Source organism: Corythoichthys intestinalis, chromosome 17 (assembly GCF_030265065.1).
Source record: "Corythoichthys intestinalis isolate RoL2023-P3 chromosome 17, ASM3026506v1, whole genome shotgun sequence".
Lineage (NCBI taxonomy): Eukaryota > Metazoa > Chordata > Actinopteri > Syngnathiformes > Syngnathidae > Corythoichthys > Corythoichthys intestinalis.
Window position 1 is genome coordinate 13849839 of NC_080411.1, and position 238570 is coordinate 14088408.

Consider the following 238570-nt stretch of genomic DNA (forward strand, 5'->3'; position numbering starts at 1 on the left):
CGTTGGATAAGGTCCTATTGGAACGTTGACAGAGAAGTTGTTAACATGGTGCAAAAACAAATTACCAATTTTTTTCTTTGCAAAAACAGCAAAATTTTCTAGAATTCAATTCGAGGTCGAAAATGAAGATGATTAGGACTAGGGTTGTTCCAATCATGTTTTTTTTACTCCCGATCCGATCGTTTTAGTTTGAGTATCTGCCGATCCCGATATTTCCCGATTCGATTGCTTTTTTTTTGCTCCCGATTCAATTCCAATCATTCCCGATATTTTTTCCCGGTCATAAGCATTTTGGCAATGCATTAAGAAAAAAATGAATACAACTCGGACGAATATATACATTCAACATATAGTACCTAAGTACTGTATTTCTTTATTATGACAATAAATCCTCAAGATGGCATCTACATTATTAACATTCTTTCTGTGAGAGGAATCCACGAATAGAAAGAGTTGTAATTCTTAAAGGATAAATGTGACTTTGTATATTGTGACTAAATATTGCCATCTAGTGTATTTGTTGAACTTTCAGTATATGATACTCTAGCCATGCCCATGCCCAAATGCATGATGGGAAGTGCAACCATAACTGTGCTTAGTGCTACCAATTGATATATCTTCTCTGCATTGGGAAATTCACTCTACTCATTTTACGCTGCCTTTAGCTCTCTATATAGGTAAAACGGTGCCATTACAAATTGAGTGCGACAATGCGTGAGTGGGTCGTGCAGCGCATTCATTAATTGCATTAAATATTTTAACGTGATACATTTTTTTAAAAATTAATTACCGCAGATATGGGGATAAATTTGATAACCCTACCTTAAGCCTAAACTAAAGAGTCTGGATAAGTGTAACATATTATGTCTGTAACGTTAAATACAAATAGAAAATGATTTAATTAAAAAATATATATATATATTAAAAAAAGCCATGTCCGATATTTTTTTGCCGATTTCGATACTTTGAAAATGACGTGATCGGACCCGATCGACATCTCTAATTATGACAGTTTATCATAGTGCCCCGTTGTGCTGCAACGATTATTCGATTAACTTGAGTTATTCAATTAGAAAAAAGCTTCAAATTGAATTTTGCTGCTTTGAGTATTTGTTTATAAAGTGGCATTGTAATGGTTTTTTTTAAAGGTGTTTGTATTTAGTTTCATTAATTTGGGTGGATACATTGACTTCTAGTATTAATAATGAATATGACATAACTTTTCAAATGGTTGAATCCAGCTGCTCCTTGTTAAAACCAACATGAGTTAAGTTTTTGGTGGAGCTAATGTTTTTTCTTATGCATTCGTAATTTAGTTTATAGGTATATTTAGCTGTTTTTTGTGGGAATACGTGTTTGAACAATTTGTTAAAGGCATCGTAAAAAACGTTTGCATTTTATAGCATTTAAGCTAGCTGACTTTTGCTATGTTAACCAATTGTTCTTTTGTTGTACTTACATCCTCATTTTTTTGTGTACCGTTTGAGACTAAGCTCAGATATTTTAATATATTTTTAAATGAAAGTACGAATCTGCATAGTTTGAAGAAACACTCGAGAATTTTATTTTGCATTCACCTTTAATACTCTTTTGAAAGTGCAATCTAGGCAAGCCTTTGTTTTACATGTCCTAAATGTATTCTGCAACGCATTAAATGTTCCTAATCCGATTACCATACTCGATTATTGGAACTAACTAGTTGATTGATTAATCAACTCCTAAAATAATTGATAGTGAAGGAATTCACCCCCCCCCCCCCCCCCCCCCCGCCAAGCCGCGGAAACACCGCCAGCCGAAGGAAGTGCTGCTCCGCTGGCACCGCCCCGCAAGCCAACAGATGGGGGCCGACATTCCGCGCGTTCCCCTCTTGTGTTAACCTTTTTTACTGACTCCATGTTTCAAAAATCTGAAGAAGGCTTATCGAAACCAGGTTGACAATTTATTTGTTGACAGTGTTCAAAAAACAAGGCAAAACAGACGACGGAGGAACAATGCTGGATCCAAAACAAGGCTACATAGAAATGTTTCCGAGCAGCGAACAGTTTGTTATCTCGGTGTCCAGTCTTTTTGAAAGCTGCGGTCGAATGGGCTGGGCCGACGGTGTGGCTGGGTATTGTCTTGGGGTCATCCCTCTGTGGCCGGTTTTGGGCGGTTAGGTTCGTGCATCATCGTTCATGGCTGGGACGTGGTTGCCACAGCGACCGACGCTGGTCTTGACGTCCCAATCGCCCACTATCAACTTATTACCCAGGCTGGGCGAGACGCTACTTGTTTTAGGACAAAGCGCCCTGCTCTTTGTCTTTGGAGTGGCCGGGAGAAATGATTGCGAGAGTTGGTGCGTCAATCTTGCTCGTGACGCACATGTTGGGCTTCTGTGATAAGATGGCGTTGTGTATCTATTCTGCTTCTTTTCATTAAACTATGGTGTGCTATTTATTTTATATTAGGTGTGTTAGAGTAGTACAAACAATTAGAGGGGTGCAAAATTTCCAATTCTTAGATTATTCGCAATTCGGCCGTGGAAGATTCGAGAATGATTCACAACCATCCAAATTCCGATTATTGAATTATACCAGGTAAAGCGGAAGTACAACACACTCAGCGCACCGCGCGGTCTTTGGGGCGCAACGAGGAATGGAACGAGAGTAAATATCATGTGCAGCTAATGCCGCTAGGTAAAAAAAAAAAAAAAAACAATACCTGACTGTGGCCGTCAGCCGCTACAAACAGCGCCCAGTTCTAGTTGCTACAAACATACGGCTATGGTAGATATCACATATATCTAGACTAGATGTGAAATGACAGACTTTCCCGCGCTAGTAAACAGGCGCCATCTTAAAGCAGTAGATTTCTCTAGAAGGCACTGTTGTAGGGAACCTAATTACTTTTTATCTAAAATACCCCTAAATCGGCAAAATCTTGACTTGAATCTATCTTTAAATGATCAAACAGTTTTAAAACTTTCACATGTCGAAAGTAGACATGAGGGAAATTATGGAATAACGGGCGCAATTTTAACAACTTTAATGGTTGATTCACAACATTAAATTAATTGAATGTGGTTTAAAGCTGCTGATACAGAATGGGGACTTGAGTATTTTATTTACTGTTTTTAACCGGTAACTTGATACTAAAATAGTAGTTTGGTTTATTTAGCCTGAGAGGATTTTTGAACAATTTTGGAACAAATATACAAAACATTTTTTAAAATGGGGGGGAGGGGGGCATCAATAATCGATTTATAATCGAATCGGAGTCTCTGAATCGCAATTGAATCGTTAGGTGCCCAAAGATTCCCACCTCTACAAACAATCCTACAGTACATATGAGAAACGGTACTATTCCCTGATTGTTTATATTAAGTGTGTTAGAGTAATGCAAACAGTTATATGGTGTGTGCGAGAAAGATAACTATTCCCTTTAATAGCTGCAGCCCGACTGCCCAGCGAGGCAAATTAATTGTGGACCTATTGCCTGTAGGTTACAAGTTAGCCAGTGGAGGGCAGCCTTCGGCCCGTAGTAGCACACTAGCACTTGTTTTTTCACATTTAAGCAGGCTTGGGAGGTGAAATCCCACAGAAGAAAAACACTGTCAATGAATGAAACTGTTGATGACGGCATTGCTATTGCTAATTGGCTTTACTCCGTCCCCATTCAGACTCACCTCAGCGAACTGTTTTCACAAGAGCCATAGAGGCCTGCTCCCTGAACTGGCAGGACCCCCACCTGCAACGCATCCTCACCGAGGACCGCTACGCCGATTGCTCTCGCCACGACAACTCGGAGCTCTTTGACAGCCAAGGGCGGCCACTGTGGCAGGGTGAGATAAATCATAGAGTTGAACTAAAATGATATAAAGCTGCCAAAAAGCATTGCAGGTAGTCCCCGGGTTACAAACGAGTTCCGTTCCTACGGTGGCTAGGTAACCCGAATGTTCGCGTAAATTAATAAATAAATTAACTAGTGAGGCACGATAATGCATTTTTCAGCCGATACCGATAACCGATAATTTCCTCCTCGTTCCAACCGATGTCAAGCCGATAATTCTATTAAGATTTATGTAAAATTTTAAAGTATACATAAGAGAAAATATTACTGTGCAAAAATATTATTGCTCTTTTTTTTTCAACATCAAATGTGAACAAGTAGTAAATTCCAACATCTAAATGAAGACAGATTGTCTGACATTGTGTAATGGTAAACTTTTGGCAACAATTACTTACAGAGTAAATACGTAAGTTGCACAAAAATGGCTTTAAAAGTAAGCCATTAATAATGTATAACATTACTACACAGCAAAAACAACTCCTTAAAACTAATTAAATTCCCTTGTTTTCAGTGTAAATATATTGGAAATAAGTGAAATTAACTGCCAGCACTTCAAGTATATTTCACTCAGATTTCTTGAAGAAAAATAGCCAGCTGAAAATAAGCTTAACAGCCTTATTTTAAGCAATAAATGATTATACATAATCCTAAAAAAAAAATAGTCAGAAATGTTCTTTATTCAAGAATATGTATGGTTCAAAACATTATTTGAAAGCAATTTTTTATTGATTTAGGTGAAAAATGACCTTATTTTTTAGATGTTTGGGCTTAAGAACAAATGGCAATATTTAGTTAAAGTAAGTAGAATAATCTGGCGCATTCATCTGTTAACTAGTCTTCAACACTCAAACAAGATGGGGAAAATTATTTGACTAGATTTAAGAAGAATGATCTGATTAAGACGTCATAAATTTAAAGCGTACTGAATGCATTACTGACTGGATGACTTCTTTGTGTGGTTTGGTGCATGTTACAATTATCAACTAACCACTGTGCCGTCATGATAAACACGCTTACTTGACATCACTTGTCCAAATATCCGTGGTAAAACTGATGCGATCGGCAGGTCTTTCACGAAAAATCGTGGTCGTGTAAACTGCATTATTTTTTCATCCAGGGGTTTGGCTATCGGGTTATTCGGGAATTTACTCCCGCCTGTGCCCTTCAGTCCCTCCGGCTGCCAAATTAGCACCCGCGCCAAGCCTCTGTCTTGAACTGGAGTGGCGGCGGCAGCTAAATTTGTACCGGATATCCGCCCGCCCCGGCCGGCTCGCTGTGGCGTATTCGGTGCATGGTTCTGCTCTGCCCGCTTAGGGTGAGGCGGCGGCGGCCTGCCGGACCGGCGGGCTATGTCGGAAGACAGCTACTTGTCGACTATCGGTAAGGTTGCCACCTTTAAGAAATAAGAAATATGGGACTCCCCCTCACGCCCAAAGCTGTACAGGCAGAGAAAAAAAGGGACATCCCCAAAACTCTTAAAATGCATAGAAATGTATCTATTCATTTACAGTGCCTTGCAAAAGTATTTGGCCCCCTTGAGCCTTGCAACCTTTCGCCACATTTCAGGCTTCAAACATAAAGATATAAAATTTTAATTTTTTGTCAAGAATCAACAACAAGTGGGACACAATCGTGAAGTGGAACAAATTTTATTGGATAATTTAAACTTTTTTAACAAATAAAAAACTGAAAAGTGGGGCATGCAATATTATTCGGCCCCCTTGCGTTAATACTTTGTAGCGCCACCTTTTGCTCCAATTACAGCTGCAAGTCGCTTGGGGTATATTTCTATCAGTTTTGCACATCGAGAGACTGACATTCTTGCCCATTCTTCCTTGCAAAACAGCTCGAGCTCAGTGAGGTTGGATGGAGAGTGTTTGTGAACAGCAGTCTTCAGCTCTTTCCACAGATTCTCGATTGGATTCAGGTCTGGACTTGGACTTGGCCATTCTAACACCTGGATACGTTTATTTTTTAACCATTCCATTGTAGATTTGGCTTTATGTTTTGGATCATTGTCCTGTTGGAAGATGAATCTCCGTCCCAGTCTCAGGTCTTGTGCAGATACCAACAGGTTTTCTTCCAGAATGTCCCTGTATTTGGCTGCATCCATCTTCCCGTCAATTTTAACCATCTTCCCTGTCCCTGCTGAAGAAAAGCAGGCCCAAACCATGATGCTGCTGCCACCATGTTTGACAGTGGGGATGGTGTGTTCAGGGTGATGAGCTGTGTTGCTTTTACGCCAAACATATCGTTTTGCATTGTGGCCAAAAAGTTAAATTTTGGTTTCATCTGACCAGAGCACCTTCTTCCACATGTTTGGTGTGTCTCCCAGATGGCTTGTGGCAAACTTTAAACGAGACTTTTTATCGATATCTTGGAGAAATGGCTTTCTTCTTGCCACTCTTCCATAAAGGCCAGATTTGTGCAGTGTACGACTGATTGTACCACCCGCTTCGGGCTGCATTCCCAAACAACCCGACTCCGGGAGGACCGCAGCATCTCTGTATCGTCACAAGCCCCATAGCTTCCTTTATAGTTTATTTGTGTTTACAATAGCTTTAGCATTCGTGCTAGCAGCAGCTATTCGTATTCGTCCCAGAAATCTTCGTGATGCATTTTTAAATGGCTGCTGGGTTAGTGGTGTTCAATGAGGACGCTTTATTTACGCCTCGTGGAATTTCTGCATTGCATGTTTGGTAGATGGCGAGAGCATCGTTTATTTCATTTCACACACGGGAAACACTGAAGCAATTAAAAATTGAACGTATTTATATGTAAATGATACTGTAGCCATGCCCAAATGCATGATGGGAAGTGCAACCATGACTGTGCGTAGTGCTACCAATTGATATATCTTCTCTGCGTTGGGAAATAACATAAGGTGTTAAGAAAACGATCAATTATTACCTTGCTTCACCACATTGCTTCCCACGATATTTCTAATCGTAGGGAGAGGGACTGTAAGGCTTTAGCCTATTAAAACAAGGCTCCAAAGGCTGCCAAAATTCACTCTACTCATTTTACGCTGCCTTTTAGCTCTCTATGTAGGTAAAACGGCGCCGTCACAGATGGAGCGCGACAATGCGTGAGTGGGTCGTGCAGCGCATGCATTCATTGGGTTAAATATTTTAACGTGATACATTTTTTAAAAAATTATTACCGACGTTATCGGGATACATTTGATAACTCTACCTTAAGCCTAAACTAAAGACTCTGGATGAGTGTAACATATTATGTCTGTAACGTTAAATACAATTAGAAAACTATTTAATTAAAAAAATATATATATACAGTATATTAAAAAACGGCATGTCCGATATTTTTTTGCCGATTCTGATACTTTGAAAATGACGTGATCGGACCCGATCGATCGCATCTCTAAAAAAAAATGATTGTGATAATTATCGATATCGACTGATAAGAAAATGTTTTGCCGTGACATCAATTTTTGTCATATCGCCCAGGATTAATTATATGTAATTGAACTTACCTCACCAAAATGTTGGAGCTAAGTCCTAGCTAGACAGCAAGCTTCAGCTCCAAAATGACAGACATCCGGCTGGTTTGCTGACTTTGAAATAAAGGTTTCCAACTACTGTATTTCGAATAAACATTGACAGACATGCACATATTGTAGCATCTACAAGGACAACGCCAATTTGATGGATATACTGTACACGCTCCACGCTCAGCAGGAAAACGGTACATTATTTTTGATTAATTATACTCACTTGGACACCAAAAATTGTATGTAAAAAAAAAAAAAAAAAAGAAAAAAAGTTGCCCATGGGAAGAGGACGCTCGCCGTTAGCATTAGCCTAATACTAACGTGAATGAGAATGCTATGAGTTACATTTAGAAAACAACACTGAAATAAATATATAAATGAAGTTAAAAAAAATCAAAAATGGGTATTATTGATTGACCAATTTCTCTTTCATTGTCAATTGCGGCATCGTTTGATCGCTGCCAGTGGATTGCTTGTCAATCGCCGTCAATGGCATCCAATTCCGAGGTTCACAATGTCCTTAAACGATTCATCGTCTAACAAAATAGTTGTCACCTAATTTACTCATCGGATTGTTGTATGTATTGTATTGTTGTAATAAATGATGTATATTTTTGTATTTTAACATCCGCGGTCAATAAAGAATATTCCGTTTCTGATTTTCAGAACACGTCCCCACGGCGTGCGCCCGCGTGGATGCCCTGCGCTCTCACGGCTACCCCGAGGAGGCGTTTCGGCTGGCCGTGGCTGTGGTCAACACGATACGACGGCAGCAGCACAAACAGCTGGAGTTTTTCCGCGCTCATAAGAAAGGTCGGTGCTTGTTATTTATATGTTGTTTTTTTAAGGGTGGGGATTGCTATTGAAAACACCTATGGACGTTCAATCCATTTCATATTTTAATTGATTGATCGGCTTTAAAAGAATTCAAATTCCTCTCAATGGGCTGCATACTAAATCAGATAAAATCGTGACTCCGCTGACGTCATCCACCTGTTGGGGACGCTAGAGCCCTATAAAGGTAGGCGTGGCTAACCGGCAAATTAAAAGACTAATTTCTCGTCATCTGCTCTTTGCTAAATTGTTGTATATAGTCGAATCGTCTCAAAATATGATTCTAATTCACATAATAATGCTATTTAAGACTTTTTTTCTCCTGTCGTATGCTCTTTAAGACCAACATAAGCGAAGTTGTTTGAGGTACTGTTTTTTAATGCATTCATAATTTAGTTTATAGATATATTTAGCCGTTTTTGTGGGAATATACATATATCTGAACCATTTGTTAAGAGCATTGTTAAAAAAAATAAATAAATTGCTTTTTATAGCATCTAAGCTAGCTGACTTTTGCTATGTAAGTTAGCCAATTGTTCTTTTGTTGTACATAGATCCTTTTTTTTTAAAAAAATATCGTTTTTAGGCTCAGCTCAGGTATTTTCATTTTTCATGTTCCTTATCCGATTATTCGAACTAACTAGTTCATCGATTAATCGACTACTAAAATAATCAATAGCTGCAGCCCTACTAAAGTTAGTTAGACTTCACTTTGATGGTTAATGCAGTTATTGCAATTTTGTTGTTTTATCACAATAGATTGGTTTATTTATATTTCAAAAACCAGAAGCCATCCTTTTACGAATGTGATTGCACTTTAGTTTACATATTTAAATGTTCAGATATTAAGATTTGAATGAGGCAAAACATGCTTTTTCTCTCAAATATATTGTGACAATCATTTGTTTCGGGTGTACTGTAATTATTTTCTGTATCAAAATTAATTTGGTGTTCAAAAAGTCTTTTTTTCAAGCTTGAGTCTTGAAAAAGAGGGGGTCGTCTTATAATCAGGGCCGTCTTATATTCGGGCCAATACGATAATTGTAGCAATTAAAAAATCTTAAAATTATAAATAAAGAAGCTAAACTGTAAACTTCGAAACACCCACAGTTGGTTCCATTCGTAGCGCTTCGCATGTGCTAATTGTATGAAGGTAAAAAGTGTATAAATGCAAAATGGTATGTAACTGAACCGAACCGAAACGGTTCAATACGTCCACGTTACACCCTTAGTAAATATGAATAATATTTTAATTAAAGCTCTAATTGGTCTAGTTATAAAGAACTCATCATTCAATAAAATAACCATAGTGACATTTAACATGCTTTGTTTATGCACAGAGGTGCTCCGCGAGTGTGTGACGTCTGTCACCAACCTGGAGGGTTGGGTGGGACACCCGTTAGACCCCGTGGGGACCCTCTACAGCACCCTGATGGAGATTCTTCACGATGAGTTCCTGGATGTAGAGGACACGGAGGAGCTCGCTGCGGAGGTGGCGCTGATCGGCCTGGGACAGCAGAGGGTCATGCCCGACGGTCTTTACGCGCAGGAGAAAGTGTCTCGCAACGAGGAGCAGCTGCTGGCCAAGCTGTCGGAGTTTGCGTCGTACGGGCTGGTCGACGTTTTCCGCAACCAGGCGGAGATCTTGCTGGAGGGTTAGTCAAGTTCTCCTATACGGAACTCGCTCTGAAATTGAAATTTCAGAAATAATGAAATGGAGATTCTGAACATGCGTGTTTTCTGTCTTATTCTAGCTGGTCCTTATAGCGGTCTAGGCGAGTTGGTGGATAGAGAGAGTGTCCCCATGCACAACTTAGCTAAATTACTCTTCACGTCGCTGCTAAGTTCTGAACCTGAGCTGGCCTACAAGATTGCACTGAGGGCCATGAGGTAAGTGGAGAACATACAGACAGCAGGAAACATCTTTAAAATATCATGTGTTTAGACTAGCATTGCACCGATACCATTTTTGCCTCCAGATACCAATTTCCACTGTACTGAAATCATGTTTCTCTTTTCTTAACATATACATTTTTCCTCCCTCTTTGTACTAAATTACTCCATACTCACGTGAATGTAAAATAATTGCTATCATTAAATGCCTTCTAAGGCAAAAATGTTGTTTTATTTTAATTAGAGATGTCCGGATCGATCGGCATCCCGATCACGTAATTTTCAAAGTATCGAAATCGGCAAAAAAATATCGGCCATGCCTTTTTTTATAATATATATATATATATATATATATATATTTTTTTTTTTTTATTAAATCGTTTTCTAATTGTATTTAACGTTACAGACATAATATGTTACACTCATCCAGAGTCTTTAGTTTAGGCTTAAGGTAGGGTTATCAAATTTATCCCGATAACGGCAGTAATTAATTTTTTTACAAATGTAAAAATATTTAACGCAATTAATGCATGCGTTGCATGAGCCACTCACGCATTGTCGCGCTCAATCTGTAATGGCGCTGTTTTACCTATATAGAGAGATAAAAGGCAGCGTAAAATGAGTAGAGTGAATTTTGGCAGCCTTTGGAGCCTTTTTTTTTTTAATTGGCTAAAGCCTTACAATCCCTCTCCCTGCGATTAGAAATATCATGGGAAAAAATGTGGGGAGCAAGGTAGCATTTGATCTTTTTCTTAACATCTTATGTGTTTTCCCAACGCAGAGAAGATATATCAATTGGTAGCATTACGCACAATCATGGTTCCACTTCCCATCATGCATTTGGGCATGGCTACAGTATCATTTACTGAAAGCTCAAAAAATACACTAGATGGCAATAATTAGTCACAATATACAAAGTCACAAGTCTTTCTATCCGTGGATCCCTCTCACAGAAAGAATGTTAATAATGTAAATGCCATCTTGAGGATGTATTGTCATAATAAGCAAATACAGTACTTATGTACTGTACGTTGAATGTATATATTCATCCGAGTTTTATTCATTTTTTTCTTAATGCATTGCCAAAATGTATTTGATCGGGAAAAATTATCGGGAATGATTGGAATTGAATCGGGAGCAAAAAAAAAGCAATCGGATCGGGAGCAAAAAAACATGATCGGAACAACCCTAGTTGTGGACAGGTGTCTTTTATACCGATAATCAGTTAAAACAGGTGCCATTAATACATGTAACAAGTGGAACCTCGTTAGAAGAAGTTAGACCTCTTTGACAGCCAGAAATCTTGCTTGTTTGTTGGTGACTAAATACTTAATTTCCACTCTAAATTGGAAATAAATTCTTTAAAAATCAAAAAAATGTGATTTTCTGTTTTTTCCCCACATTCTGTCTCTCATGGTTGAGGTTTACCCATGCTGACAATTACCGGCCTCTCTATCTTTTGAAGTAGGAGAACTTGCACAATTGGTGGTTGACTAAATACTTATTTGCCCCACTGTATATTCATTTCCACTTGCTCTATAAAAGTAAAATTTACTGACCACCACAATGTTTTTTATTCGTTTCTTTTGGGGTTTCTGAATGCTAAAGAGTTGCACTTTTGAACTAATTCATACTTTTTTTCAAGCATTTTATCTGATTTTGATCTAAATAATAAAATGTCTGAGCGAGTGCTCGTCCTAGAGTGTTGTTTCGATAGTTTTTGCTAGGGGTTGTAGTTGATCAGCTCCCTTTGGTTCCAGGAACGACTGTACAGTACACTTACAAAAGTTACTAAGGGCCTTTTGTTGATTATGTCGCTTTGTTTGTTCCAGACTACCGGTCCTGGAGTCCAGCATGGCTTCCGGCGACCTGTCACGGTCGCGTGATATGGTGTCGGAGGACAATCGTTACCCACGCTGGTTCACGTTGAGCCACATCGAGTCGAAACAGTGCGAACTGGCGTCTGCTATGCTAACTGCTGCCAGGGGTAAGTTGTACGGCTAACAAAATAGCTTTCCTGTTTGAAATTGAAATAATAAGGCTCGAGACCCCATTGTGTCATCCTACAACATAGATTTGTCATCAGGCAAGACTTGTAAACTGCAAACAGTTCTGGAATCCATCCAGAAGAACATCCACTCCTCTTCGCACATATTCAAGCTGGCCCAGCACGCCTACAACATAGCTTTCACTGACGGCCGGCCGGATCTGACGGTGCTTAAAGTGTCTCTGGAGCTGGGCCTCCAGGTGAGAGCATTTTTTTTCAGGTACGAAACCGCTGCATAAATTATCCGTTGCTAATTCACGCCTTTTGGCAGGTGATGAGAATGACACTGCCTACTTTCCATTGGCAAAGAAGAGCGAAGGTGCGCTGGTTCGTCAGGTGCGCCACTGCAGTCGGTAAGTTGACATTTTAAAAAACGGAGGACATTTGTGAGCTTTTGTCCATTCCTTGGAAACTCTTTGGTGTATTCACTGAGAAAACTCTGGTATACTCCCTGAAATGTGCACAGTGGGGACTCCTGTGCATGTTATCTCACGGGTAAACACTCTGGGCACGCTCCTTGGACACTTACTGGTGCGTTCCCTGGTGTGCTCATGGTGTGTTTTCTAGATTTCTTGTGTGTTCACTGTGAAGTCGCTGATACAGTGGGGCAAATAAGTATTTAGTCAACCACTAATTGTGCAAGTTCTCCCCCTTGAAAATATTAGAGAGGCCTGCAATTCTCAACATGGGTAAACCTCAACCATGAGAGACAGAATGTGGGAAAAAAACAACAGAAAATCACATTGTTTGATTTTTAAAGAATTTATTTGCTAATCATGGTGGAAAATAAGTATTTGGTCAATACCAAAAGTTCATCTCAATACTTTGTTGTGTACCCTTTGTTGGCAATAACGGAGACCAAATGTTTTCTGTAACTCTTTACAAGCTTTTCACACACTGTTGCTGGTATTTTGGCCCATTCCTCCATGCAGATCTCCTCTAGAGCAGTGATGTTTTGGGGCTGTCGTTGGGCAACACGGACTTTCAACTCCCTCTATGGGGTTGAGATCTGGAGACATGCTAGGCCAGTCTAGGACCTTGAAATGCTTCTCCCGAAGCCACTCTTTTGTTGCCCTGGCTGTGTGTTTGGGATCATTGTCATGCTGAAAGACCCAGCCACGTCTCATCTTTAATGCCTTTGCTGATGGAAGGAGATTTTCACTCAAAATCTCTCAATACATAGCCCCATTCATTCTTTCCTTTACGCAGATCAGTCGTCCTGGTCCCTTTGCAGAAAAACTGCCCCAAAGCATGATGTTTCCACCCCCATGCTTCACAGTGGGTATGGTGTTCTTCGGATGCAATTCAGTATTCTTTCTCCTCCAAACACGAGAACCTGTGTTTCTACCAAAAGGTTCTATTTTGGTTTCATCTGACCATAACACATTCTCCCAGTCCTCTTCTGGATCATCCAAATGCTCTCTAGCAAACCGCAGACGGGCTTGAACGTGTACTGGCTTCAGCAGGGGGACACGTCTGGCAGTGCAGGATTTGAGTCCCTGGCGGCGCGTTGTGTTACTGATAGTAGCCTTTGTTACTGTGGTCCCAGCTCTCTGTAGGTCACTCACTAGGTCCCCCCGTGTGGTTCAGGGATTTATGCTCACCGTTCTTGTTATCATTTTGACGCCACGGGGTGAGATCTTGCATAGAGCTCCAGATCGAGGGAGATTATCATTGGTCTTGTACAGTGGGGAGAACAAGTATTTGATACACTGCCAATGGGAAAACCCATTGGCAGTGTATCAAATACTTGTTCTCCCCACTGTATGTCTTCCATTTTCTAATAATTGCTCCCACAGTTGATTTCTTTACACCAAGCGTTTTACCTATTGCAAATTCTTCAGAGAGTTCTCCCAGCCTGGTGCAGGTCTTCAATTTTGTCTCTGGTGTCCTTCGACAGCTCTTTGATCTTGGCCATAGTGGCGTTTGGAGTGTGACTGACTGAGTTTGTGGACAGGTGTCTTTTATACCGATAATGAGTTAAAACAGGTGCCATTAATACAGGTAACGAGTGAAGCCTCGTTAGAAGAAGTTAGACCTCGTTAGACAGCCAGAAATCTTGCTTGTTTGTAGGTGACCAAATACTTATTTTCCACTCTAATTTGGAAATAAATTCTTTAAAAATCAAACAATGTGATTTTCTGTTTTTTTTTTTCTCTCATGGTTGAGGTTTACCCATGTTGACAATTACAGGCCTCTCTAAGCTTTTCAAGTCGGAGAACTTGCACAATTGGTGGTTGACAAAATACTTATTTGCCGTACTGTATCTGGGTAATTGCCTTCTGACATGAGTGCGACACGGGTAAATACCGGAACATTACCGGACTTTGCTGTATGCCTGAAAAGAGCTTTGGATGCAAGTGATCTCTGGGTGTGCCAATTGTCTCCCACGTAAACTAAATCCTATGCTAACACAAGAAAATAACAAAAATCCATTCTCATTCATGTGTCGCAGGTGTGTCTGCGCTGGAGAGCATCATGCAAGGCTGGGAGACCCTGTTTACCCCCAAAGAGGCCACCAAGGAGGTGGCTGTTGACGTTGTGTTTTACAGCACCTCGGCGCACCTCGACTTAGACTCTCGGCAGCAGGAGAACTTGGCAAACTCGGCGCGCACCCTGGCGCTGCAGTGCGCAGTCAAGGACCCGGAGAACTGCGCCCTGTTGGCCCTAAAGCTGTGTGAGAAGGACCACACAGCTTTCGAGACGGCCTACGGGATCGTGCTAGATGCCGCCTCGGCGGGCATGAGCTACATGAATCTGTTCAGGATTGCGCGCTACATGGAAAAACGCGACTACCCGGTGCGGGCATACAAGCTTGCCACCTTGGCTATAACTCAGCTGAACCTCAACTACAACCAGGATACGGACCCGGCCATCAACCACGTCCTGTGGGCCTGCTCTCTCAGCCACTCGTTGGGCAAGACCGAACTGACGGCAGTCATCCCGTTGGTAATGAAGAACGTCAAGTGCGCCACGGTGCTGTCGGACATTCTGGGCCGGTGTACGCCAACCGCTCCCGGCCTAGCCGTGCCGGACAGTCGAAGGAACGCGAGCGAGCCTATCTCCCTGGACAAAGCGCAGCTACGGGACCTGCTGGACGCCACCGTGGACGCCTATATCAACACCGCGCATTTGCGCCTCACGCACATCACCCCGGGACGCTACGGCAAGTTCATCGAGTTCCTCAGCAAGGCGCGCGACACCTTCCTAATGGCCCACGACAGCCACGTGCAGTTTACAGAGTTCATCGACAAACTCAAGCAGCTCCACAAGGGCAAAAAGAAACTCATGAGGCTTGTGCGAGAGCGATTCGACTGATAGATGTAGAAAAAAAAAAAAAAAACACCAAAACACCATTTTTACTTGAGTTTTATCCTACAACTTGAAGTGAACCTAAAGCCTTATGGAGTCTAGGGCTGCAGCTATCGAATATTTTAGTAGTTGATTAATCGATGGACTAGTTAGTTCGAATAATCGAGTAATCGGATAGAAACATGAAAAATTAAAATACCTCAGCTCAGCCTCAAACAGTATTTTTTTATTTTTTAAAATGAGGATCTATGTACAGCAAAACAACTAGCTAGCTTGCACAGAAAAAGTACGCTAGCTTAAATGCTATAAAATGCTTAAAATGCTAGTTTTTTTTTTTTTTTACAATGCTCTTAACAAATGGTTCAGACACAGAAAGCGACTGAATATACCTATAAACTAAATTATGAATGCATTAAAAAAACATTAGCTCAAACAAAAACTTAGCTTACGTTGGTCTTAACAGGGAGCAGTTGAATTCAGCCATGTGAAAAGAGGCAGACCAAATGGCATTGTATCCACCCTAATCAATAAAACTAAATGCAAACACTTCCAAAATAAACCATTACAACGACACTTTAATTAAACGAATACTCGAAGCAACAAAATTTAAGTCGAATATTTTTTTCTAATCGTTGCAGCACTAATGGAGTCTTTGAACATTTCAGCCAACGTAACAAGATTTGAATGTCAAAAGACAGCAGTGAACCGCTGTTAAACCCACCAATGTAATAAGAATAGACTCACTTAAAAATCTGCCAAAAATGAACATTACTACGAATGATGCGACTACAAGACCTATGCAGTTTTTTGTATGAACACAAATGTTAACAGCCACTGAAGTCTTATTGAAGACGGGCGGCTTCAAACCAAATGGAACAACCAGTCAGTACCTCTTTCAGTATCCATCTATATGGCACTAATGTAGGGTTACGGTTGGGCCTAGTACTGTATGTACACTGTATGTATCTTAGAGGTGTGACAATATATCAAAAAAGTGATACATCCTGATATTTTGTGGCCCAAAATCAATATGCTATCGCCAAGAATCGATGACTTTAAAAAGGTGTCATTGTTTTAAAAAACGTGCCACTGTTTTAAAAAGCAACAGTTTGCTAGCAAAATCTTTAGAATTGTGTCTACGTTAGCTCAATGGCACTGAAACCAGAGCATGTTTTGTGGGCATTTAACGGCCACTTCCTGTTGATTTTAGGGCATTTACAGGTTACTTCCTGTTGATTTTGAGTCACTTCCTATTCATTTGGGGACGGTCTTGAGTCCCTTCCCTTTCAGCAGCCCAAAATCAACAGAATCTGTAAATGCCCCAAAATCAGCAAGGAGTGACCCGAAGTCACTAGGACGTTACCCGCAAATGCCCAGTAATCAACAGGCAATGACCCAAAATGTACAGGAAGGGGGACAAAATCAATAGGAAGTGACCTGTGAATGCCCCAAAATTAACAGGAAGTGACGTGGAAATGCCCCAAAATCAACAGGAAATGACCCACAATCTTCAGGAAGGGAGCCAAAATCAATAGGAATAGACCTGTAAATGCCCCAAAATCAATAGGAAGTGACGTGAAATCAATAGGACGTTGCCTGCAAATGCCCCAAAATTAACAGGAAGTGACTGATGAACAGGAAGTGACCTGGAAATGACCCAAAATCAACAGGAAATGATCCAAAATGTACAGGAAGGGAGCCAAAATCAACAGGAAGTGACCTGGAAATGCCCCAAAATCAATAGGAAGTGACCTGAAATCAATAGGATGTTGCCTGCAAATGCCTTATAATCAACAGGAAGTGACAAAAGAACAGGAAGTGACCTGGAACTGCCCAAGAATCAACAGGAAATTACCCAAAATGTACAGGTAGTCAGCCAAAATCACGAGAAAGTTATTCGTAAATACCCACACACAAATACCCAAATCAACAGGAAACCCTAACCCCAAAATAAGCTCCATTGCCTAGCATTGGCTGCCACTGACGGCCATAGATGTCCAATCCGCTGTCAATGATCATCCGTTCATTCGCTGCCACCCTCCCATTTCAAATGGATTGGACGTCTTCTAGTGATAAACTCATTCCAATTCACAGCAGGATAAAAAGAGCTTTATGCGATACTATATAGACTTTTGAAAGTATGCTTTCAAGTCAGAATTCTGTTTAGAAAGTTAATCTGACGGCCATTTTTTTTTCTTCACTGGTTCCGTTGAAACCTCAGGGATTTTGCTTGTTAAAAAAAGCAGCACAAAGTAAATATGAAAATATATGGACGACACATATGAGGCACAATACTTATTACTTAGTATCTACGCAGTATCTTTTTTAAAATACCAAAAAAAATAATACAAAGAAGTGGATGAAAAAAAAAATGACAAAACTGCTTTATATACAGTCCGTGACAAAAGTCTTGTCGGTTATCCGTTTTGTAGAAACAATTGTTAATAGCCTGACTTTTGATTATTCATTTGGTTTCAGAAATGGCTCATATGAAAGCTAATACCCTGCCAAATGATGTTGAATGTACAAAAATATATTTGTTTCACTGAAAAAAGATTTATCATTTAATGAAGACATAAAGATCAAATTTTGACAACACAAAAGTTTTGTCGCCGACAGAAAGTAGTGTGAAAATTGAACAAAAAATGTACTTCAAATCCAAAAATATGTTAAATAACATAAACAAATTAAGTAGTGGTGCTGTGACATCCAAATTTCATATTTTGTATAACTTCCATGGGTTTGAAGCACTGCATCCATGCAGTTCGGCAAGGATTCATACAATTTATTGATGAAGTCATCAGGAACATCAAAGAAAGCAGTCTTGCATTCTTCCCGAGTTCATCAACATTTGGGTGACCATATTTTGATTTCCAAAAAAAGAGGACAGTCGGCCCGGCCTCAAGGTACTTGAATTTTACTATAAGTTCACTCAAAGATGCCTATATGACTTTAATATATTTAAAGTGTGCCTCCTCCGTCTGAACAGAAAAATTCAGTTTAAAAAAAAAAAAAAAAAAAAGAAGCCATATAGTATAGATATATAAAATATTGTGCAGACCCGTGGAAATATAGTACAGTCAATGCAGACACACAGTGGGCTTGTGCCACATGAACATTTTTATAAATTAATACCACGACAATTGTCGTTGAGAATTTGTTATTCACTCTCAATTTTTATTCTCATTCAATGTTCTAGATTGACGCAAACAATAACCAAAATAAACTGACAAACTATTCAACCAGCATGTTTCCAAACACAGCAGTTCAAAACTACGTTTCCCATAATGCCTAGCGCGGCTTAGCTCACTGATAGCTACCCTATTAGCGAGTACCGGTGTGAGCCTACACCGGGAGACGAGGCTAAATCAAACTTTGCTCTATAGGTTTATAATCATCGCTAGCGCAACAATGCGACACCAAACGAGATTTTCCAGATCACGCCAGTACAAAGCTCCAACTGAAGTCAACAGTTGCCATTATATACGTATTTATCGTAAAAAGTTCTTAACAACTGGGCAGGCGCTCCTACTTAAAATACAGTGCCTTGCAAAAGTATTCGGCCCCCTTGAACCTTGCAACCTTTCGTCACATTTCAGGCTTCAAACATAAAGATATAAAATTGTAATTTTTTTGTCAAGAATAAACAAGTGGGACACAATCGTGAAGTGGAACAACATTTATTGGATAATTTAAACTTTTTTAACAAATAAAAAACTAAAAAGTGGGGCGTGCAATATTATTCGGCCCCCTTGCGTTAATACTTTGTAGCGCCACCTTTTGCTCCAATTACAGCTGCAAGTCGCTTGGGGTATGTTTCTATCAGTTTTGCACATCGAGAGACTGACATTCTTGCCCATTCTTCCTTGCAAAACAGCTCGAGCTCAGTGAGGTTGGATGGAGAGTGTTTGTGAACAGCAGTCTTCAGCTCTTTCCACAGATTCTCGATTGGATTCAGGTCTGGACTTTGACTTGGCCATTCTAACACCTGGATACGTTTATTTTTTAACCATTCCATTGTAGATTTGGCTTTATGTTTTGGATCATTGTCCTGTTGGAAGATAAATCTCCGTCCCAGTCTCAGGTCTTGTGCAGATACCAACAGGTCTTCTTCCAGAATGTTCCTGTATTTGGCTGCATCCATCTTCCCGTCAATTTTAACCATCTTCCCTGTCCCTGCTGAAGAAAAGCAGGCCCAAACCATGATGCTGCCACCACCATGTTTGACAGTGGGGATGGTGTGTTCAGGGTGATGAGCTGTGTTGCTTTTACGCCAAACATATCGTTTTGCATTGTGGCCAAAAAGTTCAATTTTGGTTTCATCTGACCAGAGCACCTTCTTCCACATGTTTGGTGTGTCTCCCAGGTGGCTTGTGGCAAACTTTAAACGAGACTTTTTGTGGATATCTTTGAGAAATGGCTTTCTTCTTGCCACTCTTCCATAAAGGCCAGATTTGTACAGTGTACGACTGATTGTTGTCCTATGGACAGACTCTCCCACCTCAGCTGTAGATCTCTGCAGTTCATCTAGAGTGATCATGGGCCTCTTGGCTGCATCTCTGATCAGTTTTCTCCTTGTTTGAGAAGAAAGTTTGGAAGGACGGCCGGGTCTTGGTAGATTTGCAGTGGTCTGATGCTCCTTCCATTTCAATATGATGGCTTGCACAGTGCTGCTTGAGATGTTTAAAGCTTGGGAAATCTTTTTGTATCCAAATCCGGCTTTAAACTTCTCCACAACAGTATCTGGGACCTGCCTGGTGTGTTCCTTGGTTTTCATAATGCTCTCTGCACTTTAACCCTTGTGCAGTATTGCGCCAAATCCTGGCGTTTTGCTTTGTTACTCATCATATTATCATATATAAAGCATATCAAAAAATAAGCTAGAGGGCTGAAAATTGTCAAAAAATGTCAAAACATGTTTACCTTCAAAATGGCACCATCCACAATTTCAAAATTGGTATTGTCATTATTATATGTGGGAGGCCTACTTTTTTGTGACGCAGAGAGTATTACGCCAACTTTCGTCCCCATTGACTCCCATTATAAATCCCAATTTCTCATGTTTTTTGATGCACTGCCACCTGGTGTGTGAAAGTGCATTTCCCACGATTACACAATTTATGGCTTCAGCGGGGTGTCAACTGACACGAGATTGTAACGGATCCTGGATGAATATCTTAAAAACAAAAAATCCAGCAGGGGACACTAGACTATTATTTATCATTTTTCTTGATTGATCCCTCATTGTCAAACGCATTTACTTACTACCAAAAAAACAAGTTTTCATGTTGAGCTTTGATCGAACGGGCCAGTGTGTGGACTCACGAACACTTGTGTGTGAGTGGGTGTGTGCACGCGCGTGTGAGGGTGGGGGTGTGCACGCGCGTATGTGGGTATGTGTGTGTGTGTGCGCGCGCACTTTGCCTGTTCAATGGGACAGTATGAGTTGACTTTTGTGACGTTTGACTTTATGACGCGACTGTGGGAGAAATCGTGTGCGTTTGTACATGCACGCGCACTCTCACGTCGCCGAGCGTGTGCGTATGTGTGTGCTTGTACTTTTGCGTGCAGAGGTCTGCAGAAGGCGGCTTTGAATGCACTTCAAAGCACCTTGTCTGCAGGGCGCAAAAAGGTGTTTGATGTGACACATTTTGAGAATTCAAAATGCAGTTGTTTATTGAATCTCAACTCTTATTGGTAGAATGTTTTACTTTTTCCTCCTCCCATTGGCTCAGTGAATGGTCACGTTTGTAAACAACTTTATATGGGGTCCAACGGCTCAAAGGTAGTGATGGCCAAATGAAGCCTCATGAAGCAATGAAGCTTTGCAGCCAATTGGTTTGCACATGTAGCAAAGCTTCATGGTACTTCATTTACCCTATGGCGCCATCAAGTGGTCTAGAAGCCCAAGACGTCAACATTGTTAAGAATTCAATGGCTATTTGCTTAAGACAAAGATATGAATGTGCTTGTGTTAGTAATTTAGTATGTGAACAAAATACAACAAGTGCTAAGGGTAATTTGTTATTCATTTTTATTTAGAAATAATAGCTTTCCCACAGTGGCTGGCTTTAAACAGTTTCTTTTTTTTTGGGAAAATATTTCACCAGCTTTAGAAAATATTCTTTCACAAGGCACAGATGAAGCTGGGGTGCAGAGAAATGTGAGTGCCAGTTTATATAAATTTGGGTAGGTATTATTTTGTGCCTCCCAGTACACTAATGGATTGTTCATTCTGTAGATGTTTGGTTCAGATAGGTACACACACACACTCACATTTATATTAAAGTAGTTTTTTTCCCTTACCTTATTGAAAGCAATCAAATCAAAATGTTCCCATACAGGGGAGGATCGCTCTTTTCGCGCAGGTTCCATCGCAAGCAAAGGACAAGGCTCGAAAAAAGATTGCACTGGTTGCACTGTTGCGCACAGATGTAACAAGTACAGGAGCCCGAAATCCACAAAATGTGCGATAACAGGCGATCGCCATTGCGTTTTCAACCAATTTATACCGTAGTCTGTCCTGTTTTTGCAATGTGCGCCAAACGTTGGATCACTTCCGAAGCACTCACGAGATTCAGCCGGCCGCCGGCCGCCGGCAAGGCTTCCCACGTCATCATTTCCGGGTTTTGCCGAAATGAAGCGTGCCTCGCTACAAGCTTCGTGGAAACCCCCCTCCCATTACTCGACACAAGCTTCGGAACCTCGGCTCATTTCGTCCCATCACTACTCAAAGGCCATTTTACTCCCTGTGACTGCTGGTGAGCAGAGATGGCGAGAATATTTTTTCTTCAGGAGGCAAGAAAAATGGTGTTGGAGGAGGAATGTCCCACAGACTCAATGGATGAAAAGGATGATGTGTCACAAGACTATGATGAAGATTTTGAGCCACTTGTAGGAGAGGAGGAAGAGGATGATGATTAGGATTTTGAGGAGGTTACAGCAGAAGCAGCAGAGGAGCAACAACAACAGAATCAGGTCAGCACTCCATGGCTTGCCAAAAACCAAGAAATTGTGTGGTCCTCTACAAATGAAGTTTCGAGGCACTTCAACCTGCCCCCTATTCTATTGCCTGGCCCAACGCTTTTTGCAATTGCCAGGATCAGTAGCCCCGAGACTACTGTCAATCTGTTTTGCCCGGACGACATTATCCAGCAGATTGTCTAAAAAAAAAAGCCCAAGATTATTTTGGACTACGATCTGTGTAAAGCGGCAGTCGATCACTTGGACCAGGTAAGCATATGTTATGTCTTTTTCAAAACTTTGCATCAAAGCTCTCTGGTCATCTGACATCATCTGATGTGTTTTTTTGTGTGTGTGTGTGTTATTTGCAGGCATCTGCCACATATTCTTGCTGCTGGAGGACATTACGATGGCCAATGTCCATATCATATCATATGCTGGATCTGTCTCTCTTCAATGCATTCACCCTCTTTACTCAGGTGGACCCCGCAGTGGTGGCCACGCCACAAAGCCAGAAATGTGGGCAATGTGGCCTTTGCATTAACCGACTACGGGCATCAAACATTAGCTGCAAATGTGGCATTTTCTTTAGCCAAAAACATGGCCAAAAAGTGTGCAAATTGTTTTTTTTTTTTAAAAAAAGCTCACTGGTTGTTTGTTGTTCTAGTTGAGTTGTTTGTTGTTCTAGTGCAGTAGTTTGTTGTTGTGCGTTTGAGTTATATAGATTCTGTTAATTCAAAATTCTTCTAGTTGTTGTGACTTGTTGACTGTTATTCTGATGCCAGTGAATATTTTTAGTGGTTGAAGGTAAAAAAAAAACAATATTCAGAAATGACTTAGTTGTCACACTTCCAAGAGTGACTTTTGGCTCCAATACTGCAAGAGGGGTAAAAATTTTCCATTTCATTTTCAGATGTCACAAGTAAAAAAATATTCAGAAATGACTTAGTTACACACCCTCAAGAGGGCGCAAGGCTTCATCCCCAATACTGCGAGAGGGGTAAAAATTTTGAAATTGCCATTGTCTAAAAATGTTGAGTTCCTCAAATAAATTTTGATGTTATAATTAACATATTCAAAGCTCTAATGACCTGATATCAAATATTCCTACTTGGATTTGTTTTTATATATTACATACAACATTGTTAGTTTTGTTCATAGCACACTATTGCTTTTATTGTCCATAGAGGGCATTCAGAATAAATAAATATATTAAAACTATATATGTATGGATAGGTCTGATGCTAGTGAACATTTTGAGATGTCGCAAGTAAAAAAATATTTAGAAATGACTTGGTTATCACACCCTCAAGAGGGCGCCAGACTTCATCCCCAATACTGCGAGAGGGGTAAAAATGTTAAAATTGCCATTATAAAAAAATGTTGAGTTCCAAAAAAAATTTGATGTTATAACTTATGAACATATTCAAGCCTCTAATTATCTGATATCAAATATTCCTACTTGGATGTGTTTTTATATATTACATACAACATCGTTAGTTTTGTTCATAGCACACTATTGCTTTTATTGTCCACAGAGGGCATTCAGAATAAATAAATAAATAAAAACTATACACGTATGGATAGGTCTGATGCTAGTGAACATTTTGAGATGTTGCAAGTAAAAAAATATTTAGAAATGACTTAGTTATCACACCCTCAAGAGGGCGCCAGACTTCATCCCCAATACTGCGAGAGGGGTAAAAATTTTGAAATTGCCATAGTAAAAAAATTTTGAGTTCCCCCAAAAAAATGATGTTATAATTTATGAACATATTCAAGCCTCTAATGACCTGATATCAAATATTCCTACTTGGATTTGTTTTTATATATTACATACAACATTGTTAGTTTTGTTCATAGCACACTATTGCTTTTATTGTCCATAGAGGGCATCCAAAATAAATAAATAAATAAAAACTATATACGTATGGATAGGTCTGATGCTAGTGAACATTTTGAGATGTCGCAAGTAAAAAAATATTCAGAAATGACTTAGTTATCACACCCTCAAGAGGGCGCCAGACTTCATCCCCAATACTGCGAGAGGGGTAAAAATGTTAAAATTGCCATTATAAAAAAATGTTGAGTTCCAAAAAAAAATTGATGTTATAATTTATGAACATATTCAAGCCTCTAATTATCTGATATCAAATATTCCTACTTGGATGTGTTTTTATATATTACATACAACATTGTTAGTTTTGTTCATAGCACACTATTGCTTTTATTGTCCATAGAGGGCATCCAAAATAAATAAATAAATAAAAACTATATACGTATGGATAGGTCTGATGCTAATGAACATTTTGAGATGTCGCAAGTAAAAAAATATTTAGAAATGACTTAGTTATCACACCCTCAAGAGGGCGCCAGACTTCATCCCCAATACTGCGAGAGGGGTAAAAATTTTGAAATTGCCATTGTAAAAAAATTTTGAGTTCCCCAAAAAATTTGATGTTATAATTTATGAACATATTCAAGCCTCTAATGACCTGATATCAAATATTCCTACTTGGATTTGTTTTTATATATTACATACAACATTGTTAGTTTTGTTCATAGCACACTATTGCTTTTATTGTCCATAGAGGGCATCCAAAATAAATAAATAAATAAAAACTATATACGTATGGATAGGTCTGATGCTAGTGAACATTTTGAGACGTCGCAAGTAAAAAAATATTCAGAAATGACTTTGTTATCACACCCTCAAGAGGGCGCCAGACTTCATCCCCAATACTGCGAGAGGTATAAAAAAAATATACTGCACAAGGGTTAAACAGAACCCTGAGACTATCACAGAGCAGGTGCATTTATACGGAGACTTGATTACACACAGGTGGATTCTATTTATCATCATCGGTCATTTAGGACAACATTGGATCCTCACTGAACTTTTGGAGTGAGTTTGCTGCACTGAAAGTAAAGGGGCTGAATAATATTGTACGCCCCACTTTTCAGTTTTTTATTTGTTAAAAAAGTTTAAATTATCCAATAAATGTTGTTCCACTTCACGATTGTGTCCCACTTGTTGTTGATTCTTGACAAAAAAATTAAATTTCATATCTTTATGTTTGAAGCCTGAAATGTGGCGAAAGGTTGCAAGATTCAAGGGGGCCGAATACTTTTGCAAGGCACTGTATATGTATATATGGCCCACCCTTAAAATCCACTTATGCCTGTAAATGCCCCAAAATCAATAGGAAGTGACCTGAAATCAATAGGACGTTGCCTGCAAATGCCCTATAATCCACAGGAAGTGACTGATGAACAGGAAGTGACCTGGAAATGCCCCAGAATCAACAGGAAATGACCCAAAATGTACAGGAAGTGAGCTAAAATCAATAGGAAGTAATTCGTAAATACCCACAAATCAACAGGAAACCTTAACCCTAAAATGAGCTCCGTTGCCTAGCATTGGCTGCCACTGACGGCCATAGACGTCCAATCCTTTTGAAGTGGGAGCGATAAACTAGCGATAAACTCATTCCAATTCACAGCAGAAGGATAAAAAGAGCTTGAAAATATGAAAATATATGCACAACAAATGTTAACTTATGACATATGAGGCACAATACTTGAAGCTGCAGTATCTTTTTTAAATACAAAGAAGTGGATGAGCAGAGTACATTGTGGAAGAATGACGAGACAAAAATGCTTCCTTTCAAGCTGATTAATTTTTCTTGCCTTGGCCAAGTTTTTTGAGCTTTTATTCCAGATCCTTTCAATTCTATCTACTCGTACACTTTTTATCCTCAGTAGTTTGACAATTTTTGTCCATTGGCATCCATGGAATAAACTCCAAAAACTGCTTTACATACGGACACAGTTTGTTTTTAGATACTTTTATTTATTACATTAGATTTGGCAGGGAAAAAATTGTAACAGCATTGATGTGCTCGTCAAACCGATGTATGATACACTGATTCATTTATGTGACTAAATCACTGTTTTATATAGTTGTTCAAAGAATAAAGATTTTGCCTTTTGGATTGAATTTTTTTTTTTTTTTTTTTTTTTTTTTTAACCTGTCCTGTTCAGCTGTTTGACATGGAGAATGGAAGTCTAAGTGCCCAGATAGTCTGAACAGTTTTAATGTTTCACATTGAGAGTCTGACATACTCGCTTTGTGATCATTCAACATACCTCATTTATTAGGACAAAACGGCAAACAGGAAGGGGTTATGGGGGAACAAAAGAAAAGAAACACAAGAGAAGAAAGAGAAGAAACACATCAACAGCAAGAAATACATTGAACGCCTAACTACACTAACTACCAATACGTTGGTGCTATCGTCAGCTAAATGTATTTCGGTTGACACCATGTGGGGGGCCTGTTGACCAGGGAAAGAGGGGGAAGAAGGTGCGGGAGTCTATAAGCTAAGTGATAGAAAGGAGTAGAGTGTACACAAATCATCCCTCTAATCTAGAACTCAGTAATCGTGTGAATCCCTTGTGAGTGTAAGCCCGTTGGCGACCGACCCTTCACCGCCCCATGACCAATCCCGGCACCGGGACCCCCCGCCCGAGCGCGCCCAGTAACATCCAGTCGTACGCGAGCCCCACTGGGCACGCAGCAGCCACGCAGACAAGCGGAGACGACACGCAGGCGCCGACACAGGGCCACGGCCCCCACCCAGCCAGCCCGGGGGGGGGCAGCGCAGCCCATCCTCCTCCTGCAGCCCAGCAAAGGAGCCCCACCGGGCCACCCGCGCGCCCATCTACCGGCCCTCGGGGATGGCAAGAGGGGACGCACCACCAACCCCACGCCCGTCCCCAACCCCGTCCGCCCACCCGGGCCACGAGCCGCCGCCGCAGCGCCCCAGCCGACACGGCACGCCACGGGGCCACCAGCGGCCCACCAAGCCCAGGGCAGGGTCCCCCACCGTAGCAGGCAACATCCAGACGATACTCCACCGCCCAGCCAGCAATCCGCGGCGGAGCACAGGACGGATACCCAGTAAGAGAAGAGAGGGGAAGGCGGAGGCAGGAGAACGCCGAGGAGCCGCCGTGGGGCGACACGAGACCGGAGCCCCGACCTCCCCCCTCTCCCGCGGCTGGCAGCCCAGGCAGAGAGGAGGCCACGCCTCGGGAGCCATGCCATAGAAAAACGTGTGGGACCCACCTACCACCCTATTACTGTGGCTGCCAGGTTCCCGGCTGACAGCCATAACCCAGCACCGTGATGGGTTTGTGAGGGGAGGGTAGTGCTATGTATGCATTAAAATAGGAGATCTTGGTTTGGGGCAGTGGGACCGCAGCATGGAAATTCAGCCCAGCTGCCCGTCCCACTGCCCTTTGCCAGAGCTCTCCTGTGGAGTATGATGTGTGTGGTGCGGTAAAAAAAGGTGCAGGGATGGTAGGGGCTGCCGTGAGGAGGTAACCGTGAGGCACCCCCCCCCCACCAGGTCCCAATCATCCCACACCCTTGGTGTGTGATTCATGAAAAACAGGGAGGAGCCAGGCCAGGACTGTATGGCCCCGTCCCAACTTCCCCCGGAGAAATGAATGAGTATGTAAGTGCTAGGGTGAAAAAGATTCAGCACTGTAAATATCTTGGATTGAATTTTTTATTTTTGGTTGGATAAAGCATGTACCAGTGGCGTCATTAGGCCTATTTTAGGGGTGCTAAATATTCCTAAGCCCCCCTAAATAATTTGGTGTTGTTTTATTAGAAAAAAACAAAACAAAAAACAAGGCTGAAAAAGCAGTTTCTGCTCTTGCACTCCTCTTTAAAATAAACTTGTATTTTAAGCCAAAAGACCTGTTGTGTTTAATAGAACGATATGTCTATATGCTGCCATTGCATTTTCATGGCGCATTAAGCCCCCGAACTATTTTTAATATGTCTGTTTTACCCTGGAGACCCCTGTTTACAGACACTGCGCAACTGCTCGTGTTTGAAACCAGCCATAGAAAGAAGGTAAGTAATTACATTTGTTATTCGAAATGTCTATCATTTTTAGTTTAGAATCATTAATTGATGTTTAATATTTTGTTTTATTAAAAAAAAAAGTCTATAAAATTATTCACTCGCATATTTTAAACTTTTAAACAAATTACGCCACAATGAAAAAATAGGTCACGGATAGCTACCTCCTAACTATCACTCAATTGTATAAATTTTTTTTTTCTATTGATATTTTGGATCAGGGGTCCCCAAACTATGGCCCCCACTACGGCCCACCTCCACATTTGGTCCAGCCCCCTGAACAATACCAACAATTTGAACAATTTCTTTTTAACTCATTCACTCCCAGCCATTTTCACCAGAGCAAGGCCCTTCGCTCCTGGCCGTTTTTCTGGATTTTGACTGATTTTGCAAGGCCCACAGAAAATTCTGTTCTATTGCTATATAAACATGGAACCCACCAAAAGAAAGATTAGACTTTCTTCTTTCAGCAGAAAAAGAGTAAGTTCATATCTTTTTCCATTCTTTAGAAATCAGCATTAGAAAATAGCTTAGTTTGAGCAATTTTCCAATCTCTGATGAAAAAACGGAGAAAATGAGCTTTTTGTGAAAGCATACATTTCAAACAAACTTTGACCTTAACAAAGCTATTTTTGCATTAGTTACATCCTAAACATCTGAATAATGTTTTCCTTTTACAAAATACCATGAACAACCAGACAAATAGAGCTTTTGATAGCAAAATAGCAATTTATTCACACATGACTACTGAGAGATGACGGTTTGTCACCGAGATGACGCCGTTGTCGCCACGTCAGCCGTGTAAACATTTCCCTCATCGTTGTCTGTCTCACAAAGATAAATATTTTTTGCGTTTCTGCGGGGTCTGCTCGGCGAGCCACTGCACTGGGGGTCCCACTCGTTTTGCTCGGTCGTCCAGCACCTGGCCTCCCAGGCGTCCTCTCGGTTGTTTTGTTCGGTCGGAGCGCCGCCTGGCATCTAGCCGCCAGCGTTCTGACTGTAATGCCCGGCCGTTCATTGCTGTTAAATCGGGTTGCGGGTCTTATAAAATGCGCTACTGCCCTACAGTGGCCAGTTTTATTGCTTTAAAATGGGTTTGGAGCCTTGTTTTTTGTTTTTCAGACAGATCGCAAGCTATAGATGCTTCTTGTAAAAAAAAAAAAAAAAAAAAAAAAAAAAAAAAAAAAAACAGATGTATAAATACATTTTTGGGACAATGAAGCATTTAAAAATAGAACATATCTATACGTTTCTGGGCGCAAATGAGTTAAATGCCCTCCTGTTGAAAAAAACCCCCCCGCCAGAAAATTGAGATTTTAAGCTTTCCAATGATGCATCACACATCTTTTTTTTTTTTTTCAATTTTGAAATTTCGCCAAATTAAGGGTCTCAGAGCAGAACTTAAAGTCACACGTTAATTTCCGCTATGCGACGTTCATTTACATCCTGTGTAACTCCTGGGGGCTAAGCCCCCCGTGTTCTTAAAACCTAGTGACGCCCCTGGCATGCACTGTCATAGTATAGGCCTCATTGGATTTATTATTTTTGAACTATTTGTATATTTTTATATAGATAATAAATTAATAAAATGTTAAAACTTTTTCAAACGTTTATGAAGTAGCATACCTATTATAATTACGTTATTAAACTGGACACATTCTCATTTGTTGAAATCATGTCAATGTCGACTGGAGATGAGCAGCATCCGCGCATGCGCTTTGGCGCCCCTCCCTGACACTGCCTGGTGACCGTCCAGCGGCCGGGCCAACACAACTCATCAAATTACACTATATTTTATAAATAAAACAAGAAGAAGAAAAAAAAAGGCGGGAAGACGCGCGCGGAAGCGGTGGGCGATGGCCGCCATCTACGGGAAGATATTCGTGGGTATCTACGTGGAGATAAAGCGGAGTGACGGTGCGTATGAGGAGCACGCGAACGCAACGCCGCCGGTGCTGCTGATGCTTGCTGGGATGGAGGGAGCTAACGTTCATTGCGGCTAGCAAGCGTTCACGTCCCTCGTCGTCGTTGTCATTTTCCTTTCTTTCTCTTTTTTTTCTTCACGTTTCGAGAGGAAAGCATGCTTCCTTCATTCTGACGCCTGCTGTGAGTACACAGGCCCGCCCGGTGTTGGGTTGGAAGATGTCACCTGCCCCGGAGCTTCCCCGGCCCTCCCGTGTCGGTTGAGCGGCGTCGTGCGTGCCTTGCAGCCGCCGGCGACGAGGGGGTGGTTCGGGGGGGTGATGGAGGTCCAAAAGAGGTTTAAGCTATGTCTTACTACTAATGACAGCTTTATGCTCTTCTTCGGGTTTGAAATGTGCACATTGGAACGGCTGTCAGTCTTCATATTGCCACGCCCTGACTTCATGGTCATCTTTGAGCCCCGTACTTTTTCAGTGATAGAATTTTTTTACTCAAGATTCCCATGCTGTATGGTATCGGCCAATATTGTATCGATGTCATGATGTTTTTGTGTTATGAATATACATTTTTTTTCTTTAAAGCAACACTAGGTAACTTTTCGACCTTTACAAAATGAATGACACCTGTTTTATATCTTGAAGGGGTCTGTATTGCTTTCGCCTACATTATTCACTTTGAGGATTGTGGCAGGAACCCTGCCACACAAAAAAAAAAAAAAAAACTACAAATGTGCTGACTGTTTTACGGCAGGGGTCCCAACCTTTTTTGCACCACGGACCAGTGTTATTTGGGTCTTTTTTTTCACGAACCTGTGTTCTGACAAATTTTGCAACCCATCAAAAATTGCAACGATGCGGTTCTGCGCATGCGCGTAACGTTAAACATAGCCGCAAAATGCGCAAATGCAGTGATTTCAAAGTAAACACTAAAAACTTTCTTGAAAGAAAGGAATATTAACTTATGTTTGATCATGGAAGGACTTGTAGAAAAGTTCTCCACAGATACATCCTGCCATGTTAGCTGCACACAACAACTGCACACCATCTCACCATTAACGACTTCGCCTTGTCGTTAAGCATTAATTAAGAAGCCCGCTTCACAAAGATATGATGTTGGAAATTGTAGCAAGGTTTTCAATGCTCTTGTAGCTATGTCAGGATATTCCGGAATGACTTTAATCCAGAACCTCAGTGGAGTTGTCTCAAATATACGTTTAATAAAGTCGCTGTCATTTGCGATCTCTACAAGTTGATCCTCCTGTTGCACAGACATGCTTGAATCACTCGGTTTATTCACAAACGGGTCACTATTCCACTCCTTCGCAGTTCGTGGGTCTTCGAGGTTGTAGGCTCGTCAGGTGCCCTTTTCGCTGTAAAAATATCTCCAAAGACGTTTTTCAGTCATCTTCGCTCGTGTGGGGGCTAATTATTTCCGGGAACAAATGTGCAGCGCCCGTGGCTTAGTAATACGTTATTATCGAGGACAAGCGCACATAGATATATTATGTACAAAAACAAGATGTACTGCTAGCAGTCCAATCAATGGATTTCTATGACGATATTCTAATCTATCCCGTAGTATTATATCTGGAGTAGACAGGGATATTGGTGTGTTAACCAGGGGCACAGGGTTAATTCGGCCAGAATGCGGTCGTTATTAAATTATTATTTTTATGCGGCCCGGTAGCAAATGCGTCACGGACCGATACCGGTCCACGGCCCGGCAGATGGGGACCCCTGCTTTATGGCATACGTCACTTCCCCCCTTATCCCATAGTCGATGCGAACACTTTCGCGCGAATTCTGCGAAGATGGCAGAGCAACAAAAGAGACAAAAAGTTTTGTCTGAGGAGGAAAAAAGGCAGGCTACCAGGATATACACAATAAAGATTGGCCTGGCTTTCACTTGCTGGCGTGACATCAAGCTCCCACCCCTCCATACCGAACTCATCAGTGCTGAGGAGTTCGGGTGGGGGGGCAAGCCACACAGTTACTGAAGGAATCTTACCTCCTAGCCAGATTGCCGGAATTGCGCCAGAAGGCATTCACCTTCGTCTTAACCCTTTGTACTGTCTCCATTTTGAAGGGTTTAAAGAAGGCTCACCAAAAACAAGTTGACAATTTATTCAGCTCGACAGCGATTAAAACAGCAAGGCGAGGAGGCAAGCTCGTTCCAAGGTCACCATATCAGAAGTCAACAAAACGCTTAGTTAAACATTGTCTTTTGAAGGCTCTCACGGGGTGGACAGGAAGAAGGGTGTGTTTCGGATTATTGTCTGTTTATGGATTGGACAGGAGGATTCGGGAGTTACTGTTGTCCGGGCAACGAGGTTTGTGGATTTTGCCACCTCAAAGGGGCTCTTGAAGTCTTGTCAGTCGTGTTATCAGATGGATATAGGGCATTCTCCGGTGTTTCTTATGTTGGAACAGAGCGTCCCGCCATTTGTTCTGGACTGTCTGGGAGAACTGATTGCGAGAGTTGGCGCGCCAGTTGCATGACGCATGCGCTGGGCTTCAGTGATAAGAAGGCATGGTTTATCTCTTATGCCCTATATTCTGCTTGTTTTCCTTCAACTATGGTATAAGTGCTATTTATTTTATATTGGGCGTGTTAGAGTAATACAAACAGTCAAACAGTAAATACGAGAAATGATACTATTCCCTGATTGATTATATTAAGTGTGTTAGAATAATGCAAACAGTTCAACGGTGCCTACGGGAAAAGGTACTATCTCCTTCGATACTAACCGTCATATGATATTGTTAAGCCACAACTGGATTCATTACCTCATTACTATTCATCCTTCACACAGCTGCTGGAAACAGAAATGTTTTTTTAATCCTTCTGCAGGTGACCGGGAGATTGATTTTTGATTGATTGATGATTTTACAACACTGTGCGGGTGTGCGCTGGTCCCCATGGGAAACGTAGTCTTTCATAAGGCAAAACACTACCGCTTTTGTCCACCGGCGTCGCTAAAATAGACCAAAACTGAAAAGTTACAAAGTATTGCTTTAAATACGAAATTTCTGCATACTCGTAAAGTAATCCTGTCGTGGCTGTGTCTTGAAAAAAGTCCATATGTCGGCCCAGTATTTCATAACGGAAAAAACCTAAACTATAAACAAAAGTTTAACAAATTTTAACTGCTGATCTTAGAAAAAGTTCATTTATCGGCCCAATTTATCGGTCGACCCATATGAGAAAATTATCACCTGAACAGGAAACATAACTTATCCAATTATACTGGCTGATGTAGGCCGATATCGGACAATCTTGATAAGTGTTCATATATTGGACCGATATATCGGTTAACCTTCATAAGAAAAATGATCATCTAAACAATGAACAAATTATCCAAATTATGTCGCCTATATCTTGAAAAAAGTCTGCATATTGACACAATATATCTGCTGGCCGATACCTTTTTTTGGCTCCTGATACTGGTTCCGACACCAGTTAATGGGGTATCGTTTAATGCCGATACTGTACCCCATACCACATTTTTAGAAAAAAAAAAAATCAAATTATAGCAGTTATAAATCGGCTGATATCGGACAATCTCGAAAAATAGTCCTTATATTGCCTCGATATATCGGTTGATTTTCATAAGAAAAATGATCCACTACTTAAACAGTGAACATAAGTTATCAAAATTATGTCGACTTCATTCTGGCTGATTTCGAAAAAAGTCCATATATTGCCTCGATATATCGCTCGATTTTCATAAGAAAAATGATCACCTACTTACAGTGAACATAACAGTTATCAAAATTATGTCAACTTCATATCTGCCGATTTCCAAAAAAAAGTGCATATATCGATCCAATATATCTACCGGCCGATACCTTTTTTTGGCTCTCGATACTGGTTGCAACACCAGTCTGTGAGGTATTGGTCAGTGCCGATTTTTTTACCCGATACCACATTTTTAGGAAAAAAATCAAATTATAGCAGCGATTTATCAGTTGATGTCTGACAATCTTGAACAAAGTCCCTATATCAGTTCGATATATCGGTCGACCTTCATAAGAAAAATGATCACCTACCTAAACATTGAACATAACATTTATCCAAATTACCATAATTTTCGCGCAATAAGGCACACCTGACTATAAGCCGAATGCTTCAAATTTGGCAAGAAAAAAAGCATTTGTTCATAGATAAGCCGCAATTGTCCTCATTGTATTATAGGATATTTACACTAAAAGATTAGAGCTGAAACGAGTACTCGAGCAACTCAAGTAACTCGAGTTTAAAAACTGACCCTAGTAATTTTATTCACCTCGAGTAATCGTTTATTTTGACAGCTCTAAGCATCATGTTTTGCTCGGACTACTTTTAATGCGGGACAACGCGCTGTCACGTGCGGAGAGGAAGAAGGAAAAAAAAAAAAAAACTTACTGCAGCCGACAGCCGCCACAAACGACGCCGACGTTGCTAAATACTAGCCCGCACGATGCTACGTTGGTACAGGTAGCGTCTGATGCGTCTCATAGAGATCACATGTATGTTGAACTAGATGCGAAATGACAGACTCGGCCGCGTCTGGGCAGCGTTAGTAAACAGCCGCCATCTTAAAGCAGTAGAGCGCTGAGCGCTAATAAAGTGCGCTAAGCGCTAATAAATAAGATTAACGTTACTGTCGCTACTAGCTCACGTAACGTTAGCCCTGCGGAGGGCTAGGTTTCAATTAATTATGACCACTGTCGATGCGTGGCTAACGTGTCTTACATACAGGCTTTAACATAACATTGCATTGTGGAGTGATGAGGGTGTAAAATAAAAACTTAATCATGCTAACTATCAATTTTAGCTCAGTAGTCATTGCTGGATAAAACACCAAGTAGCACTGGTCCCTAATGTGCTCCAATACAGCCTGTATCATACATTTATTTTGAACACTGCAAAAACTCAAAATCCTATCAGGACTTACAGTTTAGACTAACTTAAAACTTAACTAGAACTTAAAAATGGCTTGACACAAAGAGAAATTCAATTGAAACACGTGGGAAAAAATCCTAACTTTTAAGTGATGTGTGTTATCAAGCGTAACGGCATTTTTAGGTAAGATATATATATATTTTTTTTTTAATAAGATCTAAAAGTTTTTTGAGTGAAAGCAGTGAATTAGTGTTTTTTTTTTTTTTTAAATTCTAGTTACATCTGAGATGCAATTGTTGGCTGTTTTCAACAATATACATCGAAAATAAAGACATTGATTGACTGAAAATGGTTGAAGATTAGATGAAATGTCTTGTTTTCTCGTGTATATTTATAATTGCTCTTCACCTAAAAATATATTTGTTTTATCCGATTACTCCATAGAATTTTCAGTCGATTACTCGATTACTAAAATATTCGATAGTTGCAGCCCTATAAAAGATATTAACCGGTACACTGTATTTGACAGTGGCATCATATGACTGTCATAAGACCAAATGAACCACCATGAAGTTTTGAACCAATTGGCTGCAAAGCTTCATTGCTTCAAGAAGCTTCATTTGGCCATCACTGCTCCCTTGGGGGAGACAGTCAACCTCTGCTGCCACCTGCTGTCAACACTGTTGTCGTCTAACATGCCTCCGAGCATGCATTGCAGCGCTACAGATGTAAATAATAAGCAAAATTCATTTTCTGTGCAAATTATTTTTCTTCAGTTACTGTCCCAGTTGTTTCATGAATTGCTAGTTATGGTATTTGGTAACACTTATGTGACAGTTGCGCCTTAAGACTGTCATAAGACCATCATCATTATCATATGACACTGCCGTGAGTATTAATGAATCCTTATAAGAGATGTCATTTATTGTTATCCAGCAAATTATCTCACTTTTGAATGGATGTAAAACATCCAAGCTGGACATAAATGGAGTTAGTAACTAGGGTTGGGCATCGAGCATCGATGGGAACCGGTTCTATCACTCCGATGCTCCCGGAATTGTTTGAATTTTTAAATTTCGATTCCATGTTTGGATGCCCTGACCGCCAAGCGGAAAAAATTTGCTCAAGTTCAAAGACTGATGTTTATATACAATTTTAAACTAGCCCTGTGAGAAGGTCATATAATTTTAAAAAATCATTGAGAAGTTAAGACTTTAATATAAACCATGCATTTATTTTTTTTTACCCTGCCTCTTAAAAAAATTGGAATCGAGAATCGTTCGGAACCGGAATCGAAACGTGGAATCATAATCGTAACTGGAATCATTCAATTTCAAACAATGCCCAACCCTGTTAGTGATACAGTTTGCCGGTTGACACTTAATGACATTTGTTATAAGCTTTCATTAATGCTGATGACAGTGTAATTTCATAATTATGATTGTCTTATGACAGTCTTATGGCGTCACTGTCAAATAAAGTGTTACCAAACACCATAACTAGCAATTAATGAAATAACTGGAACAGTAACTGAAGAAATAATTAGCACAGAACATGAATTTTGATTGTTGTTTATATCTGTAGCGCTGCAATGCATGCTGGACGACAACAGTGTTGACAGCAGGTGGCAGCAGTAATGCCCATGAGAGTGTCATGTCATAATTATGCAGTGTTGTTAATAACGGCGTTACAATATAACGGCGTTACTAACGGCGTTATTTTTTTCAGTAATGAGTAATCTAATTAATTACTTTTCTCATCTTGGCAACGCCGTTACCGTTACTGAGGCGGGAAAGGCGTGCGTTACTATGCGTTACTAAGTTGGTTGAATAAAAAAAAGTCTGAGAGAAACGGACTCACGGGGACGAGAGCAGAGCAGGAGTGGGGAAGACGCCGTTGCAACCGCGATGCTAGGTGGCTCCAATAATACCTGACTGCAGCCATAGCCGACAAACTACACCCACATGACAAGGTAGATATAATATTATAGAACTAGATGCAAATGACAGACACTGCTGCATTGCCAACATGTTTTAAGGACTACATGCGTTTGTAAACAGCCGCCATCTTAAAGCAGTAGACCTCTCAGGAAGGCCCTGATGTAGAGATCCTTCCTAGCGAACCTAAGTAATTTTTTTAAAATCTAAAATGCTCCTAAATCGGCAAAATCTTAACTTAAATCTATCTTTAAATGATGAAACAATTTTAAAACTTACACATGTTTAAAGTAGACAGAAGGGAACTAATGCAATAACGGGAGAAATTTTAACAACTTTAACGATTGATTCACAACTTTAAATGACTTCCACACATAGCAAAGGTTACTAGCTAGTTATCGCAATACCCTTTTGTCTAGTTAAGTTGAGGGTAAAGAATTGGGCTAGGGCCAATTGTCCCCCAAACCCTTTAAGCTTCACATTGTGTGACCTGTTTTTTTTTTTTTTTTTTTTTTTTTTTGAGAAAAAAAAAAAAAATATCACTAGTTACTTTGCCAAGTAACTAATTACTCTTACATTCAGGTAACTGAGTTACTAACGCAATTACTTTTTGGGAGAAGTAATTTGTAACTGTAATTAATTACTTTTTTAAAGTAAAATTAACAACACTGCATGGCACTAAATGCGTTAGTAGACAGCCGCCATCTTAAAGCAGTAGACTTTTTAGGACGGCTCTGTTGTAGAGAACCTTCCTAGCGAACCTAAGTAACTTTTTATCTAAAATACTTCTAAATCGGCAAAATCTTGACTTGAATCTATCTTTAAATGATGAAACAGTTTTAAAACTTTCATATGTCGAAAGTAGAGAGAAGGGAACAAATGCAATAATGGGAGCAATTTTAACAACTTTTAACAGTTGATTCAGGGTAAAGGGTAAATTAGGGTAAAGAATTGGGCTCGGGCCAATTGTACCAAAAACCTTCACAAAAAACTTCACATAGTGTGGCCAATTTTTTTTTTTTTTTTTTTTTTTTTTTGAGGGAAAAAAAAAAAGTAATTATCACCAATTACTTTGCCAAGTAACTAATTACTCTTACATTCAGGTAATTGAGTTACTAACGCAATTACTTTTTGGGAGAAGTAATTTGTAACTATAATTAATTACTTTTTTTCAGTAAGATTAACAACACTGTAATCATGACAGTCTTATGACAGTCTTATGACGCCGCTGTCAAATGAAATGTTACCTATTAACCCAAATAATTAAAAAAAATAAGCTGCACTGGACTATAAGGGGCAGGAATCAAAATGAAAGAAAAATGGTATGGTATGTCGACTTCATATTGGCCAATCTTGAAAAAAGTCTTTTTTTTGACTCAATATATTTGCAGGCCAATACCATTTTTTTGGCTCCCGATACTGGTTCCGACAACAGTCAGTAGGGTATCGGTCAATGCTGATACTGTTCTCGATACCGCATTCTTAGATAAAAATATCAAATTATAGCAGCTATACAGTCCCTGACAAAAATCTTGTCGTTGATCCATTTTGTAGAAACAATTCCTAATAACCTGACTTTTAATTATTCAATTGGTTTCAGAAATGGCTCATATGAAAGCTAAGACCTTCCCAAATTATGTTGAATGTAGGGCTGTCAAATGATTAAAAATTTTTAATCGAGTTAATTATAGCTTAAAAATTAATTAATCGTAATTAATCGCAATTCAAACCATCTATAAAATATGCCATATTTTTCTGTAAATTATTGTTTGAATGGAAAGACACAAGATGGATATATACATTCAACATACGGTACATAAGGACTGTATTTGTTTATTATAACAATAAATCAACAAGATGGCATTAACATTATTAACATTCTGTTAAAGTGATCCATGGATAGAAAGACTTGTAGTTCTTAAAAGAAAAATGTTAGTACAAGTTATAGAAATTTTATATTAAAACCCCTCTTAATGTTTTCGTTTTAATAAAATTTGTAAAATTTTCAATCAAAAAATAAACTAGTAGCCCGCCATTGTTGATATCAATAATTACTTACACAATGCTCATGGGTGCTGAAGCCTATAAAATCAGTCGCATCCAAGCGCCAGCAGAGGGCAGCAAAACTCCATAAAACATGATTAACAAGTGAGCGTTTCACTGGACTGTCATTTAAATTTGTCTGAGTGGGGCATCTGCGTTAATTGTGTCAAATATTTTAACGTGATTAATTTAGAAAAATTAATTAATGCCCGTTCACGCGATAATTTTGACAGCCCTAGTTGAATGTACAAAAAAATATTTGTTTCACTGAAAAAAGATTTGTCATGCAATGAAGACATAAAAGTCCATTTTTGGCAAGACAAAAGTTTTGTCGCCTACAGAAAGTAGTGTGAAAATTGATCAAAAAATGTACTTCAAATACAAAAATATGTTACATAACATAAACAAATTAAGTAGTGGTGCTGTGAGATTAAAATTTAATATTTTGTATGAGTTCCATGGGCTTCGGCAAGGATTCATACAATTTATTGATGAAGTCATCAGGAACATCAAAGAAAGCAGTCTTGCATGCCTCCCAGAGTTCATCAACATTCTTGGGTTTCGTCTTCCATGCTTCCTCTTTCATCTTACCCCAGACATGCTCAATGATGTTCATGTCTGGTGACTGGGCTGGCCAGTCCAGGAGGATCTTGATCTTCTTTGACTTGAGGAACTTTTGGGGTAGAGATTCTGCAGCAGGATGGTGCTCCATCGTATACTTCAATCAAGATCCTGCAGGACTGGCCAGCCCAGTCACCAGACATGAACATAACTGAGCATGTCTGGGGTAGGATGAAAGAGGAAGCATGGAAGACGAAACCCAAGAATGTTGATGAACTCTGGGAGGCATGCAAGACTGCTTTCTTTGATGTTCCTGATGACGTCATCAATAAATTGTATGAATCCTTTCCGAACCGCATGGATGCAGTCTTTCAAGCCCATGGAAGTCATACAAAATATTAAATTTGGATCTCACAGCACCACTACTTAATTTGCTTATGTTATGTAACATTTTTGTATTTGAAGTAGAGCTGAAACGAGTACTCGAGCAACTCGAGTAACTCGAGTTTAAAAACTGATCCGAGTAATTTTATTCACCTCGAGTAATCGTTTATTTTGACAGCTCTAAGCATCACGTTTTGCTCGGACCACTTTTAATGCGGGACAACGCGCTGTCACGTGCGGAGAGGAAGAAGGGGGAAAAAAAAAAACTTACTGCATCCGACAGCCGCCACAAACGACGCCGACGTTGCTAAATACTAGCCCGCACGATGCTACGTTGGTACAGGTAGCGTCTCATGCGTCTCATAGAGATCACATGTATGTTGAACTAGATGCTAAATGACAGACTCGGCCGCGTCTGGGCAGCTTTAGTGAACAGCCGCCATCTTAAAGCAGTACAGCGCTAAGCGCTAATAAAGAGCGCTAAGCGCTAATAAATAAGATTAACGTTACTGTTCTGAAGTAACGTTAGCCCTGCGGAGGGCTAGGTTTCTATTAATTATGACCACTGTCGATGCTTGGCTAACGTGTCTTACAGGCTTTAACATAACATAGCATTGTGGAGTGATGAGGGTGTAAAAAAAAACGTAATCATGCTAACTATCAATTTTAGCTCAGTAGTCATTGCTGGATAAAACACCAAGTAGCACTGGTGCTAATGTGCTCCAATACAGCCTGTATCACACATTTATTTTGAACACTGCAAAAACTCAAAATCCTATCAGGACTTGCAGTTTAGACTAACTTAAAACTTAACTAGAACTTAAAAATGGCTTGACACAAAGAGAAATTCAATTGAAAGACGTGGGAAAAAATCCAAACTTTTAAGTGATGTGTGTTATCAAGCATAACGGCATTTTTAGGTAAGATATATATAATTTTTTTTGTAATAAGATCTAAAGTTTTTTGAGTGAAAGCAGTGAATTAGTCTTTTTTTTTTCTTCTTTTTTTTTTTTAGTTTTAGTTCCATCTGAGATGCAATTGTTGGCTGTTTTCAACAATATACATCGAAAATAAAGACATTGATTGACTGAAAATGGTTCAAAATTAGATGAAATGTCTTGTTTTCTCATGTATATTTATAATTGCTCTTCACCTAAAAATATATTTGTTTTATCCGATTACTCGATTAATCGATAGAATTTTCAGTCGATTACTCGATTACTAAAATATTCGATAGCTGCAGCCCTAATTTGAAGTACATTTTTTGTTCAATTTTCACACTACTTTCTGTTGGCGATAAAACTTTTGTCTTTCCAAAATTTGACCTTTATGTCTTCATTAAATGATCAATACACTGCCCTCTGGTCTGCCTCTTTTCACATGGCTAAATCCAACTTCTCCCTGTTAAGACCAACGTAAGCTACGTTTTTGTTTGAGCTGATGTTTTTGAATGCATTCTTAATTTAGTTTATAGGTATATTTAGCCGTTTTTTGAACCATTTGTTAAGAGCATTGTAAAAAAAAAAAAAAACTTTAGCATTTTATAGCATTTAAGCTAGCTGACTTTTTCTATGTAAGTTAGCCAATTGTTTTTGTTGTACATAGATCCTCATTTAAAAAAAAAAGTATTCCGTTTGAGGCTCAGCTTAGGTATTTGAATTTTTCATGTTTCTTATCCGATTACTCGGTTATTCGAACTAAGTAGTCCATCGATTAATTGACTTCTAAAATATTCGATAGCTGCAGCCCTAATTGCTTAACTCATTGGCTGCCATTGAGGGCACTATACGTCCAGTCCATTTGAAATGGGAGGGGATTTCAGCGAATTAACCAACTGCCACCCTCCCATTTCAAATGAATTGGACGTCTACTAGTGATGAACTCATTGGAGCGAAGGTGCATCTTGACTAGAGGAAGAAGAAGAAAACTCATAGATACTTCAAAATGGTGTCAAAGTACACTATAACAATGTAAAACCAAATTAAAAGTTCTACTCCGCTTGCAGGAAGAATACACCAGGCTATGGTCACGTCGCTGCACGAGGACAACGACAGCGTAACGGTCGAGTGGATCGAAAATGGCGACACCAAAGGAAAAGAGGTACTCTCACAAATCACAATCGTTAATAATGACATCTGACGTTATTAATTTTTTTCAAATGTAGTGAGTCCCATTGACAGTCATGGGCGTCCAACCCCATCCTAGTTCAAATGGATTGGACAAAGTCATTAATTTTCAATGTGAATGTTTCTGAGGTCAGAGTTTATTCATGATCCATTCATGCATTTTGTCATCTGCTTTTCTCAGATAGACCTGGAGAGTGTTTTCGCCCTGAACCCGGATCTTGCCCCCGAGGAAGACGTGCCTCCGAGTCCCGAGACTCCGCTTCCTCCTTCCAACGTGGCCAAAACCAGCAAAGTACCCAAGGTCAGTTCTAGACTTCTCCTAACAACCCTCCATGAGTTTTGACACTCGGTCTTCATTGATCCCCAGAGCAGACGAGCTACTGCCATACCCAAACCGGAGAACACCCCACGGGAGAACAGAGGTACGTTTTATTTTTTATTCACATTTAATGCTCTTTTTAAAGTGCAATCTTTGCAAACCTTTGTTTTACATGCAACCCATGTTTTCGAGCATGTATGGATGAGAATACAGCCACAAACCTCCTGGCACCATGTGCAGCTCTCGTGGCCGATCGAGGCGCATTTTAAAAGCACATGGAGCGGTGTGGAATCCCTGTGTTAAGCTAAGAGTAACTTTGTCTGTTTTCGCCCAAAATGTGGCACTCTGAGGTGAATTGTGCTATTTATTATTATATTTTGACCTGGAATGGACGTGTTATACGGGGCTCAAGGCACACCTTCTCAGGCTTTTTGAACCGTCATACGCATTAGCGACTTGCAAGACGCCCAAGAGAGCCCTACTCCTCGAGGTTCCTGCAGACGATGGTGGCGCTTCCGCCCCGGTTCGTCGCAGTCGTACTTCCGTCCCACTCTGCCGCTTCCCGACGCATACATACCCGTCTTGCCTCCAGTGCCACTCTTGCTTGCCTCGGCTCCGGCGCTTCTCGATGCGGCCGCACCTGTCCCTGACCTTCTCGACGATGCCCCGTCCATTCCTGGGCTTCCCGACGGTGTCCCGTTCGTTCTGAAAGGGAAGTCTTTGTAGCGTGTGTTTCCGGTAGAGAGACAGGAGCAGCCGAGCACACAAACTCAACTCAACGAGCTATGAGACTCACCAACATCATCCTCTACTACACATACTTAAGAAAATAATGAAATTAAGTCAATAATAACTAGAAAATGCAATTTCTGGAGAAATTGCGATGAAGTCACTTCTTGCTGATATCAAGTTTCGGTGAAAATGTGTGAAATTTTGGTGAAAATCCATTAAAAATAAACAACATCAAAGAGAATATACTCATTCTCTATCACCTGCCATAGACGCCCAATCCATTTGAACTAGTGCTGCAGCGATTAATCGATTAACTCAAGTATTCGATTAGAAAAAAAGATTTGAATTAAATTTTGCTGCTTTGAGTATTCGTTTAATTAAAGTGTCGTTGTAATGGTTTATTTTGAAAGTGTTTGCATTTAGTTTTATTGATTTGGGTGGACACACTGTCCTCTAATCTGCCTAATTTCAGATGGTTTTATCCATCTGCTCCCTGTTAAGACCAACATAAGCTAAGATTTTGTTTGACCTTTATCTTTTTTCATGCATTTGTAATTTATTTTATTGGTATATTTAGCCGTTTTTTTGTGGGAATATGTTTCTGAACCATTTGTTAAGAGCATTGTAAAAACAAAAATTAAAAAAATAAAAAGTTAGCATTTTATAGCATTTAAGCTAGCGGAATTTTGCTAAGTTAGCCAATTGTTCTTTTGTTATACATAGATCCTCATTTTTTTAAATATACTGTTTCAGGCTCAGCTCAGGTATTTTAATTTTTCATGTTCCTTATTCGATTATTCCATTATTCGAACTAACTAGTTCATCGTATAATCGACTGCTAAAATAATCGATAGCTGCAGCCCTAATTTGAACTAGGAGGGCTAGCAGAAAATGACCAAACGGATTGGATGTCTATAGCCGTGAACTGCTGCTAGTGAGTTAAAGAACAGATTAAAAAGAAAAAGTACTTTTCAATAGACAACACGGTGACACAATTGTTGTTTTGACTCCTCAGCTGCGGCAGTAGGAACCACCCGAGCCCGTCCGAGCCAGCACAGCCAGTCCTCTGAGCCCCCTCCCCCGTCCATCACCACCCAACCCGCAGCCGCAACAGTCACGGCAGCCAACCAGTCACTGATGCAGCAGCAGAACGGTAGTAACACACACACACATACAAGCACACACACACACTCGAGCAAATGACGTCAATAGTTTCACAGCTGGACGAGATCCCGTCAAAAGCCTCTTTTAAAGACATGAATATTTAACCATTTAGAAGGCAAGTGACTATTTTGGCTCATTTAAAATAAAAACTAAAATATAATAAAATAAAATAAAAAAGCTAATGTCATAGCTCTCAGCTAAGGTATATGTACGTAAAATGCGGAACTGATTACACCTACTTACATCTCATAGTCCCTTTTTTTTCTTTATTTGGCCCTAATATGTACTACATTGACACAACAATAATAATATCCAACTCCGCTCGAACGCAGTCAGGCACCAGCTTGCTACAGGAGAACCGATGTGATTTTCAAAGTAAAGCGTGTAAAGAAACAATTTTTATTTGAAGTGCTATTTCAGACGATTTCTGGTAAATAGTGCGTAAATAGTGAGATATCCCCTAATTTTCGCGCTATAAGCCGCACCTGACTATAAGCCGCCACCCGCAAAAATTGGCATGAAAACTGCATTTGTTCATAGATAAGCCACACCGGACTATAAGCCGCAGCCGTCCTCACTGTATTATGGGATATTAACACCAAAAGATATTAACCGGTAATACTTCATTTGACAGCAACATCAAACGACTTTCACAAGACCAAATGAACCCCCATGAAGCTTTGAACCACCTGGTTGCAAAGCTTCATTGCTTCAAGAAGCTTCATTTGGTCATCACTGCTCCCTTAGGCGAGACAGTCAACCTCTGCTACCACCTGTGGTCAACACTGTTGTTGTCCAACATGCCTCCTAGCATGCATTGCAGCGCGACAGATGCAAATAACTATCAAAATTCATGTTCTGTGCTAATTATTGCTTCATTTACTGTTCCAGTTGTTTCATTATTGCTAGTAATGGTATTTGTAACACTATATTTGACAGTGGCGCCATAAGACTGTCATTAGCCAATGATAATTATGATATGACACTGTCATGAGAATTTAAGAATGCTTATAACATGTCATTTAGTGTTATCTGGCAAATTATCTCACTTTTGGATGTAAAAATTCAAGCTGGACATAAATGGAGTTAGTGAGTTAGTGTCTTTAAATTAAAAGAAAAGAAAAAAAATCTCATTTGGCGCTGAACCACAATCTTTTTTACGTAGGGGAAACCCTTTTGTTTGATTAGGGTGGCGTTGTAATGGTTTGTTTTTAAAGTGTTGGCGTTTAGCTTTAGTGATTTGGGTGGATACACTGCCCTCTAATGGCAACAGTGAATATGACTTATCTCATATAACATGGCTGAATCCAGCTGCTCCCTGTTACAACCAACATAAGGTTCCAAGTGTTTATTTTAGCTAATATGGCTAATATTATGCATTCGTTATTTAGTTAAGAAGAATATTTAGCTTTTTTTTTTTTTTTTTTTTTTTTGTGGAAATATTTGTTTAAACGATTTGTTAATAGCTTTATATATATGTGTATATATATATATATATATATATATATATAAAAAATATAAATATATAGCATTTAAGCTAGCGGACTTTTGCTCTGCAAGGTAGCCAATTGTTCTTTTGTTGTACTTAGATCCTCATTTATTTATTTTTTTGTACCGGTTGAGGCTAAGCTGAGGTATTTTTATTTATTTTTAAATGCATTAATTGAAAGTGCAATTCTACATCGTTTGAAGAAACACTCAGGTACTATTTTGTATTTGCATTTTAATGCTCTTTTGAAAGTGTAGTCTTGGCAAAATAAATGTTATTGCAAACATAAACACTTTTTCATTTGTTTTACATCTCCTAAAATGTATTCTCCAACCCATTACATTTTTGTAATCCGATTACTCGATTATTCGAACTAACCAATTGATTGATTAGTCGATTATCTAAATAATCTATAGCTGCAGCCCAGGTCATTAGTATCGAATGTTCATTCACTGCTGGCCAATTTTGTACACTTTCAAGCGCGAAGGAAGTCCAACTGCGTCAAGGAAGTGGAGAAGCTGCAGGAGAAGCGGGAGAAACGCCGACTTCAACAACAAGAGTTGCGAGAGAAACGTGCTCAGGTGAGCGCACGCAAACGCGCATGTAACCGCGTATGACTCAACACTTGTGTTCTTTCAGGAAGTGGACGTCAACTTGCCAAACTATGAGATCATGTGCATGATCCGAGACTTCCGGGCTAGTCTGGACTACCGCCCTTTGACCTCCAATGACCTGGTACTTGACATTTACCTCAATATATGTACGAGTCGCCATCAGATCCTATGACTGCATTGAGTATAAATATCACAGTATCAAAATGAAAGCGTTAAAATTAGATACTTACAACGGTAACGATACTAGTGATGTCCCCATTGCTTATTTTTTGCACCCGATTAACTTCATTTTGTCCGATCCGATACCAGAATTAAAAAAAAAAAAGTTCCAAACATATTATAGTACTTCCTCTCCATCATTTTTTTTTCCCGCCGCAGATTGAGGAACACCGGATATGCGTGTGCGTGCGCGCGCGACCGCTTAATAAAAAAGGTACTAGACCTTCTGCGTAACCACGACGCAGCCGTGAGGGAGAGCGTTTGACCTGTGTTTCCGCCTGCTCAGAACTGTCCGTCAAGGATCTGGACGTGATCACCATTCCCAGCAAAGATGTGGTGATGGTTCACGAGCCCAAACAAAAGGTGGACCTGACGCGCTACCTGGAGAACCAGACATTCCGCTTTGACTACGCCTTTGACGAGAACTCCACCAACGAGATGGTCTACAGGTGCCTTGCTACACGATGTGATAAATATCCTACAAAATCTTGGTTAGGGATGTGGCAATGTATCAGAAAGGTGACATATTGCAATACTTTGTAGCCCAAAATCTATATATCGTTTTAAAAGGTGTCACTGCTTGAAGAAAAAAAAAAGAAAAAAGGAGCCAACAGTTCGCTACCAAAATCTTGCAATAGAATAGGGTCTATGTTAGCTCACTGGCTGGCATTGACGGCCCTAGACATCCAATTCATTTTCACTAGATTGGACGTTTTACGCCGTCAATGGCACTAAAACCAGAGCATGTCTTGTGTTCAATTTAGGGCATTTACAGGTTACCTCTCGTTGATTTTGAGTCACTTCCTCATCATTTGGGGACGTTCTTGAGTCACTTCTTTTTCAGTAACCCAAAATCAACAGGAAGTGACCTGTAAATGTCCCCAAATCAACAGGAAGTGACCCGTAAATGCCCCAAAAGGAAAAGGAAGTGACAAAAAAAATCAACAGAAAAATGTCCTAAATTTGACTTATTGCTTGGCATTGCCTGCCACTGACGGCCGTAGACGTCCAATCCGTTTGAAGTGGGAGGGATGCGTTCACATTCGTTCATTTGCAGCCACCCTACTAGTTCAAAAGGATTGGACCTCTGCTAGTGATAAACTCATTCCAATTCACAGCAGAAAGATTTTAAAAGATGGAAGTGACTGCACTTATATAATTTTAAAAGTAGAAAAAAAATTTGGCACTCATATCTCCCGGTCATAGTCAGTGTTGTGTTGTCACTAACGCTTTACTAAGTAACACGTTATTGTAATGTGGTTAGTTTCTTTCAGTAACGAGAAATCTTAAGCGTTCATTTTTCCAAACCAATAATCTGATTAAAGTCAGTTTCCTTAGTGTCTGTGCGTTACTATTTTGTTATTGCATCATAATGTATGTAGATTGAAGAACATTGTAGTCATGTACGAAGAGTATTTTGAATAGAAATTGTTAGAAAGGTTCCCACTACGCATTCGTTTCCATGTTAACTGATAATAGTCACTTCCTATTTTGGTCTCGAGTCACACGCGCTGTGTGTTTTGGAACTGAGAAAGCAAGGATGCATATTCGAGCCAAGTGCAGCCACCTGTTGAGATGTGTGAGGGAACGTTGATCTGTGTGCATCCATGAATGAACGTGGATAATTTTCCTTCATTCTGGAGGGTTCCAACGATAGGTTGGAGCCGCTACATGTGTGGCCGTTTCATAGCTTTGCTGTTGCAACGACGGGTAGTCGGCGAGCATTATTTACATCATATTTGTGTTGCACATACATACATGCCGTGAGGTGACGTGTTCGTTTAAGTCTGATTGAGTGTAAAGGCCTTAGTTGCCACCACGTTTTGTGGCCAAATTGACCGCGTGTGTGTACGACGTACTTCCGGGTTTGTGCGCGCGCATTCGCGCCCGGCCCCTTCTTTGTGTTTATTGTTCTTAATTGTTTTACTTTTGGACTGATATGCTGTTAACCCCAAATCCTAACCCAACACTTTCAACAAATTCCATGCAGCTTGTCAGTTATTTGTTAGTTTCAGGGCTCCGGAGTGGCTAAGCTAGCGTGAGTCAATGTGTGGTTGAAATCAACTCAATTGACTAATTAAACCTCGCTAATTCGAAGATTAAGCTTTATGTGAAAAATTCATATCTTCCCCTTTAAATTCAATTATCAGAAAGTCAACTATATGGGAGGACATTTTTTTGTTGTCATTCTTTTGTTGAGGCAGCAAAATGACAAAAATTGGTATAAAGTAACCGATAAACTGCTTTTAAAGTATCTTAGTTACTTTGATAATAAAGTAATCAGTAAAGTAACCAGATTATTTTTTGAGGCATAATCAGTAATTGAATTACTTTTTCACGTAATCTGTGACAGCACTGGTCATAGTTACACCATCCAAAACAATGCATTGGGGAACGCCCACTTTTTCTGGTTTTGACATCACAAGCAGAATTGATGATCATGGCTAGCTTACTAGTCCTGCACTAGCTAGTACATTTTAAAGCTGCTATGAAATGTCAAAAAATGAAAATGACTCCGCTAATGTAATTTCACATGTTGAAATGGAAGCTGGCACTCAAATCCGGCTGTCTTTCTTACAATTTGAGAGTTATTCCACCCAAAAAAAATCCATCAGTGAGCACCCACTTTAGCTTTCTAGCGTCAACAAGTGCTAGCTCACTAGCACATGTGGACAGGCTGACAGAACAGTCACACGGCAACAAGAGAAAAGCGTGCTTATGGATAGTATTGCTAGCAGAAATCTGCGGCTCATTCTGGGTGTGACATCATCTCCTGTTTGTAGATATTTTAGTGCGGGGGCCAAGTCAGCTGAGAAAGTAAGACTAATTGGGATCTAAATTCTTAAGCCTTTTCTGTCACTTTTATGGATGGATTTGTGTCCAAATAGGCTCTGCTATCATTTTAAAGTCACTTTCAATAGTATTTCATAGCAACTTCATAGCAACAGAACGACAAGGCAACAAGAGAATAACGACTTCTTTTCGGAGATTTTTCGGTAAACGGGCCCAAGGCAGCTTAGAAAGAAAAACTTAATAGGACCTCATCTCATCATTAAGCCTTTTCTGTCACTTTGTTTTGATGGATTTTTGTCCAAAATATGGCCTGCTATCAAATTAAAGTCGCTTGTTGTAGCATTTCTTAGCTAACCCTTTAAGTGACTGACATTAATCATTCACTCAACTTTTATTGTTGCTTCAACGCTGACAGATTCACCGCTCAGCCTCTGGTGGAGACCATATTCGAGCGGGGAATGGCCACATGCTTCGCGTACGGGCAAACGGGAAGTGGAAAAACACACGTGAGTGCTTTTGCTATGACGGCGATGACGAGAGCCGCGCTTTTCTTTGAATTGGTGTTTTCTCATAGACCATGGGAGGGGACTTCTCAGGGAAGAACCAGGATTGCTCCAAAGGCATCTACGCACTGTCGGGTAAAAATTTTTCTTAATGTAAGGATACATCGATCGGTTAAGTGATGATCCAAATTAAATCAATCGAAACGCAAAATAAGCCTGGGCGATAAATCGATTTTAGGAATTAATTCAGGTTATTTACAGCGGATGATTAAAAAATTAATGAATTCAATTTTTTTGTCGTTGTTGTATTTTGACAAAAAGGAAAGCTAGCAAACCGCTATTAAATAAATGATTCCATGAAAGACTTTGATTCTTTATGTAATTATTACATTGTAATTGGGGGCTGACAGCACAAATGGGGCAGAGAAAAAGATATTCAAGACGGAAGTTTTGCACTTTATTTGCATTTTATTTAACTTATATATACATATTTTCTTAATTTTTTATAAGTGTGTTTTTGTATTTTATTTCAATATTTTTATTTTTAAAATAAAAAATAATGAAAAAAAAAAATACAAATCAATAAAATTAGATTAAATGTATTTGATTGTGTTAAAATGTACATAATATCATACTAAAGCAACACTTGGTAACTTTTCAGTTTTGGTCGATTTTAGTGACGCCGATGGACAAAAGCGGTAGTGTTTTGCTTTAAGGAAGACTGCGTTTCTCATGAGGACCAGCGCACACCCGCAGTGTTGTAAAATCTTCAATCAATCTTCAATCAATCTCCTGGTCAGCTGCAGATGGATTAGACAACATTTCTATTTCCAGAAGCTGTGTGAAAGATGAATTGTAATAAGGTAATGAATCCAGTTGTGGCTAAACAATAGCATATGACAGTTAGCAACCATGTGGCTTAGTGTGGCTAACCCCCACACCCCACCTGAACTCGTAAGCGCTAACGAGTTTCGTCGGCGGGAGGGTGGGGCGTCATGCCAGCGAGTGAAAGCCGGGCCAATGTTTATTCTGTATATCCTGGTAGCCTGCCTTTTTTTCCTCCTCAGACAAAACCTTTTGTCTCTTTTGTTGCTCTGCCATCTTTGCAGAATTCGCGCGAAAGCGTTCGCATCGACTTCCGTCTTTATAATGAATGGGGAAAGGGAGAAGTGACGTATGCTGTGAAGCTGTCAGCACATTTGTATTTTTTTTGTGTGGCAGGGGTCTCCTCAAAGTTAGTTAGTGCCAGGAAAACGATACAGACCCCATCAAGATATAAAAGAGGTGTCATTCAACCAGTTATCAGTCAACATATTATCACAAATGTTATGAAAATATTTTATAAAGGTAGAAAAGTTACCTTGTGTTGCTTTAAATCGATCAGAGGCCTTAAGATAAAATCAAATCATGGTGGACTTTGTACCTTTTTTTTTTTTTTTATAACTTGGTATACTTATAAAGTCAAATTCGAATGTTTCTTTTGCCAATTCTTTTTTTTTTTGACCTCTCATTTTTGTTGTTGTTGCAGCTAGAGACGTCTTTCTCATGCTCAAAAAGCCAGTCTACAAGAAGTTGGACTTACAAGTCTTTGCTACCTTTTTTGAGATCTACAGCGGGAAGGCAAGTAGCTAATTGATTATCAAGTTAGTCGTACTAAATATGAATGACAGTTTTAAACATGTTTTGATAAAATTGATTGTATATTTAATAAGGGTGTAACGGTACATGTATTTGTATTGAACCGCTTCGGTACGTGGCGCTCGGTTCGGAACGGAGGCGTACCGAACGTGTTTCTGACGTAATGTAACCCTTACTTTTTGAGGCTGTGAGTCAATCGAGTTACAGTTGCTTTGTGTAGATTATAATTACTCCGTTTTCTCTACTATAATGAGGATCAACACGGTATGACAGTATAACCCAGAAACATCAACAGGGCGATAACATGGCCGCCGCGAGAATGCAGTGAAACGTGGGCATTAAAATCAGTCAGCCAATGCACACCAGTCGCAGTGCGGCCGCGTGTTAGACGCGTCCCAGAAGCGGCTCAACACGACGCACGCAGAGTTTATTATTTGACGTGAGACGCGACCCTCGTGCGTCAATACTACTACCGGTAACAAGAATTGGACAGAGCGGAAGTCACTCGTGTAAAAATACGGTGGAACCGGTCGATTTTCAAATTAATATGCAATCGTAAGCCACTTTTTGAGTCCATCAGATCTCTTGAGTGGTAGATCGGGGCACAGTTGACTTGTCTTTGTGGATTTACTGCTGTCTTCTCTGCTATAATAATAACCAGCACGGCCCCGTGTTCAATACAAAACCCCTCATACCACAACAAAACAAGTAGAAACTAATATTCAAATAGGAACTAAAGTTATACAACATAAAATATACAATATAAAGGACCACTACATCACATTTGTAAAATATAAACACATAATAAAATAAATAATAGCCCATTTAAATGAAATAAACTGAAATGAGCTAAAACACATGTAATTAAATAATAATACACAGATCCTGCTTACACAATTAAATTTATTCATTTCTGTGTGGCGCTTTAACTTGTCCATGAAAATCCACCAATAAAGCTTTTGAAAACCGTTCATAAGAAAAAAAAAAATGATTCATTGAGGCATTTCATTTGTAGAATACATGTTAAAGTCTTTTTCATTGGGATTGCTTTTCTCTTTCGCACTAACTTCTTTTTTCTTCTTTCTTTCAGAAAGGTAGTGAAAGCTGACCAATACGTGGGGTCTGAAGGGCAAATTGTTGTTGGATTATCTTAAAATACCCGCTACTTTTTGAGCAGAATTCTAGCTTTGTATAGGCTAATGTTCCTATTGTTGAAAGCACAAAGGTGTGTAATAAACAACTAGCACATTTATATTTTGCATTTTGTTTTCTTACTGTACCGAAAATGAACCGAACCATGACCTGAAAACCGAGGTACGTACCGAACCGAGATTTTTGTGTACCGTTACACCCCTAATATTTAAGATGTTGCGTTGAGGTCAAAACAAAGCTTTTCATGGACGCATAGCAGTCATGAGTTTACGATTCCAAAATCAATTAAAAAACATACAAAATACTATTTTGGTAACAACTAAAAGACACAACCATCTTTCTACTAAAAATGAACAATTACAGGTTTTCATGACTATATCCCTAAAATCTTCAAAGACATAGATGAGCTTAACTTCAATCACCCATGAGTTGAAAGAAATGCATATTCCCTGTTTCCTCTAAACCGCAAAAGGTGTTCGACCTGCTGAACCGCAAAGCCAAGTTACGTGTGTTGGAGGATGGCAAACAGCAGGTGCAGGTGGTGGGTCTTCAAGAGCGGGAGGTGAAAGGCACGGAAGACGTTCTCAAGCTCATCGAAGTGGGAAACAGTTGCAGGTGGGAGACTGTTCAATATGGAACCCCACCAGAAAAGTGGCAAACACTGCCCTTCCGTTAGCCTGAAACAGGCTAACTCACGGGTTTATCTCGTATCCCTCAGGACCTCCGGTCAAACCTCGGCTAACGCCCACTCGTCGCGCAGCCATGCAGTCTTCCAGATCATCTTGCGGCGCCGTGGCAAGATGCACGGGAAGTTCTCTCTCATCGACCTGGCGGGCAACGAGCGGGGCGCCGACACGTCTAGCGCCGACCGCCAGACGCGCCTGGAAGGAGCGGAGATCAACAAGAGCCTGCTGGCCTTGAAGGTAATCGCCGAAAAACTTGCCAGAAACAGAATAAAAGCTCGACCGCGTCACTGTCGCTGGGCAGGAGTGCATCCGAGCTCTGGGTCGGAACAAACCGCACACTCCCTTCCGGGCCAGCAAGTTAACTCAGGTGCTGAGGGATTCCTTCATTGGAGAGAACTCTCGGACTTGCATGGTAAGAACCGTCGCGTCTCGCAAAGTCTACCCTTTAACTAACATGGCTACCACAAACGATTATTTGGATAGTCATTTATTCCTTCATCTTGCATTACGCTCATCCTCGCGAGGGTCACGGGGTGCTTGAGCGTATTACAGCTATGTGTAGTAGTCAAGATATACCCGGAATTGGTTGCCAGCCAATACAAACAGGAAATTCTGAACCCTTGATCTCAGAACCGTGAGGCGAACGTGCTAACCGCTCAGTCACCGTGCCGCCATTTGGATAGTCAATAGCGTAATTACCGGACTATAAAGCGCATCTGACTATAAGCTAACTACTCAAATTTCACAAAGTTTAAGAAAAAAAAAACACCTGAATACAGACCTTAATATGTTACATAGAAATATTTGATTGATCAAAGACATCTTAACAAACTAAACACACGTCAACGCCATTCAAATGCAGTGTCCTGTCACTTGGGGAGCCAGTTCATATTCTCTCAAACCTTACAAAAAAAGAATAACCTAACTGTTGAAACAGATAACTAAATTTCCAAAAGATATCAAATATATTATAATCCATTTTACCTAGCATTCTAAGCTTGAAGTGGAAGTAGCTTCTGATATACTCAGGCCCAGAGCTAATTGCTAGCGCTAACCCTTAGTGTAATGTCTTTTTAAAATTAAAACAAATTCAAAACAAGCAGGGTTAGTCTTAAACTGCTCTTCTGTAATGGGATCAGGCATTAGATAGTAACATCCTGGGGAATAAAGTACTCCGAGTGCCGGTTGAAAATGGCTAATGAACGCTAGCATCGTGTCATCTTTTCGTAGCAAATGGTGGATGTGCATCCTTTTAAAATTGTTGTTGTGTAGCGGCATATAGCATCAGATGGAGTCCTATTCATCTGTAAAAAAAAATTGAAGTTTTGAAAAAGTTCTTTAGCGAGCTATATCGGTGCTAGTTGAGCGCTACGTCATGGCAAAAATTGGATAGCCATCCTTTTAAAATCCATCTAATTATCCATGGTTAGATCTAAATGGCTCTTCTGTCGCGACAGCAAGAATTTTCTGTTGACAACAAGTCAGCATTTTTCTCACAGAGCCTATGGAGCTAACTCGCTAAGGGTGAGTTTAGAGAATTGAATACGGCATGTATTCACAACTGAAGACCGTTGACAAAATGGAAGACGCCCCCTAGTGGTTAGAGACATCAGGATTAACAAGAAAATATGAAGCTCTTCAGTAAAAAAAAATCCATAAACAAACCAATTTTTTGTAAAAGGTCATTGTACAACTGGAGAGAAAAAAGTAGTGGTTTATAATCCGAAAAATACGGTAATTGACTATCAAAATAGTCAATTAATTTGATAGTCGATTAGTAGTCAATTAACCTAAGCGTCCCTGTTGACCAGTAAGACAATTTAGCAGCACACAATGTTTCGTACTGTCAAATGTTTCTTTCACCGAGCGACTTCCCGCACCACACCCGGGCTTTTTCTTCCGCAGATCGCCACCATCTCGCCCGGAATGGCGTCCTGTGAAAACACGTTAAACACGCTCCGATACGCCAACAGGTGAGCAACGTGTCGACCAGGTCACAGACGGGATGGCATGTTTCATAACTCTTACACGTGTGTGCTTTGCTTCCAGAGTGAAGGAATTCGGGATCAGCCCCTCCGACATTCCCTTCTCGCAGAGTGCTCGCACCGACCTTTCTCCGACTTACGAGTATGACCACCGATTCTGCTTCTATCCTTATGCTTCTAGTCCCATCAGCTTCCTATTTTTTTGTATCCTTTGTCCAGCGCCATTTTATACCATTTCCCATCATGTCTCTCTTTCTAATTTCATCTTGCCGTTTCTATTTTGATAGTCGACTAATCACAGGTTATTTTTGCGATTAATCGACTCATTGGTTCATGTATAAATCACGCTACTGTATTACAGAGACCAAGGATTATTTAATGTTTTTTTTTTTTTTTTTTTAATTTTTCAAAGATCATTATAATTGGAAACATTAATCACATTTAAATGGATTTTTTTTATTTAATTAATAATTAATAAATTGTTTTCATTAAAAAAAACAGTTTAGCAATAAAAAAAGTGTGAGGATTTTTTTTCCGTTGTCTTATGTATTTAGTGTTTTAAATTAAAATTTGAAAAATAAGAACAAAATGATCATCTGTGTTCTACTTTTATGCTTTTCATGTAAATAAATGGAAAACAAATAAACTATACAAACAAATGGGGCTGCAGCTATCGACTAAAGTCATCCCTAGTTTTTCACGGTTAATGGGGACCAGAACCCGCCGCAAATTTTTTTTTTTTGTGTGTTCAATGTATTTATTCAGATTTAACATTGGAAAGAGATACATATGAGACATGTTTTTTCACTTTTTTCCCCAAAGTTGGTAGCTTGAGTTGTCCTGTGACCGAAGGGTCAGCGGTTCAATTCCCGGCTATGACTGCCCACTGCCAAAGTGCCCTTGGGCAAGGCAATGAACCCTAACTTGGTGTGTGAATGTGTGCTTGAAAGGGTAAATGTGTGCTACTGTAAAGCGCTTTGGGCATTGTAACAATGTAGATAAAGCGCTATATAAGTACCCTCCATTTACCATGTGTACATATATATATACAGTACTGTGCAAAAGTTTTAGCCAGGACACCTGCCTAAAACTTTTGCACAGCACTGTATATTTTTATTATATTATGTATATACAGGTTATACTGTATGTATATATTTTCCCCAAGTGGAAGCTTCCATGATCCAAATAAATTTAATAATTAAAATTTTATATATATATATATATATATATATATATATATATATATATATATATATATATATATATATATATATATATTAGGGCTGTCAAAGGATTAAAATTTTTCATCGAGTTAATTACAGCTTCAAAATTAATTAATCGTAATTAATCGCAATTCAAACCATCTATAAAATATGCCATATTTTTCTGTAAATTATATATATATTCTGTAAAATAAATTGTTGGAATGGAAAAATAAGACACAAGATGGATATATATTACATTATTATTATTAATATTACATATTACAATATTACATATTATAACATTCAACATTTGGTACATTAATGACTGTAGTGGGCATTTAACTCTACTGTCATTTAAATCTGTCTATGCTGTCCTCACTCCGAAGCGTCTACTTTTTCCAAAGCTAAACAGCTAGTGAACGACGCCTTAATAATCAGACTTCTTCCTTTTTCATCTGATTTATTAATAAAATAGCCTCAAACCATTGTCCTCTTTAGACCGTCATAAAACTACAAAAAAAAAAAAGTACACAAGTATTGCATTAGCAACAACGTTAGCTTAGCACGCTATACAGGTTCACTAAACATAAACAAAAAGCGTCTCATACAAAAAATAGAACATTTCGCTTACTAACATAATATGTACATTCTTTACAACAACCATACTTACGGACAAATCTTGTCCAAGAATCATATAAGCACAACATTACAACGTAGGCGTCAGCCCGAGACGTCGTGCAGCCATATTGAACTGGCAAGAAAAAAATAAACCATGTCGCAAAGCGACCACAAGAGTTCGCTGTTAGACAGCACAAAAAGGCTTGCTGTAAAACTTACCAAAAGGCAGAATACTGTCTGAGCAGGACATGTGCGTTAATTGCGTCAAATATTTTAACGTGATTAATTAAAAAAATTAATTACCGCGCGTTAACGCGATAATTTTGACAGCCCTAATATATATATATTATATATAATATATATATAAAATTATATATATATTATTATATATATATTAATAAATGGTGTTTAAGCACTTCAAATGTAATAATTAAGATAATTTTTAATTGTTACTGTCCCACGAAATTATTTTTAAACAAGAAAAGTAGAAAAATGCTTGGCATTATTAAATCATTCATTGAGTGAGTCCACTCAAATCTGCTCAAGATGCTCACTTAAACACAATGAGTTGCCACAGCAACTGTTTAACAAGTTAAAAAGTGTTGACACATGTGGCGCTTAGAAGTTCGCGCCTCTGGCAAGATCAAACGCAAACATCTGTCAATCATCGTTGACTTTACTGAGCAACTCCAGTGTAGTGCCTGACCTACAAAGAGCTGGGAGAGGGAGGAAGAGGGAGACTACGCGATCGTCTCAGGACCGCTCAGCTGTATTTATTTGTTTATTAAATTGAAAAAAATCCACAGGGCACAAAGTTTGAAGCGTGAAGTAGGGAGGGATCACTCTCTTTACGTAATTGACTAATCTATCGATTGGTTAGTTCAAATAATTCAGTAATCGGATTACAAACATTTAATGTGCTGCAGAATGTATTTTAGGAGATGTAAAACAAAGGGAACCCGCGCGCCATGACGTTTCCACACGGCAGGCAAGATCGGTAACCACTGCACCAATAAGCTCGAGCCAACGGCACAGCCACTAGCGTCCTTACATGAAGGAATCGGCAGGGAGGTTTCCACACTCCACATGGACTTTCGTGTACCCGTTACATATGCTTGCAATGACATTTATTTTTTACTTGCCAAGATCGCACTTTCAAAAGAACATTAAATGTGAATACAAAATAAAATACTTGAGTGTTTCTTCAAAATTTCCCAGGAGCAGTAAATGCGTTTAAATTAAAATACCTGAGCTTAGCCTCAAACGGTATTAGAAAAGATAACTAAATCCGGCTCGAAGTACAACAAAAGAATAATTGGCTAACTTGCGTAGCAAAAGTCCACTAGTTTAAATGCTATAGAATGCTGAAGTTTTTTGTTGTTGTTGTTTTTTTGTTTTTTTTAACAAAGCTCTTAACAAATTGTTCAAACAGATATCCCAATAAAAAAGAAATTCAAATATACATGTAAACTAAATAACAAATGCATAATCAATCATATTAGCGCAAACAAAAACTTATGTTGCCACTAGAAGGCAGTCTATCCACCAAAATCAATAAAGCTAATTGCCAACTTTTTCAAAACAAACCATTACAACTCCACTCTAATCAAGCAAATCCTCGAAGCAGCAAAATTTGTTTCGAAACTTTTTTTTCTAATGACTCGAGTTAATCGGTTCATCGTTTCAGCACTACAGACATAATTAAATAAATAGGAAAATATTTGCTGTTAACTCTTTAGCAGCCACTGACGGCGATAGACGTCAATCCATTTTGACTTAGAATCCTAGAGATGAAACAACTCTCAAAATACCGTATTGGCCCGAATATAAGACGGTGTTTTTTGCATTGAAATAAGATTGAAAAAGAGGGGGTCGTCTTATATTCGCGGTCTAGACATTATACCCATTCACGACGCTAGATGGCGCCAGATATCATTGAAGCGATGTTCTGTCATGACAGAGCTCAGATATCTCAAGTTTAACCAGTTGGCATTATTTTATTGCAATGTTTTTCCTTATTCAGATTTGTTTCAAGACTACAGTTACAGTTAGACTTCACTTTGATGGTTAAGTTTACATATTTAAATGTTCAGATATTAAGATTTGAATGAGGCAAAATAACATGCTTTTTCTCTCAAATATATTGTTATAATCATTTTTTTCGGATGTACTGTAATTATTTTCTGTATAAAATTAATTTGGTGTTGAAAAAGAGGGGGTCATCTTATAATCAGGGCCGTCTTATATTCGGGCCAATACGGTAGTTGCTGACTAATTTGATAATCGATTACTTCTCGATTAATCGTGGCAGCCTCCTATTTTCTTTCACTGGTTCCTGTCTTGTGATCATCCAGATTCTTCCTCTCCTATCTCGTTGTTCTTCCACCTTGCTGTTTTCTATACTGTTGTTTCCCGTCTCCCTGCTTGAGTTCCATCTCATTGACATTGACACACAAAACCAGATTCACTCTAAAAAGGAATTAGTGTGAAAAAACAAGTCAAAATCATGGCACTGAACGAATTAAATATCCGTCCAACAGTGCGAAGGAGCTGTCGACGGAGCCGGCAGCTGCTACGGACCTTCTGGCGGATGGACACGTAAACCAGCTGGACGTCCTGGAGGCCCAGTGGGGCGTTGGCAGCTCCCCGCAGAGAGACGACCTCAAGCTGCTCTGCGAACAAAACGTAACACGGCGGCGCGCGGCGGGGCTTCGGTCACGCCTGGCGTCCGCTTAACCATCAACACGCTCATCGGCAGGAGGAGGAGGTCTCCCCGCAACTCTTCACCTTCCACGAGGCCGTGTCGCAGCTGGTTGAGATGGAGGAGCAGGTTCTGGAGGACCACAGAGCTGTCTTCCAGGTAAGGGTTATAGACAGGGGTGCACATAATTTTTTTGCCCAGGTTCTCAGAGGAGGACCTGGAGATGTGACTTGGTCCTCATTGAGCTTGAGAGCCGACCCGCCTGATGCGATAAAATTATGACAAGCTTTACTTAGAGCCAATTACCTTTAATTAATTATATTAACAATTAATGCTCGATTAACATCAACTGGCACAACAAAATTGCCATTACTTCGAAGTGAAATGTAAAGAAATAAACATAAAAGCACCAATTCAAAATAAAGGGCATTATGCGGCCTCCACATTAACTCCAAGCCTTTGTAAAAGTGGGATGCCCTCCTCCTCATAAGAGCTCATTGAACGTACATGTTTAGCTTTGTGAAATGCGAGCAAAAACACGTTTGTCAGTGCATAGCGCTGTGCAGGGCGAGTGGGGTGCTGTCTGACATCGATAGTTTGCTTAAGTGCCACATGCTCTGTTTTTTTCGTGCTTTTCAAAGTTTGGATGGCTGAAATTCTTTGACCCTACTACATAAAATGCGCTGCTTTTATTAGCGACATTGGAATTCTCACGGCAAATTTTGTACCACATTTCTGTGCAAGCATCATTTGCTTCTAGCCATGGTACCTACCTCCTGCTGCCACTTTTCAGCAAATGTCCTTTTTTTCGGTAGCTCCGGTGACGTCTCTCTCGTCTGTCTGTCTTTTGACGGGGGTGGGGGAACACGGAAATAATTACCGGTACTCAGTGGGGCCTGCCTCTTTGACATTTTGAGAAGTGATTTTCTCGTGTCCGCCTCAAATACAGTGGTCAGCCATCGGTACGCAAAAGCGTATGGAATCCGTTGAGTGCCCGCGCGTTTGTCTACGTCCAGTACGCATGCGCGCATGTGGACCACTTATGTGCACCCCTGGTTATAGAGTTATAGGAGGGGCGTTTTGAAAAAGCATGGCTCGAGGCGCCCGTCATTAGGCCAAAACATGGAAATGATGATGTAATGAAGCTGAATGGACCATATGGCTGCTTCAGAAAGTGGTTCGATAGTTTGTACTGAGGATAGTTCAAAGCGGCCATAACATGCAATGGCGATCGCCTGCCATCGCACATGTTGTGGATTCTGAGCTGTAAAAGAATATTATCTTAAGCTGAAATACTTTTCTCAAAAAAATGTTTACAGCCAAATTGTTTTATTATTTCTTAAATAAAAATCAATAACAATTGATCCTTATAGCGCTTGTTGCCTTTTCTTCATACAGTAATGCAAGCACATTCATATCGTTTTCTGAAAGAAGACCACTTGATAGCGCCATAGAGCAAATAAACGACCATGGAACGTTGAACAATGTGCAAACCAGTTGGCTGCAAAGCTTCATTGCTTCAAGAAGCTTGATTTAAAGGAATAAACCGATTTGAAATGACACTTTCCTATCGCAATGTGTCCAATCCCAGGAATCCATCCGTTGCCTGGAGGACGAGAAGGTTCTGCTGGAGATGACGGAGGAAGTAGATTACGACGTGGAGTCGTACGCAACGCAGCTGGAGCAAATCCTAGAGCAGAAGATTGACATCCTCACCGAGCTGAGAGGTAAAAAAAACATTAGAAGAAATGTTTTTTTTTTTTTTTTTTTGTGGGCTAGCTCTGAGGTTTTTCTTCTCTTCCCAGATAAAGTCAAGTCGTTCCGCTGTGCGCTGCAGGAGGAGGAACAAGCTAGCCAGCAAATCACCCCCAGGAGGCCTCGTGCACTTTAGATACACATTGAAATTTTCTGAACGAGAGGCAACAGCTCATCTTTAGTGTTTCGTCTCTGCTGTACAGTATATACTTCATCATCACTATCATCGTCATTATCACCCCTTGCAGACCATCCTTCATATTGCAGTCTGGTTGGTACTTAACATTTTATCATTTATGATTGAATGATGCAACGATGTGACGTTTGAGCCTTATTATTGACATAATTTTCACACTATAAGCCACAGAGCCCAAATTTCTCAAAATTTAAAGGGATCCACGGATAGAAAGACTTGTAGTTCTTAAAAGATAATCGTTATTATGAGCTAAAATAATCTGATATTGAAACCCCTCTTGATGTTTTCGCTTTTACACAATTTGTAAAATTAGTGTAACTGGTAGGTAGCCATTGTTGTTGACGTCACATGCTTACGCTGCCGGGTTTCTAGAGTATGACTCTAGCGACATAAGCATATCTTCTGTTCAACCCTTTCAATTCGAACCCGAGAGGAACATTAATGAGCATGATAGTGCTGTCGATATTTCACAAAACGAGCAGCAAAAGCAAAATTAACAGGAAAGATGGGATGAGACGAGAAGAGAGTAGGAAAAACACTGTTCTGCCAAAATGTCGTACACCGTCGAAACGTGCTACAAGAGGCAAATTTGAAACCCAAAGTATTACCGTGCGCTTTCAGCTTGTTTTGTTAAGATGTATATAGACAGAACATACTAAAGATGCCTTAAGAAAATACTTAAAGTGCCTGTGACACAAATTTTTTAAAATTTCATATTACACGCGGTATTTTATGCTCCTGAATGAAATGGACCGCTTGGATGTGTGTGGCAGCGATCGATATATTTATTCAATTTTTTGAATCCCGTGCTACGAAAATGATTACTTCTGGCCACTGTCTCAGGTTGAGGTAGAAGGCGAATGTGACATTAGCGGACTAACCATCTTCACAATACAGCCCTTAGTATCGTATGCAGAAGGACTGCGGATTAAGCTGATTTTGCGGATTAATTTATTTTTCACGTCACGCCAGCCCAATGTGCTGCAGGCTTTTGTTGCTACACCAGAGAGAGTGGTGTGAGGCTTTTTGGATTTCTAAAAGATACTTTTCACCACGAATAATTGGCAGAACAATTATGACAATGGAGCAACCACTGAACGGATGACTAAGTGAGTAAGCTACGTGTTTTATGTTATGTCAAATACTGGTATCAAGGCATACGTTTTAATAAGGAGGTGGCTTGCATGTGTGACATGAGTCGGGGTAGTATTGTATGATTTTTAGTTTTTGAAAGGCGAGGAAAAGACTCGGAAAAGCCGCTCAGTTCAGGTTAGCATGTCGCCTAGCTGTCAAGCTTCCTGTTTTATTTACGCGCTTTCCTCCGTCTTCGAAGCCGGGGCAGAGAAATGACAAAAGCTGGAATCTCTCTGGTGGCATAAAATACCGTTCGGGAGGTTTAAGAAGTCGGCAGTTTTGACCATTATGTAGTCATTTTGCCCGGTCGTACTGAATAAATGCATTTTTAATATTTTATATAGCACAAGACTGTTATTTGCCATGACCATACCATTTATTTAGAAATTGGGGAAAAATACTTCAATGAAAAGAATATCTTGTAAAATATATTGGAGTAGAGAGATTAAAACAATCATTTTGCTGCTCTCTGTTGCATTTTCCTCTTTGTGAATCTACCCCCTCAATGGGCTGCATCCTCAATAAGCTGAAATCGTTACTCTGCCAACGTCATCACCCACTTGGAGGTGCTATAGTGCTGTAATGACAGGCAGGGCTAAACGGCAGATTAAAAGACTAATTTCTCGTCATCTACGCTTTGCCAAATTGTTGTATATAGTCGAATCGTCTCAAAAAGATTTTAATTCACATAATAATGCTATTTAAGACTATTTTTCATCATGTCACAGGCACTTTAAACGTGGTAATATCAAATAAGGTCAACAGATCAACAATCTGCTTTAAAGCTACAACAAGAAAACGCAATGCTTAAAAGTACGAGAGGGAAACACATGCAAAAAGTATTTTGAGGGAATGAAAAACTAATAAAAAACTCAATAAAAACACAAATAGTAAGTACTCACCGCTTTTAACCAATGAGCGCATGTGTTGGACGTCTCGCCGCTTAAAAGGAATTGCAGTAACTCGGTAGTATTCGTCGAATGACGGTGACAATCTACGTCAGGGGTCAGCAACCCTGGTCCTCGAGTGCCACTATCCAGCTTGTTTTCCATGCCTCCCTCCTTTAACACACCTGGATCAAATAATCATGATCGTTATCAGGCTCCTGCAGAGCTTGCTGATGAGCTGATCATTTGATTCAGGTGTGTCAAAGGAGGGAGAGATGGAAAACAAGCTGGATAGTGGCACTCGAGGACCAGGGTTGCTGACCCCTGATCTACGTTATCACCCAGAGCATCCATTGCGTGCTTAAAACATAGCGCCCGTCGTAGGTCACAACATGTACTGAACATTATAGATTTTTGAATCAATGGCAATATTTTATGTGTTTCTAATAATATATTTTAGTAAAAGAGTACAATTGTGGCTTATTAAAGCCGACAAGTCTTTAAGTCCGAGGTTCCCTTTAAGAAAGAAATCCACATATAAATACACCGCACCTGACTAAAAGCCACATATGTCCATTTTTGAATATGGTATATTTACACAGAGATGTGACACAGAAATACTTGATTGAAATGCAATTATTAGCGTTGCACCGATACTCTTGTCGCTTATCCATTTTGTAGAAACAATTGCTAATAACCTGACTTTTAATTATTCAATTGGTTTCAGAAATGGCTCATATGAAAGCTAAGACCCTCCCAAACGATTTTGAATGTACAAAAATATATTTGTTTCACTGAAAAAAGATTTATCATTTAATGAAAACATAAAGGTCAAATTTTGGCAAGACAAAAGTTTTGTCGCCTACAGAAAGTAGTGTGAAAATTGAACAAAAAATGTACTTCAAATACAAAAATATGTTAAATAACATAAGCGAATTAAGTAGTGGTGCTGTGAGATCCAAACTTAATATTTTGTATGACTTCCATGTGCTTGAATGACTGCATCCATGCGGTTAGGCAAAGATTCATACAATTTATTGATGAAGTCATCAGGAACATCAAAGAAAGCAGTCTTTGATGCCTCCCAGAGTTCATCAACATTCTTGGGTTTCGTCTTCCATGCTTCCTCTTTCATCCTACCCCACACATGCTCAATGATGTTCATGTCTGGTGACTGGGCTGGCCAGTCCTGGAGGATCTTGATCTTCTTTGCCTTGAGGAACTTTGAGGTAGAGATTGAAGTATGCGATGGAGCACCGTCCTGCTGCAGAATTTTTCCCTTTTTATGGTTAGGAATGTAAGAGGCAGCTAAGATTTGTTGATATTTCAGACTATTTATGTTACGTTGGTCTGTAATTCACTGCCAAGCCACTAGAGGGGTGTGGTGTTGTGTTTGTATGGTTTTGGGGCACGCTTGTCGACTTCCTCCAGTTTAATTGAGGAAAAAAAAAAAAAAATAAACAATGCAAGATGGGACGCTTGAATGTGGCTATTCACCTCATCAAAATTGAATAAATGTTGATCATACAAATGTTGAGCCACAGGTGACGCAGAAGACTGTTTCAAGGCGGTCTGTCCGACTTTTGATGGCGCACAGAGAGTTCTAGCCTCGGGTGGAAACCAGCAAGCTGTGGCTGTTAGCTTTAAACTGGCGTCAAGCACTGTGTCCAGTGTTTTGTCCGAGGTCTGCAAAGCATTGTGGACAGCCCTCCTGCCCGATTTTTTTGCCATGTCCTACAACCAGCTAGTTGGAATCCATAGCGCATGGGTGTCCAAACCTGTCCTCAAGGGCCGCTGTGGGTCCTGGTTTTTGTTCCTACCAATCGAGCACAGACAGTTTAACCAATAAAGTTTGTGCTAAAGCAAGCAGCACCTGACTGCAATCAACTGATTACACTTGTTTGACACCAGATTGGTGAAAGGTTTTCCTCATGATGGGTTTGAACAAAAACCCGCACCCACTGCGGCCCTATGTGGAATAGTTTGGACACCACTGCCATAGCAGATTTACGGCGGCTATGGAACTTCCCAAACTGCGTTGGACGCCCGATGGTAAACACGTTATCATAAAAGCACCGAGGCACTCTCAATCAGTGATGATGTATAGAGTGTGAACTGTCAAACTTCACTGTTTTGTGGCAAAAGCTGGATTTTTCAGATGAATCTTCGATTGAATTACACCACAGTCGCCGCAAATATTGCAGGAGACCTACTGCAGCCCGCATGGATCTGAGATTCACTCTGAAAACAGTGAAGTTTGGTGGTGGCAAAATTATGGTCTTGGGTTACATCCAGTATGGGGGTGTGCGAGAGATCTGCAGGGTGGAAGGCAACGTAAATAGTCTGAAATATCAACAAATTTTAGCTGCCTCTTACATTCCTAACCATTAAAAGGGACAAATTCAGCAGCAAGATGGTGCTCCATCGCATACTTCAATCAAGATCTTGCAGGACTGGCCAGCCCAGTCACCAGACAGGGGTAGGATGAAAGTGGAAGCATGGAAGACGAAACCCAAGAATGTTGATGAACTCTGGGAGGCATGCAAGACTGCTTTCTTTGATGTCCCTGATGACTTCATCAAAAAATTGTATGAATCCTTGCCGAACCGCATGGATGCAAGCCCATGGAAGTCATACAAAATATTAAATTTGGATCTTACAGCACCACTACTTAATTTGCTTATGTTATGTAACATATTTTTGTATTTGAAGTACATTTTTTGTTCAATTTTCACACTACTTTCTGTAGGCGACAAAACTTTTGTCTTGCCAAAATTTGACCTTTATGTTTTCATTAAATGATAATCTTTTTTCAGTGAAACAAATATATTTTTGTACATTCAAAATTGTTTGGGAGGGTCTTAGCTTTCATATGAGCCATTTCTGAAACCAATTGAATAATTAAAAGTCAGGTTATTAGCAATTGTTTCTACAAAATGGATAAGCGACAAGACTTTTGTCAGGGACTGTAGTTTCCAAAAATTGGTTGTCCTTCCCAAAATGGCCGAAGAAAAAATACCAAAGAAGAAAACGATGGAAAATGATTGTCCTGTGGTGTTTTGACCCAAGAAGAGTTTTTAGTAAACTTTAAATTGTGGATAAATGTCCATGTCAAACAGTAATGCCAGTCAGGATTTTATGAACACTGACACTGAGATGAGCATCTATAAAGATGTTAGCTTTGCTAGAAGGAGGTAAAACAGGGTAAACTAGGCTTGCAAATCGGTGTAGTCTCCTAGCAATAGTGATTAGCATGTGAGCTAAGCTCACGTACAAATGTGGTACAATGGCGTTGACTGTGAACTTAATATGCAGTCATTTAATATTAAAAAAAAAAAAGAAACCCTTTTAAAAAACCTGATATCAGCATCGACTGATACCAAACAGCAAGGTATAGGAAGCAAGAAAAAATGGTTTTGGTGCAACACTAATATTTATTAAACCAAATTAACATCCAAACGTCAAGTGTGTCCTTGACCTGCAGAGGAAACCACACACTACAAATCTCATTCGCGTTTTTCAGTCTGAAATTTAAAAAATCTAAATTGAAAAAACAAGTGACTGCTTTGAAACAGAAGAAAAATAAAATCCACTTTACCTGGATCTCTACAATTGTAGCAGACAGAGCTGTCTTAAAAATCCCCATGGTAGGCTATTTTGATGACTTGACAGTCTATGTGATTAACTCAGGGCTAACGGCTATCAGCGCTAGCATAGCTACTTTGTTGTAGCACATTGTGGCCATCCGTCCTCTTTAAATCTGTCAAAACTCCTATGGATAGCCTTAAACTGTTCTTCTGTAATGGCATCAAACATAGGACAGAGCCTTCATCTACATAAATGTCCTGTGAGTGTTCGTTGAAAACGGCTAAACGGCGCTAGCATTCTTTTCTGTCGCAGCGTATTCCGGGTCTACTGTGTTTTATTTATTATTTATTCTGTGTGTCGTTTAATTAAACAATCATAAGTCACGGCCTTAAAAATAACTCCTACAGGCAAGACCATAAGTCTATGTGCACAGCACGCCATCTACTGGCTAACTCTTAAGTATTAGTCCATAATTAATTAATTAGCCCTGTTACAAAAATTCAAACTCCGAGGATGGATTGATACTGGCCCATGCTACATAGCTACCAAATTTCAAGGCGATTAACTGACGAATGACGGAGGAGTAGGACCTTAATTTTAGTGTCCACAAGAACAACAAGTTCAGTGGCTGTTTACATCGATGCATTGTTGTGCTCCAAGCTCGCACTGCATCCATGACCTGTAAGGGTCGCTGTCCTCAATCGTTCACTTTCATCTGTGATAACAACATTAAAGAAAACAAAAACTTCCTGGGGTTGAACTATTTTTTTATTATTATTTATGAATGGCCCAATATGTGCTACAGCAAATCTATGACTGCCATCCAATTGTCCATCAATTACTCTTATCTTAGGGGACAACTAACCTGCTAATAATATTTAGTCAAATTGTAATAGTGTTTTTTTTAACGTATTTTATGGACATGAGTTATTTTTCTCAGTTATGGTCCCCCAAAATTGAATTCAACACGTGGGCTAATGTTAAGTCTAGCGCTGTCAATGGCAGGCAATGAGTGAACAAGAATGTGACTCAAAAAATCCCCAAAATCAACAGTGAGTGGCCTAGAAATGCCCTAAAATCAACAGTAACAGACCAAAAATCAACAGGAAGTACCCTGAAAATGCCCCAGAATTAACAGGCAGTGACTAATAAACAGGAAGTTGTCCAAAAAATGCCCTAAAATCAACAGGAAATGATCCAAAATGTACAGTGGGGAGAACAAGTATTTGATACACTGCCAATGGCCCATTGGCAGTGTATCAAATACTTGTTCTCCCCACTGTACAGGACGTGACCCCGGAATGCCCCAAAATGTACAAGAAGTGACACGCAAGTAACCTAAAATAACAAGGAAGTGCCCCAAAATTAACACTTTGGCTTCCATTGGCAACAATTGACCTCGAACTCACTTAAACTGGGAGAACCGGCTGTGAATGCTCCATAGACTTCATAATGATTTTGACGGGACACAATCCACAGACACTGCGCCACGCCTTCAAGTAGGGCGCCGTCCCACAGTCCACTTCAGTTATTCACAGTCGGTCGCGGTTATTCAACACATTCAGCGATCCGATGCCGGATTTAGGTTGAAAAAGTACGAAAACTGTACCGCACACAAACAGGAAGGATTGTCTCAGGAGTGATTTTTTTTCGAGGATTCAAGGTAATTATTATATTTTTCGTGCCATGTATGCATTTTGAAGCGTTAAAAAAAATTACCGCTACGGCATTGGCGTCATAATTTGCAATATTTACGTAAAATAAATGCTAACTTCCCGTTTTTTTTTTTTTTTTTTTGGCTTTTAATTCAAAATCGAGACCGCTTTATGTTCATATCTATAAAGAATTCAGGGTGTTTTCCGAAATTTCCAGGTTCGCGGTGAATCAGTAACAGGCGCACTTTTGCAAAATAAACAATGTTTATTGATTAGAAAATGCAAAATAAATAAGATTTATTGATTACAATCCCACAAGAGCAAGCAAACAAGTATCACAAACAAGCATAAAAAATGTCAACGATGATGCTAGATTTGAGTTTGTCAACCCCAGAATCCTCGCGTTACCATTACAGCAAAACAAAATGTCCCTTTCGCAATGAAAATTGCTTACCGTGACAAATGAGCGGGAGCCAAAACACTCCGGCCGAGGAACAAAACCAGGCGATCCGTACGTGACCCGCTGGCGGACTTCACGTACGGATCGCCTGGCTTTGTTCCTTCGCTGCTTTACTGGAGCGTTGGCTCCCGCTCATTTGTCACGGTAAGCGATTTTCATTGCTAAGGGACATTTGGTTGTGCTGTAACGGTAGCGCGGGGATTCTGGGATTGACAAACTCAATCTAGCATCATCGTTACCCTTGTTATGCTTGTTTTTGGTACTTGTTGCTTGCTCTTGTGGGATTGTAATCAATAAATCTCATTTCTGCATTTTCTAATCAATAAACGTCTATTTTGCAAAAGTGTGCCTGTTACTGATTCACCGCGAACATGGAAATTTCGGAAAATACAGGGATTTAAGCGTTTATTCACAAGAATTTTCAATGTAAAAAGGTCTTTGTGGGGATAAGGCAGCGCTACAGTGGCTTAAAGACTAGCAGCACATTCGACATATTTACGTAAATGGTAAATGCTAACAGCTAGCTGCTTTGTTCTTTGCTCTTTTAACAAAAAAATCAAGACTGTTTTATGTCCATATCTATAAAGAAATCAGGGATTTAAGCATTTATTCACAAGAATTTTCAACGGAAAAAGCTCTTTGTCAGTGTTTCCACTCGGTCAGCTTTGACGGAGGTAGGCCCCCTATTAATAGGCCCCGTGGTCTGGCAATATCATTATGAAGTCTATGGAATGCTCATATTTCCGTGCCATTGACGGTGCCGGACGTCCAATCCATTTTGCCTGGGTGGGCCAAAAATTAGAGGTGCCTGACATTCCTAGGCTAAATTATAACGTAATGAATTCGTTTTTTTTTTTTTTTTTTTTTGGTCATTGTGTGACATCAAATTTGTACAGATTTAATGATACAAGGTGTCTCTAATTTACCGCAATTTTCGGACAATAAGGCACACCTGAGTATTAGCCAAATTTGACATGAAAACAGCATTTGTTCATTGATGAACCACAGCTGTCCTCACTGTATTATGGGATATTTACACAAGATAAGACAAGATAATCGGTAACAATTTATTTGATATTTATAAGACCAAACGTACTACCATGAAGCTTTGCAGCAAAGTGGTTCAAAGCTTCATAGCTTCATTTGGCCATCACTGCTCCCTTGAAGGAGACATTCAACCTCCGCTGCCACCTCACCTGCTGTGAACAAGGTTGCCATCCAACATGCCTTCTAGCATGCATTGCTACAATGCAGATGTAAATAACAATTAAAATTCATGTTCTGTGCTAATTATTTCTTCAGTTACTGTTCCAGTTAATTCTGTTCCTTAATTGCTAGTTATGGTATTTGGTAACACTTTGACAGTGGCGCCTTAAGACTGTCATAAAACCATCATCATTATCACGTGACACTGCCATGAGCATTAATTAGTGATGCACGATAATACATTTTTCAACCGATATCGATAACCGATAATTTCCTGCCCCTTCCACCCGATAACCGATAATATCACGGCGATAATTCTATTCAAATATGTATGTAAAATTTTAAAGTATACAAAGATCAAATGTTACTGTGCAAAAATGTAATTTAGTGCTATTTTTTCCACATCAAATGTGAACAAGTAGTAAATTCCAACAACTAAACAATGGCAATGACGTTGTGTAATGGTAAGCTTTTGGCAGCAACTACTTAGAGAGTAAACACCCAAGTTGCACAAAAATGCCTTTAAAAGTAAGCCATTCCTAACATATATCACATTACTACACTGCAAAAACACCTCCTTAGAACTAGCAGAATTGGACAAAACTGTTCATTGCGCACATTTGGAGGCTAAATCAAGTATATAATTATCGGATTGCATTATCGGTTGAATTTCGCTTTATCTGGATTATCGGTGTGACGTCATAATTGCCATTATCGGCCGATAATTATCGGTGACCGATATTATCGTGCATCTCTAGCATTAATGAATGCTTATGAAAGGTGTCATTTTGTGACATCCGGAAAATTATTTCACTTTGAATGGATGTAAAAGATCCGAGATGGACATAAATTTAGTTAGTGACATACAGTGGGGCAAATAAGTATTTAGTCAACCACCAATTGTGCAAGTTCTCCTACTTGAAAAGACTAGAGAGGCCTGTAATTGTCAACATGGGTAAACCTCAACCATGAGACAATGTGGAAAAAACAAAATCGCATTGTTTCATTTTTAAAGAATTTATTTCCAAATTAGAGTGGAAAATAAGTATTTTGAGATTAAGATTTCTGGCTGTCAAAGAGGTCTAACTTCTTCTAACGAGGCTCCACTCGTTACCTGTATTTATGGCACCTGTTTTAACTCATTATCGGTATAAAAGACACCTGTCCACAACCTCAGTCAGTCACACTCCAAACTCCACTATGGCCAAGACGAAAGAGCTGTCGAAGGACACCGGAGACAAAACTGTAGACCTGCACCAGGCTGGGAAGACTGAATCTGGAATAGGTAAAACGCTTGGTGTAAAGAAATCAACTGTGGGAGCAATTATTAGAAACTGGAAGACATACAAGACCACTGATAATCTCCTTCGATCTTGGCTCCATGCAAGATCTCACCCCGTGGCGTCAAAATGTTAACAAGAACAGTGAGCAAAAATCCCAGAACCACACGGGGGGACCTACTGAATGACCTACAGAGAGCTGGGACCACAGTAACAAAGGCTACTATCAGTAACACAATGCGCCGCCAGGGACTCAAATCCTGCACTGCCAGACGTGTCCCCCTGCTGAAGAAAGTACACTTCCAGGCCCGTCTGCGGTTCGCTAGAGAGCATTTGGATGATCCAGAAGAGGACTGGGAGAATGTGTTATGGTCAGATGAAACCAAAATAGAACTTTTTGGTAGAAACACAGGTTCTCGTGTTTGGAGGAGAAAGAATACTGAATTGCATCCAAAGAACACCATACCCACTGTGAAGCATGGGGGTGGAAACATCATGCTTTGGGGCTGTTTTTCTGCAAAGGGACCTGGACGACTGATCCGTGTAAAGGAAAGAATGAATGGGGCCATGTATCGGGAGATTATGAGTGAAAATCTCCTTCCATCAGCAAGGGCATTGAAGATGAGACGTGGCTGGGTCTTTCAGCACGACAATGATCCCAAACACACAGCCAGGGCAAGAAAGGAGTGGCTTCGTAAGAAGCATTTCAAGGTCCTGGAGTGGCCTAGCCAAAGTCTCCAGATCTCAACCCCATAGAAAATCTGCGGAGGGAGTTGAAAGTCCGTGTTGCCCAACGACAGCCCCAAAACATCACTGCTCTAGAGGAGATCTGCATGGAGGAATGGGCCAAATACCAGCAACAGTGTGTGAAAAGCTTGTGAAGAATTACAGAAAACGTTTGGCCTCCGTTATTGCCAACAAAGGGTACATAACAAAGTATTGAGATGAACTTTTGGTATTGACCAAATACTTATTTTCCACCATGATTTGCAAATAAATTCTTTAAAAATCAAACAATGTGATTTTCTTTCCCCCCCCCCCCACATTCTGTCTCTCATGGTTGAGGTTTACCCATGTTGACAATTACCGGCCTCTCTAATATTTTCAAGTGGGAGAACTTGCACAATTAGTGGTTGACTAAATACTTATTTTCCCCACTGTAATTTGCCGGATGACACTTAATGACATCGGTCATGAGCATTCATTAATGCCTGTGATAGTGCCATGTCCTAACTATTACGGTCTTATGGCAGTCTTATGACGCCGACGTCAAATAAAGAGTTGGCTACTAACCCAATAAATCAACAAATAAGACGCACTGAACTATAAACCACAAAAAAGTAGCGGTTTATAGTCCGAAAATTACGGTAAGTAAAATCTTTAAATATGTACTGTATAGAAAAAAAAAATAATTCAAAGTTAGATTAAAAAATAAAACTATTTTTTTATAAAACCATTGTTAACTACAGTTGGCAAATAGATGATCATTTGGCCAATCCGTTTTCAAAATGAGCCTTGAAAAGTTTTGCTTTATTAGCATGTCTCCAATGACGATTGACACCAGGATATTCCATATTTCAAATATATATATGTATATTTCACCTGAAATGCATGGACGGAGTGGTTACGTGGTGATCATTTAGGTAAACAAATAACTCTGGAGCAGGTAAGTCATCATAATACATCTTTACAGTATGTACACCGAGTGACACATTCAAGTTCTCTTGACAGCAACGACACCTCCTTTAGTTTGCAGCATAAGTCACTTTTTCTTTCAAGTCTAGTAACACTGTACAATATTGGGATGGAGTATTAGGGCCAAACAAAAAAAGGGAAAAAAATTAGGACTACGAGATTAAAGTCGTAACACTACAATAAAGTCGTAATATTACGATAAAGTCGTGGTATTAGTACGAGACAAAAGTCATAATGTTACAAGTTCAAATAACATGAGACAAAGTCGTAATATTACGAGATGAAAGTCGTAATATTTTTTCTTGTACTAGACTGCTAATACAATTCTGACTTTCTCGTACTAATAATACGATTTTTATATTGTAAAATCACGACTAATTTCTTGTACTTTTATACTATGACTTTAATCTTGTAATATTACGTTTGTCTTGTAATAATACAACTTATTACTTTATTCCATAATGTCACTTTTTTCTCGTACTAATACTGTCACTTTAATCTTGTAATATTGCTACTAATTTCTCGTATTTATACTATGACGTTAATCTTGTAATACAATTTTTGTCTCATATATTTCAACTTTAACATCGTAATACTATGACTTTATTCTCGTAATAATTCAACTTTATTCTCATAATATTACAACTTTAATCTGGTACTAATACTACGACTTTAATCTCGTAATATTACGATCCCTCTCTCTTACTTAAATTACAACTTTATTGTCGAAATAAAATGACTTTTATCTTGTGATCATTCGACTTTAATCCTATAATAATACTAAGTATGACTTTGTTCTCGTGATACTGCAACTTTAATCTCGTAATATCTCGACTAATTTCTCGTATTTATATTAACGACTTTAATCTCGTAATATTCTCGTAATATTTTGACTGGCATCTCGTAATAATACGTGTGACTTTATTCTTGTAATACTACAACTTTAATCTTCTAATATTATGATTATTCTCCTAATATTTTGACTAATCTCGTAATAATACAACGTATGACTTTATTCTCATCATACAACAACTTTAATTTGGTAATATTTCGACTTCAACCTTGTATTAATACAACATGTGAATTTATTCTCGTAATACGACAACTTTAATCTTGTAATATTATGACTTGTAATATTTTGACTAATATCATAATAATACAACGTATGACTTTATTCTCATCATACTACAACTTTAATCTCGTAATATTATGACTTTAATCTTGTGAAATTACGACTAATTTCTTGTAGTTATATTTAAGATTTTAATCTCGTAATATTTCGACTTTAATCTCGTAATAATGAAACCTATGACTATATTCTTGTAATTACTCTTGTAATGATACGACTAATATCTCGTAGTTATACTACGACTTTATTCTCATATTTTGACTAGTATCTCATAATAATACAACGTATGACTCTATCCTCCTAATACTACAACTTTAATCTCGTAATATTACGACTAATTTCTCGTAGTTTCGCTACAACTTCGATCTCGTAATATTTCGACTTTAATCTCGTATTAATATAACGTACGACTTTATTCTCATACTACAACTTTAATCTCGTAATATTACGACTTTAATCTCGTAAAATTACGACAAATTTCTTGTAGTTATACTTACAATTTTAATCTCGTAATATTTAGACTTTAATCTCGTCATAAAATGTATGACTATATTCTTGTAATACTACAACTTTAATCTCGTAATGTTATGACAAATTTCTCGTAGTTATACTACAAATTTATTCTCATATTTTGGCTAGTATCTCATAATAATAAAAAGTATGACTCTATTCTCGTAATACTAGAACTTTAATCGCAAAATATTACGACTAATTTCTGGTAGTTATACTACAACTTCAATCTCGTAATATTTCGACTTTAATCTCGTAATAATATAACGTACGACTATTCTCATCATACTACAATTTTAATCTCGTAATATTATGACTTTAATCTCGTAAAATTACGACTAATTTCTTGTATACTTAATATTTTAATTTCGTAATAATAAAAGGTATGACTATTCTTGTGATACTACAATTTTAATCTCGTAATGTTACGACTAATTTCTTGTATTCTTCGACTTTATTCTCATAATATTTTGATTAGTATCTCATATTAATACAACGTATGACTCTATTCTTGTAATACTACAACTTTAATCTCGTAATATTACGACTAATTTCTCGTAGTTATACTACAACTTCAATCTCCTAATATTTCGACTTTAATCTCGTAATAATATAACGTATGACCTTATTCTCATCATACTACTAATTTAATCTTGTAATATTATGATTTAAATCTCGTAAAATTACGACTAATTTCTTGTAGTTATACTTATGATTTTAATCTCGTAATATTACAACTAATTTCTCGTAGTCATACTTACGACTTTAATCTCGTAATATTATGACTTGTCTCGTAATGTTTCGACTAGTATCTCGTAATAATACAACGTATGACTTAATTCTCGTAATACAACTTTAATTTCGTAATATTACAACTAATTTCTCGTAATATTTTGACTATAATCTTGTAATAATACAATGAATGACTATATTCTCGTAATACTACAACGTTAATCTCGTAATATTATGGCTTTTGTCTCGTCATGTTATGATTTTAATCTCGTAATAATGCAATGTATTACTTTATTCTTGTAATATTACAACTGAAATCTCATTTCATTATGACTTAATTCATTCTTGTCGTCCTATTTTTTTGTTTTCTTCGTCCCTAATACTCCATCGTACAATAGCGCCCCCATTCTAAAATAACAATAAAAAATGAACTGTCCGCTATTTGGCACATTTCCATCAAATATTTTTTTTTTAATCCCCTGAAATGAATGAAATCGATAAATAAATAAGACATGCACTACAGACTTAAAAGTATATTTTTCCCGACGAGTGAGGTTACGCAGTTGATTAACTACAGTGTGAAAGGATCATTTGGCTTTTGCGCTGGAGTGTTAGCGATAGTGTCCATTATTTTCTTCTTCTTTTAAGGCCATTTCAGAAAGTGTAATTCGCTACAAGCTGGCACCAGGTTCACTTGTAATACCACGATCTTCCACCGGGGGAGGCTAACATGACCGCAAGATTCAGAAAACGAGACGTCACAAAGATGCAACGCTAACATGCTAGCAAATTGGGAGTGTAAATCGCCAATTTGTTGACGATGCGATTCGACACCTATTCTTTGGACGATACAAAATTTGCCGATATAATTCGATTCGAGGGTTGATTTAACGCTTTCACTGCCATTTTCGATGGTAGACATCAAGTTGTGTGGCTAAATTAAAACTCTTTTAGTTTGTCACTAGTAAACGAACAAATGAACATCGGTCGTCCATTGGCGTCAATGGCAGCCATTGAGATTATGGTCAAATTTAACGCAATCAGTATAAAAACAATTTAAAAAAAGCAGTAATTTTGACAATTTTGCCGCTGAAATTTTTCAAACATTTGAGCGAAACCCGCAAATCGTAAAGATATTTTGCGTTTTGCTTAGGACAACTCTCCCTTGGATACGCTGCCCCCTATTGGCGAGGAGTGTAAACATCTCAGTGCCAGCTTGTCCCGAAAATCCACAGGGAACGAGAGGTGGAAAATTACACGTTAAACATTCAAGCGGTAAATATTTTGAAAAAGGAGCGAAAAGTAGAAACTCCCGGCAGCGGCAGTAGCAGCAGCAGTACAGAGGAGGACCACGACGCCACCAGCAGGTCGATGAGAGGTATAGCAAAGCTAAGCACTCTATAAAGGGATCGGTGCTGTGTTGGTTGAGAAAGCCTTGTTGGGCCACGTTAGTTGCGAAAAGTTGTTCGCGTCTATGGCCGTCAATGGCAGATGAATATTTCAAGGAGTGTTTATATTGCGGTCAACGTACCGTATGCTAAATCGGTGGTGACGAGAGCGGAAAGCGGTTTGAGCATTTTTTTGTTTGTGACTTCGAGTTAGCGGGGATTTAATTAGTCGGTGGAGTTGATTTTAACAAATTCCGTGCAGTTGGTAAGTTATTAGTTAGTTTCAGGGCTCTGGAGTGGCTAAGCTAGCGCGAGTCAATGGCGCCTACTTAGCCAGTAAGAAACAATACAGAAGTGTGTTCGTGAGTATGTGGTGAGTTCAATTCAATTTTTGCTTTGTTAGCATGCTAGCGATTAGCCACTTCCCATGTGATGTTTTAGGCCGCACTTAAATTTCCAAGTAGTTTTTTTATGCCAGCCCCAGCATTGATTTTATAATATATTAACGGGACAAGGGGCGCTGACACTGTGCCACGCCTTCCGGTAAGGGTGCCTGCCCACAACTAGCATCAAGATGAGTTATTCTCAAACACGCACGCAGCGATCTAACGCCGGATTTAGGTTGAAAAAGTATGAAAGCTGTACCGCATACAAACAGGAAGGATTGTCTCAGGAGTGATTTGTTCGAGGATTCAAGGTAATTATTATATTTTTCGTACCATGCATGTATTTTGAAACGTGGAAAAAATCAATGGGAGAAATTAGCCGTTACAGCATTGGCGTCCTACTTCGCAATATTTATGAAAAATAAATGTTAACTGCCCGTTTTTTTTTGCTTTTAACCAAGAATCGAGACTGTTTTACGTTCATATCTATAAAGAATTCAGGGTTTTAAGCATTTATTCACAAGAATTTTCATCGGAAAAAGCTCTTTGTTGTGATAGGGCGGCGCCACATTGGCTAAAAAACTGGCATCACATTCGACATATTTACGTAAAATAAATGCTAACTGCCCGTTTTTTTGCTTTGAATCGAGACTATTTTACGTTCATATCTATAAAGAATTATGGGATTTAAGCATTTATTCACAAGGATTTTCATCGGAAAAAGCTCTTTGTCTGTTTTACGTTCATATCTATAAAGAATTATGGGATTTAAGCATTTATTCACAAGAATTTTCATTGGAAAAAGCTCTTTGTTGTGATAAGGAGGCGCCACATTGGCTAAAAGACTAGCATTGCACCAGACATATTTACGTAAAATAAATGCTAACTGCCAGGTTTTTTGCTTTTAACCAAGAATCGAGACTGTTTTACGTTCATATCTATAAAGAATTATGGGATTTAAGCATTTATTCACAAGAATTTTCATTGGAAAAAGCTCTTTGTTGTGATAAGGAGGCGCCACATTGGCTAAAAGACTAGCATTGCACTAGACATATTTACGTAAAATAAATGCTAACTGCCAGGTTTTTTGCTTTTAACCAAGAATCGAGACTGTTTTACGTTCATATCTATAAAGAATTCAGGCTTTTAAGCATTTATTCACAAGAATTTTCATCGTAAAAAGCTCTTAGTTGTGATAAGGTGGTGCCACATTGGCTTAAAGACTAGCATCACATTTGACATATTTATGTAAAATAAATGCTAACTGCCCGTTTTTTTGCTTTTAATCAAGAATCAAGACTGTTTTACGTTCATATCTATAAAGAATTCAGGGATTTAAGCATTTATTCACAATAATTTTCATCATAAAAAACTCTTTGTTGTGATAAGGCGGCGCCACATTGGCTAAAAGACTAGCATCACATTTGACATATTTACGTAAAATAAATGCTAACTGCCCGTTTTTTTTTTTTTTTTGCTTTGAATCGAGACTGTTTTACGTTCATATCTATAAAAAATTCTGGGATTTAAGCATTTATTCACAATAATTTTCAACATAAAAAACTCTTTTTCAGCGTTTCCACTCGGTCAGCTTTGACGGCGGTAGGCCCCCCTATGAATTGGCCCCGTGTCCCGTCAATATATTATGAAGTCTATGGCCCTAGCTTCGTATATGTGCTGTGGTAGTTAGTAAAATATTAGATATATATATAGATTTTTAAAAAAATCTTTAAAAAACACTGACGGTGATAAGCTGTCGAATTCCTTTTCCATAATCGCTGGAACAACGGACCTTAGAATTATTGTTGCACCGATACTAGTTTCGGTACCGATACTGCCATAGCTAAAATGAAAATGCAATATCTACTTTTCGAGATATAGTTTTTTAACTGCTGGTCGTCCTACCCTAGATGGCCACCAGACGTAAAAAAAATGTGAACTTTTCAGATGACCATCGACGTCAGTCGTGTGGCGTACAATCAATATTCTGCTGTGAAGTTCACTAATTTTATTACTAGTAGAAAATTAAATTTGCTCTTCCTCTGGCCAAGATGCACCCTCCTACTCAGTAGTTTATCACTAGTAAACGTCCAATTCAGTTGAAGCGGGAGGGTGGCAGCGACCTTCCCACTTCAAACTGACCAAGCTATGATAGCAATTACTTTACAGTCGAGTAAGTATGCAGTAATTTAGTATTTTAAAAAATCTGCATCAAAAAAGGTTTCGATACAGTATCGGTATCGCCTGATTAGGGGTGTGACAAAATATCGAAATGGTGATATATCTTGATACTTTGTATCCCAAAAGTTTATCGATATGCTACTGTCAAGAATCGAGATATCGTTTTAAAAAAAGGCTGCCATTGACTGTGCTCTACGCCCAATCCATTTAGACTGGGAAAGTTTGTTCATTCAAAATCAGAGCATTCACAGTCATTCGGTCCGATTTTCGGGGCATTTGCAGGTCATTTGCTTTTCATTTTAGTGCATTTACAGGTCATTTCCTGTTGAGTTTGAGTCACTGCTTAATCATTTGGGTGATTCCCACGTCACTTCCTGTTCTGTAACGCAAAATAAACAGCAAGTGACCCATAAAATACCCCAAAATCAACAGGAAGTAACTGAAAATCAACAGGTAAATGACCTTAAATGGCCCAAAATTACTCATCGCCTGGCATTGGCTGCCATTGACGGCCATAGACGTTCAATCCGTTTGAAGTGGCAGTGAAGTGAAGATGGCAGCGAATGAACGAACGTTCGTTCATTCGCTGCCACCCTCCCACTTCAAATGGATTGGACGTCTACTAGTGATAAACTCATTCCAATTCACAGCAGAAGCTTGTTTTTCTGTTTATTAGTTTTTTGTAGAATATCCTAGAATGATTTCCTGACCAATGTATCGAAAATCGTTGTATCGCTATATCATCAGATCGTTATCATGAGCTTTGTATCGCAAATCGTATCAAAAGGTACCAAGAGGTTCCCACTTGGTATCGGTAGCCCAAAAAATGGTATTGGTGCAACACTACTTCAAATAACTGTATTATGATACTAATACGATTGTTGGTAGTTTGATATTGCGGTTTTTCTTATTAAACGCCACAAAGTCCTACTTTTTGCTGTTGTGGTAATGGCCACCCTATGTGCAACAGCCACGGTAAGCCCTGCGGCGACAGGTAAAGATCCGCAAGATCATATCGGAACTCCTTAGTTCGCAGCGCAAATCTGGGACGAAAGTTATTCTAGCTGTGTCTCACTAGAAAGATGGCGTATCCCGATGACTATGCTAAAAGCTGTCCTACGAGTGCACGTAAAAAATCCTACTACTAGCTGAATTGATTAACTAGCGATAGCGCGGACGTCAATGTAGATATAAATCCTCAAATAGCTTTCCATAGAGAATGAAGAATGAGTTACTATGGCCACTTTTGTCCATTGAAATGAACCTGAGCTGTTATATTGACTGCTTGGTCTGCTTTTTATAGAAAATGTACGTGTGTGGGAGAACAGGGTAAATTGTCCTATGGGTTGGTTGTCAGACTTGATGTAATAACTCCGCCACACGAGGGCGGTGTTGCACGATATTCTTTTTTCTCAGAGTTTAAAAGTCAGAAAGTGTTAGAATTCAGACTAAATCTGACTTTCGAGTCAGAATTTTGGACTTTCAATGAAAGAAAAAAAAGGACATTCTTAAAATTGAATTTTACTTACTGACTTTAAAGTCGTTATTCAGAAAATTCTGACTATTCCCAGAAAGTGAGGAAATGTTGACTTCTCAAAGTCAGAACTGTCACTCTAAAGTCAGTTTTCTGACTTTAAAATCAGGATTAGTGAGAAAATTTGAATTTCTCAATTTCAGAACTGTCACTTTGAAGTCAATTTTCTGACTTCTAAATCAGAATTAAGGCATGATTAGTCAGAAAATTCTGACTTTGAGAAGTCAGAACTGTCACTTTAAAGTCAGTTTTCTCACTTTTGGATCAAAATTAAGTCGTAATTCTCACTTTGACGTCCGGATTAGGGAGAAAATTCTGATTTTAACGTAAGGATTAGTGGGAAAATTCTGACTTCTCAAAGTCAGAACTGTCGCTCTAAAGTCAGTTTTCCGATTTATATCAGAATTAACTCAGAATTCTGTCTTTAAAGTAGAGGTGCACGATTATCGGTCCAATAATAGGAATTATGACGTCATCCCAAGAAATCCAATAACATTATTTATCGGCCCGATAATATACTGTATAATGTTTTTGCCACGGTGTCGGTGGATTGGGATGTGTGCGTTTGTTTCCACTCCTGTTTTGCCAGAATGCGAAGTTTTGTTACTGTTCTAGAGGCCGTATTTTTCCATCACTGAGTCATAAACCTTACAATGGCAATTAGCAAATGCTTGCATTTTTCAGTGTTAGTTATGTTAGTAAGTTATTGAGAGGCCTTTTGGTTATTGATAGGCTTGCTGTCCTATAATTGCCAGGTTAAGAAAGTTGTTTCATGGCCCAAGACCACAAAAGTCTCCTCTCCTGTTGCACCGAATGTTTTTATCTGTTGACAAAGTACAATACCTGTTGGGTTTATGTTTTAGTTCAGTGCTCATTGTTCAGGGAACACATCTTCAATGACATTGACTGATTGTGATTGACTCAAATTATATTTACTTGAAAAAATAAATATGGGCACTTTATTTGAAGTCAAAACTGTTCTTGTCTTTGTTTTAGTTCATCATAATAATGTTCATGTCATCATGAAAATTCAAGTTAGGTCAAAGGCAAATCTATGCTGAATCCACTAGTATTTTTTACGCTCAAGTGTTAAAAAACTCAGGTGAATATACATTTAAAAATTATATATATATATAATCGGTTATTATCGGTATCGGCCTTGAGGAGCAGGAAGTTATCGATATCGGTTTCAAAAAATGGATATCGTGCACCCCTACTTTAAAGTCAGGATTAGTGAGAAAATTCTGATTTTAAACTCAGGATTAGTCAAGACTTCTCAAAGTCAGAAGTCATTTGAAGTTACTTTTCTGTCTTTTAAATCAGCACAAACCCAGAATTCTGACTTTAAAGTCAGGATTATTCAGTAAATTCTGACTTATCAAAGTAAGAACTGTCACTTTAAAGTCAGTTTTCTGACTTTAAAAATCAGGATTAGTGAAAAAATTCTGACTTTAAAGTAAGGATTAGGGAGCAAATTCCTACTTTAAAGTCAGGATTAATGAGAAAATTCTGACTTCAAACTCAGAATTAGGCAAAAAATTCTAACTTCTCAAAGTCAGAACTCACTTTGAAGTGAGTTTTCTGACTTTTAAGTTTTAACTCAGCATAAAGTCAGAATTTAAACTTTATAAAGTCAGGATTGTTGAGAAAATTCTTAATTCTCAAAGTTAGAACTGTCACTTTAAAGTCAGTTTTCAGATTTATATAAGAATTAAGTCAGAATGCTGACTTTAAAGTCAGGTAAGTAAAAGAGAATAGTTAATTTTCAAGTCAGAATTAAAAAGTCAGAAAACTGACTTTAAAGTGAGACCTGAAAGTCAAGATGAGTCAGAAAATTAACTATTCTCTGACTTTTACTGACATGACTTCAAAGCCAGAATTCTGACTTTTATCTCAGAAAGTCAGAATCCTCACTTTAATGTTAGTTTTCTGACTTTTAAGGCAGAATTAAAGTCAGGATTAGTGTTTTCTGACTATTCTCAGAAGGTCAGAGTTCCTACTTAAGAAAGATTTCTGACTTTTCTGACTATGAAGTCACAATTCCGACTTTAAAGACATTAACTCTTTCACAGCCAGTGACAGCGCCAGACGTCCAACCCATTTGAAGCGTCTCCTGCTTCAAGTGAATTGGATGTCTACAAATGATAAACTCATCGAAATTCACAGCAGAGTTTTAAAAAGAGCCACCATGATCATCAAATGTGACAACCAAGCTCATTCTCCCCTTTCCGCAGTAGCTTAAGGCCCGTTTGATGAATGAATCGAACCCTCCCTCGTTGCCTCCTATAAAAGTGTTAGTGTAAAAGAGTCATGCTACACAGTTGGGTGGAGTCCACTCCTTCGGTACCAGCTCATTTGGGGCCGTGTAACCCTGTGCTTCCCTCCTTGGCGCTCCCGCTGCGTCCCCAGCATCCGGCCGCCACGCTCATGCTCCTCTGCGTCGCGGCCGGTGCCGTCGCGCCGCGCTCCGCCTCACACTGGCTCTGCGTTCGCTCCGTCCGGCCCGGAGGCTTGGGCGAGCCGCCGGTCTGCTTGGAGGAAATGGTGCGGAAGATGTGGTTGCGCTTGCGCAGGAAGTCCCCCGAAGCGGCGCCCAGCCCGAAGCTGCCTTTACGCAAGACCATGCGGGCGCTGGCCGACTTGGCGGGACGGGAACGTTGGTTGTACTCCAGCTGGGACAGGTGCGAAGCGTAGCCGTCCGGAATGAACTGCAATTGATTACGAACGTGGTTTTTAATGGAGAAAAAAAGAAACCATATATAAAATATGCCATATTTTTCTGTAAATTATTGTTGGAATGGAAAGATAAGACACAAGATGGCTATATACATTCAACACACGGTACATAAGTACTGTATTTGTTTATTATAACAATAAATCAACAAGATTGCGTTAACATTATTACCATTCTGTTAAAGCGATCCATGGATAGAAAGACTTGTAGGTCTTAAAAGATAAATGTTAGTACAAGTTATAGAAATTTGATATTAAAACCCCTCTTAATGTTTTCGTTTTAATAACATTTGTAAAATTTTCAATCCAAAAATAAACTAGTAGCCCGCCATTGTTGACGTCAATAATTACACAATGCTCATGGGTGCTGAAGCCCATAAAATCAGTCACACCCAAGCGCCAGCAGAGGGCGACAAAACTCCAAAAAACACAAGTAACAAGTTGGCATTGCACTGTGCTGTCATTTTAATCTGTTTGAGCGGGGCATGTGCGTTAATTGCGTCAGATATTTTAACATGATTAATTTTAAAAAATTAATTACCGCCCGTTAACGCGATAATTTTGACAGCCCTACTTTTAACTAGAGCTGAAACGAATACTCGAGCAACTCGAGTAACTCGAGTTGAAAAACTGATCCGAGTAATTTTATTCACCTCGAGTAATCGTTTATTTTGACAGCTCTAAGCATCACGTTTTGCTCGGACTACTTTTAATGCGGGACAACGCGCTGATGTCACGTGCGAAAGGAAGAAGTGGTAAAAAAAAAAAAACTTACTGCAGCCGACAGCCGCTACAAACGACGCGGACGTTGCTAAATACTAGCCCGCACGATGTGCACGTTGGTAGCAGGTAGCGTCTGATGAGTCTCATAGAGATCACATGTATGTTGAACTAGATGCAAGATGACAGACTCGGCCGTGTCTGGGCAGCATTAGTAAACAGCCGCCATCTTAAAGCAGTAGAGCGCTAAACGCTAATAAAGAGCGCTAAGCGCTAATAAATAAGATTAACGTTACTGTCACTACTAACTAGCTCACGTAACGTTAGCCCTGCGGAGGGCTAGGTTTCTATTAATTATGACCACTGTCGATGCGTGGCTAACATGTCTTACATACAGGGTTTAACATAACATAGCGTTGTGGAGTGATGAGGGTGTAAAATAACTCAATAATGCTACTATCAATTTTAGCTCAGTAGTCATTGCTGGATAAAACACCAAGTAGCACTGGTCCCTAATGTGCTCCAATACAGCCTGTATCATACATTTGTTTTGAACAGTGCAAAAACTCAAAATCCTATCAGGACTTACAGTTTAGACCAACTTAAAACTTAACTAGAACTTAAAAATGGCTTGACACAAATTGAAATTCGATTGAAACACGTGGGAAAAAATCCTAACTTTTAAGTGATGTGTGTTATCAAGCGTAATGGCATTTTTAGGTATATATATATATATATATATATACATATATATATATATATTTTTTTTAAATAAGATCTAAAGGTTTTTTGAGTGAAAGCAGTGAATTAGTCTTTTTTCTTATTCTAGTTACATCTGAGATGCAATTGTTGGCTGTTTTCAACAATATCGAAAATAAAGACATTGATTGACTGAAAATGGTTCAAGATTAGATGAAATGTCTTGTTTTCTCATGTATATTTATAAGTGCTCTTCACCTAAAAATATATTTGTTTTATCCGATTACTCGATTAATCGATAGAATTTTCAGTCGATTACTCGATTACTAAAATATTCGATAGCTGCAGCCCTACTTTTAACCCTTTAATTCAAAAGTTATCAATAGCTTAACTCATTTAATAACCAACAGGTCACAGAGTATGTGCTGTAAATGTTAGCAAAATAGGGAAATTGACATTGAAAACACCTAATGACGGCAATAGACGTCCAATCCATTTCAACTTGGAGGGAAGCCATCATTTGCTCAGAGATTTACCAAAAATGTACAGCATGCTTTACTTTTCTATTTTTTCCCCTGTTATCCTACCTGGCATTGATGCTGCATCTTCTTTGTGGGTCTTCCCACGATGTAGATGTGAGACGGCGGCAGGCCGACGTTAGCGTACACCGAAATGTCCTTGCTGGAGCCGTAGGCGGCGAATATCCTCATCTGGGCCTTGGAATATGACGAAAGAGTGAAAGGAGAGCTTCAGTTACATTTTTTTTTGCATTTTTTTCTAAAGCGTGGTCGCCCACCTCGCCGACGAGGCACTTAAGGAAGTTGGCCTTGTGGCGGAGCGGGTCGTGAACTAGGCCGTCACAAAAAGAGACCACGCCGTGCGGGAAGTTGTGCTGCGAGAGCCACGCCACCACGCGCTGCTTCTGCATGTCGGGACGCCCCGTCACGTACACGATCAGGTAGCCGAGATCCTGCCAGTACCTGACACACACACACACATGGTCACGCCAACCTATAGGGTTACTCCTTGTAAATTCGCACAAATCCCCAGAACCAGTAACACTTCTTTAAACCTTTCAGGGACAGTAGTCACTACAGTGGACACTAAAGACATTTAACCCTTGTTAGAGCAAGTGGCTATTTTTTAAAACTTAATTAGCGTATGAAATATTTATTGTCATCATCATCAGTATCATTGACAATCATTGACAATTACAAATGTGATATGATTTGCCCGAAGGAAGGAACCAAAGAAGAAGACAAAGGCAGACGGGAGGAAGCATATGCTTATCAGTTTCCCGTCCCCCCATATAGCTAAAGACGCACAATCAGACATGGTACAGTTACATACATCACATGGCCACAAACTGTACAATAATACTTATCAACAATCTGGGTTTACAATAACTCAGCGTCCAGCCAAGCAGCTCGATTGCGGTTGTTGACACAGCAGTCTCTTGCACAAGATTAGTGGTCTGAATTTCAGGGCGTGTCATGTCCCTGACATTCTAGCATCTATTTGCTGTGGGACATTTTGTTGTGGCTATGTGTGTGAATTTTCAAGTGGGGTCAGCTCGTCAAGGCTCCTAATAGCTTTAATCTTCATATCAAGATCCTGCAATCCGCGTGACTTATTTGGTATCATTTGATCTTAACATGTGAACAACTCCATTTTAAGCGCCCATTAACTGGAGCTCTCTGACGATTTCTTGATTCTGGTTTTGAATCAAGCCAGTCAAGGAGACCTCCAATTTCTGTATGGAGGATTTTATTTCATCCAAGTCTCCAGATTTCAAATTCTTTGGAGCCATACTGGGAGTTGAGCTTGCTGGTCCTGAGTTGGCCCTGAGCGCTTATCGGTTGAGATAAGTTGCTCTTGGGAGCTCGGAGGAGTGTGTCTGCACACAGCTTGAGCTGAATCGACAATAAGTCTTTTTTATTGTTTGGTTGGACCTGCAACATACTCAGCAGCAGTAGTTATGTTGTGTTGTTTAGGCTATAGTTAGCCGAAAAACTGGTTATATCTTATATTAACAGATACCTTTTTAGCCTGTTAGCCTGTCGCCGTTTTACCACTTTAACAAATTGTTTCTCTTGATTTATTAACAATTAAAAAATTGCTTATGCTTATATTAAAACTTATACTCACTGAAGTACTCACTACTACACTGAAGGAGTTGCCGAAGCCATACCAATAAATGGTGCGGTCCAATGAATGCCTGTGTCCACTCGCCTTTCTCTGCCTCTTAGCTCACAATGTGCAAAAAATGGTGTCATTGTAATCTGTTTGAGGCAATGCATGAGCGGGTCATTCTGTGCATTTGTTAAATGCTTCAAATATTTTAACGTGATTAATTTAAAAATGTAATTACCGCCCGTTAACGCGATAAATTTGACAGCACTAGAAATTAGGAGTGGGAACCTCAAGGCACCTCACGATACGATACGATTCGCGATACAAGACTCACGATAACGATTATCTCACAATATCACGATACAGCAACTATCGATATATTGGTCAGAAATTTGATACATGATATTCTACGATACAACTGTTGAAACGAAAAAAACATTTCAAAATAGAAAAAATACTGTTTAAGTCATTTATTAAACAGTGACACCTTTTCATTGCAACATTGCTGTAAAATATAAATCTACTGATAATTGTGTACCTGCACATATAGAGGAAACAAACCACAACCACTGATATTTCTTGGCGAAATCATGATGAATGGCACCCTTAATTTCTTAAGTTTTAAATCTTTTGAAAATTTTTAACAGTGCTGTAAGTGTCAATCAGCAGTTGAGCTTGGAGTGGGGTAATTATAAAATTGGTGGGTCTTTTCTTTGTCTATGACCTTTGTTGTCAAAAGCATTGGTTTGAGCACTTCCACCATCTGCTTCAACATTTGTGATGTCAGACTCAGTCAGTTACATTCTTCCTCACCTTAAAAACAACAAAATAAATACAAAATATTAGCTACTCATTAGCTTTTGAGTTGAAATTCTGATTTTTTGTGTGTGTTGGAAGTATTGAGTGAATTAAAAAAAATATGAATTGAATGAATAGAAATTAAAAATGTAATAATTACCTGTTTTTAATATGTAGGACACATTAATTATCATGCACGTCACCTTATATATCTTGGACCGTTTTTATAGCTTATTGTATCAAAATGGCAGTAATAACAGTTTGTGTAGTAAACTAGATGGAAAGTGGTTCTCAAATATGTCATCAAAATAATACATTTAAATGAAAAAATCAATTACTAGTACATTGCAAAAGTTTCTTACCTCAAGTGATGCTCCATAGAAATCCAGTGTCCAATTAGTCACCAGCTGCCAGTGAACCTTATTTTATTAGACAATTCTTGCATACAGCAAAGTCCTTGTTCACCTTACTTCCTTTATTGTTGGTGTAAAATCCAAAGTGTGTCCACATGTGTGATTTTCAGCAATATTTTTCTCACTTTTTCCTCCACCGTTCTCACGAAGCTTTTTTATTTTTTTCAACCCACTTGGGACCGCTCTTCTTCTCTAGGCGATTTGTGCGCACTTTACCTTCACCGCCACTGTTGCGCGCCCCTAGTGGACCGCCAAGGAATTGCTCAACAAACTGAGCAGTTTACAGCATCCATACTCCATTGTATGGCCAATATGTCAAATAAAAGTATCGATGCTTGGCGGGAGCATATCGATAACCGATCGGGTTACAAAATATCGCGATATATCGCTGTATCGAGATATTGTCACACTCTTACTAGAAATAATGCAATAACGGGAGCAATTTTAACAACTTTAACGACTGTTTCACAACAATAAATGACGTTCCAAACATAGCAAAGGTTACAATCTACTAGTTCTCCAAATATCCGCAATACTCCTTTGTCTAAGTTTTTTGGGTAAAGAATTTGGCTAGGGCCTACTGTACCCAAAACTCTTTGAACTTCACATAGTACAGTAAACAAATTCTTCGGACCACCGTACCAACAGCAGGCGTGGTTTGGAGGGGTGTAGTTTGTAGAGGTGGCAATCTTTGGGCACCTAACGATTCGATTAAGATTCAGAGGCTCCGATTCGATTATAAAGCGATCATTGATGCACCACAAAAACCCCACCCCCTTTTAATTTTTTGTACACTAGTTCCAAAATTGTTCAAAAATCCTCTCAAGCTAAACAAACTACTATTTCAGTGTCAAGTTAACCATTAAAAAATCAATAAATAAAATACTCAAGTCCCCATTCTGTATCGACAGCTTTAAACTACATTCAATTAATTTAATGTTGTGAATCAACCGTTAGAGTTGTTAAAATGGCTCCCGTTATTCCATAATTTCCCTTCTGTCTACTTTCGACATGAAAGTTTTAAAACTGTTTCATCATTTAAAGATAGATTCAAGTCAAGATTTCGCCGATTTTTTTTTTTTTTTTTTTTTTTTTAGATAAAAAGTAATTAGGTTCGCTACAACAGAGCCTTCTAGAGAAGTCTACTGCTTTTTGGTGCTGCTGACGGCCGCAGTCAGGTATTATTGTTTTTTTTTTTTTTTAATCTAGCGGCATGAGTTGAACATGATATTTACTCTCGGTCCGTTCCTCATTGCGTCCTGAAGACCGCGCTGTTTTATTTCCACTTTACCTGGTATAATTCAATAATAGGAATTTGGATGTTTGTGAATCGTTCTCGAATCTTCCACAGCCGAATCGCGAATTATCTCAGAATCGGAAATTTCGCACGCCTCTAGTAGTTTGTATGAGGCGTGGTTTGTAGCGTGCCTGCGGCTACAGTCAGACCCTTCTCAAAATTTGGGTTATTAATGTGCTTAGGTCCATTTTGATTTTTTTCTAAAGTGATATTAAAAATATCGCCATAAACGTCTTCAAGTACAGTGTTGAGATTAATCGGGATTGAATTAAATTGAATCATGATACAAATCGTATCGCCAGATAAGGAAATACACACCCCTAGAGGAATATATATATATATATATATATATATATATATATATATATATATATATATATATATATATATATATTTGATTGAGTCCTTACCTGACCACATCCACGGCGCCCGCTCGCACTTTGGGGTCGCTACCCATGATGGACACGCTGGCGGCGAACGAACCGTCGATGCTGAACACCACGAACTCGGTCCCGCGGGGCACCACGGTGAGGTAGCTGTCTCCGAACGTGTGGTCGCCCCTTGTTGCGGGAAAAGAGGACGTCGTAATCACCGTCAAGGAATTCTGATGGCAAAATACTCCGCGTACCTGACCACCATTTTGACAGGATACACCCCGATGCCTAGCCGCTTGTTGTCAGGGAGCGTGTACGAGATGCGACCGCTGCTGTTGGTGAGCTGCGTGTCAAAATAGACCCACTCGCCCGAGGGGGGCTGCGTCATGATGTGGATGTCGATCTGCGCGAACGCATGGCGCGATCAGGCTAACGTCCGGTGCTCGGGAATGGTGAACTTTCGGGATTTTACCTTCTCCCCTGTAAGCGTCACCATATCCAGCGGGCCGTACATGAAGCGCCCGGTAACCGTCTGGGCGCCGTCTTCCGTGTACACGCCGTCATTCACGCGGTGGTTGGCTGTCACGTTCTAACAGAGGTGGGTAGAGTCGTCAAAAATTTGAGCGTTACTTCAAAATAATATTACAAAGTAAATATAGTCATCCAAAAAAATATACTTAAGTACAAGTGAAAAAGTATCCGGTGGAAAGAATACTCAAGTACAGGTAGTCCCCGGGTTACGAACGAGTTCCGTTCCCTTCCCTATGCTGGCGATGTAACCCGAATTTCCACATAAATCAGAATTAACCCTTTAAGTACCCCCAAAATCTCAAGACAACTGTTTGTTTGAAAGTACTGAACAAGTAGTCCCGGATTATGAATGAGTTCCGTTCCTAGGCTGGCAATGTAACCCAAATTTCCGTCGGAGTCAAGTCAGAATGAACCCTTTACGTACCCCGAAATACCCTCTAAACCTGGAAATAACTATCCAAAAACATGTAATATACATCATATTAATAAGATGAAGTAAAACATGAGATACTGTGAGGTACGTTGTGTTAAATGCTGTTATATTCAAAGACTATTCAGGCTTTAAAAATATTTTGGCAGAAAACAGACAAGGCTGAAAAAGCAGTTTCTCCTCTTGCACCCCTCTTTTAAATAAACTGCTGTATTTTAAGCCAAAATAACTTATGTTTGATAAAACAATAAGTCTATACTGTATGCTGCCATAGCAGCTTCATAGCGCATTATGCTTCCGGACTGTTTTTAAATTGTCCGTTTTACCCTGGAGACCCCCGTTTACAGACACCGTGCAACCGCTTTTGTTTCCACTCAGCCATTAAAAGAAGGTAAGTAATTATATTTATTCATCGAAAAATAATCATTTTTAGCTTAGAATCATTCATTGATTTCTAATATTTAGGTCGACATAAAAATGGCTTTAAAAAAATATTCACCCGCATATTTTAAGCAAATCACGTCACAATGAAAAAAATAGTGTCAGTAAATAGGTTATGGATCATAACCATCGCTTAATTGTATTTTATTTTGTTATTGTGGCATTTTCACCAATATTTTAGATAATAATCTATCTAAACAAAGAAAAATTGGAAAAAAAGGTTTGAAAAGGTAAATATTTGATAAACAAAATCTCGACCACACCTTGTTGTCTGTGAATTCTACATCGCGACCCTTGTTATATTTCCGTGTTTCACCCATAAAATCCCCACAAAGTCCGGCTGTGGCCATTCACAGCTGTGTCTTGACACTCGGTGAGACATGCTACACTGAGTTTTGGGATGGAAACAAGGTAAGTATGCGATAACATCTTGTTAAAATCATGGTTTCTTTAATTATGCCTCTCATGCTCTCACCTCGAGTTACCGAAAAGCCATATAAAGACACTGCAGTCGAACGTTAGCGCGAGCATTATGGACACAGCAGGCTAACTGACTAGCGGGCTGTCTATTATCTTTTCGACCCTTGTTGCCATCTGGATTGCTTATTATGGGATGATATTGACTTACTTCCCACCTCTTTGTTCTGACAGGACTATAAAAAAAAAAAATTATGTTCACTGCCATTAAACAAGAAACTCGGCTCCACGAGGTCACAGCTTTGTGTTGTTGAAGTCTCATGAGATCTGTGGAGGTCTCATGCGACGTCACTTACCCTGATTTTGACGTGAGTCCGCTTCCGCAGCCACTTCTCTCGAGGCTTGGATGGCGTGAACTCTGACACTTCTTTTCCGTTCAGCTCCAGGATTCCAGAGTTTTCATGCCTCATCACCTGCGGATGCATGATATTGCGTTAGCAATGTCATCATGGTGTGTTTTTTATTCTCAGGGCAATTAAGTCTATCTCTAAATCTCATCTCGGAAGACGTTTCGCAAAGAGATAAAGTCCTTTCGTAATTTTCGGACAATAAGGCGCACCTGACTATAAGCCGCCACCCACCAAATTTGACACGAAAATGGCATTTGTTTGTCGATAAACCGTATTATGGGATATTTACACCAAAAGATATTAACCGGTAACTAGGGTTGTTCCGATCATGTTTTTTTGCTCCCGATCCGATCGTTTTAGTTTGAGTATCTGCCGATCCCGATATTTCCCGATTTTTTTTTGCTCCAGATTCAATTCCAATCATTCCCGATAATTTTTCCCGATCATATACATTTTGGCAATGCATTAAGAAAAAAATGAATAAAACTCAGACGAATATATACATTCAACATACAGTACATAAGTGCTGTATTTGTTTATTATGACAATAAATCCTCAAGATGGCATTTACATTATTAATTCTTTCTGTGAGAGGGATCCACGGATAGAAAGACCCTCGACTTTGTATATTGTGACTAAATATTGCCATCTAGTGTATTTGTTGAGCTTTCAGTAAATGATACTGCAGCCATGGCCAAATGCATGATGGGAAGTGGAACCATGACTGTGCGTAGTGCTACCAATTGATATATCTTCTTTGCGTTGGGAATTAACATAAGGTGTTAAGAAAAAGATCAATTGCTACCTTTCTTCCCCACATTGCTTCCCATGATATTTCTAATCACAGGGAGAGGATTTGTAAGGCTTTAGCCAATTAAAAAAAGGCTCCAAAGGCTGCCAAAATTCACTCTACTCATTATACGCTGCCTTTTATCTCTCTATTTAGGTAAAACGGCGCCATTACAGATTAAGCGCGATAATGCGTGAGTGGGTCGTGCAGCACATGCATTGATTGATTGATGGATGGATGGAATTTTTTTTTTTTTTATTAATTACCGCCGCTATCGGGATAAATTTGATAACCCTACCTTAAGCCTAAACTAAAGACTCTGGATGAGTGTAATATGTTTGTAACGTTAAATACAATTACAAACGATTTAATTAAAAAATACATATATATTTAAAAAAGGCATGGCCGATATTTTTTTGCCGATTACGATACTTTGAAAATGACGTGATCGGATCCGATTGATCGGGATGCCGATCGATCGGGACATCTCTACCGGTAACACTTCATTTGACAATGGCATCATAAGACTGTCATAAGACCAAATGAACCACCATGAAGCTTTGAACCATTTTGGAAGCTTCTTGAAGCTTCATTTGGCCATCACTGCTCTTTTGGGGGAGACAGTTAACCTTTGCTGCCACCTGCTGTCAACACTGTTGTCATCCAACATTCCTCCTAGCATGCATTGCGGCGCTACAGATGTAAATAATCAAAATTCATGTTAGGTGCTAACTATTTCTTCAGTTACTGTTCCAGTTGTTTCATTAATTGCTAGTTATGGTGTTTGGTAATACTTTATATGACAGTGGCGCCATAAGACTTTCATAAGATAATCATAATTATGACATGACACTGTCATCGGCATTAACCAATGCTTAGATGTCATTTAGTATCCTTTGGAAAATTATCTCAATTTTGAATGTATGTCAAAGATCCAAGCTGGACATAAATGGAGTCAGTGACATAACATCCCGGATGACACTTAATGACATCTGTCATAAGCATTCAGGAATGGCCATGACAGTGCTATGTCATAATTATGATGGTCTTATGACGTTGCTGTCAAATAAAGTGCACTGGACTATAAGCCACAGGATTTATAATAGGAGAAATAATAGCGGCTTATAGCCCGAAAATTGCGGTACATTGAAATACTATGAGAACAACGTTGCAATACTACAAAAAAAAAATTACAGTATAGTAATATTACGATCTCAGTTATATTGTGAATGCTCGCAATATCATTCAATCGCTTCCAGCACCTCCCATTTAAAATGTATTGCACAACTATCGCCATCAATGTCAGTGAAAGAGTTCACCAACCTGTCGAAGCAGAAAGGACACCACGTCTGTAGACTCCCAGTAGGAAGCGTGGAAGAGATGCGGCAGGGCCACGGTGGGGAACGCCGTCAGGGCGTCGGGGCAGTAGAGGGCGTAGTCCATCCGCTTGCTGCCCCACCAGCGAGAGGCGACTGCAAGATGACATTGAAAGGATGTTCAAAATGCACACTGGCACATTTAAGTCCCAGTTCCAGCAAAAAGTCCAGTACGTATGTTTAAATTTTGGGCGTTTACAACCTTCTCAACTTATTTCAGAGCAAAGCTCAGAGAATGGGTGAGGATCACTGGACTTGGTGGAAAAGTGACTTTTAGCTCCTGCCTAGCAAGACAAAAAGAAGAACGCTAAAGACCAGGGGTGTCCAAACAGCCGCCCGTTTTTTATTGGCCTGCTGCAAATGATAAAAAAAAATAGGCATGTCCCGATCACAAATTTTTGCACACAAGTCCAAGTCACTTTCGATTTTGAGAATCTGCCGATGCAGAGTCCCGATCAAATACCGAAAAAAAAAAAAAAAAAAAGGACTGTCAAAATTATCGCGTTAATCGGCGCTAATTAATTTTTTCAATTAATCACGTTAAAATATTTGACGCAATTAACGCACATGCCCTGCTCAAACAGATTAAAATGACAGCACAGTGCAATGTCCACTTGTTACTTATGTTTTTGGAGTTTTGTCGCCGTCTGCTAGCGCTTGGGTGCGACTGATTTTATGGGCTTCAGCACCCATGAGCATTGTGTAATTATTGACATCAACAATGGCGGGCTACTAGTTTATTTTTTGATTGAAAATTTTACAAATTTTATTAAAACGAAAACATTAAGAGGGGTTTTAATATAAAATTTCTATAACTTGTACTAACATTTATCTTTTAAGAACTACAAGTCTTTATATCCATGGATCGCTTTAACAGAATGTTTATAATGTTAATGCCATCTTGTTGATTTATTGTTATAATAAACAAATACAGTACTTATGTACCGTATGTTGAATGTATATATCCACCTTGTGTCTTATCTTTCCATTCCAACAATAATTTACAGAAAAATATGGCATATTTTATAGATGGTTTCAGTTGTGATTAATTACGATTAATTAATTTTTAAGCTGTAATTAACTCGATTACAAATTTTAATCATTTGACAGCCCTAATATATATATATATATATATATATTTTGAAAAACTAAAGTTCCAAACATGTTACAGTACTGCACTGTTTACAGTACATCCTCTTCTGCTTTTACCAGGAGTGTTGTGGAGTATGAAAAGTATATATACAAGTACAAGTATATATAACTATTTGATACACTGCCAATGGGAAAACCCATTGGCAGTGTATCAAATACTTGTTCTCCCTACTGTATATATATATTTTTGGCAATATTTTGTAACTTTTTAGACGTCCATTCGAATTACGATCAATTGCTGCCAGCCCTTTAAGTCAAATGGATTGAACATCTGCCGCCGTGAATGGCAGCCAATGAGTAAATAATTAAATGGAACCTCGGACTTAAACAGTTGAAGGCTCTACTAAGCCACAATTGTTCTCTTTCAATAAAAATATGTTATTAGAAACACATACAGTATATATTATTGCCATTGATTTAAAAATCTATAATATTTAGTCCATGTTTGACCTACGGAGGGCGCCACGTTTTACGGGCGCAATGCATGCTGGGGGTGATGACGCGGTTGGGCTAGACTGGGAGAATAGTTGTGCTAGCCAAGCGAAGCTAGTATGACGACTGGCATGATTTTGTCACATTCTGCTGCTGGTCAGATTGTTTTGTTACAGAGCTGCGGGATGAGTTGCACATCAGCAATGTCTTTAAACCGATCTTAGGCGGCTTGCCGAGATATTGACTTGCTGCCATTTGACAGTTTGTATCCTTGACCCCTTCGTTGCATCTTTGCCTTGGATTTTCTGTTCGTCTGCCTCTCCCCGTGGTTTTCCCTTAGTTTTTTTTTTTTTTTTTTTTTTTAAATCGATCCCGACCTCCTGTCATGGACCCTTTTTGTGTCTCCCTTTTTGTGATCGTGTATTTTTTTTGTGTGTTCAATAAACCCTTTTACGCAATCCCTATGTCATTGTTGTAAGCTTGCTGTACTGTAACAGATATTTTGGTTTTCATCAGAGGACTTGTTACTGATTACAGCTAATAGACCAAATAGATCTTTATAACGAAAATCATGACATGACAAGTATAGTCCTGTGGTCTACGCGCTTGTCTGACGCACAGGAAACCAGGTTTGAATCCGGCTGGAGACCTTTATTTCATTGCTTTTGCTGCTCGTTTTGTGGAATACCGACAATGCTGTCCAGCTCATCACTTTTCCATCTTGGGTTCAAATTGGAAGAGCCGAACCGGCGACATGTTTATGTTGCTAAAGAGTGACACTGTGGAAGCCCATCAGCGCTGCCCAGGGGCATCACCGCCCAGAATGCATTGCGTCAACAACAATGGCAACCTACTAGTTAAACAAATTTTACAAATGTTATTAAAACAAAAACACTAAGAGGGCTTTTAATTAGAGAATGGCGGTCGATCGGGTCCGATCACGTCATTTTCAAAGTATCGAAATCGTCAAAAAAAATATCGGACATGCCTTTTTTTAATATATATATATATATATATATATATATATATATATATATATATATTTTTTTTTTTTTTTTTTTTTATTAAATCGTTTTCTAATTGCATTTAACGTTCCAGACATAATATGTTACACTCATCCAGAGTCTTTAGTTTAGGCTTAAGGTAGGGTTATCAAATTTATCCCGTTAACGGCGGTAATTATTTTTTGAAAAAATTTATCACGTTAAAATATTTAACGCAATTAACGCATGCGCTGCACGACCCACTCACGCATTGTCGCGTTCAATCTGTGATGGCGCCGTTTTACCTATATATAGAGCTAAAAGGCAGCGTAAAATGAGTAGAGTGAATTTTGGCAGCCTTTTTTTAATTGGCTATGGTTTTAAAGTCCCTCTCCCTATGATTAGAAATATCGTGGGAAGCAATGTGGGGAAGAAAGGTAGTAACTGATCTTTTTCTTAACACCCTATGTTATTTCCCAACGCAGAGAAGATATATCAATTGGTACCACTACGCACAGTCATGGTTGCACTTCCCATCATGCATTTGGGCAGAACAGTTAAATGGCTACAGTATCATTTACTGAAAGCTCAACAAATACACTAGATGGCAATATTTAGTCACAATATACAAAGTCACATTTATCCTTTAATAATTACAAGTCTTTCTATCCGTGGATCCCTCTCACAGAAAGAATGTTAATAATGTAAATGCAATCTTGAGGATTTATTGTCATAATAAACAAATACAGTATTTATGTACTGTATGTTGAATGTATATATTCGTCCGAGTTTTATTCATTTTTTTCTTAATGCACTGCCAAAATGTAAAATTATCGGGAATGATTGGAATTGAATCGGGAGCAAAAAAAAGCAATCGGATCGGGAAATATCGGGATTGGCAGATACAAAACTAAAACGATCGGGAGCAAAAAAACATGATCGGAACAACCCTACATTTAATATCAAATTATTGTAACTCATTCTAACAATCTTTTAAGAATTACATGTCTTTCTATCCGTTGTACCCTTTAAAAATAACAATAAATCAATTGAAAAAAAACAACAATTCCGATCCTCTACAAATGATGTGATTGGATCAAGGACACCCGCAAATGTTTGGACAGCCCTGCTAAAGACAGAAATTCACACTTGTACAGTAATGTAGGATCATCAAACTAGACGATTCACGGTTGAGTCTGTCACCACAAGACCGCAAGTGTAACCTTTCCTACTGAGGAAAACTATTTCCAGGGAGGAATAGAAAAAGGACAGCTCAGGTGGACAAGGATTCAGCTCGTGTCCTCACACTACACTTTCCAGGGTACCTTGCTCCAAATTTATTAGCGCCACGGGCGAGCCGATGTCAGCGCTGACATCCGAGCCGGCGTCCGAGCCGAGTTCCGACTCGGCGGCGGTGGGGAACACCTGCCGGGTTTTCCGGTGCGAGCGTAACGAAGGCGTCCGGGAGACGAGTTTACGGTAGGGATTAGGCAGCTGGGACAGAAGGCTGGGCCTTTTTTTCACCCGGCCGGCTGAAGGGATGTTTAGTTTTGAACGAGGCTTCGAAAACCAGAGAAGGACTCCGAGCCCGTTACTTACTGTTGGCGATGTTGGAGGCGGCGTACGAGTCGGCCAAGCCCGACACCTGGCTCGCCAGGCTGGCCTCACTCGCTCGGCGGTGGCAACGGATGTGAGGGACCCCCGGAGACGTGGACGGCGCGGGGTAGGCCGCGTCCACTGAAATGTGAGCTCCAGCGTCTGCTACGGAGATACGAGAGCGGTCAATTGTATGTCGCATGTATAAAACATGGTGTTTTCCGAAATTTCTAGGTTCGCGGTGAATCAGTAACAAACACATGTTTGCTCAGTAGATGATGTTTATTGATTAGAAAATGCAGAATAAATGAGATTTATTGATTACAATCCCACAAAAACAAGCAAACAGATATCAAAAACAAGCAAACAAATGCTAACGTAACGCGGGGATTCTGAGATTGACAAACTCAAATCTAGCATCAAGTTGGCATCTGTTGCAGCACAGCTCATTTGTCCTATGTCAGACATGTCCAAAGTCCGGCCCGGGGGCCAAATGCGGCCTGTGGTCAAATTATATCCGACCCCCAGCCTCTGTCATAAAATCACTAACGTCTGGCCCACACACAGATTGCACACATAAATTGGTCAGCAGTACTGCAACCAGCATATGAAGTAGCTTACACACGAAATGCTGCTCCTCATTTACCCACTAAAAGGCAGCAGCACTTTAACCCTTTATTGCCAAATGTATCACATTTGATACACCTAAAATTTCATGATTTTGAGACAAATTTAGAATTTTGACATTTCTTTTCGAAAAAAAAAATGATGGATGCAAGTCAACACATGCATCTGCAGGTTCCATGAGGTAAAAACCATGATTTAGCATGGGTTATAGATATTAGAGCGCTTATTACACATATTCATTTTGACTTTTCTTTTTACAAATTTGAAAAATAGGTTTCATTAGGACCTTATTTTTCAAAATTTGGGATTCTCTGATAATTGCTTCATGTCTCAGATATTTAAGGGCTAAGCAACATTACTCCATGTGACCCATTACTTCCATTTTCTAAAATGGCGACAATCAACAACAACAACAAAAAAAAAGTTGACTGACGGCCGACGCTTCAAGGATAGGTGGAAATTGGACTATTTCTTCACTAAAATACGCAACAACTCTGTCTTGCCTCATTTGCAGAGACAGTCGCTGTTTTTAAAGATTTCAATGTGAGGCGATATTACCAAACAAGACACGCTGACATGTACGACAAGATTACAGGGAAGATACACAGCGAGAAATTGAAGCAACTTGAAGCTAATTTAATTTCACAGCAGTAGTATTTCACAAGAGCCAGAGTCGAAAGAGAACGCCACAAAGGCTAGTTGCGAGATTGTTGAAATTTTTAATTAAAAGAAATGATAAAGCAAATGAGACACACTGAATGGCTTGCTAAATTTTGCTTAAATATATTGTTCAACGAAAAAAGGACGTGCACCAAGGTCGGCCCCCCACATTTTTACCACGCCAAATCTGGCCCCCTTTGCAAAACGTTTGGACACCCCTGTCCTATGTGAAAAGCCCTTTTTCAAGAGGGCTGAACCAAAAGTAGCTTAAATGTTTGTGATTGGACGGGGGCGCGCCGCTCGGGGGCGGAAGTTGGCCTCTCCGCCCTCCGAGGGGTGCGTCCTTACAAAACCGGACAGTTCCGGGCGACCCGTGAGGTTCACCAGCGGGTCACGTACAGATCGCCTGGCTTTTGTCCTTTTGACGCTTTACTGGAGTGTTGTTGGCTTCCCGATCGTTTGTCACGGTAAGCGATTTTCATTTCTAAGGGACATTTTGTTTTGCTGTAATGGTAATGCGGGGATTCTGAGATCGACAAACTCAAGTTTAGCGTCATCGTTGCCATTGTTCTTGTTTTATGATGTATGTTTGCTTGCTCTTGTGGGATTGTAATCAATAAACCTCATTTATTCTGCATTTTCTAATCAATAAACATTGTCTATTGAGCAAAAGTGTGCCTGTTACTGATTCACCGCGAACCCAGAAGTTTCGGAAAACACATGGGAAAATCTTTTTTTTTTCAATGATATTTCATAATTTGCTGCAGGCCAGTAAAAAAGTGGATCCAGTTAGCCGACAGGCCGTAGTTTGGACCCCTATGCCCTAAAGTAAAAGTGAGAACTCACTGGAGGCCGGCCAGTTAAGGACAGGCACTGCGATGGAGGTTTCGTTGATGTCCGTATCGTGATTGCGATGGAGCGCCGGCTCCATCAGGAGCTGAGGGTTGCTCTGCACCGTCTCCACTGGAGGTACAACATTCTCGTTAATTCATTAGTGGCAAACAAAGAGTATAGAGCATTGAATGGTTCTGTAACAACGACTCAAATGCCTTTAACACTTCCTGTCAAGACTGCTTTTTGTCGCCCTCTTGTGAGTGTCTTTGGTACTGAAATTAAAAGTGGGTGAAATCAACCCCACAGATGGCGATATATCATGATCAGTGTTGTCACAGATTACTTGAAAAAGTAATTTAATTACTGATTACGGATTACGCCTCAAAAAAGTAATCTAGTTACTTTACTGATTACTTCATTATCAAAGTAACTAAGTTACTTTAAAAGTAATCTATCAGTTACTTTTTACCCATTTTTCTCCCTTTGCCGCCTCAACATAAGAATGACAACAGAAAAATGTCATCACATGTAATTGACTTTCCGGTGATTGAATTTAAAGGGAAATATTAGAATTTCGCGCGAGCTACGGAAACTAACAAATATCTGACAAACTGCTTGGAATTTGTTGAAATCAACTCCACCGACCAATTAAACCCCGCTAACCTCTAAGATTAAGCCGAATGTCAAAACTTCTGAATTTCGGGTTATGGTTAACAGTAGGGTTGTTCCGATCATGTTTTTTTGCTCCCGATCCGATCGTTTTAGTTGGAGTATCTGCCGATCCCGATATTTCCCGATCCGATTGCTTTTTTTTTTTGCTCCCGATTCGATTCCAATCATTCCCGATAATTTTTCCCGATCATATATATTTTGGCAATACATTAAGAAAAAAATGAATAAAACTCGGACGAATATATACATTCAACATACAGTACATAAGTACTGTATTTGTTTATTATGACAATAAATCCTCAAGATGGCATTTACATTATTAACATTCTTTCTGTGAGAGGGATCCACGGATAGAAAGACTTGTAATTCTTAAAGGATAAATGTGACTTTGTATATTGTTACTAAATATTGCCATCTAGTGTATTTGTTGAGCTTTCAGTAAATGATACTGTAGCCATTTAACTGTTCTGCCCAAATGCATGAGGGGAAGTGCAACCATGACTGTGCGTAGTGGTGCCAATTGATATATCTTCTCTGCGTTGGGAAATAACATAGGGTGTTAAGAAAAAGATCAGTTGCTACCTTTCTTCCCCAGATTGCTTCCCACGATATTTCTAATCATAGGGAGAGGGTTTGTAAGACTTTAGCCAATTAAAAAAAGGCTCCAAAGACTGCCAAAATTCACTCTACTCGTTTTACGCTGCCTTTTAGCTCTATGTATAGGTAAATCGGCGCCATTATAGATTGAACGCGACAATATTTTAACGTGATTGATTTAAAAAAAATTTAACTACCGCCGTTAACGCGATAAATTTGATAGCCCTACTTTGAGCCAAAACTAAAGACTCTGGATGAGTGTAAGACATTTTGTCTGTAACGTTAAATACAATTAGAAAACGATTTAATTAAAAATATATATATATATATTAAAAAAAGGCATGCCCAATATTTTTTTGCCGATTCCGATACTTTTGAAAATGACGTGATCGGACCCGATCGATCGACATCCCGATTGATCGGGACATCTCTAGTTAACAGCATATCAGTGCCAATGTAAAACAATGCAAACTGACTGCACAAAATCCCAAAGGTGGTGGCGGGCGCGGATGCGCGTGCAAAACCCAGAATTACTCCTCCCAATACACACGCGGTCAATCTGGCCACAAAACGTGGTGGCAACGAAGCATTTTACACTTAATCAGACTTACATCCCACAGATGCTAAACGAACACATCGCCCCACGGCATAAATGTGCAACACGCATATGATGTAAACAAAGTTTGTCAACTTGGAGCGATAACTGCCCGTCGTTACTACGGCAAAGCTACGAAACGGCCGCGCATGTAGGGGGTCCAACCTTTTGCTGATACCCTCCAGAATGAAGGAAAAATACTCACCTTCATTCGTGGACATCCACAGATCAACATTCCCTCGCAACGTCTCAACACTCGGCTCAAATGTCGACCCGCCTGGCCCACGCCTTTCAGTCTCACAACACATGTGACGCGCGACCAAAACAGGAAATAGCTAAGGGGTTGTCATGGAAACACGTACGTATTCAAAATGCTCTTTGTACATGACTACAATATTCTTCATACTACATACATTATGAGGCAATGGAAAAATAGTAACGCAGAGACACTAAGGAAACTAACTTTAATCAGATTACTGGTGTAGAAAAATGAACGTGTTAGATTACTCGTTACTGAAAGAAAGTAATCAGATTATAGTAACGCGTTACTACTAATGCGTTAGACAACACAGATCATGATTTATAGATATGCTGACATCCAGAAAATCGATATCACTTTTTGTTGGTTTTGGAGAACTTTCTGATGATTTGCCGGGTCACTTCCTGTACATTTTGGTTCACTTTCTGTTAATTTTTTACCAGGTCACTTTCTCTTGATTTTAAGTGGCTTTATGATGATTTTGGGGCATTTGCAGGTTACTTCTTGTTGATTTCGGGTCACTTCCTGGCATGTTTGGCCATAGATTTCATAATGATATTGATGGGACACGGGGTGTGGGGCCGATTAATAGGGGGCCTAAAGCTGACCGAGTGGAAATAGACAAAGAGCTTTTTACATTGAAAATTCTTGTGAATAAATGCGTAAATCCCTGAATTCTTTATAGATATGGACGTAAAACTGTATCGATTCTTTGTTAAAAGAGCGAAGAACTGGACAATTAGCATTTATTTTACGTAAATATGTCGAATGAGCAGCTAGTCTTTAAGCCACTGTAACTGCGGCCTTATGAAAACAACTAGTATTTTCTGTTGAAAATTCTTGTGAATAGATGCTTAAATCCCTGAATTCTTGATATATACGGATGTAAAAGAGTCTCGATTCTTGGTTAAAAGCAAAAAAAATGTGTAGTTAGCATTTATTTTACGTAAATATTGCAAACTATAACGCCAATGCTGTGGCAGCTAATTTCTCCCTTTGATTTTTTTCGTAATGTTTCAAAATGCTTGCATGGTACGAAAAATATAATAATTACCTTGAATCCCCGAACAAACCACTCCTGAGACAATCCTTCCTGTTTGTATGCGGTACAGCTTTCGTACTTTTTCAACCTAAATCCGGCGTTAAATCGCTGCGTGCGTAGGCCTGTCGCGATAACAAATTTTAGTGTGCGATAATTTATTTCATGAATTATTGCGATATGCGATATTATTGCACCCCCCATTAGAAAAACAATTACAATAACACTGTGAGAATACAGTATTAGGGTTGTTCCGATCATGTTTTTTTGCCCCCGATCCGATCGCGATCTTTTTAGTTTGCATATCTGCCGATCCCAATATTTCCCAATCCGATTGCTTTTTTTTGCTCCCGATTCAATTCCAATCATTCCCGATAATTTTTCCCGATCATATACATTTTGGCAACGCATTAAGAAAAAAATGAATAAAACTCGGACGAATATATACATTCAACATACAGTACATAAGTACTGTATTTGTTTATTATGACAATAAATCCTCAAGATGGCATTTACATTATTAACATTCTTTCTGTGAGAGGGATCCACGGATAGAAAGACTTGTGACTTTGTATATTGTGACTAAATATTGCCATCTAGTGTATTTGTTGAGCTTTCAGTAAATGATACTGTGGCCATCCCAAATGCATGATGGGAAGTGAAACCATGACTGTGCAACGTGCTACTAATTGCTATATGTTCTCTGCGTTGGGAAATAACATAAGGTGTTAGAACAATGATCAATTGCCACCTTGCCTTCCCACATTGCTTCTCATGATATTTCTAATCAAAGGGAGAAGGATTGCAAGGCTTTAGCCAATTAATAAAAGGCTCCAAAGGCTGGCAAAGTTCACTCTACTCATTTTGCTCTGCCTTTTATCACTCTATAAAGGTAAAGCTGATTGAGCGCAACAATGAGTGAGAGGGTCATGCAGCGCATGCATTAATTGCCTTAAATATTTTAAAGTAACACAAAATTTTTTAAAAAATTAATTGCCGCCGTTATCGGGATAACTTTGATAACCCTACCTTAAGCCTAAACTAAAGACTCTGGATGAGTGTAACATATTATGTCTGTGACATTAAATACAATTAGAAAACGATTTAATTAAAATATATATATTAAAAAAAGGCATGGCCGATATTATTTTGACGATTCCGATACTTTGAAAATGACGTGATCGGACCCGATCGATCGGGATGCCGATTGATCGGGACATCTCTATACAGTATATAGTAATAGATCACGCACACCCATTTAAACGCAATAAATATTTACTCTTAAATTCAAAAATACTTTTTATGAAATCACAACTAAAAACAATAGACCATGCTTCTGTTAAGTAAAAGACAACAATATTAATACTGCACAGAAACACAGAATAAATAAAATGTTTTTTTTGTTTTTTTTTTTAGAAAAAAATAAAATTCCACTTAATAATTTAAGCATCTAGGAAAATGAAAACCTTTCCCCTCATAGCTTCTGCTGTGGCGTGCCATGTGTAATACAGAGGTACCTCAACATACGAAGTTAATTCATTCCAGGAGCTTGTTTTTAAGTCAAAATGGTCGTATGTCGAGCAGGATTTTCCCATAAGAATACATTATAATTCCATTAATTCGTTCCACAGCCCAAAAACCCTCACTCCATCCTTAATAAATACTGCTGTTACTATTGCAAATAGAAATACATAATAATAATAATAATAATAATACAGTACAGTACCTGTAATAATGTAACGAATCGGGTTGTAATGTGGCGGACTTTTTTTGCTGTACCTGAACGCACCGCGGGGCTGACGGTGATCAGGAGAGCGCTATTTTACTTTCGGTTTCGATCCTGGCGTCAACAGCAGTGGACACTCGGCGAGTTGATGGAATAAATGATTAGAAACCTGACGAAGCTGGCGATTTCTTTGGCGATGTTACCACAATAAGAACTGTCACCTTAACTTATAAAGACTGGCGAACGGAGGAGGACCGCCGGGCGAGATCAGCATTCTACGGCCCTATTGTCGACTCAGTTCATGGATGCACACACCATACTTATATTTTGCTATCATTTACATCTTCATTTCAATGGTAAGCGTCACCTTTTCTTTTTTTCTCCACCTGCACTAAACTAAAAAATAGCCTAATCCATCCGGCGGAGATGGTCCGCAGTCAATCCGGAGCACTGACGCAGCCGGTATACGTTGAACAATAGGATATAATGGGAACAAATTGGCTCCAGCGCTATTTTTTGCCGGACCCAGAACGAAAATGCATTTTGCGTAGTTGGTAACAAGGATGTCGAACTTTTAACAGCACGTCAGCCGCACGCGCGCACGCACGGGAGGCGATAAATCGCAGCGAAAAAAATTACCGCCTTCATTTTTATTTACCGTGCGATACATGGAATTATTGCATATTGCGACAGGCTTATGTGCGCGTGTTTTGAGAATACCTCCTCTTGATGTGGGCAAGCCCCCTACTTGAAGGCGTGGCGCATTGTATGACGGTGTTGACCCGTCTATATCATTATGAAGTCTATTGTGTGGCTCACTTCCTGTCGATTTCAGGCCATTTTTTTTGTTGATTTGCCGTGTCACTTCATGTACATTTTAGGTCACTCGTTAATTTTGCATCATTACCTCGTCACTTCTGGTTGATTCCAGGTCACTTTCTGTTGATTCCAGTTCACGTTTTCTTGATTTTGGGTCACTTTTTGTGACTTTGGGGCATTACCGGGTCACTTCCTGTTTGTTGTGGAGCAATTCTAATTGCGTCAGTGGCAGTCAAACATGGGCATTCACCGGTTTAAATTCTGGTTTAATGCATTATGCTAACGTATAGCTTACAACTTAAAAGCGGTCTTAGAAGTCAAAACCACTAGTCACAATACATCATTTTTTAAACCAAAAAGCCAACATTTTTTTATGCTTAAAAATCCAACAATTGTTCATTCGCCCCCTACCAGTCAAAATGAATTGGATGTCAATTCAATGACTGTGATTTACTGGTGTACAGAGTTCCGGCTCATTCTGTTCGGAATGATTTCAGGCTATAAATTACGGTGTGATTACGGTAAACCTAGCCGCCGCTCGTGCGTGCTCACCCAGGAGAGCCGAGTGTCCGTCTCCGAGCGGAAAGCGCTGATAGCGAGGGATGGTGAAGGGGGGCAACAAGTGAAAGCGTTTGTCCAGGAGAGGCTCCAGACGGGAAGCCGAAGGGTCCGCCGGGTGGAACAGGTTGTAGACCTGCTGGCAGGCTGGACGGAGAGCCGTCACTAAACTCGGAAGAGAAAACACCAGCGCGGTTAGTCTTCTGGCTGACGTGAGTTTGAAACCCAGTCATGAGATGTAATGAAAAGCTGCGTTCACAGCGATCGGTTCCCATTCAAAGTCAATGTAATCGTCATAATTTCACCTAACTTCATGTGAAATTGCGAGATTAAAGTCATAATATTACAAGAAAAAAGTCATATTATGAAATTAAAGTCATGCATTGTTAAATAAAGTTGTAATATTACGAGAAAAAACTTCACATGACATGACGAGATTAAACTCTTAACATTATGACGAAAAAAAAAATCATTATTTCAGTAATAATACAATTTTTAAAAATCGTAATTTTATGTAACTTGACAAGATGTTACAAGATTAAAGTCGTGATATTATGTGAAAAAAGTCGTAATATGAAATTAAAATCGTAATATTACGAGAAAAAAAGCCTCGTAACTTACCAAAATATTACAATGAAAAAAATTGTGATTTTAAATGACGTCACAAGATATTACGAAATTGAAGTCATAATATTATGTAAAAAAAAAAAAAGTCGTAATATGAGATTAAAGTGTAATATAATGAGAAAAAAACTCATTATTTTATGTAATATTTCAAGGAAAAAAATTGTTACCTTACTTACATAACTTTATGAGACATTACGGGATGGAAGTCGTAATATTACGAGTAAAAAACTCATAATTGTTCGGAAAACTATCAGCAGAAACATTTTAAAGTCACATAACTTTATGTGATATTATGAGATGAGTCGTGCTACTATGAGATTTAAGTTATAGAATAGATTGTAATATGAGAAAAAAACTCATCGTTATATTACCGATCTTTACGTAATATTTTGAAAAAAAAAAAGTCGTAATGTTATGCAATTTCACGCAATATTGCGAGGTTTAAGTCATAACATTATGAGAAAAAGTCATAATATTATCAGATTAAAGTCATAGATGGTAATATTATAAAAGTCGTAATATTATGAGAAAAAAATCATTATTACAGTAATACAATTAAAAAATCGTAATGTTATGTAACTTGAGGAGATAATACAAGATTAAAGTCGTAATATGTGAAAAAAATCATAATATTACAAGAAAAGCCTCACAATTTGATGTAATATTACAAGGAAAAAAACTAATTTGACATAACTTTACGAGATATTACGAGATTGAAGTCATAACATGTGAAAAAAGTAATATGGAATTAAAGTCGTAATATTACGAGAGAAAAAAACCTTATAATTTTACGTAATATTTCAATGAAAAATTAATCTTACATAACTGTACCAGATATTATGAGATTGAAGTCGTAATATATATACCTCGTATATATACGAGGTAAAATATCGTAATGTCACGTAACTTTACGTGATATTATAAGATCAATATTTTTAATACTACATGAAAATAGTTGTACGACTATGAGATTAATCATAGATTGTAATATGAGTGAAAAAAAACGTTATATTAAATATCTATCTATATATCTAAAAAAAGGTCGTAATGCTACACAATATCATGAAGGTTAAAGTCGTAATATTACGGAAAAAAAACCCCTTATTATAATGCGAGATTAAAGTTGTTATTTTACTTATTTTTACTTTACGTAAACTGTAATTTGTTTGTTTTCGCGAGCTTTTTCGCAACTTTTGGCAACATAAGGTCTTGTGCGAACGCAAAACCACTCTTACCGATGAATTAGCATAGCGCTGGCGAGTTGTCATTGCGCAACGGTTTAACTTTGGTGCGAACGCAGCTTCTCAACACCGTATCCTCACCGTCCAACGATGGAACGACCGTCTTCCTCAGCGCCAGCACCAGGCCCAGAGGCGATCCGAACAGAAAGAAGTCGGTCACCTCAAAGTCAAATTTGCCCAAGGAGCCGCCCTCCAGCATGGTGCTGCTGCTGGAGCGTCGAGAACAGGTCTCCGCGTGGATCACGCTGGAGTGCAGGCTGTAAAAACACAACAAATGAATCCGGCGATAAGTCACAACGGGCGCCGGGGTCTCGTCCCCGCCTAACCTGGACAAGAAAGCCTGGTGATGCTTAATGGTGTCCAGCTCGTAGGTGGACGAGTCGCTGCGTTTGCGCGGGAGTTGCTTCTTTGGATCGTCGGGCCCCGAGCATCTTGGGATGTCGATGTTACTCCGACTGAGGTGGCGACTACCTTCCAGCGACGCGCTGTTGATGACGATGCCGGGAGATAGCAGCTCTGTGTCCTGTCCGGGAGGGACATTAGCGCTAACGCTACGACTGTTGTAGAGCTGAAACGAATACTCGAGCAACTCGAGTAACTCGAGTTTAAAAACTGATCCGAGTAATTTTATTCACCTTGAGGAATCATTTAATTTTGCCAGTTCTGAGCATCACGTTTTGCCCGGACTACTTTTAATGCTGGACAACGCGCTGACGTCAAGTGCGTTAAAAAAAACAAACAAAAAAACTTACTGCAGCCGACAGCCGCAACAAACTACGCCGACTTTGCTAAAAACTACGCCCGCATGATGCTAGTGTGGTAGCAGGTAGTGTCCGACGCGTCTCATAGATATCGCATGCATTTAGGACTAGATGCGAAATGACAGATTCGGCCGCGTCTCGGCAGCGTTAGTAAACAGCCGCCATCTTTAAGCAGTACATTTCTCAGCGCAAATAAATATAACGTTACTGTCACTCGCTCACGTAACGTTAGCCCTTCGGAGGGCTAGGTTTCTATTGATTATGACAACTGTCGATGCGTGGCTAACGTGTCTTACATACAGGCTTTATTTAATCTGTAAAAACACAGCACTGTAGAGTGATGAGTGTGTAAAATTAAAACATAATAAAGCTAACTGTCAGTTTTAGCTCAGTAGTCATCACTGAATAAAACACCAAGTAGCACTGGTCCCTAATGTGCTCCAATACAGCAGGTATCATACATTTATTTTGAACACTGCAAAAACTCAAAATCCTATCAGCACTTAAGGTTTAGACTAACTTAAAACTTAACTAGAACTTAAAAATAGCTTGACACAAATTGAAATTCAATTGAAACACGTGGGGAAAACACATAGCTTTCAAGTGATGTGTGTTATCAAGCGTAGTTACATTTTTAGATAAGAAATATGTTGTTTTTTCATAAGGTCTAGACGTTTTTGGAGTGAAAGCAGTGATTTTTTTTCTAGTCACATCTGAGATGCAATTGTTGGTTGTTTTCAACAATGTACATCGAAAATAAAGACATTGATTGACTGAAAATGGTTCATTATTGGATTAAATGTCTTTTTTTCTCATGTATATTTTAGGGCTGTCAAAATTATCGCGTTAATGGGGGGGTAATTATTTTTTAAATGAATCACGTTAAAATATTTGACGCAATTAACGCACATGTCCCGCTCAAACAGATTAAAATGACAGCACAGTGCAATGCTAACATGCTACTTGTGTTTTTTGGAGTTTTGTCGCCCTCTGCTGGTGCTTGGTTTTACTGATTTTATGGGCTTAAGCACCCAAGAGCATTGTGTAATTATTGACATTAACAATGGTGGGCTACTAGTTTATTTTTTGATTGAAAATTTTACAATTTTTATTAAAACGAAAACATTAAGAGGGGTTTTAATATGAAATTTCTATAACTTCTACTAACATTTATCTTTTAAGAACGACAAGTCTTTATATCCATGGATCGCTTTAACAGAATGTTAATAATGTTAATGCCATCTTGTTGATTTATTGTTATAATAAACAAATACAGTACTTATGTGCCGTATGTTGAATGTACATATCCATCTTGTGTCTCATCTTTCCATTCCAACAATAATTTACAGAAAAATATGGCATATTTTATAGATGGTTTGAATTACGATTAATTACGATTAATTAATTTTTAAGCTATAATTAACTCGATTAAAAATTTTAATCGTTTGACAGCCCTAGTATATTTATAATTGCTCTTTGACTAAAAAAAAAAAAAGTTTTATCCGATTACTCGATTAATCGATAGAATTTTCAGTCGATTACTCGATTACTAAAATATTCGATAGCTGCGGCCCTAGACTGTTGACTGAGTTGATGGATCTTACCTGCACACTGATGGCGCTACCCCGCCTGCTGCTGTTTGGACTTTCCAACACCAGAACAGAACTACTGCACAGAGCGTCAAAGCCCAGGATGCCTCCTACGCAGTCCCCAATCAGACATACCTGCAAAAACAAAACAAACTCAAGTTAGAATCGGACGTCACGCACCGTCAGCGAGTGAAAATAAAAATTCAAAAGTGTTGTGTTGACCTGTCCGTTGAAGGAGGCTCCTTCCAAGGACCTGATGAAATCGGCGTACACCTGATTGGCTCGAAGAATGACCGCCGCGACGGCGTCCTGGTACTGCGGCGCTGACGTAGCGAGGAGTGGCAGCGCAGCCAGCGGGATGTGATCCTGACTGCTGGACAGGCAGCCCTCGTCGTAGCTGTACGGACTCAGGCTGCAAATAAACGACACGTCGCAAGGTTTGGGCAACCGATTGTTTTTTTTTTTTTTTTTTTGCGATTAATCAGTTCGCGTATAAATCGCATTACAGGGTGACCCAAAAAAAAGTTAACACTGCCATAATACAACTTAAATGCCATGTTTATTCGTCTTAGAATTAGAATTGAATCACAAATTATACATTATTGTAAAGAACATGTACAGTACACTCTATTTTTCAATGTGTCCTCCCTTAGGTGTCACAACAGCCTCCAGGCAACTGCGGAATGCTTGACAGGTCTTCTTTATGTAGGATGCTGTCATCTTTTCCCAAGATCTAACAATGGACCTCTCCAAGGCTGCCACAGAAGTTTGTGGCTTCTTACAGGCACTGTCCTCCACAGTTGCCCATATGCTATAATCCAGGGGATTGAGATCTGGACTCTGGGGTGGCCACATATCACCTTGTCAATCAACTTTTTGGTCCGCACAGATCTTCGCTTCCAGACCCAGGTTTTCGTGAGGCTGTTCCAGTATCTTTCAGCTTCTTTTTAACTTTGTAGACTGCACATCTGGATATTCTCAGATTTGCTGCAATCTCAGTAGGTGTCAGACCGGCACGCAGCAATTTAGGTACAGCTAAAGTTTTCTTCATTTTCAGCAGATGCACAGGAATTGTAGAGACGAGAGATTACCAGCTGCATTGAGTGACCTTAATGTATCACTTAACCATGACAACCTATTTAGATATGTTTCAATGGCTTTTAAACAAGCAGTCAACTGAGTGTAAACTTTTTTTTGGGTCACCCTGTATTTACTGTTTAAGTGGTAGAAATTAGGGAAGACTTAAAAAAATAGAAATCTAATGATTTAGAAATAGATACATAAGGAGGATATATAATGTTTTCTTCATTTTTTAATTTTCAATTTAATTACAGGCAAAAATGATTTTAAAAAATCTGATTTACAATTTTTTTTTTTCATTTTTCATTTAGAAAAAAAAAAAAACAATAAAAATACAAATGAGGCAGTGTTTTGAATAACATTTTAATTACAAGTAAAAAATTTAAAAAAAGGATCAGATTTACATTTTTTCTTCATTTTTCAGTTAAAAAAAACATTTTTAATAACCAAAAAATATACAAATGAGAGAATGTTTTTAATTAAATTTTAATTACAAGTAAAAAAGTTTAAAAAGATAATATTTGCTGTATTTTTTTCTTGCTTTTTAAATTAAAAGACAATTTGACATTTTAAATTAAATAGATATGACTTATTTATTGCCTTTTTAAATGTATTATACATTCTTTAATTTATTAATAATTTACTGGCCATTCCTTTTTGATTTATAAAAATGTCAAATAGATAAATAAATAACTAATGAATAAAGAATGTTTCTTTCTTCATATAATTGGTATTAAACAATTTAAAATAAAATATATATATAATTAGAGGCACACATATTTACAGTCATTTTCCTTCCTTAAAATTTTTTTTTCCTTTTAAATTAACAAACATTTGAGAAATTAATTAATAAATGGATAAGGAAATATTTACTATTAACCCATTCACTGCCATTGACGGCAACTGCGAATATAAATTAAAATGGATGTCTCCCCGTCAATGGCGGCCAATGAGTTAAAGAAACACTTGGTAACTTTGCAGTTTTAGTCGATTTTAGCAACGCAGGTGGACAATGTGGTAGTTAAGGAAGACTGCATTTCCCATGAGGACCAGTGCACACCTGCACAGTGTCATAAAATCATGATGGTCACCTGCGGATGGATTAAACAACCTTTCTGTTTCCAGCGGCTGTGTGAATGATGAAAAGTAATAAGGTAATGAATCCAGTTTTGGCTAAACAATAGTATATGACAGTTAGCAACTGTGTGGCTTAATGTGGCTAACCCTTCCCCAACCCACCCACATTTGTACGTTTTTTTTGTGGGAGGATTCCAGCCACCCTCCTCAAAGTGCCGGTGAAAGCGATACAGATAACTAGTTTTCAGTCGACATATCATCGCAAAAGTTATGAAAATATTTTTTAAAGGTTGAAAAGTTACCTAGTGTTGCTTTAAGAGGCTCCAAAAAAGTACTTGGAGAACTTTTGAGGTCAACTAATTTGTTCACGAATTAGTCGAATAATCGTTGCACGCGACTCACTTGGACACCAGCGAGAAGGCTTCCACGCAAACGGCGGGACACGACACGGTACGGATGGCGATGCGGCCCAGCGCGGCTGGATAATGAACCCTCATCACCGTCTCGAAGGCACCGCTCAGTGTGTTGACGTCACCTTGCTTGCTGCTTTGTTCGCCTGCGTAAAAAAACAATGGGTAAAACAAAGAAACTCAATTCGTATTTCAAGGCAGGACTTTGCCACAACAAAGTTGACATGGTGGCGCTCCAAGTACAAGACAAATTTCATGTTCATGGTTCCGTCTCCGTTTGAACAATGTCGCAATTCCACGTGAAAACAATAGCGTATTCATGCCAGGCCCTAGGGGGCAGAGCAGTTTTACAAGGCGACAGCCAAAATATAAAATAGCCCCATGCATGCACACAATGAAATGAATGGAAAAAATTAGCGTAACTTTAGCTTGAAATATTTACGTAAAATGAATGATAACTGCCCGTTTTTTTTTTGGTTTTTTAACCAAGAGTCTAGAGTGTTTTACGTTCATATCTATAGAAATTCCGTGATTCAAGCATTTATTTACAAGAATTTTCAACTTAAAAAGCTCTTTGTTTCGTGACGGCCGCCATGTTGGATTACACAATACCGTAACTTTTGCTTAAAATATTTACATAAAATGAACGATAAGTGCCCGTTTTTTGTTTTTAACCAAGAATTTAGACTATTTTACATTCATATCTATAGAAATTCCGCGATTTAAAAAGCATACGACATGAGAAAAAAAGTCTTAAATAGCATTATTATGTGAATAAGAATCATATTTTGAGACGATTCGACTACATACAACAATGTAGCAAAGCGCAGATGACGAGAAATTAGTCTTTTAATTTGCCGGTTAGCCACGCCTACCATTATAGGGCTCTAGCGTCCCCAACAGGTGGATGACGTCAGCGGGAGAATGGGCTCATCGGTTTTACTATTGAGCCCATTAAGGGGGAATTATTCAGAACGAGGAAAACGCGACGAAGAGAGCCGCAAAATGTCATTGTTTCAGTCTCTCTGCTCCAATATTTTTACAGGATATTCTTTTTATCCAAGTATTTTTCCGCTATAGCTAAATAAACGGCTTGAGAAGGACCAGTCAGTCCGTCGAGGGGGAATTATTCATAACAAGGAAAACGCGACTAATAGAGCTGCAAAATGTCATTGTTTCTGTCTCTCTACTTCAATATTTTTACAGGATATTATTTTTATCCAAGTATTTTTTTCCCCAATTGCGAAATAAATGGCATGGTCATGACAAATAACAGTCTTGTGCTAAATGGAATATGAAATAATAAAACTGCACTTATTCAGGACGACATGGCAAAATTACACCATAATGGTCAAAACTGTCGACTTCATCTTTACTGTCGCACCTCCCGAACGATATTTTATGACACCTAAATCGGGCTTATATCATTTCCCTCCCCCGGCTTTGAAGAATGTAAACAAACCAAGAGGCATGACAGCTAGCCGACATGCTAACCCGAACCGAGTGATGTTTCAAAGTCTTCGAAGCGGAAAATCACACATAACTAGCCCGGAACTTTTGACATGACGACTGGGTTGTTGCTTGTCCTCGCTGATCGGCAAACCGCCCGGCGGAGAGCAGTATACAGTTCGTTCCCCGGAGGAGGGCGGCTGCAGTTGTTGTGCAGCTAATGTGCATGAGGAGAGCTTTTTACATGCCTATCAATTATCAAACGTAAGTAGTCCTTTATTTAAAGAAAGTTTGTAGTGTTTACTTTGTAATCACTGTATTCGCGGCTATTTTTAACACAAAGTTGCAATTTCTGATCGGGTGGAAAATTTGACAGAACATCGGGCACACCAAGAGTGCAAAAGCCGAGTATAGTGCTCGCCCGGCGGGGGTATGTGCAACAAGGAGCATGTCAGCCACAAAATGCAAGCCACCTCCGTATTAAAATGATCCCAATATTTGACATAATACAAAACAAGATGTTTAATCACTTCCTCTTAAGTCCTAATGTCCCACAGTAGTAGGGCTTGTTTTGGCCAATATCCACAGTGAATGGAAACCTTTTGAAACTCCAAAAAGGCGCAAACGCCTCTCCCTCATACAGCAAGATTTTTCTGCAGCAGTTTGGCTGGCGTGATGCGAAAAATAAATGTATTAATCCGCAAAATCAGCTGAATCCTTAGTTCTTCTCCTTCAACAGTACGGCTGTATAGTGAAGAGGACTACTTCTACCGTACACGTCACAGCGCCCTCTTTCTCAACTCGAGACTGTTGCCGGAAGTCACTCATTTTCATGGCGTGGGATTCAAAAAACTAAATAAATATAGCGATCGCTTCCACACACATCCAAGTGGTCCATATCATTCAGGAGCATAAAATATCGCGTGTATTTTTAAATAAACATGCTTTTTCGTGTCACATGCCCTTTAAGCATTTATTTACAAGACAACTTAAAAAGCTCTTTGTTTTGTGACGGCCGCCATATTGAAGTTTGTATCCCTACACAATAGCGGAATTCAAACCAAATAAGTTTGACAGCCCTAGTTTTTAGTAGACGTCATATAAAACTAGACAAAATTAGTCTTAGGTTTTCGTCGACAAAAACTAGAAGAAGACATATACATTTTGAGATGAAAAAAATACGAAAAGACTAAAATATGACTAAGAATAATAAGTATTATCGTGCAAAAGACTAAGACTAAAAGGCAAGGCCATTCCACAACAGACTCGTTGTGTCTTTGTGTCGCAGCGTCACCATGGAAACGGCCTAAAAGTTTTATTTTTTTACAAATCATTTCCAAGCCCTTTCTGCCATATGCTTCCTGTTCCATCTTGCTGAAGATATGGCAGATGCAAATTTTCCTGCGCTACCTGATCCTGTGTCCAGAATGTTTCCTCCGTGCAGGACCAGAATCAAGACGTGGATTTTGGACGGCTGAAGACACTGCTGAGAAGCAAACAGATAGTTACATCTAACCAAACGGTCTTTATATCATCCGTATCATCACGTTGCACGAAAATCACCTCGGTATGCGTCTCCTCGTTGGTCATGACACCAAAGTCCCCGCCCGCCTCAGGATACAGCGACTCTGCGACAAAAAAAGAAAAGACCTCCCCTCGTCACGCAAGACCGAGACGCGACACACCGAGACGGGGGCAAAACGGCACGTTACCTTGAACCTCGTCCACTTCGATGGTTTCCATTTTGTCCATCAGGTCATTGGAGCTCCACTTCGTGATCTCCTTGGGTAACACTTCCTCACCGTCAGAGAAACCGTCTGAAGAAAAAATGGGCGAGTGGCTGGCTCGGCGTCCTCCTTCTGCACGGCTGGCTTACCGTGCGCATCAAAGAACTCGTCATCTGTGCTGTCGTCCGACTCCCTAGCGATGCTCTGCATCCTCCATTCGCTCAGGCTGTGATGAGAAGGACTTCCTGCGGGGATGTCAAAAAGGGGACACCTAAGTTTAATGTCTTGAGATGAAGATAAAATCATTTCGGCATCTTGTAGCACACTCATAATCATGACTGGCTGCCAATCCGTTTTGAAAAGTCGCTGCTCGGCGCTCCAGTCAAAACGGATTGGACGTCTAGCTTAGCGAATGAGCTAAACGAGTGTCCATTCCAGGGTGAATTAACATGCGCTGACTTACAAAACCAAACATGAACAGGTGAATTTGTAATTAGTACCTACCTCCTCTCTTGGACGACCTATTGGAGGATCTGGAGGACGTGGACCACTGCTTGGTCAGCTCTCCACGGCCAGCCAGCGCCGCCCCAGGTTTGACTCCGCCTGCCTCGACGGGAGATCCGGATTCGACGACCAGCCCCTTTTCCTGGTCCTCGGCGGCTGGGCGGCCGTTGGTCTCGGGTACGCCTTCCTCGCCAAGGCTGTACTGGGCCATTTTCTTGGCGAGGGCCAGCTGGGTCTCTAGTTCCAGCTGCCGGATGTCCTCCATGGTCAGGCCGTACCACTCGTCCTGCCAGCACCAGGCCTGGCGGTGGGCTCGCACCATGACTTTGCGTAAGCCTGTTTAGAGACATTTTTAACATCAGAATCGTCTTACTAAAGCCTCGTAAGTCATTGGCTGTCATTGACGGCGCGACGAACATTCATTCGCCCCTCCCAGTCAAAATGAATGGATGTCTAGTAGGGCTGCAGCTAGCGAATATTTTAGTAATCGAGTCATCGACTGAAAATTCTATCGATTAATCGAGTAATCGGATAAAACATTTTCTTCTTTAGGTAAAGAGCAATTATAAATATACATGACAAAAAAAGACATTTAATCCAATATTGAACCATTTTCAGTCAATCAATGTCTTTATTTTCCATGTACATTGTTGAAAACAGCCAACAATTGCATCCAAGATGTGACTAGAAAAAAACCCTCACTGCTTTCACTCAAAAAAACTTCTAGATCTTATAAAAAAAAACTATATTTCTTACCTAAAAATGTAATTACGCTTGATAACACACATCACTTGAAAGCTACGTGTTTTTCCCACGAGTTTCAATTTAATTTCTATTTGTGTCTAGCTATTTTTAAGTTCAAGTTAAGTTTTAAGTTAGTCTAAACCAGTGCTTCTCAATTATTTTCTTCCAAGGAAGCCGTAAATGTTTCGCGCCCCCCCCAAACTCTCTGCCGCCACTGTAAATAGTATCATTTGTCTATAAAATTACTATTATAAATACGCATCTGCCTAACATTGTCCTTTTTTTTCTAATAAAGAAAAAAGTAACTTAGATCAACTTAAAATAAAGTATAACTTTATTAACATTGTTTTGTTTGTAACAGAGAAGACTTGACGTGCATCAATTTGCCTGAATTTTTAAAAAAAGTCACATCCAAACTGTAAAAAATATACTCAAGGTACATTTTTGACCATTTGATACAGAAAAATAAAATGTAATAAAATCAGTAAGCAATAACAAATTAAAACTGATTAGAAACATTCACTCATGAGGACAATATGCCAAAAAAATTGACTGAAAAAACAAAACTGAATGAAAGAAAAAAAAGAGTGTACTTGGACAGGACAGTTTTTATTTTTGCTGCTCACAGTATTTACCTCCTTTGCAATGGTGTGGAGTTATTTTGCAATGAGGATGCTAACAATGCTCACTGGATTACTGATATAACACTGACAAAGCAGGACGATTGTTGGCAATATTCGGCACGTTTTCACTGAAAAACAATCAAGCGGCTTATCAATGAGATTGGGGTCTAATGTCTTTAAGTGGCGTCTTAATTGATTTGGCTTCTGGCTGTCCGCTATAATTATTTTTAGACACAGTAAACAGTGGTCTTTCCTCATCACCCACTAAATTAAAAGTCAAAGCTAAAAGGCAAACAGCACGAAATAAGCGCATTCTCGGCGGCCGAGGTAGAACCGTAGGTGAGGGCGGTCGTCGTGACGATCCCAAGCCGAAAATGGCACTTCTCGGGGGGCGACGTTAGAACCGGACAAGACAGTGGGTCGCTGCGTGAGTGAGTCCGGTCGGAAAACGGCGGTGGCACACTGCTCTTCATATCCGTTTTCTGTGTGTGCTGAGTGCTCTTCCTTAGTTCAAAAATACTGCGCGCACTCTGAAAATGAGAGCGCCACTGCCACCTACTGAGTGGATGTGCAAGTACACTTTATTCCAGTACGGCAAAAAAACAAAAAAAAAGCATGTTCCCCGAGGTCACATGCGCCCCCCCTGCCATTGCTCTGTGCCCCCCTAGGGGGGCGCGCCCCACTATTTGAGAAGTACTGGTCTAAACTGTAAGCACTGATAGGATTTTGAGTTTTTGCAGTGTTCAAAATAAATGGATGATACCTGCTGTATTGGAGCACATTAGGGACCAGTGCTACTTGGTGTTTTATTCAGCAATGACTACTGAGCTAAAACTGACAGGTAGCTTTATTATGTTTTAATTTTACACCCTCATCACTCTACAGCGTTATGTTTTTACAGATTAAATAAAGCCTGTATGTAAGACATGTGAGCCACGCATCGACAGTGGTCATAATCAATAGAAACCTAGCCCTCCGAAGGGCGAACGTTATGTGAGCGAGTGACAGTAACGTTATATTTATTAGCACTGAGAAATGTACTGCTTAAAGATGGTGACTGTTTACTAACGCATTTCACATGTAGTCCTAAATGCATGCAATATCTATGCGACGCATCGGACACTACCTGCTACCACACTAGCATCATGCGGGCGTAGTTTTTAGCAACGTCGCGTAGCTTGTAGCGGCTGTCGGCTGCGGTAAGTTTAAAAAAAAATTTTTTTTTTTTTTTTTTTATTGCTTCTTTCTCTACGCACGTGGCATCAGCGCGTTGTCCTGCATTAAAAGTAGTCCGGGCAAAACGTGATGCTTAGAGCTGACAAAATTCAACAATGCCTCCAGGTGAATAAAATGACTCGGATCAGTTTTTAAACTCGAGTTACTCGAGTTTCTCGAGTATTCGTTTCAGCTCTAATGTCTAGCGTTGTCAATGGCATGCAATGAGTTAAACACGATGATAGAAAAACAACTTTAGAATGTTACTACTGTTTTTATTCATTTTAATTGCATTACACATCACATATTTAATTTATTAATATTGTACTCATTTGCAATGTCATTCATAATTAGGCTGCAACAACTAAAAATCTAAAATCTATTAAGAAATTATTTGCCAACGAATTTGAGAATCGATTTTTGCTGGCAGCTATGAGCAGTCCCGTTTGGGTCCTTGTTTGTGTGTAATATGAGGCTGTGTGCGCGCCAGCGATTAGAGCAAGAGAGAGAGAGAGAGTTCACTGCTACACTCAGGTTGGGTAGCTGAATCAATAATATTGAGAAGTGTCTAGAGTTAGATTGTCTTTTGTGTTGTTAGATCCAGTGTGCCTCCGTCAGTGGTGAGTAAATGAAGCCAATTGTATTTTTTGTATTCTTTGTTGATGAGACGTTATTACTTAGCACGGAGTGCTAGGCTAGTTAGCGATTATGCGAGTAGGTGTCTGTTTGTATTGTGTTTTGGAGAAGCATATTAGTACTTGAGTTACTGTTAGATAGTAAAGTTGTCTCTTTTTATAAAGAAACCACACACATAAACCCATTCATATAACAACCACCTTTGAACACAAACACCCATTAAATTTGTAAATTGCCATTCAAGAGAGTGTGCTTTGAAATTGGATTTGTATTGTATTGATGAAGTGTTTGATGAAGAAAACTAGTGATTCCTCATTTTTTGCAGTTAATTTGGACCAGAACCCGCCGCAATAAATGAAAAACAACGAAGTAGCACCCCCCCAATTTTTTTTTATTTTTTATGTGTGTTCACTGTATGTACCCTAATTTACGCACTATAAGGCGCACCTGACTATAAGCCGCAGCCCACCAAATTTGGCACGAGAACGGCATTTGTTCGTAAATAAGCCGCACTGGACTATAAGCCGCAGCTGTCCTCACTGTATCATGGGATATTTACACCAAAAGATATTAACCGGTACAACCTTATTTGACAGCGGCATCATACGACCGACTGTCATAAGACCAAATGAACCATCATTAAACTTTGAACCAATTAGTGCAAAGCTTTATTGCTTCAAGAAACTTCATCTGGCCATCACTGCTCCCTTGGGGGAGACAGTCAACCTCTGCTGCCACCTGCTGTTGACATCCAACATGCCTCTTAGCATGCATTGCAGAGCTACAGGTGTAAATAACTATCAAAAATCATGTTCTGTGCTAAATATTTCTTCAGTTACTGTTCCAATTGTTTCATCAATTGCTCGTTATGGTATTTGCTAACACTTTATTTGACAGTGGTGCCAAGACTGTCATTACACAATCATAATTATGACATATCTCTGTCCTGAGCATTCATGAATGCTTATAACAGATGTCATTAAGTGTTATCCGGCAAATTATCTCACTTTTGAATGGATGCAAAAGATCCAAGATGGACAAAAATTGAGTTAGTGACATAATTTGCCAAATGACACTTAATGACATAAGCATTCAGTAATGTCCATGATAGTGTCATGTCATAATTTTGATGATCTTATGACAGCCTTATGACACCGCTGTCAAATAAAGTGTTACCACAAAAAAAAAAAAATCAACAAATAAGCCGCACTGGACTATAAACCACAGGTATCAAAATTAAGGAAAAAAGTAGCGGCTTATAGTCCGAAAATTACAGTATTCAGATTTAGCATTGGAAATATATATAAGAAGTTTTTCACTTTTTTTCCCCCAATGTATATTTTAAAAAAAACATATATACGTATAACTTAATATATAACTTATGGCGGAAAACACAGACAAGACTGAAAAAGAAGTTTCTGCTCATGCCCTCGTCTTTAAAAGAAACTTGTATTTTAAGCCAAAACAACTGTTGTGTTTGATAGAACAATATGTCTATATGCTTCCATAGCAGATTCATGGCGCTTTAAGCCCCCGAACTATTTTTAATTTGTCCGGATTACCTTGGAAACCCCCGTTTACAGACGTCGCGCAACCGCTTTTGTTTCAACCCAGCCATAAAACGAAGGTAATTAATTACATTTATTATTCAAAATGTCTTTCATTTTTCGTTTGAAAAAAAAAAAAACGACTTAAAAAAATTATTCGCTTGCATATTTTAAACTTTTAAACAAATAATCGGTCCAAAAAAAGTTTAAAAGGGTAAAAGTATATGAAAAACAAAATCTCGACCACTCCTTGATGTCTGCACTTCTGCATCGCGACCCTTGTTATATTACCATGTTTTAGAGCAGGGCGGTAAACCGAAAATTTACCGTCACCGAAATTCTTCACGATGACCGACGTAATTTTGACCAAGTCGGTAAATTCGGTAATTTAATAAAACAAGAAAATATTGTCTTTTTATCCCGCTTTGACGCTGTGTTGTTCGGCTATGTTCATTCCCCTTTATGAAAGCAGACAGTGTGCGTACGTATGGAGTCACGTGGTTTTCAGGAAGCCAATCAAACAGAAGCCCGGTCGGCTAATGCTAACGGCTAACGCTAAAAGTAAACAGGATGGAGTCGGGCTTAAGTTAGCTAACTTAGCTTCGCCAAACTTTCACCCGGCATTAAGTAAACTCTTGGCGGGTTCCAGACGGGCTTTCACCCGCTGTCCTCCCTGGTTCTAACAGTATTAGGAGAGGATGCTTTCAGTGCGTTCTTCTGGTAGCCAAGCCACAGGCTAACGCTAGCAGCTAACAATGGCTACAAATGAACGTGAAAGAGTCGGACAGCGGCTCTAACCTTGCCGAAACGGCTGAAATTAATGAGTGGACTGGGCACGGACTTCATGTAGAAATCATCATGTCGCGTTATTTGGCATCTCTGTGTGATTTTTCTGAAAGCTTTCATGATGGTAAAGCACTCAGCATAAAGTAGCCTAATTCAACAGTGAAGCTTATATATGACAGTTTAATGGCCACAGCTATTTTTCTGTATGTGTTTGCTTTATTCTGCCATCATAAAACCTTAAATGTTTCATTGGCATCAGAGCAATACAGCTTTAATCTGGTTGTGTCTGTGTGGACGGTGCATGTATTAAAAAATGTTTCGGGTGTGTTAGAATGACATGTTTGCACAATCATCATATTGATTTTTATAATGTTGTCCATTTTCCAAGTCATACAAGCTGTTATAAATGTTCACACTAGAATTCTTATTGTTTACAAGATTTTTTTTAATACTTAATATTTAGACTGCATGGGCAATTGTTAGATTGAAAGCTGGTTAAATAAATTTAACGAGAAACGGTTAATTTGTATTTCATGCATTTATTCAAATTTTCAAATTATATAACAGTCTGCTTGGGCGAATTTATCGTCATTTATCGTCATCGAGGTAAATCTGCTCAATTTATCGTGATACTTACTTAAGGCCATATCGCCCAGCCCTACCATGTTTCATGAATAAAATCCCCCAAAAATCCAGCTGTGGCTATTCACAGCTGTGTCTTGACACTCAGTGATACATGCCCCATGGAGTTTTTGGATCGAAACAAGGTAAGTACGCGATAATATTTCGTTAAAGTCATGGTGCCTGTAATTCTGCTCTCGCGTGCTCTCACCTCCAGATAGGGTTTTGCTGTTTAAATTTTTTTTCTTTTAAATGCACTCCTGTTCAAAATTTTCCTTCCCCCAGAAAATTGAGATTTTAAGCTTTCCAATGATGTATCACACATGGATATAGGACAATTTTGAAATCTGGCCAAAGTCACCTGAGTGTTTTCCACCAGCATAAAAAAGCCCCAAAAACTCAAAGAAAAATGCAGTAAATGTGTGCACGTACCGACGTCGTGGATGAAGCGTTCGATCTTGGACTGCATGCCCCAGTAACGGAACTCCACTTTGCACAGTTTATAGGCGCACATGACCGAGCGGTCGCCGGGACTGCGGGTGATCTCCTGGATCCAGTCCTCGGACAGCGGGCCTCGCCTGGTCTTCAGTGAGCGGTAGAGTCGGGGGTCTTCCTCCGCCAGGTACTCGTGGGGGGCGATGTAATCCTTGACGATGTCGATGGGATCTACGGGAGAAGGCGGCGCTCGACTCAACCTTCGTTCGGATTCCGCTTCCGTGTTTGAGACTCACCTACTGTGCGCTGTCTCTTCTCAGCAGAGGACAGGCTGAAGACATCCGATTGGTCGCCAGTGTCTGGCATGTAGTACGTCTCGATGTCGATGGAGAACTTTTCCACGAACGGACACGTGTACCTGAAGCAGAATTTTCGTGGAAGGATTTTTATGTTTTTTTAATTTATTTATTTTTAACAAACTCTTTGGCTGCTGGTGATGGGGATAGTCGCCCAATCCATTTGAAGTGTGATTCAAATGGATTGGACGTCTACTAGTGATAAACTCAGTCTAATTCACAAGAGAGGAATGATCGGACGTCACGATTGGACGTCTATCAATGTCAATGGCAGTGAAAGTGTTAAGATAATTAAAACAGAACATTGAAAAGACAATTTTTAATTTGAATTGAATATCTACTGCCCGTAGTTGGCTGGGATAGGCTCCAGAACCTCCGCGACCCTTGTGAGGAAAAGCGGCATGGAGAATGAATGAATGAATGAATTGTATATATTCTCAAATAAATATGATAAAAAGATAAAATATAGGAATGAATAGGACTACTTTTTTTGTTTTTTAATTTGAAAAAAATGCTACCAAAAAATGTAAATATTTACTGTTTTTTTTCTTATTATTTCTTATTTAATAATCATTAAAAACATATATATATTTATAAAATAATTTTTAAAAAAAGATGAGTGACTTCTGATTTTTTAAATGAAAAAATTCAATAGAAATTAAAAAAAAATTATAAAAAAATATTATAACAATGAAAATATATTTTTAATATAACTTAAAAAAGAATAAAATAATTTTAAAAAATACAACATTAATAAACAAGGAAAATATTGACTGTATTTATATAATTTGACTCATTGAATTTAAAAAGAAATAAAAAGACTTTTTTCTTTTTATTTGAAATATTTTAGATTATATCAAATGAATAAAAATTTAACATAAGGATAAAAAAGGAATTTACACTTTTTATTCCCTTTATTTAAAAAAACTAAATGCAATAAAAAAAATATAAAAGTTAAATATATATATACATAAATATAAAACATAAATACAAAATATAAATATATATCTAGATAAAAAATAAAAATAAGAAAATAGAAATTACAAGAAAAAAAATAAAAAACAAAAAAGATATATATTGATTATTTTGAAAAAATACACAAATAAAAATAATGTATTTAAAATATTTATATAAATATAAAAAATAAATGAAAAATTATGAATAAAACAGGAATATGTACTGTTTTGATTTTTTTTTTAAGATCAAATCTTTTTAATAAATAATCTGATAAAAAAAATTACTGAAAAAAACAGCGATTCCTCTTTTTTCACGGTAAATGGGGATCAGAACCCGCTGCGAAGTGAAAAATTGCGAAATTTTATTTTATTTTTTTGTGTTCAATGTAAGACAGGTTTTTTCACTTCTTTTCCCCTCCAAAGTATAATTAAAAAAAACTTATATATACATGTAATAAATGTTTTTTAAGCACTTCAAATGTAATATGTATGATGTTTTAAACATGTTACTTTCCAACAGAATTATTTTTAAACAAGGATAAAGTTTGAAAAAATCGCTTGTCTTTATTAAATGCTTCATAGAGTGAGTCCACTCAAATACGCTCAAGCTGCTCACCTACACACAATCAGTTACCACAGCAATTGTTTAATAAGTCAAACGTTGATTGACGCTTTGAAGTTTCGGTTTACAAGCATCTCTATCAAGATTGAACCTTAAATTCTGTCAATCCTTGTTAACTTTAACAAGCAACTCCAGTGCACTGCATTAATTTTTTTAATTGGAAAAAAAATCTGGGCTGATGGACTGAGGGCGCGAAGTTGCGAGGGATCACTCTATTTACTGTATTTTCTGTTATTAATAAAGAATGTAAAAGAATTAATACAAAACTTAAATTGTTGTATTGTATTTGAAATTATTAACTACATTGTGGACATCAGATAAATAAACAAGAGAACATATACTGTATTGATTAGCTGTTGATTAATCATGACAGCCATAATGTCAAAAAATATCATTTTATATTCCACCAGTAGTTGATTGCAACCTATTGGATATACGAAGTACAGCATTTCCGCTAAATACGTGATGATTGAATATGATTGAAAAGTCCCACCTTGTGCGTGTGTACGGGTAGGCGTTCCATGACTCCTCCTCCACGCGCAGGGCGGCCTGAGGCAAGATGGAGCAAAACCACGACGGGATGTGCTTGCCGATGTGGTAAACCTTGTGGGTGTACTGGCCCGAACCGCCGGGCCCGTCCTGGTAGGGTTTGTTCTCCAGGATCTCCACGCCGCTGCCCTCGCCGCAGCTCTCTTCGCGGCTCTTTTTCTGCGGGCCGTCATCAAGTGACAGGGAAGCTAAGCTTTAAAGGTGCAATGAAATACTACAGCGATTGACTTGAAAATGATAGCGGAGCATGGAAAAAGTGACATAAAAGGCTAAAAGTGCCTGTGACACGAAAAAGCATGTTTATTTCATAATACACGCTGTATTTTATGCTCCTGGAAAAAAAAGGGACCGCTTGGATGTGGGTGGAACCGATTGCTATATTTATTTCGTCTTTTGAATCCCGCACCATGAAAATAGTGACTTCCGGCAACAGTCTCGAGTTGAGAAAGAGGGCGCTGTGACGTGTACGTACGATGGAAGGAGTCCTCTTCACTATATAGCTGTACTGTTGTATTAGAAGGACTAAGGATTCATCTTATTTTGCGGATTAATACGTTTATTTTTCGCATCACGCCAGCCAAACGGCTGCAGAAAAATCTTGCTGTACGAGGGAGAGGCGTGTGCGCCTTTTTGGGGTTTCAAAAGGTTCCCATTCAGCGGTGGATATTGGCCAAAACAAGCCCTACTACTGTGGGACCATTGGACTTACCAGGAAGTGAGTTAACATCTTGTTTTGTATTATGTCAAATACTGGGATCATTCATGTAGGTGGCTTGCATTTTGTGGCTGACATGCTCCTTGCCCCCTCGGCCGACGACCGGCGGCTTTTCGCACATCCCCCTGTCGGGAGAGCACTATACTTGTCTTATTCCCCTCTTCACGTGCCCGGACTTTTGTCAAATTTTCCGACCGATCAAAAATTGCAACTTTGAGTTAAAAATAGCCGCGAATATAGCGATTACAAAGAAAACACTACACTTTCTTTAAATAAAGGCCTACTTACATTTGATCATGGATGGGGATGTAAAAAGCTCTCCTCATACACATTAGCTGCACATGTTAGCTGCACAACAACTACAGCCGCTCGCCTAGACAGTCTCTCTGGCTGTTTACGACTTCGCCGTGTAGTAACGCATTATTTTGCCATATTCGTGTTGACCATTTGGCAGCTACACGCTCCTCCAACGTCGGCCAGTTTGTTCTGCGGTCATTGTCCAGCTGCTTCCCCGGCGAGCTCTCCTGTCCGTAGTAGCGGGGGAACGAGCTATATATTGCTCTCCACCGGGCCGCGAAGACAATCGACAACCCAGTCGTCATGTGAAATGAGCCGGACCAGTTATGTGTGATTTTCTGCTTCGAAGACTTTGAAACATCACTCGGTTCGGGTTAGCATGTCAGTTAGCTGCCACGCCTCTTGGTTTGTTTACATTCTCCGAAGCCGGGGAAGGGAAATGACATACAGTGGGGCAAATAAGTATTTAGTCAACCACTAATTGTGCTAGTTCTCCTATTTGAAAATATTAGAGAGGCCTGTAATTGTCAACATAGGGAAACCTCAACCATGAGAGACAGAATGTGGAAAAAAAACAGAAAATTACATTGTTTGATTTTTAAAGAATTTTTTTTCCAAATTAGAGTGGAAAATAAGTATTTGGTCACCTACAAACAAGCAAGATTTCTGGCTGTCAAAGAGGTCTAACTTCTTCTAACGAGGTCTAATGAGGTCTAACGAGGCTCCACTCGTTACCTGTATTAATGGCACCTGTTTTAACTCATTATTGGTATAAAACACACCTGTCCACAACCTCAGTCAGTCACACTCCAAACTCCACTATGGCAAAGACCAAAGAGCTGTCGAAGGACACCAGAGACAATATTGTAGACCTGCACCAGGCTGGGAAGACTGAATCTGCAATAGGTAAAACGCTTGGTGTAAAAGAAATCAACTGTGGGAGCAATTATTAGAAAATGGAAGGCATACAAGACCACTGATAATCTCCCTCGATCTGGGGCTCTCACCCCGTAGCGCCAAAATGATTGCAAGAACGATGAGCAAAAATCCCAGAACCACACGGAGGGACATAGTGAATGACCTACAGAGAACTAGGATCACAGTAACAAAGGCTATTATCAGTAACACAATGCGCTGCCAGGGACTCAAATCCTGCACTGCCAGACGTGTCCCGCTGCTGAAGAAAGTACACGTCCAGGCCCGTCTGCGGTTCACTAGAGAGCATTTGTATGATCCAGAAAAGGACTGGGAGAATGTGTTATGGTCAGATGAAACCAAAATAGAACGTTTTGGTAGAAACACAGGTTCTCGTGTTTGGAGGAGAAAGAATACTGAGTTGCATCCGAAGAACACCATACCCACTGTGAAGCATGGGGGTGGAAACATCATGCTTTGGGGCTGTTTTTCTGCAAAGGGAACAGGACGACTGATCTGTGTAACGGAAAGCAATCATCATCAGCAAGGGCATTGAAGATGAGACGTGGCTGGGTCTTTCAGCATGACAATGATCCCAAACACACAGCCAGGGCGACAAAGGGGAGGCTTCGTAAGAAGCATTTCAAGGTCCTGGAGTGGCCTAGCCAGTCTCCAGATCTCAACCCCATAGAAAATCTGTGGAGGGAGTTGAAAGTCCATGTTGCCAAATGACAGCCCCAAAACATCACTGCTCTAGAGGAGATCTGCATGGAGGAATGGGCCAAAATACCAGCAACAGTGTGTGAAAAGCTTGTGAAGAGTTACAGAAAACGTTTGGCCTCTGTTATTGCCAACAAAGGATACATAACAAAGTATTGAGATGAACTTTTGGTATTGACAAAATACTTATTTTCCACAATGATTTGCAAATATTTAAAAAAAAAAAAAAATCAAACAATGTGATTTTCTGTTTTTTTTCCCACATTGTGTCTCTCATGGTTGAGGTTTACTCATGTTGACAGTTACAGGCCTCTCTAATATTTTCAAGTGGGAGAACTTACACAATTAGTGGTTGACTAAATATTTATTTGCCCCACTGTAAGCCCGATTTTGGTGGCATAAAATATCGTTCGGGAGGTGCGACAGTAAAGGTGAAGACGACAGTTTTGACCATTATGGAGTAATTTAGCCATGTCGTCTTGAATAAATGCATTTTTATTAGTTGATATTCCATTTAGCACAAGACTGTTATTTGTCATGACCATGCCATTTATTTACCTATTGGGGAAAAAAATACTTGGATAAAAAGAATATCCTGTAAAAATATTGGAGTAGAAAGACTGAAACAATGACATTTTGCGGCTCTCTTCGTCATGTTTTCCTCGTTGTGAATAATTCCCCCTCAATGGGCTGCATACTAAAAGAGATGAAAACGTGACTCCGCTGACGTCATCCACCTGTTGGGGACGCTCGAGCCCTATAATGGTAGGCGTGGCTAACCGGCAGATTAAAAGACTAATTTCTCGTCATCTGCACTTTGCTAAATTGTTGTATATAGTCGAATCGTCTCAAAATATGATTCTAATTTACATAATAATCCTATTTAAGACTTTTTTTCTCCTGTCGTACGCACTTTAATAATATAATTAGATCCTAATTAGTCTGCCTTTCTCAACTGCATTGGCCCCGCCCACTAAAATTTCTCCTTACAAAAGAGGATGTCACACCAAGAATGAGCTGCAGATTTTGCTAGCCTGCTATCCACTAGGATATCCATTTGAAGCAGGAAGAATGGCAGCAAATGAATGAACTTCCAATGGATTGGACGTCTAGTGCCGTCAATGGCTGACAAAGAGTTGAGCAGTGTCTGACCAAGCCATTTACTTGACAGTCAAGCGAGTATGCGGTAATTTAGTATTAAATGGGGGGGAATGCATTTTTTCCCCCAAAAAAATCGAGGTATCGATACTGGATCAGAATCGGCAGAAAGTGGAATTGTGCTCCCAAAGGCAGCAGATGGCAGATCCGCTATTTTTTTTTTTTTTTTTTAAAGGCCGAGTCTGAGATGACAGCAGCCCGGCCGGCTCGTTGTCAAGGCAACGTGGCCTCGGCCGACGAATGACGGCGCGCTGATGTCACCCGTTACCGAGGCGACCGGCACTCGGCTGTGACGCCGTGCCGGAAAAGGAGGGGCGGAGTGTTGGGTTTATTTAATTTGGCACAAATGACACAAAAGGATCATGTTTCAGCGCCATTGAACGAGGAAACGTCAGAATGGATCGGACGCACATCGCCGTCAATGGCCGCTGATGATGAAGGGTGCAGTGATGTGCTCTCAATAATCATAAATGATTATTTGGATGAGTTGACTTGTGTAAATCACATTATTTAGGGTTTATATGACTGTATTTTTAAAATGAAGTCGCTGGCTGTCATTGATGGTGATAGGCGTCTAATCGTGTGACTCTTTTTAGCCGTCTGTTGAGAATTTATATTAGTTTATCATTAGTAGGCGTAACATCCAGAAAAAGATCAATCGTGATTGGAAGTTTGAAAAATATTCTAATACATTAAAAAAAAAAGAAAGAATATTAAATTGTGTGTGTTTTAATTTCATTAGTGATTATTTAAAATATATGTTTTTAATTAAATGTATTACATTTATTTAAAAAAACAAATATATATATATATATAAATTATATCTATATATAAGAGTCTATGTTCTGTCTTAAATACAATCAAAACATTGCAGTACATTTTAAAATAGATAAAAATATTTATATGTCTTTTTTAATAACAGATTTATTTTTGATTATTTATTAGGAAAAAAATTGATGAAAATCAATATACATAAAAAAAAAGATATTTTTTAAATTGAATTTAAAAGACTTTCAGAAATTCATTCACATATTAAAAAAATATGTTTTTGTTCTCTTCTTAATTAGAGTAAAATTCATAAACACTTAAAAAAAGAGAATGTTTAATTGTTTTTATTTTCATTTTATTAGTGATTATTCAAAATATGTATTTCTAATTAAATTATAAAAATAAGGCCAATAACTTATTTACTATATTTTTTTTGCTTTTTTATTTATATTAAAATTATATTCAAATGTATTCAAAAATATTGTATTATATACAATTAAAAGATTGAAGTACATTTTAAAATAGCTAAATATATTTATTTTTATTTTCCTTTTTGGCATTTTGTATTTATTTATTTATTTATTTAAATTATGTTTGAGTTTTAACAAGTTCAAAACAGATTTTACTTTTGATTGTTTATTAGGAAAAAAATGTACAAAAATCAATACACATAAAAAAAAAAAAGAAATATATTTTTTTTAAATTAAAGAATTTGTTGAAATGCATTCACTTATTTTAATAACTTTTTGACCTTTTTTTGATTAGAATAAAAATTAATAAAAACTTAAAAATGAAAGAAAAAAAAATTAATACTCATTGACCGCCATTGACGGTGATAGACATCCAATTCATTTTAGTAATGTTTTTTTTTTTGCTTTTGAATTTAAATACAATTTTTCAAAAAATTAATAAACAAATTATTTTGAAAAAAAAACAACATTTTTTTTTTGTTTTCAAAAATTAATAAGCATTTTAAAAAATAAAATGAAAATGAATGTGAGAAAACTTGCACTGACAATGACAGATATCCCGTTACTTTCATTTATTTTTTTTCATTTATTCATGATTTTTTAAAATAAAAGAAGAACATAAAATTAACAGACATCTTGTTTTTTTATACATAATATATCTACTAATATTTTATGTTTATTGCCTTTTTAAATTAAATAATAAAACATTTTAAAAGTGAAAAAGATTAATTATTATTTATATGATTATTACAAGAGAATATTTGCTATTAATTCAGTAACTGCCATTGACAGGGAATAAACATCCAATCCACTTAGACTAGGAGGGACTGGCAACTCCCTGTCCAAGTGGATTGGACGTCCATCCCCATCAATGGCATCGGATGAACTTATGAGGGTCAAAAAAAAGATTACCGGAGCATCCAAACAGTAGTCACCTCATTTAATAATGGACGAGTTGTCACTTAATGGCGGCAGCCGGCCCTATTTGTGCACTGACCTGTATCATGTAGAGCTGAGCTATGCGATACTCGTCCACGCTCATCGGCATGGGGATGCGGTACTCCTTGATCAGCATGGCGGCGCCCGGACCACGGTCAGCGTGTCAGCAGAATCGAGTCATCGCAGGCGCCCTGGAAGAGGCAAGGACAGAACGCTTAGAAACACAGGAAGTACAGCGCCAAGGAGCGGATCTATTACAAGGTAATCCCGGGCGCTTAAATCCCCCGGCAACCTCAATCCTCGTTCATGCTCTTGTCCCTGCGCGGGCGGGTGGCCGGCCGCTCGCCATCCACACACCAAAGCGCCCGCCTGCCCTCGGATTTAAAAAGACGCAGCCAATCCATGTCATGTCACACACACTCAAAGAGCACATACACACAAAAACAACAATACAAACACAAAACAATACAAACAACATGCAGAAACCTACTAACACAACTACATACAGTACAGAGGGGCAAATAAGTATTTAGTCAACCACCAATTGTACAAGTTCTCCTCCTTGAAAAGATGAGTAATAGTAGTAGCAGCCTGTATTTGTCAACATTAGTAAATCTCAACCAGGAGAGACAGAATGTGGGAAAAAAAACTGAAAATCACATTGTTTGATTTTAAAAGAATTTATTTCCAAATTAGAGTGGGAAATAAGCATTTGGTATCAAATCATCATTGATCACCACCTTGTGACAGCGGCCCTAACCTTGTCAAAGTGGCTGAACTTATGAGTGGCTTAGGCACGGACTGCATCTAGCAATCAGCATGTTGCAAAATTTTTGTATCTGTGTGTGATTTCTCTGATAGTTTTTATGATGGTAGAGCATTCAGCATAAAGTCATAGACTCCACCGTCAGTTGACAAGACAGCTCCCACAGACATTGCGCCACACCTTCCTGTAGGGGGCCAACCCAGGCGGAAAATTGAGTTGTCTTCACTGTGACAAACTCAAACACACGTTGCGTTCTAACGCCATATTTACTGCATAAAAGCAGGCAGGAGTGTCTCAAGAGTGATTTGGTCATTCAAGGTAATTACTATATTAACTAGCACCATGCATGCACTTTGAAACGTTGTGAAAAAAAATTAATGGATAAAATTAGTGGAACTTTGGCTTGAAATATTTCCGTAAAATGAATGACAACTGCCCGTTTTTTGCTTTCAACCAAGAATCTAGACTGTTTTACGTTCAAATCTATAGAATTTTCGCGATTTAAGCATTTATTTACAAGAATTTTCAACTTAAAAAGCCTTGTTTCGTGACGGCCGCCATGTTGGATTTTGCAAAAAAACAAAAATACTATTTCTGGCAAAAAACTAATATGACATTAGAGGTTTGCAAAATTTCCGATTCTTAGATTATTCGCGATTCGGCCATGGAAGATTCGAGAACGATTCACAAACATCCAAATTCCGATTATTGAAATATGCCAAGTAAAGCGGAAGTACAACACACTCAGCGCGCCGCGCGGCCTTTGGGGCGCAACGAGAAAGAACGCAGCGAGAGTAGCTAAACATCATGCTTCTCATTACCCCCTCGGGTAATGCCAATGCTCAACTCACGGCTCTAGCTCAACTCATGCCACGAGATAAAAAAAAAAAAAAAACAACAACATACCTGACTGCTGCCGAAAAGCTGCGATAAAGTACGTCATCCACATAATGTAATGGTAGATATCATTTATATATGACTAGATGCACCATTGATTCGGTAGCGTGAGCAGCATATCTATAAAAAGCTAGATGCACGCGTTAGTAAACTGCTGCCATCTTAAAGCAGTACACTTCCCTGCAAGGCTGTTGTAGCGAACCTTCCAAACAAACCTAATTAACTTTTTATCTAAATTACTCCTAAATCGGTAAAATATTGACTTGAATCTATCTTTAAAATAGTTTAACAACTTTCACATGTCGAAAGTAGACAAAAGGGAAATTATGGAATAACGGGAGCAATTTTAACAACTTTAACAGTTGATTCACAACATTAAATTAATTGAATGTAGTTTAAAGCTGCTGTTACAGAATGGGACTGGAGTTTATTTACTGTTATTTTTGTATATTTTTTTGCTGCTATATGTTAACTTGATACTGAAATAGTAGTTTGGTTTAGCCTGAGAGGATTTTTTAACAATTTTGGAACTAATGTACAAAACATTTAATAAAAAAAAAAATTAAAAAAAAAAAGGAGGGGGGGTGCATCAATAATCGTTTTATAATCGAATCGGAGCCTCTGAATCGTAATCGTAATCGAATCGTTAGGTGCCCAAAGATTCCCAGCTCTATATGACATGTTTAAATATTTCTATTGATCCTGAAAATATAGGTGATTATCTCTGCAATTGGTGATTTTTGTGCATCTTGTGCAAAATCTGAGAATTTTATAGCCATTTTAGGTTTTGTTATACTGATATAGACAAAAATTAATCAGGATTTTATTATGGAATGACATGGAGACATACAGTGGGGAGAACAAGTATTTCATACACTGCCAATGGGTTTTCCCATTGGCAGTGTATTCTCCAGTGTGTTCTCCTCACTGTATATGCCGAGGGGAGGTGGCTGCTTTGGTTTTGGGTCACCAGTGGCTTTGGTTTTGAAAATATTTGAATTTTATTTCTTTAAAAATAGGCCTCCTACGGATCGGCCCCGAGCCCCGTGTCCCGTCAACTGATAGTGAAGTCTATAATAAAGTAATTCAACATTGTAGCCTATAATATGACCATTTAATGGCAACGGCTATTTTTCTGTATGTGTATATTTCAGCCAAAGGGGTAACACTAGCTATTAAGTAATAGGGTGTCCTAACTTTTTCCTCAGTTAGAATATGCATTTTTGTTGATATATTATATATTTCATACATTGATATGTGAACATTTCTTAATAAAGAACTGAATATTTAATGCGGTGTCCTAATGTTTTCGCATGACCGTATATACAGTACAAGCATACACAGATATGGAAACACATATTATTCAGCACCCCTCCCTTCCTCTGGCTCTGTTGCCATGGAAACGCAGGAGGCTTTTACTCTGATTTGCCGACTTTGTTGTGATGCGTCCAATGGGCCTCCCTCTCTCCCTGCGATGCCAATCAATGTTCAGCCTGAAGCTTTTCAATTGCGGCGGAGCAGGATGCACACTCGCTCGCCGTGATTACGGCCAGACGCGCACGCTAACACAATCAGGCTGTCAACACACGGGTCTGCTAAGGCTTCATTTGTCGACTCATCATCAACACCTTTACGCGAATGCCTGCGTGCCGCCTTCGAAAACAAACAGAACTTGAAATATGAAGTCAACCTGCTGCTGTGTTGTACTCCAAATTTGTAGTCATCTGGATGTATGTGTAGTGTGAACTCAGAATCTTAAGTAAACTGCACTTCAGTTGCATACAATACACATACGCACTCAAATACAAAAAGCAACACACAACACCTTTACGTGAATGACTGCGTGTGTGCTACCTTCAAAAACAAACAGATCTTGATACTTCAAGTCAACCAAATTGTACTTCTGATTTGAAGGCAAGGCAAGGCAAATTTATTTATGTAGCACAATTCGACACAAGGCAATTCAAAGTGCTTTACATCACATGAAGATCATAAAAATCACATTAAAATCAATAGAACGTAAAAACAAAGATAATCGAAATAGGAAATAAAATTATACATAAAAATCGCATTTAATCACGAATAGAAAAAAAATAAATAATAATAATAACAAAATAACTTTTTTTTTTTTTTTTTTTTTTTTAAATACTACTACCACTACTAATAATTGAAATCAGCAATGGAGATAAGCACTAGAGGAATAGAAAGCAAACAGATTGAAATATATAGACAATTATGGTAATGCAGTGCTAAACAAAAGCGTTTTTAGGTCTGATTTAAAGTTTGAGCATACTTCAGACCTTCAGGTAACTTGTTTCAGAGGTGAGGAGCATAATAACTAAATGCTGCCTCACCCTGCTTGGTTCTTGTTCTTGGAACATACAGGAGACCGGTTCCAGACGACCTCAGGGGTCTAGATGTTTCATAGGAATCTAACAAATCAAGCATGTATTTTGGTCCAAGGCTATTAAGAGTTTTGTAGACGGGCAGTAGTATTTTGTAGTCTATCCTTTGACTCACTGGAAGCCAGTGAAACGATTTCAAAACCGGTGTAATGTGGTCCAGTTTCCTTGTATTTGTGAGGAGTCTGGCTGCAGCGTTCTGTACTAGCTGCAGCTTCCTGACTGATTTTTTATCAAGACCTGTAAATATACATAGCCCAATCTGCTGAAAATGAATGCATGCATTAGTTTTTCCAAGTCTTGTTGAGTCAGAAGCCCCTTAATTCTGGCTATATTTTTTAGGTGGTAATTAGCAGATTTAGTGATGGACTTTAGATGGCTATCAAATATTAGGACTGAGTCAATAATTACGCCAAGGTTCCTGACTTGATTTGTAGCTGTAAGTGACATTGTGCTAAGGTGCCTGCTTATCTTTGACCTTTCCTTTTTTGGCCCAAAAAATGATCACTTCTGTCTTGTCCACATTTAACTGGAGAAAATTCTAGCACATCCATTCCTTGATTTGATGAATGCATTTACTCAGGGAGACTAAGGGACTATAATCATGTGGAGACACAGAAATGTAGAGTTGTGTGTCATCTGCATAGGTTTGATAGGAGATGTCATACTGTTCCATAATCTGAGCTAGGGGAAGCATATAGATGTTAAAAAAAGAGTGGTCCAAGAATTGACCCTTGAGGGATTCCACAGAGGAATTTGGTTCGTTCTGACTGATTTCTGTGCAGTAGTCTGAACTCAAAATCTTAAAGTAATCTGCTCTTCAGTTGCACCGACAAACACAAAAGCCTAACACAACTAATACACAAAACATTGATTATTTATTTAATCGATTAATTTATCAATTGATTAGTTCAAATAATCGAGTAATCGGATTAAGAACATTTACGGCATTGCAGAATAAATTTTAGGAGATGTAAAATACATGCTTGCTAAGATTGCACTTTCAAAAGCGAATATAAAATAAAAATTCCCATTTGTGTTTCTTTCAAACTATGCAGAATTGAACTTTCATTTCGCAAGAGCAACAAATGCATTTAAAAATAAAGTAAAATACCTGTGCTTAGCCTCAAACTGTATAAGAAAAGTTAATAAATGATTTCTGCTGTCTGTGCTGAGTGATCATCAGACACTAAAGGTAACTCCTAGCATTAGCATAGCATTCGCTTGAGGATTAGCTTCAGAATGCCGAGTGTCCCCTTAAAACAATGGCCGGTCTAAAGCAGAGCCACTTGACTTTTCTGGTCAGTATAAGTTTAGAGGAGAGCCATTTGGCGAAATGGCATTTATTTGACGCTCTTTATAGTCGCCAATAGGCAGTGTTGTTAATCTTACGTTAATAAAGTGATTAGTTACAGTAAAAAAATTACTTGTCCCAAAAAGTGATTGAGTTAGTAACTCAGTTACCTCATTGTAAGAGTAATTAATTACTCATGAAAGTAACTGACGTTACTTTTCATGTTCTACACGTTATTACATTTTTCACATCAAAGATTTTTATGTCAACTGATTGAATTAAACTCATTTTTTCTTTTTTTTTTCTTTTTTAAAATTTCACTTATACAAGAGTGTACTGGTATACAAACTTTAACTTTCAAATGCGTTGAGGGAAAAAAAACCTTTTTGGTTTTCCTGTTGTACTGAAACCGCGCCGAACCGTGACCCCTGTACCAAAGTACGTACTGAACCGTGACTTGACTTGTGTGTATCATCACACCCGTCATACAGTATACAGTGGTATGAAAAAGTATCTGAACCTTTTGGAATTTCTCAGATTTCTGCATAAAATCCCCATCAAATGTCTTTGTCAAAATCACACAGATGAAAAAACAGTGTCTGCTTCAACTAAAAGCACCCAAACATTTATAGGTTTTCATATTTTAATGAGGATAGTATGCAAACAATGACAGAATGGGGAGAAATAAGTAACTGAACTAGAGGTGCACGATAATTATCGGTCTGATAATAGGAATTATGACATCATCCCAATAACTCAAATAACATTATATATTATTGGGCCTATTAATAATATTTTTGGCACAGTGTCGGATTGGGATGTGAGTGTTTGTTTCGACTCCTGTATTGCCAGTATGCTAAGTATTGTTAGCATTCTAGAGGCTGTATTTTTCCTTCAATGATTTATAAACCTTACTATGGCAATTAGCAAATGTTTGCATTTTACAGTGTTATTTACAAGTTCTTGAGAGGCCTTTTGGTTATTGATAGGCTTGCTGTTCTATAATTGCCAGGTTAAGAAAGTTGTTTCATGGACCAAGACGACAAAAGTCTCCTTTTCTGTTGCACCAAATGTTTTATCTGCTGACAAATCACAATACATGTTGGGTTTATGTTTGTTTTAGATCAGTGCGCATTGTTCAGGGGAACACATCGTCATTGATATTGACTGATTGATTGTGATTGACTCAAATTATATTTATTTGAAAAAAATAATATGGGCATTTTTGAAGTCAAAACTGTTCTTGTCTTTGATTTGTTTATTATAATAATGTTCATGTCATCATGAAAATTCTGGTTTGGTCAAAGGCAAATCTATGCTGAATCAACCACTAGTATTTTTGACCTACAGGTGTTCAAAAGCTCAGGTAAATATACATTGAAAAAGTTATATATATATATATATTATCGGTTATCGTATCGGTATCGGCCTTGAGTAGCAGGAAGTTATCAATATCGGTGTCAAAAAATGGATATCGTGCACCCCTAAAGTGAACCATCACATTTATTATTTTGCGGCCCCCCTTCTGGCAGCAATACCTTTAACTAGACGCTTCCTGTAGCTGCAGATCAGTCTAGCACATCGAGCAGGACTAATCATGGCCCATTTTCCTCTACAAAACTGCTGTAGTTCAGTCAGATTCCTGGGATGTCAGGCATGTCTTTACGTCATGCCACGGCATCTCAATGTGGTTCAAGTCTGGACTTTGACTTGGCCACTCCAGAACGTGTATTTTGTTCTTCTGAAACCATTCTGAAGTTTATTTACCTTTGAATCATTGTCTTGTTGCAGCATCCGTCCTCTTTTTAGCTTCAACTGTCTGACAGGCGGCCTCAGATTTTCCTTTCGAATTCATTCTTCCATTAATGTTTGCAAGTTGTCCAGGCCCTGAGGCAGCAAAACAGCACCAAATCATGATGCCAGCTCCACCATGCTTCACGGTGGGGATGAGGTGTTGATGTTGGTGAGCTGTTCCATTTTTCCTCCACACATGACGTTGTGTGTTACTCCCACGCAATTCAACTTTGCTTTCATCAGTCCACAAAATATTTTGCCTTAACTTCTGTGGAGTGTCCAAGTGCCTTTTTGCGAGCAACAATGTTTTTTTTTTAGACATCAGTGACTTCCTCCGTGGAGTCCTCACATGAACCCAATTCTAGGCCATAGTTTTACATATAGTTGATGTGTGCACATAGATATTGGACTATGCCGGTCATTTCTGTAAGTCTTTAGCAGACACTCTATGTTTTTTTTTTTTTACCTCTCTGAGTATTCTGCGTCATCTTTGGTGGACGGCCACTCCTTGGGAGAGAAGCAACAGTACCAAACTCTGTCCATTTGTAGACAACTTCTCTGACTGTCGATTGATAAACATCCAGACTTTTTAAGATGGTTTTGTATCCTTTCCCAACTTTATCCAAATCAAAGGTCCTTGATCGCAGGTCTTCAGACAGCTCTTTTGACCGAGCCATGATTCACATCAGACAATGCTTCTCATCGAGACTATTCTTACCAGGTGTGTGTTTTATAGTGGGCAGGGCAGCTTTAAACCACTCATCATTGATTGGGTGCACACCTGACTTAAATTGTTTGGTAAAAATTGGTTTCAATTGCTCTTTAAGTCTCCTTAGGCAGAGGGTTCACTTACTTATTTTTCCCCTGTCTGTTATTGTTTGCATGCTATCCTCATTAAAATATGAAAACCTATAAATGTTTGGGTGGTTTTAGCTAAAGTTGACACTGCTTTTTCATCTGTGTGATTTTGACAAAGATAAGATCACATTTGATGGTGATTTTATGCAGAAATGTGAGAAAATCCTAAAGGTTCAGATATTTTTTCATACCACTCTATAGTGTATAAGAGATGTGATGATACACACAAGTCAGTGTCCTTTATTTATAGTGGCATATTTTTCCAATATTCAGGTGAGGCTCTGAATCTCCTGGCTTTTGCTCAAGTTGTTTTGATTAAAAAGCATCACACAAGGTTCATGGATATGCCATTCAAGAAAAGTTTAGGGCAAGTGACAGTTTTGGTAATAAAGACAAAAAAAATACAGTATAGGCCAAAAGTTTGGAGACACCTCATTCAATGCAACACCAATGAAGCTCGTCTGTCTATGTTCATTGGAAATTGTTGCAAACCTTTATTTATTTTTTAACTAAAATGTTTGAATTTTACAGACGACAACATTTTGATTAACTGTCGACTAACAATAGACGAAATTTGTTGACTAAAACTAGACGAAGACGAACACATTTTGAAATGACCAATATATGACTACGACTAACAAGTATTTTTGTCCAAAAGACAAACACGTAAATTAAAAGGGCTGCCAAAAACAACAATGGCTGCCACCCTCCCACTTCAAACAGATTGGACGCCTACTAGCGATAAACTCATTGAAATTCACAGCAGAAGGAGGTAAAGAGCTTGACCCATGTATTGATGATCGTTGAGTCTCCATATTGTGAGATCATTGGTACCGTGAGCATTGTATCGCAAATTGTATCGTGCGCTACTCAGAGGTTCCCACCCCTTAGGGTTAGGGTTTAGGGTTAGAGTTTTTTTTTTAACAATGTAATAGAAGTTGACAAGGATACCACAGCAAGTGTAACGGTCCCACAACGGCACGGCATCGTTTCTGCGTAATAATAGCCCGTGTAGCAATGATGTCACTTGTAAACAAGACACCTCCGACACAAAGTCATGCAAACGCTCGCCCGCTGACATTTGACAAAAGACAGACGGGATGCCAACGTGTTGAATGTAATACACTAATGGAGAGGAAAGTATTTGACATATGAGCAAATAGAGTACCGTAATAAGTCAAGTTACAAATACGGTATAATACAAAAATATTGCATTCACTTAGAAAAAACTTTTTTTTTGGTGGTGTGTTTTTTTTTTCATATTAATATTGGTTTTCTGAGTATTTTTTGTTTTAGATTTTTTTTCTATTTTCCTAAATATTTTCTTTTAAATACTGCTTTTCTTAAACTAAAATGTACTTTCTCTCATGTATATCAACAATAGAAAAAATACTTAGAAACCATAGAAATAGAAAATAACAGAAAAAATACCTACAAAATTGAATGAATGAATGAATGAATGAGTAAAATTGAGTATTTTTTGAATGAGTGAATATTTTTTGGCGTGGTGTGTTTTGTCTTTTCATATTAATATTTGTTTTCTATTTTTGGGGGTATTTTTTTTCTGAATATTTTTCTTTATTGTGGTTTTCACTTGTTTTTTCATTTTTTCTTTTAAATCCTACTTTAACGAATGTATAATGTACTTTTTTTGGTAATGTGTTTCAAAAATAGAAAGAAATGAAAAAAAAAATACTTTAAAAAATGAACAAAACATAATAGAAAAAATACATAAAAATTAATGAATACTGAAAATTAATAAATATTTCAAAAAATTTGCTTTTCGAATCTAAAAAAAAAACCCTATTCATAATCATAAAATTGTGACAGTGATACAAATGTGATAGAAACTGACAAAATGTCAATAAGCGTGATAATACACACGTGAAAAAAAAAATCTGATAATATATATATTTCAATTAAATCTAAAAACAAACTAAAACCAAGTATTGTAATGTTAAGTATTGAATTACTACGTAGGCAAAAAGAACGGAAAACGTACATTCTTACCTTATTTGTCAATTTAAAAATAAATAACCCAGATAGCAGACCGACATTGAATAAACGTTGATTTTGCATCAAAATCATCAGTATGGTTGACGAAATTTTCGATGATAAACAACGTTAAATCAATGTTGCAAATACCGATGACACACGGCAGTGACGTTGAAACAATGTTGTTCTATGGTGTGTTGGGCAATTGGGTTAACATTATTTTATAGTTGATGAACTAATGTTGACAAATAGTTGATTTATGATTGACCGGGAAATATGATTGAAAAGTCATGGAAATATGGATGAGCGGGAGTTTTAGTCGAAAACATAACGTTGATTCAGCGTTGTTCCAATATAAAAAAATAATCGAAATGACGTTTCGGTTTTAATTTGGGGTGCAAAAGTGACGTTGACTCAACGATATAAGATCGACAGCTGAATGTTGATCCAACATCTTTTCAACGTCGGTCTGCTATCTGGGGAAAGCAGTTGAAATTCACCACATAAATATCATAAAATAGATTGAATAAAACAAAATATTTTTTAAAAAGCACCAAATATTAAATTTGAGGAAAATACCACAAGCCTGTCATACATTACCATAACAATAATTAAATAAAATGGTTATTTCATGACAATAAAAATCAAAGGTCAAGTGTGTCTGTGCAGTCATTGACATGCTGTGTTTACCCAGCTATAAATAGCATCCAATGACGTAGCAACCCATGACAAGACCTCCACCACCACCAACACATTGCCCCCCACCTAATCATTACTGTACTGATATGCATCAGGAAAATGATGCACGATAACAGTTATTACCATTGACGTCGATAGACGTCCAATCCATTTGAACAGGGTGGGGACTGATTTGAACAGGGAGGGGCTGGAAGCGACCCAACAGCCCCCTCTCTGTTCAAATGAATTGGACGTCTATCCCCGTCAATGGCAACCAATGAGTTTAACAGGGTGTGAATGTCGTCGTTGGTACTCATACGTACGGCTTTTGGCAACATTTCCGCCTGACGTCATATGCTAACACTCCGGACTAGCTTCCATCCATCTCTCCTGGGTGCGCTCACCTGAGGCTCGGCCGGCTGGCGACGGTCAATCTCCGGCTGTCTTCTTCCCGCCGCGTCGGCGGCAGCCTCGGCGCGGCATGTCCAGGGAACGGGAGCTTTTTCCGGCCGGGTTCAATCACAGAACGTTGCGCGTAGACTTCGTAAGCTCCATATTTCGTTTGACGGTGGTGTTTCGTCGTCGGACGCTGATGGGTGTCCGTTCGTCTTTCTGTCCGTGCGTGCTGTTGCTTTCGGTGGGGGGGAGCTGACGTCAAAACGCAGAGGGGAGGAAGACAAAATGGCGATCTCTAGCGGGATAATGAGTCATTACATGCACATTTACTTGTTCGGCTAAAGCTAAAATGTTTCAAATTGGTCGTTTCGGTCAATGTTAACTTCTGCGGCGGACTATTACGGTCATACAAAGAAAATACAAAAAAAGGAGTACTAGAAGCAAATGATAACTGTTGAGAGAAATGGTGGAGGAACTGTTTTGTATTCATAAATGTGTCCTCAGTTGATGTGGAAATAATGCTCCTATTGCTTGTTATTATTGACATATTAACTTTTCGCCACAAGATGGCAGGATGGGACTTAATTGTCTAAAGTGCTACTTTTATTACTTCTTCTTGTTTGACTTTGATGACTTTGATTTGTGGGATTGCCTGTGAAGACAGTAATGACAGAGGATGTATCCGCATGTCAATGGAAATTAAATACGCCGAGTTTTGGCTAAAAGACAACTTATTCTCTGTCAGTTCTTCCTACGAATGCAACGTTGAGCTGCAACCACCTCAACAATAACAATATTACGAAATTAATATGACAAATTTAACCCTTTTAGCATAAGCGGATTTTAAGGGGGGCCCCACCCTGGTGGCTGAAAAATGTAATTGCATGAAATTGAATTTCCTGTAAATATAAAAGTTGTAAAGCAATAAAACTGCAACAAAAATGAATGAAATGAACAAAAAAATATATTTTTGTAATGGGTCAAAATTATTTTTCGAACAGATCATGTGACCTGCACCTTAGACGGTCATTTGCTTTGCATATAATTTAAAAAAAGAAAAAAATAGTGGAGGGCAATTTTATTTTTGAAATGATTTTTTTCTTTGAAAATATTTTTTGGGTTGAAGCAACTTTTTTTGGGATTGAATGATTTAGACACAAATGTCCTACACATAATATGGCCCAAACACAAAAAGGATTGCTTCAATCAAATAAAACTTTTTCAATGAAAAATTAAGTGTTCAAATGCAAATTTTCAAATCTCAAATATTTTTCGCATTTAAAAAAGTTTTCTATAGTTGATTTTCTTTTTTTGATTGAAGTAATTTTTCCTTTTGAAAATGTTTTTTTTTTCTGAAGCAATTTTTTTGATTGAATAAGAAAGACAAAACGTCCTAGCCAAAATGTGGCCCAAACACATTAAAAAAAAACATACTTGACTCCAATCCAAAAAAAATTTCAATCAAAGAAAAATAGCTTCCACATGCATTTTTTCTGAGTTTCGAATTGATTTTTGCATTCAAACAGATTTTTTTTAATTGAAAATATATATTTTGATTGAAGCAACTTTTTTTTTTTTTTTTTATTGAAGCAACTTTTTTTGGGATTGAAAAATAAAGACACAGATCTACCTCCATATGACTCTGCCCCGGGGATACAATTTTTGACAGGGGTGACTACATTGGTACAACACCGGCGGGCGTACCATATTCAATGGTTGACAATCTTGGCGAAAAGTATTGCCTAAGCAGCCTGATTTAGAATTCCCCGCAAGAATGATGTGGAACAAAAAAACGCTCATTGTCAACTTATTATTATAAATATTGTTGTAAGTTAATTTTATTGCTGACACTGCGTTTCGGGGTCATCAACATGTTGTGCCTCCCCTGCCCCAAAAGTCAAACTCCGCCTATGCCTTTTAGGGACATTCAGAAGTTAGCATTAGCTTAATTCATTCATCATCATCCTCATTTTATATATTTTTTCTGAATATTTTGGTTGGTTTTCACGGATTTTTTTAGAAAAAAATTAAAAATACTTTTTATCATGTATATCAGTAGTAGAAAAGATGAAATACAAATACTTAGAAAAATGACTAAAACATACAAACAGTAAATAACAGGAAGAAAATATCAAAAAAATTATGAAAATAAGTTTATTTTTGTGATTTTTGAATCTAAAAAAACATCATTCATAATCATAAAATTGTGACGGGATTGAAAAGAAACAATTATAGAAACAATAAAATATCGATAAGAGTGAGAAAAATTCAGATTGTTTTTATTAAATCTTAAAAAGTGTCGGACAATGTCAATGTAAATTGGGCCACTCACAAAAAGTAAATTAAAAAAATAGGAGTACTAGAATAAAATATTTTGAGGTTCATATTAGTTTACCCTTTCAGGGACATTCAGAAGTTCCCATTAGCTTAATTCATTCATTGGCAGCCCAGGTCACGATTGTTAGTATGAGAGAAATCAAGATTGAAAAGATTTGTTGACGGCAATAGACGTCCAATCTAAGAGTTAAGATACATGAGGTCACGAAACAAACTAAAAAAAAAAAACAAGGAGAAAAAAAACCAAATGTTTTAAATTTGATTAAAATTTTTAATTTATTTTTTTTTATGGCTTTTTTTTGTATTTATTTCTATTTATTTAAATAATTGTCCCCCTCCCTCCCCCCCGAAATTGGATCCTTTCATCCATTTTATATGTAAATATATGTAGACATATGGCGTAGAACACAGACAAGGCTGAAAAAGCTCTTGCACTCTTTAAAATAAACTGCTGTATTTTAAGCCAAAACGAATTGTTGTTTGATAGAACAATACGTCTATACGCTGCCATAGCAGTTTCATGGCTCATTAAGCCCACTATTTTTAATTTGCCCAGACAACGCGCAACCGCTTGTTTCAACCCAACCATAAAAAGAAGGTAATTATATTTTATTTAGACAGTAAGATGTCTGAAAATATGCAAAAATGTGAATTGTTTTCCCAAAGTAAAAGCAGATTATTGTTCATGTCCTACTTTGACTTAACAAAATTATGAAATCTGATATTTATAGCTGAGGTTATATGCATGTTATAATTTAAAGAATTTAGACAAGTTTATGAAGAAGGTCCTAAAATATTATCAAATAGTTGTCGATTAATTTGCTAATCGACTAGCTGTCGATTAATCGTTTCACCGCTACATTTGATCTTTAAGCTGATTAGTCCAATAATCACAAAAATAATCAGTGATAAGTACTGTATATGATCAAACTAGTCGTTTGTACCAGTTGTAATTGATCATTTTTGAAAAAGTTGACTTTTTGTACAGGAAAAATCGTATAATTTATTAATACACAAAGTCCTGAAAAAAATCCAAATGTAAAAAAAACAAAACAAAAAAATTTAAATCACACTTTTAGTCATTCTGCTGCTCGATTGCATGTTATTTAGCTTTTGTTTCCTTTCGGTAATCATTGTATCCCGATAATGATCACACTTATTCATAAAAGAAAATATGCTTCATTTATTTTACACTGAGATCATTTGACAGGAGACATGATTGTGCTGGCTCAAGACCTCCTGCAACCCTAAAAAATGTGTTTATAAAAACAAAAAAAGAAGACAAACAAAGTAGCAATGTCCAAAAAAACAAAAGCATTTCATTCCATGTCAGCGATGTAAACAAAAGCATGAAAAAAGGTATTGCGGCTCTGTGAAAAGTTCTTCTATTTGGACTATACGCACATCCAGGTCCTTTCTGTTTGTTTTGTTTAAAGAATCTATAAATCTGGTACAAAAAATATAGACTTCCAAAAAAGATGTATCAAAAGTATCCCCGAGTGGTAGCTAGTACGTTCCTAAAAAAGCATAGCATGTTGCTACGCCATGCTGGCGGAGGAGCGCAAGACGTGGAACCTCTTGAGTGTCATGCGGATGGCCCCAAGATCTCGGTTCACCAGCTCCAGCCGCTCCTCTAAGGCCACCTGCCGAGCAAACCAACGTTCAAGTTAGCACTGAAGCGTCACTGTCATTGCACTGCTAATGCCACAACATTGACACATGCTAGGCCAGGTTCGAAAAATACGTCAATAGCGCAACTCACCTGGTCCATTCTGGTCTTCATGCTCACTCGAGCGCCCGAGGACGACGGCGGCATGCGGCTGAGAGTCGCTTCGATCTGCGCACAGGCAAAGATAAAATCACGTGGGGAATTGCGTAGGCGTCAAAGTAAAACTGAAAATAAAACCTCTTGTTTTTCCCGCGTGAGCTCGTCAAAAAGTCTCTCGGCTTCCTCCAACGACTGAATTTGGACGTTGCGGCCGGCGTCGACGTCTGGTCGGGACAGAAAAAATAAAAAATGAAAATACTAGGGCTGTCCCAAACGACTAAATTCCTCCTGATTAGTCAGCCGACTATTTTTACGATTAGTCGACTAATCTAATAATTTTTTATTTTTTTTTAAACTACTTTAATCATTAAATTTTTGTTGAAGCTTATTAATTCACAAAAAACATTTTGGAACACCTACATTCTTTATTAACGTATAAATAAATAACATAAATCAATATAATTAATAATAATAATAATAATAAATCACAAACAATGAGGTCAAATGATGCTGGCATTAACTCGTGCAAAAAAAAAAAAAATGTAAACAGAAACAGAGACTTCACCTCTTTAACAGGAGTCAAAACAATTCTTACTCTTTTTGTGGTATGTCATTGTCTATATTGTTCTAAATGTTAAAATGAATTGCAATGTCCCGGACAACCATTTTCAGAATACTTTGTGTGAGTTCAGATGCTTTTTCTGGTGTGCATTCCGCATTTTTGGGGGAGGGGAAAAAACTGTTCAACTTTTGTTTGTTTTAACCTGAAAATAGATAAAGTAGAAGGCACACTGAAATATTACAACTATTTTGAATGAGAGGCACACATACTCACAGTAACAAAAATTAAATATACAGTATTAATTTTATAGTATACTACAATATGTATATACACAATGATACTTTATAATATAAAGTGTCTAACATTAGTGCAGTCATGGATTACAGTAAGCAGGCCAGTGCTGTTTCCATATATATTTTCATTATATTATGTATATACAGGATGTATGTATATATTTTCCCCAAGGGGGAGCTTCCATGATCCTTATAAATTTAATAATAATAAATATATATATAAAATTATATATAAATTAATTATTTTATTAAATAAAAATGCACGTTGATACGACGCACATAAAGGTAACTTCCATTTTAAAAAACCGTTAGAAAGTTGTATGGACTTACAATCTGCTATCTTGTTGTTGCTTGTTGTCTTGGGAAAAAAATAGTTGGGTGACGGCGCTTCAAGTGTTCGTTCTTAGCTGATGTGCTACCTTGGTATACGAGCTCAGCTTAGCAAAGAGTACACACAGTGGCACCCTCCATATTTTCCTTGAAATATTCCAGGCTCTGGCTATTCCGGTCCGCTTTTTTGGCTTTATGCTACTTTCATGTGTCACCAATTCTGCCCTTTTTGGTAATTAGCGATGTTTTCAACTCCTCACCATAATGAGGAGTGAACCGGCGATTCACTTGGCTCGTTGTCGTTGGTTCGGCCCATGTCCTCCTCAGGAAAGCGGCGGCGTTCATAAAAACACCGAGAGGCTTCGGATGGCTCTTTATCGATACTTTTATTGTCCAAAACAAAAACACAGGGGCTGCAGCCACTGAACTCCACGCTATCCGCGCAGCGCGGAATTTCCAAACTCACCGATCTCACTCCCTCTGTTTCGCTCGCTCTCTCTCTCGCTCGCCCACTTTCTTCCTCTTTGCTCAACCTGACAATGCCGGTCCCATTGAAATAACAGCGGCCCCCTTGGGGGTGTTCGTCACAACCGCTTGCATCGCGAGCGCCCGCCATTCTAAACTTTATCCGCATGTAATTTTTTTTAAACCCGTCAATACCCGTCGACGGTATGTTTTGCCCGTCGACGCATTTACGTCATCGATGACGTCGACAACGTCGACTAGTCGGGACAGCTCTAGAAAATACTCCTAGTTTGCGTCACTCGGTTTGATTACCTTGCTGGTCGGATGACTCGAAGTGGAGTTTCTTCCTGGGACTGCTGCTGTGGAAGGAATGGCGCCTCGTGTGGTCGACGTGTGCATCACATCTGTGGGTGGAAAAAGGATACCCTAATTTTCGCACTATAAGGCGCACCTGACTATAAGCCGCCACCCACCAAAATTGGCATGAAAACGGCATTTGTTCATAGGTAAGCCACACCGGACTATAGGCCGCAGCTATCCTCACTGTATTATGCGATATTAACACCAAAAGATATTAACCGGTAATACTTCATTTGACAGCAAACTCAATCGACTTTCATAAGACCAAATGAACCCCCATGAAGTTTTGAACCACTTGGTTTCAAAGCTTCATTTGGTCATCACTGCTCCCTTGGGCGAGACAGTCAACCTCTGCTACCACCTGCGGTCAACACTGTTGTTGTCCAACATGCCTCCTAGCATGCACTGCAGCGCGGCAGATGCAAATAACTAGCAAAATTCATGTTCTGTTCTAATTATTTCTTCAGGTACTGTTCCAGTTGTTTCATTATTGCTAGTTATGGTATTTGGTAACACTATATTTGACAGTGGCACCATATGACTGTCATTAGACAATGATAATTATGATATGACACTGTCATGAGAATTTAAGAATGCTTATAACAGATGTCATTTAGTGTTATCTGGCAAATTACCTCAGTTTTGGATGTAAAAATTCAAGCTGGACATAAATGGAGTTAGTGACATCATTTGCCAGATGACACCTAATGACATAAGCATTCAGTAATGCCCATGACAGTGTCATGTCATAATTATGATGGTCTTATGACAGTCTTATGACACCGCTGTCAAATAAAGTGTTCCATTTTAACTGAAATAAATCAACAAATAAGCCGCACTGGACTATAAGCTGCAGGATTCAAAATGATGGAAAAAAGTAGCAGCTTATAGTCCGACAATTACGGTAGTTGGTCTACCAATGGAGATATTTTGGTTTTTTGTGGGTCTGTGTTGAAAGTCAATAAGAGTGAATGAAGGATTTTTTGTGGGTGTATTAGTGACTCCAACAAATGAATGAATAATATGGGAGGTTGAATGGGCCATTGAAATTTTGTTTTTTTGCTCCATAAAATAGTTTTTGGGAGGAACTGAGAACTTTTGGGCCACTAAACATAAAATATTATATTTTAGAACAAGATCAACTGTGGACCAACCTGTTTCCGAGATGCTCCTCGCGCGGCATCATGTGACCGAAGGCGGTGGAGTAGTTCTCGGAGGGGCAGCGCTTGGGGCTGCCCTTAGCCGGCAACGGGGCAAGCAACATCTCTCTCTTTGCTGACGGGGAACGCAATAGGAATAAACGCAAGGCCTGGAAATGATCCGGCCGATCAAAGAAATTCCAAAACAAAATACAAAACTGACGTCCATACGTACACGGCGTGGTAGTGATGGTGCTCCGTAATGCTGCCGGGGGCAGCGAGGAGGATCGGTGACCGTCTGGGGACAAGCTCCTCTGACTTTTGAGCGGAGCTTTTACACCGCACGTCGATGGCCTGTGATTGGCCAGCCCTGCGAGTGAGCAGAAGGGTCGTGGATCGGTTCTAAGAAGGCTCTGACGTGTTAACCGTTCTTACAGGGAGCTCTGCTTTCGGTGGCTCGAGTCTCCTCCATCTCGATCAACGCCCTCATGATAGGCGTCAAGAGACCGGCGCCCTCCTCCCGAAGCCTGGACGGGGGCGGCGTTCGGTCGGGGTCGCGGGGGGACGTACTCCTGCAGAAGCAGAGGAAGACTGAGCTAGGAAAAACTCAGTACATCTTAAAAAGTCCACCACCCAATTGGATGAAATTCCGGAAAAACATACACATAAGACACAAGAGCCCACATTTTAATATGGGATTGCAGTAGACCAAACATGTCTTCTCTCAAAAATAAGTCGGTATGTACTTGCATAAAACCAGGGTTTCTACAGGTATCAGCAAATCTCATTGATGTGGAAAAATATTACATTATGCTTTTGTGATGTATGATTGTAACAACTTCTATTGTTTTTCACCTTGTTCCCATAGTTAGGAGACACGCTTGAGAAACTCACGAGATAACTTGTTTTGCACCATAGTATTGTTTTACTACACGCCTGGGTCCCATAGTTACACGCCTGGGTCCCATAGAGATAACTTGTTTTGCACCCATAATATTTACCATTTGTTGGCATCTATTGCAGCACAGCTCATTTGTCCCATGTGAAAAGCCCTTCTTCAAGGGGGCTGAACCAAAAGTAGCTTAAATGTTTGTGATTGGACGGGGCCGCACCGCTCGGGGGCGGAAGTTGGCCTCTCCGCCTCCTAGGGGTGCGTCCTTACAAAACCGGACATTTCCGGGCAACCCATGATCGCCTGGCTTTGCCCCTTTGCCGCTTTACTGGAGTGTTGCTGGCTTCCCACTCACTTGTCACGGTTAGCGATTTTTATTGCTAGGGGACACTTGGTTGTGCTGTAACATAGCGCGGGGATTCTGGGGTTGACAAACTCAAATCTAGCATCACGTTACCATTTGTTTGCTTGTTTTTGATATCTGTTTGCTTGCTCTTGTGGGATTGTAATCAATAAATCTCATTTATTCTGCATTTTCTAATCAATAAACATCGTCTATTGAGCAAAAGCGTGCCAATTACTGATTCACCGCGAACCTGGAAATTTCGGAAAACACTCATTTAATGCCTTGAAATGCTTTTAACTAATTTAATGCCAATGCCTGACTGCAGATAGTTTCACACACACAAATTGTAGAGTTGTCCGATAATTAGGGCTGCAGCTATTGATAATTTCAGTAATCGATTAACTCATTTGCTCCCAAAAACGTATAAATACGTTCTATTTTTAATTGTTTCAGTGTCCCAAAAACGTATTTATACAGTGGGGAGAACAAGTATTTGATACACTGTCAATGGGAAAACCCATACTTGTTCTCCCCACTGTACATCTTTTATGTCCCCCCCCCCAAAAAAGACATCTCTGGGTCGTGATTCAATTTAGCTCCAAAGCACAAAGCTGAAAATCCATTTTAAATCAATAAAACTGGCCACTGGAGGGCAGTAGCGCATTTGGTAAGACCCGCAACCAGAGTCAACGGCAACGAACGGCCAAGCCGCACGGCCAGGCGCCGACAGAAGACAACCGAATGGATGCCAGGCAGCGGACGACCGAGCAGACCAACCCGTAGGACGCCGGGAATGCCAGGCGCTGGACGACCGAGCAGGACGACAGGGACCACTAGTGCAGCGGACGATGCCTTTGAGGCAAATCCTGGAAATTCACTTTACCACACTTTGCACTTGCTAACTCAAGAGCGTTGTTGGATAATGAAGCGATACCCACCTTATGGAGGTGTCGGAAACTAACGCATGCTCGGACGATGGGACCTCAGGACGGGGCGACCGTCTACGGGTGACGTCCGGCTCAGCGTCGGCTCTGCCAGGTGAACGCAGCAGGTCGGGATGGTGGAAAAGACTGAGGGAGACGTCCAAAATAAAATTTTAAAAATCAACGTGACGCTCCTCCCCTCGTGCGTAAAGACGTGGATGGCTACATTAGCCGCTCACCCAGCACCGGAGGGCCGGGGGTCACTACGGGCGGTATGGCGAACCCTCGCCTGGTTCTCGTGTTCCAGCTGTCGGACTTGAGACTCCAATTTAGAAATAGTTCTGAATCAAGGTGATAAACAAGAAGAAAAAAACAATTATCTTCTTGATTTTCCAATGTAGAAATAATGGCAATCATCACCTTTTTAAGTCTGAAATTACATTGTTGGCTTGGTAAAGTTTGTCCTCTGTTGACAGCAGGTTGCTCTGACAAAAAACAGCAAGTAAAATCAATGATGTCAATTATAATCTTTATCATTATTATTATAATCGTTTTTCATACATAAAATGATACAAAAATCAATCCAGAATATATATATTTTTTTAATTCAACTGAATTCAAAACAACTCTATTGAACTTATTTCCAATGTATAAAGAAACGATTATTTGGATGGTTGACTCATCACTGATTATTTGGTGCGATTTGACGAGGCATGGGCATATACATAAATCACATTATTTACTGTTATATCACTCTGGACATAAAATTTTTTGTCATATATAATTGCTGCAACAACTAAATCGATTAACTGGAGTAATTCAATTAGAAAAAAAGCTTCGAATCAAATTTTGCTGCTTCAAGCATTCGTTTAGAGTGGCGTTATAATGGTTTGTTTTGAAAGTGTTTGCATTTAGTTTTATTGATTTGGGTGGATACACTGCCCTCTAGTGGCAGAAGTAAATATGACAACTTTTTCATAGGGCTGTCAAAATTATTGCGTTAACGGGCGGTAATTAATTTTTTTAATTAATCACGTTAAAATATTTGACGCAATTAACGCACATGCCCCGCTCAAACAGATTAAAATGACAGCAGAGTTTAATGTCCGCTTGTTACTTGTTTTTTGGTGTTTGGCGCCCTCTGCTGGCGCGTGGGTCCAACTGATTTTATGCCTTTCAGCACCATGAGTGAGCATGGTGTAATTATTGACATCAACAATGGCGAGCTACTAGTTTATTTTTTTGATTAAAATTTTTTACAAATTTTAATAAAATGAAAACATTAAGAGGGGTTTTAATATAAAATTTCTATAACTTGTACTAACATTTATCTTTTAAGAACTACAAGTCTTTCTATCCATGGATCGCTTTAACAGAATGTTAATAATGTTAATGCCATCTTGTTGATTTATTGTTATAATAAACTAATACAATACTTATGTAACATATGTTGAATGTATATATCCGTCTTGTGTCTTATCTTTCCATTCCAACAATAATTTACAGAAAAATATGGCATATTTTATAGATGGTTTGAAATGAGATTAATTACGATTAATTAATTTTTAAACTGTAATTAACTCGATTAAAAATTTTAATCGTTTGACAGCCCTACTTTTTTAACATGGTTGAATCCAGTTGCTCCCTATGAAGACCAATATAAGCTAATGTTATTTTTATGCATTCGTAATTTAGTTTACAGGTAAATCTAGCTGTTTTTTGTGGGAACATGTGTTTTAATGATTTGTTAAAAAACGTTAGCATTTAATAGCATTTAAGCTAGTGGACTTTTGCTCTGCAAGTTAGCCAATTGTTCTCTTGTTTTACTTAAGATTCTCATTTATATCATTTTTAATACCGTTTCAGGCTAAGCTCAGGTATTTCAATTTATTTTCAAATGAAAGTGCAATTCTGCATAGTTTGAAGAAACTCGGAAATTTTATTCTGTGTTCGCGTTTTAATGCATTTTTGAAAGTGCAATCCTATCAAGCCATTGTTTTACATCTCCCAAAAATGTATTCCGCACCGCATTAAATAATCCGATGACTTGATTATTCGAACTAACTAGTTGATAGATTAATCGACTCCTAAAATAATCAATAGCTGCAGCCCTATTATATACAGTGCCTTGCGAAAGTATTCGGCCCCCTTGAACCTTTCAACCTTTCGCCACATTTCAGGCTTCAAACATAAAGATATAAAATTTTTATTTTTTTGTCAAGAATCAACAACAAGTGGGACACAATCGTGAAGTGGAACAAAATTTATTGGATAATTTAAACTTTTTTAACAAATAAAAAACTGAAAAGTGGGGCGTGCAATATTATTCGGCCCCCTTGCGTTAATACTTTGTAGCGCCACCTTTTGCTCCAATTACAGCTGAAAGTCGCTTGGGGTATGTTTCTATCAGTTTTGCACATCGAGAGACTGACCTTCTTGCCCATTCTTCCTTGCAAAACAGCTCGAGCTCAGTGAGGTTGGATGGAGAGTGTTTGTGAAAAGCAGTCTTCAGCTCTTTCCACAGATTCTCCATTGGATTCAGGTCTGGACTTTGACTTGGCCATTCTAACACCTGGATATGTTTATTTTTTAACCATTCCATTGTAGATTTGGCTTTATGTTTTGGATTATTGTCCTGTTGGAAGCTAAATCTCCGTCCCAGTCTCAGGTCTTGTGCAAATACCGACAGGTTTTCTTCCAGAATGTTCCTGTATTTGGCTGCATCCATCTTCCCGTCAATTTTAACCATCTTCCCTGTCCCTGCTGAAGAAAAGCAGGCCCAAACCATGATGCTGCCACCACCATGTTTGACAGTGGGGATGGTGTGTTCAGGGTGATGAGCTGTGTTGCTTTTACGCCAAACATATCGTTTTGCATTGTGGCCAATAAGTTCAATTTTGGTTTCATCTGACCAGAGCACCTTCTTCCACATGTTTGGTGTGTCTCCCAGGTGGCTTGTGGCAAACTTTAAACGAGACTTTTTATGGATATCTTTGAGAAATGGCTTTCTTCTTGCCACTCTTCCATAAAGGCCAGATTTGTGCAGTGTACGACTGATTGTTGTCCTATGGACAGACTCTCCCACCTCAGCTGTAGATCTCTGCAGTTCATCCAGAGTGATCATGGGCCTCTTGGCTGCATCTCTGATCAGTTTTCTCCTTCTTTGAGAAGAAAGTTTGGAAGGACGGCCGGGTTTTGGTAGATTTGCAGTGGTCTGATGCTCCTTCCATTTCAATATGATGGCTTGCACAGTGCTCCTTGAGATGTTTAAAGCTTGGGAAATCTTTTTGTATCCAAATCCGGCTTTAAACTTCTCCACAACAGTATCTCGGACATGCCTGGTGTGTTCCTTGGTTTTCATAATGCTCTCTGAACTTTAAACAGAACCCTGAGACTATCACAGAGCAGGTGCATTTATACAGAGACTTGATTACACACAGGTGGATTCTATTTATCATCATCGGTCATTTAGGACAACACTGGATCATTCAGAGATCCTCACTGAACTTCTGGAGTGAGTTTGCTGCACTGAAAGTAAAGGGGCCGAATAATATTGCACGCTCCACTTTTCAGTTTTTCATTTGTTAAAAAAGTTTAAATTATCCAATAAATGTTGTTCCACTTCACGATTGTGTCCCACTTGTTGTTGATTCTTGACAAAAAATTAATTTTCATATCTTTATGTTTGAAGCCTGAAATGTGGCGAAAGGTTGCAAGATTCAAGGGGGCCGAATACTTTTGCAAGGCACTGTATATTGCAATATTAAGCAAAGATATCATTGTCATCGCAAGTAAAACAAGATATTGGCAAGCTTCTAATTTTGATTGATTACAAAGATAATTATGCGCTTATTTGAAGACCACAGAAACCAGAAAATATTTGTTTTTTTCCTCCATTCCTGTTTTATTTTGAATTAAAAATATATTTTTTAAAATTCCTTTTTTGCCATCCTGTTGTTTTAAAATGTAAATTTAAATGAAAATAATAAAAAGTAAGAAGACAATATTGAGTATACACCCTTAAAAAATAAAAAAATATTATTTATTCTTTTTTTTTTTAAATCTAGGAACAATTAGAAAAATGAATATTTAATGTTTTCTGTTTTTTTCTAATCGAAAACATGCTAAACAGTTAAAAAAAAAAAAAAAAGACGATATGTACTGTATTAATATGAATTAATCCTGACAGCTCTAATGTACAACAAATATAACTTTCAAAGTATTTTACACCAGTAGCTGACATCACCAAAATATGATGTACATGATGATTTAATGTGTGGAAATGATTTTTAAAAATGTAAATGTGACACAAACAATAACAACAAAAAACAATTACAGTCAATTAATTGAATGGTGATCAAACAGAGAAAATACCTTACCAATATGACTTATTTAATATAAAACAATCATTTACATGGTTTACCTTCAATCTGTCGTTATCCTTTAACACACAGTCGTATTGTGCAATCAGCTGGAAAAAAAAAGAGCGGGTGATCAGTGGCCAATCCGTTGACTGTGACAGACATCCAATTATTCATCAAAGAACGGCCTTACCTCCTTCTTGGCTCGGTCCTCCCGTTCCCTCCTGGCCTCGCTGTCATCAGCTCGCCGTCGAGCCTGCGCGGCGGCCGCAGCCTTCTCCCTGCAGGAACGCTTGCTATCCTCCAGACGCTGACGCAGCGACTTGACGGCGGCGCCGGCTACCGCGTAGCGCTCAGGCCACTCGGCCTGAACGGAGCGTCAGGATGACAAAAAAGGATTTGAGTGGTGCATCATGACATTTGGGAAAAACTGGCTTGGTTGTCACAATACTGACTCTTAGGATTGTCTGTGTATCGACACTGTACAAAAATCAATCAGGATGCAGGTTTAGCAATCCTGAACGGTAGATGCATTCAGTCGCAAATTCAACCTTTTCATGCATTTAACTTACTGGCTGTCATTGATGGTGCAAGACATCCAATCCCTTTTTTGCCCCCTCCCAGTCAAAATGGATTAGATGCCCAGCGCCGTTGATGGCACTGAAACAGAGCGTTCACAGTCTTTCTGGTTATGAAGGCATTTATAGGCCACTTTGTGTTCATGTTAGGGCATTTACAGGTCACTTCCTGTTGATTTGGAGTCACTTCCTATTCATTTGGGGACTTCCGTAACATGATATCAACAGGAAGGGATCCTCCACAGCACATCCCTCCTCCCGCAGCCCAGCAAAGGAGCCAAACCCCCCCAGGGATCCAGGGTGGTCCCCAGTCCACAAGCCACAGCCCCCCAACTGGCACGAGAGCCATGCAGCCCACCAATCCCAGAGCAGGGCAGGGTCGCCCGCCGGAGCAGGCAACATCCAGCTGATACACCGGCGCCCAGTCAGCGACCCGCGACGGAGCACGCAGGGTGGATACCCAGTTAGAGAAGAGAGGGGAAGGCGGAGACAGGAGGACGCAGAGGAGCGAGATCAGATCCCCGACCCCCCGCGGCTGGCAGCCCAGGCAGAGGGGAGGCCATGCCTCAGGAGCCACGCCATAGAGAAAAATGGCATGTTTTAACGTTTCAGTTACTATGAATGAAATATTTTTCCTCAATCGCTCTTTGTTTTATAGGATTTCTATACATTTTTTGGGTTACTCTGTATTCTCGTCCAAAAGACTCAAATGAAAATTAAAACAACACTTGTGACAACCAAGCCGAGGAACAACCAACCCGGTTCTACCAGCTTTTTCTCCAGCGAGGCGTTCGTTTCCTCCAACCCCTCAATGCGTCTGCTGGCATCAGCCAGAGCTTTCTCCAGATGATGACACCTGGAAACCATTCCGAAACAGAATGATGGAATATGAAAATGGAGACATACACTCACCGGCCACTTTATTAGGTACACCTGTCCAACTGCTCGCTAACACTTAATTTCTAATCAGCCAATCACATGGCGGCAACTCAGTGCATTTAGGCATGTAGACATGGTTTAAGACAATCTCCTGCAGTTCAAACCGAGCATCAGTATGGGGAAGAAAGGTGATTTGAGTGACTTTGAACGTGGCATGGTTGTCGGTGCCAGAAGGGCTGGTCTGAGTATTTCAGAAACTGCTGATCTACTGGGATTTTCACGCACAACCATCTCTAGGGTTTACAGAGAATGGTCCGAAAAAGAAAAAATATCCAGTGAGCGGCAGTTCTGTGGGCGGAAATGCCTTGTTGATGCCAGAGGAGAATGGCCAGACTGGTTCGAGCTGATAGAAAGGCAACAGTGAATAAAATAACCACCCGTTACAACCAAAGTAGGCAGAAGAGGATCTCTGAACGCACAGTATGCCGAACCTTGAGGTAGATGGGCTAAAGCAGCAGAAGACCACGCCGGGTGCCACTCCTGTCAGCAAAGAACAGGAAACTGAGGCTACAATTTGCACAAGCTCATCGAAATTGGACAATAGAAGATTGGAAAAACGTTGCCTGGTCTGATGAGTCTCGATTTCTGCTGCGACATTCAGATGGTAGGGTCAGAATTTGGCGTCAACAACATGAAACCATGGATCCATCCTGCCTTGTATCAACGGTTCAGGCTAGTGGTGGTGGTGTAATGGTGTGGGGAATATTTTCTTGGCACTCTTTGGGCCCCTTGGTACCAACTGAGCATCCTTGGAACGCCACAGCCTACCTGAGTATTGTTGCTGAACATGTCCATCCCTTTATGACCACAATGTACCCAACTTCTGATGGCTACTTTCAGCAGGATAATGCGCCATGTCATAAAACTGGAATCATCTCAGACTGGTTTCTTGAACATGACAATGAGTTCACTGTACTCAAATGGTCTCCACAGTCACCAGATCTCAATCCAATAGAGCATCTTTGGGATGTGGTGGAACGGGAGATTTGCATCATGGATGTGCAGCCGACAAATATGCACCAACTGTGTGATGCCATCATGTCAATATGGACCAAACTCTCTGAGGAATGCACCTTGTCGAATCTATGCCACGAAGAATTGAGGCAGTTCTGAAGGCAAAAGGGGGTCCAACCCGTTACTCTAATGGTGTACCTAATAAAGTGGCCGGTGAGTGTATACGTATGTATCTTTTTATATTGTTGCCATACCGATCCGAGAGAATCCGGTTGCTCTTCTCCAGGTCACTCGGCAGATCTCTCAGCTGCAGCTTGTCTCGCAGGACTTGAATCTCGCACTCGTAATATGCCTTCAGGTCGGCTACGTGGCGCGAGTGCTTCTCTCTCAGGTTCTGTCGCAGGCTGGGTAGGAGCAGAAGTGGCAAATGGACTCGCTTACTGTATTTATATGGCTTGAAAATTGGCGCTTTTTTGCTGTGCCCCCCCACACCGTCTCACCAGTAGTGCTCTCTTCACTCTAAAGGCTTGCATGGTAAGATTTGTTTTCTTATCTTGGCCAGAGTGAATATGCAATGTTGTTTCAGCCTTTAACGGTCTGTGCTGAGTGATCCTCACACTAAATGTAACTCGTAGCGTTAGCGTAGCATTTGCGTCCTCTAGTTCGTGGCATCCTGGTGGGTACAATTCATTGAAGAGAATATAGTTTTTCAGCTGAGTGTGTATAATCACCAAGTTGGCGTTGTCCTGGCAGTTAAATCTTTTAATTCACGAGCATTTTTTTGGTAAATGTCAACAAAAACTAGACGAAGACAAACACATTTTGAGAGACTAAAATATGACTAAGACTAATAAAATAAGTATCACTGTCCAAAAGACTAAGACAAAAATTAAAACGGCTGCCAAACAACACTGCAATGCAGGGGTAAAAGTGGGCCAGAATGGTCAGGAACACCGTTCCGGTATAAAATCCGCAGGCGGAACAGTGCTTTGATCCAGAAAATATGCCGGCAACTGTCAAACCTCCATGTAAAAAAAAACCAAAACTGACAGGCTGCCACACACGCATCTCCAAGAAGAAAACAATTTACTACCATCAGATTTACATACACAAGTGTCAACAACAAGCGTAATAAAGTTCATGTGTAGGTCATCGGTTTATTTATTCCACGGACAGCATAGAGTTCTCCCAGCGTGTGTCTGACAAGTCGCATCCATCTGTGCATGCACTCAGCTAACTACCCTCCTGGCCTGGACTTCAGGTGTCCATCCAATTGGCCGACATAATGGCATGTGATCAGCATGGATAGTTAGCTCTGATTGGTTCAAAATAAAACTAAAATAAAATGAAATTAAATCAGTTTCATCTTCAATAACAGCAATTCAAATTTGCGTTTACAAGTAGCTGCTGATACAGCAATAACAAAAGGTTAGCATATGTCAGTTCGCGTCCGCACATCATCAAAAACAATCACATAAACTCGCCCCAAGTATTCAACCAATTGAAAACGCACAATAAACAGTCCAAAAGGGGTTATTTGCAGCCGTCGCCTCTGGATGCTTCACAAGCAACGAACGTGCGCGCAGGCTGTCACCTCTCTCACTCGGCTGTGCACTTCCTCATGTGTGCGTGTGTGTACATGCGCTCGCGTGTGAAAGTATTACCTGCTCTAAGCTACCTGCGCCAAAATAAGAGACTTCGCGTTGTAAAGTAAAATCACGTAAGTCTAGTACGTCGTAACCCGGGTACTACCTGTAGTGCTAACACAGGCTGTACTCTACTGGCCAACTTAGAACCTACAAGCAACATTTTTAGGGTCCGCACAACCCTCTACTGGCTAACACGGAACCTACAGGCGCAATATGTCCGCAATTAATTACTTAACCTGATACTGACAAAATAAAAAGCTACCTAGCTACCAAGTTTCAAGACAATAGGATCAAGAGTAGGAGTTTCAAGTTAGTGTCCACAAAAACAACAACAAATTGAGTCGCAAGTACAAGCCAAGTACAGATACACTGTTAATATATTAAGAGTAATAATAAGATAAATTCAATTTTGCTCACTATTTTTTGACGCTACATTCCAGTTGAGACTCACAGTGAAAGGACGACAGGATCTTCAAGAGAACCAGAAGCGGGCCTCAGACTGGTACTGCGGTTTTGTGTGGCTTCCTCCTCCTCACCGGCCTTGATCCGTGGGGTGGACAGGGCTTCCTGGGATGTATCGGAGATTCCGTCTAGACTCTGCGGTGTTGGGGAGGAAAGGTGGAACCCGTCCACCTGTGGTGGCTGCGATAGAAAGTCGTGAAGCGAGGAGAGCGGTCTCAGGACCTCACCTATCGTATCACATCATCTAATGTACCTGCAGCGACATTGGAGTGGAAGCTCCGGAACGTTCCCAGTCGGATTGTTTGACATTGGTCCTGTGCCGGTAGATCTCTCGCAGAGAAACACCAAGGTCCTCAGTCTACGAGAATTTTTTGTTGTTTTTTGGTGATGTCATCAAACCACGGCGAGAAGCAACACGCTGGCTGGCGCTGTCTCGCTAGCACTACTGGCTCACAGCCAACAAGTTCGCAGTTTGGATACTTCCAAAAGTGTTGGCGAGAAAGTGTCGGCCAGCGTGTTGCTTCTCACCGTGTTTTGATGATGTCATCACAGGAGGACGAAGGTTCTTCACACTATTTGGTGGTTAACTTTCCGTCTTCAACACCGAAATAGCATTTTTAGCTATTTTCGGCCGATGGTTTTGGGCTCCAAATTTTCAGTCACATCTCTAATTACAACTCTTGCCTCTTAGCATGCATAGCGGCACTATTGACATAACATTCAAAGTTCATGTTTTGTGCTAATGGGTTCTTCAGTTACTGTTCCAGTCGTTTCATTAATTGCTAGTTATGCTATTTAGTAGGGCTGCAGCTATCGATTATTTGAGTAATCAATTAATCTATCAATTAGTATAAATAATCGAGTAATATGTTTGCAGTTTGGATACTTCCAAAAGTGTTAGCGAGACAGTGTCGGCCAGCTTTTGCTTCTCGCCGTGTTCTGATGACATCATCACAGGAGGACAAAGGTTCTTCACACTATTCAGTGGTTAACTTTCTGTCTTCAACACCGAAATAGCATTTTTAGCTATTTTCGGCAGATGGTTTTGGGCGCCAAATTTTCGGTCACATCTCTAATTACAATTCTTGCCTCTTAGCATGCATAGCGGCAATATTGACATAACATTAAAAGCTCATGTTTTGTGCTAATGATTTCTTCAGTTACTGTTCCAGTCGTTTCATTAATTGTTAGTTATGCTATTTAGTAGGGCTGCAGCTATCGATTATTTGAGTAATCGATTAATCTATCAATTAGTTTGAATAATCGAGTAATCGGATTAGGAACATTCAATGCGTTGCAGAACACATTTTAGGAGATGTAAAACAAGGGCTTGCTAAGATTGCACTTTCAAAAGAGCATTAAATGTGAATATAAAATAAAATTCCTGAGTGTTTCTTCAAACTATGCAGGATTGTACTAAAAAAAAAAAAAATAGCCTAAGAGAGCTAAGTCTCAAACAGTATAAAAAATAAATAAATAAATGAGGATCAAAGTACAACAAAAGAACAACAACAAATCATTCAAACACATATTATCACAAAAAATGGTTCAATATACCAATAAACTAAATTACAAATGCATAAAAAACATTAGCGCTAACAAAAACTTGCCTTATGTTGGTCTTAACAGGGAGCAGCTGGATTCAGCCATGTTAAATGAGTTACGTCATATTCACTGTTACCACTAGAGGGCAGTGTATCCAACCGAATCAATAAAACAAAATGCCAACACTTTCAAAACAAACCATTACAACGTCACTCAAACAAATACTCGAAGCAGCAAAATTAGCTTCGAAGCTGTTTTCTAATTGAATTACTCGAGTTAATCAATTTATCTTTGCAGCACTAGTTTGTTCCAAATGTACTATCCTCACACCGTATTTCTCGGGGCTTCTGAGAAAGAAAGGTGGTCGCAAAAGTGCGTTGTCACCTGCTCTGCGGGAGGATCTTGCAGGTAGTAAGCGGCGCCACTGCTGCGTTCAAGGGCGTCTGGCAGACGGTGATAGAGGTCGCATTCGTTCAGGCGCCAGTAGGTCAAGCCTGAGAAGAAATGGACATGAATAATGCGTTCAATGCAGTTATAAATGAGAAAAAGACTTTTATTTGCAACCTGATGTCTCGGACAAGAGGCTGTCGCTCCTCCTCAGTGTAGACGAAGCGGTGCCGGGACGCTGGGAGTCGACCGGCTCACCCGTGCTGCGCGGCAATTCCTGGTACTCGGGAATTTGGGAAACCGCTACCTTGATCTTCCTGGCGCGCAGTTTCTGCCTCAAAGCCCAGGAGGTCAGAACCTGACTGTACAAACAGCGCAGTGTTAAAAAAAAAAAAAGGCATTTTAAATGGAGTCTACGAATAGAAGACAGTGTTTTTGCATTGAAATAAGACTGAAAAAGTGGGGGTCGTCTTATTTGCGCGGTCTAGACATTATACCCATTCGCGACGCTAGATGGCCCCAGATATCATTGAAGCGATGTTCTGTCATGACAGATCTCAGCTACTCTCAAGTTTAACCAGTTTGCATTATTTTATTGCAATGTTTTTTCTTATTCAGATTTGTTTCAAGACTAGGGTTAGCGCAGTGTTAAAAAAAAAAAAAAAGCCATTTTAATGGAGTCTACGTATATAAGTCAGTGTTTTTTGCATTGCAATAAGACTGAAAAAGAGGGGGTCGTCTTATATTCGCGGTCTAGACATTATACCCACACGACGCTAGATGGCGCCTGATATCATTGAAACGATGTTCTGTCATGACAGATCTCAGCTACTCTCCCCATTCACGACTCTAGATGGCGCCAGATATCATTGAAGCGATGTTCTGTCATGATGGATCTCAGCTACTCTCCCCCTTCACGACTCTAGATGGCGCCAGATATCATTGAAGCGATGTTCTGTCATGATGGATCTCAGCTACTCTCAAGTTTAACCAGTTTGCATTATTTTGTTGCAATGTTTTTCCTTATTCAGATTTGTTTCAAGACTACGGTTAGCGCAGTGTTTAAAAAAAAGCCATTTTAATGGCGTCTACGAATATAAGACAGCGTTTTTTGCATTGCAATAAGACTGAAAAAGAGGGGGTCGTCTTATATTCGCGGTCTAGAGATTATACCCACACGACGCTAGATATCATTGAAGCGATGTTCTGTCATGACAGATCTCAGCTACTCTCCCCATTCACGACGCTAGATGGCGCAAGATATCCATTTACGAATGTGATTGCACTTTAGTTTACATATTTAAATGTTCAGATATTAAGATTTGAATGAGGCAAAATAACATGCTTTTTCTCTCAAATATATTGTTATAATCATTTGTTTCAGATGTACTGTAATTATTTTCTGTATAAAAATGTATTTGGTGTTCAAAAAGTCTGTTTTCAAACTTCAGTCTTGAAAAAGAGTCTTATAGTCTTATAATCAGGGCCATCTTATATTCGGGCCAATACGGTATTTTTTCCCCTTTAAATTTTGTGAAATTTAGGCAGTGCGGCGTATAATCAAGTGCGCTTTACAGTCCGGATATTACGGTAAATATGTCTTTTACGACTTTTATAAGGGAGATTTTGAAGGTTCCTCCCATGAACTTTCCCAGATTGATATATCTTCTACGAATATATTCCACATATGAAAAAAATTAATATGGTAGTCCAAGTTAAAAGTTCACAGAGCGCACTGAAGCACCACCCACCCTGAGGTTTTCTGCTGGCAGGCCGACAACGGCTCATCCTCGCCGAGAGCCTCGGCATCTTCTGGCATCTCTCCAGTCTCCCGGGCCGAGAGCGTGCCGTAGCCACTGCTGAGTCCTGTGGCGGCCCGCTCGTCAGCCGGCTGGTTGCCAGGCGGCGACGGGGAGCCAAACGGGGAGAGGGCGGCCGGGCTGTCGCCAGGCGCGTGAGCCGGGAAGGGACAGTCACCGGCCATGAGAGGCAACAGGAGGTCCTTAGCGGTGCCGCGGTCGCCGGTTTGGACTGTGGCGCTGTCTGCATGCGGTGGCCGGTTCTGAAGCTGCACCAACGCTTTGATCTCATCCTGAATTAACTAAAAAAAATCCATAAGATATTTAATCAGATTTAACCATTTTTTAAAATATGTTTAATTGTACATCATGCGCAGTTCTATTCAATTCGTTCTATGCAGACTCAGCTAAATAGCTGAGTAGCACTTAATAGATCTTCGGCTGTTTTCCATTTTACGAAAATGACTTATTAATTTATAACTTATGTTTGTTCTTTGTTGTGCCTTCTTTGACTGGCGTGACTTATACTCGCGACTTATAGTCCGAAAAATATGGTAAATTAACTCTGTGGCTGCCATTGAAAGTAATAGACGAACCAACCTCCGTGAAGTTGGTCCTCCATAAGATGCATATCTAAGGTGCCCTCCATAATTATTGGCACCCCTGGTTAAGATGTGTTTTTTAGCTTCTAATATTTTTTTTTATTCAAATAATATGGGACCTTAATGGAAAAAAAGAGAAAAATCCAACCTTCAATACAAGTGCATTTATTCAGTGGGGAAAAAATCCCACATAAAGAAATAATTATTTGACATCAAATAATGTGTGTCAGAATTATTAGCACCCCTGGTGTTAATACTTTGTACAACCCCCTTTTGCCAACAAAACAGCACCTAGGTCTCATCTGACCAAAGCACACGGTCCCAGGCTTCAACTGGGACCGTGTGCTTTGGTCAGATGAGACCAAGATTGAGCTTTTTTGGCAACAAACACTCTAAGTGGGTCTGGCGTGCCACGAAAGATGCGCATGCTGAAAAGCACCTCATACCCACTGTGAAGTATGGGGGTGGGTCAGTGATGCTGTGGGGCTGTTTCGCTTCCAAAGGCCCTGGGAACCTTGTTAGGGTGCAGGGCATCATGAATGGTTTGAAATACCAGGACATTTTAAATCAAAATCTGTTGCCCTCTGCCCGAAAGCTGAAGATGGGTCGTCACTGGGTCTTTCAGCAAGACAATGACCCTGAACATATGGCCAAATCTACACAGAAATGGTTCACCAGACACAAAATCAAGCTTGTGAAACATTATAGGAGAAGATTAGGTGCTGTTTTGTTGGCATAAGGGGGTTGTACAATGTATTAACACCAGGGGGGCTAATAATTGTGACACACATGATGTCAAATAATTTCAAATTTCTCTATGTGGGATTTTTTCCCCACTGAATAAATGCACTTGTATTGAAGGTTGGATTTTTCTCTTTTTTTCCATTAAGGTCCCATATTATTTGAAGTTTAAAAAATTATTAGGAGGCAAAAAAACATCTTAACCAGAGGTGCCAATAATTATGGAGGGCACTGTATAAGGGCTGTCAAAATTATCGTGTTAACGGGCGTATTTAATTAATCACGTTAAAATATTTGATGTATTTAACGCACATGCCCCGCTCAAACAGATTAAAATGACAGTACATGTAATAATGTTTCGTGCATTAGTTACAAAAAAAACAACTATTTCAGTATCAAGTTAACATTTTAAAACAGTAAATAAAATACTCAAGTCCCCATTCTGTATCAGCAGCTTTAAACTACATTCAATTCATTTAATTTTGCGAATCAACTGTTAAAGTTGTTAAAATTGCTCCCGTTATTCCATAATTTCCCTTCTGTCTAATTTTGACATGTGAAAGTTTTAAAACTGTTTTGAAGATAGAGTCAAGTCAAGATTTTGCCGATTTAGGAGTATTTTAGATAAAAAGTTAATTAGGTTCGCTTGGAAGGTTCACAACAGCCTACTAAGGAAGTCTCCTGCTTTAAGATGGCGGCCGTTTAGTTTTCCATACTTCAATGTTGCTAACGCAGTCGAGTCTATCGTGTAGAATCTGGTTCTATTTACATATGATATCTATTATCTCCAGTAAAACGACATTGACGTAGTTTTCTTGTGTTTTTTATCCAGCGGCATGAGTTGAGCTAGAGCTGTGAGTTGAGCATTGGCATTAACTGGGTCTAAGACAAGTTATGTTTACTTTGCGCATTGCGTCCCGAAGACCGCGCTGTGTATTAGTTCCGCTTTACTTGACATATTTCAATAATCGGAATTTGGATGTTTGTGAATCGTTCTCGAATCTTCAGCAGCCGAATCGCGTGTTGGATGGTGCGTCTTTACTCACGTGAGATAATGGCTCATCATCCAGAATGAATTCTTCGGCAATGACTCTTGTTATTCCCTGGGCTTTGGGACTGTCGAGTGCCAGTTTGTCACGCATAGCAAAAGTTTCTGCTAGTGTTAGTTGCGTAGGACCTTTCTTTTTGTCTTCGGTTTTCTTAATATACTCCTCATATTGTTTGTGGTGGTATTTCGCTAAATGCTTGATTAGGTTGGTTGCATTAAAACTTCTTACAGCTTTACCACTACGCTTGACTTTATTGTGGCATATGTTGCTCTCTGCCTCTTCGTCTTTGTCGTCCTTTAAGGTGAAATGATCCCACACAGCTGGCATTTTTACCGATAAAGTCTCTCGGTAAATTGGGAGACGGTAATGTAAATGTAGTGTGTTGAAGGTGTGCCGTAAACTGTGGACCGGACATAAGGGAAACCAAAGCAAAAACTGGAATGGATTATGTAAATCGGTGCGCTGGAAAACCCGGACCGGACTTTAAAAAAAAAAAAAAAAAGGATCGGAAGTCTGGATCGGAATTTTTTTCCGTGTTCCGATCAGATACCGATGCGCTTCTTTTTTTTTGCCCATATTGGCGTCTGATCCGATCCAAATATCGCATCGGGACATCTCTAGTAGCAATGCTAACGTTTACAGTGTTTAATATACAGTAGATGTGTTTCCTTATTTTGCATGTGTGAACTGTAATTGGAGGGCGTGTTGTTGACCAATAAACATCTGGACACAACAACTGGAGTCTCATATGTCATCTACACGCACGCACGAACAAATGTATGCAAGAACGCTGTGATAAAACGCAGCCGTGAAAATTACCGCCCTCATTTTTATTTACCTTGCGATAAAAGGACTCATTTATTCATCGCAACTTCAATAAAACATGACGTTAGTTAGTTAGATGGACTTACAACACCCCCCTACCCACCTAAAAATGTTCTCCACAGATCTACACAATTCACGTAGATCACCTTTTTGACTTCAAAACGGCGAATTTCGCCGAAAGGTGAGTGATTTTCATGCCTGGTCCACATATCATAAAAAACATTAGCAGTACAAAGTATTCGACCACAATGGAAAATGCACAATAAGCAGTACAAAAGGTGTTATGTACAGGTGTTGCCTCTATGAATGCTTCACGAGCAACAAACGTCCACGCAAGCTGTCACCTCTCTCACTAGGCTGCGCTCTTCCACATGTGTGCGCGTTTGGGGTGGGCGCGTGTGTACATACGCTCACATGCGGAAGTACTACCTGCTTAAAAGCAAATAAATGCATGCGTCATAAAACAAAAGTCAATATTATTATTTATTTATTTATTTATTTTTTAAACCAACTGTAGAAAAAAACTGGCGGACAAGACTCGTAAAGTCGAAATCACCTAAGTCGGGTACGTTGTAACCCGGGGACTACCTGCATTGAGATATTCATTGTGAGTGATGACCTCACTCACAGCCTCCATTTACTGTAAAATGGACCAAAGTGGTGCCGTTCCTTTGTGCTAGTTTGTGCAGTAAAAATTTTTCTTGAATACACGACAGTCAAATCCGAGCATTTTCAAAGATTCGAAGGACCAGTGCGAACCCTGAAACACATCAAAAACTTTATTGTCTGCTACCTGTATTTGGCACTGGTACTGTTCTTGTTGTGCGAGGATTTGCTCCTGATATTGCTTCTCCACCAGCTGGAACAGATGCAGCCATCGGCCCTGAGGTAAGCAGGAACAAAAAGAAGATGGCACTCAGCTAAATATCGGTTTAAAGGTGCATTGAGTCGATGAGCGATGCGGCGGTAGCAACCTACCTCGCAGTCCTTCCAGACCTGCGGGTCCGTCTCGCCACCACTGCGTATCTCCTCCACTAGGGCTCGAAGTGTCTCCAGGGAACTCGGATTGATGAACGGGAGGTTCTTGCCTGGGGTGAACGCATCATCCTCTGTGCTCAGACAGAGATCCCTAAAATGCATCGAGTACTTTGATCAGGCGTTGATTCTGACTGGGACAAACTTAAGCTAAAACACAACACAACAAAATATAAATAAACGAAAATAATACAATTTCTAGAGTGTTCTCAATTACTGCTTCCTCCTGATTGATTTTTTGCTCAGACCTGTGAACATGGTTCAGACAGACTAGGAGGAACTCTTGGTACCTTACAATACGATACGGTTTGTGATACAAAGCTCACGATAACGATCTCACGATATGGCGATACAACGGTTATCGATACATTGGTCAGGAAATCATTCTACAACACAACAAATAAACAAAGATAAGCTTTTTCCATTCTTCTGTGGTAAGTTTATTACGAGTAGACGTTCAATACATTCGAACAGAGAGGGAGGCAGTGAATGAACCCCTCCCACTTCAAAAAGACCCCTCCCACTTCTATGGCAGTCAATGCTAGGGCAGTGAGGTCATTTGGGGCATGTCAGGGTCACTTCCTGTTGATTTTGGGTAACAGAACAGAAATTAACGTCTACAATATTGCCGTTAATGGTAGACAATGAGTTAAGACTTAAAAATAATTACAGTTTTAAAGTGCATGTGACACGAAAAAGCATGTTTATTTCATAATACACGCGGTATTTTTTGCCCCTGAATGATATGGACCGCTTGGATGTGTGTGGAAGCGATCACTATATTTATTTAGTTTTTTTAATCCCGCGCCATGAAAATGAGTGACTTCCGGCTTTGGTCTTGCATTGGCGCTGTGACGTGTACGGTAGAAGACGTCCTCTTCACGCTACAGTGTACTGTTTTGTATGAGGACGAAGGATTCAGCTGATTTTGCGGATTAATACGTTTATTTTTCGCATCACGCCAGCCAAACGGCTGCAGAAAAATCATTCTGTATGAGGGAGAGGCGTACGCGCCTTTTTGGAGTTTCAAAAGGTTCCCATTCACCGTGGATATTTACTGTGGGACCATTGGACTTACGAGGAAGTGAGTAAACATCTTGTTTTGTATTATGTCAAATACGAATACAGCGATTACAAAGTAAACACTACAAACTTTCTTTAAATAAAGGACTACTTACGTTTGATCATTGATAGGCATGTAAAAAGCTGTCCTCATGCACATTAGCAGCACGTTAGCTGCACAACAACTGCATCCACCCTCCTCCGGGGAATGAACTGTAAATTGCTCTCCGCCGGGCGGTTTGCCGATCCGCAAAGACAATCGACAACCCAGTCGTCATGTCAATAAATCCAGGCTAGTTATGTGTGATTTTCCGCTTCAAAGACTTTGAAACATCACTCGGTTCGGGTTAGCATGTCGCCTAGCTGTCACGCCTTTTGGTTTGTTTACATTCTCCGAAGCCGGGAACGGAAATGACATATGTCCGATTTAGGTGTCATAAAATATCGTTCGGGAGGTGCGATAGTAAAGGTGAAGTCGACAGTTTTGGAGTAATTTTGCCATGTCGTCCTGAATGAATGCATTTTTATTATTTCATATTCCATTCAGCACAAGACTTATTTGTCATGACCATGCCATTTATTTAGCAATTGGGGAAAATACTTGGATAAAAAGAATATCCTGTAAAAATATTGAAGTAAAGAGACAGAAACAATGATATTTTGCAGCTTTCTTCGTCACGTTTTCCTCGTTGTAACTAGTTCCCCCTCGACAGGCTGACTGGTCCTTCTCAAGCCATTTATATAGCTATTGGGGAAAAATACTTTGAGAAAAAAAACATCCTGTAAAAATATTGGAGTAGAGAGACTGAAACAATGACATTTTGCAGCTCTCTTCGTAGCGTTTTCCTCGTTTTGAATAATTCCCCCTCAATGGGCTGAATAGTAAAACCGATGAGCCCAGTCTACCGCTGATGTCATCCACCTGTTGGGGACGCTAAAGCCTTATAAAGGTAGGCGTGGCTAACCGGCAGATTGAAAGACTAATTTCTCGTCATCTGTGCTTTGCTAAATTGTTGTATATAGTCGAATCGTCTCAAAATATGATCCTAATTCACATAATCATGCCATTTAAGACTTTTTTTCTCCTGTCGTATGCTCTTCAAACACTCTTTTTTACCCGATTATGATCCTGTTTAGTAAATTAAAGGTTTCTAAAAGTGGCCCTAGGAGAAAAAAGTTTGAACACCACTAAATCACTGTCTTTCAACCGGTGTGCCCCAGCACATTAGTGTGCCATGAGAGATAGTCACGTGTGTGAACATCACTTTTTTCCTTGTTTCAACAACTGTACCAACTATTTTTAACCTGTGTTGCTTTCTCACACAAGAAAATCCACCGTGCGTTCGTTTGCGGTGCTGTCATGTCGACATATTTTGAGCATGTCGTCAGATGTAGAAAAAAATGGCGAGTCAAATTTTACATCGGATGTCGAAAAGATCGTGTGTCGAAGCGATCGTAGGTCGAGGTACAACTGTACCTTGTTGCTGAACTTGTTACTAAATCCAAAACGTCTCACACTGTGGCAGAGACATTAATACTACCTGCTTGCAAAGCCATTGTCAGAGAGATGCTCGGCCCTGATGCGGTTAAAGACACTGCTATAGTCACCCTGTCTGATAATTCTGAGCTTTTCAAGCCTTACTGCTATAAAAAATAAAAACAAAGACTGAGAGCTGTTGAAGAAGAGCTTTACGTGTGTCTTTCTTCAATTCCAGCCAGGATATCGGCTTTGTGTTCATCTAAACAAACTCAAATTTCACACTGAGTAAGGATAAACATTTAGACATTATTTTACAATTAAATATACCGAACAAAAAGTAATTTTAAGAACATTTTTGGTTTGTGGTGCATTGCGAGATTTTTTTTCCAATGTAAAAACGTACTGTGACTCAGAAAAGATCGAAAAACACTGCCCTAAACAATAGCCTCAACATTTTGGAACCAATATTGCCATATTCTCTCTTTTTTTTTTAAATAGCTTCTGAAATTTAATTTTGCTCCGATTAAGTATAGGAAAAAGTCATTAAAACGGGCAATACAGCACCTGATCTTGTTACACGCTGGAGTGAGCTTGACAGTCTGGCTGGCCACAGTGCCCCCCGTGGTCTGGGAGACCGAGCATCCGCCTTCAGAGACCCCCAGCCCCGAGGCCGTGGTAGCCTCGGAGGATAGCGGGGACGCCTCACTCTTGCCGCCGCCGGCCCGGGAGTGGCTGCGGGGCCCCGAGCTGGACACGTCCTCAGAGACGCTGTCATCTGTGGACATGTTTAAGGGCCCGCGCGGAGTTGTGGGGAACTCGGACGGCTAGAAAACATATGTGCAACCTGAATTGTTGCCACATTGCAACAAAAATAAACATGAATTTCATATATTCTATCGAATGTCTTGTTCATATATCTAGCAACTTGTGTATGTGAGCTGGTGACAACGCTACGGTAGACAACCCGATCCTTACCCGAGCAGGGTGCACCAAATTCGGTCACCACCGCTGACTGACGTCGCGAGCTTGTTGTGGTTAACTTGAGCTCGGCGGGCTTTAGTGGCATGCTAAAGGCTAGCTAACTAGTCTCACTTAGCAACATACGTGAATGCTGGTGAAGTTACAGGCTCGGTTAGCATGCAACTTGAAGGACAATAACATCTTCAACGAGACTATTAAATACATAAATATAAGCGCAGACATGAGTTAACCTTACCAGCTCACTCGCGTCGTCTTGTCATCCATATTTGTCAGGGAGATGCTAGTCGATCGCTGATTGGCTGCTGAAATGACGTTTATATAAGTTATTAGATGTTTCGAATTTGATTGGTGGATTGTCTGGCTTGGCTTCCCCATTGGCTGATAGAAGGAAATGGGCGTTTACGTGCGCTAGAATAATATATTTACGTGAATTACGAATAAAAAAAAGTTGAATTTTGTAGCTTTTTTTAGCTACGAAAGCAAAACTAACATTGACCAGGACACCTTTATTGAAAATACAATTTATTACACTGTGTAATAAATACATACAAAGATGCAAGTAACAGCATTTTCTTTTGATAACAAAACCAACCTGAACACGAATGAATCATCCATATCAAAAAGACGTTAACACTTCTTTTCGCATGCATAATAATGAAGAATAACAAACAAACAAACAAATAGAAAAAACAAGAAATGAAGATCCCCAAAAGTGGGCACAAGTTGAGAGTTGGACTCATTCGTGAGATGGGAAGCCTCACTCTATTTTAGAAATGACATGCAAGTTGAACTTATTATTTTTTTTCTTCTTAAGTTTAAAGACACCCATCATGAGGTCTGTTTGCACGGAATGCGTGATTGTCGCTAGGATCTTGCGTTCCTCTCGGTCTCCGCCAAGCACTCTCGTACCAGTCCGCGGGCGTGGATGATGCCTAGGGGGGAAGAAATTGTGTTTTTAAAATGTATTTATTTGTTTTTATATTGACTGGGGCTGGCAGCAATTGAACGATCAGTCAAATTGGATTGGACGTCTATCGCTGTCAATGGCGGTGAACAGTGATTCCTTTTTTTGCCAGCCATCCCTGATTAGATGTACAGTGCCTTGCAAAAGTATTCGGCCCCCTTGATCCTTGCAACCTTTCGCCACATTTCAGGCTTCAAACATAAAGATATAAAATTTTAATTTTTTGTCAAGAATCAACAACAAGTGGGACACAATCGTGAAGTGGAACAAAATTTATTGGATAATTTAAAGTTTTTTAACAAATAAAAAACTGAAAAGAGGGGCGTGCAATATTATTCGGCCCCCTTGCGTTAATACTTTGTAGCGCCACCTTTTGCTCCAATTACAGCTGCAAGTCGCTTGGGGTATGTTTCTATCAGTTTTGCACATCGAGAGACTGACATTCTTGCCCATTCTTCCTTGCAAAACAGCTCAAGCTCAGTGAGGTTGGATGGAGAGTGTTTGTGAACAGCAGTCTTCAGCTCTTTCCACAGATTATCGATTGGATTCAGGTCTGGACTTTGACTTGGCCATTCTAACACCTGGATACGTTTATTTTTTAACCATTCTATTGTAGATTTGGCTTTATGTTTTGGATCATTGTCCTGTTGGAAGATAAATCTCCGTCCCAGTCTCGGGTCTTGTGCAGATACCAACAGGTTTTCTTCCAGAATGTTCCTGTATTTGGCTGCATCCATCTTCCCGTCAATTTTAACCATCTTCCCTTGTCCCTGCTGAAGAAAAGCAGGCCCAAACCATGATGCTGCCACCACCATGTTTGACAGTGGGGATGGTGTGTTCAGGGTGATGAGCTGTGTTGCTTTTACGCCAAACATATCGTTTTGCATTGTGGCCAAAAAGTTCAATTTTGGTTTCATCTGACCAGAGCACCTACTTCCACATGTTTGGTGTGTCTCCCAGGTGGCTTGTGGCAAACTTTAAACGAGACTTTTTATGGATATCTTTGAGAAATGGCTTCCTTCTTGCCACTCTTCCATAAAGGCCAGATTTGTGCAGTGTACGACTGATTGTTGTCCTATGGACAGACTCTCCCACCTCAGCTGTAGATCTCTGCAGTTCATCCAGAGTGATCATGGCCCTCTTGGCTGCAACTCTGATCACTTTTCTCCTTGTTTGAGAAGAAAGTTTGGAAGGACGGCCGGGTCTTGGTAGATTTGCAGTGGTCTGATGCTCCTTCCATTTCAATATGATGGCTTGCACAGTGCTCCTTGAGATGTTTAAAGCTTGGGAAATCTTTTTGTATCCAAATCCGGCTTTAAACTTCTCCACAACAGTATCTCAGACCTGCCTGGTGTGTTCCTTGGTTTTCATAATGCTCTCTGCACTTTAAACAGAACCCTGAGACTATCACAGAGCAGGTGCATTTATACGGAGACTTGATTACACACAGGTAGATTCTATTTATCATCATCGGTCATTTAGGACAACATTGGATCATTCAGAGATCCTCACTGAACTGAACTGAACTTCTGGAGTGAGTTTGCTGCACTGAAAGTAAAGGGGCCGAATAATATTGCACGCCCCACTTTTCAGTTTTTTATTTGTTAAAAAAGTTTCAATTATCCAATAAATGTTGTTCCACTTCACGATTGTGTCCCACTTATTGTTGATTCATGACAAAAAAATTAAATTTCATATCTTTATGTTTAAAACCTGAAATGTGGCGAAAGGTTGCAAGATTCAAGGGGGCCGAATACTTTTGCAAGGCACTGTATATAACTGTCAGCGGCAGTTAATGAGTTAAATCTGGACATTGATACTATGTTATTTATACTCCTAATATTACATACTTATGGTCCGATATTTCTCAGCGGAGTTTTTTGTTCCTATGAACATTTCAAATTAAAATGCCAAGCCAATAGAAATATAATTTTGCATAAAATTTTTTTTTTTTAATTCCTAATGTTAGAAGAATAAAGTCATACATTGTAATACTAGTACTACGAGGAAAAAGTCGTAATAGGACAAGATTAGTCGTAATATTACATCATTTTACATAACATTACAAGAAAAAGTCGTAATGTGACTTAGTTTTACGTAATATTAGAGAAAAAGGTGTAATTTTACGAAGTTGTATGAGGTTAAAATTGTAATATTACGTGAAAAAAATCCTAATACTACGAGATTTAAAGTAGTTACAAAATGTACTGTATTACAAGAAAGTTGTACGTTGTAATACTAGTACTACAAGGAAAAAGTCGTAATAAAGTAGAAATGTGGCATTAAAGTGTTAGTATCACGATAAAAAAGTAATATTACGTGATTAAATTCGTAATATTTTGTTATATTTCATCATATGATGTAAAAAAAAAACACCGTAATGTCTGGTAATTTTCCGTAATATTACCAGAAAATGCATAATCTTACGTGCCTTTGTTTAGTTTTACGTGATGAAAATCGGAGAATTGTGTCAAAAAAGTTGTAATTTACAAGAAAAGTCGTAATTTCACATTATTTTACGTAGTTTTACGAGATAAAATCATTATATTACATGAAAAAAGTCGTAATTTACTAGATTTAAAACTGTTATGTTACAATATATTGTATTCCAAAAAGAAAGTCGTAATTTTATGGAATTTTATGAAATATTATGAGAAAAAAATCGTAATTTTACATGATTTTTACTAGATTTAATTCGTAATACTACATGAAAAAGTTGTAATTTACAAGATTTAAAATTGTTAGATTACGATATATTCCAAGAAGAAAGTGGTTATTTTATGGAATTTTATTAAATATTACTTGGAAAATTCATGACTTTACGTAGTTTTACGTAATTAAATTTGTAATATTACATGAAAAAGTCGTAATTTACGAGATTTAAAACCGTTATTTGGAAAATATTTTGGGAAAAGTAAATGTACGTGACTTTACGTAGTTTTACGAGATTAAAATCGTAATATTACATGAAAAAAATCGTAATTTACGAAATTTAAAGTAGTTACGTATATTACGATATATTACAAGAAGAACGTTCTAATGCTTTGGAATTTTACAAAATATTACCAGAAAAAAATCGTAGTCTTACGTGACTTTACGTAATTTTACGAGATTGAAATCGTAACATTACATGAAAAAAGTTGTAATTTATGAGATATAAAGTTGCTATATTACGCTATATTCTAAGAAGAAAGTGGTAATGTTATGGAACTTTTGAATGATGAAATATTACCAGAAAAAGTCGTAGTCTTAAGTGATTTGACATCGTTTTACAAGATTAAATTCGAAGTATTACACGAAAAAGTCGTAATTTACGAGATTTAAAGCCATTATGTTACGACATATTCCAAGAAGAAAATCGTAATGTTATGAAATTTTAGAAAATATTATGAGAAAAGTCGTAATTTTACGAGATTAAATTCGTAATACAACATGAAAAAAGTCGTAATTTACGAGATTTAAAGTCGCTATATTACGATATATTCCAAGAAGTCATAATGTGACAGAATTTTACAAAATATTAAAAGAAAAAGTTTTACGAGATTAAAATTGTAATATTACATGAAACAAGTCGTAATATTACGAAACCTTTTCAGAGAAATAACTAGAACAACACGGATTTCAAAAGAGGCGGTTCAACGCTATGTAAAGTACATGGCAGCTAATTTAGCTAAATTATCAGCAATGCATCCATATATATAACGTAAAAATACATATAACAACTTTAATCTCTTAATATTACGATCTTAATCTCGTAATATTATTTTGTCAGAATATGATGTAACGATCTTAATCTCGTAATATTATTTGGTCAGAATATGATGTAAAATGATGTCAAATAACAAATATTTTAACATTATGACACAAAGTTACGTGATTTTAGCACGCTAATCTCATAATATTCTCTCGCAGTATTACAATGTATGTCTTTATTCTCGTTTTATTGTGACTTTAATCTCGGAATGTTATGACCTTATTCTCATAATCTTTTTTTTTTTTTTTTTCTTTGTTTGGCCTTAATGCGCTGTCATATGTTAGCGTACTATCTAAAAGCACCTCTCTTGAGCCTCTCCATGGCACTCTTGCTACCGGCGTACGTAGGTCGGATCTCCTTCCCCAGTTCCTCGATGATGGCCAGCAGCTCTGCGTATTTGTTCGGAGGCACTTGGCTACCTGTCAAGCCCTGGGAAAGTCAAATCGAGAGAAACGCTCAACTAATCCATTAGGAAAAGTGAACAGGGTTTGAAATTCTGACTAAAAATTACGAAGAAAAATACACATTCGGCTTCATTTGTTGTTACCTGAGAGAATCCCAGAGACGGGGGTCCGTAGTCGCTCAGCAGAGGCCTGTAGGACTGCAGATGGGCAAGGTTGGCTGCTGACTGGAGGCTACCAACTATTGCAGACAAAGCCAAAAATATGGCATTTATATTTCATGATATATGGGAAATTCAAGTCACTTTCTGTTCCTTATATTTTTATGTTATCAACTAAAAATGTTTTTTAGCATTGAAATGAACTTGCCTGTCATTTAAAGTGGGGTGGTTGGCACTGAATGATCATATTTCAGTTGGAGGTTTTGACAAAATATCGAAATGGTAATATATTACAATACTTTGCATCCCAAAAGTTTACAGTTATGCTCCAGCCAAGAATCGATATATTTATATGTATATATATTAGAGATGTGCCGATCGATCGGGTCCGATCAGGTCATTTTCAAAGTATCGGAATCGGCAAAAAAATATCGGCCATGCCTTTTTTCAATATATTATATATATATATATATATATATATATATATATATATATATATATATATTTTTTTTTTTAATTAAATCGTTTTCTAATTGTATTTAACGTTACAGACATAATATGTTTCACTCTTCCGAGTCTTTAGTTTAGGCTTAAGGTAGGGTTATCAAATTTATCCATATAACGGCGGTAATTAATTTTTAAATAAATGTATCACGTTAAAATATTTAACGCAATTAATGCATGTGCTGCACGACCCACTCACGCATTGTCGCGCTCAATCTGTAATGATGCCGTTTTACCTATATAGAAAAATAAAAGGCAGTGTAAAATAGGCCTGAACGATATTGGAAAAAACTATTGTTGCGATTTTTTTAAGGTGTGCAATATATTGCGATATTATATTGCGATAGTAAAAAAAAAAAAATAAAAATAAATAATTTTAAAGAAATATTCACTAGATGACTTGAATAGCTGTTTGGAAATACTTTGCATGACACACCGTGACCACAGTGTATTCATATAATACGGTTTCATTTGTGAATGATTAAGATTGCTGTATTATTATGAAGGGATCCAGGAAGCCATGTCTGCACAAAATAGATAATTTCTTGAACACAATATTTGACACTTCAACAGCAGCAAATACATTAAATGACAAATAAAAGAGCAGGTGCATTCGTCCCCTGAGTTTTTGACAAAATATAACAATAAATAACAACTTCGGTAAAATAACAACAAAGTTGTAAACATATTTGAACAAAAATATTAAATATGACAAATAAGAGTTGTTCACAAACTATAACAATAAATAAGAACCTCAGTAAAACAATAAAGTTGTCAACATATTTGAACTTAAATATTAAATCTGTCAAATAAAAGTGCAAGTGCATTAGTCCCCTGAGTTGTTTACACAAAATATAACAATATAGAACTGCAAAACTGCAACAAAGTTGTAAAAATATTTTAAAAATATTAAGTATCAAAACTTTATGTGCAGCTGTACTATAGTTATTTGAAAAATACGATTTACAGTTAATTTAAATATAAAAGAAACAGAAACTCAATTGAACTTGTAAATAATTGAACTGAATAACAGCAAATAACTGATGAATAACAGAACCATTTTAACTCCCAAATTTATGTATTTGTCTGCATATCGTCCACCTTCCTTGCTCAGCAATTCTCAACTGGGTCTCATAGGTTTTTGGCCAAGACTACTAGTTTATCCACCATTGCAGGCTTGAGACAACAACGTTGGCACGTAACAATGTTCCCACCTGTACTAAAAAGCCTCTGATGGGAAGCTCGTAGCAGGAATGCATAGATACCTGCGTTTTAAATGGTCCCACATGTTCGACGGATTACTTCTTGTTGAGGCAACCATGGCGAGGCACTGTCAACAGGGCTGTTTTTTGTTCCTTATATTCTTGTCGATAGCCAAAATACTTCCAAAACTCCTTTTGGAGACAGTCTTCCCTATTCAACGTGCTGCTTGATTGCTTGCTTTCACTTTGAAAACGGCCCCTCCTCCCTCCGCTCTGCTGTTCGGCCCCTCCTCCCTCCACTCCGCTCTAGCAGGGGAGGGGGAGGAGCCGATGACTGCGAGCTGGAGAGAATGAGAGACTGTGCACTCTCTTTCTCGCTCCTTGCTCAAAACAAACGTTTGTGGATTTAAAAAAATGAAATGAAAAAACTATCGCACGTCCTTGCAATGGGACTATTGCGCATGCGCACATCGCGATGGCGATGTTTAAACGATATATCGTTCAGGCCTAGTGTAAAATGAGTGGAGTGAATTTTGGCAGCCTTTGAAGCCTTTTTTCAATTGGCTAAAACCTTACAATCCCTCTCCCTACGATTAGAAATATCATGGGAAGCAATGTGGGGAAACAAGGTAGCAATTGATCTTTATCTAAACACCTTAGGTTATTTGCCAACGCAGAGAAGATATATCAATTGGTAGCACTACGCACAGTCATGGTTCCACTTCCCATCATGCATTTGGGCATGACTACAGTATCATTTACTGAAAGCTCAACAAATACACTAGATGGCAATATTTAGTCACAATATACAAAGTCACAAGTCTTTCTATCCGTGGATCCCTCTCACAGAAAGAATGTTAATAATGTAAATGCCATCTTGAGGATTTATTGTCATAATAAAAAAATACAGTACTTATGTACTGTATGTTGAATGTATATATTCTTCCGAGTTTTATTCATTTTTTTCTTAATGCATTGCCAAAACGTATATGATCGGGAAAAATTATGGGGAATGATTGGAATTGAGTCGGGAGCAAAAAAAAGCAATCGGATCGGGAAATATCGGGATCGGCAGATACTCAAACTAAAACGATCGGGATCAGATCGGGAGCAAAAAAACATGATCGGAACAACCCTAAAATATATATATACAGTTTTAAAAAGGTGTCACTGTTTGAAAAAGGAAAAAAAGGAACCAATAGGTTGCTAGCAAAATTTTCCACTCGAAAAGTGTTTCCATTAACTCATTTGCTGTCATTGACAGTGCTAGACATCCGATGTATTTTTTACTGGGAGGCGCAGAATGAACGAACATCCATTCACGCCTCCCAGTCTAAGTGGATTGGGTTAGGGCTTTCAGTGCCACTGACAGCGATAGACGTCCAGTCCATTTTGACTAGGAGTGATGGCAGTAGTGGTGCAACGATTAATCGATTAACTCGAGTAATTCGGTTAGAAAAAAGCTTCGAATGAAATTCTGCTGCTTCGAGTATTCGTTTATTTGGAGTGGCGTAATGGTTTGTTTTGAAAGTGTTTGTATTTAGTTTCATCGATTTGCGTGAATACACTGCTCTCTAGTGGCAACAGTGAATATGACATAAATATGACATTAACATGGCCAAATCCATCTGCTCTCTGCTAAGACTAACATAAGGTAAGTTTTTGTTTGCGCTAGTTTTTTAAAATGTATTCGTAATTTAGTTTATAGGTATACAGTGCCTTGCAAAAGTATTCGGCCCCCTTGAACCTTGCAACCTTTCGCCACATTTCAGGCTTCAAACATAAAGATATAAAATTTTATTTTTTTGTCAAGAATCAACAACAAGTGGGACACAGTCGTGAAGTGGAACAAAATTTACTGGATAATTTAAACTTTTTTAACAAATAAAAAACTGAAAAGTGGGGCGTGCAATATTATTCGGCCCCCTTGCGTTAATACTTTGTAGCGCCACCTTTTGCTCCAATTACAGCTGCAAGTCGCTTGGGGTATGTTTCTATCAGTTTTGCACATCGAGAGACTGACATTCTTGCCCATTCCTTGCAAAACAGCTCGAGCTCAGTGAGGTTGGATGGAGAGTGTTTGTGAACAGAAGTCTTCAGCTCTTTCCACAGATTCTCGATTGGATTCAGGTCTGGACTTTGACTTGGCCATTCTAACACCGGGATACGTTTCTTTTTTAATCATTCCATTGTAGATTTGGCTTTATATTTTGGATCATTGTCCTGTTGGAAGATAAATCTCCGTCCCAGTCTCAGGTCTTGTGCAGATACCAACAGGTTTTCTTCCAGAATGTTCCTGTATTTGGCTGCATCCATCTTCCCGTCAATTTTAACCATCTTCCCTGTCCCTGCTGAAGAAAAGCAGGCCCAAACCATGATGCTGCCACCACCATGTTTGACAGTGGGGATGGTGTGTTCAGGGTGATGAGCTGTGTTGCTTTTACGCCAAACATATCGTTTTGCATTGTGGCCAAAAAGTTCAATTTTGGTTTCATCTGACCAGAGCACCTTCTTCCACATGTTTGGTGTGTCTCCCAGGTGGCTTGTGGCAAACTTTAAACGAGACTTTTTATGGATATCTTTGAGAATGGCTTTCTTCTTGCCACTCTTCCATAAAGGCCAGATTTGTGCAGTGTACAACTGATTGTTGTCCTATGGACAGACTCTCCCACCTCAGCTGTAGATCTCTGCAGTTCATCCAGAGTGATCATGGGCCTCTTGGCTGCATCTCTGATCAGTTTTCTCCTTGTTTGAGAAGAAAGTTTGGAAGGACGGCCGGGTCTTGGTAGATTTGCAGTGGTCTGATGCTCCTTCCATTTCAATATGATGGCTTGCACAGTGCTCCTTGAGATGTTTAAAGCTTGGGAAATCTTTTTGTATCCAAATCCGGCTTTAAACTTCTCCACAACAGTATCTCGGACCTGCCTGGTGTGTTCTTTGGTTTTCATAATGCTCTCTGCACTTTAAACAGAACCCTGAGACTATCACAGAGCAGGTGCATTTATACGGAGACTTGATTACACACAGCTGGATTCTATTTATCATCATCGGTCATTTAGGACAACATTGGATCATTTAGAGATCCTCACTGAACTTCTGGAGTGAGTTTGCTGCACTGAAAGTAAAGGGGCCGAATAATATTGCACGCCCCACTTTTCAGTTTTTTATTTGTTAAAAAAGTTTAAATTATCCAATAAATGTTGTTCCACTTCACGATTGTGTCCCACTTGTTGTTGATTCTTGACAAAAAAATTAAATTTCATATCTTTATGTTTGAAGCCTGAAATGTGGCGAAAGGTTTCAAGATTCAAGGGGGCCGAATACTTTTGCAAGGCACTGTATCTAGCTGTTTTTTTTTTTTTTTTGTGGGAACATGTGTTTGACCGATTTGTTAAGAGCATTGTTAAAAAAAAAAGTTACCATTTTATAGCATTTAACTAGCAGATATTTGCTATACAAGTAGCCAATTGTTATTTTGTTCTCATTAGATCCTATTTTTTTTTAAATACCGTTTGAGGCTAAGCTCAGGTATTTTAATTTATTTTTAAATGAAAGTGCAACTGTGCAGAATTTGAAGAAACACTTGGGAATTTTATTTTGTATTTGGCTTTAATGCTCTTTTGAAAGTGCAATCTGAGCAAACCTTTCACATCTCAAATTCATTTTGTAACACATTAAATGTTCCTAATCCGATGACTAGATTGTTCGAACTAACTAGTTGATATATTAATCGACTACTAAATTAAACGATAGCTTCAGCCCGAGATGGCAGCAATTTTGGGTCACATGGGTCACACTATTAATTTGGTATAGTACAAATGTGGCCTACATGACCCAAAATGTGAAGTACACACATGTGAATGCCTGGCCTAAACTATATTTTTATGACAAATCAAAATTTTCATTTTTCTATATTTTACTATATAACAATAAATACAATTATACAGTAATATCATCTTAATAAAAACAAGATTAATACGATTATAGATTATAGAAACAGAAATACTGCTGTTATTAAAATTCTAAAGTTGCCGTCCAATTCATTTTGACTGGGAGGGCTTGCAGTCCTGCCAGCCTATCCCAGTCAAAATGGATTATTGCTGGAATGATTTATCGATTAACTCGATTAATTTGATGAGGAAAAAAAAGAATACAATTTTGCTGCATCGAGTATTCGTTTAATTAAAGTGGCGTTGTAATGGTTTTGAAAGTGTTTGCATTTAGTTTTATTGATTTGGGTGGATACACTGCCCTCTAGTGGCAACAGTGAATATAACTCATTTTACATGGCTGAATCCAGCTGCGCCCTGTTAAGACCAACATAAGGCAAGTTTTTGTTTGAGCTTTTTTTTTTTTTTTTTATGCAATCGTTAGTTTTGAGTGTATTTAACAGTTTTTTGTGGGAATGTGTATGAACTAGTGCTGCAACGATTAATCGATTAACTCGATTATTCAATTAGAAAAAAAAGATTCGAATTAAATTTTGATGCTTCGAGTATTCGTTTTTAAAGTGGTGTTGTAATGGTTTGTTTTGAAAGTGTTGGCATTTTATTGATTTGGGTGGATACACTGCCCTCTAGTCTGCCTCATTTTACGTGGCTGAATCCAGCTGCTCCCTGTTAAGACCAACATAAGCTAAATTTTTGCATAATGCATTCGTGAAGTATATTTAGCTGTTTTTTTGTGGGAATATGTGTCTGAACCATTTGTTAAGAGCATTGTAAAAAAAAAAATTAAAAAAAAAAATAAAAAAAAAAAACGGCGTTTTACAGCATTTAAGCTAGCAGACGTTTGCTATGTAAGTTAGCCAATTCTTCTCTTGTTGTACATAGATCCTCATTTTTTAATTTTTTGACCGTTTGAGGCTTAGCTCAGGTATTTTAATTTTTTATGTTCCTTATCTGATTGCGCCATTATTCGAACTAACTAGTTCATTGATTAATCAACTATTGAAATAATCGATAGCTGCAGCCCTAGTACGAACCATTTGTTAAGAGCAATGAATTTTTTTTTAGCATATTATAGCATTTATGCTAGCGGACTTTAAGTTAGCATTGAATTTTTTTTTTAGCATTTTATAGCATTTATGCTAGCGGACTTTAGCTATGCAAGTTATCCAATTGTTCTTTTGCTGTACTTAGAGCCTCTTTTTTTTTAATACCGTTTGAGATTCACCTCAGCTTCAAATTATTATTATTATTAATGCTTAACCGATTACTTGATTAGTTGAACTAAATAGTTCATAATCGACTACTAAAATAATTGATAGCTGCAGCCCTAAAATGGATTGGACGTCTATCGTTGTCATTGGCAGCTAATGAGTTAAATGAATGCCCAATAGAGGGTTAAAATTAATATCATTAAGTGTAAAATAAACCATTAAGTTTCTAATATATTTTTTATTTAGAAATAAGTAATTGTTAATATGTGAAAATGCTAGTCATTATAATGGAAAACGCTGTAACAATACTACTTCCATACGGTTGCAGTAGCGGGCCCGCGTCGGCAGATGTCCGCAAAGAGGCGCCTCTCGTCGGCGTGGATCAATCAAGCAGCCCCGAGCCGGGGAGCATCATGGAGGAGGAAGCGGAGCGCGGCTACCTCGACGAGACACGACCGATACATTTTTTGACTGTCGCCGCCTTCACGGGCCGTCGGCGCGACCTCGGACGCCGGTGAAAGTAGCGCGAGACGCCGCCGCCGTCTTCACCCCGCACGAGCCCGTCGAGTTTTGTTTTCCCTCTCGCCTCTTGTCGACATTCGTAATAATGGCGGATACGAATTAGCCTAGCTCCCAGGATGTGACCCGACATATGTAACCGGACAAAAAAAACTCCACGCACACACACGGGGCTTTCTCTTCAGGTATTCTCCGAGAATCCCCCGAAATTAAGCGTCGAATTACTCGCCACACGCGGGGACCCACTCGGACGTTTTGTGCTCACCCTGGTTCCCAGAAGTTCCCGGAGTGTGCTGGTGGGCATTGGGCTTGTAAGACATTCCCAGAGACATTGTAAATGAAAGAAATCCAAATGACCCGACATTCAGCGAGGCGTCTGTCTCCCACTTTTTTTGTTGTTTACGGCGGCGCCGGCAAACATGGCCGTCACTGAATGTTGACACCCAGCCAGCCGAGCTGAGCACCGAGCCCCGCTGAAAGAAAAGCCCAGAAAAGACACACTTTGCTCGGCCAAAAGCGGCACGTTTGGTCGGAGCCCGGAACACATTTTGGTGAAAAGTTGAGCCGAGTTTTTAGGTGACTTTTGACGACTTTGAAAGGAATTTGAAGTGTTTTGACGTCACCTTCTCGCTCGCTTTGTTCGGGCATTTTGGAATCTTAATTTTTTCAATTGGCAGTATGATTAAATATATTAAATTATTGATGGGAATATGGGTTTTTGACTAAACGCTTCAAAATTTGACAAAAGTTCAACCCTATATTGCCAAATGTATCACATTTGATACACCTAAAATTTCATGATTTTTGGGACTAATTCAGAATTTTGACATTTCTTTTTGAAAAAAATAAAATGTTGGAATCAAGTAAACACTCATCTGCTGATTCCATGAAAAAATAAACAGGATTTAGCAAGGGTTATAGATATCAGAGTGCTTATTACACATATTCATTTTGACTTTTCTTTTTACAAATTAAAAAAAAGGTTTCATTAGGATCTTATTTTTCAAATGTAGTGATTCTCTGATAATTGCTTCATGTTGCAGGCATTTAAGGGTCTTTCACGCTCGAATTTTCTTTATTTTTTCATAAATGTTTTATTATACTTCATTAATAAATGTTTCATTATATTCATATAAGACAGGGGTTAAATCTGCTGCCCCGGGACCAATCGTGGCCCGCGGGACAATATTTTGCAGCCCCCGTTTGACATCTAATTTTAGTATTAGTGTTGCATTCACATATTTTGCAATGAACAATCAAACATATAAAAAAAAAAAATCATTCATAATGAATTATTTGAAGTAGGGCTGCAGCTATCGATTATTTTAGTAGTCGATTAATTAAACTAGTTCGAGTAATCAGATAAGGAACATAAAAAATTAAAAGAACTGAGGTGAGCCTCAAATGGTCCAAAAAAAAAAAATCTAAATACAATTGGCTAACTTAGAGCAAATGTCCGCTAGCTTAACTGTTTTAAGATGCTAACGTTTTTTTTTCTTTAACATTGGTCTTAATAAAAACGCCACAAAAACAGCTAAATAAGATTATGAATGCATTTAAAAATAAAGCTCGAACAAAAACTTAACTTATGTTGGTCTTAACAGGTAGCCGCTGGATTCAGCCATGTGAAATGAGAATCTAATTTACTGCCACTAGAGGACAGTGTATCTACCCAAAATCATTAAAACTAAATGCAGACACTTTCAAAACCATTACAACCATAAGCGGATTTTAGGGGGGGGGGGGGGGGGGCCTGGTGGCCGAAAAGTGTCATTGCATGTAATTCACTTTCCTATATATATATATATATATATATATATATATATATATATATATAAGTTGTGAAGCAATAAAACCAACAAAAATGAATGAAATGAATAATATTTTTATAATGGGTCAAAATTATTTTCGAGCACCTTAGCTGGTCATTTGCTTTGCAAATAATTTTTAAAAATGTATTGGAAAAAAAAAGATGGGAAACAACGCTCATTGTCATATTATTATAAATATTGCTGTAAGGTAATTCAATTGCTGACACTGCGTTTCGGGGACATCAACATGTGCTTCCCCTTCCCGCCCCAAAAGTCAAACTCCACCTATGTTTACAACGCAACTTTCATTAAATGAATACAAAGCAGCAAAATTTGAATCTTTTTTTCTAATCAAATTACTCGTTAATCGTTGCAGCAATATTTGAAGGCTACAATTTTGGGGGAGGGGGGGATATTGTATACAGTACTGTGCAAAAGTTTTAGGCAGGTGTCCTGCCTAAAACTTTTGCACAGTACTGTATATTTTTATGATGTATATATAGGATATACTGTATGTATATATTTTCCCCAAGTGGAAGCTTCCATGATCCTAATAAATTTAATAATTTAAAAAATATATATACAGTAATGTATATATTTTTTAAAACTCCCAAAATTAATGTAATTAACAAAAAATAAAACATTCAAATTAGTGCCCTGTGTGTATTTTTTGTGTATAAATCCTGTTCACATATGTAGCTCAACTCTTTGACTGCCAATGACGGCACTAGACGTCCAATCTATTTTAACTTGGAGGGGCAGTAAAACCATAGAAAAACACTCGAGCGGACATTTTTTTTTGACATAAGCAGTTTTATTCCATTAAAAATCTGGTTCATTTGCCCCTCCCAGTCAAAATGATTGGACGTTTAGCAAATGTCAATGGCAACCAGGGAGTTATAGTGCCCTTTAAAGGGTTAAAACACACAATTTCTGTATACCAATCTTTATTGAACATTGTACCAGATCACGTACACGTCAGCAAGACAAGTGGCTGACGTTCAAAAGCCCTGACAGAGCCTGAACACAACATCTCCAAAGGCCTATGCAAAGCTGTCAGAGCATTTACTAGATATCCTAAGTGTAATAATTCAGTATTAATTCTTAAAGTAGGCTTTGTCTTTGCTAGTTAGCTATTTTGTTGCTACTAGTAGTGTAACTAGTACAGATTTGTGTACTGCTTGTACACGGACCTAAAGCTGGATAACAAATAAATGCTCAAACGGCTTTTTATAAAGGCAAACGAGTTTTGAGGGTAAGAACAGGCCATTTAAATACCAACTTTTTTTTTATACAAAAATGTACAAAATCAAAATGTGCATGACTTCTAGTTGCACATCTCAAGCAAGAACGTTTGATTTGTTCGCTAACAGATGTAGAGGTGCCTTTCTACATCACAAGTGGTCAAAGAAACGACGTTTGACAACGGAATTGACTCTCAAACACCTGAGAAGACCAGAAAACCATCATGCATTTAAAAAAAAAAAGAAAACAGTGGGATATTTGTGACAGATTTTAGGATGAGCCAAAAAAAGCAGGGGAACTTTTACAAGGTGAACTTGAGTAAACTTTCAAATGTCTAACTGTACTATGCATTTTGACTGGGAGGTTCTTCTCGAAGCGCAAAGATCTGTCAGTGTGAGCCCTCCCAGTCAAAATGGATTGATGTCAAGGTTATCACAACTTGTTCTCGACCAATGCACCTGACCGTAAAATTCACATCAGGTATGATCCAGGAAAATTTTCACAACAAACTTTGGGACTTTCGTAACATGGTTTTTACGAAGAACACATTCAAGTCTCAGATGTCTAAACTTGTTCAACCTTGACAAGATTGTACTTCACGGCAGAGTATTAAGGCCACACAGAGAAAGGTAAAAGATAATAGGCCTACGAGGTATTACGAATACCGTGAGGTTGCGAACACGCAATAATGAGAGATGAAACGCGTCATACGAGATGAAACCCGCGAGGTTGCGAAACCCGGCAATACCGCGAGGTTGTGAAACCCGGCGAAACAACGCTAAAACCCGGCGATACAACGCGAAAACCCAGTGATACAGTGAGGCTGCGAAACCCGGCGATACAGCGCAAAAACCCAGCGATACCGTGAGGTTGAGAAACCCGGCGACACCACAAGACTGCCAAACCCAGCGATACAGCGCAAAAACCCAGCGATACCGCGGGGTTACGAAACCCGGCGATACCGCAAGGTTGAGAAATCCGGTGATATGTGAAAATCCAGCGTTACGACGACGTTGAGAAACCCGGCGATACCGCGATATTGCAAAACCTGGCGATACCGCTAGATTGCAAAACTTGGCTGTACAGCGAGATTGCGAAACTCGGCGATACCACGCGAAAACCCGGCGATACCACGAGGTTGCAAACCACGGCGATACAGCGTGAAAACCCAGCGATACCGCGAGGTTGCGAAACCTGTCTATTCAGTTAGATTGCGAAACTTGGAGATACAACACGAAAACCCAGCGTTACCGGGAGGTTGCGAAATCCGGCAATATCGCAAGATTGCGAAACCCGGCGATACCGCGAGATTGCAAAACCTGGCTAAACAGCGAGATTGCAAAACTCGGCAATACAGTGCGAAAACCCGGCGATACCGCAATGTCGGAAAACCCGGCGATGCGAAACACCGTGATACCGTGAGATAAGGCCATACGAGATGTAACCCCGGCGATACCGAGAGATTCCAAACCGGCAATGGGAGATGAAACACACCATATTACGAGATCAAACCCCCAATACTGTGAGATTCAATCCCGCCATACTACGAGATTTAAATCGTAATACTACGTCATGAATGAATCTTGGAATATTTCAAAAACTCATAAGAGTAAATCCTTATTACGAAAAACTCTTTGAAGTGGTTTGCGCGTTGCTGCGTTAGCCTCCAGTGCAAGTTCCGCCGTCGCAATAGTCCAAAAACAAGGAATATTACAACAGGCCCAAGTGAATAAAATCCCATTTTTTGGGGTATTATGTTCTAGTAATGCTACAACTTTCCCACCACGTTCTTTATGTGGCCTTTATACACCGTCGTAATAAGTCACTTTATGTATTGCTCATCTTGAATCAAATTTGGGAGTCCTTGTTGCTCATACACAGGAGAATGGTGAGTAATGAAACAAGCATCAACGTGAAAGTCTGATGGGTTTACTATTCGATTGTAACGTAGCGTCAGTTTCCAGTGTGGCGGGGCCCGTCGCGCATCTTCACTCTGAATGTCAGAGGACGAAATTACATCACCCCGTCTGAGGGCAGGGTGATAGCCAAAATTTTTCCCAAATTAAAAGAATTTAAAAAAAAAAAAAAAAAAAAAAAAACCCTGAAACTGTTCCTCTGTATGTACAACAGTCTGCTTGACGCGTCCGTTTTGCCACTATGTGTTGGGCGCGTGGCTCAGACTTTGGGGGTGCAGCTGCTGCCGCTTGTGCTGCTCTTGGACGGCCAGTTGCTGAAACTGGTCGGACGTGGACAGCTTGTGCATCAGCGGTGACACGCAGTTGGCTGGAATGATCAGTCCTACGGGAAGACAAGGTTAGAGTTAACATTAGCGTTGCACCGATGCCTGTATCAAAGGGCCCTGGTAGGACACGAAAATGTAGTGGTGTGACATTATATCGAAAAGATATATTGTAGGTCTGTCCTAAATGACTATGTAAAAGGCCAATATCAATGATGTGTATTTTACATTATATTTGTGAACGATCTTTTCTATTTTGTAAATTGTTAATGAATTGTTTGGACCAATGCAGTGCGTATTTAAACAATGTAACATCCGGTTGTAAATCAGCAGACAGCTGTGTCTTGTAAGGGTGTAACGGTACATGTATTCGTATTGAACCGTTTCGGTACTTGGTGCTCAGTTCGGAACGAAGGCGTACCGAACGAGTTTCTGACGTAATGTAACCCTTTTACTTTGAGGCTGAGAGTCGATCGGGTTACAGTTTCTTTGTGTAGATTTGTGTATATTTACTCCGTCTTCTCTACTATAATGAGGACCAACACGGTAGGACAGTAAGAAACGTCAACGGCGCGACAACGTGGCCGCCGAGAGAACCCAGTGAAACGCAGGCATTAAAGTCAATCAGCTAATGCACACCAGTCTCGTCCCAGAAGCGGCTCAACGCGATGCACGCGAAAAGAACGGCAGAGTTTATTATTTGACGGGAGACGCGGCCCTCCTGCGTCAATACTACTAGCTAGCAGATCGGAACGGTTGATTTTCAAACTAATATGCAATCGTAACCCACTTTTTGAGTCCATCAGATGTCTTGAGTGGGAGATTGGGGCACAGTTGACTTGTCTTTGTTGATTTACAGTTGTCTTCTCTGCTATAATAACAACCAACACGGCCCCGTGTTCAATACAAAACCCTCCTACCACAACAAAACAAGTAGGAACTAATATTCACATAGGAACTATAAGTTATACAACATAAAATATACAATATAAATGAATACTACATCACATTTGTAAAATACAAACACATAATAAAATAAATAAGAGCCCATTTAAATAAAATAAATTGAAATGAGCTAAAAGAACTGTAAATAATAAGAATAATACACAGATCCTGCTTACACAATTAATTAATTTCTGCGTGGCACTTTAACTTGAGAAAATCCACCAATAAAGCTTTTGAAAACCGTTCATAAGGGGAAAAAAATCGTTGAGGCATTTCATTTGTGAAATACATGTTAAAATCTGTCATTGGGATTGCTTTTCTCTTTAGCACAGGACTTTTTTCTTTCAGAGAGAAAGCTTACCAATACGCGGGGTCTGGAAGGCAAATTGTTGTTGGATTATTATCTTTAAATACCCGCTACTTTTTGAGCAGAATTCTAGCTTTGTATAGACCCTACTCACCGACGTCACAGAATGACGTGTCGCTGTATCCGGCCGCCATATTGTCCGTCATTGTTTATCTGTATTCTCAATGGTTTCAATTAGTCGTGCAATTTATAGTGCAATTCATGGTAGCCCCGGTGCTTTCAGATGCAGTAAACTCATTGGATGCGTTGCATAAAAGGCGTTATGTGGAAAAGCTTCAGTCTATCCATTCGCCAGATCCATATTTGATGCCTAAATCGATATTTTTCGACCCGCTGTCTTCGCCCTCTCTGCCTGACATCTGCTACCCTGATATCTACAACTATCTTGTCCACACAAAATCAGCCTATTCTCACGAAATTTTGAAAAACTTTAAGAGCAGCACTCTAAGCAACATTACCCCGTGTGACCCTTCAAATTTTCTAAAATGGCGACAATCAATCCAAAAAAAAGTTGACTGCGATGGCCGACGCTTCAAGGATAGGTGGATATTGGACTATTTCTTCAATAAAACACGCAACAACTGTCTGCCTCATTTGCAAAGAGACAGTCGCTGTTTTCAAAGAGTTGGATGTGACGCGATAATGATATTACCGAACAAGACACACTGACATGTACGACAACATTACAGGGAAGATACGCAGCGAGAAATTATAGCAACTTGAAACTAATTTAATTTCACAGCAGCAGTATTTCGCAAGAGCCCGAGAGTCGAAAGAGAACGCCACAAAGACGAGACTGTTGAGATTATGAATTAAAAAAATAAAGCAAATGTGACACACAGAAGGGCTTGCTAAAATTTGTTTAAATATATTGTTCTATGTAAATAAGCCAAGGTAGCCCCCCGCATTTTTACCACACCAAATCTGGCCCCCTTTGCAAAAGGTTTGGACACACCTGTTTAACTGATGATCCGTAGACGAGGCCAGGTTCTTTCACTTGGTACCAGCTAAATATTATTCAAAATGTAATGATGGTGGAAGAAATAAGCATCTTGAATTTGAAACTATGTTGTCGGCGATTAGCCTCGCAATGATCTTAATTGTGGTTGTCAGCCCAAAACCCTCTAAATATATATTAAATGCATCTTACCAGATATAAAATGACTACTACATAATCTGTGGTAATCGTTTGGAGCCCAGTTTTCTCATCGAATTGCAGCAGTCCATCTCGCTCTCCTCTCCGGGTCTCTCGGAATACGGTAGAACTTCCAAGTCTCTCCGTCTATCTTCTCTGTTATTGCGACCAACCGCCACACACGCCTTCACCATTTTGATTATTAATGTTAACGAGCAGAAAAACACTCCATAATAGGAGGAATTTACGTAGCGGTAATGCGTCAACACGACGAGTTGACGGACAATATGGGGCGGAGGCGTGGCTGTGACGTCATGTGAGTAGGGTCTATAGGCTACTGTTCCTATTGTTGAACACACAAAAGTGTGTAATAAACAACTAGCTAGGCATGTGCCGGTATGAGATTTTCACGGTACGATAACCGTGAGCAAAAATACCGCGGTTTCACGGTATCACGGTATTGCAATTATAGCTCCAAAATTTTGAGATGTATGGGTTAAAAAATTTTTTTAAAAATCCATTGAACAGGATTTTTTTCAAAACATATTTGCAAATTGGAACATGAATATAATGTGAAAATAAATAAATTAACAAAAAATAACAAATATTATATAAAATTAAAATAAATAGAACCTAGACTATACCCACAGCCACAGCTCAAGTTGCTCAATTTTAGAGTAAGAACAAAAAAATTGCTATAAAAAGTAAAAACACTTCTAAATAAAATTAAAAATATATACTGTATGACTTTTTTTTGAGGGGGGAAGCTCAAGTGAAGTTTCACCATTTTCAGCCACTGTGTCAACTCTAGTCTACATGATGCCATGCCTTTGTGTTAAAAAGAACAAAGAATTCATAAGTTAATAAGTTAGTTAAAAATGTATAAGTTAGTTCTATAAATTTGTTCAAATGTAAATATTGTTGAGGAAAGGTTTCATCTAAAAAAAAAAAAAAAAAAAAAAAAAAAAGTGAGGAGTGAGACCTCCTCTCTCAATTAGCGATCTTTGACGCGTTTCTTTTTCTTCCCCCCTGCATTCAAGCTTTTCTCTCACTCAGCGGCTGTGAGACGTAAAAGAAGCTGCTTTCCCAGTTTAGCCTAGGCTAACATTCGTCTGTGTAAGTTTTAGTTAGTTTGTATATTGAATTTGAAAGGAAAATGTGTGTTTTGTTTTTGGCGAACTTTTTAATGGAGCTACTGCTATCCTGTTGAACCTAATCACACGTGGAAAAATACAATTGTACAGCGTTTTAAATGTATTTATTTGTATATTTCACCACGATTTGAGAGCTCAATAAATTGAAGAAAAGTACGCCTTGTATTTGGAGGATTTGTTTTTGGGTTTGCTGGCTGTTTAGTGACACTCACGGCAACAAACGGGAAGGGGTGAGCGGTGCTGCACCAAGCCACTTCGGCTGCATTTTGGCACATGAAAAATAGCGAATACCGTACTAAGGTATGACGGAAAATTTTAGTGGTTTTGAAACCGCGACGTTTTCACACCACGGTAAACCGTGAAACCGGTAACCGGCACATGTCTACAACTAGCACATTTATATTTTGCATTTTGTTTTCTTACTGTACCGAAAATGAACCGAACCGTGACCTCAAGACCGAGGTACGTACCGAACCGAGATTTTTGTGTACCGTTACACCCTGAGTGTCTTGGCAGCGCAGGAGCCGGTAGGATCACTTCCCTGTTGAGTTATGATATCCATGCCTTTGGATGGACTGTTTTCCTGTTTAGTATGCATTATCATCACCATAATATCAATGCTACATATTTTTTTTTTTTTTTTTTTAAAAGAATTGTTTTCAATAATGTTGGAAAGGAAGTCACAGTGTTCTGAATCTGATTACATCCATTCTTTTGGACTAGGTAATGCTGTTAGCATTACACTTCATTGTTTGATTTATTATTGTTATGTGTTTATTTGTACTATGAACATGAATTTAGGTGTTCCAAATTGTTTTTGTGAATTAATAAGCGTAGAAAATAAATAATTTCTCTCCCCCCCCCCCCCTTTTTTTTTTTTTTTTAACTAGACCTGCCGACTAATCGGGAAAAAAAGTCGTTTGGGACAGCCCTACTATATAAACAAACCCACCAAAATACAAAAAAAGATGTTTGAACGGTGACGGTCGGTCAAACGGTTTGGGCTGTGCGGCGCGCCAAAATAATGCCATTAAAAAAACTTTTTTTTTTTTTTTTTTTTTTTTACACTAAAGGAAATAAAGGGACAAAACCATTTCTTTTATATATCTTTTTCAATGCTAAATCTGAAAGAATACACCGAAATAACAAAATTTTTACTTTTTTATTCCTTTTTTGTGTATTTGTGCGTGGGGTCGGGGCATTTTTTTTTTTCGGTATTGGATCGGGACTCGATATCGGCTAATTCTCAAAATCAGATGAATGACTCGTGTGAAAAAACATGCTATCGCGACATCCCTTTTTCTATTCTATTCTATTCCTCAAAAATAACCATTTATGGCAGCCCAAGTTAAATTCCAAATGGACAAGAGCATATAGGTGAACTTTGCTGTTTAACTTCAAGGCTCACCGACTATCCGCTGGTCGTCCTCGGTGCGCAGACGTACGATTTGCACCTTGACGTTAGTGCCGCTGACGGGCGTCAGCACTTCCTCTAGCTCGTTCCACACGCTCAACACAGAGCCGCACAGCACGTAGTACGTGCGACAGCGCAAGCCTATTTCACACTGCAGCCCCACGGAGGCCTTTTTACAGTTACCCCGCCTGTGTGCACAAACAACACACATTTCATCCATAGTTACATGAGATAATGTAAACCAGAACAAATGTACACATTAAAAAACAGATGGCAGAACACACCAGAAAGCATGCGAACAAATCTTCGCCGACGAGGTGTGTTGCTCGTTCCAATGTTGCTTGGCGTCTTCTGACAATACCTGACAAAACCAGAAACACCTTTTCTTAATTTTTGTTTTTTTTATGAATGTTTAAGACCTTCAATAAAAATCAGCTAACCTTCTTGAATTTCTTCTTGAGGTCAGCGTACGTTTCCAGCTTGAGTTGCCTGCCCGTGTTGGGCCGGTAGACGAGGAAGAGTCTCTTCTTTGTGTTCACTTCCTTCACCAGGATAGCAGTTTTCTTGTTGTTCCGTGACTGAAATAGTTGTGCGCACATGCTATTTGATGCATCGAGAAGGCGCTAGGTTACAACAAAGTTTCGTTAGTTTACCTGTACATAGAAGCCGTCATCTGGTCCGTTCTGTTCCGCCCAGGCATGCGTGGCTTCTTCCCAGGACATACCTCGCTCTACACTCACCTGCATCACACATTAGGCAACTTGATCACAACAGTTATATGTTAACTAAAGCAGGGGTGCTTTGATCTAGACCCCAGTAAATGTCTATGTACTGATTCAGCACATTTATGCAAAGAAAAAAAAAAAAAGCACAGACGGATAATATACTGAAATATAAAAGTTACATTTTAGAGCAGCACTTTGAAAACAGATGTCTGCCTAAGCAGCCAAATTCAAAGCATCGCCATATTTGGTAGAGTGGGCACTATTAAACAGGTTTTTGCGACCCGAAAATGCCTCAGTATCTATTAAAGGGAACCAAGGATGGAAAGTCATGTCGTTCTTAAAAAAATAAATGCTAGTATGAGTGATAATAATACCCTAATCATATGTAAAGGACATTTGTCTGATTTTTGTACTAATTTATTAAAAACTAATAAGTTCTAAGTACGTACTGAAAACAGTACTGTTGTAGACTACAGATAAGTCAGGAAGCTGCAATAAAATATTTTGGAAGGAAATAGTAGCAATAATTTGTCTTCATTGTTACTTACAACATGCCTACAACTTCAAGTTAAATTGTGAATGTCATTAAAAAAAAGTGATTCATCTGATTAATCGTCAAATTAATCAATTATAAAAATAATCGTTAGGTGCAGCCCTTAGTACCCATACTTTGCCAGCACAAAGAAACCTACCGTGAACAGCTCAACGTGGCCAGATGCCGTGTAGCCCGGCGTCAGGAACTTCTTGCAGTCGACCTTTTTCACCTTCTCATCACCGGAACCAAGATCTTAAAAACACAAACAAACACATAAGTAATCAAACAATCACCCAGGTCAAATTTTCCCTCGTCCTCTCACCGAGAATGCCCATGTCGAATCTGCCGTTCCGCTTGGCTTCCTGGATGACAGCCGCCAGCGTGTCTGAGAAGTACTGAAACAAGGCGTTTTGCTGATGGACCTCCATGCCCAGAATGCGGTTAAGGAACTTCCCAATGTTGTTGTAGTCTGTCAATGATCCCATTTAAAACATTGAAAAACAAAGACTTGAAAAAATAAGGTCTGATCATGCTTTGTAATTGTGTGAAGCACACCTTTGTCCAGTGACAATGCGTTGTATCTGTCCTCCACATTGATGAGCCCCACACCTATCAAGCCTCTCTGAACATCTAAAATACAAAAGCCATTGCCATGGAGTTAAAGAGCATACGACAGGAGAAAAAAAGTCTTAAATGGCATTATTATGTGAATTAGAATCATATTTTGAGACGATTCGACTATATACAACAATTTAGCAAAGCGCAGATGACGAGAAATTAGTCTTTTAATCTGCCGGTTAGCCACGCCTACCATTATAGGGCTTTAGCGTCCCCAACAGGTGGATGACGTCAGCGGTAGACTGGGCTCATCGGTTTTACTATTCAGCCCATTGAGGGGGAACTATTCACAACGAGGAAAACGCGACGAAGAGAGCTGCAAAATGTCATTGTTTCTGTCTCTTTACTTCAATATTTTTACAGGATATTCTTTTTATCCAAGTATTTTCCCCAATTGCTAAATAAATGGCATGGTCATGACAAATAACAGTCTTGTGCTAAATGGAATATGAAATAATAAAAATGCACCTATTCAGGACGACATGGCAAAATTACTCCATAATGATCAAAACTGTCGACTTCACCTTTACTGTCGCACCTCCCGAACGATATTTTATGACACCTAAATCGGACATATGTCATTTCCCTTCCCCGGCTTCGGAGAATGTAAACAAACCAAAAGGCGTGACAGCTAGCCGACATGGTAACCCGGACAGAGTGATGTTTCAAAGTCTTCGAAGCGGAAAATCACACATAACTAGCCTGGATTTATTGACATGACGACTGGGTTGTCGATTGTCTTCGCGGATCGGCAAACCGCCCGGCGGAGAGCAATTTACAGTTCGTTCCCCGGAGGAGGGTGGCTGCAGTTGCTGTGCAGCCAACGTGCTGCTAATGTGCATGAGGAGAGCTTTTTACATGCCTATTAATGATCGAACGTAAGTAGTTCTTTATTTAAAGAAAGTTTGTAGTGTTTACTTTGTAATCGCTGTATTCGTATTTGACATAATACAAAACAAGATGTTTACTCACTTCCTCGTAAGTCCAATGGTCCCACAGTAAATATCCACGGTGAATGGGAACCTTTTGAAACTCCAAAAAGGCGCATACACCTCTCCCTCACACAGAATGATTTTTCTGCAGCCGTTTGGCTGGCGTGATGCGAAAAATAAACGTATTAATCCGCAAAATCAGCTGAATCCTTCATCCTCATACACAACAGTACGTTGTATAGTGAAGAGGACGTCTTCTACCGTACACGTCACAGCGCCCTCCTCCTCAATGCAAGACCGAAGCCGGAAGTCACTCATTTTCATGGCGCGGGATTAAAAAAAAATAAATATAGCGATCACTTCCACACACATCCAAGCGGTCCATATCATTCAGGAGCATAAAATACCGCATATTATGAAATAAACATGCTTTTTCGTGTCACATGCACTTTAAATATTCATATGGGTTGGCTGACCATATCAAATTTACGATATGACCCACACACATACACACATACATTGCGAAACTATTAGTTTGTGAGTCATACCTTTGAAGAAATCTCCTTTAAAGTCCGAGGGTGGCGAGACAAGCGGTGTGTCGAGCTTCACAATCGACTTCATCACAATTTCTAAAGCATTTCGGCCATACTGCAACAAGACAAACGTGTACAATTAAGGCACAAGTTTTTAACACATTGATATTGACATTGATCAATAGTAAAATAAAAAAATTAACAGCAAGTAGGACTAAATTTTTCCCCAATTTTAAACTTGGGCTCACTTTATTGTCAAAGTTAAACCTGCTGAGATCTCGAGTCTCTGTCGCTCTCCTGTCTCCATGAGTGAGCGCCCCCTGTAGGACAGATCGGACGACAGTCAATCTTTAAATCTAGATCATCTCAAATTCATAAATAAAAATTCACATACAAGACTTTCTAATCTTTTGGCCACGATGGAAGCAAATCGCTGCTCTCCGGCCAACTCGGAGATGAGGAAGACGTACTCCGGAGCAGTGACCTGGTTGGACCTGTGAGTTCTTCCTGCGGGTCACACGGCAACAGTTGAGTTTTTATCATTTCAAGTTATTGAGAAGTAGGTGACAGTTAGTCTGTATATCACTCACCGAACTGCTGGATGGCTCTGTCTGCACTCCATGGCAGCTCCAGCGTCATGTGGACCCTGCGCCGCTGGTTCTTAACACGTCGGTCGGCCTGCAGCGAGATGCCCGAGCTGGCCGCTTCCGAAATGATGGCGATGTGCTAGGTGGCGACCGACAATTGAAACGCAAGTCTAAAAAGCTAGCTTTTATAATAAATAAATCAATACAAATTGACTATTACCTTCTCCCCGTCCATAAAGCGTTGCTTCTCGGTCAGGTTGAGGATTTCCACGGGGACATCGAGCTCCGAGCGAGACTCGTAAGTGATGGTGCCGTCATCGTTGCTGACTACGCGGCCTTTACGACCGGTCATCTGGGGGGGAGGGGAGGGAATTGAATAAGCAAAGCTAATTTGTTTGGAAAGCACAATTAAACACAAGGTAATTCAAAGTGCTTTACAGCATATAAAAAATCCCGACACAAAATGATACATAAAAATCATCAATAAAGTTCAAACAAAAACGGTTAAAATAGGAACTACAAATAAAACCCAAACAATATAATGAAAAATAAAGTCATACAACTTGAAATCTGAAGTATATTGGTAGTTATGAATATTACGTGATGAGCAGGAGTATTTTTAGCCCTGATTTAAAGGAGCCTCACTCGGCTTGGTTCTTGGTCTTGGAACACAGAGCAGACCGGTTTTCCTAAGGGGTCTGGAACAGGGTTTGTAGGGTCGTTGTAGAAAAAGTGCCAAAATAATGTCCCATATAATGTGCCAAAATGTCCGTAAATAACCCAAAGTGCCGCTACGCAGCAACCAAAGCATTACAAAGGCAGGCAATCATAGGACAAACCAAGCAATGATGATTCCCTAGATGCATTTTGCTGGGCTTTTGCCCATATTTTTAATTATGTGTTTTATTAGTTTTCTTAGTGCCTATTTTCTTTCTGGTGATGCAGTAGTTGTGAGATAAAAATAAGTTGTTTTTTTAATTTTATTTTTGCACAATGAATGATTAGAGTCTTTCCCTCAGTTAACAAATCCTAAGCAGTTTTGTTGGAGACATCTAAGGGTCAAATCCAAGCACAGCTTTTGAGCTAAACTGTGCAGAAGGGCTGAGAACGAAAAACGGTATCTGGCATATGGCAAAATGGCTTTTGGCATTATTTTTGACGTATAGCTTTTTAGGCATATGGTAAAATGGCTTTTGGCAAATGGTATTAATATAATTTTGCATAATGAAGTGTTTGGCATATCGCAAAAAAACTGCCTTATGCCCTGCAATATGCCAAAATAAAACTGCCATTTGCCAAAAGCCATTTTGCCATTTGCTAAACTGCCACTTTCTCAAAAGCCATTTTGCCATTTGCCAAAATAAAACTGCCATTTGCCAGAAGCCATTTTTCCATATGTCAAAAAAACTGCAATGTGCCAAAAGACATTTTGCCATATGCCAAAAAAAACTGCCATGCACCAAAACCCACTTTTGGCCATATGCCAAAAGCCTTTTTGCTATATGCCAAAAAACTGCCATTTGCCAAAAGCAAGTTTACCACAAAACTGCCATATGCCAAAATCCATTAAATACCACTTTTTGTTGTCGCCGTCTTCAAAACCGTGACCAGCCCATGCACAAAGGCTGCAGGTCTGTACATTAACTTATAACCCAGCATACATACAGGTGCAAAACCGATATTTTTCGATATTTCAAAAAGGCATTTATCGGTCTATATTTTTAGGAGACCGATATTATCGGACCAGTAGTTTTAATATTAAATATCTTGTCTTTGTAATGCAGTCAATTAAATATATATTGAACATGATTTGCAAATCGTAGTTCTCTGTTTTTATACATCTTTAACACCACTTCGCTGGAATTTGGGTTGTACCTCTGCAACATTTTCAGGTCCTCCCAGCTCGTCGATGAGCTCATCCAACGTGTTGGGCGGCAGCTCTTCAGCCAGCTCCTCCAGCTTCTCTAGGAGGTCCCGCTTCATCTTTTGAGCGTGTTCCACTGCGTCCTGGCTCGTCAGGCAGCTGTCTTCTGGCTCGGCTTTGACTGCACCACACATCTGTTTAATAATCCTTCCCCAAGAAATTCCATTTCAATCCAAGCGCTGCCATATACCTGCAGTCGGCGTGGGCGTAGGGGCGACGGGCGCAGTGAAAGCCGGCCGTGTGGAACCCAGGCCTGACGCCAGCAAGGCACTTTGAATGGAGTCCGGATCGATGCTCTTCCTTCGCTTCTTCTTCTTGGTTTTCTCTTTACTCTTCTTGGGCTCCTTTCGGACAAGCCAGGGATCTGACAAAGTAGGAAATGTGATTTTCACCAGCTGCTGATGCGATATTTAACTCTTTCAGTGACACAGACGATAATAAACTTCCAATAATGTGACTCTTCATCATTCTGTTGTAAATTTAAATGAGTTTGACATTAGTAGACGTCCGTCGACCACTGCTAATGAGCTAATTTTCTTTTCGGCAAGTTTTAAAAGTAAACATCAATAGGAGGTGAGAAAGTGCCTTCGCATTTTGAGATTCACATTCAGTCATTGTCCTCACCGTCCTCGTCATCCTCATCAGACTCGTCCCTGAACGGGTTGAAGTCGTCATCCTCGTCCGCCGAGCTGACCGATTTGAAGCTGTCGTCGCTTTCGCCATCCCTGCCCGAGTCCTTATCAGACTCCTCTGATTGGCTCTCGTCCGAGCTGGTGCCCGACAGCCCGCCGTGCTTGCGAGGTTTCTTCGGTGATTTCTTCTTGTCTTCCTGAGCTAGAGATGCCACGCAAAACTTCATTTTTCTGTTTGAAATTCAGAACAAAACCTCAACTCACATACCTTTTCTTTTCTTTCCTTTCTGCTGGGGCTGGGCTTTGGCATCAACTAACGAAGGGGTCTTCTTGGCTGATAGATCGATGCCCAGTAGGCTGTAAAGCTTCTGCCTGTCAGGAGCAGGGAAGTGCTTTTCTACTAGGGACTGCAGCACACCTCTGCAATATGAGGAAAAAGCAGTGAATTTATTGCCCTGTTGTAGTAAAAAAACTTTTAGCCCATCCCGGAGGAGTTCGTACTTTGCAGTTGACACAAAGTCGTTAAGCTCGCCGCCTCCCTCCTCCAAAGCCTCCAAAGTTCTCGCTTCCCCAGTAGACTGCAGGCCGATCACCACGCACTGCCAAAGGGAAAACGAGACAATTGTGATTGTTCATTGTTTTATTCTTTAGGAGAAAGCAGCGAAGAGGAAGGGGTTATCGGTATGAATGTCATGATCGCATATTTTTGCACCTGAGTCCAAGTCCTCTGGTTATAGAGTCAGCCGATACGGAGTCATGTTACAGTACCGTACTGTTTCCAGGACTCTTCTGCTTTTAAAGGGAGTGTTGCGGAGTATAAAACGTAGATATTTTCGTTTCGTTTGGCAGTGCCTTTGTATTTCAGAATGTTTTGTTACTTTTTAGCCCTTATAATTTTTTTTTTTTTTTTTAATTAAAAACCTGATCCTTTTCACACGATTCCTCACGTGATCGGATCAGGGACATCCCTACTTATGGGGGCACAGAAAGGAAGGAAGCAGACAGGAGAAGAACAAATGCCTATGCTACCAATGAACATAGGACTTCTATCGTTCGCGAATTATATTTATTATTCATATAATAGCGTTAATACAAGCTGAAGGGGTTCATCTGTGCATGATGAATATTGCTGTATATAAAAAGGGTCCAGGAGGGCCAGTTCTCAGCACATTTGCAGCTTTTATGAAGCAAATCAAGTTAATTGTAAAATAAAAAAATTTAAAAAAAACAATCACACATCCTGCGATGGGACTATTGCGCAAGCAAACGATTAAATATATACACTCACCGGCCACTTTATTAGGTACACCTGTCCAACTGCTCATTAACACTTAATTTCTAATCAGCCCATCACATGGCGGCAACTCAGTGCATTTAGGCATGTAGACATGGTTTAAGACAATCTCCTGCAGTTCAAAATGAGCATCAGTATGGGAAGGTGATTTGAGTGACTTTGAACGTGGCATGGTTGTTGGTGCCAGAAGGGCTGGTCTGAGTATTTCAGAAACTGCTGATCTACTGGGATTTTCACGCACAACCATCTCTAGGGCTTACAGAGAATGGTCCGAAAAAGAAAAAAATATCCAGTGAGCGGCAGTTCTGTAGGCAGAAATGCCTTGTTGATGCAAGAGGTCAGAGGAGAATGGCCAGACTTGTTCGAGCTGATAGAAAGGCAACAGTGACTCAAATAACCACCCGTTACAACCAAGGTAAGCAGAAGAGCATCTCTGAATGCACAGTACGTCGAACTTTGAGGCAGATGGGCTACAGCAGCAGAGGACCACGCCAGGTGCCACTCCTTTCAGCTAAGAACAGGAAACTGAGGCTACAATTTGCACAAGCTCATCAAAATTGGACAATAGAAGATTGGAAAAACATTGCCTGGTCTGATGAGTCGATTTCTGCTGCGACAGTCGGATGGTAGGGTCAGAATTTGGCGTCAACAACATGAAAGCATGGATCCATCCTGCCTTGTATCAACGGTTCAGGCTGGTGGTGGTGGTGTAATGGTGTGGGGAATATTTTCTTGGCACTCTTTGGGCCCCTTGGTACCAATTGAGCATCGTTGGAACGCCACAGCCTACCTGAGTATTGTTGCTGACCATGTCCATCCCTTTATGACCACAATGTACCCAACTTCTGATGGCTACTTTCAGCAGGATAATGTGCCATGTCATAAAGCTGGAATCATCTCAGACTGGTTTCTTGAACATGACAATGAGTTCACCTTACTCAAATGGCCTCCACAGTCACCAGATCTCAATCCAATTGAGCATCTTTGGGATGTGGTGGAACGGGAGATTCGCATCACGGATCTGCAGCCTACAAATCTGCACCAACTGTGTGATCCCATCATGTCAATATGGACCAAACTCTGAGGAATGCTTCCAGCACCTTGTTGAATCTATGCCACGAAGAATTGAGACAGTTCTGAAGGCAAAAGGGGGTCCAACCCGTTATTAGCATGGTGTACCTAATAAAGTGGCCGGTGAGTATATATATTGCCCATGCAAACAAAACAAAAAATAGCCTATTTTTCATCTTTATTAGTTATGTTTAATCAAGTTTTACAATTTCAGAGTGCTGACAGCCCATGATATTGGGATTATTAAGAGGACTTCATCTGCTGAGAAGTCAAGGTGGGTTTTAGTTCCTCCTCTTTGTAACCTTAGTGACTTTTTTTTTTTTTCTTAAAGTTGTTTTTATAGTTTCAGACTGCCTCAGAGAACACCAGTGTGACTTGTGGTACCTGTCTGACTCCCTTGACAGGCCTCCACATATGAGCAATGTGTTGTTGATTCTACAGAGAACATCGACAGAAATAAATTTAAACAATCTGGTAAACATTAGTGAAGGAGATAGTACCTTTTCTCGTAGGCACCGTCTAACTGTTTGCATTATTCTAAAACACTCGATATAATAAAGACATTTCACCATAGTTTAATATTTTAAGAATTATCATCAAGTTATAATTAGGGTTGGGCACCGATGGTACCCGGTTCTAACACTCCGGTTCTCCCGGAACCTTTCGAATTTTAAAATTTCAATTCCATGTTTCGATGCCATGACCGCCGAGCAGAAAAAAACTGCTGCCGAAAACCACGAAGAAGCAGCCACAAGAAACACGTGTTTGTGGATTGCAACTTGATTACAACCACATCTTTACCAAAAAAATGACCAGTCAGCTCAGTGCAACATTTGCAACACAACTACATAATGCAAATGTGGCTGCACGACCGGCTTCAATACGAGTGCCAAGTGCATAGCTAAGTGCTATTTATTTGACAAGCTGTGCCGTCTGTCTTCTGCTGTTCCAGCGACCCGACCCCGGATTAAGCAGATGATGATGGATGTATGGAATAGTACGAGAATAAATCGTATTATTTCGTCGGGCTATGGTCGATATCATGTATATAGAACTAGATGCGAAATGACAGACTCAGCGGCGTTAGATCATGTAAAGAGAACTTGATGCGAAATGACACTCGCTAGCGTTAGTATACAGCTGCCATTTTGAAGCAGTATATCCGTCCGTTAAAATCAACAGTATTAAAAGGATTTTTGTTTTAGAATCTGTCGTGTTGCTTACTTAGAAAGATTCAGCCATATAAAGCATTCAATTACAATTTTAATGAACTGAACTCGTAGCAGTGAAAACATAGCATCACATCACATAGCATCCTTGCCAGACGCACTCATCTCTTCTTCTCCCCATTATACGTACGCTCCTACAGCGCCACTCACTGGCATAACTGGTATTGTTGCAACATAAACATTGCAAATGTCTGTAAACACAACAGAATCGTTTTTTACAAATAAGGAAACATTATTTTGCCTCATCTACATCAAATCATAATCAATAGACGAATTTATACTAATGCTTTGTCGTAGCTCCCAGCTAAGGCACATGTATGGCAAAACAATAAGTACTTTTTTTTTCCTCCCTGAGCTTTTGAAAAATAAACATCTTGTGGAAGTGCACTCTTGTGGAAAGAAACCATCACATTCAAGTTCAAAGACTGATATTTATATACAAGTTAAAAATAGCTCTGTGAGAAGTTCACATAATTCATAAATTTCATATTAATTGTATTAATAATATAAATAAAAAAATAATAAGTTAATTTTTGACCCTGCCTCGTTTTTTTTTTTTTAAAAAGACCATGCCTCTCATAAGAATCTGAATCGTTCGGAACCAGAATCCAAACACAGAACCGGAATCGTTCAATTTCAAACGATGCCCAACCCTAGTTATGATACACAGACGCACTCCTCACAAAGCAGGAGGCCAGCGCTGAGTCATCAGTACATTCCATATACGCCCTCGCCTGATAAGACGCCGTCGTCATCTCTTCGGTGGGGCCAAGACACCCCGGCCAACCAAAGCAACACCCGACAACAAGAAGAACCAAGTTCGATAGCTCGGCGCCTCTCAGACGTCAAGGCAGGCCCAACCTCCCACGTCAGTTGCCTCATCAACCATGACCCAGCAACGGTGACACACGAACTAAACAGCCCAAACTGCGACAGAAGATTATCTTAAACACACCCTTCTTCTGCCCACAGCCCGCCCCGTGAAAGCCTTCAAAAAACAATGTTTAACTAATCGATGTCATTTTTCTCGGGAACCTTTTGTTGACGTGTGATAGGATGACCTTGCCTCCCCGCCTGAGTATTTTCTGTTTGCCTTGCTGTTTGATCGCTGTCGACTTGAATAAATTGTCAACTTGTGCTTCGAAGCCCCTTTCCAGCTTTCAAAATGCGAGTCAGTACAAGGGGTTAAGAATAAGGTGAACGCGCGGAGTTTGGCCTTTTGGCCTGGATGTCTGCATGCCGCCGGCCCGGGTCGTCAAAGCTGCACCAGTGCGGGTCCGGCTGTTCGGCTGGCGCGATTCCACCAATCTGGCTAAAAGGTCAAGATTCCTTCATTAACATTCTATAGCATTTAAGATAGTGGACTTCTGCTATGCAAGGTAGCCACTTGTTCTTTTGTTGTGCTTACTCATTTTTTTTTTAAATATATGTATCGTTTGAGGCTAAACTCAGGTGCTACTTGATTCCAAGATTGAAGTAAAGCTCAACTAAATCCTGTATTATCATTTTTAGCATGACGAAACTGTTGGTCTCTGAACCACGACTGAGCTTAGCCTCAACGATTAAAATAAATAAATGAGGATCTTACAGAAGAACAATTGGCCAACTTGCATAACAAAAACCAGCTATCTTAAATGCTATATAATGCTAATGTTTAGCAGATTGTTTCTGGTGCGCACCAGATTGTTTAAAGTGTGTCCAGATGGCTTAAATTTATTTTATATCTGGTTTATATTTTTTATCTGTCGATGTCCCTTTAGGGTGGCCGTGTAATTCATTCAAAAAATGAGATTTTTCCTTTTTTTTTTTTTTTTTTAATTCAAAAGTTGCTGGGGACAGGGATGTCTGGGCTTCTCTGCTGAATCTGAAACAACCTCAGATAAGCAGAAGAAAATGGATAGAGGGTAATTTTTTGATTATTTCCCAGTGAATAGAATATTTACTATGACGTCATTGTCTGAACAATGTCCAATTCATTTAAACTGGGATGATTGGCTGTGACTGCTAATGTTTCAACCGCAAGCTCTGCCTGTAAAAATGGATTTGACATCTAGCGTGATCCAAGGCAACTAATAAGCTAAACCAGTGCCCCAAAAAAGGTTAGTATTTTGGTGATTGATCAGGCAAGTAGTTAAAAGATCAAGTCACACCTTCCCGTTCTGGACCTCCTCCCTGGCCAGTTGTACCACTCTTCGAACCTTGGAGGCAATGCAGAGGTACTTAAAGAACCTCTGATGGGCCGACCAGAACTGGCCCCACATGGACTTCTTCATGCGCTGCTCAGCGTCCATCAGGTTTGCCGCTTGCTGGAACTTCTCACGGGCGCTCACCCACTGAACGGGAAGGATTTCATGATTCATTTGTGCAAGGTGGACCTAAGAGATGCCGTAAAGGTGGCGGCGGACTCACCAGCCTGACTGAATTGTTGTACATGTGGATGTACTGCTGAGTCAGAGGGACCTCCTCGATCTTGAACGTCACGCCGGTGAAACTCAATTGCCGTGCGATGTACATTCCCCTCAGCTTCATATCCATGGCCACAATCTCCATAGCGCCCACACCCCTGGATGACATGACCAATGAACGTTTAGCCTTAGCGTAATAGTTGTAGTTACCCTTGCTACATCCAGTGATGTTAGATTTTAAATTTGGAGAGTCCCGGGAACCCGCAAGGAGTAATATGAGTTGGCCCTTACAAAATTTCATGGGTCCTCAATGATTAAAAAAAAAACAAACAAAAAAAATCTTAATATTAAATCATATATTAACCTTTCATGCACAAATTAGGATCTTTTTTTAACTTTACAAGGCACCCATTAGCTGCCATTGACAGCACTAGACATACAAACCATTTCTGAAAAATGAGCATTCAGAGTCAGTTTTCCACGTTTAAATAAAGTGGACGTCTGTCATTGTCAATGGCGTGCAATGAAATAAATACTCGGGGGGGGGTCTACTTTCAAGTGTTACTTGTGGCCTAGTGTGTATTTGTGTTTTTTTAATTTTGATTTCAATAATAGTTTTTAACATTGTTTTAATTTTCAAATGTATTCAGTTATAGACTATAAAACCACAATAATGAATAATAATTCAAGTATACCAGGGGTTGGAAAAAATAATGGAAACACCTAAAAAACAAATAAACAAAAACCAATATGATGTAGGTCCGCCTTTTGCTGCTATTACAGCCTCAATTCTCAGACGTATTGATTTATACAACTTGTCAATTGCTTCCAAAGGAATTTCAAACCATTTCTCAGTTACAATACCCTCTAACTCCTTTCAAGACTGTCAGTGGAAATCGACATCTTAATTGAATCTCTAAAACTGACCATAAATTCTCAATAATGTTGAGGTCTGGGGATTGTGCCGGCCATGCGAGATGATCAACTTCATTAGAATGTTCCTCATCCCTTTAACAATTATGTTCAAAGCTTATGATGCCAAAATGTTAGGCGTTTCCATTATTTTGTCCAACCCCTGTATGCATATATATATTTTTTTTTTATTACGATCTCTAAGTGTGACCTTTGACACTCATGACCTTTAACCTTTTACTGGGCAAGTGACTATTTTGGCCATTTAAAAAAAAAAAAAATCTTAAATATTAGCAATTATTATATTTTCTTTTATTACTAATCATCATTGTATGTTTTTTTTTTTTTTACATAATTTTTTATATACAGTGATTGCTCGTTTTTTTTGGGGTGAATGGGGACCAGAAACCGCCGCGAAAACTGGAAAAACCACGATTTTTTTTTTTTGTGTGTACAGTGTATTTATTCAGATTTAGCATTGGAAATAGATACATATAAGATATTTTTTAACTCCCCCCCCCAATTAAAAAAACTATCAAGTATCTATATATATCTATATATATATATATATATATATATATATTAATAAATGGATTTAATGCACTTTAAATGTAATAATTATGTCAAGTTTTAGACATGTTACCGTCTCACAGAATTATTTATAAACAAGAATAAAGTACAAAAATACTTGTCCTTATTAAATTCTTCAGTGAATGAGTCCACTCAAATCTGCTGAAGCTGCTCACTTACACGCAGTGAGTTGCCACAGCAACTGTTTAACAAGTTAAATGATGATTGACGCATGCGGCGCTCTGAAGCTTCGGGTTCCAAGCATCTGTGGCAAGATCAAACCTTAACGTCTGTCAATCATCGTTAACTTTAATAAGCAAATCCAGCCTGACCAACAAAGAGCAGCAGGAAGGAGAGAGACTACGCGATTCGGATCGGGACAGCTCATTTGTACTTATTTTTTAATTGGAAAAAAAATCCGCGATGGAATGAGGGGCGCGAAGTTTGAAGCGCGAAGTAGCGAGGGATCACCATAATTATAATGTTACACAGTATTTACAGCCGCAAACAGAAAAAAATTATATTTCATTACAACATGTCCCCTTTATATGTTAAAACTTCAACGACATTACCAAAAACAGCGTAGAGCAGCGGAAACTTATTCACTCTAAAGAAGTACGAAGACTACTGTTGTAGTGGCTGAATTAGTATGAATTTACGCTCAAAGGATTGAAACACTGCTCGTCATGTACGCCTACTTATGGAAGATTTAATTCACTAGTTAGTGTGACTTTGTACACACGTTGCTTACCCCAAAAAAAATAGGCACGTCTGTGGGACGCATAAACACATTGTTCATTGCGGATTAAGAAAATTCCATTCTAATTTACAGAACGAGTTTTTTTTTTTTTTTTTTCCTTTCCTAAAACACTTTTAAAGTCACCTGCGTTCAACCGCTTGGATGAAATTGGCAAACTCCCTGAAAGGTGTTTTATGGCCCCAGATCCCGAGTCGGTTCATGTAAGCCATGTTTCTTGGTTCCGAAGCACCTGAGAGAGGAGAAAATACTTTCAGCACTCCGCCGCTCTCGTGGAAGTTGTTTCTCTTCCCTTTTCTACTGACCTGTAGCACTGGCGTACACCACACGAGCCTTGGGAAGCTTGTTCTGAAGTTCCAATACAGCAAGCCCGGTTTTTGTTGGTTTGGATGATCCGATGGGACACACATTTTTAGCCTTATGACACTCATCGTAGACAATCTACGGAAAGTGGGGTCAAGGAAACACCGCAAAAAATTGGGGAATTGCCATGGGTTGTCAAAAAAACTAATATGGATTATAATTACAGTGGTACTCTTTCGGACATCGCCTCACTCGAAAGGTTTCATATTTTCGTATTTTGTATTGGGAATATGTTCTATTATTTACTTCATTAGATACTTGAGTGATTCAAATGTGTTTGGCTCTTGTTATATTCTGGGTTAACCCAGATAATAAAATTTAATGTGGCATTTAGTAGCACTTGGAACAAATTATGCAATTTACATTATATATTACGAAAAAAAATCAGGATACGAAAGCTACTCAAGAACAAATTATTTCATATCTTGAGGTACCACTGTATATTCTATTTCGCTTATTCCTTTAAAATATTGACCTAAAGTGTCATTTGCTAAAGGGAAGTGTAATTTACCTAAATACATACTTTATATTTGAAGAAGAAAAATAAATCATGAAACGAATTGAGATTGGAAGGAATCAAGAAAACTTAATTTTTTGAAGGAAACTGCGAGTTTAACTTTTGTCAATAAAAAGGATACAACGCCATCAAAGTCCTCTCCGCACCAGTGGAGCAGCTGCTCAAACCTGGTCTTGTACTTGCCACCCGATTGGCTCTCTCCGATCAGCGAGGAGTACGTTGCGAAGATGACCCCTTTCTTTACACTGCCATTGTGTTTGGAGGAGATCTTGCCGTACTTGAACTGCAAAAACAAACGCGACTATGAGTTGGAAGTAAATGCCGACCTGGTTGCCATGTCGTCATGGCGACGGATGACAAATCTTGCTTACGTGGGCTTTATTTTCCTTTTAATCCATTATAGGGTACTCATTAGCTGCCATTGATGGAGCTAGACATCACCCATCCCTGTCCAAATGGATTGGACGTTCAGCACCATCAATGGCACTGATGATGAGCATTCACAGCCAGTTTAAATGAATGGCCGTCTATAGTTGTCAATTGTTGTCAAAGAGTTAAATATTATGAAATTTAAAAAAATATATGTATATCATTTCACTTGAGAGTAGTAGTTAATTTATAATTTGATTTAGTAACAAAAATACATACAACTAATGTTTAACAATAAAAAAATTTAAATTTAGAAACTGACAATACCATATTTTTTTACAAAAAAAAAAAAAAAAATGTCTGATAATAACTTTTCAACCAATATTGCCCAGCTCCAAAAATCCTATACCGATATCAAGCCGATAGCAAAATATGCGGTCGTTGAGTCAACATATTATGGCTAATTGTATTGTGATGCCCCACTGCATGGTTTAATCATGGTAATGCAATGCTCACATAATAAAATCTCAAGCATCTTAGTTTGGAGCCATCTAATGGTCAATAAGCCTAACTGCTATGCAAAGCTGTGACCATCCCTTAAACAAAGGCTTCTACTTTGACTTTGGAGGCAACATGCATATTGGGCCAAAAATGATAATTAAAAACCTTTGTTGATATTATCCGAAATCATTTTTAAATGCGTTTATCGGTCGTGATTATAGGCTGCACAATAATATCGGACAACTATAATCATAAGACATTTGCCCATTCAGGGATTAAAGAACATGAAATGTGTCACACCTTATTCAGGGAATGGACCTGAATGTTCTTGGCTCCGATGTCCCTCAAATCCCGTTCTGCATCGTACTTCAAATCGTTGGAAACACTAAACCTAAACATGAAAATTAGAGATGAAAATGAGATCATATTAGGAAATAGAGGAAAGACCATGAGAAGATTTTACCATAATGATCTCTTCCTGCCCAGGAGATAATTCTCATAGATGATGCCTGCGATGGTACGGCCTTTTCCCACTCCAGCACCGTCGCCGATCAAATAGGCTGCTCGGTCACCGCTCGGCAGGAACGTCTCGTGTTGCTGTGGTGATAAAACGGGATCATGTTCAAAATGCAAGGTCAATCAAGTGACATTAAAGACTATGAACTACTTATAAAATTAGGGAATGCAACTAGTCTATAAACCAAGAAAAGTCGCAATTTAATACACATGTTAAATACAAAGTTTAAAAAGCAAACGTTTTGGGTATTTTACGAGCTATTTTAGCCCAAACTTTCAGGACCAGTTATTTAAATTCATTCTATTCTATCCACACACCCCATTCCTGGGTCACTTCCAACCTGTCTGACTGCACACAATTTGTTAAATTCGGACCCCATAAATCCAAATCCCTCCATGTCTCCGCTGGTGTGCCCCAGGGTTCCGTCCTGGAGCCATTCCTCTTCATCATTTACATTCTCCCCCTTGATTCCATGTCCCGCAAACACGACATTCACTTCCACTGTTACGTGGATGACACTCAGCACTACATTTCCTCAAAACAAATCTCTTCCCTTCCCTTCCTTCCCCACCCTCTGTTTAGAAGACATTAACTCTTGGTTCTCCTCTAACTTGCATCAACTTCATGTTTGTCGCTAAAATAAAATTCATACAAAATTACTGTAGAACGAAAAATTGAAGATAACAGAAAATCTGAGAAGGAATTTTTACTTTTTAAAAAGTTGCAAATAAACGATTTTTAATTAAAAAATTAAACTGTTTTTCCTCTCCCCCCAATAAAAAAAAAATCAAAAAGTTAAATTAAAAATTAAACAAAATGTAAATATAAAATTAAATAAATTACTTGCTATTAACTAATGGCAACAGACAACTATTCCATTTGAACTGGGAGGCTATTAGCCCTCCCAGTTCAAATGGATTGGACATCTATCGGCATCAATTGAAGCCTATGAGAAAAGAAATAATGTATTTAAAATATTCATTGCCAATCAAAATAAGTTGGCCATTCATTTTTCGGCTTCCAGTGGCGCCCCAGTTATCATTCAATTGCTGCTAGCCCTCCAGTTCAAAATGAATTAGAACTCTACCACAGTCAATGGTAGCCGATGAGTTCAATGTTTATACAGATTAGCAGACATAATGTCCCTCTGATAGAAACCATAACTATTTAATAATTGGACACACCCGTACTATAATGTCAGAGAGCAAATTTAAGAGTTTTTAAGACCCCACAGGGACGCTGTAAACAAAGAGTGCCACAACTGCAAGACCGTGAGAGGTGCTCTCGACTGACCTGGGCAGCGTACGTGATGGCTTCCAGCTGCAAAGCAGACAGGCATCCGCGGTCCATGACCTCCTCCGGGATAGTCAGGCGGTACCACACGTCTGGCGGGCTCACGCTGGACAGGGAGCTGGTTTCTACAACCGGGTCGGGATGCCGCAGGCCAACTTTCACTGCGTGATACAAACACCACTCAGTTTGTAGCTTGTACAACTAACAGTCATCCATGTTGCTAGCAACATATTCACAACAGGCTGCAATACGATCAAAATGCCATGAACCTCACTCAACCGAAGCGGCGCAACACCGAACTTACACTTCATGGGCATGTACTCCGCGTACGTTTCTGCATGACCCAACTCCTCTTCTTCCTCTTCCTCAGGCTCTTCTTCATCCCTCATCCCAGGTACGTTCTGCACAATGAAGAACAACTGGTAAATCGAAATGTCTGTTTAACAGACGTGCGCTCGGACACTAACCAGCGAATGTGAAAAAGCATGCATTTTGAGCTCGTCGTTACTCCAGGTTCTAGCGAGGTTTTCTTTAGCCAGGGTTTCCTTCTTGACACCATTGTTCATCTCACCTGGAACACAAACATAAGTGAGTTTGAATCCTTTGACTAAAACTTGAGTATTCGTAGACATGATTAAAACAGGACTACTGTATTTTTCGGACTATAAGTCGGTTTTGTTTTGTTTTTTTCAAATATTTGGCTGGGGGTGCGACATACTCTGGAGTAGTGCTGCAACGATTATTCGATTAACTCGAGTATTCGATTAGAAAAAAATATTTGAATTTAATTTTGTTGCTTCGAGTATTCGTTTAATTAAAGTGGCGTTGTTATGGTTTATTTTGAAAGTGTTTACATTTAGTTTTATGGATTTGGGTAGATACATTGCCCTCTGGTCTGCCTCATTTCACATGGCTGAATCCAACTGCTCCCTGTGAAGACCAACATAAACTAAGTTTTTGTTTGGGCTAATGTTTTTTTAATGCATTCATAATTTAGTTTATTGGGAAAACCCATTGACAGTGTATCAAATACTTGTTCTCCCCACTGTATATTTAGTCGTTTTTTGGAGGAATATGAGTCTGAACCACTTGTTAAGAGCATTGTTTAAAAAAAGTTAGCATTTTATAGCATTTAAGCTAGCGGACTTTTGCTATTAAGTTAGCCAATTGTTCTTTTGCTGTACATAGATCCTCATTTATTTATTTTTTTATAACGTTTGAGGCTCATCCCAGGTATTTCAATTTTTCATGTTACTTATCCGATTACTCGACTATTAGAACTAACTACTTCATCGATTAATCGACTACTAAAATAATCGATAGCTGCAGCCCTACTCAGGAGAGACTTATGTGTGAAATTATTACCGTAATTTCCGGACTACAAGCCGCTACTTTTTTCCCCTCATTTTGGATCCTGCGGCGTATGCAACGATGCGGCCAATTTGTGCATTTTTCTGACAGCCGCCCGGGGCGCTCGAGCATGGAATGTGGGAGTGAGACACGTTTCCATAAGTGTCAAAGAAGACGCTAGTTTGCACTATTACTGGTGGTTAAATTTTGTACGTTGTGAATGAATAGAGGTCTTTGTGCATGAGTAGAATTGGCAGATCTGCATAATGGAAAACGCGAGAAAAAATTAAATTGGCCATCCGAGTTGTAGGGGAAGTTGTGATGACTCGCGGAGAGAGATTGTTTGCCAAGACTCGCCTCATGCGAAGAACAGTGATTGCACAGGTGTGCTGGGGGAGCCTGGCAGCGTGAAGCTGTGTGAAAGAAGTCCGCCATCACAAACGGGTTTCAAGGGGCCAGTCTGCTGCGTGACGAAGGGGACGGCATGGGCTTAGGAGTGAATTTGTCTCATTATGGGAGACATTGAAGGCGACAGTGAGGTGCGTGGCGAAGTGTATCTGAGCGTCTTCATATCAGACACTGAGGGTGAAGACTTCCATGGTTTGAGTGCACAGGAGGAAGATGAAGATTGCTGACAAAGATTTTTATGTTTTTAATAACCAGCCCAACCGTTCGCGTTCTGCCTTTGACAATGTGTGTTCAATTGTATTAATGACTTTTTTATACTGAAATGCATGCTATAGTTTGTGGCGCTTTCACGCCCACGTGGGGGCGCACTCGCACTTGTTTACGCGAAGAAGAGCACTCACACCCCAGCAGAAGACAGACAGCTACTCAGTGTCTCTAAGCGAGTGGGCGAGCACAAGAGCGAGAGACAGCTGCGAACCTATGTTCATTGTTTATGCTTGTAAAATATCTCTACAGAGGCAACGCCTTTGTGTATAGTCTTTTCTGTTGTTGTGTTTTCCACCCGCGATCAGACACTTAGAGCCAGTGGTGTGGTTGTTTGAACGATGTGCTAATGCTAGCAAACACATGCTAACCGTTTGTGTCATTGCTGCAATAGCACCTAATTACCATTTATTTACGTTGATGCGAACCTGTTTGGTATCGAGGACGAAATTGATTCAGTAGATTACACGGACGTCCAGCACCGTCATTTGGGAGTTTAGCTCTCTGTATAGCAAGGACCGAGCCGTAGCGTCCTGGTAAGGACAGTATATTCGCATTTCGTTGTCCATGCATCATGTAACATAATACTGTACACTTATTCAGCATGTTGTTCTCAATTGTATTTTTATACTAAATTGCCTTTCAAGATGTGTTCTATGTGTTGGATTTTATCAAGTAAATTTCCCCCAAAAATGCGACTTATACTCCGGTGCGACTTATGTTCTTTTCCCCTTCGTTGGGCATTTTATGGCCGGTGCTACTTATACTCAGGTGAGCGTTATAGTCCAACAAATACGGTAATATATTTTCAGAAGACAAAGTGCTGCTACTTAAAATTCACACTGTAAATGGCCCAAAGACTTTGCCTTTCGAGTGGCACCGTGACTTTACATAGTTGTTGAATCTAGTTACATTCATTCATTCATTCGCCCCTTGCCAGTCCAAATGTATTGGACGTCGACAGCTGTCAATTGCAACCAGTGAGTTAACTTATTTGCCCAAAAACAAACTGATGAGAACTAATGACCTTAAATGTAACTAAAATGAGTTTGACATCCCATTAAAAATCTATTGATTAGTGAGACTGGGTTATGCATTACTTACTGGGCCCAGTGGCGGTGGCTACCGGTGTGGCGATGTCAGCCGGCGGCTTAAGCTTCATGAGTTCCACCAAACTGTTGCCCTTCTGGCCCGAACTTTTCAGGCCTCCCACCCTGAGGAGGTCTTTTAACTGGATCTATTTAACAGGAGAACACCTGTTAGGGAAGAGGAGGGGGAAAAACAAAAAGCTAAATGTTTACCTGGTCGTGATTTGAAGGCACAGCTGTGGACGCCGAGGGTGGGTTGCTCGCAGAAGTGGGCGTTGATGGGCCCCGCAGGGCGGCGTTGGCGACGTGGACCACCTTGGTAACGGTGATGGTATGCTTGACAGGGTTGCCGGTCGACTGCTTGGCGGCGGCCGAACCTAACGACGGCAGCTGGTTGAGCTGATTTAAGACAAACGTGGTGGTCGATGGCTGAGGTTTGTGCTGCTGTGAGACGAAGGGGAAAAGTGGATTTCAATACAACCAAGCTCATCTATCCTCCTATAAATGCAGTAAAATTTGGGCAGTTTACAAGCAGGTACGCCTTATAGTCTGGAAAATATGTTAGTTTCTCTAAAAGTGTTTATACAGTGCCTTGCAAAAGTATTCGGCCCCCTTGAACCTTGCAACCTTTCGCCACATTTCAGGCTTCAAACATAAAGATATAACATTTTAATTTTTTTGTCAAGAATCAACAACAAGTGGGACACAATCGTGAAGTAGAACAACATTTATTGGATAATTTAAACTTTTTTAACAAATAAAAAACTGAAAAGTGGGGCGTGCAATATTATTCGGCCCCCTTGCGTTAATACTTTGTAGCGCCACCTTTTTCTCCAATTACAGCTGCAAGTCGCTTGGGGTATGTTTCTATCAGTTTTGCACATCGAGAGACTGACATTCTTGCCCATTCTTCCTTGCAAAACAGCTCGAGCTCAGTGAGGTTGGATGGAGAGTGTTTGTGAACAGCAGTCTTCAGCTCTTTCCACAGATTCTCGATTGGATTCAGGTCTGGACTTTGACTTGGCCATTCTAACACCTGGATACGTTTATTTTTTAACCATTCCATTGTAGATTTGGCTTTGTTTTGGATCATTGTCCTGTTGGAAGATAAATCTCCGTCCCAGTCTCAGGTCTTGTGCAGATACCAACAGGTTTTCTTCCAGAATGTTCCTGTATTTGGCTGCATCCATCTTCCCGTCAATTTTAACCATCTTCCCTGTCCCTGCTGAAGAAAAGCAGGCCCAAACCATGATGGTGCCACCACCATGTTTGACAGTGGGGATGGTGTCTTCAGGGTGATGAGCTGTGTTGCTTTTACGCCAAACATATCGTTTTGCATTGTGGCTAAAAAGTTCAATTTTGGTTTCATCTGACCAGAGCACCTTCTTCCACATGTTTGGTGTGTCTCCCAGGTGGCTTGTGGCAAACTTTAAACGAGACTTTTTATGGATATCTTTGAGAAATGGCTTTCTTCTTGCCACTCTTCCATAAAGGCCAGATTTGTGCAGTGTACGACTGATTGTTGTCATATGGACAGACTCTCCCAGCTCAGCTGTAGATCTCTGCAGTTCATCCAGAGTGATCATGGGCCTCTTGGCTGCATCTCTGATCAGTTTTCTCCTTGTTTGAGAAGAAAGTTTGGAAGGACGGCCGGGTCTTGGTAGATTTGCAGTGGTCTGATGCTCCTTCCATTTCAGTATGATGGCTTGCACAGTGCTCCTTGAGATGTTTAAAGCTTGGGAAATCTTTTTGTATCCAAATCCGGCTTTATACTTCTCCACAACAGTATCTCGGACCTGCCTGGTGTGTTCCTTGGTTTTCATAATGCTCTCTGCACTTTAAACAGAACCCTGAGACTATCACAGAGCAGGTGCATTTATACGGAGACTTGATTACACACAGGTGGATTCTATTTATCATCATCGGTCATTTAGGACAACATTGGATCATTCAGAGATCCTCATTGAACTTCTGGAGTGAGTTTGCTGCACTGAAAGTAAAGGGGCCGAATAATATTGCACGCCCCACTTTTCAGTTTTTTGTTTGTTAAAAAAGTTTAAATTATCCAATAAATGTTGTTCCACTTCACGATTGTGTACCACTTATTGTTGATTTTTGACAAAAAAAATAAATTTCATATCTTTATGTTTGAAGCCTGAAATGTGGCGAAAGGTTGCAAGATTCAAGGGGGCCGAATACTTTTGCAAGGCACTGTATTTCAGACCTGGTGGAGAAAATGGATAGCCAAAAAAATTTGTTTACCCTGATAGCCACAATGGGGCCCGGAGACGGAGTTCCGCTTCGAGCGACTTCCCCGGATTCGCTTGCCAAGCCGACGTCAAGGGCGCTGATTGAGATAGACTGCAGAAGAAAAGCAGATGCCACGTGAACCCACCAAAACTTTTGGTTTCGTTTCTCGAGAAGGGGCGTCTCACTTGATGAGCTGTGGAGGGCTGCGCAACATCCTGAGACTCTGTGTCGAACAGTCCCATGTCATTGGGGCAAATGCCGCTCTCACTGAGAGCGGTGAGAAGTAAATCCTGTCCGGGATCCATCTGCAAGACAGAGAAAATCACAGAAATCATCAATACTTTTTTTCGTATATATTTTTAAGTAATAACTCATTGGCGGCGATAGACGTCCGATCTAGATGTGCAGATTACCAGTTTCAAGGTGTACCGTGGTATGAAAACGTCAATGTTTCAAAACCGCAAAAAAATTCCGTCGTACCGTCCCTTCCGCATTAGCTATTTTTTATGTCCCAAAAATGCATGCAGTTGCAAGGCTCAACCCTCCACCACCGGTTGTTGCTCTGTGTCAGTATCAGCTGTGCTACACGATGGCTGGAGGAGGTGAAACTCCTAAACTTTTTCCCCCATCGAAGAAAACGAAACTTCTGGGATGGGAATACTTCCGCTACAGAAAAGTGACAGACGGACGCAGCTTAGCGGAGGAGGGCCAACTGACATGTAAAACATGCTTGCGGAGGGTGGCTGCCCAGGAGGCAATACCGCCAATATGAGTTCGCATTTATACAAAATTAAAGGTTAGTAAACAATAAGTGTGTAACATGTATTCGTATTGAACCATTTCGGTACTTGGTGCTCGGTTCGGAACGGAGGCGTACCGAACGAGTTTCTGACGTAATGTAACCCTGACTTTTCGAGGCTGCGAGTCGATCTGGTTACAGTTTCTTTGTGTAGATTATATTTACTCAGTCTTCTCTACTATAATGAGGACCAACACGGTTGAACAGCAAGAAGCGGCAACGGCACGACAACATGGCCGCCGCGAGAACGCAGTGAAACGCAGCCGTTAAAGTCAATCAGCCAATGCACACCAGTCGCAGTGCGGCCGCGTGTTAGACGCGTCCCAGAAGCGGCTCAACGCGATGCACGCGAAAAGAACGGCAGAGTTTATTATTTGACGCGAGACGAGACCCTCCTGCGTCAATACTACTAGCTAGCAGACCAGAAGTCACTCGTGTAAAAATACGGTGGATCCGGTCGATTTTCAAACTAATATGCAATCGTAACCCACTTTTTGAGTCCAGCAGATCTCTTGAGTGGTAGATCGGAGCACAGTTGACTTGTCTTTGTTGATTTACAGTTGTCTTCTCTGCTATAATAATAAGCAACACGGCCCCGTATTCAATACAAAACCCTCCTACCACAACAAAACAAGTAGGAACTAGGAACTAATATTCACATAGGAACTAAAGTTATAGAACATAAAATATACAATATAAATGAATACTACATCACATTTGTAAAATACAAAAACATAATCAATAATAGCCCATTTAAATAAAAATTGAAATGAGCAAAAATACCTGTAATTAAATAATAATACACAGATCCTGCTTACACAATTAAATTTATTAATTTCTGTGCAGTGCTTTAACTTGAGAAAATCCACCAATTAAGCTTTTGAAAACTGTTCATAAGAAAAAAAAAATCATTGAGGCATTTCATTTGTAAAATACATGTTAAAATCTTTGTCATTGGGATTGCTTTTCTCTTTAGCACAGGACTTTTTTTTTCTTTCTTTCAGAAAGAAAGCTGACCAATACGCGGGGTCTGAAAGGCAAATTGTTGTTGGATTATTATCTTTAAATACCCGCTACTTTTTGAGCAGAATTCTAGCATTGTATAGGCTACTGTTCCTATTGTTGAAAGCACAAAAGCGTGTAATAAACAACTAGCACATTTATACTTTGCATTTTGTTTTCTTACTGTACCGAAAATGAACCGAACCGTGACCTCAAAACCGAGGTACGTACCGAACGGAGATTTTTTTGTACCGTTACACCCCTAGTAAACAATGACATGAATGTTTCCTACCAGCTACGAGAGTTAACTTTTGTTTTTGAGCCTTTTGTTCTGATGGTAATAATGTAGAGCTGTGGGTTTAGGCTCACCTAAATGACTACATTTATTTTAATTTAGAATATTTTGTTATTTTTGAAATTTATTTTAACTTAACATTATACTTAAGTTCCAACTTGCTATTATGTTTTGAAAAGTAAAAATCCTGGTCAATGGAAAAAAGTTTATTTTTTAAATTTATTTAAACCCAGATATTTCAAAGTAACATATTTTAGACCTGTAATTCCAATACCGTGATATTTTGGCTTAAGGTTATCATGCCATTAGAATCTCATACCGGCACAGCCGTTTTGATCGTTTGATCGCTGCCAGCACCCCAGTCAAATTGGATCGGACGTCTGTCGTCATCAAAGGCAGTGAAAAATTACCAATCAATGCCAGCTTTCCAAGTTTAAAGTGATTTGATGTCTATATCCATCATTGGCAGTGAACGAGTGGGCTACAAGCAACAAAATATTCCAGGGGTATAAGGATATTGCAATATATTTAGATTTACATTAAACACAATTTGCAGAACAAAGAAAATTTCCCGCGACAGTGGAAACACCTTCAACGAGCACAGGACACGCGCGCCTGTGAGCCAGTTGCATTCCTGCATACCTTCTTATAGCCACCTCAGTCATGTTAGTATGACAGACGAGGGAAGGAGGCACTAAAAGGTAACACATTTCGTCAAACTAAAACTTGTGGATGGAAAAACCATACTTGTTTTACACTCGTAAAAGTAGACAGCTGTACACAGGTGCTGGATTACTCGCCATCTAACACTCAAACCGTGGAATTACAGTCTGCAAACCTATTTGCTGCTCGTAGCAAAATGCTAATAGCGTTACCCGCAGAGCAATTGCTGCTGCTTGGTTAAAACGCTGAGCGTGTTTTATTGTGAACGTGCATCTTTTGCCTGCTATTACCATACAAATTGAGCCCATATTGGTCCATTTTACCAATTCAATTCTACACTGTATAGCACTTTAACAGTGATAATTATTGTCAAAGCATTATGTGCACTGCTATTTATTTATACAAGGTTGCATTAGTTGCCAGCTAATTTGATAATCGATTTTTGATTGCAGCTATGAGCAGTCCTGTTTGGGTCCTTGTTTGTGCCTAATGTAAGGCTGCGCGTGTAGCAGTGATTAGAGCAAGAGAGACAAGCAGTGATTAGAGCAAGAGAGAGAGAGTTCAATGCTACACTCAGGTTGGGTTGCTGATCAATATTACGAAGTGTCGAGCATGAAATTGTTTTTTGTGTTATAAGATCCAGTGTGGCTCCATCAGAGGTGAGTAAATGAAGCCAATTGTACCGTTTGTATTCTTTGTTTATGAGACGGTACTACTTAGCACGGAGCGCTAAACTAATTAGCGATTATGCTAATCAGTGCCTTAAGTGTGCCATTGTGTTGTGCATTGGAGAAGCATATTTGCACTTCAGTTATTGTTAGATTGCTGGTTGTCTCACTTCTTTTTATAAGAGAAATCAAACACCCAAAAACCAATTCATACAACAGCTTAGAGCCTCTTTTCAATACAAACTCCCATTCGAACTGTAAATTGTCAATCAAGAGAGTGTGCTTTAAAATTTGACTTGTATTAACTGTTTGATAAGAAAACTCATTCATTACAGTCTGCCTCCTCCTTATAAGACTTTGTTCTTTAGTTCCCTTAAAGCAAATTAATGAGTCATTGACAATTTATATCAGCACTTTGTCCACAAGAACAAAAAATGTCAATCAGCAGCACTTTTTTAAATTTGAATCAACAGGACTTTCGTCTGATTTGTGTACTGAGAAATTATTCTTTTTACATTTTATACTCAGAACCTTTATCAAAAACTAACATGTTTTATGCACTTAAAACAGTTACGTTGTAGACTATAGTTAAGTTAGCTTGAACACTTACAACTTCAAATGCTGCGGTTGTAGTCTGGTATAGACCCTACCCACGTGACGTCACAACTCCGCTCTCCTGAATGGTACCGCCCAATTGTCCGTCAAAACATAGTGTTAACCTGTTACGGCTACGTACATTCCTCCTATTTACGGCGTGTTTTTCTGCTCCTTAACATTAATAATCAAAATGGTGAAGGCGTGTGTGGCTGTTGGTTGCACTAACAGAGAAGATGGAAGGAGAGACTTGAAGTTTTACCGTATTCCGAGGGATCCAAAGAGGAGAGCGAAATGGACGGCTGCAATTCGACGTGAAAACTGGGCACCAAAAAAAATCACCACAGACTATGTAGTAGTCATTTTATATCCGGTAAGATGCATTTAAGATATACTTAGAGGGTTTTGGGCTGACAAATAACCACAATTAAGATCATTGCTAGGCTAATCGCCGACAACATACACGTATGTATGTAGTGAGAGTGCTATCGCTAAACCATATAAACATTAAAAGCCTTAACTCCATTGACAAACGACATGAAATACATTAGACTTGACAGTGGATGTTAGCAATAACAAAAGATTTTGAATTGAAAATTTCGTAACTCACCTTTCCAAGCACAAGATAGATTCCTGCCGAATTTTCGTGGACGAGGACCTGTTTCACCCAACCAGCAACGAAGTATTTATAAGCCTCCAAGCTCTTGAAGTTTTTCAAATTTTCGTGAGAATAGGCTAATTTTGTGTGGACAAGATAGTTGTAAATATCAGCGTAGCAGATGTCAGGCAGACAGGGCGAAGACAGTGGGTCGAAAAACATCGATTTGGGCATCAAATATGGATCTGGCGACTGTATAGAACGAAGCTTTTCCACATAACGCCTTTTATGCAACACATCCAGTGAGTTTACGGCATCCGAAAGCACCGGGTCTTCCATGAAATGCATTTTAAATTCCTCGATCAATTGAAACCAATGCTAATACAGAGACAAAATGACGGACAAGGGGGCGGAACCATACAGCGAGCACGTGGTTTTGTGACGTCGGTGGGTAGGGTCTATAGGCTATCACAGCCAGTCTGCCCTCTTGCATTCACAATTTCCTTGTTGCAGATTACTGCGCGCTATGGACATTACCTTACATACCTCAAAGACTTGCCGTTTTCCTTTTTGAATGGACTTTGGAAGCTATACTACTTTTTAGATGGTGATCTGCCAACGCCAATAAGGCGGTTGTTTTTTGGTTTTTTCCCACTGGACTGTGATTACTGCATTACCATTGTGTGTGAGTTGTGAATGAGTGAATGAATTATTATTGTAAATAGGGGGAATATACGTTATATCACAGTAGAGCTGAAACGAATACTCGAGCAACTCGTGTAACTCGAGTTTAAAAACTGATCCGAGTAATTTTATTCACCTCGAGTAATCGTTTATTTTGACAGCTCTAAGCATCACGTTTCGCTCGGACTACTTTTAATGCGGGACAACGCGCTGACGTCACGTGCGTAGAGGAAGAAGCAATAAAAAAATATAAAAAACATTTCCGCAGCCGACAGCCGCTCCAAACTACGCCGACGTTGCTAAAAACTAGCCCGCATGATGTTAAGTTGGTAGCAGGTAGCATCTGAGGAGTCTCATAGAGATCACATGTATGTTGAACTAGATGCAATATGATAGACTCGGCCGCGTCTGGGCAGCGTTAATAAACAGCGGCCATCTTAAAGCAGTAGAGCGCTAAGCGCTAATAAAGTGCGCTAAGCGCAAATAAATAAGATTAACGTTACTGTCGCTACTAGCTCACGTAACGTTAGCCCTGCGGAGGGCTAGGTTTCTATTAATTATGACCACTTTCGATGCATGGCTAACGTGTCTTACATACAGGCTTTAACATAACATAGCTTTGTGGAGTGATAAGGGTGTAAAATAAAAACTCAATAATGCTAACTTTCAATTTTAGCTTAGTAGTCATTGCTGGATAAAACACCAAGTAGCACTGGTCCCTAATGTGCTCCAATACAGCCTGTATCATACATTTATCTTGAACAGTGCAAAAACACAAAATCCTATCAGGACTTACAGTTTAGAGTAGCGTAAAACTTAACTAGAACTTAAAAATGCCTTGACACAAATAGAAATTCAATTGAAACAGGTGGGGAAAAAATCCTAACTTTTAAGTGATGTGTGTTATCAAGCGTAATGGCATTTTTAGGTATAAATATATATATTTTTTAATAAGACCTAAAGGTTTTTTGAGTGAAAGCAGTGAATTTGTCTTTTTTTTAAATTCTAGTTACATCTGAGATGCAATTGTTGGCTGTTTTCAACATTATACATCGAAAATAAAGACAATGATTGACTGAAAATGGTTCAAGATTAGATGAAATGTCTTGTTTTCTCATGTATATTTATAGTTGCTCTTCACCTAAAAATATATTTGTTTTATCCGATTACTCGATTAATCAATAGAATTTTCAGTCGATTACTCGATTACTAAAATATTCGATAGCTGCAGCCCTATATCACAGTTTGCACTGTGAATAAGGCACCAGCTACTACCACTAAAATCCTTGTGTCTGTCCCGTTTATTTTATGGATTCACGCACCTCCCAGAGCCGAACCCTTGTGCCTGCCCAGTTTATTATACGAATTCACGCACCTCCCCGAGCCGAACCGTGGTCTTCTGATCTAGCCCAAATATATTCAATATTTAAGTGACCTGACGGGTTAAAACACCAAAACAGTCCAGAAAATCACAAGTAAGTTAGCTCAATTTTTCACTCTTATTTAAATTGGGCCGAGGCGATATGCCAAAAATTACCACAATAATTATCAAATCTTTTTTATTTCCAATTTGAAGTCCGATTTTTGCCGCGGAGTGACAGTAAACAAAACGAGAGTTACTTCTGTAAGGGTTCTATGAATTCCGGATGAACCAGATGCCGCATTAATCAATCAATAATGTCACAACAAATATGCATGTTGACAAACTACTACACAGCAATTCACAAATATGAGGAACATTGCACAAAATTACAAGTTAAAATTAGTGATGCACGATAATACATTTTTCAACTGATAACGATAACCGATAATTTCCTCCTCATTCCAACCGATAACCGATAATGTCAAGCCGATAATTCTATTAAAAGATTTATGTAAAATTTTAAAGTATACACAAAAGAAAATATTACTGTGCAAAAATATGATTTATTGCTCTTTTTTTCAACATAAAATACGAACAAGTATTCAATTCCAACATCTAAATAATGACAGATTGTCTGACATTGTGTAATGGTAAACTTTTGGCAACAATTACTTACAGAGTAAATACCTAAATTGCACAAAAATGCCTTTAAAAGTAAGCCATTCCTAACATATATAACATTAATACACTGCAAAACACACCTCCTTAAAACTAGTCAGTTTTATAAGTGTAAATCTATTAGAAATAAGTGAAATTATCTGCCAGCGCTTTAAGTGTATTTCTCTCAGATTTCTTGGAAGAAAAATAGCTAGCTGAAAATAATCTTAACAGCCTTATTTTAAGCAATACACTATTATACTTAATCCTACAAAAAAAAAACTTTTTTTAAATAATATTTGTGGCTACAGAATGTTATTGTTATTTCATTACAACAGGAATGTGCATATTTAAATTGATGAGTGTTAATAAGTGCCAATAAGTTTTGATTATCTACTTTGACTGTAATTGAGCAGACAAATACGTTAAATTAATTTGAGAAGTGATTGCTAATGTTATATACTTTATTGCGCACTGTGAAAATGATTAACTCGAAGAGCGAGATGTCATGTATCCATTCTGCAGCGCTTTGTTTCCATTTGCGGCACTCACGACATGTGCTTTACAGCAGCTAAACTGATACACGGCAGTACTATTTGGATGGAGTTGGAGGTCGCATCTCCGTGCGTGTTGTTTTGTGCCTGAGTTTTGTTAAGCCGAAAATAAAGGCAGCGTTACAAAATCGTCTGACCGCTCGTCATTTTACATACTGAATGCATTATTGACTGGCTGACTTTGTTTTCTCCATGTTTAAATTATCATCTAACCACTGTGACGTCATGATAAGCTTGCTTACTGGACATCACTTTTACAAATATCAGTGGTGAAAATGTGATTGGTATGTTTTTCATGAAGGATGGTGGTCGTAGGGCTTTGGCTCTCGGGTCATTTCGGTAAAAAAAAAAAAAAATCGTGTCTCGTCTCGGCGGCTACGTTCGTACCGGATAATCCGCCCACACCGGCCTGTTCGCCGCGGCGTATTCGGGGCCTGGCTCTGCTCGCACGCCGTGGGGGAACGCTCGAGAAACCGGGGTGTTCGCCGGAGGTCCTGAAGCCGGGGAACCAGGCTCTGCCCGCCCCGCCGAGCGGCCTGCCGGACCAGCCAGAGCGATGGGCTCTGTCGGAAGACAGCTACTTGCAGACTATCGGTCTCCAGTCGTGCCGGTGTTTCAGCCTTCGATGCGAGTTTACCACCCACCTTGGGCTGCTTTCCCAAACAACCCGACTCTGTATTGTCACAAGCCCCGTAGTTTAGCTTGTGTTTACAATAACTTTAGCATTCCCACTAGCAGCAGCCTCGTATTCGTTCCAAAAATCTTTGTGATGCAGTTTTGAATGAATGCTGGGTTAGTGGTTTTGAATGAGGACGCTTTCTTTCGGCCTCGTGGAACTTCTGGGGTACATGTTTCGCAGATGGCGAGAGCGTCGTTTTTTTAGTAACAGCCGCCATAATATTCAACTATTTCTTGTCGTGTAACTCCGCCTCTTCAACCCCTCCTCCCTCAGGGGCTTCAGAGAGGGGAGGGGTTGAGGAGGCGGCGTGCTGAATTCTTCGGTTGCGCACATTTGGAGGCTAAATCAAGTATATAATTATCGGATTGCATTATCGGTTGAATTTTTTTATTATCTGGATTATCTGTGTGACGTCATAATTGCCATTATCGGCCGATAATTATCGGCGACCGATATTATCGTGTATCTTTAGTTAAAATGCAAAGCATAGCACAAAATCTGAGGTAGACATGCAAATCCGCCAAAAATTAAAATTACTATGAATCGACAAAGTAATTTTAATTTACACTCAGCAACATGCCTTTTGCGCATTAAGTCAAAGTGTCTGACAATTAAGTGTGTCGTGATAACAAATTTTAGTAGCCGATATATTCTCATAAATTATTGCGATATGCGATATTATTGCCAGTTTTTTTTTTTCAAATTATCCTCATTTATTACATCATAATATCATTGCCAATCAGATTTTTCATAATGTGTGTCATTTTAGATGTATTCTTAGTGTAGAGTCTGAAGTATATGCTATTGCCTCCAGAAATCTGAACATGACATGCTTTTATTTTGAAATGTTCACCGGCAGTACATTTGCTAAGCCACTAACCGTAAGCTTTACACTCAGTAAAAAAACAAAAAGCACTTCTCTTTCGTCATGTATGCTGTATCAGTAATTTTTTTCTTGTGTTCGCATCGCTTGCAAATTCTTTAATCCAGCGAGTTTTCATGTTTGATGTGTCACCTTTTAACCGCAATTTTGTGTAGTAGAGAAGACGGTCAATGTTTTCGAGCAGACTAAGTTGTTAGTACAGTGGTACCTCTACATACGATCGCTTCGACACACGAACTTTTCGACATCCGACGTAAAATTTGACTCGCCATTTGTTTCTACATCCGACGACATACTCGAAATACGACGACAATGGCAGCACCGCAGACGAATGCACGGCGGATTTTCTTGTGTGACAAATCAACACAGGTTTCAGAAAAGGTTGGTACAGGTGGTGAAACAAGGAAAAAGTTGACGCTTACCTTCTAAATAAAGATGCAAATGACAGAAAAATATGAGCGTAGGGTGGGCATCCGTGAAATGGCTCAACAATACATCTCCACGGTCCTCCTCCGACCATCGTTCGCCAGTCTTTATAAGTTAAGCTGACAATTCTTATTGTGGTAACATCTCCAGAGAAATCGCCAGCTTCGCCACGTTTTCAGCATTTCTTTCACAAATTATTCAACACAAAACGCCTGCTGTCTGCCGCAATTGACGATGTTCTCAAGAAAGCATTGAAAGCGAAAGTAAACTTTCACCCGCTCCCCTCCCTCTTTGTCACGTCAGCGCCGCGGTGCCTTCAGGTACAGAAAAAAACGTCCGCCTTATTAGAACCCGTTTCGTTACACTATTAAAGGAATTATTATTATTATTATATTATTAATCCGATTTTTATTTATTATTTATTTGTTTTGCTATATGTAATTGCCATTTGTAATAGTACCAGCAGTATTTTTTAAGGATTTAGTGCAGGTTTTTGGGCTGTGGAACGAATTAATGGAATTATAATGTATTCCTATGGGAAAATCCTGCTCGACATACGACCATTTCGACTTACAAACAAGCTCCTGGAACGGATTAACTTCGTATGTAGAGGTACCACTGTACATTGTTTTTTTTCCCATTAGCCTCAATGTAGAAATTCTAACGTTTTGCAATGTTTAATATAGAAGGGTTTCCTTATTTTGTATGTCTGAACTTTAATTCCAAAGTGCATTGATGGCCAATAATCATCTGTGAAAGCTACTGGAGTCTCATATGTAATCAACACGCACGTGTGCTGAGTGCACGCAGCACACGCATGCACATATATATGCATGCACTCATGCGGCGATAAATCGCAGCCAAGAAAATTACCGCCCTAATTTTTATTTACCGTGCGATAATTTGACATATTGCATTTCGCGACAGACTTACTGACAACGTCAACAAAATAAATCGTGCTCACGTCGCAACAGCTCCTCCTTCTTTCCGGTGTTCGAGTGGTCTAATTACAGTAAAACCATTGACTTTTATTGAACGTTATTTTTTCTGTTGACAAAAATTCAATGATGATAATTATCGTTTTAGCCTCTAGGGTTAATTTAAATGTATTTATGCAAACCAAAATACTGAAATTCCATGTCAGGTTTGACCCTAATCTCATGAAGAGGCACTGTTTAATTGTCTAGCTCCATCTAGTGTTGAAGACAAGAAGTGCAACAGAATGTAGGCTGAACTCAAGCTTCTTGTGCGGGACTCTATACAATGATATTTCCATAATTTGCTCAGTTCGCATACAAACTGGGCCATTAGTTAGCGTTTTAAAAAACAATTTCCCTTTTCTACTATCTGCCACAACAGAAATTATTTGACATGGGCAAGCAGTGAATGAGTTAAGCTAATGATAAATGTTGGTGGAATTTTACAAACGAGTTAGCCAAGGTGAATTTGCAACACTAGTCCATCTTTAGGGCACCCTTGATGCAACCCTGACTTTTATTAGATTGTTTTCAGATGGTTTTTACCCTAATAATGACTTCACATGCAGCTGTGATTTAAAAAAACGAAAAACTTGAAAGCACAAGCAAACAACGCTAAATTGCAGAAGTATTCATAATAGTGCGACGCACGTAAGAAGGTCGGGTCAAACAAGACACGTGTTTGCTGTGCGTCCGACTTCCTGCTTCCTCTTGACAACGTCGCTTTGTTTTTCACACTAGAAAATCATCACAACAAACTATTTAAAAAAAAAAATAATAATAAAACAGGCGATTTAGCGTTAAGTCTGATTCAATACTTGCACAGGGACTGTTTTTATGAACCTAAATTGTTGGTCGACTGCGTCCGGGCAGCGTGACACAGCTTCGGCTAAGCTAAGTAGCTTGATCGGTTAAGGCAAATCGAAAGCGAACGAAAAAAATCCCTTTTGTAACGCATTTTTAATATATTAATGAAAGATGGTGTGGCTTATGTTGAAGAAGAAGGAAAACGCTTTGTTCGTGCTCAACCTAGCTTGTAATGTCAATACATTATCACAAATTAAGGCTTATTTCAATAGCGTTTAATTTCATTTATATCGTGAGGTGCATTGGAGCCTATCCCGGTTGACTTAGAAAATGACACCCGGGATTGGTCTCCAGCTACGGTCCAAACAGATATTCATGCCCACTGACTTCCTGGACAGCACCGGCAAGCTCGCAATGTAAACCGTGTACCTGAACGCATCACACAAGTGCCAACACATATATTAATATTTACGGTTTAAATGGCTTCTGCTTAGCGCACTTTAGCTTTCGTTATTAGTTCAGTGAGCTCCAGCTTGAGGTGTTCAACTGCAAGCGACACGTTAAGTAAACCATGACTGTGGAGGACAAAGGGCGAAGGACAGCGGGCGTTCACTTCCGAAATTCCCCACAGAAGGGTCACTTTAAGGCGGCTAAATTGGCGGGTTTGCCTCGGCTGTTTGTGTCATTGCTGCGGCTAAGCTAACGTTAGCAAAGCTGAATTGCATAAAACAGCCACTGCACACAGATTAGGGCAAAAGTATACGTTATGCCGGCGAACGAGTTATTATTTTGCCCGCGAGAGGTGTATAAAGGAGGTAATACATGAGAAAAACGGCCTTACTTGTGGGGCGATGAACTGGGCGCCGTCGGTCCGCAATGAGGGCGCCGCGCAGCGCTTGTTTCACTTGATGTCGTGTCTGCTACTCCGCGCTCACGCCATCTTTTTTTTTTTCTTAATCAAGCGCTCAGCCGCATGTTGATCACGTGACGTGTACTAGGCCCCGCTTAGCCGCCTCTGGCGCCGCTCCTCCAGTCGTCGAAAGGTTCGTCACGGCGTCTGGCCACCGGCGCCGTTCTGGCAATCGAAGCCGCCGAGCCGCCACGACAGTGCATCGGCACAGAGCACGAGCGAGGCCCTCTTTGATTCCTTTGACGCAAACGACAAACATCGCATCGGTCAAAGGAGGTAGCAAGGCGGCGTCACGTGACCTCTGGGCGAGTCTTAATTCTTCTTCTTCTTGTCTAGTTTGCGGCGGGTGCACGACGGGCAATTTGGCGCCATCTATCGACCTGGAGCTATATAGTACAGTGATCCGTCGCTACTTCGCGCTTCAAATTTCACGCGTTCAGTCCATCGCGGATTTTTTTTTTCCAATTAAAAATATACAGCGGTACCTCTACATGCAAAGTTAATTTGTTCCAGGACCTTGTTTGTAAGTAGAAATGGTCGTACGTCGAGCAGAATTTTCCCATTAAAAAACCATGATAATTCCATTACTTAGTTCCACAGCCTAAAAACCTATTCTAAATTCTTAATAAATACTGATGTTACTATTGCAAATATCAATTACAAAGAGAAAAGCAAATAAATTTTGAATACAAATTGGAGTAATAATAATAGTAATAATAATAATAATAATTAGGGCTGTCAAAATTATCGCGCTATCAGGCGTTAATTAATTTTTTAAATTAATCACGTTAAAATATTTGACGCATTTAACGCACATGCCCCGCTCAAACAGATTAAAATGACAGCAAAGTGTCATTTCCACTTGTTACTTGGGTTTTTTAGTGTTTTGTCGCCCTCTGCCGGCTTTTGGGTGCGACTGATTTTATGGGTTTCAGCACCATAATTATTATTGACATCAACAATGGCGAGCTACTAGTTTATTTTTTGATTGAAAATTTTACAAACTTTATTAAAACGAAAACATTAAGATGAGTTTTAATATAAAATTTCTATAACTTGTGCTAACATTATATTTTAAGAACTACAAGTCTCTCTATCCATGGATCGCTTTAACAGAATGTTAATGCCATTTTGTTGATTTATTGTGATAATAAACAAATACAGTACTTATGTACAGTATGTTGAATGGATATATCAGTCTTGTGTCTTATCTGTCCATTCCAACAATAATTTACAGAAAAATATGGCATATTTTAGAGATGGTTTGAATTGCGATTAATTACGATTCATTAATTTTTAAGCTGTAATTAACTCGATTAAAAATTTTAATCGTTTGACAGCCCTAATAATAATACCTGTAATAATGTAACAAACTTTCTAATGGGTTCTAATGTGGCGAATGTGTTTTCGTGGTGTACCTGAAGCAGTGCGAGGCTGACTTGACGGAGTGAGCCTTCTCTCACTTTGTTTACATGCTGCAGGGGACACTAGGCTGTTGTGTTGCACAAGTTGATGGAATAAATGATTAGAAACCTGACGAAGCTGGCGATGTTACCACAATAATAATTGAATCCTTAACTTATAAAGACTGGCGAACGGAGGAGGACCGCCTTGATAGACCGTCTACAGCTGTATTGTTGAGCCATATCACGGATGCGCACAGCACGCTCATATTTTTCTATCATATCCATCTTCATGTCAAATGTAAGCATCACCTCTTCCTTTTTTTCACCACCTGCACTAACATTATTGGAACCCATGTTGATTTCTGTCACGACTCGCAAGAAAATCCATTGTGCGTTAATCTTGCGGGGAAGCAAAGTAACTACGGCGCTGTGATATATTGTCATATTCGGAGCATGTCGTCGGATGTAGAAACAAATGGTGAGTCAAATTTTACGTGGGATGTCGAAAAGATTGTGTGTCGAAGCGATCGTATGTCGAGGTACCACTGTATAATAATAAATTTACTTTTAGTCGTGAGTAATCAGATTAATTATTTTTCTCATCTTGGCAACGCCGTTACCTCGGGATGGAGAAACCAAGGCTTTCCGAAACAATGAACCACTTATGAGACAATTGCCCTAAATTGAATCACTGTTTCGAGGCGTTTGACACACTGCGACAGCTTCATCTACTGGATAAAAAGTGCACGTTTATTTTTAAAACTAAAGTTCTCAAATTGCCTCAGCATTACATATCTTCAATAGAATTAAGTGGATGTCATCTATTTCAACCGTGGGATCGTGTCGTCATTAAGTGTGATTTACGTAATTAAAGCTGACCTTTTTAACCCGTCGGTGTTATTTGTCGATAAGTTTTTTTCTGTGTTTCATCAAGGAAAAAGCATTGGAAAAATTACACTAGGGGGCTAATATTTCCCCAGGATAGTAAAAATATGTAACGATCGCACTAAATTCTTGTAATAATGCCATGTTCTGGCTCATTGACTCCGATTATAAAACTTAATTTTTGATAAGCTGTAAAACTGATGTATTATAATGCATTTTCCGTTATTACTCATGCAATCGCTTCTTTGGCGTGTCAAAAACATGGAAATAGAGGAATTTGTCTGTTGAGAGGCTTAACATCCAAAAGTCACTAGGGGGCGCCAAAGGCCAATACATGAATTTGGACTTATCTGGGCCTCTAACTATGTCATATGAAATATTCAAATTAGACTTATAACAGGGGTGCACATAAGTGGTCCGCATGCGCGCATGCGTACTGGACGTAGACAAATGCGTTGGCCCTCAACGGCTTCAATACGCTTTTGCATACCGATGGCTGACCACTGTATTTGCGGCGGACACGAGAAAATCTATTCTCAAAATGTCAAAGAGGCAGGTCCGACTGAATAATTATTTCCGTGTTCCCCCACACCCGTCAAAAGACAGACAGACGACCAGTGTTGTTAATAACGGCGTTATTTTTTCAGTAATGAGTAATCTAATTAATTGCTTTTCTTATCTTGGCAACGCCGTTACCGTTACTGAGGCGGGAAAGGCGTGCGTTACTATGCGTTACTAAATTGGTTGAATAAAAAAAGTCTGAGAGAAACGGACTCACGGAGACGAGAGAGCAGAGCAGGAGTGGGGAAGACGCCGTTGTAACCGCGATGCTAGGTGGCTCCAATAATACCTGACTGTAGCCACAGCCGACAAACTACGCCCACATGACACGTTAGATATCATATTATAGAACTAGATGCAATTGATAGACACAGCTGCATTGGCAACATGTTTTAATGACTACATGCGTTAGTAAACAGCCGTCATCTTGAAGCAGTAGACCTCTCAGGAAGGCTCTGATGTAGAGATCCTTCATAGCGAACCTAAGTAACTTTATTATTATTTTTTTTTTTATCTAAAATGCTCCTAAATCGGCAAAATCTTAACTTAAATCTATCTTTAAATGATGAAACAGTTTTAAAACTTACACATGTTTAAAGTAGACAGAAGGGAACTAATGAAATAACAGGAGCAATTTTAACAACTTTAACGGTTGAGTCACAACTTTAAATGACTTCCACACATAGCAAAGGTTACTATCTAGTTATCGCAATACCCTTGTGTCTAGTTTAGTGGAGGGTAAAGAATTGGGCTAGGGCCAATTGTCCCCCAAACCCTTTAAACTTCACATTGCGTGACCTTTTTTTGTTTTTTGTTTTTTTGAGAAAAAAAAAGAAAATTACCACTAGTTACTTTTCCAAGTAACTAATTACTCTTACATTCAGGTAACTGAGTTACTAACGCAATTACTTTTTGGGAGAAGTACTTTGTAACTGTAATTAATTACTTTTTTAAAGTAAAATTAACAACACTGCAGACGACAGAGACGTTACCAGAGCTACCGAAAAAAAGGACTTTTGCTGAAAAGTGGCTGCAGGAGGTACCATGGCTAGAAGCAAATGATGCTCTCATGGAAATGTGGTGCTAAACTTGCCGTGAGAATCTCAATGTCGCTGATAAGAGCAGCGCATTTTTCAAAGAATTTCAGCCATCCAAACTTTGAAAATCACGAAAAAAACAGAGCATGATGGCGATTAAGCAAACTATCGATGCCAGACAGGACCCTACTCGCCCTATGGACAAGTGGCGGAATAAAATTAATAAAGAACAGCGTCATGCACTGACAAACGTGTTTTTGCTCGCATTTCACAAAGCTAAACATGCACGTTCAAAGAGCTCTTAAGAGGTTGATATCCCACTTTTACAAAGGGTTGGAGTTAATGTGGGAGGCAAAAAAAATATGCGTACCCCTGTATATGTCTTTACATTTCACCTCAGAGTAATGGCAATTTTGTTGTGCCAGTTGATGTGAATCAAGTGTTAATTGTTAATCAAATTAATTTAAGGTAATTGGCTCCAAGTAAAGCTTGTCATAATTTTATTGCATCAGGCGGGTCGGCTCTCAAGCTCAATGAGGACCAAGTCGCATCTCCAGGTCCTCCTCTGAGAACCTGGGCAAAAAAATTATGTGCACCCCTGCTTATATATATATATATATATATATATACATATACGGCCACTCTGTGGGAGAGACGCAACAGTGCCAAACTCTCTCCATTTGTAGACAACTTCTCTGTCGATTGATGAACATCCAGACTTTTAGAGATGATTTTGTATTCTTTCCCAGCTTCATACAAATCAACAATCCTTGATCGCAGGTCTTCAGACAGCTCTTTTGACTGAGCAGTGATGCACATCAGACAATGCTTCTCATCATCAATTCTTACCCGGTGCGTGTTTTATAGTGGGCAGGCCAGCTTTGAACCACTCATCAGTGATTGGGCACACACCTGACTTAAAATGTTTGTTAAAAATTGGTTTCAATTGCTCTTTAAACCTCCTTAGGCAGAGGGTTCACTTACTTTTCCCCCATTCTGTCATTGTTTGCATGCTATCTTCATTGAAAATATGAAAACCGATAAATGTTTGGGTGGTTTTAGTTAAAGCAGACACTATTTTCATCTGTGTGATTTTGTCTAAGATCATATCACATTTGATGGTGATTTTATGCAGAAATGTGATACATTCCAAAGGGTTCAGATACTTTTTCATACCACTGTTTCAGCCGATAAA

At 39.2% G+C, this 238570-nt stretch overlaps 6 protein-coding genes and 2 long non-coding RNA genes across 21 annotated transcripts in view; 3 read left to right on the forward strand and 5 right to left on the reverse strand.

The window, feature by feature from the left end:
- The window catches only part of zswim6 (zinc finger, SWIM-type containing 6), a 25577-nt gene extending 10111 nt beyond the window's left edge, over positions 1-15466 (forward strand). The window contains exons 6-13 of the mRNA XM_057819827.1: positions 3659-3820; positions 8006-8152; positions 9514-9828; positions 9928-10063; positions 11899-12053; positions 12141-12313; positions 12385-12466; positions 14569-15466. Coding sequence (XP_057675810.1) covers positions 3659-3820; positions 8006-8152; positions 9514-9828; positions 9928-10063; positions 11899-12053; positions 12141-12313; positions 12385-12466; positions 14569-15431 — 2033 coding nt within the window. The 3' untranslated portion in view covers positions 15432-15466. The remainder of the gene's footprint in view (positions 1-3658; positions 3821-8005; positions 8153-9513; positions 9829-9927; positions 10064-11898; positions 12054-12140; positions 12314-12384; positions 12467-14568) is intronic.
- Positions 1-23435, reverse strand: part of LOC130905997 (uncharacterized) — a 25734-nt gene extending 2299 nt beyond the window's left edge. The window contains exons 1-4 of one of the 2 annotated variants that reach the window (XR_009061186.1): positions 21732-23435; positions 9549-9859; positions 3665-3810; positions 2058-3589 (exon numbers count right to left, since the gene is read on the reverse strand). This is a non-coding gene — a long non-coding RNA (uncharacterized LOC130905997). Of the gene's footprint in view, positions 1-2057; positions 3590-3664; positions 3811-9548; positions 9860-21731 lie in introns of those variants that run through there. The other variant, XR_009061185.1, reaches the window with a different exon arrangement.
- Positions 21196-25405, forward strand: LOC130905996 (uncharacterized). 2 transcript variants are annotated; one of them, XR_009061184.1, is made up of 3 exons: positions 21196-21210; positions 22162-22658; positions 22760-25405. It is a non-coding gene; the product is annotated as an uncharacterized LOC130905996 (long non-coding RNA). The 2 variants fall into 2 exon arrangements; XR_009061183.1 differs by lacking the exon at positions 21196-21210 and having other exon boundaries at positions 21361-22658.
- Positions 25406-30051: 4646 nt separating this feature from the next.
- On the forward strand, positions 30052-64693 carry LOC130905845 (kinesin-like protein KIF2A). 3 transcript variants are annotated; one of them, XR_009061157.1, is made up of 22 exons: positions 30052-30240; positions 42061-42155; positions 42363-42482; positions 42549-42603; positions 44248-44385; positions 46366-46466; positions 46525-46620; positions 46878-46932; positions 47005-47167; positions 49927-50017; positions 50086-50149; positions 51543-51634; positions 53277-53419; positions 53523-53727; positions 53792-53902; positions 55396-55463; positions 55540-55617; positions 59839-59983; positions 60057-60158; positions 61591-61726; positions 61805-64082; positions 64278-64693. XR_009061157.1 is itself a non-coding variant. In XM_057819572.1 (21 exons), the coding sequence occupies exons 1-21, from the start codon at positions 30180-30182 to the stop codon at positions 61888-61890; spliced, it is 2205 nt and encodes a 734-aa protein (XP_057675555.1). In that variant the 5' UTR covers positions 30052-30179; the 3' UTR covers positions 61891-64130. The 3 variants fall into 3 exon arrangements, 2 of the variants coding, with proteins under 2 accessions (XP_057675555.1, XP_057675556.1); XM_057819572.1 differs by lacking the exon at positions 64278-64693 and having other exon boundaries at positions 61805-64130; XM_057819573.1 differs by lacking the exons at positions 30052-30240; positions 64278-64693 and adding an exon at positions 30284-30429 and having other exon boundaries at positions 61805-64130.
- Positions 64694-73276: 8583 nt separating this feature from the next.
- Positions 73277-144685, reverse strand: LOC130905349 (membrane-associated phosphatidylinositol transfer protein 2). Of its 7 annotated transcripts, XM_057818655.1 has the most exons (27): positions 144452-144685; positions 133422-133554; positions 127326-127540; positions 125195-125316; positions 124896-125129; positions 118292-118627; positions 117937-118032; positions 117773-117877; positions 117624-117688; positions 117471-117546; positions 114604-114757; positions 112267-112456; positions 112060-112179; positions 110021-110217; positions 109776-109951; positions 107821-107991; positions 101574-101690; positions 99444-99605; positions 99170-99376; positions 95225-95373; positions 93058-93174; positions 91355-91471; positions 91137-91285; positions 90919-91068; positions 86664-86847; positions 86455-86583; positions 73277-84423 (listed from the first exon to the last, which is right to left on the reverse strand). In XM_057818655.1, exons 2-27 carry the CDS (start codon positions 133497-133499, stop codon positions 84067-84069), a joined length of 4173 nt encoding a protein of 1390 aa, XP_057674638.1. In that variant the 5' UTR covers positions 133500-133554; positions 144452-144685; the 3' UTR covers positions 73277-84066. The 7 variants fall into 7 exon arrangements, with proteins under 7 accessions (XP_057674638.1, XP_057674637.1, XP_057674642.1 ...); XM_057818654.1 differs by having other exon boundaries at positions 109776-110217; positions 117471-117543; XM_057818659.1 differs by lacking the exon at positions 99170-99376 and having other exon boundaries at positions 99444-99602.
- Positions 144686-147948: 3263 nt separating this feature from the next.
- On the reverse strand, positions 147949-174592 carry LOC130906046 (M-phase phosphoprotein 9). Of its 3 annotated transcripts, none has more exons than XM_057819932.1 (23): positions 174543-174592; positions 173891-174150; positions 170728-170878; positions 170543-170632; positions 166485-166834; positions 164911-165095; positions 164731-164840; positions 163055-163159; positions 162791-162981; positions 160945-161094; positions 159566-159653; positions 158413-158586; positions 158282-158329; positions 154279-154343; positions 154098-154199; positions 153898-154005; positions 152133-152269; positions 151933-152067; positions 151713-151833; positions 150511-150602; positions 148687-148772; positions 148543-148617; positions 147949-148423 (listed from the first exon to the last, which is right to left on the reverse strand). In XM_057819932.1, exons 2-23 carry the CDS (start codon positions 174109-174111, stop codon positions 148319-148321), a joined length of 2889 nt encoding a protein of 962 aa, XP_057675915.1. In that variant the 5' UTR covers positions 174112-174150; positions 174543-174592; the 3' UTR covers positions 147949-148318. The 3 variants fall into 3 exon arrangements, 2 of the variants coding, with proteins under 2 accessions (XP_057675915.1, XP_057675914.1); XM_057819931.1 differs by having other exon boundaries at positions 153874-154005; XR_009061191.1 differs by lacking the exons at positions 147949-148423; positions 148543-148617; positions 148687-148772 and having other exon boundaries at positions 151713-151867; positions 153874-154005.
- Positions 174593-174806: 214 nt separating this feature from the next.
- LOC130905078 (cyclin-dependent kinase 2-associated protein 1) lies at positions 174807-187528 on the reverse strand. Its single transcript, XM_057818094.1, has 4 exons — positions 187239-187528; positions 179573-179667; positions 179328-179454; positions 174807-175239 (listed from the first exon to the last, which is right to left on the reverse strand). The coding sequence occupies exons 1-4, from the start codon at positions 187303-187305 to the stop codon at positions 175172-175174; spliced, it is 357 nt and encodes a 118-aa protein (XP_057674077.1). The 5' UTR covers positions 187306-187528; the 3' UTR covers positions 174807-175171.
- A 2046-nt stretch (positions 187529-189574) lies between these two features.
- On the reverse strand, positions 189575-233790 carry sbno1 (strawberry notch homolog 1 (Drosophila)). 2 transcript variants are annotated; one of them, XM_057818901.1, is made up of 33 exons: positions 233418-233790; positions 221113-221232; positions 220940-221038; positions 218891-219118; positions 218694-218826; positions 216035-216138; positions 215872-215968; positions 215568-215728; positions 214221-214354; positions 214058-214148; positions 213009-213170; positions 212313-212448; positions 212134-212239; positions 209773-209926; positions 209514-209696; positions 204271-204368; positions 204038-204189; positions 203762-203971; positions 203328-203501; positions 203089-203258; positions 201434-201565; positions 201217-201352; positions 201021-201133; positions 200875-200946; positions 200642-200741; positions 199099-199173; positions 198866-199012; positions 198701-198795; positions 197937-198023; positions 197724-197861; positions 197568-197644; positions 197278-197471; positions 189575-192327 (listed from the first exon to the last, which is right to left on the reverse strand). In XM_057818901.1, the coding sequence occupies exons 2-33, from the start codon at positions 221230-221232 to the stop codon at positions 192185-192187; spliced, it is 4221 nt and encodes a 1406-aa protein (XP_057674884.1). In that variant the 5' UTR covers positions 233418-233790; the 3' UTR covers positions 189575-192184. The 2 variants fall into 2 exon arrangements, with proteins under 2 accessions (XP_057674884.1, XP_057674882.1); XM_057818899.1 differs by having other exon boundaries at positions 218891-219121.
- Between the last annotated feature and the right edge of the window lie 4780 nt (positions 233791-238570).

Coding starts and splice junctions, on each gene's coding strand:
- LOC130905845 (XM_057819572.1), top strand. CDS start 30,180: ATGGCCGCCATCTACGGGAAGATATTCGTGGGTATCTACGTGGAGATA. Junction 44,386..46,365: donor ACTGATGCAGCAGCAGAACG/GTAGTAACACAC, acceptor TACACTTTCAAG/CGCGAAGGAAGTCCAACTGC. Junction 46,933..47,004: donor GCGACCGCTTAATAAAAAAG/GTACTAGACCTT, acceptor CCGCCTGCTCAG/AACTGTCCGTCAAGGATCTG.
- LOC130905349 (XM_057818652.1), bottom strand. CDS start 133,499: ATGCTGATCAAGGAGTACCGCATCCCCATGCCGATGAGCGTGGACGAG. Junction 101,691..107,820: donor CGGACACTCGGCTCTCCTGG/GTGAGCACGCAC, acceptor TTGTACCTCCAG/TGGAGACGGTGCAGAGCAAC. Junction 91,472..93,057: donor GGACTCACGTCAAAATCAGG/GTAAGTGACGTC, acceptor CACCTCTGTTAG/AACGTGACAGCCAACCACCG.
- LOC130906046 (XM_057819931.1), bottom strand. CDS start 174,111: ATGTCCACAGATGACAGCGTCTCTGAGGACGTGTCCAGCTCGGGGCCC. Junction 166,835..170,542: donor AGTACCAGTGCCAAATACAG/GTAGCAGACAAT, acceptor GATTTTTTTTAG/TTAATTCAGGATGAGATCAA. Junction 163,160..164,730: donor AAGATCCTCCCGCAGAGCAG/GTGACAACGCAC, acceptor AAATTCTCGTAG/ACTGAGGACCTTGGTGTTTC.
- LOC130905078 (XM_057818094.1), bottom strand. CDS start 187,305: ATGTCTCTGGGAATGTCTTACAAGCCCAATGCCCACCAGCACACTCCG. Junction 179,668..187,238: donor GGGAACTTCTGGGAACCAGG/GTGAGCACAAAA, acceptor TGTCTGCAATAG/TTGGTAGCCTCCAGTCAGCA. Junction 179,455..179,572: donor CGTCTCTGGGATTCTCTCAG/GTAACAACAAAT, acceptor TGACTTTCCCAG/GGCTTGACAGGTAGCCAAGT.
- sbno1 (XM_057818899.1), bottom strand. CDS start 221,232: ATGGATCCCGGACAGGATTTACTTCTCACCGCTCTCAGTGAGAGCGGC. Junction 215,729..215,871: donor GGAGTACATGCCCATGAAGT/GTAAGTTCGGTG, acceptor TGTATCACGCAG/TGAAAGTTGGCCTGCGGCAT. Junction 197,472..197,567: donor ATTTGTTCGCATGCTTTCTG/GTGTGTTCTGCC, acceptor TTGTGCACACAG/GCGGGGTAACTGTAAAAAGG.